At 38.7% G+C, this 214,291-nt stretch overlaps 6 protein-coding genes and 1 non-coding gene across 8 annotated transcripts; 5 read left to right on the top strand and 2 right to left on the bottom strand.

The window, feature by feature from the left end:
- The first annotated feature begins 3,867 nt into the window (after positions 1–3,867).
- On the top strand, positions 3,868–54,086 carry LOC100370733 (uncharacterized). Its single transcript, XM_085499999.1, has 6 exons — positions 3,868–4,495; positions 11,745–11,988; positions 13,683–13,855; positions 53,074–53,197; positions 53,508–53,636; positions 53,734–54,086. Exons 1-6 carry the CDS (start codon positions 4,196–4,198, stop codon positions 53,814–53,816), a joined length of 1,053 nt encoding a protein of 350 aa, XP_085356125.1. The 5' UTR covers positions 3,868–4,195; the 3' UTR covers positions 53,817–54,086.
- Positions 54,087–59,304: 5,218 nt separating this feature from the next.
- Positions 59,305–61,312, top strand: LOC102800613 (uncharacterized). The gene is made up of 2 exons (XM_006813847.2): positions 59,305–60,508; positions 60,992–61,312. Exons 1-2 carry the CDS (start codon positions 59,305–59,307, stop codon positions 61,174–61,176), a joined length of 1,389 nt encoding a protein of 462 aa, XP_006813910.2. The 3' UTR covers positions 61,177–61,312.
- A 15,960-nt stretch (positions 61,313–77,272) lies between these two features.
- Positions 77,273–107,897, bottom strand: LOC100367201 (programmed cell death protein 5-like). Its single transcript, XM_002732589.4, has 6 exons — positions 107,741–107,897; positions 104,983–105,032; positions 104,008–104,069; positions 83,323–83,414; positions 79,790–79,861; positions 77,273–79,073 (listed from the first exon to the last, which is right to left on the bottom strand). Exons 1-6 carry the CDS (start codon positions 107,804–107,806, stop codon positions 79,026–79,028), a joined length of 390 nt encoding a protein of 129 aa, XP_002732635.1. The 5' UTR covers positions 107,807–107,897; the 3' UTR covers positions 77,273–79,025.
- Positions 107,898–108,090: 193 nt separating this feature from the next.
- Positions 108,091–142,107, top strand: LOC100378861 (cyclin-D1-binding protein 1 homolog). 2 transcript variants are annotated; one of them, XR_014929767.1, is made up of 8 exons: positions 108,091–108,177; positions 108,366–108,431; positions 124,959–125,117; positions 126,227–126,323; positions 126,520–126,667; positions 129,907–130,222; positions 138,586–138,657; positions 141,645–141,780. XR_014929767.1 is itself a non-coding variant. In XM_085500731.1 (7 exons), exons 1-7 carry the CDS (start codon positions 108,102–108,104, stop codon positions 141,816–141,818), a joined length of 1,032 nt encoding a protein of 343 aa, XP_085356857.1. In that variant the 5' UTR covers positions 108,091–108,101; the 3' UTR covers positions 141,819–142,107. The 2 variants fall into 2 exon arrangements, 1 of the variants encoding a protein (XP_085356857.1); XM_085500731.1 differs by lacking the exon at positions 138,586–138,657 and having other exon boundaries at positions 129,907–130,218; positions 141,645–142,107.
- A 26-nt stretch (positions 142,108–142,133) lies between these two features.
- On the bottom strand, positions 142,134–163,127 carry LOC102801632 (E3 ubiquitin-protein ligase DCST1-like). The gene is made up of 14 exons (XM_085499909.1): positions 163,103–163,127; positions 162,838–162,977; positions 161,352–161,526; positions 160,895–161,038; positions 160,500–160,621; positions 160,021–160,175; positions 158,572–158,671; positions 156,410–156,505; positions 155,595–155,721; positions 154,804–154,920; positions 153,653–153,795; positions 142,880–142,993; positions 142,401–142,586; positions 142,134–142,205 (listed from the first exon to the last, which is right to left on the bottom strand). Exons 1-14 carry the CDS (start codon positions 163,125–163,127, stop codon positions 142,134–142,136), a joined length of 1,716 nt encoding a protein of 571 aa, XP_085356035.1.
- TRNAK-UUU (transfer RNA lysine (anticodon UUU)) lies at positions 158,904–158,976 on the top strand. The gene has a single exon. It is a non-coding gene; the product is annotated as a tRNA-Lys (tRNA).
- A 12,321-nt stretch (positions 163,128–175,448) lies between the features above and the next one.
- LOC144343241 (uncharacterized) lies at positions 175,449–214,035 on the top strand. Its single transcript, XM_085499908.1, has 5 exons — positions 175,449–176,235; positions 184,939–185,043; positions 192,837–192,944; positions 195,062–195,192; positions 213,838–214,035. Exons 1-5 carry the CDS (start codon positions 175,449–175,451, stop codon positions 214,033–214,035), a joined length of 1,329 nt encoding a protein of 442 aa, XP_085356034.1.
- The last annotated feature ends 256 nt before the right edge of the window (positions 214,036–214,291 follow it).

Below are 214,291 nucleotides of genomic sequence, written 5' to 3'. Positions count from 1 at the left end.
GAGCAAATTCATAAATTGTGTCGTTGTACTGAACAAAACTAAGTTATGTGAATGGGAATTATTTACCTGATTAAATTGAACTACATCTCATATAATAAAACAATATCTAATTATAATAGTAAATAAAATAATGATAATATAGTTGCCATTGGCCTGTCCTGTTCGCTTTCAGTTCAGTACACCACAGGTCTTAACATTTACCAACCAGCCTGCCATGTCACCACTGGTCTGCCATGTGACCATAGATCTATAAGGTGACCTGGCATGTCACCAGGACCTCTCATGTCACCAATACCTCTCATGTCACCTGGAACTGCCATGTCACCAGGACCTGCCATGTCACCTGGACCTGCCATGTCACCAGGACCTGCCATGTCACCTGGACCTGCCATGTCACCTGAACCTGGCATGTCACCAGGACCTCTCATGTCACCAATACCTCTCATGTCACCTGGAACTGGCATGTCACCTGGACCCGGCATGTCACCAGGGACTGACATGTCACCTGGACCCGCCATGTCACCTGGACCCGCCATGTCACCTGGACCCGCCATGTCACCTGGACCCGCCATGTCACCAGGACCCGCCATGTCACCTGGACCCGCCATGTCACCTGGAATCGTCATGTCACCTGGACCCGTCATGTCACCTGGACCCGCCATGTCACCTGGACCCGCCATGTCACCTGGACCCGTCATGTCACCTGGACCCGTCATGTCACCTGGACCTGCCATGTCACCTGGACCTGCCATGTCACCTGGACCCGCCATGTCACCAGGACCCACCATGTCACCAGGACCTGCCATGTCACCTGGACCCGCCATGTCACCTGGACCCGTCATGTCACCTGGACCCGTCATGTCATCTGGACCCGCCATGTCACCTGGACCCGTCATGTCACCTGGACCCGTCATGTCACCTGGACCCGCCATGTCACCTGGACCCATCATGTCACCTGGACCCGTCATGTCACCTGGACCCGTCATGTCACCAGAGACTGACATGTCACCAGGACCTGTCATGTCATCTGGACCCGCCATGTCACCTGGACCCGTCATGTCACCTGGACTCGTCATGTCACCTGGACTCGTCATGTCACCAGGGACTGACATGTCACCAGGACCCGCCTTGTCACCTGGACCCGCCATGTCACCTGGACCCATCATGTCACCAGGGACTGACATGTCACCAAAGTATAAAGTATATGTTATACCAACTAAACATGATCGATAAGAATGATTTTATTCCGTAAATTGGGGCCAAGATCGTTGTCATGGAGAACGACTATTTACCGGGGGTAAATAAGAGACAAACAATATTTTTTAATATTTTAATGATATAATATTTTTCTTTAACTATTGACAAATTTGTCCACGAGTTCGATGATGGTTTTTATTAAATACACGCAATAAATGGTCATTTCAATATCAGGCGATATGTTTCCATCCGCATATGACGAAGCGTACAATATATCTTTTGTATTTATGTTAATAAGCCTACATTCTGCATTGTGTGTTTGGTGATGTAACTGCTTGTTGAATCATTCAATGGTGAAGTTGTTCATGGTATAGGTCCAAAACACTCACTCTATAGTATAGCTTCCAGATATAACCCCGTGTTTTTATCAGAGTCGGATAAATTGTACGAGGGCACTCAGGGGCAGTGCACAAACTTGTATACAATATTGGCTCTGCGATATAGGTGTGTATATAAATAAAGGTAAATGCACATCAAATATTTGAAGAAAGGGTAGGTTTATAAAATAAAACGAAACTGACGAGGTCACAGAGAAAGTTAAACAAAATGATAAATCGGGTATATGGCAGTGCTGGTTATAATATTCGGACAAATCTAACAGACTTAATGAGAACAGGATGTTTTACAGTTCATGTGAAATGTAATCTTATTGTTGTGACGTTAGAGATTGGAATTGTAATGCCCATCGAGTCACTGTAAGTTTGCATTAGCATGCTATTTCGAGATAACTCAAATTTAGAACAATGAAATCATAGAAGTTTTAGACATAGCTATCCACTTTTTCCTGCTTTATTATTTTATGAAAGTTTTTTTTTTTTAAATGCAAAGTAGACACTAAGAAAAAAATTCGTGTAAAATGTTGGCACGTTCAAGAAAAATTAAATTGTACAGACAAGACACCGCGAACACAAATTGCACTGGTTACACTCTTACAGCTACCCCTATTATTTCCAATGTGTTACCCCTATACTGTTTGTAGACACGCCCACTTTCACATAATTACGTACTCTTGATTTCTTACTGCAAACTGTGAATTCTGATTGACGTGTCTGTTGAGGTGATAAACAAACACATTGCCCCGGTAAATATCGACAGTTATACTGCGTACGCCACCAGGCGAATACTGTTGCATTGAAATCCACGGGTTATTATACCGGGTATATACCGGGTAGTTTAAATCCATAAACAGTGAGCCTGAAAGGTTTAATGCGTGATGTGCAGATTAGATAATAAAACAAATGCATGTACATACGTAAGACCATTGGCGTATTTAGAGGGGGTCGCGCCCCCTATTTTTAACAACCAACAGGGCTTCGCGCCATCGGCGCTCGCGAACTTTGTCTTCGGCCAACTTATCCCCCCCCCCCATTCCAGAATCCTAGATCCGACCCTGAAGACATAAAGGTGTGATGTGTGTGTGAACTTTAAACGTGATCCGTTCAGGTAGGCATGAAATGTCGGTGCGTATGACCGATGGACACACAGACGAACGGGTGCAGGGACACGAAGATAAAACTTGTTTGGACTCTGTTCGAGCGAGGACTACGAGTAATTATCTAGTGTGTACACGGTGCATGATTTCAATTACGAGCCGGGAGAACACAAGCCAGGGTGTATTTCCCCTTCCTCTATAAAATCACCCATTGTATTATACACGTGTTAGTGTGGGGGTAAACAAAACAAAACTCAATAATAATGGCAAACAGAAAGGGCCCAGTAAAATTACGGGAGACTGTGTGAACTGGGCACTATTAGCACCGGCGAACAACAGCACTAGGGGTCCTATAGAAACTAGTATTGTTAATAGTCATTAAGATACACATATGCAAACGGAGCATGGGGGTCAATTCTGATCTCTTTTACAATCTATGGGAGTAGACGAATTTGTGGTGAGGGGTCAACATAAGTCAAAATGATAAGGAAATGTCATGAATTGCCGTACACCAAACTATGACAAATAATAATAACATGTAGTGAAATCATATATTTAGTCGTAACCCTTAATAATCTTATTCAACTTGTAGTTCTGTCTAGTCTAGTTCTTGTAGGATGCACAGGTTGCACGAGTTAACCCTACTATATTACCTTTTTTACAAATTACCTTTTATAATAAAAAGAAATGTCTTCCCCTATAATGTAAGAGCGACGAACAGAGGTTTGTTTACTATTATAATAGTATACACAAACTGTGCCATTTTAGCTGTTAATATGAATTATTAATACCATAACCAATATTTAGGAAGTTATGGACGACGCACCACCAATTACTGGGTTCTATTAGGGCAAGGGTGGGATGTACACATTACTAGTATTGAATTGAGAATCCATGTCCGAGCCATGTTATCACATAATAACAGACACCATAGAGTCCTTATAATACACTAAAATGTATGTAAATTGAATATAAAAAATAATGGTGGGTTTGTTGTTTAAACGATGCAAACACGTAGATGAAAAGATTAAATATTAATAAGCCACACGCAAGAATCTTATTCGTATGTTCGTGCATCGAACTCAAGCGGGTGGTGCCGATCAACCAATGAGAATGCGCCGTTTCACCGCATTATAATCGTAGCCATTCCCACCGTCCCACAATTCCACACACCTGATATGTTAGCAATACCTGAGGCGCTGTTTAAATGATGAACTCTGAGTGACTCTAAAAGATATCGTGTCTGTTGGGGTGATAAACACGTAAATTGTCGCGGTGAATATCGACAATTATTCCGGCATTTGCCAGGCGTACGCCACCAGGCGAACACTGTTGCAGTGAAATCATTTGTACATTGACGCCGAACACCTTGGATTATCTACGGTTACTCGTTTGGAGTTCGTACCCGTATATAGTTGAGATCCAGAAAAGGGTGGGGCCTGAAGGGATTGGTGCGTGGTGTACGTATAGCTATTGGAACTCACAGAAATATATACAGGACAGAGCATGGAGGCCATTACTGAACAAGAAATTGATTGCCTTATTAAGAAGGGATCAATTATCTTCATTAAACGGAATAAAGTGTACGATGTCAGCGAGTTCGCGAATCAGATGAAACACCCCGGTGGTCGTGAAGTATTGACAGAGCACGTGGGAAAAGATGTGGCTAGTGTAATGAAAGGAGCAACGCATAGCCACAGTCAAAATGCATATAAACTGATGGAAGGTTTTTGCATTGGTCAGCTAGTGAAGGAAGAGGATGAAACTCAGGAGAAGGAATTACCACCGCAAAATGAAGAAATAGAGGTGAGAATGCGTTATGACTTAATATAATGTGAAACCAATACGCTCAGTGTAATGGCGAAACCATGGTTATTTCCTAGCAAGATAAGCTGCGTTATCTGATCACACACGGTATGTTGTAACCGTCACGGAAGACATCATCAACAGGTAGCACGTAGGAGTTTTAGTGTTTTATTTAGCTAGGTATATACATTGAATTCTTATATATCTAGTATTAAGACAGCATCACATATCAACCTATATCTTATATTTTATATTTATAGTCCTTATAATTATGTTTTCCATAATATGGTACAGTATGTTATGTGTATTGTTGTTGTTTTGTTGTCTATCTTTAATAGCTTACTTAGATTATACTATTAATTATTTATCCATACAATTGTTTATTCTATCATTGTATTTCAACCGTGACTGGAACACGGAAGGGGTCAGTGGCGGATCCAGAGGGGGGCATGGCCCCCTCCAAACGCATGACGATTTATATCATCTGGATTACGCATAGCTTCTCTGCGATTTACGCTCCGTAATTTTAAGCGTAGCTTGGCCCTCCAATACATTTTGCTGGATCCGCCACTGGAGGGGGTCGTGCATAGTCAATAAATGATAACGTGTGCGTGAAATTGGTAAAAAGTACTATGCCCCTGTCACCCTATTTATGCATCAAGAGCGAAAATTACATGCATTCCCACCATAACATATAGAGCAGGGCTTCCTTCGTCGTTAGCGCTGTCGCGACCTTTCACCGCAATGGCTACCAAGGTCAACGTATTCGATGTCACACTGTAATCAAGTGACGAGGCTAGGCAGGTAAATTCAAACAGTTCCCATGACTACACACATGACTCACAGTCACATTCCCCGCGCGTCGTTCTTAGCACGAAGGGTGGTTAGGGTGTAGTGGGAGTGATTGGTTGAGGGCGGCGGTGGTAGCGTTAGGGAGGAATTCAAAACCGGAACCTATATCGTACACCATGAACACAGTGTGCAACATAAGGTGTTAATTAGCTAAATTACATGTTTTAATTAGCACATTACTGTGTATGTTGTTTCATTGACACGTCTAGAGTAGCTGTATGAGGAACCCGCATTTGGTCCGAGCCAAATAATTGACCAGATACATCAACGTCAAGTCAGTCGGTGTAACGATTTTCACAAAGTCGTTAGGTAAATTTAAGGTTATTTGAACAAATTAATGTCACCTACTGACAATATACACGGACTCAGAGTATTTCGCATTTTTGACTGTTAGCTATTGTCATAAAATATTAAATCAACATCAATTGATGTAACAAAAAAATAAAGCTTGCTACAGAATTCAGCGCATAATGGTGGATGGTAATAAATAATAGTGTTTAATTTTAGAGTCTGTATTATAAAAATAGAAAATTGTTTCATTAGGCAGGTAGCTCACAATCCTTGTTTGTTGATTGGCAACTACATGTCGCTTACGTACTATCTTATACCACTCAGAAAAGAAATCGGTATGCTTGTTAATTTAATTTAATTATTATGTAAAATACTATGGACATTTTGTTACAGTGGTTCTATTTCAAGGCCGTAAACAAGGGGTGGAAATTACCAAATATAGTAAATAAAAGGCGTAAATTATGATGTGTTTTCACAAACCAACACATTGGAATAATAGTTACGGCTGAACAACGTTTGTACCCGGATGACGATGACGTCATCGATGTTCATTAGACGAAAATACATACTCGTACCTGCAAGTACAGCAATTCCAATGTTTTCACTGACCTCTCGAAATACGACTACACACCATGAACGTCCCTCGGACATAATTTACTATTACGGAATCTTACAATTTTGTTTCTACATGTATCGCGTCGGCAGTCTTTTCAGCAATACTACGCATTTTTTTGACAAATTCCCAGTGGTATATTTTATTTTTAAGGATATTAAATGTAGTACTAGAACAATAAGTAAGTATGCCGCAATGTTTCCACACACACAAAAAAACACACACAGATGTCCCGAATGTGGGGACATTTTATTACGATGATCCGTTAATATATCACTATTAATATTTGAACAGTATACTGTACATGCATATCCGTTGCTAGGTTACTCCCGCGCATGCCATCAAGCGAGCCTCGAGTGAGTCAGCAATTTTTGGTCGGTCTTCAAGTAACTTGTGAATAAATAACGTAAATGAATATGCATGTATGGTGCTACAAGGGTGATGGCCACAGGGAGCCCAGTAAACATGGGTGGTGCTAGAAGGGTGATGGCCACAGGGAGCCCAGTAAACACGTATGGTGCTAGAAGGGTGATGGCCACAGGGAGCCCAGTAAACATGTATGGTGCTAGAAGGGTGATGGCCACAGGGAGCCCAGTAAATATGTATGGTGCTAGAAGGGTGATGGCCATAGGGAGCCCAGTAAACATGGGTGGTGCTAGAAGGGTGATGGCCACAGGGAGCCAAGTAAACATGGATGGGCTAGAAGGGTGATGGCCACAGGGAGCCCAGTAAACATGGGTGGTGCTAGAAGGGTGATGGCCACAGGGAGCCCAGTAAACATGGGTGGTGCTAGAAGGGTGATGGCCATAGGGAGCCCAGTAAACATGGGTGGTGCTAGAAGGGTGATGGCCACAGGGAGCCCAGTAAACATGGGTGGTGCTAGAAGGGTGATGGCCACAGGGAGCCCAGTAAACATGGGTGGTGCTAGAAGGGTGATGGCCACAGGGAGCCCAGTAAACATGTATGGTGCTAGAAGGGTGATGGCCACAGGGAGCCCAGTAAACATGTATGGTGCTAGAAGGGTGATGGCCACAGGGAGTCCAGTAAACATGTATGGTGCTAGAAGGGTGATGGCCACAGGGAGCCCAGTAAACATGGGTGGTGCTAGAAGGGTGATGGCCACAGGGAGCCAAGTAAACATGGATGGGCTAGAAGGGTGATGGCCACAGGGAGCCAAGTAAACATGGATGGGCTAGAAGGGTGAGGGCCACAGGGAGCCAAGTAAACATGTATGGTGCTAGAAGGGTGATGGCCACAGGGAGCCCAGTAAACATGTATGGTGTTAGAAGGGTGATGGCCACAGGGAGCCCAGTAAACATGTATGGTGCTAGAAGGGTGATGGCCACAGGTAGCCCCAATAAACATGGGTGATGCTAGAAGGATGATGGCCACAGGGAGCCCAGTAAACATGGATGGGCTATAAGGGTGATGGCCAAAAGGAGCCCAATAAACATTGGTGGTGCTAGAATAATGATGGCCACAGGGAGCCCAGTAAATATGGGTGGTGCTAGAAGGGTGATGGCCACAGGGAGCCCAGTAAACATGGGTGGTGCTAGAAGGGTGATGGCCACAGGGAGCCCAGTAAACATGTATGGTGCTAGAAGGGTGATGGCCACAGGGAGCCCAGTAAACATGTATGGTGCTAGAAGGGTGATGGCCACAGGGAGTCCAGTAAACATGTATGGTGCTAGAAGGGTGATGGCCACAGGGAGCCCAGTAAACATGGGTGGTGCTAGAAGGGTGATGGCCACAGGGAGCCAAGTAAACATGGATGGGCTAGAAGGGTGATGGCCACAGGGAGCCAAGTAAACATGGATGGGCTAGAAGGGTGAGGGCCACAGGGAGCCAAGTAAACATGTATGGTGCTAGAAGGGTGATGGCCACAGGGAGCCCAGTAAACATGTATGGTGCTAGAAGGGTGATGGCCACAGGGAGCCCAGTAAACATGTATGGTGCTAGAAGGGTGATGGCCACAGGTAGCCCCAATAAACATGGGTGGTGCTAGAAGGGTGATGGCCACAGGGAGCCCAGTAAACATGTATGGTGCTAGAAGGGTGATGGCCACAGGGAGCCCAGTAAACATGGGTGGTGCTAGAAGGGTGATGGCCACAGGGAGCCCAGTAAACATGGGTGGTGCTAGAAGGGTGATGGCCACAGGGAGCCAAGTAAACATGGGTGGGCTAGAAGGGTGATGGCAACAGGGATCCCCATAAACATGGGTGATGCTAGAAGGATGATGGCCACAGGGAGCCCAGTAAACATGGATGGGCTATAAGGGTGATGGCCACAAGGAGCCCAATAAACATTGGTGGTGCTAGAAGAATGATGGCCACAGGGAGCCCAGTAAACATGGATGGGCTAGAAGGATGATGGCAACAGGGAGCCCTATAAACACTTGTGGTGCTAGAAGGGTGATGGCCACAGGGAGCCCAGTAAACATGGGTGGTGCTAGAAGGATGATGGTCACAGGGAGCCAAGTAAACATGGATGGGCTAGAAGGATGATGTCAACAGGGAGCCCTATAAACATTGGTGGTGCTAGAAGGATGGTGGCCACAAGGAGCCCAATAAACATTGGTGGTGCTAGAAGGATGATCGCCACAGGGAGCCCAATAAACATTGGTGGTGCTAGAAGAATGATGAACACGGAGCCTAATAAACATTGGTGGTGCCAGAAGGATGATGGCCACAGGTAGCCCAGTAAACATGGATGGGCTAGAAGGATGATGTCAACAGGGATCCCTATAAACATTGGTGGTGCTAGAAGGATGGTGGCCACAAGGAGCCCAATAAACATTGGTGGTGTTAGAAGGATGATCGCCACAGGGAGCCCAATAAACATTGGTGGTGCTAGAAGAATGATGGACACGGAGCCTAATAAACATTGGTGGTGCCAGAAGGATGATGGCCACAGGTAGCCCAGTAAACATGGATGGGCTAGAAGGATGATGTCAACAGAGAGCCCTATAAACATTGGTGGTGCTAGAAGGATGGTGGCCACAAGGAGCCCAATAAACATTGGTGGTGCTAGAAGGGTGATGGCCACAGGGAGCCCAGTAAACATGGGTGGTGCTAGAAGGATGATGGCCACAGGAAGCCAAGTAAACATGGATGGGCTAGAAGGATGATGTTAACAGGGAGCCCTATAAACATTGGTGGTGCTAGAAGGATGGTGGCCACAAGGTGCCCAATAAACATTGGTGGTGCTAGAAGGATGATCGCCACAGGGAGCCCAATAAACATTGGTGGTGCTAGAAGAATGATGGACACGGAGCCTAATAAACATTGGTGGTGCCAGAAGCATGATGGCCACAAGGAGCCAAATAAACATGGGTGGTGCTAAAAGAAAGATGGCCACAGAGAGCCAAGTAAACAAGGATGGGCTGGAAGGATGATGGACATAAGGAGACCAATAAACATCTGTGGTGCTAGAAGGATGATGACCACAGAGAGCCCAGTAAACATTGGTTGTGCTAGAAGGATGATGGCCACAAGAAGCCCAGTAAAGATGGTGGTGCTAGAAGGATGATAGCAACAAGGAGCCCAATAAACATGGGGATGCTAGAAGGATGATGGTCACAGGGAGCCCAGTAAACAAGGATGGGCTAGAAAGATGATGGACATAAGGAGACTAATAAACATCTGTGGTGCAAGAAGGATGATGACCACAAGAAGCCCAATAAAGATTGGTTGTGCTAGAAGGGTGATAGCAACAAGGAGCCCAATAAACATGGGGGATGCTAGAAGGATGATGGCCACAGGGAGCCCAGTAAACATGGATGGGCTAGAAGGATGATGGCCACAAGAAGCCCAATAAAGATTGGTGGGGCTAGAAGGATGATAGCAACAAGGAGCCCAATAAACATGGGTGGTGCTAGAAGAATGATGGCCGCCATGAGCCCAGTAAACATGGATGGGCTAGAAGGATGATGGTCACAGGGAGCCCAATAAACATTGGTGGTGCTAGAAGGGTGATAGCCACAGGAAGCCAAATAAACATGGGTGGTGCTAGAAGAATGATGGCCACAGGGAGACCAATAAACATATGTGATGCTAGGATGATGGCCACAGGTAGCCCCAATAAACATGGGTGGTGCTAGACGGATGATGGCCACAGGTAGCCCCAATAAACATGGGTGGTTCTAGAAGGATGATGGCCACAAGGAGCCCAATAAACATGGGTGGTGCTAGACGGATGATGGCCACAGGGAGCCCAATAAACATTTATGGTGCTAGAAAGGTGATGGCCACAATGAGCCAAATAAACATTGGAGGTGCCAGGACAATTACACAGAAAACTGGACTTTAAATAGATTGTTTTTGTGGATTACTACTAGTAATTATTTATTTGTTATTTATTATAATAGTGTTAGTAACATGTCGGTACATTATGGAAATAGAAAGGTCATTATTTTTTTCTTCGAACTGTGACACTAGTTACAAAAGTTTCAATTTATTTTATGTTTTATTTTCCTACTTTATAGTATGACGAGTTTTCTATCATATTTTTAATTCCTAGGATGATGGCCACAGGTAGCCCCAATAAACATGGGTGGTGCTAGACGGATGATGGCCACAGGTAGCCCCAATAAACATGGGTGGTTCTAGAAGGATGATGGCCACAAGGAGCCCAATAAACATGGGTGGTGCTAGACGGATGATGGCCACAGGGAGCCCAATAAACATTTATGGTGCTAGAAAGGTGATGGCCACAATGAGCCAAATAAACATTGGAGGTGCCAGGACAATTACACAGAAAACTGGACTTTAAATAGATTGTTTTTGTGGATTACTACTAGTAATTATTTATTTGTTATTTATTATAATAGTGTTAGTAACATGTCGGTACATTATGGAAATAGAAAGGTCATTATTTTTTTCTTCGAACTGTGACACTAGTTACAAAAGTTTCAATTTATTTTATGTTTTATTTTCCTACTTTATAGTATGACGAGTTTTCTATCATATTTTTAATTCCAGTGTTAATGTTAACTCATTATTACACTTTTTATTTTTATTTTTAGATTTCTTTTTCATTTTTCAAAAAATATATTAAAATTTGTTTACATAAATTTTATTTTTATATTTTATTTGCTGATCTATTTTTTCAATGGTTAGTAATTTCAAACGCCCGAAAAGATTGGTTAAAATGTACGAGATACTAGTAATATATTAAAGTGTAATACAATTGTAAAAATTAAATAGGATTAATTAAATAAAAATGAAACCACACCGTACAATAAATCCTGATTGGCTCTTAACTCATTCTTTCAACCTTTTTTATGGGAGACGTTATCAAGCCATACATTTAAAATTAAACATTAATTTTGGCAGAAAAAATAAACATAGTATGGTCATAAAACGTCGGTAAAACAACCTCAATATGCACACCTTGTAGAAGGTATTATACACGTGAGTTGATTCATGAAGCCGTGTCTGTAATTATATTCAGATTTATTGACCTCATTCTTAGCAATATTTTATGTGCCCACAGAGTTTGGTTGACTGGAACAAAGCTATGGTATGGCAAGTTCAAAAACTGGGGGAGAAGTACGAAAATTGGATACATTCACCGGTGGACAGACCAATGAGAATTTTTCAAACAACAGCTATGGAGTTACTGACCATGACCCCGTGGTATATGGTTCTCGTCATCTGGGTACCAGTCATGACGCTCTTTATGCAAATGAGTCTAAGGAAATGGGGCAATGACATAATATCTTTCGAGGTGATCGGCGGTGAGTCAGACCAATCATATCATTCTCACGTCCATTCTAATAAATGTAAATAGCGCAGGTACATATTTACCAAACTAACAACAAAGTTACCATAGTACTTTTGTTTTGTTTTAAGCTGCTGTTAGGAAAACATTGTTAAGAACTTTGACCGCAATTTGTTCGCAAATGAATAGATTGAACTTTGGTCGCGTGTTTTTGTGAATGCAAATATTTGTCATATTTGTAAAATGGGAACATGACGGCCCCGGATGACGGCCTTGTGAAACATGCAGTATACTGTTTGTCATTCAAATTGAAATGATCATTAACTCACAATTTGTGATATTACCGACTAGCTGCCACTATCACTGGCGGATCGCCTCATGACGTGGCCTGGGTTTGACTATTACCGACTAGCTGCCACTATCACTGGCGGATCACCTCATGACGTGGCCTGGGTTTGACTATTACCAACTAGCTGCCACTGTCACTGGCGGATCGCCTCATGACATGGCCTGGGTTTGACTATTACCGACTAGCTGCCACTATCACTGGCGGATCGCCTCATGACGTGGCCTGGGTTTGACTATTACCGACTAGCTGCCACTATCACTGGCGGATCGCCTCATGACGTGGCCTGGGTTTGACTATTACCAACTAGCTGCCACTATCACTGGCGGATCACCTCATGACGTGGCCTGGGTTTGACTATTACCAACTAGCTGCCACTGTCACTGGCGGATCGCCTCATGACGTGGCCTGGGTTTGACTATTACCGACTAGCTGCCACTATCACTGGCGGATCGCCTCATGACGTGGCCTGGGTTTGACTATTACCAACTAGCTGCCACTGTCACTGGCGGATCGCCTCATGACGTGGCCTGGGTTTGACTATTACCGACTAGCTGCCACTGTCACTGGCAGATCGCCTCATGACGTGGCCTGGGTTTGACTATTACCAACTAGCTGCCACTGTCACTGGCGGATCGCCTCATGACGTGGCCTGGGTTTGACTATTACCGACTAGCTGCCACTGTCACTGGCGGATCACCTCATGACGTGGCCTGGGTTTGACTATTACCGACTAGCTGCCACTATCACTGGTGGATCACCTCATGACGTGGCCTGGGTTTGACTATTACCGACTAGCTGCCACTGTCACTGGCGGATCGCCTCATGACGTGGCCTGGGTTTGACTATTACCGACTAGCTGCCACTGTCACTGGCGGATCGCCTCATGACGTGACCTGGGTTTGACTATTACCGACTAGCTGCCACTGGCACTGGCGGATCGCCTCATGATGTGGCCTGGGTTTGACTATTACCGACTAGCTGCCACTATCACTGGCAGATCGCCTCATGACGTGGCCTGGGTTTGACTATTACCGACTAGCTGCCACTGTCACTGGCGGATCGCCTCATGACGTGTCCTGGGTTTGACTATTACCGACTAGCTGCCACTATCACTGGCGGATCGCCTCATGACGTGGCCTGGGTTTGACAGTCACTAAATCCGCGCATGACTTTGGTAAAAACTGACTGCATTCGATTTCATTACAACTTAAGATGCAGATGTTTATTTTGTCGTGCCCACAAGGCCGACTGGTGGTCATCATGCTTACGAACATTTATCTAACCACATGTTTTTTCCAGTGTCTAATAATTTCAGTCTTCTTTTGCGCTGTTTATAATAAATTTGTATGTAATTATTTTAGATCACAAAGTTTTCATTCCGGACCGGTCGTTCTCATTAGTGTTCTTGCTTGGGTTACTGCTTTGGACATTGATTGAATACTGTTTGCATCGATTTCTGTTCCACCTTGTACCTCCTTCAAGTTCACCCACATTGATGAGAATTCATTTTCTGTTGCACGGAATACACCACAAGGTTAGTGTGAAATGCCAACACCAAATGGCACTGATATTATTGAGCATGCGCGGTGCACGCTACCGTAAACCAACATAATTTGCATGTCGTTACATTCCAGGTCATCGTCACGTGACACTTACGGCGAATAGTGAGTTTATCTGCCGTACCCATCACATGACCTTGATTTTAACTTATTTGTACCACGAATGTCTCGAATAAGAGAGTTTTTGCCAATCACATTTTTTGCTAGGAATGCATTTCAGCGGTGTTTACAACAAGAATGTAGGAATCCATAAAACGTCAGTTCATTCTCATTGTAGTTCGATTTAACGACATTGCCAACTTCATCACGGTATTTGGCTTTCATACGGACTGCCTTGGAATGTAGAGTTTGTGTATGGTGTACACATGTAACACAAAGTTGTTTACCTTGCCCTATAAATTCATTATACTTAGTTTCTGAAGGGAAGTATGTGAGTGCGTAATTATCGAGGACGTACGTTTGTTACGGGGCAGTGTCCCGTCAAACTAGAATAGGACAGTGTCACGTTAACTGGGAATCACACATCAAGTTAGAACAGGATAGTGTCACGTTAACTGGGAATCACACATCAAGTTAGAACAGGACAGTGTCACGTTATCTGGGAATCACACATCAAGTTAGAACAGGACAGTGTCACGTTAGCTGGGAATCACACATCAAGTTAGAACAGGACAGTGTCACGTTAATTGGGAATCACACATCAAGTTAGAACAGGACAGTGTCACGTTAACTGGGAATCACATATCAAGTTAGAACAGGACAGTGTCACGTTAGCTGGAAATCACACATCAAGTTAGAACAGGACAGTGTCACGTTAACTGGGAATCACACATCAAGTTAGAACAGGATAGTGTCACGTTAGCTGGGAATCACACATCAAGTTAGAACAGGACAGTGTCACGTTAACTGGGAATCACACATCAAGTTAGAACAGGACAGTGTCACGTCAGGTGGGAATCATACATCAAGTTAGAACAGGACAATGTCACGTTAGCTGGGAATCACACATCCAGTTAGAACAGAACAGTGTCACGTTAACTGGGAATCACACATCAAATTAGAACAGGACAGTGTCACGTTAACTGGGAATCACACATCAAGTTAGAACAGGACAGTGTCACGTTAGCTGGGAATCACACATCAAGTTAGAACAGGACAGTGTCACGTTAGCTGGGAATCACACATCAAGTTAGAACAGGACAGTGTCACGTTAGCTGGGAATCACACATCAAGTTAGAACAGGACAGTGTCACGTTAGCTGGGAATCACACATCCAGTTAGAACAGGACAGTGTCACGTTAGCTGGGAATCACACATCAAGTTAGAATAGGACAGTGTCACGTTAACAGGGAATGACACATCAATTTAGAACAGGATAGTGTCACGTTAGCTGGGAATCACACATCAAGTTAGAACAGGACAGTGTCACGTTAGCTGGGAATCACACATCCAGTTAGAACAGGACAGTGTCACGTTAGCTGGGAATCACACATCAAGTTAGAATAGGACAGTGTCACGTTAACAGGGAATGACACATCAATTTAGAACAGGATAGTGTCACGTTAACTGGGAATCACACATCAAGTTAGAACAGGATAGTGTCACGTTAGATGGGAAACATACATCAAGTTAGAACAGGACAGTGTCACGTTAGCTGGAAATCACACATCAAGTTAGAACAGGACAGTGTCACGTTAACTGGGAATCACACATCAAGTTAGAAAAGGATAGTGTCACGTTAGCTGGGAATCACACATCAAGTTAGAACAGGACAGTGTCACGTTAGCGGGAATCACACATCAAGTTAGAACAGGACAGTGTCACGTTAGCTGGGAATCACACATCAAGTTAGAACAGGACAGTGTCACGCTAGCTGGGAATCACACATCAAATTAGAACAGGACAGTGTCACGTTAGCTGGGAATCACACATCAAGTTAGAACAGGACAGTGTCACGTTAACTGGGAATCACACATCAAGTTAGAACAGGATAGTGTCACGTTAACTGGGAATCACACATCAAGTTAGAACAGGACAGTGTCACGTTATCTGGGAATCACACATCAAGTTAGAACAGGACAGTGTCACGTTAGCTGGGAATCACACATCAAGTTAGAACAGGACAGTGTCACGTTAATTGGGAATCACACATCAAGTTAGAACAGGACAGTGTCATGTTAACTGGGAATCATACATCAAGTTAGAATAGGACAGTGTCACATTAACTGGGAATCACACATCAAGTTAGAACAGGACAGTGTCACGTTATCTGGGAATCACACATCAAGTTAGAACAGGACAGTGTCACGTTAACTGGGAATCACACATCAAGTTAGAACAGGACAGTGTCACGTTAATTGGGAATCACACATCAAGTTAGAACAGGACAGTGTCACGTTAACTGGGAATCACATATCAAGTTAGAACAGGACAGTGTCACGTTAGCTGGAAATCACACATCAAGTTAGAACAGGATAGTGTCACGTTAACTGGGAATCACGCATCAAGTTAGAACAGGACAGTGTCACGTTAGCGGGAATCACACATCAAGTTAGAACAGGACAGTGTCACGTTAGCTGGGAATCACACATCAAATTAGAACAGGACAGTGTCACGTTAGCTGGGAATCACACATCAAGTTAGAACAGGACAGTGTCACGTTAACTGGGAATCACACATCAAGTTAGAACAGGATAGTGTCACATTAACTGGGAATCACACATCAAGTTAGAACAGGACAGTGTCACGTTAGCTGGGAATCACACATCAAGTTAGAATAGGACAGTGTCACGCTAACAGGGAATCACACATCAAGTTAGAACAGGACAGTGTCACGTTAGCTGGGAATCACACATCAAATTAGAATAGGACAGTGTCACGCTAACAGGGAATCACACATCAAGTTAGAACAGGACAGTGTCACGTTAGCTGGGAATCACACATCAAGTTAGAATAGGACAGTCTCACGTTAGCTGGGAATTATACATCAAGTTAGAACAGGACAGTGTCACGTTAGCTGGGAATCACACATCAAGTTAGAACAGGACAGTGTCACGTTAACTGGGAATCACACATCAAGTTAGAATAGAACAGTGTCACGTTAACAGGGAATCACATATCAAGTTAGAACAGGACAGTGTCACGTTAGCTGGGAATCACACATCAAGTTAGAACACGACAGTGTCACGTTAACTGGGAATCACACATCAAGTTAGAACAAGATAGTGTCACGTTACATGGGAATCACACATCAAGTTAGAACAGGACAGTCTCACGTTAGCTGGGAATCACACATCCAGTTAGAACAGGACAGTGTCACGTTAACTGGGAATCACACATAAAGTTAGAACAGGACAGTGTCACGTTAGCTGGGAATCACACATCAACTTAGAACAGGACAGTGTCACGTTAGCTGGGAATCACACATCAAGTTAGAACAGGACAGTGTCACGTTAACTGGGAATCACACATCAAGTTAGAACAGGATAGTGTCACATTAACTGGGAATCACACATCAAGTTAGAACAGGACAGTGTCACGTTAGCTGGGAATCACACATCAAGTTAGAATAGGACAGTGTCACGCTAACAGGGAATCACACATCAAGTTAGAACAGGACAGTGTCACGTTAGCTGGGAATCACACATCAAGTTAGAACAGGATAGTGTCACGTTAGCTGGGAATTATACATCAAGTTAGAACAGGACAGTGTCACGTTAGCTGGGAATCACACATCAAGTTAGAACAGGACAGTGTCACGTTAACTGGGAATCACACATCAAGTTAGAATAGAACAGTGTCACGTTAACAGGGAATCACATATCAAGTTAGAACAGGACAGTGTCACGTTAGCTGGGAATCACACATCAAGTTAGAACACGACAGTGTCACGTTAACTGGGAATCACACATCAAGTTAGAACAAGATAGTGTCACGTTACATGGGAATCACACATCAAGTTAGAACAGGACAGTCTCACGTTAGCTTGGAATCACACATCCAGTTAGAACAGGACAGTGTCACGTTAACTGGGAATCACACATAAAGTTAGAACAGGACAGTGTCACGTCAGGTGGGAATCACACATCAAGTTAGAACAGGACAGTGTCACGTTAGCTGGGAATCACACATCCAGTTAGAACAGGACAGTGCCACGTTAGCTGGGAATCACACATCAAGTTAGAATAGGACAGTGTCACGTTAACAGGGAATGACACATCAATTTAGAACAGGATAGTGTCACGTTAACTGGGAATCACACATCAAGTTAGAACAGGATAGTGTCACGTTAACAGGGAATCACACATCAAATTAGAATAGGACAGTGTCACGTTAACAGTGAATCACGCATCAAGTTAGAACAGGACAGTGTCACGTTAGCTGGGAATCACAGATCAAGTTAGAACAGAACAGTGTCACGTTAACAGGGAATCACACATCAAGTTAGAATAGGACAGTGTCACGTTAACTGGGAATCACACATCAAATTAGAACAGCACAGTGTCACATTAATTGGGAATCACACATCAAGTTAGAATAGGACAGTGTCACGTTAACAGGGAATCACACATCAAATTAGAACAGGACAGTGTCACGTTAGCTGGGAATCACACATCAAATTAGAATAGAACAGTGTCACGTTAACAGGGAATCACACATCAAATTAGAACAGGACAGTGTCACGTTAGCTGGGAATCACACATCAAGTTAGAATAGGACAGTGTCACGTTAACAGGGAATCACACATCAAGTCAGAACAGGACAGTGTCACGTTAACTGGGAATCACACATCAAGTTAGAATAGGACAGTGTCACGTTAACAGGAAATTATACATCAAGTTAGAACAGGACAGTGTCATGTTAACTGGGAATCATACATCAAGTTAGAATAGGACAGTTTCACATTAACTGGGAATCACACATCAAGTTAGAACAGGACAGTGTCACGTTAACTGAGAATCACACATCAAGTTAGAACAGGACAGTGTCACGTTAGCTGGGAATCACACATCAAGTTAGAACTGGACAGTGTCACGTTAGCTTGGAATCACACATCAAGTTAGAACAGTGCAGTGTCACGTTAACTGGGAATCACACATCAAGTTAGAACAGGACAGTGTCACGTTAACTGGGAATCACACATCAAGTTAGAACAGGACAGTGTCAGGTTAACTGGGAATCACACATCAAGTTAGAACAGAACAGTGTCACGTTAACTGGGAATCACAAATCAAGTTAGGACAGGACAGTCAAGACAGTCTCACGTTAACTGGGGATCACACATCAAATTAGAACAGGACAGTGTCACGTCAACTGGGAATCACACATCAAGTTAGAACAGGACAGTGTCACGTTAACTGGGAATCACACATCAAGTTAGAACAGGACAGTCAGGACAGTCTCACGTTAACTGGGAATCACACATCAAATTAGAATAGGACAGTCTCACGTTAACTGGGAATCACACATCAAATTATAACAGGACAGTGTCACGTTAACTGGGAATCACACATCAAGTTTGAATAATACAGTGTCACGTTAACTGGGAATCACACATCAAGTTAGAACAGGACAGTCAGGTCAGCCTCACGTTAGCTTGGAATCACACATCAAGTTAGAACAGTACAGTGTGACGTTATCTGGGAATCACACATCAAGTTAGAACAGGACCGTGTCACGTTAACTGGGAATCACACATCAAGTAAGAACAGGACAGTGTCACGTTAACTGGGAATCACACATCAAGTTAGAATAGGACAGTGTCACGTTAACAGGAAATTATACATCAAGTTAGAACAGGACAGTGTCATGTTAACTGGGAATCATACATCAAGTTAGAATAGGACAGTGTCACATTAACTGGGAATCACACATCAAGTTAGAACAGGACAGTGTCACGTTAACTGAGATTCACACATCAAGTTAGAACAGGACAGTGTCACGTTAGCTGGGAATCACACATCAAATTAGAACTGGACAGTGTCACGTTAGCTTGGAATCACACATCAAGTTAGAACAGTGCAGTGTCACGTTAACTGGGAATCACACATCAAGTTAGAACAGGACAGTGTCACGTTAACTGGGAATCACAGATCAAGTTAGAACAGGACAGTGTCACGTTAACTGGGAATCACACATCAAGTTTGAATAATACAGTGTCACGTTAACTGGGAATCACACATCAAGTTAGAACAGGACAGTCAGGTCAGCCTCACGTTAGCTTGGAATCACACATCAAGTTAGAACAGTACAGTGTGACGTTATCTGGGAATCACACATCAAGTTAGAACAGGACCGTGTCACGTTAACTGGGAATCACACATCAAGTTAGAACAGGACAGTGTCACGTTAACTGGGAATCACACATCAAGTTAGAACAGGACAGTGTCACGTTAACTGGGAATCACAGATCAAGTTAGAACAGGACAGTGTCACGTTAACTGGGAATCACACATCAAGTTAGAACAGGACAGTCAGGACAGTCTCACGTTAACTGGGAATCACACATCAAATTAGAACAGGACAGTGTCACGTTAGCTGGGAATCACACATCAAATTAGAACAGGATAGTGTCACATTAACTGGGAATCACACATCAAGTTAGAACAGGACAGTGTCACGTTAGCTGGGAATCACACATCAAGTTAGAATAGGACAGTGTCACGCTAACAGGGAATCACACATCAAGTTAGAACAGGACAGTGTCTCGTCAGGTGGGAATCATACATCAAGTTAGAACAGGACAGTGTCACGTTAGCTGGGAATCACACATCCAGTTAGAACAGGACAGTGTCACGTTAACAGGGAATCACACATCAATTTAGAACAGGATAGTGTCACGTTAACTGGGAATCACACATCAAGTTAGAACAGGACAGTGTCACGTCAGGTGGGAATCATACATCAAGTTAGAACAGGACAGTGTCACGTTAGCTGGGAATCACACATCCAGTTAGAACAGGACAGTGTCACGTTAACTGGGAATCACACATCAAATTAGAACAGCACAGTGTCATATTAACTGGGAATCACACATCAAGTTAGAATAGGACAGTGTCACGTTAACTGGGAATCACACATCAAGTTAGAATAGGATGGTGTCACGTTAACAGGGAATCACACATCAATTTAGAACAGGATAGTGTCACGTTAACTGGGAATCACATATCAAGTTAGAACAGGACAGTGTCACGTCAGGTGGGAATCATACATCAAGTTAGAACAGGACAGTGTCACGTTAGCTGGGAATCACACATCCAGTTAGAACAGGACAGTGTCACGTTAACTGGGAATCACACATCAAATTAGAACAGCACAGTGTCACATTAACTGGGAATCACACATCAAGTTAGAATAGGAGAGTGTCACGTTAACAGGGAATCACACATCAAATTAGAACAGGACAGTGTCACGTTAGCTGGGAATCACACATCAAATTAGAATAGAACAGTGTCACGTTAACAGGGAATCACACATCAAATTAGAACAGGGCAGTGTCACGTTAGCTGGGAATCACACATCAAGTTAGAATAGGACAGTGTCACGTTAACAGGGAATCACACATCAAGTTAGAGCAGGACAGTGTCTCGTTAACTGGGAATCACACATCAAGTTAGAACAGGACAGTGTCACGTTAACTGGGAATCACACATCAAGTTAGAACAGGACAGTGTCACGTTAGCTGGGAATCACACATCAAGTTAGAACTGGACAGTGTCACGTTAGCTTGGAATCACACATCAAGTTTGAATAGGACAGTGTGACGTTAACAGGGAATCACACATCAAGGTAGAACAGGACAGTGTCACGTTAACTGGGAATCACACATCAAGTTAGAATAGGACAGTGTCACGTTAACAGGAAATCATACATCAAGTTAGAATAGGACAGTGTCACATTAACTGGGAATCACATATCAAGTTAGAACAGGACAGTGTCACGTTAACTGGGAATCACACATCAAGTTAGAACAGGACAGTGTCACGTTAGCTGGGAATCACACATCAAGTTAGAACTGGACAGTGTCACGTTAGCTTGGAATCACACATCAAGTTAGAACAGTGCAGTGTCACGTTAACTGGGAATCACACATCAAGTTAGAACAGGACAGTGTCACGTTAACTGGGAATCACACATCAAGTTAGAACAGGACAGTGTCACGTTAACTGGGAATCACACATCAAGTTAGAACAGGACAGTCAGGACAGTCTCACGTTATCTGGGAATCACACATCAAATTAGAATAGGACAGTGTCACGTTAGCTGGGAATCACACATCAAATTAGAACAGGACAGTGTCACGTTAGCTGGGAATCACACATCAAATTAGAATAGAACAGTGTCACGTTAACAGGGAATCACACATCAAATTAGAACAGGGCAGTGTCACGTTAGCTGGGAATCACACATCAAGTTAGAATAGGACAGTGTCACGTTAACAGGGAATCACACATCAAGTTAGAACAGGACAGTGTCACGTTAACTGGGAATCACACATCAAGTTAGAATAGGACAGTGTCACGTTAACAGGAAATCATACATCAAGTTAGAATAGGACAGTGTCACATTAACTGGGAATCACACATCAAGTTAGAACAGGACAGTGTCACGTTAACTGGGAATCACACATCAAGTTAGAACAGGACAGTGTCACGTTAGCTGGGAATCACACATCAAGATAGAACTGGACTGTGTCACGTTAGCTTGGAATCACACATCAAGTTATAATAGGACAGTGTGACGTTAACAGGGAATCACACATCAAGGTAGAACAGGACAGTGTCACGTTAACTGGGAATCACACATCAAGTTAGAATAGGACAGTGTCACGTTAACAGGAATTCATACATCAAGTTAGAATGGGACAGTGTCACATTAACTGGGAATCACATATCAAGTTAGAACAGGACAGTGTCACGTTAACTGGGAATCACACATCAAGTTAGAACAGGACAGTGTCACGTTAGCTGGGAATCACACATCAAGTTAGAACTGGACAGTGTCACGTTAGCTTGGAATCACCCATCAAGTTAGAACAGTGCAGTGTCACGTTAACTGGGAATCACACACCAAGTTAGAACAGGACAGTGTCACATTAACTGGGAATCACACATCAAGTTAGAACAGGACAGTGTCACGTTAACTGGGAATCACACATCAAGTTAGAACAGGACAGTCAGGACAGTCTCACGTTATCTGGGAATCACACATCAAATTAGAATAGGACAGTCTCACGTTAACTGGGAATCACACATCAAATTAGAACAGGACAGTGTCACGTTAACTGGGAACCACACATCATGTTTGAATAACACAGTGTTACGTTAACTGGGAATCACACATCAAGTTAGAACAGGACAGTCAGGTCAGCCTCACGTTAGCTTGGAATCACACATCAAGTTAGAACAGTACAGTGTGACGTTATCTGGGAATCACACATCAAGTTAGAACAGGACCGTGTCACGCTAACTGGGAATCACACATCAAGTTAGAACAGGACAGTCAGGACAGTCTCACGTTAACTGGGAATCACACATCAAATTAGAACAGGACAGTGTCACGTTAGCTGGGAATCACACATCAAATTAGAACAGGAAAGTGTCACGTTAGCTGGGAATCACACATCAAGTTAGAACAGGATAGTGTCACATTAACTGGGAATCACACATCAAGTTAGAACAGGACAGTGTCACGTTAACTGGGAATCACACATCAAGTTTGAATAATACAGTGTCACGTTAACTGGGAATCACACATCAAGTTAGAACAGGACAGTCAGGTCAGCCTCACGTTAGCTTGGAATCACACATCAAGTTAGAACAGTACAGTGTGACGTTATCTGGGAATCACACATCAAGTTAGAACAGGACCGTGTCACGTTAACTGGGAATCACACATCAAGTTAGAACAGGACAGTGTCACGTTAACTGGGAATCACACATCAAGTTAGAATAGGACAGTGTCACGTTAACAGGAAATTATACATCAAGTTAGAACAGGACAGTGTCATGTTAACTGGGAATCATACATCAAGTTAGAATAGGACAGTGTCACATTAACTGGGAATCACACATCAAGTTAGAACAGGACAGTGTCACGTTAACTGAGATTCACACATCAAGTTAGAACAGGACAGTGTCACGTTAGCTGGGAATCACACATCAAATTAGAACTGGACAGTGTCACGTTAGCTTGGAATCACACATCAAGTTAGAACAGTGCAGTGTCACGTTAACTGGGAATCACACATCAAGTTAGAACAGGACAGTGTCACGTTAACTGGGAATCACAGATCAAGTTAGAACAGGACAGTGTCACGTTAACTGGGAATCACACATCAAGTTAGAACAGGACAGTCAGGTCAGCCTCACGTTAGCTTGGAATCACACATCAAGTTAGAACAGTACAGTGTGACGTTATCTGGGAATCACACATCAAGTTAGAACAGGACCGTGTCACGTTAACTGGGAATCACACATCAAGTTAGAACAGGACAGTGTCACGTTAACTGGGAATCACACATCAAGTTAGAACAGGACAGTGTCACGTTAACTGGGAATCACAGATCAAGTTAGAACAGGACAGTGTCACGTTAACTGGGAATCACACATCAAGTTAGAACAGGACAGTCAGGACAGTCTCACGTTAACTGGGAATCACACATCAAATTAGAACAGGACAGTGTCACGTTAGCTGGGAATCACACATCAAATTAGAACAGGATAGTGTCACATTAACTGGGAATCACACATCAAGTTAGAACAGGACAGTGTCACGTTAGCTGGGAATCACACATCAAGTTAGAATAGGACAGTGTCACGCTAACAGGGAATCACACATCAAGTTAGAACAGGACAGTGTCTCGTCAGGTGGGAATCATACATCAAGTTAGAACAGGACAGTGTCACGTTAGCTGGGAATCACACATCCAGTTAGAACAGGACAGTGTCACGTTAACAGGGAATCACACATCAATTTAGAACAGGATAGTGTCACGTTAACTGGGAATCACACATCAAGTTAGAACAGGACAGTGTCACGTCAGGTGGGAATCATACATCAAGTTAGAACAGGACAGTGTCACGTTAGCTGGGAATCACACATCCAGTTAGAACAGGACAGTGTCACGTTAACTGGGAATCACACATCAAATTAGAACAGCACAGTGTCATATTAACTGGGAATCACACATCAAGTTAGAATAGGACAGTGTCACGTTAACTGGGAATCACACATCAAGTTAGAATAGGATGGTGTCACGTTAACAGGGAATCACACATCAATTTAGAACAGGATAGTGTCACGTTAACTGGGAATCACATATCAAGTTAGAACAGGACAGTGTCACGTCAGGTGGGAATCATACATCAAGTTAGAACAGGACAGTGTCACGTTAGCTGGGAATCACACATCCAGTTAGAACAGGACAGTGTCACGTTAACTGGGAATCACACATCAAATTAGAACAGCACAGTGTCACATTAACTGGGAATCACACATCAAGTTAGAATAGGAGAGTGTCACGTTAACAGGGAATCACACATCAAATTAGAACAGGACAGTGTCACGTTAGCTGGGAATCACACATCAAATTAGAATAGAACAGTGTCACGTTAACAGGGAATCACACATCAAATTAGAACAGGGCAGTGTCACGTTAGCTGGGAATCACACATCAAGTTAGAATAGGACAGTGTCACGTTAACAGGGAATCACACATCAAGTTAGAGCAGGACAGTGTCTCGTTAACTGGGAATCACACATCAAGTTAGAACAGGACAGTGTCACGTTAACTGGGAATCACACATCAAGTTAGAACAGGACAGTGTCACGTTAGCTGGGAATCACACATCAAGTTAGAACTGGACAGTGTCACGTTAGCTTGGAATCACACATCAAGTTTGAATAGGACAGTGTGACGTTAACAGGGAATCACACATCAAGGTAGAACAGGACAGTGTCACGTTAACTGGGAATCACACATCAAGTTAGAATAGGACAGTGTCACGTTAACAGGAAATCATACATCAAGTTAGAATAGGACAGTGTCACATTAACTGGGAATCACATATCAAGTTAGAACAGGACAGTGTCACGTTAACTGGGAATCACACATCAAGTTAGAACAGGACAGTGTCACGTTAGCTGGGAATCACACATCAAGTTAGAACTGGACAGTGTCACGTTAGCTTGGAATCACACATCAAGTTAGAACAGTGCAGTGTCACGTTAACTGGGAATCACACATCAAGTTAGAACAGGACAGTGTCACGTTAACTGGGAATCACACATCAAGTTAGAACAGGACAGTGTCACGTTAACTGGGAATCACACATCAAGTTAGAACAGGACAGTCAGGACAGTCTCACGTTATCTGGGAATCACACATCAAATTAGAATAGGACAGTGTCACGTTAGCTGGGAATCACACATCAAATTAGAACAGGACAGTGTCACGTTAGCTGGGAATCACACATCAAATTAGAATAGAACAGTGTCACGTTAACAGGGAATCACACATCAAATTAGAACAGGGCAGTGTCACGTTAGCTGGGAATCACACATCAAGTTAGAATAGGACAGTGTCACGTTAACAGGGAATCACACATCAAGTTAGAACAGGACAGTGTCACGTTAACTGGGAATCACACATCAAGTTAGAATAGGACAGTGTCACGTTAACAGGAAATCATACATCAAGTTAGAATAGGACAGTGTCACATTAACTGGGAATCACACATCAAGTTAGAACAGGACAGTGTCACGTTAACTGGGAATCACACATCAAGTTAGAACAGGACAGTGTCACGTTAGCTGGGAATCACACATCAAGATAGAACTGGACTGTGTCACGTTAGCTTGGAATCACACATCAAGTTATAATAGGACAGTGTGACGTTAACAGGGAATCACACATCAAGGTAGAACAGGACAGTGTCACGTTAACTGGGAATCACACATCAAGTTAGAATAGGACAGTGTCACGTTAACAGGAATTCATACATCAAGTTAGAATGGGACAGTGTCACATTAACTGGGAATCACATATCAAGTTAGAACAGGACAGTGTCACGTTAACTGGGAATCACACATCAAGTTAGAACAGGACAGTGTCACGTTAGCTGGGAATCACACATCAAGTTAGAACTGGACAGTGTCACGTTAGCTTGGAATCACCCATCAAGTTAGAACAGTGCAGTGTCACGTTAACTGGGAATCACACACCAAGTTAGAACAGGACAGTGTCACATTAACTGGGAATCACACATCAAGTTAGAACAGGACAGTGTCACGTTAACTGGGAATCACACATCAAGTTAGAACAGGACAGTCAGGACAGTCTCACGTTATCTGGGAATCACACATCAAATTAGAATAGGACAGTCTCACGTTAACTGGGAATCACACATCAAATTAGAACAGGACAGTGTCACGTTAACTGGGAACCACACATCATGTTTGAATAACACAGTGTTACGTTAACTGGGAATCACACATCAAGTTAGAACAGGACAGTCAGGTCAGCCTCACGTTAGCTTGGAATCACACATCAAGTTAGAACAGTACAGTGTGACGTTATCTGGGAATCACACATCAAGTTAGAACAGGACCGTGTCACGCTAACTGGGAATCACACATCAAGTTAGAACAGGACAGTCAGGACAGTCTCACGTTAACTGGGAATCACACATCAAATTAGAACAGGACAGTGTCACGTTAGCTGGGAATCACACATCAAATTAGAACAGGAAAGTGTCACGTTAGCTGGGAATCACACATCAAGTTAGAACAGGATAGTGTCACATTAACTGGGAATCACACATCAAGTTAGAACAGGACAGTGTCACGTTAGCTGGGAATCACACATCAAGTTAGAATAGGACAGTGTCACGCTAACAGGAAATCACACATCAAGTTAGAACAGGACAGTGTCACGTTAGCTGGGAATCACACATCAAGTTAGAACAGGACAGTGTCACGTTAATTGGGAATCACACATCAAGTTAGAACAGAACAGTGTCACGTTAACAGGGAATCACATATCAAGTTAGAACAGGACAGTGTCACGTTAGCTGGGAATCACACATCAAGTTAGAACAGGACAGTCAGGACAGTCTCACGTTAACTGGGAATCACACATCAAATTAGAACAGGACAGTGTCACGTTAGCTGGGAATCACACATCAAATTAGAACAGGAAAGTGTCACGTTAGCTGGGAATCACACATCAAGTTAGAACAGGACAGTGTCACGTTAAATGGGAATCACACATCAAATTAGAACAGCACAGTGTCATATTAACTGGGAATCACACATCAAGTTAGAATAGGACAGTGTCACGTTAACTGGGAATCACACATCAAGTTAGAATAGGATGGTGTCACGTTAACAGGGAATCACACATCAATTTAGAACAGGATAGTGTCACGTTAACTGGGAATCACATATCAAGTTAGAACAGGACAGTGTCACGTCAGGTGGGAATCATACATCAAGTTAGAACAGGACAGTGTCACGTTAGCTGGGAATCACACATCCAGTTAGAACAGGACAGTGTCACGTTAACTGGGAATCACACATCAAATTAGAACAGCACAGTGTCACATTAACTGGGAATCACACATCAAGTTAGAATAGGAGAGTGTCACGTTAACAGGGAATCACACATCAAATTAGAACAGGACAGTGTCACGTTAGCTGGGAATCACACATCAAATTAGAATAGAACAGTGTCACGTTAACAGGGAATCACACATCAAATTAGAACAGGGCAGTGTCACGTTAGCTGGGAATCACACATCAAGTTAGAATAGGACAGTGTCACGTTAACAGGGAATCACACATCAAGTTAGAACAGGACAGTGTCTCGTTAACTGGGAATCACACATCAAGTTAGAACAGGACAGTGTCACGTTAACTGGGAATCACACATCAAGTTAGAACAGGACAGTGTCACGTTAGCTGGGAATCACACATCAAGTTAGAACTGGACAGTGTCACGTTAGCTTGGAATCACACATCAAGTTTGAATAGGACAGTGTGACGTTAACAGGGAATCACACATCAAGGTAGAACAGGACAGTGTCACGTTAACTGGGAATCACACATCAAGTTAGAATAGGACAGTGTCACGTTAACAGGAAATCATACATCAAGTTAGAATAGGACAGTGTCACATTAACTGGGAATCACATATCAAGTTAGAACAGGACAGTGTCACGTTAACTGGGAATCACACATCAAGTTAGAACAGGACAGTGTCACGTTAGCTGGGAATCACACATCAAGTTAGAACTGGACAGTGTCACGTTAGCTTGGAATCACACATCAAGTTAGAACAGTGCAGTGTCACGTTAACTGGGAATCACACATCAAGTTAGAACAGGACAGTGTCACGTTAACTGGGAATCACACATCAAGTTAGAACAGGACAGTGTCACGTTAACTGGGAATCACACATCAAGTTAGAACAGGACAGTCAGGACAGTCTCACGTTATCTGGGAATCACACATCAAATTAGAATAGGACAGTGTCACGTTAGCTGGGAATCACACATCAAATTAGAACAGGACAGTGTCACGTTAGCTGGGAATCACACATCAAATTAGAATAGAACAGTGTCACGTTAACAGGGAATCACACATCAAATTAGAACAGGGCAGTGTCACGTTAGCTGGGAATCACACATCAAGTTAGAATAGGACAGTGTCACGTTAACAGGGAATCACACATCAAGTTAGAACAGGACAGTGTCACGTTAACTGGGAATCACACATCAAGTTAGAATAGGACAGTGTCACGTTAACAGGAAATCATACATCAAGTTAGAATAGGACAGTGTCACATTAACTGGGAATCACACATCAAGTTAGAACAGGACAGTGTCACGTTAACTGGGAATCACACATCAAGTTAGAACAGGACAGTGTCACGTTAGCTGGGAATCACACATCAAGATAGAACTGGACTGTGTCACGTTAGCTTGGAATCACACATCAAGTTATAATAGGACAGTGTGACGTTAACAGGGAATCACACATCAAGGTAGAACAGGACAGTGTCACGTTAACTGGGAATCACACATCAAGTTAGAATAGGACAGTGTCACGTTAACAGGAATTCATACATCAAGTTAGAATGGGACAGTGTCACATTAACTGTGAATCACATATCAAGTTAGAACAGGACAGTGTCACGTTAACTGGGAATCACACATCAAGTTAGAACAGGACAGTGTCACGTTAGCTGGGAATCACACATCAAGTTAGAACTGGACAGTGTCACGTTAGCTTGGAATCACACATCAAGTTAGAACAGTGCAGTGTCACGTTAACTGGGAATCACACACCAAGTTAGAACAGGACAGTGTCACATTAACTGGGAATCACACATCAAGTTAGAACAGGACAGTGTCACGTTAACTGGGAATCACACATCAAGTTAGAACAGGACAGTCAGGACAGTCTCACGTTATCTGGGAATCACACATCAAATTAGAATAGGACAGTCTCACGTTAACTGGGAATCACACATCAAATTAGAACAGGACAGTGTCACGTTAACTGGGAACCACACATCATGTTTGAATAACACAGTGTCACGTTAACTGGGAATCACACATCAAGTTAGAACAGGACAGTCAGGTCAGCCTCACGTTAGCTTGGAATCACACATCAAGTTAGAACAGTACAGTGTGACGTTATCTGGGAATCACACATCAAGTTAGAACAGGACCGTGTCACGCTAACTGGGAATCACACATCAAGTTAGAACAGGACAGTCAGGACAGTCTCACGTTAACTGGGAATCACACATCAAATTAGAACAGGACAGTGTCACGTTAGCTGGGAATCACACATCAAATTAGAACAGGAAAGTGTCACGTTAGCTGGGAATCACACATCAAGTTAGAACAGGATAGTGTCACATTAACTGGGAATCACACATCAAGTTAGAACAGGACAGTGTCACGTTAGCTGGGAATCACACATCAAGTTAGAATAGGACAGTGTCACGCTAACAGGAAATCACACATCAAGTTAGAACAGGACAGTGTCACGTTAGCTGGGAATCACACATCAAGTTAGAACAGGACAGTGTCACGTTAATTGGGAATCACACATCAAGTTAGAACAGAACAGTGTCACGTTAACAGGGAATCACATATCAAGTTAGAACAGGACAGTGTCACGTTAGCTGGGAATCACACATCAAGTTAGAACAGGACAGTCAGGACAGTCTCACGTTAACTGGGAATCACACATCAAATTAGAACAGGACAGTGTCACGTTAGCTGGGAATCACACATCAAATTAGAACAGGAAAGTGTCACATTAGCTGGGAATCACACATCAAGTTAGAACAGGACAGTGTCACGTTAAATGGGAATCACACATCAAGTTAGAACAGGATAGTGTCACATTAACTGGGAATCACACATCAAGTTAGAACAGGACAGTGTCACGTTAGCTGGGAATCACACATCAAGTTAGAATAGGACAGTGTCACGCTAACAGGAAATCACACATCAAGTTAGAACAGGACAGTGTCACGTTAGCTGGGAATCACACATCAAGTTAGAACAGGATAGTGTCACATTAGCCGGGAATTATTCATCAAGTTAGAACAGGACAGTGTCACGTTAGCTGGGAATCACACATCAAGTTAGAACAGGACAGTGTCACGTTATCTGGGAATCACACATCAAGTTAGAACAGAACAGTGTCACGTTAACAGGGAATCACATATCAAGTTAGAACAGGACAGTGTCACGTTAGCTGGGAATCACACATCAAGTTAGAACACGACAGTGTCACGTTAACTGGGAATCACACATCAAGTTAGAACAAGATAGTGTCACGTTAGCTGGGAATCACACATCAAGTTAGAACAGGACAGTCTCACGTTAGCTGGGAATCACACATCAAGTTAGAACAGGACAGTGTCACGTTAACTGGGAATCACACATCAAGTTAGAACAGGACAGTGTCACGTTAACTGGGAATCACACATCAAGTTAGAACAGGACAGTCAGGACAGTCTCACGTTATCTGGGAATCACACATCAAATTAGAATAGGTCAGTCTCACGTTAACTGGGAATCACACATCAAATTAGAACAGGACAGTGTCACGTTAACTGGGAATCACACATCAAGTTTGAATAACACAGTGTCACGTTAACTGGGAATCACACATCAAGTTAGAACAGGACAGTCAGGTCAGCCTCACGTTAGCTTGGAATCACACATCAAGTTAGAACAGTACAGTGTGACGTTATCTGGGAATCACACATCAAGTTAGAACAGGACCGTGTCACGCTAACTGGGAATCACACATCAAGTTAGAACAGGACAGTCAGGACAGTCTCACGTTAACTGGGAATCACACATCAAATTAGAACAGGACAGTGTCACGTTAGCTGGGAATCACACATCAAATTAGAACAGGAAAGTGTCACGTTAGCTGGGAATCACACATCAAGTTAGAACAGGATAGTGTCACATTAACTGGGAATCACACATCAAGTTAGAACAGGACAGTGTCACGTTAGCTGGGAATCACACATCAAGTTAGAACAGGATAGTGTCACATTAGCCGGGAATTATTCATCAAGTTAGAACAGGACAGTGTCACGTTAGCTGGGAATCACACATCAAGTTAGAACAGGACAGTGTCACGTTAATTGGGAATCACACATCAAGTTAGAACAGAACAGTGTCACGTTAACAGGGAATCACATATCAAGTTAGAACAGGACAGTGTCACGTTAGCTGGGAATCACACATCAAGTTAGAACAGGACAGTCAGGACAGTCTCACGTTAACTGGGAATCACACATCAAATTAGAACAGGACAGTGTCACGTTAGCTGGGAATCACACATCAAATTAGAACAGGAAAGTGTCACGTTAGCTGGGAATCACACATCAAGTTAGAACAGGACAGTGTCACGTTAAATGGGAATCACACATCAAGTTAGAACAGGATAGTGTCACATTAACTGGGAATCACACATCAAGTTAGAACAGGACAGTGTCACGTTAGCTGGGAATCACACATCAAGTTAGAATAGGACAGTGTCACGCTAACAGGAAATCACACATCAAGTTAGAACAGGACAGTGTCACGTTAGCTGGGAATCACACATCAAGTTAGAACAGGATAGTGTCACATTAGCCGGGAATTATTCATCAAGTTAGAACAGGACAGTGTCACGTTAGCTGGGAATCACACATCAAGTTAGAACAGGACAGTGTCACGTTATCTGGGAATCACACATCAAGTTAGAACAGAACAGTGTCACGTTAACAGGGAATCACATATCAAGTTAGAACAGGACAGTGTCACGTTAGCTGGGAATCACACATCAAGTTAGAACACGACAGTGTCACGTTAACTGGGAATCACACATCAAGTTAGAACAAGATAGTGTCACGTTAGCTGGGAATCACACATCAAGTTAGAACAGGACAGTCTCACGTTAGCTGGGAATCACACATCAAGTTAGAACAGGACAGTGTCACGTTAACTGGGAATCACACATCAAGTTAGAACAGGACAGTGTCACGTTAACTGGGAATCACACATCAAGTTAGAACAGGACAGTCAGGACAGTCTCACGTTATCTGGGAATCACACATCAAATTAGAATAGGTCAGTCTCACGTTAACTGGGAATCACACATCAAATTAGAACAGGACAGTGTCACGTTAACTGGGAATCACACATCAAGTTTGAATAACACAGTGTCACGTTAACTGGGAATCACACATCAAGTTAGAACAGGACAGTCAGGTCAGCCTCACGTTAGCTTGGAATCACACATCAAGTTAGAACAGTACAGTGTGACGTTATCTGGGAATCACACATCAAGTTAGAACAGGACCGTGTCACGCTAACTGGGAATCACACATCAAGTTAGAACAGGACAGTCAGGACAGTCTCACGTTAACTGGGAATCACACATCAAATTAGAACAGGACAGTGTCACGTTAGCTGGGAATCACACATCAAATTAGAACAGGAAAGTGTCACGTTAGCTGGGAATCACACATCAAGTTAGAACAGGATAGTGTCACATTAACTGGGAATCACACATCAAGTTAGAACAGGACAGTGTCACGTTAGCTGGGAATCACACATCAAGTTAGAACAGGATAGTGTCACATTAGCCGGGAATTATTCATCAAGTTAGAACAGGACAGTGTCACGTTAGCTGGGAATCACACATCAAGTTAGAACAGGACAGTGTCACGTTATCTGGGAATCACACATCAAGTTAGAACAGAACAGTGTCACGTTAATTGGGAATCACACATCAAGTTAGAACAGAACAGTGTCACGTTAACAGGGAATCTCATATCAAGTTAGAACAGGACAGTGTCACGTTAGCTGGGAATCACACATCAAGTTAGAACAGGACAGTCAGGACAGTCTCACGTTAACTGGGAATCACACATCAAATTAGAACAGGACAGTGTCACGTTAGCTGGGAATCACACATCAAATTAGAACAGGAAAGTGTCACGTTAGCTGGGAATCACACATCAAGTTAGAACAGGACAGTGTCACGTTAAATGGGAATCACACATCAAGTTAGAACAGGATAGTGTCACATTAACTGGGAATCACACATCAAGTTAGAACAGGACAGTGTCACGTTAGCTGGGAATCACACATCAAGTTAGAATAGGACAGTGTCACGCTAACAGGAAATCACACATCAAGTTAGAACAGGACAGTGTCACGTTAGCTGGGAATCACACATCAAGTTAGAACAGGATAGTGTCACATTAGCCGGGAATTATTCATCAAGTTAGAACAGGACAGTGTCACGTTAGCTGGGAATCACACATCAAGTTAGAACAGGACTGTGTCACGTTATCTGGGAATCACACATCAAGTTAGAACAGAACAGTGTCACGTTAATTGGGAATCACACATCAATTTAGAACAGAACAGTGTCACGTTAACAGGGAATCACATATCAAGTTAGAACAGGACAGTGTCACGTTAGCTGGGAATCACACATCAAGTTAGAACAGGACAGTCAGGACAGTGTCACGTTAACTGGGAATCACACATCAAATTAGAACAGGACAGTGTCACGTTAGCTGGGAATCACACATCAAATTAGAACAGGAAAGTGTCACATTAGCTGGGAATCACACATCAAGTTAGAACAGGACAGTGTCACGTTAAATGGGAATCACACATCAAGTTAGAACAGGATAGTGTCACATTAACTGGGAATCACACATCAAGTTAGAACAGGACAGTGTCACGTTAGCTGGGAATCACACATCAAGTTAGAACAGGACAGTGTCACGTCAAATGGGAATCACACATCAAGTTAGAACAGGATAGTGTCACATTAACTGGGAATCACACATCAAGTTAGAACAGGACAGTGTCACGTTAGCTGGGAATCACACATCAAGTTAGAATAGGACAGTGTCCCGCTAACAGGAAATCACACATCAAGTTAGAACAGTACAGTGTCACGTTAGCTGGGAATCACACATCAAGTTAGAACAGGATAGTGTCACATTAGCCGGGAATTATTCATCAAGTTAGAACAGGACAGTGTCACGTTAGCTGGGAATCACACATCAAGTTAGAACAGGACAGTGTCACGTTAACAGGGAATCACATATCAAGTTAGAACAGGACAGTGTCACGTTAGCTGGGAATCACACATCAAGTTAGAACACGACAGTGTCACGTTAACTGGGAATCACACATCAAGTTAGAACAAGATAGTGTCACGTTAGCTGGGAATCACACATCAAGTTAGAACAGGACAGTCTCACGTTAGCTGGGAATCACACATCAAGTTAGAACAGGACAGTGTCACGTTAACTGGGAATCACACATCAAGTTAGAACAGGACAGTGTCACGTTAACTGGAAATCACACATCAAGTTAGAACAGGACAGTCAGGACAGTCTCACGTTATCTGGGAATCACACATCAAAATAGAATAGGACAGTCTCACGTTAACTGGGAATCACACATCAAATTAGAACAGGACAGTGTCACGTTAACTGGGAATCACACATCAAGTTTGAATAACACAGTGTCACGTTAACTGGGAATCACACATCAAGTTAGAACAGGACAGTCAGGTCAGCCTCACGTTAGCTTGGAATCACACATCAAGTTAGAACAGTACAGTGTGACGTTATCTGGGAATCACACATCAAATTAGAACAGGACAGTGTCACGTTAGCTGGGAATCACACATCAAGTTAGAACAGGATAGTGTCACATTAGCCGGGAATTATTCATCAAGTTAGAACAGGACAGTGTCACGTTAGCTGGGAATCACACATCAAGTTAGAACAGGACAGTGTCACGTTAGCTGGGAATCACACATCAAGTTAGAACAGGACAGTGTCACGTTATCTGGGAATCACACATCAAGTTAGAACAGAACAGTGTCACGTTAATTGGGAATCACACATCAAGTTAGAACAGAACAGTGTCACGTTAACAGGGAATCTCATATCAAGTTAGAACAGGACAGTGTCACGTTAGCTGGGAATCACACATCAAGTTAGAACAGGACAGTCAGGACAGTCTCACGTTAACTGGGAATCACACATCAAATTAGAACAGGACAGTGTCACGTTAGCTGGGAATCACACATCAAATTAGAACAGGAAAGTGTCACGTTAGCTGGGAATCACACATCAAGTTAGAACAGGACAGTGTCACGTTAAATGGGAATCACACATCAAGTTAGAACAGGATAGTGTCACATTAACTGGGAATCACACATCAAGTTAGAACAGGACAGTGTCACGTTAGCTGGGAATCACACATCAAGTTAGAATAGGACAGTGTCACGCTAACAGGAAATCACACATCAAGTTAGAACAGGACAGTGTCACGTTAGCTGGGAATCACACATCAAGTTAGAACAGGATAGTGTCACATTAGCCGGGAATTATTCATCAAGTTAGAACAGGACAGTGTCACGTTAGCTGGGAATCACACATCAAGTTAGAACAGGACTGTGTCACGTTATCTGGGAATCACACATCAAGTTAGAACAGAACAGTGTCACGTTAATTGGGAATCACACATCAATTTAGAACAGAACAGTGTCACGTTAACAGGGAATCACATATCAAGTTAGAACAGGACAGTGTCACGTTAGCTGGGAATCACACATCAAGTTAGAACAGGACAGTCAGGACAGTGTCACGTTAACTGGGAATCACACATCAAATTAGAACAGGACAGTGTCACGTTAGCTGGGAATCACACATCAAATTAGAACAGGAAAGTGTCACATTAGCTGGGAATCACACATCAAGTTAGAACAGGACAGTGTCACGTTAAATGGGAATCACACATCAAGTTAGAACAGGATAGTGTCACATTAACTGGGAATCACACATCAAGTTAGAACAGGACAGTGTCACGTTAGCTGGGAATCACACATCAAGTTAGAACAGGACAGTGTCACGTCAAATGGGAATCACACATCAAGTTAGAACAGGATAGTGTCACATTAACTGGGAATCACACATCAAGTTAGAACAGGACAGTGTCACGTTAGCTGGGAATCACACATCAAGTTAGAATAGGACAGTGTCCCGCTAACAGGAAATCACACATCAAGTTAGAACAGTACAGTGTCACGTTAGCTGGGAATCACACATCAAGTTAGAACAGGATAGTGTCACATTAGCCGGGAATTATTCATCAAGTTAGAACAGGACAGTGTCACGTTAGCTGGGAATCACACATCAAGTTAGAACAGGACAGTGTCACGTTAACAGGGAATCACATATCAAGTTAGAACAGGACAGTGTCACGTTAGCTGGGAATCACACATCAAGTTAGAACACGACAGTGTCACGTTAACTGGGAATCACACATCAAGTTAGAACAAGATAGTGTCACGTTAGCTGGGAATCACACATCAAGTTAGAACAGGACAGTCTCACGTTAGCTGGGAATCACACATCAAGTTAGAACAGGACAGTGTCACGTTAACTGGGAATCACACATCAAGTTAGAACAGGACAGTGTCACGTTAACTGGAAATCACACATCAAGTTAGAACAGGACAGTCAGGACAGTCTCACGTTATCTGGGAATCACACATCAAAATAGAATAGGACAGTCTCACGTTAACTGGGAATCACACATCAAATTAGAACAGGACAGTGTCACGTTAACTGGGAATCACACATCAAGTTTGAATAACACAGTGTCACGTTAACTGGGAATCACACATCAAGTTAGAACAGGACAGTCAGGTCAGCCTCACGTTAGCTTGGAATCACACATCAAGTTAGAACAGTACAGTGTGACGTTATCTGGGAATCACACATCAAATTAGAACAGGACAGTGTCACGTTAGCTGGGAATCACACATCAAATTAGAACAGGAAAGTGTCACGTTAGCTGGGAATCACACATCAAGTTAGAACAGGACAGTGTCACGTTAAATGGGAATCACACATCAAGTTAGAACAGGATAGTGTCACATTAACTGGGAATCACACATCAAGTTAGAACAGTACAGTGTCACGTTAGCTGGGAATCACACATCAAATTAGAATAGGACAGTGTCACGCTAACAGGAAATCACACATCAAGTTAGAACAGGACAGTGTCACGTTAGCTGGGAATCACACATCAAGTTAGAACAGGATAGTGTCACATTAGCCGGGAATTATTCATCAAGTTAGAACAGGACAGTGTCACGTTAGCTGGGAATCACACATCAAGTTAGAACAGGACAGTGTCACGTTATCTGGGAATCGCACATCAAGTTAGAACAGAACAGTGTCACGTTAACAGGGAATCACATATCAAGTTAGAACAGGACAGTGTCACGTTAGCTGGGAATCACACATCAAGTTAGAACACGACAGTGTCACGTTAACTGGGAATCACACATCAAGTTAGAACAAGATAGTGTCACGTTAGCTGGGAATCACACATCAAGTTAGAACAGGACAGTCTCACGTTAGCTGGGAATCACACATCAAGTTAGAACAGGACAGTGTCACGTTAACTGGGAATCACACATCAAGTTAGAACAGGACAGTCAGGACAGTCTCACGTTATCTGGGAATCACACATCAAAATAGAATAGGACAGTCTCACGTTAACTGGGAATCACATATCAAATTAGAACAGGACAGTGTCACGTTAACTGGGAATCACACATCAAGTTTGAATAACACAGTGTCACGTTAACTGGGAATCACACATCAAGTTAGAACAGGACAGTCAGGTCAGCCTCACGTTAGCTTGGAATCACACATCAAGTTAGAACAGTACAGTGTGACGTTATCTGGGAATCACACATCAAGTTAGAACAGGACCGTGTCACGCTAACTGGGAATCACACATCAAGTTAGAACAGGACAGTCAGGACAGTCTCACGTTAACTGGGAATCACACATCAAATTAGAACAGGACAGTGTCACGTTAGCTGGGAATCACACATCAAATTAGAACAGGAAAGTGTCACGTTAGCTGGGAATCACACATCAAGTTAGAACAGGACAGTGTCACGTTAAATGGGAATCACACATCAAGTTAGAACAGGATAGTGTCACATTAACTGGGAATCACACATCAAGTTAGAACAGGACAGTGTCACGTTAGCTGGGAATCACACATCAAATTAGAATAGGACAGTGTCACGCTAACAGGAAATCACACATCAAGTTAGAACAGGACAGTGTCACGTTAGCTGGGAATCACACATCAAGTTAGAACAGGATAGTGTCACATTAGCCGGGAATTATTCATCAAGTTAGAACAGGACAGTGTCACGTTAGCTGGGAATCACACATCAAGTTAGAACAGGACAGTGTCACGTTATCTGGGAATCACACATCAAGTTAGAACAGAACAGTGTCACGTTAACAGGGAATCACATATCAAGTTAGAACAGGACAGTGTCACGTTAGCTGGGAATCACACATCAAGTTAGAACACGACAGTATCACGTTAACTGGGAATCACACATCAAGTTAGAACAAGATAGTGTCACGTTAGCTGGGAATCACACATCAAGTTAGAACAGGACAGTCTCACGTTAGCTGGGAATCACACATCAAGTTAGAACAGGACAGTGTCACGTTAACTGGGAATCACACATCAAGTTAGAACAGGACAGTGTCTCGTCAGGTGGGAATCATACATCAAGTTAGAACAGGACAGTGTCACGTTAGCTGGGAATCACACATCAAGTTAGAACAGGACAGTGTCACGTTAGCTGGGAATCACACATCCAGTTAGAACAGGACAGTGTCACGTTAGCTGGGAATCACACATCAAGTTAGAATAGGACAGTGTCACGTTAACAGGGAATGACACATCAATTTACAACAGGATAGTGTCACGTTAACTGGGAATCACACATCAAGTTAGAACAGGATAGTGTCACGTTAACTGGGAATCACACATCAAATTAAAACAGCACAGTGTCACATTAACTGGGAATCACACATCAAGTTAGAATAGGACAGTGTCACGTTAACAGGGAATCACACATCAAATTAGAACAGGACAGTGTCACGTTAGCTGGGAATCACACATCAAATTAGGATAGAACAGTGTCACGTTAACAGGGAATCACACATCAAATTAGAACAGGGCAGTGTCACGTTAGCTGGGAATCAAACATCAAGTTAGAATAGGACAGTGTCACGTTAACAGGGAATCACACATCAAGTTAGAACTGGACAGTGTCACGTTAGCTTGGAATCACACATCAAGTTAGAATAGGACAGTGTGACGTTAACAGGGAATCACACATCAAGGTAGAACAGGACAGTGTCACGTTAACTGGGAATCACACATCAAGTTAGAATAGGACAGTGTCACGTTAACAGGAAATCATACATCAAGTTAGAATAGGACAGTGTCACATTAACTGGGAATCACATATCAAGTTAGAACAGGACAGTGTCACGTTAGCTGGGAATCACACATCAAGTTAGAACAGGACAGTGTCACGTTAACTGGGAATCACACATCAAGTTAGAACAGGATAGTGTCACATTAACTGGGAATCACACATCAAGTTAGAACAGGACAGTGTCACGTTAGCTGGGAATCACACATCAAGTTAGAATAGGACAGTGTCACGCTAACAGGGAATCACACATCAAGTTAGAACAGGACGGTGTCACGGTAGCTGGGAATCACACATCAAGTTAGAACAGGATAGTGTCACGTTAGCTGGGAATTATACATCAAGTTAGAACAGGACAGTGTCACGTTAGCTGGGAATCACACATCAAGTTAGAACAGGACAGTGTCACGTTAACTGGGAATCACACATCAAGTTAGAATAGAACAGTGTCACGTTAACAGGGAATCACATATCAAGTTAGAACAGGACAGTGTCACGTTAGCTGGGAATCACACATCAAGTTAGAACAGAACAGTGTCACGTTAACAGGGAATCACATATCAAGTTAGAACAGGACAGTGTCACGTTAGCTGGGAATCACACATCAAGTTAGAACACGACAGTGTCACGTTAACTGGGAATCACACATCAAGTTAGAACAAGATAGTGTCACGTTAGCTGGGAATCACACATCAAGTTAGAACAGGACAGTCTCACGTTAGCTGGGAATCACACATCAAGTTAGAACAGGACAGTGTCACGTTAACTGGGAATCACACATCAAGTTAGAACAGGACAGTGTCACGTTAACTGGGAATCACACATCAAGTTAGAACAGGACAGTCAGGACAGTCTCACGTTATCTGGGAATCACACATCAAAATAGAATAGGACAGTCTCACGTTAACTGGGAATCACACATCAAATTAGAACAGGACAGTGTCACGTTAACTGGGAATCACACATCAAGTTTGAATAACACAGTGTCACGTTAACTGGGAATCACACATCAAGTTAGAACAGGACAGTCAGGTCAGCCTCACGTTAGCTTGGAATCACACATCAAGTTAGAACAGGACAGTGTCACGTTAACTGGGAATCACACATCAAGTTAGAACAGGACAGTGTCACGTTAACTGGGAATCACACATCAAGTTAGAACAGGACAGTGTCACGTTAACTGGGAATCACACATCAAGTTAGAACAGGACAGTCAGGACAGTCTCACGTTATCTGGGAATCACACATCAAATTAGAATAGGACAGTGTCACGTTAGCTGGGAATCACACATCAAATTAGAACAGGACAGTGTCACGTTAGCTGGGAATCACACATCAAATTAGAATAGAACAGTGTCACGTTAACAGGGAATCACACATCAAATTAGAACAGGGCAGTGTCACGTTAGCTGGGAATCACACATCAAGTTAGAATAGGACAGTGTCACGTTAACAGGAAATCATACATCAAGTTAGAATAGGACAGTGTCACATTAACTTGGGAATCACACATCAAGTTAGAACAGGACAGTGTCACGTTAACTGGGAATCACACATCAAGTTAGAACAGTGCAGTGTCACGTTAACTGGGAATCACACATCAAGTTAGAACAGGACAGTGTCACGTTAACTGGGAATCACACATCAAGTTAGAACAGGACAGTGTCACGATAACTGGGAATCACACATCAAGTTAGAACAGGACAGTCAGGACAGTCTCACGTTATCTGGGAATCACACATCAAATTAGAATAGGACAGTCTCACGTTAACTGGGAATCACACATCAAATTAGAACAGGACAGTGTCACGTTAACTGGGAATCACACATCAAGTTTGAATAATACAGTGTCACGTTAACTGGGAATCACACATCAAGTTAGAACAGGACCGTGTCACGCTAACTGGGAATCACACATCAAGTTAGAACAGGACAGTCAGGACAGTCTCACGTTAACTGGGAATCACACATCAAATTAGAACAGGACAGTGTCACGTTAGCTGGGAATCACACATCAAATTAGAACAGGAAAGTGTCACGTTAGCTGGGAATCACACATCAAGTTAGAACAGGACAGTGTCACGTTAACTGGGAATCACACATCAAGTTAGAACAGGATAGTGTCACATTAACTGGGAATCACACATCAAGTTAGAACAGGACAGTGTCACGTTAGCTGGGAATCACACATCAAGTTAGAATAGGACAGTGTCACGCTAACAGGAAATCACACATCAAGTTAGAACAGGACAGTGTCACGTTAGCTGGGAATCACACATCAAGTTAGAACAGGACAGTGTCACATTAGCCGGGAATTATTCATCAAGTTAGAACAGGACAGTGTCACGTTAGCTGGGAATCACACATCAAGTTAGAACAGGACAGTGTCACGTTATCTGGGAATCACACATCAAGTTAGAACAGAACAGTGTCACGTTAACAGGGAATCACATATCAAGTTAGAACAGGACAGTGTCACGTTAGCTGGGAATCACACATCAAGTTAGAACACGACAGTGTCACGTTAACTGGGAATCACACATCAAGTTAGAACAAGATAGTGTCACGTTAGCTGGGAATCACACATCAAGTTAGAACAGGACAGTGTCACGTTAACTGGGAATCACACATCAAGTTAGAGCAGGACAGTGTCTCGTCAGGTGGGAATCATACACCAAGTTAGAACAGGACAGTGTCACGTTAGCTGGGAATCACACATCCAGTTAGAACAGGACAGTGTCACGTTAGCTGGGAATCACACATCAAGTTAGAATAGGACAGTGTCACGTTAACAGGGAATGACACATCAATTTAGAACAGGATAGTGTCACGTTAACTGGGAATCACACATCAAGTTAGAACAGGATAGTGTCACGTTAACTGGGAATCACACATCAAATTAGAACAGCACAGTGTCACATTAACTGGGAATCACACATCAAGTTAGAATAGGACAGTGTCACGTTAACAGGGAATCACACATCAAATTAGAACAGGACAGTGTCACGTTAGCTGGGAATCACACATCAAGTTAGAATAGGACAGTGTCACGTTAACAGGGAATCACACATCAAATTAGAACAGGGCAGTGTCACGTTAGCTGGGAATCAAACATCAAGTTAGAATAGGACAGTGTCACGTTAACAGGAAATCATACATCAAGTTAGAATAGGACAGTGTCACATTAACTGGGAATCACACATCAAGTTAGAACAGGACAGTGTCACGTTAACTGGGAATCACACATCAAGTTAGAACAGGACAGTGTCACGTTAGCTGGGAATCACACATCAAGTTAGAACTGGACAGTGTCACGTTAGCTTGGAATCACACATCAAGTTAGAATAGGACAGTGTGACGTTAACAGGGAATCACACATCAAGGTAGAACAGGACAGTGTCACGTTAACTGGGAATCACACATCAAGTTAGAATAGGACAGTGTCACGTTAACAGGAAATCATACATCAAGTTAGAATAGGACAGTGTCACATTAACTGGGAATCACATATCAAGTTAGAACAGGACAGTGTCACGTTAACTGGGAATCACACATCAAGTTAGAACAGGAGAGTGTCACGTTAGCTGGGAATCACACATCAAGTTAGAACTGGACAGTGTCACGTTAGCTTGGTATCACACATCAATTTAGAACAGTGCAGTGTCACGTTAACTGGGAATCACACATCAAGTTAGAACAGGACAGTGTCACGTTAACTGGGAATCACACATCAAGTTAGAACAGGACAGTGTCACGTTAGCTGGGAATCACACATCAAATTAGAATAGGACAGTGTCACGCTAACAGGAAATCACACATCAAGTTAGAACAGGACAGTGTCACGTTAGCTGGGAATCACACATCAAGTTTGAACAGGATAGTGTCACATTAGCCGGGAATTATTCATCAAGTTAGAACAGGACAGTGTCACGTTAGCTGGGAATCACACATCAAGTTAGAACAGGACAGTGTCACGTTATCTGGGAATCACACATCAAGTTAGAACAGAACAGTGTCACGTTAACAGGGAATCACATATCAAGTTAGAACAGGACAGTGTCACGTTAGCTGGGAATCACACATCAAGTTAGAACACGACAGTGTCACGTTAACTGGGAATCACACATCAAGTTAGAACAAGATAGTGTCACGTTAGCTGGGAATCACACATCAAGTTAGAACAGGACAGTGTCACGTTAACTGGGAATCACACATCAAGTTAGAACAGGACAGTGTCTCGTCAGGTGGGAATCATACATCAAGTTAGAACAGGACAGTGTCACGTTAGCTGGGAATCACACATCCAGTTAGAACAGGACAGTGTCACGTTAGCTGGGAATCACACATCAAGTTAGAATAGGACAGTGTCACGTTAACAGGGAATGACACATCAATTTAGAACAGGATAGTGTCACGTTAACTGGGAATCACACATCAAGTTAGAACAGGATAGTGTCACGTTAACTGGGAATCACACATCAAATTAGAATAGGACAGTGTCACGTTAGCTGGGAATCACACATCAAATTAGAATAGAACAGTGTCACGTTAACAGGGAATCACACATCAAATTAGAACAGGGCAGTGTCACGTTAGCTGGGAATCAAACATCAAGTTAGAATAGGACAGTGTCACGTTAACAGGGAATCACACATCAAGTTAGAACTGGACAGTGTCACGTTAGCTTGGAATCACACATCAAGTTAGAATAGGACAGTGTGACGTTAACAGGGAATCACACATCAAGGTAGAACAGGACAGTGTCACGTTAACTGGGAATCACACATCAAGTTAGAATAGGACAGTGTCACGTTAACAGGAAATCGTACATCAAGTTAGAATAGGACAGTGTCACATTAACTGGGAATCACATATCAAGTTAGAACAGGACAGTGTCACGTTAGCTGGGAATCACACATCAAGTTAGAACAGGACAGTGTCACGTTAACTGGGAATCACACATCAAGTTAGAACAGGATAGTGTCACATTAACTGGGAATCACACATCAAGTTAGAACAGGACAGTGTCACGTTAGCTGGGAATCACACATCAAGTTAGAATAGGACAGTGTCACGCTAACAGGGAATCACACATCAAGTTAGAACAGGACAGTGTCACGGTAGCTGGGAATCACACATCAAGTTAGAACAGGATAGTGTCACGTTAGCTGGGAATTATACATCAAGTTAGAACAGGACAGTGTCACGTTAGCTGGGAATCACACATCAAGTTAGAACAGGACAGTGTCACGTTAACTGGGAATCACACATCAAGTTAGAATAGAACAGTGTCACGTTAACAGGGAATCACATATCAAGTTAGAACAGGACAGTGTCACGTTAGCTGGGAATCACACATCAAGTTAGAACAGAACAGTGTCACGTTAACAGGGAATCACACATCAAATTAGAACAGGGCAGTGTCACGTTAGCTGGGAATCACACATCAAGTTAGAACACGACAGTGTCACGTTAACTGGGAATCACACATCAAGTTAGAACAAGATAGTGTCACGTTAGCTGGGAATCACACATCAAGTTAGAACAGGACAGTCTCACGTTAGCTGGGAATCACACATCAAGTTAGAACAGGACAGTGTCACGTTAGCTGGGAATCACACATCAAGTTAGAACACGACAGTGTCACGTTAACTGGGAATCACACATCAAGTTAGAACAAGATAGTGTCACGTTAGCTGGGAATCACACATCAAGTTAGAACAGGACAGTCTCACGTTAGCTGGGAATCACACATCAAGTTAGAACAGGACAGTGTCACGTTAACTGGGAATCACACATCAAGTTAGAACAGGACAGTGTCACGTTAACTGGGAATCACACATCAAGTTAGAACAGGACAGTCAGGACAGTCTCACGTTATCTGGGAATCACACATCAAAATAGAATAGGACAGTCTCACGTTAACTGGGAATCACACATCAAATTAGAACAGGACAGTGTCATGTTAACTGGGAATCACACATCAAGTTTGAATAACACAGTGTCACGTTAACTGGGAATCACACATCAAGTTAGAACAGGACAGTCAGGTCAGCCTCACGTTAGCTTGGAATCACACATCAAGTTAGAACAGGACAGTGTCACGTTAACTGGGAATCACACATCAAGTTAGAACAGGACAGTGTCACGTTAACTGGGAATCAGACATCAAGTTAGAACAGGACAGTCAGGACAGTCTCACGTTATCTGGGAATCACACATCAAATTAGAATAGGACAGTGTCACGTTAGCTGGGAATCACACATCAAGTTAGAATAGGACAGTGTCACGTTAACAGGGAATCACACATCAAGTTAGAACAGGATAGTGTCACGTTAACTGGGAATCACACATCAAATTAGAACAGGACAGTGTCACGTTAACTGGGAATCACACATCAAGTTAGAATAGGACAGTGTCACGTTAACAGGAAATCATACATCAAGTTAGAATGGGACAGTGTCACATTAACTGGGAATCACATATCAAGTTAGAACAGGACAGTGTCACGTTAACTGGGAATCACACATCAAGTTAGAACAGGACAGTGTCACGTTAGCTGGGAATCACACATCAAGTTAGAACTGGACAGTGTCACGTTAGCTTGGAATCACACATCAAGTTAGAACAGTGCAGTGTCACGTTAACTGGGAATCACACATCAAGTTAGAACAGGACAGTGTCACGATAACTGGGAATCACACATCAAGTTAGAACAGGACAGTCAGGACAGTCTCACGTTATCTGGGAATCACACATCAAATTAGAATAGGACAGTCTCACGTTAACTGGGAATCACACATCAAATTAGAACAGAACAGTGTCACGTTAACTGGGAATCACACATCAAGTTTGAATAATACAGTGTCACGTTAACTGGGAATCACACATCAAGTTAGAACAGGACCGTGTCACGCTAACTGGGAATCACACATCAAGTTAGAACAGGACAGTCAGGACAGTCTCACGTTAACTGGGAATCACACATCAAATTAGAACAGGACAGTGTCACGTTAGCTGGGAATCACACATCAAATTAGAACAGGAAAGTGTCACGTTAGCTGGGAATCACACATCAAGTTAGAACAGGACAGTGTCACGTTAACTGGGAATCACACATCAAGTTAGAACAGGATAGTGTCACATTAACTGGGAATCACACATCAAGTTAGAACAGGACAGTGTCACGTTAGCTGGGAATCACACATCAAGTTAGAATAGGACAGTGTCACGCTAACAGGAAATCACACATCAAGTTAGAACAGGACAGTGTCACGTTAGCTGGGAATCACACATCACGTTAGAACAGGATAGTGTCACATTAGCCGGGAATTATTCATCAAGTTAGAACAGGACAGTGTCACGTTAGCTGGGAATCACACATCAAGTTAGAACAGGACAGTGTCACGTTATCTGGGAATCACACATCAAGTTAGAACAGAACAGTGTCACGTTAACAGGGAATCACATATCAAGTTAGAACAGGACAGTGTCACGTTAGCTGGGAATCACACATCAAGTTAGAACACGACAGTGTCACGTTAACTGGGAATCACACATCAAGTTAGAACAAGATAGTGTCACGTTAGCTGGGAATCACACATCAAGTTAGAACAGGACAGTCTCACGTTAGCTGGGAATCACACATCAAGTTAGAACAGGACAGTGTCACGTTAACTGGGAATCACACATCAAGTTAGAACAGGACAGTGTCTCGTCAGGTGGGAATCATACATCAAGTTAGAACAGGACAGTGTCACGTTAGCTGGGAATCACACATCCAGTTAGAACAGGACAGTGTCACGTTAGCTGGGAATCACACATCAAGTTAGAATAGGACAGTGTCACGTTAACAGGGAATGACACATCAATTTAGAACAGGATAGTGTCACGTTAACTGGGAATCACACATCAAGTTAGAACAGGATAGTGTCACGTTAACTGGGAATCACACGTCAAATTAGAACAGCACAGTGTCACATTAACTGGGAATCACACATCAAGTTAGAATAGGACAGTGTCACGTTAACAGGGAATCACACATCAAATTAGAACAGGACAGTGTCACGTTAGCTGGGAATCAAACATCAAGTTAGAATAGGACAGTGTCACGTTAACAGGAAATCATACATCAAGTTAGAATAGGACAGTGTCACGTTAGCTTGGAATCACACATCAAGTTAGAACTGGACAGTGTCACGTTAGCTTGGAATCACACATCAAGTTAGAATAGGACAGTGTCACGTTAACAGGGAATCACACATCAAGGTAGAACAGGACAGTGTCACGTTAACTGGGAATCACACATCAAGTTAGAATAGGACAGTGTCACGTTAACAGGAAATCATACATCAAGTTAGAATAGGACAGTGTCACATTAACTGGGAATCACATATCAAGTTAGAACAGGACAGTGTCACGTTAACTGGGAATCACACATCAAGTTAGAACAGGACAGTGTCACGTTAGCTTGGAATCACACATCAATTTAGAACAGTGCAGTGTCACGTTAACTGGGAATCACACATCAAGTTAGAACAGGACAGTGTCACGTTAACTGGGAATCACACATCAAGTTAGAACAGGACAGTGTCACGTTAGCTGGGAATCACACATCAAATTAGAATAGAACAGTGTCACGTTAACAGGGAATCACACATCAAATTAGAACAGGGCAGTGTCACGTTAGCTGGGAATCAAACATCAAGTTAGAATAGGACAGTGTCACGTTAACAGGAAATCATACATCAAGTTAGAATAGGACAGTGTCACGTTAACTGGGAATCACACATCAAGTTAGAACTGGACAGTGTCACGTTAGCTGGGAATCACACATCAAATTAGAATAGAACAGTGTCACGTTAACAGGGAATCACACATCAAATTAGAACAGGGCAGTGTCACGTTAGCTGGGAATCAAACATCAAGTTAGAATAGGACAGTGTCACGTTAACAGGAAATCATACATCAAGTTAGAATAGGACAGTGTCACGTTAACTGGGAATCACACATCAAGTTAGAACTGGACAGTGTCACGTTAGCTTGGAATCACACATCAAGTTAGAATAGGACAGTGTGACGTTAACAGGGAATCACACATCAAGGTAGAACAGGACAGTGTCACGTTAACTGGGAATCACACATCAAGTTAGAATAGGACAGTGTCACGTTAACAGGAAATCATACATCAAGTTAGAATAGGACAGTGTCACGTTAACTGGGAATCACACATCAAGTTAGAACTGGACAGTGTCACGTTAGCTTGGAATCACACATCAAGTTAGAATAGGACAGTGTGACGTTAACAGGGAATCACACATCAAGGTAGAACAGGACAGTGTCACGTTAACTGGGAATCACACATCAAGTTAGAATAGGACAGTGTCACGTTAACAGGAAATCATACATCAAGTTAGAATAGGACAGTGTCACATTAACTGGGAATCACATATCAAGTTAGAACAGGACAGTGTCACGTTAACTGGGAATCACACATCAAGTTAGAACAGGACAGTGTCACGTTAGCTTGGAATCACACATCAATTTAGAACAGTGCAGTGTCACGTTAACTGGGAATCACACATCAAGTTAGAACAGGACAGTGTCACGTTAACTGGGAATCACACATCAAGTTAGAACAGGACAGTGTCACGTTAGCTGGGAATCACACATCAAATTAGAATAGAACAGTGTCACGTTAACAGGGAATCACACATCAAATTAGAACAGGGCAGTGTCACGTTAGCTGGGAATCAAACATCAAGTTAGAATAGGACAGTGTCACGTTAACAGGAAATCATACATCAAGTTAGAATAGGACAGTGTCACGTTAACTGGGAATCACACATCAAGTTAGAACTGGACAGTGTCACGTTAGCTGGGAATCACACATCAAATTAGAATAGAACAGTGTCACGTTAACAGGGAATCACACATCAAATTAGAACAGGGCAGTGTCACGTTAGCTGGGAATCAAACATCAAGTTAGAATAGGACAGTGTCACGTTAACAGGAAATCATACATCAAGTTAGAATAGGACAGTGTCACGTTAACTGGGAATCACACATCAAGTTAGAACTGGACAGTGTCACGTTAGCTTGGAATCACACATCAAGTTAGAATAGGACAGTGTGACGTTAACAGGGAATCACACATCAAGGTAGAACAGGACAGTGTCACGTTAACTGGGAATCACACATCAAGTTAGAATAGGACAGTGTCACGTTAACAGGAAATCATACATCAAGTTAGAATAGGACAGTGTCACATTAACTGGGAATCACATATCAAGTTAGAACAGGACAGTGTCACGTTAACTGGGAATCACACATCAAGTTAGAACAGGACAGTGTCACGTTAGCTTGGAATCACACATCAATTTAGAACAGTGCAGTGTCACGTTAACTGGGAATCACACATCAAGTTAGAACAGGACAGTGTCACGTTAACTGGGAATCACACATCAAGTTAGAACAGGACAGTGTCACGTTAACTGGGAATCACACATCAAGTTAGAACTGGACAGTGTCACGTTAGCTTGGAATCACACATCAATTTAGAACAGTGCAGTGTCACGTTAACTGGGAATCACACATCAAGTTAGAACAGGACAGTGTCACGTTAACTGGGAATCACACATCAAGTTAGAACAGGACAGTGTCACGTTACCTGGGAATCACACATCAAGTTAGAACAGGACAGTAAGGACAGTCTCACGTTATCTGGGAATCACACATCAAATTAGAACAGGACAGTGTCACGTTAACTGGGAATCACACATCAAGTTAGAACAGGACAGTGTCTCGTCAGGTGGGAATCATACATCAAGTTAGAACAGGACAGTGTCACGTTAGCTGGGAATCACACATCCAGTTAGAACAGGACAGTCTCACGTTAACTGGGAATCACACATCAAGTTAGAACAGGACAGTGTCTCGTCAGGTGGGAATCATACATCAAGTTAGAACAGGACAGTGTCACGTTAGCTGGGAATCACACATCAAGTTAGAACAGGACAGTCTCACGTTAGCTGGGAATCACACATCAAGTTAGAACAGGATAGTCTCACGTTAACTGGGAATCACACATCAAATTAGAACAGGACAGTCTCACGTTAACAGGGAATCACACATCAAGTTAGAACAGGACAGTGTCACGTTAGCTGGGAATCACACATCAAGTTAGAACAGAACAGTGTCACGTTAGCTGGGAATCAACCATCAAATTAGAATACGACAGTGTCACGTTAACTGGGAATCATACATCAAATTAGTACAGGACAGTCTCACGTTATCTGGGAATCACACATCAAGTTAGTACAGGACAGTCTCACGTTATCTGGGAATCACACATCAAGTTAGTGCAGGACAGTCTCACGTTATCTGGGAATCACACATCAAGTTAGTACAGGACAGTCTCACGTTATCTGGGAATCACACATCAAGTTAGTGCAGGACAGTCTCACGTTATCTGGGAATCACACATCAAGTTAGAACAGAACAGTGTCACGTTAGCTGGGAATCAACCATCAAATTAGAATACGACAGTGTCACGTTAACTGGGAATCATACATCAAATTAGTACAGGACAGTCTCACGTTATCTGGGAATCACACATCAAGTTAGTACAGGACAGTCTCACGTTATCTGGGAATCACACATCAAGTTAGTGCAGGACAGTCTCACGTTATCTGGGAATCACACATCAAGTTAGAACAGAACAGTGTCACGTTAGCTGGGAATCACACATCAAATTAGAATACGACAGTGTCACGTTAACAGGGAATCACACATCAAATTAGTACAGGACAGTCTCACGTTATCTGGGAATCACACATCAATTTAGAACAGGACCGTGTCACGTTAACTGGGAATCACACATCAAGTTAGTACAGGACAGTCTCACGTTATCTGGGAATCACACATCAAATTTCGCACAGTCATATAACAAAAATGAAGAGGGTGTAAAATGAATTATTTTGTGGCTTTGGGTGCATACTGTGACACTGAAATCAACTTTACTTTTCGAATTCAAACCTAACCACCAGACTTGTTATGAACAGCGACTTTTTCATCCCATTAAATTTATAATTAAATTTTATTTAACTTGCCTGTAAAATTTGTATGATGTGACGTGATGTTATGTGTAACGATATGATGCAAAGTGCGACGCAATGTGATGATGTGTGGTGTGTTGAGTTGTGATGTGATACGATGTGTTTGGTGTATTAAGATGTGATGTGATACAATACAACACGATACAATGCATGTAATAATATTTATAATACCATTACAGATTCCATGTGACGGATACAGATTGGTATTCCCACCAGCACTCGGTGTCATATTTTTCTCTGTGATATACTATATTGTGTCTTCCATCGTTCAGCCTGTACACCTTACCTACGCCTTAGTTTCAGGTACGTATCGATATCTTTGCAGATTTGGAACCACCGTTCATCGAAATAACCACACTATACCTCCTTTTAGCAGATAAATTTTATAATAATATGCCTTTAATTAACACCCAATATTGTACATACAGATACTGGACTATATGTATAATCTATGTTATAATATGGACTGGTTATTTTGAGGATACAGCTATGCGATAGTTAAACAATAGTTAGAATATTAATTGTAAGTTCTTACATTTGTTGTTGTTGTGTGCGTTTGTTTGTGCACCTAAATATTTTATTTCTAAATGTCTTATTTGATGGTAAATTTTAGGTGCTTTATTTGGTTTCATCATGTACGATGTGCAGCACTACTTTTTGCACCATAGCAACCCAAGAAGCAAGGTGATGCGCAAGATCAAGGCATACCATTCCAACCACCATTTTGTGCAGCACTCTAGGGGTAAGTATCAGAGACAGACATTGAACATTGTGCATGTTTTTTTAAAGCATAGTTTTATTGCAATTGAACATTGTTGTTCTTTACGTTTATTTTTCAGGATATGGCGTCTCAATATTTGGCCGGATATGGGATGTGGTCTTCAATACAGGCTTTGATGATGTGGACACCAAACTGGAATAACCAGCAGTCTAGCTGTGTATTTGTGATAGATAATGAACTGCAAATTGTCGGCGTTATACATACGTTTCCCGCCCTCTCTAACTATATTATTTTATCTTACAATGCAACTCTTTATACAATTTGTACTTCAACAAAACAACTTTATAAGAGTTTCTCCATGATGGAATTGTTTTATATTACTGTTTTGTATCACTGTTCTTTTTTCTGTGTGTGTAGTATTCAATTTGTCAACCATGATTGGATAAGACAATCCACGTAATGCCAATTAAATTGCATTGTGGGTAATTTATCAAAAGCGAAATGCAAATAATATCGTATTATTATACCATACCGATATTATCATCTGTTTTTCCCTTGTTTCTAAGATTTACCTGAAATTTCACCTGGGTGACTACTTGACTTATACTAGAATTGAACATTTGATGGCCATTATACCTAAACATTTTTTCTGGGCTACAAATGTTGGCGAATAGTCCTGGTGGTAATAACACTTTGATGTAGAATCGGATGATCTCCTTTCGTTTTCGCAAATCGGGTTCATATCTTTTACTTTGTGGTTTTATATTTTAGTTGAGATATGTCATATCAATGACTCAGAGATAATGTTATCTTTACCTATGTTGTTACCCCTAATTATCTATGGGGGACACTGTGCATTATGGGTAAATCTATACAACCCTTCTATAATATAGTCAATTAATGAGGTAGTCGATCGGACGTCGATTACTAATTCGCTAATTGTTGACGATAAAACGAAACTCTAGAGGTATTTGTTCATTAAGTTGTAGAATGCATATTGTATCCAAGATACTTATAGAATCTTATTATAAGGCATTGGTTATTTGAAATCACGGGGAGGGGGTGGTCTTTGAGTGTGGCAAGTGCAATTTTATTTCATGGTGTCTTATCTGTACATTTTCTTTTTCTATTCTGCAACACCTTGCATGCATTTTTTCTATTTTTCAATAAATCTTCAAGCACGCCCTCATGATTTCAAATGACCAAACTCATTTTACAGGGAATAGATGGGTGTGGTGTATTTTGTGTGGCGTGATCACCTTTCACTGTGACGTCACGCGAATGGCAAGATTCATACATTGATGACGTTCGTGACGTACGAGTCGAAGCATTGAATACGTGCGTGACGTATGAGTCGAAGCATTGAAGACGTGCGTGATGTATGAGTCGAAGCATTGAAGACGTGACGTAGAGTACATGTTGAAGCGCACGTACACATGAATTGTAAAATGAACAACAAAATAACGAAACCATATCTGTAATAGTTTTATTTAGAAAGGAGTGTAATATAACCGTATCTGTATTATTTATGAACACTATACCAAATGAACGTATCTGTAGTTTGCTGGTAAGTTCACAGCCCAGCGTTCATTGACACTTTTATATTAGTGAGTCACGTTAGACCGGTCAGACAGATATGAATCACTCCGCTGTCACGTGATATTTTATGTACAGACTTTAAGTGGCAACACTCGAAAGCGTACCTCAATATAGCAATGTTGAATTCTGAGGGATTTAAATTATGTAGATAATATTACTTGTATCATTACAAATATGTAGTTGTATATTTATTGTTGGGAAATAAAGAGGCTTTGCAACGAAGCACAAGTGTTGCAATCTTTTGTTATATTTATTTTTCTGAACAAATCGTGTCTCAGGTGTCTGGACCACCTTGATGCTGTTCCTATCATGTCCCAGCTGCCTGGACCGCCTATATCCTGGCCCTACTACGCCTCGAGTGCCTGAACCGCCTAGATCCTCAGTGGCGGCGGTACCGGGGGTGTTCGCCCCCTGAAAATGTTGGGGGCGTCGCCCCACCAAAAATCAAGCTGAAATAGTGTTTCAGAGCGTCCAGATTTCAAACTTTCCAGGGTACCATGGCCTGGATCCCCTAGTAAAGTCGCGCCACTCGCTAGGGGTGATGAGTAGATCTCCGCCCCCCATGCACAATTTCGCACTGCCGCCTCTGATCCTGGTCTTATCGTGCCTCTGAGCCGCGACTAGATTTCCGATGATCCCTAATGGAAGTACTAACCATGCTCAATGTAGCCTAACTAGAAATTGGGCATATTATTAGCCCCCACCCGGGAGGGGGATTTGTAGTTTCGCCTTCGTCAGTCCGTCAGTTCGTCCGGAGTGATTTCTCGGAGATGGCTGAACTGATTTTTTTGAAACTTGCTACAAAGACAAAGTGGTCAACCATATATGTGCACGTCAGTTTATTTTCCGACTCGATCAAATATGGCCGACTGGCGGCCATTTTTAATGCCAAAATTCAGTCAAATTCGGTCCTTGTGTGTCCATCGTCAAAGAGACCACCCATTCAGATGCACATTGTGTTACTTTTTTGAAATGATCAAATATGGCCGACTGGCAGCCATTTTCATTGTTAATCATGGCTTTTGTCTGTCCATTCAAGTTAATATTGAGAGATGCCTTGACTGATTTCAATGATACTAGGTACAAAGACATAGTGACGAGGTATACATATTCACATGGATTTGATAAAATATGGCAAAATCTTGTAAAATCAAGTTTTTTGGGTGTGTCCATCATCATTTCTCGGAGAAGCATGGGTCGATTTTGCTTGACCACTGGTACAGATGCACATTGATTTATTTTTTCAAGGAATCAATTAATGAGCTCATTTGCATATTTAATTTTAATTTTGAATTTGTGTTGATATCTTGTGAACTAATAGTCCAAATCAGACCAAACTTGGCATATAATTACTTGATCTGTCAATATAAGATGTGTGCTATGTAATATTGACGTTCAACTTAATTAATGAACTAATTTGAATATTTAATTAATTTTGAATTTTTGTTAATATCTTGTGAACTAGTAGTCCAAATAAGACCAAACTTGTTATAGACTTACTTTATCTGCCAATAAGATTTGTGCTATGCAATATTGAGGTTTAACTTAATTAATGGGCTCATTTGCATATTTAATTAATTTTTAATTTTTGTTAATATCTTGTGAATTATTAGTCCAAATAAAACCATACTTGTTATAGACTTACTTGATATGTCGATATAGGGTATGTAATGTTGTCTTTCAACTTAATCTTCCTACCCGATTTTATACATATACATGCAAACTTTATAATTCATAGCCAACTATAATCACATCTGACAAGTGGGAGCTGTGTCATCTTCAGATGACTTGTTTACAGTTTGGAATCGGCAAAAGATGCCGGAACCAAAGTTCGAATATGCTTCTGGGAATATTTTAATGCTTACACTGAGCTATTCTCAACTGATCTCCCATGACTACGCCCTGAGTCACGGTGATCGAACAAGACTTGGTGCATGCTGCGATGGTGTGGCCGTAGGAGGATTAGTTACAACTTATACTCTAAATTAAATAAATGATATAATAAATAATTGCTAAATGTAAAATAAATGTGATTCCAGTGATTTAAGAATGGTTGCAAATCACTCGTTTTATATTTTCTTTTTGTATACACCACTGGATATCTGATACACTGTTAGCATGGTATAAGTGTCGTTTGTGCATTTGTTTATATGAATTGTCAATTTCAATTTATATCTATACATTTAAATATAATGAATGTAACCAATTAAATTATTTTCATATAATAAATTAGAAATATAATTAGTTGTATATAACGGAAATAACTGGTTAATTATTTATAAAAAATGAAATAAAAAAAACATATTTAAGTAATGTCAGAATTTCATTATTCGTATATAATATGTCTGTGGTACTTTGTATAGAAATAGTGTGCCTAAGTATGCTTTTTCAGTTTTATATACATATATTTCAATGCTCAGATAATTATATACAAACAATTTGGCAAATATGTCAGTTTTCCAATATTATATACATTTCAAAATTCTTGAAAACTCATTAAATGGTTTACAAACCACTCGTTTCACAGTTTCTTTTTTATGTAAATCTGTTGACATCCGGCACACACCAAGTAAGCCATTGTATACTTTCAATGTATTCGAAAATAGACTGAGTTTTAATTACCAAAATTTATTTTTGTGTAGCAACGCTGGCTTGAAACATGGTATATTTAAGAGAAAACAGTCGTTCATAGTACTTTAGTCAGTTAAATGTACTGCGCCCTCATTTTTCAAAACGACAATGTTATATTCTGAATTAGCCCGTATTAGTCCCTGGTGTGGTATGGTGTCAATTTTTTTAATATTGAGGCGATATTTGTTAAATTCTGTATTTATTTTCTGTAAACTACATGTCGTAAACTTGTTTGGAATGTCGTAAAAATGTGATGTTTATCTGTTGTTATCCATGGCAAAACATTCTACACCCCTCAGTTGATATTGAATCGAACAGGTTTACGGTAGATTACTTCTATTATATAGATTTTTGTATTCCAATGATATTAACTCAATACTCAGCATGTCTTAATATTTTTTAAATAAAATAATTATATCTTTCTACTTATCCACTTAGTAAATCATGGCTGAACTCAAAAATAATGTATTTGTTAAATCACAGTTGATAAATTACTGGTCATAATGTGTTTACAATGAATAGCCTTCCTGTATGCAAATGAATAGGACGCCCTTTAACACAAAGGGTTGACCATTACAAAAAATACAAAGAAAAAAGCATCTGCAAGGGTTTAATAACAGAGACAATTCTGTACACATAAATCTTAGAAAAAAATCAACGCCATGGGAAAAAAATCACTGGAAATTTACAATGGAATAAATAACACAAAACTAAGTAAATGACAAAAAATATTTTGTACACTTTTTGTTTCACCTCACGTGTTTCTAATGGTTCACAGTCCTGTGATAGGAGGAAGCTTATGCAGGCATTGTATTGTATGTATGGAGTTTATACATTAAAGCCCAACTGTCCGCATGGGACGGGTAACTTTTGAGTCAGGTTGGAACAAACAAAGACTTCCATGCCCTGTTCTAGTAACATTTTTATTCGTGGCTTCCCTGCATTTAACATTTTGTCAATTTTATACTGAATAATGTTATTGGGTGAAGTTCAAACCGCTTTCTTTCGTTGGCTGATACAATGGTTATTGAGCGAGATGCGCTTATGGCGTCCACACCATAGATGTCCAGACTCAATTTTGAGACTACGGTGCGGAACCTAATGAAGTACGCAGGTCAATATTATGGAGCTTGATTAGATCTGGTTCAAGTTCAATGATATATTTAATTGTAATGATTATAATACTTAACATCGCCTTTAAAATGTTTAAATTTAAATTGCAAGAGTATCCAAGCGAACATTAATAACGATGCACACACATCGCACCCACCTTTCAACAGTAATGTACTATGTCAACAAACTATTGTAACGCTATCTGGTCGACGAGTGATCGATCATTCCATCGATGATATCATGCGATTGTTGAACTGTGACCATCTTCTAGTTAGTTTGTTTCATCAATATTTTCATCACGTTCACAGTGTCTCGTTAACTTGAATTTACATCGAGTCTACTGACCATGCATATTTGGACAATCTGCGCGTACGTCGGAGTTTTCTTCGTAATAATTACAGAGGTGTACGCAACAAATGGCAAACTGCAATGGAGCGAATTCGAATCAGCTGCTATGGATTTCAATAAATTTGACAAGGAGCCCGTCGTGGGACTTCATCTCGCGTTAGCTGGCGATACCAGCGTAGTTGTTTCCTGGCTAAATACTGGTCACTTTGTACCCGAGTCTCAACCGCCAATCTGTGCATACGGCCAAATAGCTGACGGTTTCCAAGCCATCTCTACTGGTAAAGCTTATACGTACACAGCGGGTGATTTTGATTCTATTTTAAATAAGGTCGAGATCGATATCGCTAAAATCGGTGTAAAACAGGGAGATAGGGTGTATTACAGATGTTGTAACCCGAATCTTGGGGGATGGAGTCCATCGTACAATTTTACTCTGTTCACCGGGGATGTTAGTACACTATCTAACTTTAAATCCCAACGCAGTCCAACGTCCAGAAAAAGTGCAAAAATCGCCTTGATGGCTGATCTTGGAGTGGGCAATGGAAGATACACAGCATACAGTATTAGCCAGTACGTTCAAAACGAGGCAATACAGTTGGTTGTACATGCCGGTGATATCAGTTATGCAGATGATTTTAGCTTAATCCAACATAACAATTCGTTTGTCTGGACCGAGTATTTTGCGATGATACAACCATTCGCAGCCTACGTCCCATATATGGTCGGCCCTGGCAACCATGAAGCTCAATTTGATTTCGCCGCTTATAAAAACTGGTTCACAATGCCCTACAACATCAGCCAATCGAAATCTCAGTTTTATTACTCCTTCGATTACATGGGAGTACATTTCGTTGCCATGTCAACCGAACACGACTTCACTCCCGGTTCAACTCAAAATATATGGTTGGAAGAAGACCTGATAAAAGCAAGTCAGAATCGAGAGAAGGTACCGTGGATTTTTGTTCACGGCCATCGACCTCTCTATTGCAGTAGTATTGTCGACTGGCTACCGAGATGTATTACAGAAGCGAAGACATACCGTGCTAACATCGAACACTTACTATACAAATATAAAGTAGACATCTACATGGCTGGTCATAACCACCAATATGAGAGATCATATCCTGTCTATAATGGAACAGTTATAAGTAAGAATTATATCAATCCACAAGCCACTGTGTATATCGTTAACGGTGGTGCAGGTAGGTATCTCTCTACCAATGATAACAATACATCATTCAATGTACGAAATCTGTTGGTATGTATCCCAGACACGCGACACTATATAGGGTTGCGATTTAATTGAAGTTCAATTACAATTCTATATAGGATTGCGTTTTAATTCAAATTTAATTAAATAGAAACATAACATCAAGTGACTTGACATGAAAATGTTTGCGTAGCTTAGGTTTAGCATGGAAGGTACTAACGTTAGTACCTTCCATGGATTTACTATAAGACTAGTAATACAATTGTAAAGGGGGTAGGTATTGTACAGTTCTATTAATATTAATATAAACTCTGCAATACATTGTCCCTTTACTAACCCCAAGCTACGGAAAACCTATGTATAAGTTGACGGAAGTCGGTATATCTATCTGTATTTTTGTCCTCGCAACATTAGTAATGCAAGTATACACACGAACCACCACCGAACCTAACTTCCCGTCATTTGTCGTCTACAGGTAACCCAGAAGGAAATGATATAACGTTTATGCCTGAATCATTCGTTCCTTGGCGTGCTAAAATTGCAGACACTTCCCACACGGGATGGATGACAATGGATATCACTGAGACAAGTCTGCATTTCAAGTATATACTGAGTGAAACGTGGCAAAAATATGATAAGTTTACAATAACACGAATATAACTCAAATGTCTAATTTACGCTAGTAAATGCGAGTCAACTCGAACTTTAACGTCCTTGTTATTATGATACTATATCTGTATTGTTAATATTAAACACAATATAATGAAATAAACCTGTCTGGGATAGCAGAAAGTAATTATACGGGAGTGTTTTATTTTCCCTATCTTTACTCAATTTGGATTACCTTGAACATGAACGAACACGGTGAAAATGGACGGGTTTACTGTGATAGGTATTTTTGATGGTTAAAAACCTTTCACTTAGGTAACCGGGATTCGGTCGTTTCCACGCTAGGCTGACAAAAGACACACACAAGCTTCGTTCATGTTCCCAAAACGATTCTCTGCCAAGTCCCTGGTTTTTCACCCGAGACAGCATTAAATCCATCTTTATTTCTTGTCACCCCTTAACCAATTACAATCAGTATAAGAGACTCCAAGGCCTTTCCTTCCAACAAACAACCAATCACATGAAAGTTTTACACATCATAATCAATTAATTACTCGTCAAGCTGTCTAGAGAAAACATTTCTATACATTGTCAACACTAACTAATATTGATGGGGTAATAATCTCGCACTAACATTCCACCAAGATACTACCTTTTTTAAACTCGCAAACAACATTGGTTTAGAATTACAGCTACTGTCTTGTATCTTAAAAACTGCAGAGTCATAAGATGTTTTTGGTTGATTTCGACCAGCTCGCCATCTGGTCTTGTCATTAACCTTTATCAGTATATGTCATGACAACCACTGTCAAACTGACTGAAATATAAATCATGATACAACCCCCTGTTTTACATTCTGCATGTTCTCCGAACATACCGTTCCAATACCAAGGATGTCATCACCTTTATATTTCACACGTCAAATACATCAACAATTGTTAAGCAAGTAAAATACACTCTAATATAACAAAATACATAGTTTCAAATGAGTAAATACAATGATTACATATGGTAATTATAATTTCAAATAAAAAGCTATAAATTTAAACACTACTGTTATGATTCTAAAATACAATAGTTATATATATTTAAATAAAAAGATTATGAGGTTAAATACATTGGTTATATTTTCGAATATCCTACTCTATCAAGGAGAGGTGCCAGCACTTCACTTGCTATCCCAATTATTCAGTATTGGGTTCCCTATCTACTGCATACTAATAATATCCCTGGGAATCTCGGTATATACTTCAGATAGACCTACCAATAATCTATAATGATTCCCTACCCCTTCCACAGCCATGCACTTACTATCTTTCCACTTTGGTATCTTAACGGCTTTGGGCAAAGGAATTACACGTTCTACACCATGAAATTTGTATTTTAAATCACCCCATTCGATATTCAACACGGACGAAATTATACCACGTTCAACTGTTAAATTCTCGATCACGGGTCGCTTTGCAAAGGCCAAATGGCTCGGAGACACGTACAGGGTCATAACATTTACCAAGACATACAGCTTGTCATTGGATATCTCTAAAATTAACTTAGTACGGGGCAATTTAGGTGCACGATACATTATAGAGCGATTACGATAACACTTGCACAATCGAATAACCGCCAATATTAATAAGAATCCTGAACACATTAAAATCAGAATTAACGAAATCTCGCAAGGGGTGGTCCGTAATTAACTCGTCTACTGGCAAATATAACGTTTTAGCCCGGGCCCTGGGAAGGGTTGCAATCAATATGCTCAAAGTTCTCACCTTACAAACTGTATATACTGACAAAATCAGTGACCCTGTGCTTATAATAGCCAGAATGGTTTCAATTATAGTAATAGTTTTGACTTCCAAAAACGGTAAGGCAGGGGTTTCATCCGTAATGTCGCTAAATAATTTGTCTACTTTTGAATAATAAATTGGTTTATTTTTTCTTAATAAATCTGCCGTTCTGTTTAAATCTACCACCAAACGTGCATCAGAACGTACAATTTCCTCGAAATTCCCTCTGTTAATGGTGATGTTAGGGAGTTGTACTCGCCACGGGTTTTCATACATCGATTCCCCCGTAATTTCTGTCAAATCATCTGGGTCATAAAAGGGTATTAAGAATGGCAAATTTACCGGATGCAGAAACGTGGGGGCCTCGTCTTCTGTGCAACTGGTTAACAATGGCGATATATAGAGATTGTCGGAATTTATAGCGCATCCACAGGGCAATTTAATTATACACATTGTACAACCTTCAATAGGCTCAGGGCTTTTATCCCCGCATGCTATTAACCATTTAGTATCATTGCTATTTACCAAAATATTCCCCTGTCCGATTTCGAGAATCTTAGGGTCGTATACTGGGTTGAGTATTAAATCTATTTTACATGTGTTATGAATTTCCTCTTTATTATCATAGAACAAGGCCTTCGTACACGACGACTTACGCATATTTATCATGGTAATCACAGAGGGACAATCTTTTACTGTCAGACCAGTACAAGACGAAATTTGGTCTGCACTCATTTCAATGTAGTAAGTTTCATCTTCATTAACCCCAAAATACTCTGCAACTGACGTTACCTTCGTGCGCCCGTTCTTTGCTGTATTATTGTCGAAATGCTGAGGTTTATCACCTAAATTATAAGGGAGGGGCATAGGCATGACTATCACTTTATACACTTCGAATATGTCGTTTTTTATAGTAATGGGGATTCCAACCTTTATGTACACATTATTGTCTGTACGCCGAAATGTCACTCTCGCATTATGGTAATAATAATTCAAATTCGTGTATGCTATATCAAAATTAGGATATTTCTTTCGTAGCTTCTTTCGCACTGCCCTTAAAGCATCCCCTAACACTCTCGGTCCTACCAACTGCAAAGGTAACCTTTCTTGTAATAACACGTCAATCGAACTCACCCTACGTTGTGTCTCCCTTTCAAGTAACTGTAACGCTTGTAGGCGTTGAATAGCATATCGAAACATTAAATGTGTGGATCGCCGTTCATAATTTAATTCTTTTTCTAACGCCTCTTGATTTAGTTCCATTCTGTTCAAGCGCTTTCTCCATTGCGATAAATCAGATACGATTGAATAAATGGCCTCATGATTTTCCTTAATCCCATTCAGAGCATTCTCTATTCTTTTATTCGTTGTGAAAACATATGAGTTTAAATCATCTTCGTACGCAACAATTTGATCTGTCATAACCTCGGTGGAACTTTCCAATGCCGCTACATGCCGTCTCAAAATATTTACGTCGTTCGACGTGGCCGTTCCGAATAAAGATTTCGATACCTTCCCTACAAAGTCTAATAATCCCCTTTTCTGCCGTTCATTTCCCAAATTCCTTTTCTCTATCTTTGGAAATAACACACGAATCGCTCGTTCATCTCTCGAAATATGATACATATAAAACTTATTCTGTTGTCCGACTAACTTCAAAGTTTCCCCGTATTCCTCACAAAACTTCGGAATGAGGTGAACTGTTTCGTTCGAACATAATGACTCATTCATACTCATCATAGGAATATCTAAATAAGGTATTGCGAACGTATGATGCCAGTACGTTAGGCTGTTATCGATGTTTGCTACCCGTTCAAACAATACTCCATAATTGGGGCGCAGAACATAATCTCTCATCTGCACAGACGGTTTCCATCGTACGACCAGTAATACACTAATAAATATCAACGCTATTCTCATCTTGACATCAATTTCTCGGGAGACGCACTATAAATTAGTAATGAAATGAAAAGAAAGGGGTATGACACATGATAAATGAAAAATTCGTGGCCAATTCTCAATTTGCGTGGTCGAATGGTAAAATTAAGTACCCACCTAAAGCGTTTCCTATGTTCTCATCAAATTGTCCATGGCGTCACCGCCCGGCGTCTTCATGAAAGTGTGACCCCCAACACCAAACCCGTACGTAGCTATAGTGCGGACATAACACTTCCATGTAATTTAAACTTAGGCTTTATCATGGATTCTTTCCACGCTCCTTGAGAAATGGTCTCGTATGAATGAATTCGTTAAGTATTGTCGTTAGTAATGAATGATGTGCGTCCCAGGGCCTAAATAACACTCGTCTTGTCACACACTAATCTCTTTTTAATATACTTCTAAACCATTAATCAACTTTTCCCGCCTTCTTTTATTCGCTCTTGTCGATCCCATAAGGGGTATCGGATGGTCTTCTAAAAATAATCTCGCCTGTTCGTTTAAATTCTCATAACATTCCCAAGAATTTTGATCTTTTGGGTACCCCACCCATTTAATAAGATACTCTTTTCTACCGTTCCTTAGCCTACCCTTAATAATCTTTTCGATACCAAAATATCCGCTATTCTTACTATTCATCTCTGTGTCTCTGGGCCCTACCGAATCATTTTCTCCTTCGGGTATATCATCTAAATTAGGAACATTTTCTCCAGGAATTTCCGTTTGAGTGGACGGGGGTTCACTTTGCATTTCCGTACCCCTCTCATCAGCATTCACGATTTCAAACTCAGGGGCTTCCTCAAATATATCTCCTTCATTTTGTTCTTCGCGTAAAGCTCCGCGTTTCAGTCTGTTTACATGAACTATATTTTTAAATATTTTCCCATCGCATACGCGTTGCAATCGAAAGTTCACGGGAGATACTTTTTCGAACGTGCGATATGGGCCGTGCCACCGATGTTCTAGTTTTTTACTCAATCCCGATGTTGCTTTAGGCGTGTACAAATAAACAATATCCCCAACTTGGAACGTACTTTTTTTCGCTCTTCTGTCAAAATAATATTTCATTTTTTCTTGATTAGCCTCAATGCATTTTAAAGCAGTCTCATGGGCAACCTTTAATTTTTCCTTCAGTAATTCCGCATAATCTCGGGGTACTTTATTCTCTTGTTCTGGTTCTAATAACACTGTGTCTATTGGCAACGTCGCCCGTCTCCCATATGTTAAGTAAAACGGTGTTTCTTGAATCGTTTCCTGTTTAGTTACTCTATACGCAAATAACGCGGCCGGTATAAATACATCCCAATCTTCCTGTCTAGAGTCGCAAAACATACTTAATATTTGAATTAATGTTTGATTAAAACGTTCCGTATTCGCGTTACATTGTGGATTATATGGCGTCGTGTTTGCTTTTCTGATTCCAAACATTTGGCAGGTCGCTTTGATTACTTCCGACAAGAAATTTTGACCCCTGTCTGACAAGAGACATCTAGGTGCTCCGTACCTGCATATAATTTCATCAAATAGAATCCTAGCTGTTGTTCGAGCATTCATGTTTTCCGTCGCGAACGCCTCGGCCCATTTCGTAAAATAATCAGTAAACACAATAATATACCGATTTCCCGCCCGAGTTTTATGCATGGGCCCAATAAAATCAACTCCGACCCTATGCCAAGGGGCTTCTATTTTTAACGGTATCAAGGGGGCCTTGGAGCGTAGTTTAGGAGATTTCCTAGTGGCGCAATCTACACACGTAGACACCCAACTATGGATTTCAGAAGCCATTTTTGGCCAATAATAACGCTGCCTGATTGAAGCATAAGTTCTTGCAAACCCAAAATGACCTGCCGTTACTTCATTGTGAAATTGTTCTAAAACGCGATTTCTTAATTTATGCGGAATGACTAACTGTTTTACGCAATCCTGTTCTTTACTAAATTTACCCTTGGGGAACCAGAGGTGATATAATTTTCCATTCTCCATAACATATTCGTCTCTAGTATATGCTAATATTCGCGCCTTGCGCGGTTCAGGCGGTAGGGTCCCGTTTATTAAATAATCTATTATTTGGCTTATCTCTGGGTCGGCTCGTTGCATTTCGCTAACATTACACCAGCCTGTCTCTGCAGGCGTTCCACCGACTACATTTTCTTCACAATATACGTCTACTGTTCCTTCATTATTAATTTCCGGTTGGACTTTATCAGTCACTAAGGATACTATTCCAATCAAATCATCGTCCTCCTCTAATTCTGTGATCGTTTGGGGCCCTTCATAGGTACGTCTGGACAATGCATCCGCGTTTTGGTGAACCTTACCGGGCCTATGTACAACTTCAAAATCATACTGTTGTAGGGCAATGACCCACCTTCCGATTCGGCCCTTAGGTCTTACTAACCCAAATATATACTTTAAACATGAGTGATCTGTTATTACCTTGAACTTTGCGTGCCTTAAATACGGGTCGAAGTATTTAATTCCTACCACTACGGCCAAAGCCTCTAATTGTGTTATAGGATAATTACGCTCTGCCGGGGTCAACGCCCGCCCGCCATACGCAATAACTCTCTCACGTCCGTCTTGTATTTGCGATAAAATAAAACCGATGGCTTGGCCAGAGGCGTCGCAACTTAATATAAATGGCTTCTCAAAATCGGGGTATGCCAATATAGGCGGATTTGTTAGCGCTTCTTTCAGCTGTTCGAATGCCTGTTGACATTCTTCCGTCCATTCAAACGCAATATTTTTGCTAGTCATTGTATTCAAAGGCCTGGCTATTTTCGCATATTGGAACACTAACTTTTTATAATAATTACAAATACCTAAGAATCCTCTCAAACTTCTTACATCACGTGGAACGGGGAAATCCCTTATGGCTGCACATTTTTCTGGATCTGCTCTGATACCGTCCTTACTTATCACGTGACCTAAATAATTAACCTCTCTACACGCAAAATTACATTTTGATAACTTCAGTTTTAAGTTAGCCTTTCTTAACCTTTGGAATATTTGATTCAGGTCCCCCAAATGTTTCTCAAAAGTATCGGAAAATACGATTATATCATCTAGATAAACTAAACAACTTTTCCAATTCAATCCCCTAAGCACAATATTCATGAGCCGTTGAAATGAATGTCCACTCCCAGCGACCCCCATCGGACATCGGTTAAATTGATAATTCCCAGCATGGGTCGTAAATGTAGTGAGTTCACGACTATCTGGGTGTAGGTCTAATTGGAAATATCCACTTTTTAGGTCAAGCGTCGAAAAATATTTGGGTTTGGCTATTCCCAAGGAGTCAAAACAATCCACTATTAAGGGTAAGGGATATGGTTCTAATTTTGTGATTGCATTCAACTTCCTATAGTCGACACAGAATCGATAAGCACCCCCAGGTTTCGTAACCAAGACAACCGGAAAACTCCATTCCGAAACAGAAGGTGAAATTATATCCTCAGATAACATATCATTAATTTGTTTTTCAATCTCCGATCTTTTTTGAGGAGTGACCCTGTATGGCCGACAACTAATTGGGTCGGGGTCGCCTACTAATCTTATTCTATGTTGGATTAATTTTGTGTGACCCATGTGTCCTGCAATTTCGGCAAATATATCTCCATTCATATTTAGGAATTTCCTTAACCTTTCTTTTTGTTCAGAGTTTAAATCTGCCCTCGCCATGTCAATATTGAAAGGGTTCACTGTTTCACTAGGGTGATCATCGTACTTGAACTCATTCAAACTTAAATGCTCCCCCTCTGAGCCGACGTTAATTATGCCAGTATCCGGGGTCAAACATTGTATCATTCCAACTTTAATGCCTCGAGGAATTTGAATTTCTGTGTCTAACGGATTCATTACTCTAATTGGCACTTTATTCTTATGTATTTCAAAAATGCCTTTTGCAGTCAATAACCCGTACTTAGATAAATTATTCACGCACTTATTTTCTGCAATTACCCCGTTTGGATAATGATATCGAGTTTTACAAGTCATAATTTGCTGTGTCTTGGGAGGAATTGTAATACTATTTTGTGTCCATATTGGCGACTTCGGTCTCAAATGAAACTTTCGGGATGAGAAATCAATAACTGCTTTATGTTCCGCTAGAAAGTCTGCTCCAATTATCACATTACTTTTTGTATAGTCGACAATGTGGAAAGGAATAGTCACTTTTTGACCCGCTATTTCTGCCCTAACATAGATTCGACCCCTGAGCGGAACTATTTGACCGTTCACAGTACGTGCTGAACTTCGAAGGGGGGGATATATTTTACGATTTCTCAAGTTTGGAAAGTTTCGTATGAAACTTCTTGAAATAACTGAAATCTCAGCTCCCGTGTCTACCAATGCCCATACATAATCATTATCTAATTTTACTTTAATTACATTATTTCTATAGATATCGGTTGATACTGAACACAAAAGAGGGCTGTCTACCATTCTTTTCTTATGGCTAGTCAGTCTATTCTCCGCCCTTACTAAAATAGACTTTTTGGGTTTAAATTACCCCCTTGTTTTTCGTTATCACAATTTTTAGCAATATGGCCTTTCGCCCCACAACTATAACAAATTATATCTTTCGAATTCCCTTTTTGTGCTTCCCTTCGACACTCCCTTGCCCTATGACCTCTTTTGCCACAATTATAACAATTTCCACTGAAATAATTTCCCCGGCTGTAACAGCCGGCTGCTGAATGACCCTGCTTATTACAAATGCCACATACCGGAATTGTATTGAATTGTCTACCTTGGTAAGTTAGGTTTGAACCAACCTGACTCTCTGGTCCCTGGAACTGCTGCGGGCTGTATACGTACTGCGGTCGATGTTGTTGTAATAATTGTTCAGTTTTCTGTGCTAACCTTTCCACGCTGAATTCAATCGCTGATAGATCTGCGCCATTCTTTTTTTTCTCGCCTTCCTGCATCTGACAAGCTATCTCACTCAGTCTGGCTCTTCGTCTCGCTTCATCAATGGTTTGAGGTTGATGGACAATCACCTGACTCTTGATGTCATTCCGTAGCCCGGCGCGAAAATAACGTAATTGTTCTTCGGGTGTTTTACGAAGTCGGGCACAACGCGACTTGATATTTGCCGCGTAATCTTCTACGGATTCGTCGGCCCCTTGCTTTCGCTCAGACAGTTCTTGTTCTAGTATCCAGTCTAAATCGGCGTTTTCAAAATATGCAATAAAGGCCGCCGTTAAAGCTTCATAATCATCTCTTACTTGGGCTGGCAATTCATTTACCCACATCTCGGCTGGGCCAGTCATCAACATTCTGAATCCTGCCGCTTTTCTATCATTCGGCAGTTGGTTAAAGTCTGCGTACGCATTAAATCTCTGTAACCAGGATGTTGCGTTCTCTGATTGTTTACCTTTAAACGGAGCTGGCCCGATTCCCATGTTGACAGGCGTTGGACGATTTTGAAGATCTTCCACCACTTCTTGAATTCCTTCTACCGCTTGTTGTGTAATTCTTTGGTCTCCGGCAATGGCTTGTGTCATTTGTCCAAGATGTTCCGTTAAAACTTCACGAATCCTTTCCATCATGTATGTCTTTTGTCTTGTAATCATACAGTGTTCCCAGGATGATTTTTGTGTTGAACACAATGCCCAAGGGTTATCCACCACGTGTGATAGGTATTTTTGATGGTTAAAAACCTTTCACTTAGGTAACCGGGATTCGGTCGTTTCCACGCTAGGCTGACAAAAGACACACACAAGCTTCGTTCATGTTCCCAAAACGATTCTCTGCCAAGTCCCTGGTTTTTCACCCGAGACAGCATTAAATCCATCTTTATTTCTTGTCACCTCTTAACCAATTACAATCAGTATAAGAGACTCCAAGGCCTTGCCTTCCAACAAACAACCAATCACATGAAAGTTTTACACATCATAATCAATTAATTACTCGTCAAGCTGTCTAGAGAAAACATTTCTATACATTGTCAACGCTAACTAATATTGATGGGGTAATAATCTCGCACTAACATTCCACCAAGATACTACCTTATTTAAACTCGCAAACAACATTGGTTTAGAATTACAGCTACTGTCTTGTATCTTAAAAACTGCAGAGTCATAAGATGTTTTTGGTTGATTTCGACCAGCTCGCCATCTGGTCTTGTCATTAACCTTTATCAGTATATGTCATGACAACCACTGTCAAACTGACTGAAATATAAATCATGATATTACCCTGTCTTTGGGTTGGTGGATGGCATTGGTTTTAACATACACTGGGGATGAAAGGTAATTTCGACTGATGGTTACACTCTTTCAATAATACCCTTAATTGATATCGTACCAACTTTGGGATTTGACTAGAATACAATAAAGACACAAGTACATTATAAAATACATAGGGAATATAACAAACAATGGTAATTATAGTGTGAAAATACTTGTATAAACAGGAAAACATATCATATAGATATTTATGATATTATTTTGAGACAGCTGGTAAATTGCTTTTCATGAAGTTCTCTCTTTTAGTAAAACAGTCACTGATAAACTTGGCAATTGCTTTTGAATTTTTGTTATTTAGAAATGCTTTCAGATTACCGGATAAATTTAAGTTTTCAAACAAAACAACTCTTTCAGTGTTGTACAGTTTACAATTGAAGAGGAAGTGTTCTTCATCTTCAGTTTCATTGGAGTCACAGACAGGCATGTTCTATAAGATACATCTATATTGTCATTGTCAGGACAGCTCACCACGCGAACATTCGTTTTGATGAATGTCGATAGAGCAGTCTGTATCCAAAATGTATATACACAGTCCCGTCTATAGAGGGACTGTGGTATATAGATTGCAATCATTTCGTTACTTTTACACAACAAGACAGACTTACAGTAGAGTTCAAACAATGTCCGGTGAGATCAGGGATGAACCTTAAAGGCACAGTGACAGTGAGGAGGGAGTGAGGATGGGATCCACAAGCCACTGTGTCCAACGTTAACGGCGTTGATGGTGGGCGTCACTCTAGCAATGGCAGTGCAATTATTACTACCTACCTACCTAGTACTATCTTATACGAGAATGTTTGGATATTTAGAGTAGTAACAAATTACCACTTCCGGTCCGTACCACGAATATTTACTTTTGAGATAAATAACGTTTTTTTTTGGGGGGGTCGTAACTGCCGTCCCTGGAATCTTGCCGATAGTTATTTGGTCACAATTTCCATAGTGGTAATTCAGATAACCATAACATTTGAAAGGCTACGTTGCATTGCATTTTTATTTTTAAGTCGCTTGCTATAAATTGGAATCCCTCAAATGTTTTTTTAGTTTCATCGTCCTGTACTTTAGTAATTCGGACTTCCCATTTTGCTTAAAAACGAACATATGTCATGGAGAGGTTGAGTTATGTCTGAGGGTACATTGTATGTCCTGGGAAAGTTGAGTTATGTCTGAGGGCATGTCCTGGGGAGGTTGAGTTATGTCTGAGGGTATGCCCTGGGAAGGTTGAGTTATGTCTGAGGGCATGTCCTGGGAAGGTTGAGTTATGTCTGAGGCTATGTCCTGGAGAGGTTGAGTTATGTCTGAGGGTATGTCCTGGGAAGGTTGAGTTATGTCTGAGGGTATGTCCTGGGAAGGTTGAGTTATGTCTGAGGGTATGTCCTGGGAAGGTTGAGTTATGTCTGAGAGTATGTCCTGGGGAGGTCGAGTTATGTCTGAGGGCATGTCCTGGGGAGGTCGAGTTATGTCTGAGGGTATGTCCTGGGAATGTTGAGTTATGTCTGAGGGTATGTCCCGGGAAGGTTGAGTTATGTCTGAGGGTATGTCCCGGGGAGGTTGAGTTATGTCTGAGGGTATGTCCTGGGGAGGTTGAGTTATGTCTGAGGATATGTCCTGGGGAGGTTGAGTTATGTCTGAGAGTATGTCCCGGGGAGGTTGAATTATGTCTGAGGATATGTCCTGGGGAGGTTGAGTTATGTCTGAGAGTATGTCCTGGGGAGGTTGAGTTATTTCTGAGGGCATGTCCTGGGGAGGTTGAGTTATGTTTGAGGGTATGTCCTGGGGAGGTCGAGTTATGTCTGAGGGCATGTCCTGAAAAGGTTGAGTTATGTCTGAGAGTATATTCTTGGGAGAGTGAGTTACGTCTAGGGTTATGTCCATGGGAAGTTGGTTTGGTCAGAGGTCCTTGAGAGATGTGTTAAGGTAGCAGGATAGTTTTTTTGCATGAAAAATGTAAACACCTATAATCGGAATAAATTTTACAAGAAACCATACAATCTATATATGTTTGGAAAGCTCTTGACTTGTATATTCCTATTATTAATATTTTGTGAACATTGTGTTTGTTTTAGCGTCACGTGATTCTGAAAATCAGCGGGGCTGATAATTTAACTAACGTGAATAAAATTTTAATTGTCATCTCTACAGTCATTCGTGCGATCAAAAACTTTACACTGTTTTGAAGCAAAGGATTTGAAGTTTAAATCCGTATTTCTATTTTTTGCATTAAGTTTTTTTTTTCTTTCCGAAAATCACAAATTTCCAGCACGTTTGTTGGTGTTAAAGTTAGAGTATACCGTTGGTTTGCGCGAGGTTTGTGAAAAAACGCAATAGAATTTTGCAAATATGCAAATACGGATATGAAGCCAACATATCAAAGAGTAAGAAAAGCTAAACGGCGACATCGTAGCGCTATTCACTTAAACGCCATTTTAAATTAGGTCAACGATAATTGCCAAAAACCGAACACCGAGAAATCGGCACTTTTATGATTTCAAACTTCAATCAACGTTAACTCCCGTTTCAGCAGCAAAATTTACATGGGCTAATTGTAAATAAAATGCTTTGAAAGTTGTTTTCGAGAAAAATCATGAACCGACATTTATATCTGTCAAAAACTTTGTTTTTTGGCCGTTTTCTTTCACGCTGTGGAGTTTTGTGACGGTCTGTGCTGATAACGAACGGTGACGTCATTCATTAAAGCTTGGATTATGCAAAGTGGGCGGTTCTGTTTGCGAGTAACAAACAATACAGAGACTACACTTGGCAGTTGAAGTTTTTGCAAATACAGTGTATTTATTTTTGGGCCGTTGTGTTTGTAAACTTATTAGTTCAAGCATGCCACGAGTTTCGGAGTCTCCTGGAGGCAGCTCGTACATACTGGCGAAAGGGTGTACCCGTTACTGGTTGAGGTAACCCCTAATAGCTTGACAGTTTCACCAGAGCGTGCCGTCCCTTTCCAATCGCTCGCATTCCAATGGCAGCCTTTTTATTTATTTAGAAAACTGCTCCCTTCTTTCGAGATGACGGGAAGCTAGGCTGGCTCAGTTTCGATCGAATACAACTGCCTAGACCGTGACGCCTGCGCTCCACTATTGAGATATTGCCTACTTTGCAAAATTGACAAATCTCTTTATCTAGGGCGCCATTCAACAGTGACATGTCAACGAGTCGAATCTCGCCGTCTTCAAACGATCGGCCGTGACATTCACTCTCACTTTCTTCTTCTACGTCGGAAGTTAACAATATTTTCCTGCGAGATACAGACATCTCTCGAACGTTTTGAGTATCACCCACTATATCGAAGTCTGATTCATCGGACTCCCAGTGTCACGGTAAAACTTTCTTCGCCCACTTCATGGCTGACACTGGTTTCGACGGGGAAATCCGTTTTGTACGAACCCAGCATCGTCTCTTTCACAATCTTTTTTGACAGGAGTGATCATTCTTTTGATGTTTTTCTTCTTTCTTCCTCGCTTTCTTTTTCTTGGAAATTTTCGCGTGCTTACTATCTCGTCCATAATTAGTTAATGACAACTAAACTAAAGAAGAATTACTGATAATAATTGTAAAATGTGATCCAGTGATGTATGCCGGCATGTAGCATTTCCTGTGCTATTAAAAATCAAACCCTGTGTAACCTCAGGTCTTATACTTGTAGATGAATCTCTTCAAAATTTAATTGTAACCGGACTCACAGTTATCATCTATAAAAACTACCTAGATTTTAGATTATCCTTTTATTTTTTACCGAAGTCGTACGAAAAAGTCGTCGGCCAGGGGGGGGGGGGGCACGCTACTATTTCGTTGCCGTGCATTTTGTTCGCATGAGTACATTAGATAAAACAACCAAGTATTTATCAGACAGATTTATTACATGTATCATAATTTACGAATTTAGAAAAACCTAAGCATGCAAGTATGCCTACTTGGTGAAAACTCCTCTGAAAAATGGATTATATAAACCAGGTCCAAGCATATTCTTATCATTGATCAACCTATACATGTAGTTTGTGGCCTGAATTTTCATGCAATGCATAGCCACCACAGATGGCCGTATTTTATTGTTTGCAACCATATTTTGTAAAAGGGAGCCCCCTCCCAATGTAACTGCATTACTTCTGGACTAAGAAAGTAACCCCGTGGTCAGACACCTTTCAATGACAAAGCCAAGAAAAAAATATTACAGAAATTTTTTTGTAAGTTTTTATTCTGTTAACATATAATTAATTACATTGAAGTGGTACATTCATGTACTTTTTTGATTATTCAAAATTTGTTGTTTCTAAAGCGATTGTTTTGTCTTTGCTGTAATTCCTGTCTAGAAAGGCAGCAGTGCACACATCTTATCAGCTGTGTGTAAACTACAAACAGATATCTTATCAGTTGTTTGTAAATAGCAAATAAAGAAAGTGGCCCAACTTAAAACTATTTACCCTCAGTTCAGTTATGTTTATAAACCATGCATATTAATGAGATGCACTAGTTGGGTGTACACTGGATAAACAAAAACTTGGGTATTTGTTTGCACACTAGAAAAAAATCAGTTTACTTGTACAAGATATTATTTTTTCAATAAAATAAAAACACTAATGTATGTAGCATGCCTTAGGGAGCTATTCGTGTGATTTTCAAATAAAAATGTGAAAAGTGCCCAAAAAACTATTCTGCTACCTTAAGTCTGACAGTATGTTATGTCTGGAGGCATGTCCTTGGGAGTTGAGCTATGTCTGAGAATATGTCACGAGAAGAGTACATGTTAAGTTTATGAAACAATCAGCCAATAACCTGTAGAAATGAACTACATGCTGCACTCAACCAGTAATCAATTACTTAGATCATGCAGTAGAATTACCATGCATCCACACTGCTTGATTGAATCCAGAGTAATTTTACAACAATTACTACATTTATCGGGACCTACTTAGGACTGACTCAGCTTGTGCCGAGATCATGCCATCATTCGTCAATCTGTTATTTGGCCCAAGCTTGGAAAACGATATGGATACGATGATAATAACAATTGCTATATTGAAATCATATCTATTTGTTGTTATGGTACAAGTTATCGTGCACATGAACGACAAAGAAAATTCGCAAAACAATTATTTTTTCATGTCAATGTAGCATTGCAAGAAAATAGTGGTTGCAGCAGCACATAAATATGCGTCGCTGACGACGGTTTGCATTCATTTCATTCATTACTACAGCATCCAACCATATACTAGTATATCTGCATTTCATGTCATCGTTATTTCATACAAGTATAAATCAGAATATGTTCCCTTAAATTTACTACTGAGGGCTTGATTTCGGCTCATGCCGAGCATTCAGGCAGCAAATCTCAGCACGTTCCAAGTTTTGGTCCCAACCATCTAACGGGACCGAGATAAAGTTCCTTTTTTTGGCATATGCCAACTCGGCCCGACCGTTCAAACACAAGTTTCAGCACTTGCCGACTCGGACTTGAGTCTCGGCACGTGGCGAGATCTTTAACGTGAACGCCACCAATAATGTTCCATTTTAAATTGTTTTTGTATGTGTGTGTGTGTGTGTGTGGGGGGGGGTACTCTCTACTTGAATCAAGTGAGAACATCCTTGCTCAGAAAAAACTGTCCTTTCCCAGTAAACAGGCATTGTCGAGAACAAAGAAACTAGTAAAAAGGGACTGCTTGGAACAAAGAAAGTACATTCCATTTACAAGCCAAAAAGTAGTACCGGGTATTGCTCAAAATATATATAAAATTACATTAATAAATTTGACTGACTAGAAAACATTGATTGAAATCATTAAGTTAATCAAATTGAAATTAAAATAAAATAGCAATTCTTGGTATATAACTGCAACAAACCAAGTAAACAGCAAATTTATTAAAAAAAAAAAATTCTGGTCAGCTTAAGGCGTTTTATGGTAAATATGCAACTGAGTATGTGAGCTGAAACAGCACCATCACAAGCCAATCATAGATGTACTGAGTATGTGAGCTGAAACAGCACCATCACAAGCCAATCATAGATGTACTGAGTATGTGAGCTGAAACAGCACCATCACAAGCCAATCATAGATGTACTGAGATAGCTCGCATGTCCAACATGGCGCCTTCATCTTCACAAAAATATAGAATCACATTTTCAAAAAATTAAAAAATGGTAGTGATACACTGGACTAAATAATATTGTGGTTTCTGTTTATTTATAAGCAATAATTTCTCATATTTGGTCGTTTTTATTCAATAACAAAAATTTGCATAATTAATTAGGGGTACATGCATGCAAGTTTCAAAATTGAGTTGTATGTTTTGACATTACAATGATTGATTCTATTAGTTTGTAGTGTAATATTAAAATACAAAAATGCTAATTTAGGCAAATTAATTCTCAACCACCATAGGAACAAACATTTTTTATATTACTGATAAATCTCGCTTAAAAATTATAATTATTGGTTAATTATAAAAGTCAGTAAAAGTTTGAAGATAAGTAAATTTTTGTTTGGCCTAGGACATACGGAATACAGGTACAGGGAACTAATTAAGTATTTTCATTTATGTTAAATCTTTTGCTATTTGAATGCAATTTTTAACATTTGACATGCAAGATGTGAATATTCCAAGACAAACTGCATCACACACAAACAAAATCTAAGAAAATGCTACCTGGGTAAGTATGTTTTCCAATGAACGAACTTCAAAACAAATACACATTATTACTAGCAGGATTACAAGTAGGATTTAAACAACTTAGACATATTGTGTTTTTGAAAAATGTCTTGGAGCTAACAGTTGACAGGACAGTTTCTTTGCAGTAACATCTTTATTTGTTGATTATCAAATAAAAAAAGTCTCATCACAGAAAATGAACTGTGGTATCTAAACTATTCTGTTGTAAACATAATTTGATACAGCATATTTTTTCAAAAAGATTTACCTAACTATTAGAATCAAAAGCTGAAAATTGATTAATTATGCAAATTAGGTAATTAAAATTTCACATATCTGTCTGTTCATCGTTCTATGTATCTATGTAAGTTTCATTGAAAAATGGTGATTAGTACCTGAGATATCAGTGGAAAAACTGAAAATTGACTAATCATTATGCAAATTAGGTTAATTAAATGCATGAATTTTTACCCAAAACTAATCACATCTGTGCATTAGTCCAGAGCATATATGTACCAAGTTTCATCAAAATCTAATGAATGGCTCTTTAGATATCAGTGGAACAGTCAAGAAACTGTTAAAAATTAGCTAATTATCATGCAAATAAGGTAATTAATATGCATAGATTTGAACCAAAACCTAATCAAATCTGCGCATTAGCCCAGAGCATCTACTCATCAAGTTTCATTAAAAGCCAACATACGGTTCTTGAGACATCCATGGAACAGACAGACAGACAGACAGACACACACACATACAGACAGGGTAACAAAGACTCCTATTGTGTGATTCGCACACAGGAGTAAAAAAAGTGTGATATGGCAGTTGCAGATTTGTTGTATGCACACGGCTATAATAAAATGTCCTGCACCAAGACACATCACATGGAACATCATTTTATTTCTTTTGATTTTTACTGCAATTGCGTGTCCTTGTATTCTCGAGTGTCTTTGCTTCAACACAAATTTTTATAAAAACTTAGAAATGCATATTTTTGAGATACACAAATAATTCCAAATTTAGTGAACACCATATTTTTTGGAAAATTCAAATACAGACCCACCAAATATACATAAAACCTGTAGGGGTAAAACGTTATGTTCATAGAGGTTTGAAAAAGAAGTCGCAGGGTGTCTAGGTCTCATCCTTAGTGGTTCTTGAGATAACTGTTTTGACACAGAAAATAGGAGCTAAATAAAAATTGTTCTTTTGAAAATGCTACATTGTAAACTAACTAGCAATAACCATAACTATCTTGGATTGCAGAATTAATAGTCATCTTCGTCATCTGAATCCATCACTCTCCTTCTATCAAACTGAAACAAAGAACAAATGAACTTCAATACAACAATAGTTTACATTTCTGTCAAGCAAATTTTGGGTGCTTCCCTAAAATTTCAGGTATGAATTACTGTTGTTAGTAACTCTAATTTTACTGCTATTTATTTTACCCGTGTTCAGAAAATGAACATAACTATTTGATTGGTTGAATTATTTGAGTTTAGTGCCAATCAAAATGCATGCATGAAAGGGAATGGATTACATAATCCCATGCAAGAACATGCTTTGAATTTGAACTGATCATGCAAGCAAGTGACTTTGATAAAGCCTTTGAATTGAAACATTTGACACAGAGTGTTGTCTGATTATTTATTCAATATGGATGTGAAATCTCAGATTACTGGTGGTGGTTGTGTTAAAACTGAAACACATTAAATGAGTATCGAGCTAAACAGCAACGATGACAATTAACTGCTGTTGTAGAAAGTACAGTGTACATACAATATGTGGAGTGCAACAACATTGTCCACCTGGAGGAGTCGCAAACAGTGATAACAATTAAGTATGCAACATGAATAGTTTATATAATACAAAACAGATGGTGAAAATGTAATGAATGTCATAATATATTGAGCAAATAATCACTTCTGGAATATTTTTATACTTGTCTGAAGTAAACAGAAAGGTAGGACTAGTAATGGACAGATAAACACTGTCTGTAAATCACTGAGTGGTGGAAAATACTGCTTACCTTAACGGTGGTTTTCTTTTGTGTTTGTTGACTCACACTTTCCAGGAGTCCTTTTAATTCTTGCTCACTAAGCTGTGAAAAAAGTGCCAGAACAAATATAGAATATTCAGTGAATTACTTTTAACTGTTTTACTCACCTTTAAAAAAATCATAATTAGGATAGTTAGGCGAAAATTTTAATTTTGAACCACAGAGCATGTTACTGCACATATATGCAATGCATTATGGGAGATTCCATTACATTTAAATTTGTGGTATATTGAAACACACTAAATTTTTTGAAATGTTTTCACAATATTAGGGTTCATGTACATTTTTTGAAATGTTTTCACAATATTAGATTTCATGTACATTTTTTGAAATGTTTTTACAATATTAGGGTTCATGTAAATTTTTTGAAATGTTTTTACAATTTTCAGGTTCATGCCAATTTTTTGAAATGTTTTTACAATTTTCAGGTTCATGCCAATTTTTTGAAATGTTTTCACAATATTAGGATTCATGTTAATAATGATATATGCCTTTTTCATTTCATGTCACAGAGCAAAATTTTGAAGAAAGAACTTCGCCATAGAAACCTATTGCATTTTAGATTCATGTATCTCAAAAAATTGTATATTGACCCTATGTTTTTTCATTATTGCTATCCTGATGGCATGGACCCATAATAATGAAATTATGTTGAACATAAAGTATAATCTGTACCTTGATTCAAACCTTTTTAAGAAAGTTTTCTTTTGTAAAAAGTAGCATGGACATAATGGAATGAACGCAAGTTTTATAGATCATTGAATTAACAAATGACATCAGAGGCCAAAAGAGAACATGAATAGATTGTAATACAAATGACATCAGAGGCCAAAAGAGAACATGAATAGATTGTAATACAAATGACATCAGAGGCCAAAAGAGAACATGAATAGATTGTAATACAAATGACATCAGAGGCCAAAAGAGAACATGAATAGATTGTAATACAAATGACATCAGAGGCCAAAAGAGAACATGAATAGATTGTAATACAAATGACATCAGAGGCCAAAAGAGAACATGAATAGATTGTAATACAAATGACATCAGAGGCCAAAAGAGAACATGAATAGATTGTAATACAAATGACATCAGAGGCCAAAAGAGAACATGAATAGATTGTAATACAAATGACATCAGAGGCCAAAAGAGAACATGAATAGATTGTAATACAAATGACATCAGAGGCCAAAAGAGAACATGAATAGATTGTAATACAAATGACATCAGAGGCCAAAAGAGAACATGAATAGATTGTAATACAAATGACATCAGAGGCCAAAAGAGAACATGAATAGATTGTAATACAAATGACATCAGAGGCCAAAAGAGAACATGAATAGATTGTAATACAAATGACATCAGAGGCCAAAAGAGAACATGAATAGATTGTAATACAAATGACATCAGAGGCCAAAAGAGAACATGAATAGATTGTAATACAAATGACATCAGAGGCCAAAAGAGAACATGAATAGATTGTAATACAAATGACATCAGAGGCCAAAAGAGAACATGAATAGATTGTAATACAAATGACATCAGAGGCCAAAAGAGAACATGAATAGATTGTAATACAAATGACATCAGAGGCCAAAAGAGAACATGAATAGATTGTAATACAAATGACATCAGAGGCCAAAAGAGAACATGAATAGATTGTAATACAAATGACATCAGAGGCCAAAAGAGAACATGAATAGATTGTAATACAAATGACATCAGAGGCCAAAAGAGAACATGAATAGATTGTAATACAAATGACATCAGAGGCCAAAAGAGAACATGAATAGATTGTAATACAAATGACATCAGAGGCCAAAAGAGAACATGAATAGATTGTAATACAAATGACATCAGAGGCCAAAAGAGAACATGAATAGATTGTAATACAAATGACATCAGAGGCCAAAAGAGAACATGAATAGATTGTAATACAAATGACATCAGAGGCCAAAAGAGAACATGAATAGATTGTAATACAAATGACATCAGAGGCCAAAAGAGAACATGAATAGATTGTAATACAAATGACATCAGAGGCCAAAAGAGAACATGAATAGATTGTAATACAAATGACATCAGAGGCCAAAAGAGAACATGAATAGATTGTAATACAAATGACATCAGAGGCCAAAAGAGAACATGAATAGATTGTAATACAAATGACATCAGAGGCCAAAAGAGAACATGAATAGATTGTAATACAAATGACATCAGAGGCCAAAAGAGAACATGAATAGATTGTAATACAAATGACATCAGAGGCCAAAAGGGAACATGAATAGATTGTAATATAAATGACATCAGAGGCCAAAAGAGAACATGAATAGATTGTAATACAAATGACATCAGAGGCCAAAAGAGAACATGAATAGATTGTAATACAAATGACATCAGAGGCCAAAAGAGAACATGAATAGATTGTAATACAAATGACATCAGAGGCCAAAAGAGAACATGAATAGATTGTAATACAAATGACATCAGAGGCCAAAAGAGAACATGAATAGATTGTAATACAAATGACATCAGAGGCCAAAAGAGAACATGAATAGATTGTAATACAAATGACATCAGAGGCCAAAAGAGAACATGAATAGATTGTAATACAAATGACATCAGAGGCCAAAAGAGAACATGAATAGATTGTAATACAAATGACATCAGAGGCCAAAAGAGAACATGAATAGATTGTAATACAATTGAACATAATATTAAATTTATCACATCAAGCAAACTATATAACTGACATTTTACTTTAGTTTTATATGTATTGTACTTTATTACTAACATTTTATTGCTATCAACCAATGGAAACTATTTCTAAGGATGCAATGAATTTATTATTATTATTATTATTATATAACAGTACTGAACCATATTTCTTGAAATTAAAATCAATTCAAACACTTCAACAAAACTACTAGCCTGACAAGTTGGCGTATATGTAGATGGCGCCCTGGACTGCTGGGGTTTGCAGCGATCTGCTGGGGTTTGCTGCGATCTGCTGGGGTTTGCTGGGGTTTGCAGCGATCTGGTGGGGTTTGCTGGGGTTTACTGCGATCTGCTGGGGTTTGCTGGGGTTTGCTGCGATCTGCTGGGGTTTGCTGCGATCTGCTGGGGTTTGCTGGGGTTTACTGCGATCTGCTGGGGTTTGCTGGGGTTTGCTGCGATCTGCTGGGGTTTGCTGGGGTTTGCTGCGATCTGCTGGGGTTTGCTGGGGTTTGCTGCGATCTGCTGGGGTTTGCAGCAGTCCAGGACGCCACCTATGCCAACTTGTCAGGCTACAAAACTAACTGACGATATAAAAACAGAAACAACAATCAAAAAACAATTCAGATTGACAAACATTTTGAAATAATATTTTTATTGCACTATTTAACTGAACAAGAAATGTTCTGTTCCTTTACTGTAATAATAATCACCCAACTCCGAAACATGAACACAATAATGGAGACTGGAAGCAAATAAAAGCGTCTTTTATTGTATTATCAACTCACCTTTGATTGTATCTGTCCTCTCTGTGCCATACTTATTAACATATTTTCTACCATAGATGCCTTCTCAGGTTTTACCATTGCTATACTGCTTACTAAAAGAAATGAAAATATGACACAATGACATGGCATCACCCTCAAGTTTGTGAAGTATGGAAGTATTTTTGCCAATGAAAATACAGCATGGATACAATGCATCATAAATGAAAATACAGCATGGATACACTGTATCATAAATGAAAATACAGCATAGATACACTGTATCATAAATGAAAATACAGCATAGATACACTGTATCATAAATGAAAATACAGCATGGATACACTGCATCATAAATGAAAATACAGCATAGATACACTGTATCATAAATGAAAATACAGCATGGATACAGTGTATCATAAATGAAAATACAACATGAATACACTGCATCATAAATGAAAATACAGCATGGATACACTGTATCATAAATGAAAATACAGCATGGATACACTGTATCATAAATGAAAATACAGCATGGATACACTGTATCATAAATGAAAATACAGCATGGATACAGTGTATCATAAATGAAAATACAACATGAATACATTGCATCATAAATGAAAATACAGCATGGATACACTGCACCATAAATGAAAATACAGCATGGATACACTGCATCATAAATGAAAATACAGCATGGATACACTGTATCATAAATGAAAATACAGCATGAATACACTGCATCATAAATGAAAATACAGCATGAATACACTGCATCATAAATGAAAATACAGCATGGATACACTGTATCATAAATGAAAATACAGCATGGATACACTGTATCATGAATGAAAATAGAGCATGGATACACTGCATCATAAATGAAAATACAGCATGGATACACTGTATCATAAATGAAAATACAACATGAATACACTGCATCATAAATGAAAATACAGCATGAATACACTGCATCATAAATGAAAACACAGCATGGATACACTGTATCATGAATGAAAATACAGCATGGATACACTATCATAAATGAAAATACAGCATGGATACACTGTATCATGAATGAAAATACAGCATGAATACACTGCATCATAAATGAAAATACAGCATGGATACACTGTATCATAAATGAAAATACAGCATGGATACACTGTATCATAAATGAAAATACAGCATGGATACACTGCACCATAAATGAAAATACAGCATGGATACACTGCATCATAAATGAAAATACAGCATGGATACACTGTATCATAAATGAAAATACAGCATGGATACACTGTATCATAAATGAAAATACAGCATGGATACACTGTATCATAAATGAAAACACAGCATGGATACACTGCATCATAAATGAAAATACAGCATGGATACACTGTATCATAAATGAAAATACAGCATGAATACACTGCATCATAAATGAAAATACAGCATGAATACACTGCATCATAAATGAAAATACAGCATGGATACACTGTATCATAAATGAAAATACAGCATGGATACACTGCATCATGAATGAAAATAGAGCATGGATACACTGCATCATAAATGAAAATACAGCATGGATACACTGTATCATAAATGAAAATACAGCATGGATACACTGTATCATAAATGAAAATACAACATGAATACACTGCATCATAAATGAAAATACAGCATGAATACACTGCATCATAAATGAAAACACAGCATGGATACACTGTATCATGAATGAAAATACAGCATGGATACACTGTATCATAAATGAAAATACAGCATGGATACACTGTATCATGAATGAAAATACAGCATGAATACACTGCATCATGAATGAAAATACAGCATGAATACACTGCATCATAAATGAAAATACAGCATGGATACACTGTATCATAAATGAAAATACAGCATGGATACACTGTATCATAAATGAAAATACAGCATGGATACACTGCACCATAAATGAAAATACAGCATGGATACACTGCATCATAAATGAAAATACAGCATGGATACACTGTATCATAAATGAAAATACAGCATGGATACACTGTATCATAAATGAAAATACAGCATGGATACACTGTATCATAAATGAAAACACAGCATGGATACACTACATCATAAATGAAAATACAGCATGGATACACTGTATCATAAATGAAAATACAGCATGGATACACTGTATCATGAATGAAAATACAGCATGAATACACTGTATCATAAATGAAAATACAACATGAATACACTGCATCATAAATGAAAATACAGCATGGATACACTGTATCATGAATGAAAATAGAGCATGGATACACTGCATCATAAATGAAAATACAGCATGGATACACTGTATCATAAATGAAAATACAGCATGGATACACTGTATCATAAATGAAAATACAACATGAATACACTGCATCATAAATGAAAATACAGCATGAATACACTGCATCATAAATGAAAACACAGCATGGATACACTGTATCATGAATGAAAATACAGCATGGATACACTGTATCATAAATGAAAATACAGCATGGATACACTGTATCATGAATGAAAATACAGCATGAATACACTGCATCATAATTGAAAATACAGCATGGATACACTGTATCATGAATGAAAATACAGCATGAATACACTGTATCATAAATGAAAATACAGCATGAATACACTGTATCATCAATGAAAATACAGCATGGATACACTGCATCATAAATGAAAATACAGCATGGATACACTGTATCATAAATGAAAATACAGCATGGATACACTGTATCATAAATGAAAATACAGCATGGATACACTGTATCATAAATGAAAATACAGCATGGATACACTGTATCATAAATGAAAATACAGCATGAATACACTGCATCATAAATGAAAATACAGCATGAATACACTGCATCATAAATGAAAACACAGCATGGATACACTGTATCATGAATGAAAATACAGCATGGATACACTATCATAAATGAAAATACAGCATGGATACACTGTATCATGAATGAAAATACAGCATGAATACACTGCATCATAAATGAAAATACAGCATGGATACACTGTATCATAAATGAAAATACAGCATGGATACACTGCATCATAAATGAAAATACAGCATGGATACACTGCATCATAAATGAAAATACAGCATGGATACACTGCATCATAAATGAAAATACAGCATGGATACACTGTATCATAAATGAAAATACAGCATGGATACACTGTATCATAAATGAAAATACAGCATGGATACACTGCATCATAAATAAAAATACAGCATGGATACACTGCATCATAAATGAAAATACAGCATGGATACACTGTATCATAAATGAAAATACAGCATGAATACACTGCATCATAAATGAAAATACAGCATGAATACACTGCATCACAAATGAAAATACAGCATGGATACACTGTATCATAAATGAAAATACAGCATGGATACACTGTATCATAAATGAAAATACAGCATGGATACAATGCATCATAAATGAAAATTAGGCGAGGGTTCTTCGAACCCGCCTATTCACATAGTTCATACCCACCATAGACTCCGGTCAGTCAAAATGACTATTTTGAACTGTAGACATTAATCAGCGATTCTGCCGGTGACGGAGAGATAGAATCCAGGTCAGGGGAAGCCCCATGACCTCAAGATTTTTTTACCCCTTACGTCACGAACCCACGTGACCGAGGCCACATGGCAACGCCATAGGCAGCCGTCCATCACTCTGGTTCCTTTCTCTCCGCCTCGAGGACTTAGACCAACGCGACGGAAAGAGTGGGGAGGTTGGGGGGGACCCGGAGTCTATGGTGGGTATGAACTATGTGAATAGGCGGGTTCGAAGAACCCTCGCCTAAATTCAGTACGTTCAATTACCCACCATAGACTCCGGTCAGTCAAAATGACTATTTTGAACTGTAGGCAGAGTCAGACACCGATAGGTGGCGGGTTTTTCCGAGCAAACAGAAAAAAAAGGAGAATGATGAAAGACTTTCCCCCAGTCCGGGATGAAAAACAAACCCCAAAACCTAAGTTAAGACCCAAGAAGGGTGGTGTCTTACCTTGCCTGTGCTGTCCCAGAAGCAAGAAGCCAATGCTGCTGTGGTGACAGGGTTCGGTGTGCCCGAGAAAGCTAGACCCAAGCCGAACTCGGGGGTGATAAGCTTGAAGTAGGACCGAAACAGTTCGCATGAGGGCGTAGGTCGACAGAAGCGAGACCTGGGAGCTTCCAGGAAGTGCTAGTGGAACAGACAATCTGCCCACAAAAATGCAGAGACTGACTTATCGCCTATGCGCAGAGGCCCCTGCAGTCGCTCGGGCTGGGTCAGCAAACCAGGCCTGACCCGCTATGACGGGGCCTAACCTGAAGAGACCCTGCTCAATAGATTGGGTGTCTCCTAGGTAGTAGTTGATGAAGACGTTCTGCGTTCTCCAGAAGCCTGCCCTCAGAATGTGTTTGAGGGGGCACCTGACGCTAGCGCTAGTGAGTTAGCAATCGCACGGACCTCATGTTCTTGTACTTGGTGTCTCTGCAAGGTCTGTGTTGAGGAGGATAGTGTATTATAGACCTCCAGTACAGTCGCAGTAATCCACCTGGGGATGGAAGTCGGGGAAACCGGCTTATCCTGCTTGTCAGGGCCGTAACACAAAAACATGTGTTTGGTTCCCCGTCTAGAAAACCTGGTATGGTTCTCATAGCAACTCAGCGCTCGGACCGGGCAGAGAAGCAATTCCTCCTGATCTTCCGGACTGACAATATTTGCCAGCCGGGGGATGACGATCGGTTGAGGATCGTGTCCTGGGATTTGGTTCTTGGCGAGAACCCGATTCGTGTTTTAGTACAACTTGATCGCCCATAAAAGCGGCACAACCGTCCGCAAAGGATAGTGCGCACCTAGCTTTGACCGGCGCCTACCTGAGGCGAGGGCCAGTAGGAAGACTATTTTCCACATCAAAAAATTGAGTGGTGCTGATTGGAGAGGCTCAAAAGGCGGTCTGCTTAGAGCGGACAACACAGCTGACAAGTCTTAGTTGGGCAGTTCCCTTGCATGGGGTCTCAGCGTCTGGAAAGCAGTAAATAGTCTCCTAATAGTAGGACAATCGGTTAGTCTTGTTCCCGTACGTTTGAATGGTGGGGCACAAGGCCGACCTGTAGCCAACGATCGCTGCGTAGGACAAACCCACTTCGTCAAACAGGTGGACGAAGGACCCTGCTACCTGGCGAATAGAGGGATGGTATCGATCAATCTCCCTTCCGCTACACTAACCAGTGTATGCTCGCAGCCTAGAAATGTAGGCTGCATTGGTGGAATCCCAGTTCGCCCTGGCCAGGACCTTGGCAGCCCGCTCAGATAAAGCTTTCGTATGTGCGGGTCTAATGAGAGCCTCTATGCGGGTAAGTGATACCCGCTGGGCTCGTGGTAGTGCGCCGTCTGGTTGGGACGGCATGTCCGGTAAGTCCGGAAGCACTGCTGGTGTTTCGACTATCGTTTCCGACAGAAGTGGAAACTAGGCCCTGTTCAGCCAATTGGGTGCAACCAATGATAATATGCAGGTGTGCACCTGTCGAAGTCTTCTCCGGTGCCCGGTGGACTAGCGGGAAGGGAGGAAAAGCGTACACAACTAAGTGGATCCGCGGGGTAGCAAAGCGACCATGGCCCAGGCTCCTGGAGTCAGCAGGAGTGTTACGTACGTCGGGAGCTTGGTGTTCCGGGGTGCGGCAAACGGTCTAACCTTGGACCGTCCACAGCCGAAACAACCTGGAGGCTACCCACTGGGGTATCAGCCACTCCGTGTTCTGGAGACGGAGTCGCCCTGAAAGGGCGTCGCCAGACTGTTCCTCACCCCTGGAAGGTGGTGTGCGGTTATCTCCACATTGTATTCCAGGCACCAAAAGAGGATTTTGCTCCGCTAGGACTGACAACGATGGGGAATGCGTCCCCCCTCCTTCTTGAAGGAGACCACCGCTGCGTTGTCTGTGCGGAGCAGGACTCAGTGGTCTCGAACTACGGGTAGAAAGCGTGGTAGTGCTAAGTACACTGCTCACAGTTCGAGCCGGTTGATATGGTAGTCCCGAAACTATGCGGGAGCCATATCCTTGGGCTTGTTCGTCCAATAGATGCGCTCCCCAACCCTGGGGGAGGCATCTGTTACCAGAGTCATACCTGCAGCGAGCGGGTCCAAGGGGGTCCCTCTGCCCAAGGTTGGTCAGTGACGACCACCAGGGCAGGGCTTCCTTCACTTGGTCCGAGATCGAAACCCGCCTATCTAGTTCCCATAGGAGAGCTCGACGTTATAACAAGCGTTATACCGGGCGGCTGCATAGTTCGGCCTGGGGAACGACCCTTCAAACCGAGGGGCACGTACTGATTCAGTCTGTCTAGGTCCAAAACTGGACGCCTGCCACTTGTAGATTTGGTACTACGAACACATTTGGGTAGAAGCCTGGACTTAGTTCCGGCTGATGTACCCTGTGTATGGCGTCTTTCCCCAGCAAACTGCTACTTCCTGTCTGATTGCTTCCGCCTTGCGGGAGTCCCCTGGCAGTGCCCAACAGGGGAGACACTGACGGGGGGAAATGGAGATTTCAGCGGTATGCCGTAAACGGATGTCACCACCTGGAAAGGTTCAGGTATTGGTCACCCGCCGTCTCCAAACCGGACTACACCGGCGCAATCTGTGTACGACAGGGATGTGTGGCCATGTGTTCGGCAGTTGCAAGGGGGGGTGCTCCCTTCCCCCATGAGGCGAGTTCCCCAAGGCCTGAAGTAGTCACTAAGTTGTGACCTGGCCACTCACCGAACACGTGCCTGTCCCCCCGGGTTGCAGAGGTGAGCGTCAAACATGCTTCCCATGCTGCCGGGTAGACGTCCGCCCAGAGAGGGTGAGGAGCCACCACCTGGCTCTTACCTCCCTGGGGGCGCGCCACTACCCTTCCCTCCCATGGAAGGGTATAAGCGCTTGCCTCCTGGCTGACTCTGGCTAGCAGACAACGCCCTAGGGCGTTTTGTTTTCTGTGCTTGGGGTGCCCTCCGCTTGCCCATGGCAGGACCAACTGGCTAGCGGATTCGATCTGAACCCTCTGATTCATTGCACTCCGAAGCTTCGAGACCCACCATTCCCTGAACAAAGAGGGTGGAGGATGTCCAGTCTGCGTCACTGAGGTGGGGAACGTACCCCAGCTCAGCTTGTCGGCGAAAACACGTGCGTCTAAGGCCGCGTCTCGTAGCACAGTAGTGGCCCTGGCCAAGCGAGCCAGGCAACACTAGGGGGTGTCGCACGTAGATGTGCGGTGGCCCACCAGTAAAAATGTCGCCTGGTCTAGGAGGCTGGTGCGTTCTGCCTCCAAGGTCACCAGAGTGCTGGGCACGCATAATAATGCGCTCAAGCAACTCTGCCCTCAGGGCTAGATGGGTCATCCTCAATTGGCAAAGACACCCATGGAACGTGGCTATCCCCCTTTGCCCGGTTTGCCAAATTCGTGGTACCGGGGTCTGGGGAAGGAGCCTTGGAATCCGGTTGGGGGCGTTTTGGTCTCATCCCACGCTATGGGGTCTGATCCCGAGACACACCGACCGGGTAGCGTTTGGTCCAGTGGGAAGTGTTGCCTAACGTTATCCCCACCCGGGGGCCTTAAGCGTTACATCCTCCGCGGCTGACCAACGCCGCCCATCAACACCGTTTGCGTGCTCTGCGCCCCACTCTGCACTCAGACGGACAGGGGAGAGATGTGCCGACGGGGTTGCTTTGGATCCCGACGCCTGTTGAAGCCATCTTAGGTGGTCACTTTAGGATCAAGGGTGGGGGTATATACATCGTATCACTGGGATCGATGATACTCCGCCTCACCCCAAAAGCGTGGCTCACCGAGTCATACAGATGGAAGACTCTGATGGACCGCCCGGAGTACCGGCTGTATCCAACGCGAGCGAACTGCGTCTCCTTTAACTTAAAATATGTGAGAGGGAGCGTGTTCGACTGTGCGTCTCATGACAGGGTCGGTTCCCTCTGGGGACGCCCGTGGGTCGGTAAGAAAGTAGTCCAAACCCACAGCAGGGACCGGACACAAGGATAAATTCGTTACCGTTGTACCGTTACCGCGTGACGAACCCTAGCTGGCTGAAAGTGGGGGGGGGGGTCAACGCGTGCCCTGCCCTGAAAGCCCTGCCCCGAGATCGGAGACTTGGCTGCCAGCACCCCGTTGGCATTCAGTGCCCGCGGATCCAGAGAAGGACCGGTGCAATTAGCCTGAGCCTCGGCCACCCCCCAAAATAGTGGGAGAGCCGTGACTGGGAACGGGGGTTCCCCGGAAGAGACGTGTTTGAATGCAAACATGCTTTCGTGTCTCTTCCTGCTTGCCCACCGAGGGGACACAGTGGAGACAGCTCGCTCCGACTGCGTCTGATCTACCCGGCCTGCCAGGGACGCAATTGCCCCGACAGTCCTTCAACCAAAGCCCTCAACTCGGAGGCAAACTCGGCGCCGTGCGAGGAAGGGTCCACGAAGAGACCCGCAACGGGCCCCATAGGAGGAAAGCCTCCAGGGGCACAGCCTCGCTGCAGCCGGTAAAATCGGGTAAAAAACACCGCCTGAAAAAACAGACTGTGAGGATGCCCTCCGATCAGCGGGGGAGACCGAGAAAATATCGGTACCTCCGCCGTCGGGCCTCTTACTCGACGTCCCGGTACATGAAGTACCGGTAGCCGAGCGTGAGGACTTTCCACTCATGCAAAACACGCAACTCAATTTAACCGATTTGTTTACTGGACGCGCGACCTTGCTGTGACGCGGTCAGTGTCAGCGATTTTGATGGCTCTGAAAGAAAATCTCAGACCTCAGAACTCCAGTGAAAAAAAACACGCTTTCACGCAAAAAAACCCCGGAACCCACACGTAGCCACGACAAAGCATCTCGGATGCGGGTTCTATGCTGGTAGATTCTGAATAAACCACTGTACGGTCGGCTCGAAAGACGAGGAGACCGGAAGAAAAAGGCAGCGAGCCTTGGAGCTGTCATTACATCGATATATTGCTAAATACATTAAAAATAAAAGACGACATGCATGAGGGAGACGAATTACAGTTGTAAAAGGTGCCGCCATGAAATCAACATGTGACTACGTAGTGGCGCCGGATTTTGATTTCTTTGCTGTGAAAAATACTACACACAAAGGGGAAAACGACACGAGGGTAAAAAAAGACAAGGAAAACTTATCCTACCAGCTACCATGTCGGATGCCGAGCAGCGGCAACAACCCAAGCTATAAATCCGGACAGGAAAAAAAGCAGGCGATCCAGCAGAGCTCGCTAGATTTCATCTCCACTCGAGGCGGAGAGAAATTAAGAGTGATGGACGGCTGCCTATGGCGTTGCCATGTGGCCTCGGTCACGTGGGTTCGTGACGTAAGGGGTAAAAGAATCTTGAGGTCATGGGGCTTCCCCTGACCTGGATTCTATCTCTCCGTCACCGGCAGAATCGCTGATTAATGCCTACAGTTCAAAATAGTCATTTTGACTGACCAGAGTCTATGGTGGGTAATTGAACGTAGTGAATTACAGCATGGATACACTGCATCACAAGTGAAAATACAGCATGAATACACTGCATCACAAATGAAAATACAGCATGGATACACTGTATCATAAATGAAAATACAGCATGGATACAATGCATCATAAATGAAAATACAGCATGGATACAATGCATCATAAATGAAAATACAGCATGGATACACTGCATCATAAATGAAAATACAGCATGGATACACTGCATCATAAATGAAAATACAGCATGGATACACTGTATCATAATCGAAAATACAACATGAATACACTGTATCATAAATGAAAATACAGCATGGATACACTGTATCATAAATGAAAATACAGCATGGATACACTGTATCATAAATGAAAATACAGCATGGATACACTGTATCATAAATGAAAATACAGCATGGATACACTGCATCATAAATGAAAATACAGCATGGATACACTGCATCATAAATGAAAATACAGCATGGATACACTGTATCATAAATGAAAATACAGCATGGATACACTGTATCATAAATGAAAATACAGCATGGATACACTGTATCATGAATGAAAATACAGCATGGATACACTGCATCATGAATGAAAATACAGCATGGATACACTGTATCATAAATGAAAATACAGCATGGATACACTGTATCATAAATGAAAATACAGCATGGATACACTGCATCATGAATGAAAATACAGCATGGATACACTGTATCATAAATGAAAATACAGCATGGATACACTGCATCATAAATGAAAATACAGCATGGATACACTGTATCATAAATGAAAATACAGCATGGATACACTGTATCATGAATGAAAATACAGCATGAATACACTGCATCATAAATGAAAATACAGCATGGATACACTGTATCATAAATGAAAATACAGCATGGATACACTGCATCATAAATGAAAATACAGCATGAATACACTGCATCATGAATGAAAATACAGCATGAATACACTGCATCATAAATGAAAATACAGCATGAATACACTGCATCATAAATGAAAATACAGCATGGATACACTGTATCATAAATGAAAATACAGCATGATACACTGTATCATAAATGAAAATACAGCATGGATACACTGCATCATAAATGAAAATACAGCATGGATACACTGCATCATAAATGAAAATACAGCATGGATACACTGTATCATAAATGAAAATACAGCATGGATACACTGTATCATAAATGAAAATACAGCATAATTACACTGTATCATAAATGAAAATACAGCATGGATACACTGTATCATAAATGAAAAGACAGCATGGATACACTGCATCATAAATGAAAATACAGCATGGATACACTGTATCATAAATGAAAATACAGCATGGATACACTGTATCATGAATGAAAATACAGCATGGATACACTGTATCATAAATGAAAATACAGCATGGATACACTATCATAAATGAAAATACTGCATGGATACACTGTATCATAAATGAAAATACAGCATGGATACACTGTATCATAAATGAAAATACAGCATGGATACACTGTATCATAAATGAAAATACAGCATGGATACACTGTATCATAAATGAAAATACAGCATGGATACACTATCATAAATGAAAATACAGCATGGATACACTGTATCATAAATGAAAATACAGCATGGATACACTGTATCATAAATGAAAATACAGCATGAATACACTGTATCATAAATGAAAATACAGCATGGATACACTATCATAAATGAAAATACAGCATGGATACACTGTATCATAAATGAAAATACAGCATGGATACACTGTATCATAAATGAAAACACAGCATGGATACACTGCATCATAAATGAAAATACAGCATGGATACACTGTATCATAAATGAAAATACAGCATGGATACACTGTATCATGAATGAAAATACAGCATGAATACACTGCATCATAAATGAAAATACAGCATGGATACACTGTATCATAAATGAAAATACAGCATGGATACAATGTATCATAAATGAAAATACAGCATGGATACACTGCATCATAAATGAAAATACAGCATGGATACACTGCATCATAAATGAAAATACAGCATGGATACACTGTAGCATAAATGAAAATACAGCATGGATACACTGTATCATGAATGAAAATACAGCATGGATACACTGCATCATGAATGAAAATACAGCATGGATACACTGTATCATAAATGAAAATACAGCATGGATACACTGTATCATAAATGAAAATACAGCATGGATACACTGCATCATGAATGAAAATACAGCATGGATACACTGTATCATAAATGAAAATACAGCATGGATACACTGCATCATAAATGAAAATACAGCATGGATACACTGTATCATAAATGAAAATACAGCATGGATACACTGTATCATAAATGAAAATACAGCATGGATACAATGCATCATAAATGAAAATACAGCATGGATACACTGCATCACAAGTGAAAATACAGCATGAATACACTGCATCACAAGTGAAAATACAGCATGAATACACTGCATCATAAATGAAAATACAGCATGAATACACTGTATCATAAATGAAAATACAGCATGGATACACTGTATCATAAATGAAAATACAGCATGGATACACTGCATCATAAATGAAAATACAGCATGGATACACTGCATCATAAATGAAAATACAGCATGGATACACTGCATCATAAATGAAAATACAGCATGAATACACTGCATCATAAATGAAAATACAGCATGAATACACTGCATCATAAATGAAAATACAGCATGGATACACTGTATCATAAATGAAAATACAGCATGGATACACTGTATCATAAATGAAAATACAGCATGGATACACTGTATCATAAATGAAAATACAGCATGGATACACTGTATCATAAATGAAAATACAGCATGGATACACTGTATCATAAATGAAAATACAGCATGGATACACTGTATCATAAATGAAAATACAGCATGGATACACTGTATCATAAATGAAAATACAGCATGGATACACTGTATCATAAATGACTGGGTGAGGCTTGGATGTTCTGTTATTATTATACATGTTCTCAGACCTATAAAAATTACAAGGAAATGTCATGACCACTTCATCCAAGATGTTTGTATTAGTAGGAGCAAGGACAGTAATCTATTTAAAATGTTGTCCAATGATTGCTTAATTCGGCCTTCTACATTATTCATATGTAAATGTGATAGATACGATTTGCAGTTGAGTAAGTGACAAAAATGCTGACAGGCAAACTTCAAATTTTCAAATTAAAAACAATGCAATATATGGCATGTGGATTTATTGTGACAAGCGGCTCTTTATATTTAACATTACCAAAAGTCTGATCAAGACTCTGCATCCAGAAAGTGTCATAATCACAGGGTTTTTTTCAACATTCTCATTGCTCTTCAATATATAAAAAATAACATATCAACTTCTGTTTTTATTTTGTGTTGTATGGACACGGACAAAGAAAGAACCTAGTTTGCAAAGTTTTGCCATAAAAATACCAAGAATTACTTCAGGGACACATGACTAATTTGCATAGTCATTTAACTGCTATTGATACTCTTGTTTGTGCAAGATTATAAAGATATTTTATTATTCAAATTACACAACCATAACCATCAACAATAATTACCTTGCAGTTAAAGTTATGCAACAAATGCCAAAAATCTTATTTGTATCAGTTGTACATCGTCAGAAGGACAATGCCCCGAGTTCTGAGGCCAGTAGGAAGACTATTTTCCAAGTCAAAAATTTGAGTGGTGCTGATTGGAGAGGCTCAAAGGGCCTAGAGCAGACAACACAATGGACAAATCCCAGTTGGGCGGTTCCCTTGTACAGGGTCTCGGCTTCTGATATGGAAAGCAGTAAATAGTCTTATAATAATAAAACAATCAACTAGTCTTGTTCCCAAAGCGTTCTCAATGGTGGGGGGACAAGGCCAACCTGTAGCCAACGATCGGTGCGTAGGACAAACCCACTTTGTCAAACAGGTGGACGAAGGAGTCTACTAGGTAGTAGAGGACCAATAGAGGGATGGTATGGATCAATCTCCCTTCCGCTACACCAATCAGTGTATGCTCGCCACCTAGAATTGTAGGCAGCGTTGGTGAAAATCCCTGTTTGCCCTGGCCAGAACCTTTCATCTGTGCGAGTCTACTGAAAGCCTCTATGTGTGTAAGTGATACACCGCTGGGTCGTTGGTAGTGCGCCGTCCGGTTGGGACAGCAGGTCCTGTAAGTCAGGGAGCACTACTGGTGTTTTGACTAGCATTTCCAACAGAAGTGGAAACTAGGCCTTGGTTGGCCAATTGGGTGCAATCAATAACAATATGCAGGTGTGCACCTGTTGAAGTTTTCTCCGGTGCCGGGTGAACTAGCAGGAAGGGAGGAAAGGCGTACACATCTATGTGGGTCCACAGGGTCAGCAAAGCGACCCTGGCCCAGTCGACAGAAGTATTGCGTATTTCGGGAGCTTGGTGTTCCAGGGTTCGGCAAACCGGTCTATCTTTGAATCGTCCCACAGCCAAAACAGGCTGGAGGCTACCCACTGGGGTATCACCCAATCCGTGTTCTGGAGACGGAGCCACCTTTAAAGGGCGTCTTGTTCCTTACCCCTGGAAGGTGGTGTGCGGTTAGCTCCACATTGTGTTCAAGGAACCAAAGAAGAATTTGCTCTGCTAGGACTGACAACGATGAGGAACGCACCCCCCTCCTTGTTGAGGGAGACCACGGCTGTGTTGCCTGTGTGACGCAGGACTCTGTGGTCTCGAACTACGAGTAGAAAGTGTGGTAGTGCTAAGTGTACTGCTTTCAGTTTGAGTCGGTTGATATGGTAGTCCCGAACCTAATGCGGGGGCCTTATACCTTGGGCTTGTTCGTCCAATAGATGCGCTCCCAAACCTTGGAAGGAGGCATCTGTTACCAGAGTCATAGCTGCGGCGAGTGGGTCCAAGGAGACCCCTGTCCGAAGATGGCCAGTGACGACCACCAGGGTAGGGCTTCTTTCGCTTGGTCGGAGATCAATACCCGCCTGTTTAGTTCCAGTAGATCGGTATTGTAGTAACAAGCGTTATACCAGGCAGCTGCGTAATGCGAACCGAGGTCATTTTTCCGATGATCCGCATTAGTTCTCGAATGGACACTGAGAGAACGCTTGACATAGCTATACCAAGCCTACCTCTGTGTCAAACTTCATGCCCAGGAACACCAACTGTTGCGTTGGGTTGGGATGGGACTTGTCTGATTTATTAAAGATCCCAACTGGTGAAGTAAATCCTTGATAGCCTTACTTGCTCGGCTAATAACCCCTTGTTTGAGTTATGTAACAACCAGTCATCTAGGTAAGGATTGATGTGTACCGACGTTTGGTGAAGCAGTAGCACCACCTGTTCCATCAATTTTGGTAGAACGTAGGGGGCTGTGCATAACCCGAAGGGGGCACCTGAGATTTGAATACTTGGCCCAGCTGGGTGACTCAAAGAAGATGGAAACTCGCCGGGTGCATTGGTATGTGCAGGTAGGCCCCGCTTAAGTCTAGTGAGGCTAGCCAGTCAAAACGATGAATCGCGTCTCCATGCGGAACAAACTGAGAAGCATATACTGATTCAGTCTGCCTAGGTCCAGAACTGGACGCCCGCCACCTGTAGATTTGGTACTACGAACACATTGGAGTAGAAGCCTGGACTTAATGCCGGCTGATCTACTTTGTGTATGTCACCCCTTTTCTAGCAAACTGTCTACTTCCTGTCTGATTGCTTCAGTCTTGCAGGAGTCCCTTGGAAGTGCCCCCAAGGGGGGAGACACTGACGGGGGAGATGGAGATTTTAGCGGTATCCTGTAACCGTATGTCACCACCTGGAAAGTCCAGGGATCGGTCACCCGCTGCCTCCAAACCGGACTACACCGGCACAATTTGTGTGTGACAGGGATATGTGGCCATGGGTTTGGCAGTTGCAAGGTGTGGGTGCTCTCTTCTCCCACGAGGTGAGTTTCCCCAAGGCCTGTGGTAGTCACTAAGTTGTGAACACATGCCTGTTCCCCCCTCCCCCCGGTCGGAGAGGTAATCGTCAAACATGCTTTCCCCGCTGCCGGGGAGGACGACCGCCCTAGGAGGATGAGGAGCCACCACCTAGTCCATTCCTCCCTGAGGGCACGCTGCTACTTTTTCCTCCCGTGGAAGGGTATGAGCGTTTGCCTCCTGGCTGAATCTGGCTAGCGGACGTCGCCTTAGGGCATTGTGTTTTCTGTGCTTTGGGCACCCTCCATTTACCCTTGGCAGTGGCCAACTGGCTAGCAGATTATATCTGAACCATCTGGTTTGCTGCACTTCGAAGCTCCGAGACTGCACTTGCCATCTCCCCATCAACGAGGGTGGAAGATGTCCAGTCTGCATCACAGAGGTGGGGATGTACCCCCTGACCCAGTTCGCCGCAGAAAACACACATGTCTCGTTGCACAGTAGTAGCCAGTAGCCAGAGCCAGGTGACACTGGGGAATGTCGCATGTAGATGTGCGGTGGCCGACCAGTAAAAGTGTTGCCTGGTCTAGGAGGCTAGTGCGTTCTGCCTCCGAGGTCTTCGAGTCCTGGGCGCGCACAATAATGTGTTCTAGCAACTCTGCCCTCAGGGCGTGACGGATTGTCTCAGATTGAGCTGGCGAGAACGCTCATGGAACGTGGCCGTCCTCTTTACCTGGCTTGCCAAACCAAAATTCGTGGTACCGAGGTCTGGGGAAAGAGCCTTGGGATCCGGTCGGGGGCGTTTTGGTCTCATCCCACACTTTGGGGTCTGTTCCTGAAACCACACAGACCGGGTAGCGTTTGGTCTAGCGGAAACTGTTGCATAAGATTTACCCCACCCGGGGGCCTTAAGTGTTACCTCCTCCGCGGCTGACCAACGTCCGCCCATCAACACAGTCTCTGCGCCCCACTCAGCATTCAGCCAAGACTCAAGGGTAAATTCCTGAGTCCAGTACCACGCGACGAACCTTGGCTGGCTGGCTGGAAAGTAGGAGGGAGGTGCAACGTGTGTCCTGACCGAAAGCCCTGCCCCAAAATTGGAGGCATGGTTGCCAGCATCCCTGTTGCCATTCAGTGCCCGAGGTCCCAGAGGAGACTCAGTGCAACTAGCCTGAGCCTCGGCCTCACCCAAATCAGCGGGAGAGTCGCGGCTGGAAACGGGGAGTTCCCCAGAAGAGACATGTTTTGAATGCGAGCGATGCTTTTGTGTTTCTTCCTGCTTGCCTACCAAGGGGCTGCAGTGGAGACAGCTCGCTCCAACTGCATGTGTTCTACCCGGCCTGCCAGGGACACAATTTGCCCCGGCAGTCCTTCGACCAAAGCCCTCATCTTGGAGGCAAACCCGGCGCCGTGCGAGGATGGATCCACAAAGGAACCCGCAACAGGGCCCATAGGAGGAAAGACCTCCAGAGGCACAGCCTCGCTGTAGCCGGTAAAATAGGGTAAACCACTGCCTGAAACCACAGACTTTGAGGATGCCCTCCAATCAGTAGGGGGAGATTGAAAAATATCGGTACCTCCACCATTGGGCTAACTTCGCTAGCCAAGGTCTAAGTTTATTCGGCCAAGTCTCTAAAAAGACCTTGGCAGAACGACCATCAAATATGCATATTCTAACAGCGCACCTAGTTGTCAGTTGCGGCTAATCATTGTCCAATCAGTTTGCGTGTTACAAATATCCCTTTGGAGTTTCATTTTAAACAAAATGGCGGCGCCCATGAATCGTGATATTTGTGATGATAAAATTGCGAAAGTTTTCGGTGTTGGTGCCCTCAAGCCTCATCAGGTACAGGCAATGGACGCAGTTTTGTGTGGAAAGGATGTCTTCATAGCGACAAAAACAGGAAGTGGAATTTTGTTTTATAATTTGGTGCGTCCAAGCTGATTGGGCACCTTGTTTCTAGGCGCGCCCAATCAGATCTCACTGCTTAAGATATGCAATTAGCCTATGCGATCCCGCACGGTATTGTGTAGAGGCCATATAGGTCGAAGACACATGACCGTGCGATTCGGACGATGCCATCGGGCCTCCTACTCAACGTCTCAGTACACGAAGTACCGGTAGCCGAGCGTGAGGACCTTCCACTCATGCCAACACGCAACCGATTTTTACTGGACGCGTGAAAATACGAGCGACGCGGTCAGTCTCAGTGATTTTGCATGGCTCTGGAAAACAGCCCAGGCCTCAGAACTCCAGTGAAAAACACACCTTCAAGGCAAAAACCCTGAACCCTGCACGCAGTCATGGCAAAAATAGCATTTCTGATGCGGGTTCTATGCTGGTAAATTCTGATTATAACCACTGCACAGTCATCTCGAAAAACGAGGAGACAAAACCGACGGCGAGCCTCTGGTGCTGTCATTACATCTATCCATTTCTAAATACATTGATAAAGCATAAAATGAACACAACATGCATGAGGGAAGCGAAATACAGTTGGAAAAGATGACACAACAAAATGAGAAATGCTACACACAAAGGGGAAATCGACACAAGGGTAATAACCAGGAAAACTTATCCTACCAGCTACAATGTCGGTTAAGCCAAAAACCTGGACAGGAAAAAGCAGGCCTGTCAGGCAGAGCTGCTAAATTTTTATCCCCGTAGGTGCGGAGATAAAAATAGAAGTGATTATCTGGCTATGATGGTGCTGCCACATGGCCTCGGCCACATGGTTCGTGAAATAAGGGAAAAGAATCTTGGGGTCATGGGGCTTCCCCTGACCTAGATTCTATCTCTCCATCATTGGCAGAATCGCTGATTAATGCCTACAGTTCAAAATAGTCCTTTTGACTGACCGGAGTCTATAGTGGGTAATTGAACAGATTGAATCGTAATTTTTTTCATTGTGCTGTGCCAAATCATAGCTAGTTTTGGTGACAAGACAATGTATTATTGCAGTTAAAATCATGATACGTGATCAATCTTAATGTTTTCAAAATATATCAATAGTTATAGTTATATTTTCATTTTACAGTCACATTTGGGAAACTAAGTTCTAAATATCCCAGCCTTACCTCGGCAACACACTGGATTAATTTCTCCACTGAATCACCATTACTTCTCGCTGATTTATTGTTGAGATGCTTGAAGACCGCTGATAAAATTAGCTCAAAATTTAGTAAAAATGTTGCCAATGTGTCTCTATAAACGTAATCGGTTTCAAAAATTAATCTTTTTTTTTAATCACAGACGATAAACTGATCACAAAGGTTTATTCAATGAACAGCATTCCTGTATGCAAATGAATAGGACACACGAAGAATCTTCCTCGCATATAAAAATTTATAAATTATTGATTAATCTGATACCATGTTCACTCATTGGATATCCTTTATCTTTAATCCCTCATCTTGCATCTCATAAAATTGAGAAATGAGTTGCGTTGCCATTGATTTCCACAAAACTTTTACAATGATGAAACAGAAATGATCACAAAAAATATGCACATTTTAGTACAATATTTTTTACATACTATGATGACTATTTTTCATAACAATGACAATAAAAGAGACGATGCAAAACTGCGCATTTACAGTACCGGGTACATACAAAACTACACTAGACATGGAACATTACATAAAACACATAGATAACAGACATTACATCAAAATACTAGCACAATTTAGAACAAGTAGTCACAAACTAGCTATAGAAACAGGAAGGTACACAAAACCAAAAACACTGATAAAGGACAGATTATGCACCCACTGTAAAGAAATAAGAGGATGAATTACATCATTTACTAGAATGTAAACTGTACACAGAACACAGAGATGACATATATAATATCCTTAAAGAAATTAACATTGATTACTAAAACTTAAACAAAAAAGAACAATTTAAACTTGTACTACAGTCACCAAATACAAACCATCTTATCACTCTCTGCAAATATTTAGTTAAATCTAAACACTAATGTTATTTTGTCATGTTCTTTTATATTTTATACATATTCTGGTGCTGCATACAGGTATACTTACATATCACAGTATTTTAATATTTCTTATATTATTAATAATTGTCTGTAGTATTTTTGTCGTTCATCAATTTTTTAAAACAATTTTTACATTTCATGTACTTTTATTATTTACTTTATTAATCTGAAAACCTAAAAAGAAATGTTAACTCTTTCTTTCAGGTATTAATAAAGCATTATTCTATTCTATTCTACTATCAGAATTTACTGGGTAAAAATTATTTGGGTCTGTGGGAAAATGGTCAAACTCAAAAGCTTCATTATTATCTTTGTTGTTGTACGTTTTAAATTGTACAAAAACTCTCAATGCAAACTAATTTCGGCCATGATGTTTTTCTGCATGATTTGACTGCAACAACAGGACCTGACCTTGACAGGTCAAATCTGTTATTATTCAATCAAACAATTTTCTTAAAATTGACGAAGGCATTTTTCACACAATAGGAATAAATTATCAATGTTTAAATGCGTTGGCAATGACCTCTTGACCGTTTAATTTAGGATGTTTTAGAGATGGGCCCTTAGTCGAACATGACCCTGAGAAAAGGAAAATCCCCAAAAGTGCATGTGAGCACATAGTTGGGCATGGGTTCTAAGTCAGATGAGTACAGTATAATTTGTCCGTGTCTATGTAACACCCATAGTACTCTTTTGAAGAAAGTTTGAAGCAAGGCATCAATTTCCAAAAAAAATAACAAAACCTGCTTAAGTATCACACACATACATCTTAAAACTTTGTATAATAAAAAGGTAGGTATATTGACTCATCTCAATACAAAGATCACTTAATTATAAATACAAAGTGATATCACACAGATTGTCATGTAAAACTATAAACAGTTTAATTTTCGTTGCTGGAAATTGTTCACAGTGCCACAATATCTCACCATTTTCACTGACTTGTCTTTGACAAAATTAATGCTGTTTACAGTGCCCTCCAAGTAGGTAACATCATGTCCACTATAACAGCAAGCAATGCCAGTAGTACATCTGACCCACATCAACAATGCAACATGTAATTTTATAATACTTGTATATTAATATATACATGTAAGCAAAATATGGATATTCTAAGAAAACATTGCTAAGAACTGTATTTGAAGAACTTACATCTAGCTCTTGCTGACTGGTCTAATACTTGAGCAAGAATACTGTGTTTCATTTCTTCTTGTCTGAATAAAAATGGTGAAACTTGCATAATAACTTACATGTGATTTACATATAAACTTACACATGATTTACATATTTACAGATGATTTACATATTTACAAATGATTTACAAATTTACACATAATTTACATATTTACATGTGATTTACATATAAACTTACACATGATTTACATATTTACACATAATTCACATGTGATTTACATATTTACACATAATTTACATGTGATTTACATATAAACTTACACGTGATTTACATATTTACACATAATTTACATATGATTTACATATAAACTTACGCATGATTTACATATTTACACATGATTTACATATAAACTTACACGTGATTTACATATTTACACATAATTTACATATTTACATGTGATTTACATATAAACTTGCGCATGATTTACATGTGATTTACATATAAACTTACACATGATTTACATATAAACTTACACATGGTTTACATATTACATGTGATTTACATATGTACTTACATGTGATTTACATATAAACTTGCACATGATTTACATATTTACATGTGATATTTACATGAACTTACGCACAATTTACATTTTTACACATGATTTACATACATACTTACACATGATTTACATATAAACTTACACATTGTTTACATATTACATGTGATTTACATATGTACTTACATGTGATTTACATATAAACTTACACATTATTTACATACCAACTTACATGTCATTTACATATCAACAGAATGCCATGGCCTCTTCCAGACATTTGTGGAGTAGTTATTTTTATCACTGATGCGATGCTGTAGCTGTATTTTCACAAGTGAAAGATACACTCCAGAACAAGGCCATGGCGTTCTATCATAGTTTGCATTTCAATGAATTGTAACCTGATAATATGTTTGTATAGTTGAGTATCTTGTACCTAGCTTTACGTTCTTCTTGATCTTTCTGACTTGAGGGCCCTCCTTGACCCTGAAATATAATATTTGAGAATTATTCATAGTAAATTTGATGACAAGTAGATTAAACAAGTTATTGCATATTGTCTCCTACAAACAAGTGAAATTATTACCCACCCTATTTCATGCAATCAATTATTATTAATCGTAAATTTGATGACAAGCATATCATAATAATGCACACTGCCCATTATTGAAACGCTATCAAAAAATAACAAGGCAGTGCTGAAAATCAATCATGAACATACAAAGCAGATTGTGTCAATTATCAATATTAAATCTTTTTTTCACATTTGTATGAGTCAACAAACCCACCATTAATCTTCAAGGTTACCTATTTGCATATTGTTTTCTTGTAAATTTTAATCATAACTGAAATGCAAGTGTATATGATACCATTGCATATACATGTATATTAAATTTGTTGACATTTCTAGGTGTTATAATTAAAATAATCCTCAGACATGGATGTTTGCGCCCATCCCCATCCTTGTCCGTTTATCACACCATATTAAATAGAGGCATCAAACTATATAGAGGCATTACCATTTCAAGTTGCCTTGGCAAATTATTTACAAGCATTCTAAACATTAGACTAACCACATTCTTAGAGAGAAAAAACATACTTTCAAACAAGCAATTTGGATTCCGAAAAGATTGACGCACAACAGATAATATCTTCATTCTTAAAACAATAATTAACAAATATCTTTATCATAGTAGCTCTTTCAATAACAAAGAAAATATTAAAATACAAAAAAAAATAATAATAAAAATAAAAATAAAATATAGGCATGCTTTGTTGACTTAAAACAGGTCTTCGACAGTGTCTGGCATCAGGGGTTGTATATTAAATTGTTAAAACTTGGAATATCGGGCAAAATCTATAAAATTATCAAAAATATGTATAGTAAGGTAAAATATAAAGTTAAGAGCGAAGAAGGATTAACTGAACACTTCACTTCAAGGGTGGGAGTAAAACAGGGCTGTAACTTAAGCCCAACCCTATTCAATATTTTCATAAACGATTTACCTGATGTTCTTAATAAACCTAGATGTGACCCACCCAAACTGCAAAATACACCTGTTAACTGTATAATGTATGCTGGCGATCTTGTAATACTTTCTGAATCAAAAACAAGATTACAAACTTGCCTTGATAATTTATCGATATACACTAAAAAATGGCATCTAACTGTTAACACGGAAAAAACAAAAACTATGATCTTTAACAGATCAAGCAGACTTCTAGAGAATGATATTTTCTTCTTTGAAGGTTGTGAATTAATTACTGTAAAATCAACAATTACCTAGGATTAATAGTAATCACTAATGGGAAATTCAAGGAAAGCCTAAAAAGCATAAAAAGTAAAGCTTTAAAGGTCTTATTTTCCTTAAAGGGAAAAACAGGCAAAAATCTAAGTATACCACTGTCACTCTCTCTGTTTGATAAACTAATCAGACCAATTCTCACATATGGTAGTGATGTATGGGGAGATGAAATTACACTAAAATCACCAATTGAAGATGTACATATAAATTATCTTCGTTTTCTTTTGGGGACATCAAAAAACACCACAACAATGGGGTTATACGGTGAACTTGGACGTTACCCATTGGAGACTTTTATCGAAAAACAAATGATAAAATATTTTAATCATGTAAAGAACTCGTCAAACCCATTACAAAAACTAGTTTTCCAAGAAAATAAAGAAGTTAATAGTAAATGGTACACCAATATAGACTCCCTTTTGAATATCGGTAACATCAACCAGTCTAACCTGGTCGACAGCGATGAAATTCTAACAGCAAGGCAATTAGGACAAATTAACAAAAATATACAAACATCATTCATATCAACTTGGAAAAGTGAATTACATAATGACAATCGATCAAAACAAATTGAAAAAAATAAATTAAGAACATACAGAGAATTAAAAAACAATTTTGCTTTTGAAACCTACCTTGTTACCCTGCAAAATATTGAGATGCATGAAAATTTAACTAAATTCCGCCTCAGTGACCATAACTTGAAAATTGAGACTGGCAGACACAAAAGAATACTCCTTGCTAATAGATTATGCAACCTTTGTGATCAAAATGAAAAACCAAAACCGCAAATCTTAAAAATTTGTCACCAAAGACACAATTCATAGCCTTGCTAAACAACAGTGGTCTAACACTCCCTGTAGCAAGGTACCTAAAGAAGTGTTTTGAAATAAGACGGCAACCCCAGTGACAACCTTCTTTCACTATTTAAGTTTTGCATTTTGTTTTCTATCTATTGTAGTATCATAATTGTATACTTGTTATTATCTGTAATGTATTAGCTTAGTTTGTTTTATTTTATTTTATCTATTTACTTTTTTGTAACCTTTTATTCCTTCTTAAACTGTTGTAACCATTGCCAATCCCTCCGGGGAATGTGTAAGTGTTAATAAATTATTATTAAATATACAGCATTTAATTTCTTCACTCCACACTGGTCCACTTCCCAAGTATGCCGAACGATCATATACGAGTGTTTACGTGTGAATGTGAACAGAATCCTGACTGCTTGTTAGCTTATTTTCAACAAAAACAGATTTTCACCCCCTACGATATTTAGTGTGGAAATGAACATGTTTCAAGATGTTTTTTTTTATTTTGACAGTTGAATTCTTATCGGGTACCTGTTTTTTTTTTCATACCATAATAATCGAATATTTACTACATTCTTACCCCGAGCTGCTGCTGGAGTTCAGCCATGCGTTTCTCGCGAATTTTTTCGAGCTCTGCGTCGTCCATTTCGTCAAAATTAGAGGATTTAACAGTCACGTACGTACAATGTATAAACCTGAGTTACTGCACACTCTTAACTATGGCACCTTATTTACCTAATTCGAAGACTCATTTTCAATCACGTTTGATATTTCATGAACAATCATAATGAAAATACTAAAAATGGTTCTACATCAATGTAAAATGCTGATGATTTTTTGAATATTTTCAATTAATATTTCGAGAATATTAGACTAATTTATGTATTCTGCTTAACGGTTTGAATTGACAGCCTAGAAATGGGACAATAGTGAGAACAAAAATGGCGTCCGGGACGGTGGACGAAGTCTTGGAAACATTTATCGTCAATTTGCAAAATGTTATTGACCAAGTTAAAGGTTTGAATGATCAGAACTTATTTTAATCAATATCTGGGTTTATTTATGTCAGTACATTTTCTAGTGTTTTGTAACTGGTGTAAACGTCCACCATAATTTGTGACTTTCGTCTCGGGAATTTTTGTCATTTCAATATCTCTTCATTTACGTCTTCATGGTCTTATCGTGAATCATCGTTCTCTTTGCAGATGGCGAGTCAAGGGTAGACTCTTCCCCACCTGAATTTAATCTTGAGGAATTCTGGGAAAAGTTGGGTAAGTTGGTAGGAGTAAGTAGACTTCGATTCTAAAAGTAGGTTTCTTTATTTACGTCTCAAAGATCTTGTGTTCACAGTTACAGTTACACGTATTATTGCACAACACAATGTCACGACCAGTGAATGAGCTCGATCTATGATTCACAGTCAGTTCGCCCCAATGCACATTCGCCCCAGACCAGTTCGCCCCAAAGTCGGTTCGCCCCAAGTTTACTGGTGTTCGTTTTCGCGGTTATGCGTGCAAGGAAATGTGGTTTTGAAATATTTTAAAAATTATACTAAAGTAAAGCCACATCGAAGGACGCTGATCGCCGCGATTCATGATTGTAGCATATCGCCCGAACCCGTGCTGTGCCGTGTGCTATGATCGCAGACTCGTTTGACCTATACGACACTCTCCGACCCGATAGATTTTATAATTGGCGTTCACAGGTCAAAGCAGCCAGCAATCTTTCCGTTCAGGCTTCGATGAGATCCGTAAACTGGACGAGCTTTGAATAGTTTATCGAAAGGTCGAATCGATCTTCAACGAACCGTTTCTCAAACATCGCCATCTTGGATTATTCTATTGAGCAATAGGGGTTGTGTCGGCTTGGCGAGTATATTATATCTGAAACCAGTGAGCTTCATGATGTTCCTATCAAACAGTGCTTTTACGTTCATTTATTATGTTTTCTTTCTTGCAGGTGACGTGTATGTACAATAATATCGTAACACGTAAACCAGAATCAATCATTGAGTTGTTGCGTGTCTTGGTTTTGTGTGTGTGGTGGGGTGTTTTTTTGTTTTGTTTTTTGGGTGTGGGGGGGGGGGGGAACAACAACCGGATTGCTAACTTTATTGGTTGTTCGAAAGTACGAGAATACATAACATCGAAGTTCTTAAGTGTACGATAATGTAACGATTATAAAATACATAACATCGAAGTTCTTACAATAACGAACAGGTAACGACAATAAAATACATAACATCGAAGTTCTTTAAATTTACGATAATGTAACGATTATAAAATACATAACATCGAAGTTCTTTAAATTAACGAACAGGTAACGACTATAAAATACATAACATCGAAGTTCTTAAATGTACGATAATGTAACGATTATAAAATACATAACATCGAAGTTCTTAAAATAACGAACAGGTAACGACTATAAAATACATAACATCGAAGTTCTTTAAATTGTGCAGTACTGTTCGGTATCGTATACAAATGTTTGCTAAACAGTGGTAATAGAATCGAAATAGAATTTGAGATTAACAATGAATCTTGATTATCGAAATAGAATCTTAGTCTGTCGATCAGCGGTTGACAATACAAAATATAATTGAAAATGGAAATAGAATTTGCTGTCGATGGATAGGATAACGTGCTGGGTACAATAGTATGACTATGGGTGGGTCACAATATCGTGGTAGGTAAATATCGTCTAGTCAGAGCGTAGCTGCTGAGAGAGGTATGCCGTATGTTCACTTGATGATAAATCAATCAGAGTGGTTGCAGTACCATAGAAATTGTTAGACTTTATACCCTTCAAATCACACTGATTGGATATTTGGATTATATATTGGAAATTGCAAATTTGCATATTTAATATGCGCTAACCACTCACTTTAAATGCCTTATACTTAACACTTACCTAATAGATACTGGAGGTGTTGATACAAAACAATAGATCGATGAGCGGCGTGCGTCTTATCTAATGGGTGATTGTGCAAGCTGTCAGATCGATTAACGGGCGGCCCTTCTCATGTACTCATACAAAGCCGATCATGGGCGGTACGAGTCATGTACCGTTAATGGTCTAATAGTGGGTGTGGTCAATTGTTTCGCGATATACTAGGTATGCGCACAAACTGCAGAGTAATGTTTATTTTTGAGAATCAAATATGATTTTCAACATTTCCCCTGGACTTGAATAACGGTGTACGTCACAAAATGAATGTAAAACACATATACAATGGACTACAAATAAATTGGTTGTTGCTGTACCACAACTTCATGTCACAAAGCTCCACGTTACTGGGTCTTCTAGACGCCCAGTTTAATAGGTGTTATTCGGTACTGAAAAGGTGTCGCGGTCACACCTTTTTGATGGTGTGTGCATGGTGTACTACTATCACGCAATGTAGAGCCAACAATGGCAGAGAACAAACACACAGAATACTACTACGTTTTATTTTTTCAAAATGAATACTGTGTTCTTGCATTCATAAACCATTGATAACAATTCTTCACTTCTGAAAACTAAACAAATATAATACGTGTACAATGCTAATATAACTACGTTGTATATATAATTATAACAAGTCTCGTGATCCCTTTAGCGTGACCACAGTCCTTGTGACACACACCACCCCCTTTTGAATGGAACGTTCAAGATGGCGGCACCGTATTTTTAATCCGTGCGTTAAAACTGGAACGCCGAAACCACACAACACCGATTGATTGGTTGGTTCATTCATGTTTGTAAGGCAAGCCAGGGGAGATAAGTCAATCGAAAAAGGGGCAAAAAATCGCTATCACAGCGCATGGCAAAAAAAAAGGCAAAGTATCGCTATCACGACGCATATGGCACGACACCGGTTCGACTCTTCGGGCGATATGCTACAATCGCGGCGATCAGCCTCCTTCGATGTGGTTTTTACTTAAGTATAATTTTTAAAATATTTCAAAACCACATTTCCTTGCACGCATAACCGCGAAAACGAACATCAGTAAACTTGGGGCGAACCGACTTTGGGGCGAACTGACTTTGGGGCGAACTGGTCTGGGGCGAATGTGCATTGGGGCGAACTGACTGACCACCCGATCTATACATGGAAGCACAGTCCCTCTATCCCCGGTCTGGAAACAGTCATTGTATTAGGTGTGAATTGGCCTCCTTCCCTGGCAAAGGCGCATTGCAGGCATGGGCAAAGCATTGTCACGCAGCCGGCCACTATTTTTGACATCGTCAGTGTTGTGTATTTTTTTTACAACTTAGTTGTTTAGTCCAGAATTCGTGCTTTTTCACATAATTTTTTAATCAGGATATCTGTATAAGGTCATATTTTAGCGAGTAGTTCTTTAATTTATCTATTTTACCAGCAGCGACACATTTTCGCAACAAATTTTCATACCTTTACCCAGATATTTGCCGTTTTTGATTTTGGGGTGATTGAAATGAACTCTATTTTATTAGTCCCTGTTCGGACGAAGTCCGAAAATGGGGACTTATAATTCGGTCTCCGTGCGTCCGTCCAGAGTCATATCTCAGAATCCCTTGGGCCGATTCCGTTCATTCTTTGCATGTGCCTAGTACTTTATGTGGGACGTATGCACATGCAGTGGTTTAGGTATTCGATTCAAAATGGCCTACTGGTAGCCATCGTGTTTTTTGAAAATGTTGTATTTTGGACATGCTTTGTCAGTTGTCATTCAAATTTAGTACATAGATCATACATGTTAGGATACATGTTCCCGACCATCTGTGAGTTCCTGAGTCTGTCCGTCCGACCGTGTGTCCGTGCGTCAGTCTGTCTATGCGTCAGTCTGTCCAGAGTCATATTTCAGAATCCTGTGGACCGATTCCGTTCATTCTTTGCATGTGCCTAGTACCTTATGTGGAACATATGCACATGCAGTGGTTTTGTGATTCGATTCAAAATGGCCTACTGGCAGCCGTCTTGTTTTTTTTGAAAATGTTGTATTTTGGACATGCTTTGTCAGTTGTCATTCAAACTTGGTACATGGATTATACATGTTAGGATACATGTCCATGACGATTTATTTCGCAATTTGATCAAAGATGGTCGACTGGCAGGCATCTTGTTGTTTTTTTTATGCGGTATCTTTCACGTACTCTGTCAGTTTTCATTCAAATTTGGCACATACATGTACTTTATACATGTTAGGATACATGTCCATGACAATTTGTTTCAAAATCTGGTCAAGGATGGCCGATTGACAGCCATCTGACTTTTTGGAATTACTACTTTATTTCCACAATTTATGTACCATTTTTATTCATATTTGGCACATACATCATACATATCAGTGTGTTTCATAATCAAATCAAAGATGGCCGAATAACGGCTGTTTTTATTTTTGGCCATATGACTACTACACGGAATACGTGTTTTGATGTAAATAAACAATCTGTTGTATACGCCACTTTGAACTCAAGTTTCAAGGACACGCTCGCGACAACCCCTCTGCTTTAATATGATGAGCACAAAGAGAACTTTCAAAAATTTAATGGGGACTGTGTCATTTTCAATGACTTGTTTACTATACTTCTCGGCGCGAAACCAATATTTGTCTTCGATTTTGACATTTTATGATCGAAACATATCATTAAAAATTGGTGGGCTGATTTGTTATTTGTCATACCGCATTTTATTAATGTTAAATTGAGCGACTTTTATGGGTGCTTTTTAGAACGTAAATGCAAATGGCAACGTTTTGAAATGACAATGTACTCAATTCTGTGCTAATAAAAAAAATCATTTATATACAAACATTGAAGCATTGTTATATACTTTTGCATAGAATAAAGTCATTAGTTGTTGTATAGTTGACTTGAACTGTTATGAACCCCCCCAAGAATCAGAAATATCACAGTTTTTTTGATCGACTACGTTAACATGAACGACGCCATTTTGACAAGATTTGTTTAGCGATGTCAGCATGTTGGCACGCAAAGTTTTTTCCCTATTAAAATGAGAAAATGAACATAATTCCCGATATTAATCTTTGCATTGCAGGAACTGGATGTTTATGAGTTGGTAGGTTGGTTGTGATGCGTATCAGGGTTCAAAAAACCCAAATTTCATAGTGATAATTTTGTTTACATGTTTGTTTACGTTGTGGTTGCCCGAATTTGAAGACAAAGTGAAGTCATACAATGAGGTATCGCTTTGCATGACGGTAGATTTTCCGATTTTAATGAATATTTTGATGGTATTGTAATCTGTCTGACTCCCTCGGCCCGGGTGTGAACGGTTTGTTTACCCGCACTGCGGTTTGAGACAAAAGAACGCTAGTAATTTCCAGACCAGGGATAGACGGACTGTGATGGAAGGTACTAATGGAAGGAGCCACAACGCCTCTCAGGTGGCCACTTAAGCTTCTTTACAGGCTTATTTTCTTTTGTTTCAACCGAAGTTAATCCTGATGAGGATAGTTTACACAAGTAACGAGTTAGCGGAATATGACATAGCCTTGCCAATTTTTAAATGTGACCATAAAATGTATGGGCTTTACAAACTATGGTCATCACACATGCGTACTCGGTTTGTTTAGGTGTGAAAGGTCAAAATACGTATTTCACAGTCGGAGAATCAACAGATGAACGTTTGACTTCACGTATTTCACATGTATTAATTATTAGCAACTGTAACAAGAACAAGATTTTGAGTGTCTGCAACAAAAATTCCTAAGGACTCCTAAAAAATATTATTACAGAGAAAGTGTCTAGACATGCCCTTCTTTTGATACTATCTTTTCTGGTGGTGTTTGCCGATGCCCGGTTGTCGAAAATTGCAATAGTTTCGGGCGTCAAACCCAAGCAATGACAATGGTACCATTGAATAATACAATGGTTATTGTCACAGGAAATTATTGATTAAGTCTCATCACCATTACAAATACAAAAAGATTAACGATAGTTCATCAGTTCTTCTTCAATCGATGTTATATCTGCCAATTTTTCATTAAAGTTCGCCAAAATCTCCGAAAACAACAGCATTCAAACTAGACGCCATTTTCAGTATTGTACATGCTAGGTTCGTCTATTGCTTCCGAACATGCCCCGAATATTACCGAATGCTCAAGATTAGCGTAACCCATTGTACGAAGGTGTTAAGAGCTAATGAGAACCAAACATTGACAAACGGCGGTGGTTTCAATGTTTCGCGATGTAAAATAAAATATACATAATAATAATAATACTTGTTTAATTATTTGGGTCAATGTTTGTCCTGTCTTGGCTGATTGTGTTGAATGCTGGACATCTGGACCGACGCCCGTCCTAAACTCAGTATGGAGAAACTAACGGGGATCGCATATTCCAAATAAATTATTGAGACATATACATTACAAACGAAAAAACATTATTAACGAAAGACGAAATTTTTCTAGATATTTACAAACATACTGTCATGACAAACATATGTAAAATTATCAAATACACAAAGAGGTGTAATATTATGACAGAACCCCACACCCTGCCCGTGGCTTTCGTTGCGTATGAAAGTTATTTTCACGAGTGATGCAGTGTATCCTGCGGCCGTACTTTCAGGAGCTTCGCTCGTGAAAGTACAGCAGAATACACCGCATCTCGAGTGAAAATAACTTCCATACGCAACGAAAGTCACCGGCAGGGTGTGGGGTTCTGTTATTATTACATATGTTCCATGTTTGATCATTTCATATCAAAGAAAGAACGTGCAACAAACCGGCATGGAATTTAGGTCGAATACCCCATTGCGCATTGCTCAAATACTGAGTATAGTGTTACACCCAAGCAACGCGTGTCAGTGTAGAAGGTGCACGGAGAACGGGTGCCACTGTTTGTTTGAAATTAAAATAATCAGACGTCTAATCTGAGTCACTGTCCGAATGAATAACTGGACGACTATGATATATAGCTTATGTTGAAGTTAAAAGTTCCTCCACAGAATTGTGCACTGGTAAACATGCTGTGCAACTGCGGTACTCCACTGACGAGGTGACTTTCGTCGATAGCGGCCGTCGCTGAGCTGCACACTACAACTCCGTGTGTGATATTGCTTGCTAGTCGTGGATTGACCGAGTGTTGGTTACCGGTTAAAATGTTGCTCATTTGGCATTGGTAATCTTTATTTGGAACTGAGTAACGCCGCAACGTCACCAGCAGAAACCTCCTAGTATCTCGATGTTGATGATTGCTCAATAGTACATGTGTAATCGCTGATTTTACGGCAGGTGGATCTTCCGAGAGCCGTTCAAGGTTTATAAAACTCAGTTTCAAGGTGGTCAATATACATTAAGTTCTCCCAATCGTAGTATTCCATGAGATGTACACCTAACATGCCAAAAACGTTGCTGAACGATTTGAATCTTACAAAAATAGCAGACGAAAATGTGTTTACAAAATAAAAATAGTTCGGTAGCCAATGGAAATACCATGTTCATTTGCATATCGACCGTGAAAATACCGAAAACATTATTGCATGGGTGATATGCAAATTAGTTTTTGTCAAAATAAGCGACTGCCAAAGAGAACCGTTACTGTTGTTCAAATTTCATTCCACTCGGCAAGTATATTCATGTACCCCAAGAGAAAAATATCGCACTTCTTAAATATTGTTTATTTCTGCTATGTTTCGAAAAATGGTACTCCTAAAGGGACTACTTTGTTTGCTTTCAAACTCATTTGCATATGAGGTGTGGAAATACCGATTTTGATTTCATGGACGAATCTAAATAAACCGCAGTACATATGTAATAATAGGTTTTATTTTAGGCTTTAAATCTTTTTTTCACTCAGTCCATGCATGAAACTGCCATTTTGCTTTGTGGTCGTTTAGCTTGCCTTCGCCTTGGAGAAAAAGAACACTAATTATACAAATCGTAAACAATCAGGAAAGAAACTGCAGACAACCATTTATTATTATTGAATTTTTAATTTCTGGGTTTGCGCAGTCTACAATAAAGCGGAAATTGTCCAGTTGAATTCAACAAGCGGTTCCAAAAGCATAAAAGAAAAAAGCGACTGGAAAGCTGAAGCAAGCGGGAGGTTGGGCGAAATGAATACTGTACTATGGATGCTCAAATGAACTTAAAAAACATGAGAAACGCCAACAATCTTTGAAAATATAAACCGCACACTGCAGTACTCAATGTATTGACTATGGCTGACCCTCAAATGAACGTAGCCTAAAACGTCACAGAAATGCCCGGATGTAGTATGTTAGTATGTTAATTCGTAGCTATTGTTCGTTGTTTCTTTTCTCCATGAAAAGCCTCCATGGGCTAATTCAGGACATGTTTAAAAGTCACCTACAACCACAAGAATGATAGAAAAAAATTAACATGGATACAATGCTGTTGGAAATAGTTATTAAGATCTATACAGCCCACAATTTTTGCCACTTTGACACAACTTTAACATTAATAAAATGCAGTGTGACAAATAACACCAATTTTTAATTATATGTTTCGATCATAAAATGTCAAAATCAAAGACAAATATTGGTTTCACGCAGAAAAGAAGGGTAAATAATATTGAGTTCAATTACCCCAAAAGTCAAACACGAAGTGTTCTCCACAATCCAAAATAGCTGGTGGGCAGTCTAATTAGCATAAATTTGCATATTAATTTGCATATCATTTACCTACAACATTCTAGCATTTATGTCATGAACTGCAATACACACTAAGTTATTTACTATTCTTTTTTTAATTAATTGAAACATGTTACAATCAATATTTACGAAATGTAAAGTTTGAAAAATCGGTGATTTATACGTTCTTAAATTATTCTACGTTCATAAAATTCAATTTGAGTAATAAAGAACAAGTACAAAACATAATTGAGTTATAATATGGAAAATATACGAGGTGATTTGTCTCCAAAGTCAAAACGAAAGATTTGTCAAAATAAAACCCATAACATTTGTATTTGTGGCATCAGTACTCACCCATGTCGACGGACAGTACGATACATTTTCAAATGCTAGCAAACGGCAAAATAAAAGAATCTGCTCGAATCGATAAATTGAAAAAAGGTACGTGGGAAAGATAACTAAAATGTGTATTGAATTACAAATACTCGCGGTAAACTAATCCGGCAGCCATATTTGATGTTTTTTACCGCTTTCCGAATTCAGTACACGAACACCGAGGATGCGCTATTTCCCTATGCAACTTAGATACTAAATCGTTACAGTGCCAATAGCGGTGGGTGGCCAACGGTCGCTGAATGGGGTAGGCCAAAAGATCATCAGTTTGCCTTCTTCATGCTGTTTTCACGATGAAAATCGAGTGAACGTTGTAAATACGGCTAGAATTTTTTTTTAGTTTACTTGCAATCTGCTAACATATTTGTTTATTTCCTGTGCATATACATTTCGTTCGTATTTACTTTTTTCTTTCGTGATCGGAAGACTATTATTAAAAATACAGCTGTAAATAGAAACCACTGTAGTTGCGTATTGTGAGCAATAAATGGCAACAATGTCGGGCGACGATGAATTCAGGCGATTGACACATTACCATGAATACACTTGTTAACTGCTTGCAGACTTCCAGTGGTCATTGTTTAATAATAATAATAATAACCTTATTGCATCCTTAGAAATGTTTCTATCAGTTAATAGCAATAAAGATTAGTTGTGATAACTACTACTACAAAAAGAAAGTTAGTTGTTAATGGGATAAAGCAAGTGTTACAAATCAAATGTCATTTTCATTTCTTGATTGAAATGTGTTATGAATATAGTTGCCAATCTTTTTTATTATTACATCATCTTTTGAAGTCATCAAGAAATTAAAATTTCTGGAGATCATCCTGTGTTTCTTGTGGAAATATAATGTCTTGTATGATTTGTTGGCGTATTACTTTATATTCTGAGCATATAACAAAGTGCAGTTCATCTTCTATTTCATTCTGTGTACATTGTTTGCAAATTCTATTTTCAGTAGGTATTTTTGGTTGCATATGCCTCCCTTTTTCTATTGCTAAATTGTGATTACTAGTTCGAAATTTTGTCATTGAAATTCTTTGCTTCAAATTCAGCACATCCAAGTATTTTTCAAAATTATAAGAGTCTTTGAATTTTTCATAAGTTCTCAGCTTTGTTTTTTCAGTTATATTTTTTCTCCAGAAATTTATGTATTTTTGTTTGACAACTTTGATAATTTGCTGTATATGTTTTGTTAACCAATCATTCTGTTGTTCTCGTAAAAAGTTCATGTTGTTCATCATTTTTTGTATTGAAGAGTACCATTGTAAATTGGATTTCTTTTGTTCAAGGTATGCCTGTATTGTGATATTATTGTCTGGTAATTTACTGATATGAGTCCAGTATTTTATTAAATTGATCTGAATATCTACTAAGAGTGGGAATTCTCCTACTTCGGCTCTGCATGCAATGTTTGCCACAAATTTGTTCAGTCCTAGTAGTTGTTTGTAAAAATTCAATTGTGTTTTTTCTGTTATTGTTTTGTCCCATTTGTTGTAATCTTGAATTTCATGACCCCAGATTTCAGATCCATACAATAATATTGGTTGAATACACCTTTTAAAAAGATGGATGAAAGTTCTACAATTTGTTTCTGGTGGTAGGAACTGTTTCAATGCATACATTGCTTGGGCTGCTTTATCTGCCACATTTTGTTTGGCTTCAGTGTAGCAGCCATTTGACTTTATATTTATACCCAGGTAGTTGTACATATCTATACAGGTAATATTTTGTTCATTATAATAGAATTTTTCTGTCTTTTTCAGTGTTCCTCGTCTGAAAATAACAACTTTTGTTTTTGTCAAATTTACCTGAAGTTTCCATTTATGACAATAAACTTCTAAACTATTTAGTGGATTTTGTAGACCGTTTTTTGTTTCAGATATTAACACTAAATCATCTGCATAGAGTAGGGAACTAATTTTACAGTTATTCAATGTAATCGAATCTAATGATTCATCTTCTAGTGAATTATTTAAGTCATTAACAAACAAATTAAAAAGCATTGGGCTAATGACACAACCCTGCCTAACACCCTTGGTCGTTTCAAATATGGGTGTAATTTTATTTTTGAAACGAATGCATGATTTTGTATTTAGATACATATTTTTAATGATTTTATAGATTTTACCATTTATACCATTATTAAGTAATTTATAGAAAAGCCCCTGTCTCCAGATTTTATCGAATGCTTTTCGAAAGTCTATGAAACACGAGTACAATTTTCCCTTTGATTTCAAGTATTTGTTGACAATAGTTTTCAATACAAATATCTGATCTGTAGTACGATATCCCTTACAGAATCCTGCCTGGTTATTGTTTATAATGTTATTATCTTCAGTATATTGACTAATTCTAGTGTTAATTATACTACAAAAGGTTTTACCTACACAACTAGAAACAGCTATTCCTCTATAATTTTCTGGATCAGTTTTGTCTCCTTTTTTGAAGATATGAGAGATAATACTAATGTTCTAAAGAGTCCAGGATTATATTAAATAATTTACGTAGTGGCTGAATGAGGAAGTCTGAACTGTATTTAAGTAATTCTGGGCAATAACCATCATATTCTGATGATTTTTTACTCTTTAGTTTTTTATTGGCTAGTCTAATTTCTTTTTCAGATATAACATAATTAACATTATTTAAATTATAATTGTTAAAATGTTCTTTTACTTCCATAGCTGAGATGTTAGAGATAATCTGTTTTTGAAAAAGAGTATTATTATTATGAGTAGCATTATTATTTAATTGTTCATAGAATTCTTTCTATTTTCCTGGTGAAATTGGATTAGATTGATAATTTCTTGAGCCTTTTAGTTCATTGATTATTTTCCAAAATTGTTGGGGATTATTTTCTTTTATGTAAGTTAATTTATTAACAATTTTATTTTGTTCTTTTTGTTTTGATCTAATTAACTTTTTGTTTTTCTTTTTCTTGGTAAAGAACACATTTTGTAAGTTAGCATCCAATGAATATTTGCTGATTATACGTGCAGTATTACGCAGATCTGTTTTAAGAATATTACATTCTTTGTCAAACCATTTTTTCTTTGATTTACGTTTAGTATTTCCACCATTACTCTTTCGTTTATGTTTAAAAATCTGACTGGCTGCATTATTAATAATTAAATTAAAATCTTCTACAGCAGTATTAATTCCTTTCTTATCTATTCTATAAATTTTATCAATAAATGACTTTACAATAGCTTGAACCTTCTCAGATGCTAGATTATCCTGGTAATCGAAGACTGACAATCTATCCCAAACCCAACTCTTTGGTAAATTATTTAAATTAAGTACTCGTGTTATTTATCGGTATATCAAGTGCATTCTGATCTAATCATAGTAAGCGCGATATCTGGCAGTGGTCTGATGTACATGTAAAATCATGAACTTTAAAATATTCAATGCTGTCAAATATGTTTAGTGAGGTTATGGCATAATCAACAGTGCTTATTCCATTGTAATGGTAGCATGTAAAATTGCCACTGGAATCTCTGGGCATATTGTTAGTCCCCGTTCAGGCGCAGCCTGAAAAGGGGACTAATAATTCAGGTTATGTCCATAATTCCGTCTCCAACATTTTCTCAGAAATTCTACAGCAGATATCAGTGAAACTTGGCAGGTTGATGAACATGTCCCCTCCGAGTATGCACGTAATTTTTTTTCCAGATCTGAAAATCCCAAGTGGGTCTTTTTCACGATTTTATCAAAAATTGCCTCTCCCGGCAACATTGACAAAACGTCTGTGCATGCTCAGAATAAATTAATTACTGTAAAATACTTTATTTTTGCTTGCAACATTTTTTTGCTATTTTCGCTGAAGGAATGTTTCAGTTAAAATAAAATCCAGCGAATATACCCTTTTCTTATATTTTACAGTCAACTTGTCAGAAATCAATGAAAATAAATTCAATACAAAACACCCAGAAAAAGTCTTTTCAGCGAATGATAATTCCAGCTGAAATAAAATATTTTACAGTAGATTAGATCTGTGAGTAAGGCTGCTGTTATTACGGCACGTGATTTCTCCATTGCGTGCAATTTATTATAGTACTGTTTATACATGTATTCTGTTTGGCTCAGTGGTCTCATTCACTCGTTACTAGAAGAACTAGTAACTTTATTTGATTTCAAGAACTTTAAGAAGGCGGCATAAGAGACGTGTTTGCAAAGGTAAGTTTTCCAGTTTATTGGGGTACGATTGGTGTACATTTCGTGACGTACGGACGTGAATATTATGATGATTGCCAGCTTTATATTCTTGTGAAAAACCAAAAAACGCAAACAATTGTCTCTAATCTACGAAACTAGTTTGTGAATTGTATACCCTGTCAAATTATTGTACACGAACGATTAATTCACGAGGACATAGTTTTCAAGTACCGGTAAATCGTTTTCCGGTCTTTTGCTTGTGTAGCGATTTCCGAAATATTCACAACTCGGGCGGGGGGGAGGGGGGGGAGGGGAAGAATTTCCCTGTGTCGATCAATTTATTCATTATATAATAGCAGGTTGCCTATGATTATATTCGTATTTTTTATGTTGTGAGCATTGAACTGTTAGTTGCAATGAAGATTTTGGCGATCTTGTGCGATTCAACATGGCGGATGTACAGTGACAATACGTGTATGGACGGTCGGTCGAGCGGTCTGTGAACGGACCGTGAAATCGCCCGTTTTTTCGGCAGTTTTTTTTTTTTAATGTTTTGGATATTTCATTCACTCCTGATGCCTAAAAGAGTCTAATTTATATTTTACTGTAGTCATTGACACCTATTCAAGAGTATCATGTTTATTGTGAATAGCGTGAATGGGTAAGCTTCGTTTCGACAATGGGCTGTTATTTCTGTGAACAATGTTAAATTATTCTTTGAATGCTCAGTTTATTTTTTGAAAACAACTAATTTTTCGATTTAAAAAAAATCATGCCGTTTTCCCCGTCAAAATCAAAGCATAAAGATCTTGCTAAACATCGGTGAATCCCCTGTTGCGTTCACCACGAGGTCACTGAGCCGTCATTAACATATTTAAATGACCACGTGTACTGAAATAACATGGCGGATATCGCATCGCATCGCATTTACATTCGACCGAAATCATTCGTTTACAATGAAACTAAGTTGAATATTACTTCCAATTCATAAAAATTCAACGAATTATTTTTTTGTGCGTATTATAATCATTACTGAATAATAATAAACAATTGCAATACTTCGAAAACAAGTAAGTTATTCACTTGCGAAACACAGAATGACCAGATTGTGCTACCATGATCATTTGCTACCGGTACTAACAACTAAGCAATGTATTCGTGTTTGTATTTATTCGAAACTTCTTTTAGAAAATACTTTATTTTTCGTAAACTTTACTGAATTTTTGGGGGGATTCAATTCCAACATTTCGCGATGCCAAACCAAAGGCCTTTCACTCTTTGAGTGTGACACCTAAACCAGAAGTTTTATGGTGTATAAACTGGCACTAAATGAAAAAGCCGTTGAACCTTATTCAAATTTATAAGTACATGTTATTATGTATTTAATTATGAAAACTGACTAAATTAAATGTGATCTTATTTTTAATTTGAACAGAATTATGATTTATATCGGTAATGACGTTTTCATCCAATATTAATAGTGCAATTGTTAAAATGCCTACCTACACATTTATTGTTTTTGTTTCTGTTGCCCTGAAATAGACATTTGTAAAAAAAAAAATTTTAAAATCATGCTTGATTCAAATTCGAAAAAAAAAGATGTAGCCATGTAGCCCCTTCCTGTTATCTGTTTCCATCTTCTTCCAGAGTAAAACTGGTGAAGCCATGTAATTGCCATACAATCATAAACTGTGGGAAAACTTATATGTTATTGAAAATCTTTATTTTGTTGTCTGTGAATTAATATAATATTTGAAATGGTGTAATGGTGCAAAATATTCTCAAGCAATTGGTTTTCTGGTGGCACTACACTGTGCATTTATGCATGATCTCAGCTTACTAAGTGATGATGGTGGTTGAAATGGAAAACTGAATACAAAAATCCAGTAACATCTCAAACGAATTTCCGTCTGCTGTGAATGCATGTTTCGTTACATCAAATAAATAACCCAATTTTATTGAATGTATCCAAAAACATGGTACCAATGATCTGAAATTTCAGGAGTGCTCGCTGAAGGTTTATCAATCTTGCTTATTGTCTTGTTCTTTACCAATCCTGCATTTCAGTTACGAGAATTTATACTAAAAAAAATAGTTTCTGTTTTTCTTCTAATAATTCGGCCACTCTCAAAAACAAATATTTTTCCATGGTCGAAATGCAAGAAGAATACAAAACTACTGTGATTGCATAGCGATACCTGTAGGGCCATTGTCAATTAGTTCGCCTGATCAACACAGCGTTATACATAGGGCTGATATTGAATCACGGAGAGTAAAATCTTGTGATACTAATCTCTAGAACCGCTCAGATTGGTACATACCGGTATGTCTTATGAACCCACATGTGTATATCTTTAACAATACTCATTTTAAACTTCTTTTTTTTTTTACAGTGGTGCTGTGAACTGCTTCAATTTTGCAAGGCAATTTTTTCTGGGTTCCTACAACATGGAGTGTCAGGGACTTTATTGAAATTTCATAGAATCCTGAATATATCTAGAAGTGAAAATTAAATGGTTTACAGTATTTTATACCCATTAATAATGATGAAATGCAATAATATCACTGCACTAAAAAGACTTCAAACAATTATTGTTACTTCTCCATTGAAGGTTATGAGCAGACCAACCTTTACTGGCTTCCTTAATTATTACATGTACTTGCTCTGAAAACATAGCTTTTACAATTGTTTAAATTAACAGATGTTGTTCTATGTACAATGAATACATTTTAAATAATAAACCTTACTGTATTAATAAAAAATTGTATTTGACAACATGAGAATGATTCTGATGCCCAATGGTGATGTTGAAACAAACCCAGGTCCTGGTAATATACTAAGACCTGATTAACAAAGAAGTCATGTACATCAAGGTTCACTCAGATTTATGAATGCAGTTTCTTGAGCAAGTATACATGTATGACAAATAGTTTTGTTGCACTTGTGTACTCTGAGATTCTGAACATGGGTCAGTGGAAGATTTTAGTTGTCAGTACAAAACTAGATTATGAAAAATCACTTTATGATGAGTTGTACCCACATAGAGTACATATTCATTCACCTGTTTGCAGATGTTCCTTGTACTACTTTATAATCAAATAACGGGGACTGTGACATTTCATGTCTTGTTTATGTCCGAACCCTTGAAACAATAGCAAAATAAAGGGTTGGGCAACTACTCTTTTGTTTAGGCTTGGGAAGAACAATGCAAGCTTTTTACAAATAATTTCAGCTGGATGTACGTTGGTGGGCGGGTGTTGAGAGTAACTAGGCGGTCGTAAAACACCTTGTGGAGAACACTGACAAAAAATTTCTGGGTAAAGGTATAAAAATTTGTTGCGAAAATGTGTCGCTGCTGGAAAAATAGATAAATTAACTACATTTGTACCCGATTTAAAAAGTTATGTGAAAAAGCTCAAATTCTGGAATAAACAACTAAGTTGTTAAAAAACACATAGCACTGACGATGTCACAAAAATTAAGTAATCAGCATTAATCCTAACACTCTAGCCCCTCAATGTAATTCAATATACTCTGATGTGCTCCTCCAAATAACTGTAAGTGACCCAAATTGTGGAGGGCAGGATTAGGATTAGAGTTATGGGTGAGGGGACCCTAAGGAACTCTCAACCAAAATTGTTGTTCTATATTATTCAGGTGGTACTTTTAAAGTAGTCTCATCAGAAGCAACCAAACTTTGTTTGATGTTCTCACCACCATTACCAACGGTATTAGAAAGTCAGTGTCTTCTACAGAAAGTAGAAATGGCTATATTGACAATGCTGACAGTGTATTACGGTTTACCCAAGGATCAAGGTAATAAGACATACAATGAATTCATTTGGTGGTTACAATGTAGTCGTGGGTAATCTAAGATCAAAAGATGAATGCAAAGGGACATGTGTACATGGACACTATAAATAAATTATACACACTATGAACTATGACCAAACTTGTAGTTGTTGTGTTTTGGATTTCCCGTGAAGTGAAGGGACAGCATCCAATACCTTCAACACTTTTATCACTATGTTGCTGTACATTACACAGACTACATTACACCTGCTTTTGAATTCCTTCATTTATTTGTATTTTTTTTTTTTTACTTCTTTAAATTGTTATTTAAATGATCAGTATGAGTAACTTCCATATGTTCACTATCAAACTTATATACATCTATATAGTTAATATGTATACATTATGATGATCTCCACCCTATGCTGTGATCTCCCCACCCTATGTTGTGTTCTCCCCACCCTATGTTGTGTTCTCCCCACCCTATGCTGTGATCTCCCCACCCTATGCTGTGTTCTCCCCACCCTATGCTATGTTCTCCCCACCATATGCTGTATTCTCCCCACCCTATGCTGTGATCTCCCCACCCTATGCTGTGTTCTCCCCACCCTATGCTGTGATCTCCCCACCCTATGTTGTGTTCTCCCCACCCTATGCTGTGATCTCCCCACCATATGCTGTGTTCTCCCCACCATGTGCTGTGATCTCCCCACCCTATGCTGTGATCTCCCCACCCTATGCTGTGTTCTCCCCATTCTATGCTGTGTTCTCCCCACCCTATGATGTGTTCTCCCCACCCTATGCTGTGTTCTCCCCACCCTATGCTGTGATCTCCCCACCCTATATAGGCATCTTCCAATCTTATACTGTGAATTGGCATTTACGAAACCTTTCATATACAGGGCAAGTCATGTGTAGTTTTACTATGTTTTTATTCACTAGCTTGCTTGTAGATGCACACTTTGCTTTTAGAAACTTTCCAAAAACTGGTCGCTTTGTTATTTGCTGTTTTCTGAGACTCCCACACACACATTAATGAACTGCCACAATATGAAAACAAATTCTCCTGTTCCTGGGAACTACATGTAAACTCACTGTATTTCATAGTTTTCCTTTTTCTCATTTCTTTCCAGGGATCACACTTAGGAAATTTACAAAGGCCACAGTGATTGGGACTATTGAAAGTCTGCACACTTTAGTGAAAACTGTAAAAACAGAAAAGTCTAAAGGGTAAGAATGATGGACAGATGAACACTGCCCTCAATACCTGGATTACAACATCACTAAATATGTCATTTAATGTTAGATTGTTGAGAAAGGAAAGCAGTTAATTTGTATTTAGCAGTGACTTGCTGATTCCTATATGTTGGTTATGTGCTTATCAAGAATAGTTTCAGATGATACATTATACTTTTATCTCTTTAAGGTCTAAAGCTCAACTCCAGTCTACAGGTGAAGTTTGGCAATGCTGCGAATGTTTTGATGATATACCAAAGAATGACAAGGATGCTGTGCTGAGAGTAATCAACACATCGTCTAACCTTGTGGACGATGTTATTGAAGAAGTACAAGAGGTAACCTTTTTGCGGACTCGCCCTGCTCTTCTTCTTATCATACCAGGGTTCTCCCCAGGGCTTTTTAGCGCCGGGGTTCACGGCGCTATACTTGTGAATCTCGGCGCTTTATTTGGGACCTCGGTGCTATGTGTTCCCACCTCAGCGCTTGATTTTCATATTTGACATGCCAATATCAGATGTGCAAAAGCTTTGTTCGCCATGCTGGCCGGCCCGACCATGAAATTAGCACCTCTTTGTTTATAGGTGAATACTTTGTGCAATAGACACAGTCTTTAGATTGAAGGCTAAAATATAATATGGTCAAAGCGGAGTTCACGATCAGTTTACACTACTCAATAAAAAAACAACGTGTTCATTGCGTGATTTGGTAAAATACATTCGAACTAGTATTATCATCGCGAATCATGTAAAAACTCTTCTTTCAAGATCTATTTTGCCTTTTAAAAATTGCAAATCACCTCTTTCGAAAGCCATCATGCAGTTTTCAATTGAAATCGATGCCAACACATCGTGCTACGAAATCGCTTAACTTCCGCAATGTAATTTTTATGATCACTATCATTCGGAAAACTTCGGATTCTACCGACATTACCATGCGGCATTTTGATTGGTTAATGGCATTTTTGACCCATCCGGTCAAAGGACACATGCTAATATTTCACAAACATCATGGCGGGTCTGTTTTTAGCTCTGCTGTCGACTTTGTCAAGCGAAGCTTATCATATGAGTGATTGTCCGGTGTCGTCGTCCGGTGTCTGTCGTCCGTGTCAATGTTTTACTTTTTCGACTTCTTCTTGAAAACTACAAGCCTGAATGCTTTGATACTTGGTGAATATGTACCTTGGGTAGACCTCTCTCAGATTTATTCATTTCATGATCATATCTTCAATTCTCTAATTTTGGTGAATATTTTTGTCATTTTTGGTAAAAAGTGATATTTTCGACTTCTTGTTAAAAACCGCAAGTCCAATTGCTTTGATAATACATATATAGGTACTACATGTGTATCTCTCTCAGATTTGTTCATTTTGTAATGATATCTTCAATTCTCTAATTTTGGTGAATATTTTTGTCATTTTTGGTAAAAAGTGATATTTTCGACTTCTTGTTAAAAACCGCAAGTCCAATTGCTTTGATAATACATATATAGGTACTACATGTGTATCTCTCTCAGATTTTTTCATTTTGTAATGATATCTTCAATTCTCTAATTTTGGTGAATATTTTTGTCATTTTTAGCTCCGCTGTCGACTTTGTCGAGCGGAGCTTATCATATGAGTGATTGTCCGTCGGCGTCCGTCATCGTCCGTGTCAATGTTTTACTTTTTTGACTTCTTCTTGAAAACTACAAGCCTGAATGTTTTGATACTTAGTGTATATGTACCTTGGGTAGACCTCTCTCAGATTTGTTCATTTCATGATCATATCTTCAATTCTCTAATTTTGGTGAATATTTTTGTCATTTTTGGTAAAAAGTGATATTTTCAACTTCTTGTTAAAAACCGCAAGTCCAATTGCTTTGATATAACATATATAGGTACTACATGTGGACCTCTCTCAGTTTTGTTCATTTTGTAATGATATCTTTAATTCTCTAATTTTGGTAAATATTTTTTTCATTTTTGGTAAAAAGTGATATTTTCGACATCTTGTTAAAAACGACATGTCCAATTGCTTTGATATTACATATATAGATACTACATATGGACTACTCTCAAATTTGTTCATTTCATGATGATATCTTCAATTTTCTAATTTTGGTGAATATTTTTGTCATTTTTGGTAAAAAGTGATATTTTCAACTTCTTGTTAAAAACCGCAAGTCCAATTGCTTTGATATTACATATATAGGTACTACTTGTGGACCTCTCTCAGATTTGTTCATTTTGTAATGATATCTTTAATTCTCTTATTTTGGTAAATATTTTTGTCATTTTTGGTAAAAAGTGATATTTTCGACTTCTTGTTAAAAACGCTAGTCCAATTGCTTTGATATTACATATATAGATACTACATATGGACCACTCTAAAATTTGTTCATTTCATGATGATATCTTCAATTTTCTAATTTTGATGAATATTTTTGTCATTTTTGGTAAAAAGTGATATTTTCTTCTTGTTAAAAACCACAATCATTTATGGTTAAAAATTATATTTTTGAATTCTTGTTGAAAACAGCAAGTCCCATTGCATTGATACTATGCATATTGTTAATTCTCTAATGATATCTTCTGTTCTTTAATTGAAATGTGCATTGCTAACAGCGGAGCTATCTCAGCCGAGAGGCTGCTTGTTTTTACTGAAGCGATCAAGTGATCAAAAATAATCGCTCCCGATAAAAATAAGTCGGATTTTACTTACATTTCATATAAAAAAAAATGAAGTAACATTTTTTGAGGAAATATTGGTATAACCGGTGTATAACATCGCCAAGTAAGTTATGTCATGTCACGTCGTAACTTTGATGATCGTTTTGAAGTGTTATTTGTTCGCTCATTACTGTAAATGTAAACATTTTAGAAGTTGATGGTACGAATAATAAATTACAACAATACGCCAATTAATTACGTGCTCGATTTTTTGAAGGAGAATGTTTTTGGAGTGAATAAAATTATAAGATTCGTGAACATAACTCTGGCTTAACGTTTTGAATGCGTTTCATTCAACGTTTAAAAATACAATTAAATTGCAACAATAATTTATTTGTGTTTGTTTTTAGTCTGCAGCATTTGTATTTCGAGAATGTTTCAAACTCTTCTAAATTGTGAAACATAATGTGTTGATTCCATTAAAAAAAGTATTTCCACTGTGACTGAGCTCACTAATATTCATAATTGTAAATGAGTTCTGTTAATCAATGAAGGAAAGGTATGTAAATGATATGCAAATTATTATGCAAATTAGCTGTGGCGCTATGCGTTTTTTCTGGGGAGAACCCTGCATACTATAGTATTCATATGCCCATGTGAATGTCATTTACCAAGTACACAAAATAATTATTGCTGGGAAAGGATTGACCAGCTTTTTTTCATGATACAGCAAAATTTCAGTTTGACTCCCTGGCACTAACTGTTGACCTTTCAGTGTAAATTAGCATTGCTGTATGGATACCTTGTCAACAGTGGTGTCTGAATGATCTAACAAGGAATTGTCATTGAATTTGATAGGTTATGACAAATTTGTTTGTATCAAAAAACCCAAATATAAACATTTAATGTTCATTATCATTGTTTCAGGCCCTTCTAGATGAATCAGCTGATGCCTGGGACGACTTAGATGAAATACTGGGACAAGAACACAATAATGAGGATAGTTGGTCAGACAAAGACAGAGAACTACTTGCACCCTGTTTGGGACTAGCCAAAGCTTGCAAGGCATGTCTTAAAAAAATAACAGGTGCCATTCAGAGTCATGGTGACTGTTTAGTAATCGAACACACTGCCGACTTAGATGATATTGGTGATATTGTAGAGAAGGTCAGTCCTCTGTTAGATGAGATGGTGACAGGAATATACCCACCTTTGAAGTATCAGGACATTAGAACACATGTAGGTAGTATTTTTTCACTGCATGCTATTATGGATAAAATTATCGTGGTCTTGTGACTATTATGTGACATATTTGAAGGTATGAATATGGACTCTGATATCATTCACATAAAATTATCATGGTCTTGTGACAATTATGTGACATATTTGAAGGTATGAATATGGACTCTGATACCATTCATATAAAATTATCGTGGTCTTGTGACTATTATGTGACATTTGAGGTATTAATATGGACTCTGATATTCATATATAATTATCGCGGTCTTGTGACTATTATGTGACATATTTGAAGGTATTAATATGGACTTTGATATCATTCATATAAAATTATTGTGGTCTTGTGACTATTATATGACATATTTGAAGGTATGAATATGGACTTTGATATCATTCATATAAAATTATTGTGGTCTTGTGACTATTATGTGACATATTTGAAGGTATGAATATGGACTCTGATATCATTGATATAAAATTATGGTCTTGTGACTATTATGTGACATATTTGAAGGTATGAATATGGACTCTGATATCATTCATAAAAAATTATCATGGTCTTGTGACTATTATGTGACATTTGAAGGTATTAATATGGACTGATATCATTCATATAAAATTATCGTGGTCTTGTGACTATTATGTGACTTTTGAGGTATTAATATGGACTCTGATATTCATATATAATTATCGTGGTCTTGTGACTATTATGTGACATATTTGAAGGTATTAATATGGACTCTGATATTCATATAAATTATCGTGGTCTTGTGACTATAATGTGACATATTTGAGGGTATGAATATGGACTCTGATATCATTCATATAAAATTATCGTGGTCTTGTGACTATTATGTGACATTTGAGGTATTAATATGGACTCTGATATTCATATATAATTATCGTGGTCTTGTGACTATTATGTGACATATTTGAAGGTATTAATATGGACTCTGATATTCATATATAATTATCGCGGTCTTGTGACTATTATGTGACATATTTGAAGGTATTAATATGGACTTTGATATCATTCATATAAAATTATTGTGGTCTTGTGACTATTATATGACATATTTGAAGGTATGAATATGGACTTTGATATCATTCATATAAAATTATTGTGGTCTTGTGACTATTATGTGACATATTTGAAGGTATGAATATGGACTCTGATATCATTGATATAAAATTATGGTCTTGTGACTATTATGTGACATATTTGAAGGTATGAATATGGACTCTGATATCATTCATAAAAAATTATCGTGGTCTTGTGACTATTATGTGACATTTGAAGGTATTAATATGGACTGATATCATTCATATAAAATTATCGTGGTCTTGTGACTATTATGTGACTTTTGAGGTATTAATATGGACTCTGATATTCATATATAATTATCGTGGTCTTGTGACTATTATGTGACATATTTGAAGGTATTAATATGGACTCTGATATTCATATAAATTATCGTGGTCTTGTGACTATTATGTGACATATTTGAGGGTATGAATATGGACTCTGATATCATTCATATAAAATTATCGTGGTCTTGTGACTATTATGTGACATTTGAGGTATTAATATGGACTCTGATATTCATATATAATTATCGTGGTCTTGTGACTATTATGTGACATATTTGAAGGTATGAATATGGACTCTGATATCATTCATATAAAATTATCATGGTCTTGTGACAATTATGTGACATATTTGAAGGTATGAATATGGACTCTGATATCATTCATATAAAATTATCATGGTCTTGTGACTATTATGTGACTTTTGAGGTATTAATATGGACTCTGATATTCATATATAATTATCGTGGTCTTGTGACTATTATGTGACATATTTGAAGGTATGAATATGGACTTTGATATCATTCATATAAAATTATTGTGGTCTTGTGACTATTATGTGACATATTTGAAGGTATGAATATGGACTGTGATATCATTGATATAAAATCATCATGGTCTTGTGACTATTATGTGACATATTTGAAGGTATGAATATGGACTGTGATATCATTGATATAAAATTATCATGGTCTTGTGACTATTATGTGACATATTTGAAGGTATGAATATGGACTCTGATATCATTCATAAAAAATTATCGTGGTCTTGTGACTATTAATATGTGACATTTGAAGGTATGAATATGGACTCTGATATTATTCATACAAAATTATCATGGTCTTGTGACTATTATGTGACATATTTGAAGGTATGAATATGGACTCTGATATCATTCATACAAAATTATCATGGTCTTGTGACTATTATGTGACATATTTGAAGGTATGAATATGGACTCTGATATCATTCATATAAAATTATCATGGTCTTGTGACTATTATGTGACATATTTGAAGGTATGAATATGGACTCTGATATCACCATATAAAATTATCGTAGTCTTGTGACTATTACGTGACATATTTGAAGGTATGAATATGGACTGATATCATTCATATGAAATTATCATGGTTCTGTGGCTATTATGTGACATTTGAAGGTATTAATATGGACTCTGATATTCATATAAATTATCGTGGTCTTGTGACTATTATGTGACATATTTGAGGGTATAAATATGGACTCTGATATCATTCATATAAAATTATCATGGTCGTGTGACTATTATGTGACATTTGAGGTATTAATATGGACTCTGATATTCATATATAATTATCGTGGTCTTGTGACTATTATGTGACATATTTGACGGTATTAATGTGGACTTTGATATTCATATAAAATTATCGTGGTCTTATGACTATTACGTGACATATTTGAAGGTATGAATATGGACTCTGATATCATTCATATAAAATTATCATGGTCCTGTGGTTATTATGTGACATTTGAAGGTATTAATATGGACTCTGATATTCATATAAATTATCGTGGTCTTGTGACTATTATGTGACATATTTGAGGGTATGAATATGGACTCTGATATCATCCATATAAAATTATCATGGTCTTGTGACTATTATGTGACATATTTAAAAGTATGAATATGGATTCTGATATCATTCATATAAAATTGTCATGGTCTTGTGACTATTATGTGACATATTTGAAGGTATGAATATGGACTTTGATATCATTCATATAAAATTATCATGGTCCTGTGACTATTATGTGACATATTTGAAGGTATGAATATGGACTTTGATATCATTCATATAAAATTATCGTGGTCTTGTGACTATTATGTGACATATTTGAAGGTATGAATATGGACTCTGATATCATTGATATAAAATTATCATGGTCTTGTGACTATTCTGTGACATTTTTGAAGGTATTAATATGGACTCTGATATTATTCATATAAAATTACTGTGGTCTTGTGACGATTATGTGACATTTGAAGGTATGAATATGGACTCTGATATTATTCAAATAAAATTATCATGGTCTTGTGACTATTATGTGACATTTGAAGGTATGAATATGGACTCTGATATTCATATAAATTATCGTGGTCTTGTGACTATTATGTGACATATTTGAGGGTATAAATATGGACTCTGATATCATTGATATAAAATTATCATGGTCGTGTGACTATTATGTGACATTTGAGGTATTAATATGGACTCTGATATTCATATATAATTATCGTGGTCTTGTGACTATTATGTGACATATTTGACGGTATTAATGTGGACTTTGATATTCATATAAAATTATCGTGGTCTTGTGACTATTACGTGACATATTTGAAGGTATGAATATGGACTCTGATATCATTCATATAAAATTATCATGGTCCTGTGGTTATTATGTGACATTTGAAGGTATTAATATGGACTCTGATATTCATATAAATTATCGTGGTCTTGTGACTATTATGTGACATATTTGAGGGTATGAATATGGACTCTGATATCATCCATATAAAATTATCATGGTCTTGTGACTATTATGTGACATATTTAAAAGTATGAATATGGATTCTGATATCATTCATATAAAATTGTCATGGTCTTGTGACTATTATGTGACATATTTGAAGGTATGAATATGGACTTTGATATCATTCATATAAAATTATCATGGTCCTGTGACTATTATGTGACATATTTGAAGGTATGAATATGGACTTTGATATCATTCATATAAAATTATCGTGGTCTTGTGACTATTATGTGACATATTTGAAGGTATGAATATGGACTCTGATATCATTGATATAAAATTATCATGGTCTTGTGACTATTCTGTGACATTTTTGAAGGTATTAATATGGACTCTGATATTATTCATATAAAATTACTGTGGTCTTGTGACGATTATGTGACATTTGAAGGTATGAATATGGACTCTGATATTATTCAAATAAAATTATCATGGTCTTGTGACTATTATGTGACATTTGAAGGTATGAATATGGACTCTGATATCATTCATATAAAATTATCATGGTCTTGTGACTATTATGTGACATATTTGAGGGTATGAATATGGACTCTGATATCATCCATATACAATTATCATGGTCTTGTGACTATTATGTGACATATTTGAAAGTATGAATATGGACTCTGATATCATTCATATAAAATTGTCATGGTCTTGCGACTATTATGTGACATATTTGAAGGTATGAATATGGACTTTGATATCATTCATATAAAATTGTCGTGGTCTTGTGACTATTATGTGACATATTTGAAGGTATTAATATGGATTCTTATATCATTCATAAAAAATTATCATGGTCTTGTGACTTGTGTGACATATTTGAAGGTATGAATATGGACTCTGATATCATTCATATAAAATTGTCGTGGTCTTGTGACTATTATGTGACATATTTGAAGGTATGAATATGGACTCTGATATCATTCATATAAAATTATCGTGGTCTTGTGACTATTATGTGACATATTTGAAGGTCTGAATATGGACTGATATCATTCATATAAAATTATCGTGGTCTTGTGACTATTATGTGACATATTTGAAGGTATGAATATGGACTGATATCATTCATATAAAATTATCATGGTCTTGTGACTATTATGTGACATATTTGAAGGTATGAATATGGACTCTGATATCATTCATATAAAATTATCGTGGTCTTGTGACTATTATGTGACATATTTGAAGGTATGAATATGGACTCTGATATCATTCATATAAAATTATCGTGGTCTTGTGACTATTATGTGACATATTTGAAGGTATTAATATGTATGAATTGTATTAAGGTAGCAGGATAGTTTTTTTGCATGAAAAATGTAAACACCTATAATCGGAATAAATTTTACAAGAAACCATACAATCTATATATGTTTAGAAAGCTCTTGACTTGTATTTTCCTATTATTAATATTTTGTGAACATTGTGTTTGTTTTAGCGTCACGTGATTCTGAAAATCAGTGGGGCTGATAATTTAACTAACGTGAATAAAATTTTAATTGTCATCTCTACAGTCATTCATGCGATCAAAAACTTTACACTGTTTTGAAGCAAAGGTCATGAAGTTTAAATCCGTATTTCTATTTTTTGCATTAAGTATTTTTTTTCTTTCCGAAAATCACAAATTTCAAGCACGTTTTTTGGTGTTAAAGTTTGTGTATATCGATGGTTTGCGCGAGGTTTGTGAAAAAAACGCAATAGAATTTCGCAAAAATGTAAATACGGATATGAAGCCAACATATCCAAGAGTAAGAAAAACCAAACGGCAACATCGTAATGCTACTCACTGAAATGCTATTTAAAATTAGGTCAACGGTAATTGTCAGAAACCGAACACCGAGAAATCGGCACTTTTATGATTTCAAACTTCAATCAACGTTAACTCCCGTTTTAGCAGCAAAATTTACATGGGCTAATTGTAAATGAAATACTTTGAAAGTTGTTTTTGAGAAAAATCATGAACCGACATTTATATCTGTGAAAAACTTTGTTTTTTTGGCCGTTTTCTTTCACGCTATGGAGTTTTGTGACGATCTGTTCTGATAACGAACGGTGACGTCATTCATTAAAGCTTGGATTATGCAAAGTGGGTGGTTCTGTTTGCGAGTAACAAACAATACAGACACTACACTTGGCAGTTGAAGTGTTTGCAAATACAGTGTATTTATTTTTGGGCCGTTGTGTTTGTAAACTTATTAGTTCAAGCATGCCACGAGTTTCGAAGTCTCCTGGAGGCAGAAGAACACCTTCCGACACCAACTTGCGCGGCATACGATAGCAAATGAAATGGCGGCTGTGGGGTAATCGCTCGCATTCCAATGGCAGCCTTTCTATTTATTTCGAAAACTGCTCCCTTCTTTCGGGATGACGGGAAGATAGGTGGGCTCAGTTTCGATCGAATACAATCGCCTTGCGTGCAAAGGATTTCAAGCTGACTGCCCAGACCGTGACGCCTGCGCTCCACTATTGAGATATTGCCTACTTTGCAAAATTGACAAATCGCTTTTTCTAGGGCACCATTCAACAGTGCCATGTCAACGAGTCGAATCTCTTCGTCTTCAAACGATCGGTCGTGACGCCCACTCTCGTTTTCTTCTTCTACGTCGGAAGGTAACAATATTTTCCTGCGAAATACAGACATCTCTCGAACATTTTGAACAGGAGTATCACCCACTATATCGAAGTCTGATTCATGGTAAAACTTTCTTCGCCCACTTCATGGCTGACACTGGTTTCGACGGGGAAATCCGTTCTGTACGAACCCAGCATCGTCTCTTTCAACATCTTTTTGACAGGAGTGATCATTCTTTTGACGTTTTTCTTCTTTCTTCCTCGCTTTCTTTTTTGGGGGGGGGGGGAATTTTCGCGTGCTTACTATCTCGTCCATACTTAGTGAATGACAACTAAACTAAACTAAAGAATACTGATGATCCTCTCCTTCTTTGCATATTTTGCACATTAATGAAGGAAGCTGCCCTGCTTTTTAATTGGTGTGAATGAAATAATTGTAAAATGTGACCCAGTGGTGTATGCCGGCATGTAGCATTTCCTGTGCTATTAACAATTAAATCCCGCAAAACAGAGTTTTACCGTCGCAGTAACCTCGGGTCTTATACTTGTAGATGAATCTCTTCAAAATTTAATTGTAACCGGACTCACTGTTATCATCAATAAAAACTACCTAGATTTTAGATGATACTTTTATTTTTTACCAAAGTCGTACGAAAAAGTCAACCCTTGCCTTGCGTGAAACACTGGCCCACTATCCGATGTCAAGACGTCGGCCGGGGGGGGGGGGGGGCACGCTACTATTTCGTTGCCGTGCATTTTGTTCGCATGAGTACATTAGATAAAACAACCAAGTATTTATCAGACAGATTTATTACATGTAACATAATTTAGGAATTTAGAAAAACCAAAGCATGCAAGTATGCCTACATTGTACTTGGTGAAAACTCCTCTGACATGGGGATCATATAAACCAGGTCCAAGCATATTCTTATCATTGATCAACCTTTACATGTAGTTTGTGGCCTGTTATCAGAATTTTCATGCAATGGAAAGGGAGCGCCCCCCCCCCCCCCAATGTAACTGCATTACTTCTGGACTGTAAGAAAACAACCCCGTGGTCAGACATCTTTCAATGACAGAGCCAAGAAAAAATATTACAGAAATTTATTGTAAGTTTTTATTCTGTTAACACATAATTACATTGAAGTGGTACATTCAAGTACTTTTTTGTTTATTCAAAATTTGTTGTGTTTCAAAAGCGATTGTTTTGTCTTTGCTATACTTCCTCATCTAGAAAAGCAGCAGTGCACACATCTTATCAGCTGTGTGTAAACTACAAACAGATATCTTATCAGTTGTTTGTAAATAGCAAATAAAGAAAGTGGCCCAACTTAAAACTATTTACCCTCAGCTCAGTTATGTTTGTAAACCATGCATATTAATGAGATGCACTAGTTGGGTGTACACTGGATAAACAAAAACTTGGCAATTTGTTTGCAAACAAGAAAAAAACCCAGTTTACTTGTACAAGATATTTTTTTTTTTCAATAAAATAAATACACCAATGCATGTAGCAAGCCTTAGGGAGCTATTCGTGTGATTTTCAAAAAAAAAATGTGAAAAGTGCCAAAAAAACTATTCTGCTACCTTAAGTATGTACTAAATGTTCTGTTTTTGACTCCAGTGTGTGAAGCACAAAAAGGGAGTCTTTGCATAATGATCAATCAATTTTTGGCTTTTCCACTGATATCTCAAGTACTTATCATCACATTTCAATAAAACTTGGTACATAGATGTCATAGGACACTGCACAGACCTGATAGTTTTTAGGGTAATATCAGTACATATTAATTACCTAATTTGCATAATTAATTAATTTTCAGCTTTTGATATTTCAGGTAGTAATCATCACATTTCAATGAAACTTGGTACATAGTTACTTAAGGACTGTGCAGACCCCTGATTAGTTTTTAGGTAAATATTTGTGCATATTAATTACCTTATTAGCATAATTAGTTAATTTTCAGCTTTTTGCCTGATATCTCAAGTACTAATCATTACATTTCAATGAGACTTGCTACATAGATCTTCTAGGACTGTGCAGAGACCTGATTAGTTTTAGGGTAAATAATTGTGAATATTAATTACCTAATTTGCATAATTAATTAATTGTTTCTATGAATGTTCCACTGATATATAAAGAACCACGAATTGGATTTTAATGAAACTTTTAAAGAGTACTCATCACATTTTAATGAATCTAAAACTATGCAGAGACCCAATTAGTTTTTGGTAAATATTTATGCTTATTAATCACCTAATTAACTTAATTAATTAACACTAATATCTCAATTACTAATCATCACATTTGAATAAAATTAGTACATAAATGCTCTAGGACAATAGACAGGCCTGATTAATTTTGGGTTAAAATTTGTTCATATTAATTCTCTAATTAGCATAATAATTCATAATGTTTTTGTTCTGTTCTGTTCATATTAGTTACCTGATTTACATAATTAGTTTTCAGTTTATTTTTAATTAATTTTTAATGTGTCTTCAATACTCTCAGCACATGGGAGTTCTTTCTAAGAATCTTTGATTAAGCTCCGCAGTCACCAGAGATGGCAGTTCATGCCATCGTTCACCTGGATGATTGTCTTCTGTGTGTCTCTCAACAATTTCATTTTCATCATCTTCTTGATAACTGCCTGTACAATTACTTAGTATGTAGATGCCTTGTGTAGACCTAATGAGATTTGTTCATTTTGTGACGATATCTTTAATTCACTATTTTTAGCAAATATTTAGACTTATGTTTTGACCTGTGTGTCTGTCCGTGCGTGCGTCTGTGCATGCGTCCGCACCTGTATCTTAGAAATGCCTGGACCAATCACAATCAAACTTCACACATACATCATATCATACATATGCACGTCAATTTGTTTTACGATCTGATTCAAGATGGCCGAATGGCAGCCATTTTTGTGCTAAAAATCATCAAAATCAAGTATTTCTCGGCTGTTTACAGATGGATGTTGTTCAAACTTGGTATATATAATAGACATTACGGGACCTTGATGCAAATAATTTTGTTTTTCAGATAAGATTTAAAATGGCTGACTGGCAGCCATTTTGTTATTAATGAATGTAGTTCTCGCGCCATATCTCTGACTTGCTTTCACTGATTATGTTCAGATTTTAAATATTCATTATACATCATGTTATAGATAGACAGATATATTGGTTTGACGATCCTATTCAAAATGGCCAAATGGTGGCCTTTTTTGTGCTAAACAATCGTCAAATATCAAGCATTTCTGGCATTTATGGATGGATTTCGTTCAAACTTGGTACATACATTAGACATTACAGGTTCCTGATGCACATAATTTATTTTTCAGATCGGATTCAAAATGGCTGTCTGGTGGCCATTTTGTTTTAATGAATGGGCTTCTAGACCCATATCTCCGACTTGTTTTGACTGATAATATTTTCAAATTTTAAATATTCATTATACATCATGTCATAGATAAACAGATATATTGGTTTGACTATCCTATTCAAAATGCCGAATGGTGGTCATTTTTGTGCTAAAAAATCATCAAACATCAAGCATTTATGGGTGGATTTCGTTCAAACTTGGTACATACATTAGACATTACAGGTTCCTGATGCTCGTCATTTTATTTTTCAGATTGGATTCAAAATGGCTGACTGGCGGCCATTTTGTTTTAATGATTGGGCTTCTTAGAGCCATATCGCTTAAATGACTTATTACAGGTTGTATATTTAAATTTTATATATTCGTTATACATCATGTTATATTTTTAAATTAGAGAGGTCGAGCAGTGCAAGTGGTAATTGTGTCATGAGAAATATTTTCAATTTTTCAACACTTCATAGAAAATCATTGTACAATTTTAAACAGCGATTGTTTCAGAGTGACAATAATATAATTGATAGTTGTATAAATAGTGATTTATTCCTAAGGTCTAGTTTTTGGCGCAATAATAGACGTCTTCTTTATAAATAATGTTATTTCTGTTGTAATTTCTCTATGGACCTTTGAGTCTGAAATAAAGTATAATAATATTATATATATACATGTATTCTAAATGGCTGATTTTGAATGCTGTTCCAGAGCAATATCTCTCAATATGGACAAGTACTTGTTTAACGATCAGATACAAATGTCCAGTATTTTAATGTTAAAAAATCATATCCCTGACATGGTTATATTCCAGTTATATTACTATAAACAAAACTATATATCTTAAATTTGATAACTAACGGGGACTGTCCATGCATGGCTTGTTTTTTCTTATTTTAGACTTTTCTTGAGAACTTCCAGCTCAATTCCTTTGACACCTCCATCCCAACTGAGACTCGGCATTCAGAAAGTGTGTGCTATTTTCAAATACTTTTATTTGTTTTCGATCCAGGTTTTCAATACTTTAAGAGCTACACAATTTGTTTTTAATTTGCTAACCAAATAGAAATGACAGTTTGATTTGTTGCGCTATTTCTAAAAAAAAATATGTAATACTAGCTAATATCGCATCACACAGAACATTTTCAATTTTGTTTTGAGCAAGACACTCTACAAAAGACAGTGGAGCTATTTAGACTGTGAGATTGCTTGTAATAAATTAAATTTTTCAGTGTGTCTAAATATTGATCATCCTTTTGATTCCTGATTTTATTGTATGTTTAAATTTTATCCTAGAATAGTGCAGATAAGGATGTGGTCTCGCAGCAATTGACCCACAGTACTTCAGAAGAGTAGCAAATTCTTGAATATTTATAGTTTGTGCATAGTCTTACATGTGTACCATCAAATATGTAACATAATAAAGTTCAACTCTAAGCAGTCAAAAATCTCTATTTCTGTTGCACCATACGTAAATCAATGTTGCAGTAAATCAAGTAACTGAATATGATATGTTATATTTCACCAGGGAGATGCACTCTCTAGTACACTGCGGAATCTACTGGAAAGAGCCAAGTCAAGTCATATATGTGAAGAAGGAGATTCAGCATGGCTCGAATTTCTACATGGTGCAGTAGAACACAATGCTGATAAAATTAAAGAAATGACTCTCGAGTTTGTAACAATTCCAGATGGAACGTGAGAATAACTCAACAACGTCATAACAATCGCTACATTTTGTGTATATAAATAAATTCTGTTAAAAAAACATTTTTTTTTAACATTCTGCTGCAGTAAAACAGTGTACTTGCATACTATATATATTCAGAATACTCATGAATATTCATGTCTTACTAGGTATGCATCGTAATCATAACATGCTGTTTGTTTATTTAATAAATTTGTATGTAAATATAAAAACCTAGTCTACAATAATTGTATGATACTGCAGATAAAAGTATTAAAGTTGCTTTCATGTCCATATTTGGTAAGTCAGTTGTTTCTCCTTATTTGGAGCTTACTCCATTTCCCAATCACTGGAATCTGTATCATCATCGTAACTATATGGGGAACAAGCGTAACATTCATTCTGTAATAGAAAATAAGAAAATAGTTTAGCATATAATTATAGTAGTGTTCAAAACGCTTGATCTGCAGGTGACAACATAATGTATACAATACAGATGTGATTTAAGTCTTACTGCATAGCTTTATAAACAGCACAGTTGACTCACTTGACCAATATTAACCATTGATGTCACATAGATGAGATTTGCTTACTCACATCAGTGTCATTCCAGCATTGAGCGCAGTATACCATATCACAAGATTCTTTTGTACAATGGTGGAAATCCTTTTTTTCTTTCTCTTCACAAATCAAGCAGTTTTTCTTTCCAAGTCCGAGCACAGCAAGACAGCAACACAGTATAGGGAAAGTGTATCGTAACGAGGTTAAGATGCCATTATCTGCCTGTGAAAAAGTCACAAACCAAGTCCATTATTAATAACTATGATGTACTGAATTGTCTGAACATCACTCAATGGTAAATATACTGGGGTATCCATTGTTTTTTGTTCTCTACTCGAGCATTAAGTATGTTAGAATTTTTAAGTCAGTATTTTTATTACTCAGTAACAATGACAGGCTTATTGCTAGTAGTGAAAATTAACAGATTCTAAATATTTACATGTACTGTATTTCTCTATCAAAAGCGCATACCCCAAGAGAAATTGGGGCATATTGGTTCAGCTGAATGTACTTGCCATTAATTTTTCCTCCTTTGCCAGTCTTCTGACTTTCTTCTGCATATGCTTTAAGAATCCCACACGTTTCTTGAGATAGTCATTGTACAAATACAGTATTCTCTTTTTCTCCCTCTGAAATTATTTGTAATAGTTGACAGTTATGAGGCTTGTTGGGTAAAATTGACTTTTTGATACCCCAATTTAATCAAATTTAAAGTCACATTTGCGTAGCTTAGGGTTAGTAAAGGGGGTATACAATGTACTTACAGGTCACAGGATGTATGTTATTTCTACTTTTATTTAATTAAACTTGAATTAAAATGCAATGTTGAATTGCATTGTAATTGAGTTTAATTAAATCACAACTCTATATAGAGTCATTTTAATCCAAACATATGGCAACTATAATAAAAGTTAATTCAACTACTGTAGAATACTTTTAATTCATTAAATACTATGGTAATAATTAATTTTCGCTGAAGGAATAATTCAGTGAAAATAAAAATGCAGCGAGTATACCTTTTTTCTATATTTCACATTCAACTTGTCAAAAATTAGTGGAAATAAATTCCATACAAAACACACAAAAGGTCTTTTCATCAAAAATTAATTCCAGCTAAAATAAAGTCTTTTACAGTATATTAAAAGTTAATCCAATGCGTGACGTGATAGTGACGCCTAGTGATTTGTGATAGTGATGCCTAGTGATTTGTGGTAGTGATGCCTAGTGATTTGTGATAGTGATGCCTAGTGATTTGTGATAGTGATGCCTAGTGATTTGTGATAGTGATGCCGAGTGATTTGTGATAGTGATGCCTAGTGATTTGTGATAGTGATGCCTAGTGATTTGTGATAGTGATGCCTAGTGATTTGTGATAGTGATGCCTAGTGATTTGTGATAGTGATGCCTAGTGATTTGTGGTAGTGATGCCTAGTGATTTGTGATAGTGATACCTAGTGATTTGTGATAGTGATTTGTGATGGTGATGCCTAGTGATTTGTGATAGTGATACCTAGTGATTTGTGATAGTGATGCCTAGTGATTTGTGATGGTGATGCCTAGTGATTTGTGATGGTGATGCCTAGTGATTTGTGATAGTGATGCCTAGTGATTTGTGATAGTGATGCCGAGTGATTTGTGATAGTGATGCCTAGTGATTTGTGATAGTGATGCCTATTGATTTGTGATAGTGATGCCGAGTGATTTGTGAAAGTGATACCTAGTGATTTGTGATAGTGATTTGTGATAGTGATGCCTAGTGATTTGCGATGGTGATGCCTAGTGATTTGTGATGGTGATGCCTAGTGATTTGTGTTAGTGATACCTAGTGATTTGTGATAGTGATGCCTAGTGATTTGTGATAGTGATTTGTGATAGTGATGCCTAGTGATTTGTGATAGTTATGCCTAGTGATTTGTGATAGTGATGCCTAGTGATTTGTGATAGTGATGCCTAGTGATTTGTGATAGTGATGCCTAGTGATTTGTGATAGTGATGCCGAGTGATTTGTGATAGTGATGCCTAGTGATTTGTGATAGTGATGCCTAGTGATTTGTGATAGTGATGCCTAGTGATTTGTGATAGTGATGCCTAGTGATTTGTGATAGTTATGCCTAGTGATTTGTGACAGTGATGCCTAGTGATTTGTGATAGTGATGCCTAGTGATTTGTGATAGTGATGCCTAGTGATTTGTGATAGTGATTTGTGATAGTGATGCCTAGTGATTTGTGATAGTGATGCTCAGTAATTTGTGATAGTGATGCCTAGTGATTTGTGATAGTGATTTGTGATAGTGATGCCTAGTGATTTGTGGTAGTGATGCCTAGTGATTTGTGATAGTGATACCTATTGATTTGTGATGGTGATGCCTAGTGATTTGTGATAGTGATTTGTGATAGTGATGCCTAGTGATTTGTGGTAGTGATGCCTAGTAATTTGTGATAGTGATGCCTAGTGATTTGTGATGGTGATGCCTAGTGATTTGTGATGGTGATGCCTAGTGATTTGTGATGGTGATGCCTAGTGATTTGTGATAGTGATGCCTAGTGATTTGTGATAGTTATGCCTAGTGATTTGTGATAGTGATGCCTAGTGATTTGTGATAGTGATGCCTAGTGATTTGTGATAGTGATGCCCAGTGATTTGTGATAGTGATGCCTAGTGATTTGTGATAGTGATGCCTAGTGATTTGTGATGGTGATGCCTAGTGATTTGTGATGGTGATGCCTAGTGATTTGTGATGGTGATGCCTAGTGATTTGTGATGGTGATGCCTAGTGATTTGTGATGGTGATGCCTAGTGATTTGTGATAGTGATGCCTAGTGATTTGTGATAGTGATGCCTAGTGATTTGTGATAGTGATGCCTAGTGATTTGTGATAGTGATGCCTAGTGATTTGTGATAGTTATGCCTAGTGATTTGTGATAGTGATGCCTAGTGATTTGTGATAGTGATGCCTAGTGATTTGTGGTAGTGATGCCTAGTGATTTGTGATAGTGATGCCTAGTGATTTGTGATAGTGATGCCGAGTGATTTGTGATAGTGATGCCTAGTGATTTGTGATAGTGATGCCTAGTGATTTGTGATAGTGATGCCTAGTGATTTGTGATAGTTATGCCTAGTGATTTGTGACAGTGATGCCTAGTGATTTGTGATAGTGATGCCTAGTGATTTGTGATAGTGATGCCTAGTGATTTGTGATAGTGATTTGTGATAGTGATGCCTAGTGATTTGTGATAGTGATGCTCAGTAATTTGTGATAGTGATGCCTAGTGATTTGTGATAGTGATGCTCAGTAATTTGTGATAGTGATGCCTAGTGATTTGTGATAGTGATGCCTAGTGATTTGTGATAGTGATGCCTAGTGATTTGTGGTAGTGATGCCTAGTGATTTGTGATAGTGATACCTAGTGATTTGTGATAGTGATGCCTAGTGATTTGTGGTAGTGATGCCTAGTGATTTGTGATAGTGATGCCTAGTGATTTGTGATAGTGATGCCTAGTGATTTGTGATAGTGATGCCTAGTGATTTGTGATAGTGATGCCCAGTGATTTGTGATAGTGATGCCTAGTGATTTGTGATAGTGATGCCTAGTGATTTGTGATGGTGATGCCTAGTGATTTGTGATGGTGATGCCTAGTGATTTGTGATGGTGATGCCTAGTGATTTGTGATGGTGATGCCTAGTGATTTGTGATGGTGATGCCTAGTGATTTGTGATGGTGATGCCTAGTGATTTGTGATAGTGATGCCTAGTGATTTGTGATAGTGATGCCTAGTGATTTGTGATAGTGATGCCTAGTGATTTGTGATAGTTATGCCTAGTGATTTGTGATAGTGATGCCTAGTGATTTGTGATAGTGATGCCTAGTGATTTGTGGTAGTGATGCCTAGTGATTTGTGATAGTGATGCCTAGTGATTTGTGATTGTGATGCCGAGTGATTTGTGATAGTGATGCCTAGTGATTTGTGATAGTGATGCCTAGTGATTTGTGATAGTGATGCCTAGTGATTTGTGATAGTGATGCCTAGTGATTTGTGATAGTGATGCCTAGTGATTTGTGATAGTGATGCCTAGTAATTTGTGATAGTGATGCCTAGTGATTTGTGGTAGTGATGCCTAGTGATTTGTGATAGTGATACCTAGTGATTTGTGATAGTGATGCCTAGTGATTTGTGATGGTGATGCCTAGTGATTTGTGATGGTGATGCCTAGTGATTTGTGATAGTGATGCCTAGTGATTTGTGATAGTGATGCCTAGTGATTTGTGACAGTGATGCCTAGTGATTTGTGATAGTGATGCCTAGTGATTTGTGATAGTGATGCCTAGTGATTTGTGATAGTGATGCTCAGTAATTTGTGATAGTGATGCCTAGTGATTTGTGATAGTGATACCTAGTGATTTGTGATAGTGATGCCTAGTGATTTGTGATAGTGATGCCTAGTGATTTGTGATAGTGATACCTAGTGATTTGTGATAGTGATGCCTATCGATTTGTGATAGTGATGCCTAGTGATTTGTGATAGTGATACCTAGTGATTTGTGATAGTGATGCCTAGTGATTTGTGATAGTGATGCCTAGTGATTTGTGATGGTGATGCCTAGTGATTTGTGATAGTGATGCCTAGTGATTTGTGATAGTGATGCCTATTGATTTGTGATAGTGATGCCTATTGATTTGTAATAGTGATGCCTAGTGATTTGTGATAGTGATACCTAGTGATTTGTGATAGTGATACCTAGTGATTTGTGATAGTGATGCCTAGTGATTTGTGATAGTGATGCCTAGTGATTTGTGATAGTGATACCTAGTGATTTGTGATAGTGATGCCTAGTGATTTGTGATAGTGATGCCTATTGATTTGTGATAGTGATGCTCAGTAATTTGTGATAGTGATGCCTAGTGATTTGTGATAGTGATACCTAGTGATTTGTGATAGTGATGCCTAGTGATTTGTGATAGTGATGCCTAGTGATTTGTGATAGTGATACCTAGTGATTTGTGATAGTGATGCCTAGTGATTTGTGATAGTGATGCTCAGTAATTTGTGATAGTGATGCCTAGTGATTTGTGATAGTGATGCCTAGTGATTTGTGATAGTGATACCTAGTAATTTGTGATAGTGATGCCTAGTGATTTGTGATAGTGATGCCTAGTGATTTGTGATAGTGATACCTAGTGATTTGTGATAGTGATGCCTATCGATTTGTGATAGTGATGCCTAGTGATTTGTGATAGTGATACCTAGTGATTTGTGATAGTGATGCCTAGTGATTTGTGATAGTGATGCCTAGTGATTTGTGATGGTGATGCCTAGTGATTTGTGATAGTGATGCCTAGTAATTTGTGATAGTGATGTCTAGTGATTTGTGATAGTGATGCCTAGTGATTTGTGATAGTGATACCTAGTGATTTGTGATAGTGATGCCTAGTGATTTGTGATGGTGATGCCTAGTGATTTGTGATGGTGATGCCTAGTGATTTGTGATAGTGATGCCTAGTGATTTGTGATAGTGATGCCTAGTGATTTGTGACAGTGATGCCTAGTGATTTGTGATAGTGATGCCTAGTGATTTGTGATAGTGATGCCTATTGATTTGTGATAGTGATGCTCAGTAATTTGTGATAGTGATGCCTAGTGATTTGTGATAGTGATACCTAGTGATTTGTGATAGTGATACCTAGTGATTTGTGATAGTGATGCCTAGTGATTTGTGATAGTGATACCTAGTGATTTGTGATAGTGATGCCTATCGATTTGTGATAGTGATGCCTAGTGATTTGTGATAGTGATACCTAGTGATTTGTGATAGTGATGCCTAGTGATTTGTGATAGTGATGCCTAGTGATTTGTGATGGTGATGCCTAGTGATTTGTGATAGTGATGCCTAGTGATTTGTGATAGTGATGCCTATTGATTTGTGATAGTGATGCCTATTGATTTGTAATAGTGATGCCTAGTGATTTGTGATAGTGATACCTAGTGATTTGTGATAGTGATACCTAGTGATTTGTGATAGTGATGCCTAGTGATTTGTGATAGTGATGCCTAGTGATTTGTGATAGTGATACCTAGTGATTTGTGATAGTGATGCCTAGTGATTTGTGATAGTGATGCCTATTGATTTGTGATAGTGATGCTCAGTAATTTGTGATAGTGATGCCTAGTGATTTGTGATAGTGATACCTAGTGATTTGTGATAGTGATGTCTAGTGATTTGTGATAGTGATGCCTAGTGATTTGTGATAGTGATGCCTAGTGATTTGTGATAGTGATGCCTAGTGATTTGTGATAGTGATGCCCAGTGATTTGTGATAGTGATGCCTAGTGATTTGTGATAGTGATGCCTAGTGATTTGTGATGGTGATGCCTAGTGATTTGTGATGGTGATGCCTAGTGATTTGTGATGGTGATGCCTAGTGATTTGTGATGGTGATGCCTAGTGATTTGTGATGGTGATGCCTAGTGATTTGTGATAGTGATGCCTAGTGATTTGTGATAGTGATGCCTAGTGATTTGTGATAGTGATGCCTAGTGATTTGTGATAGTGATGCCTAGTGATTTGTGATAGTTATGCCTAGTGATTTGTGATAGTGATGCCTAGTGATTTGTGATAGTGATGCCTAGTGATTTGTGGTAGTGATGCCTAGTGATTTGTGATAGTGATGCCTAGTGATTTGTGATAGTGATGCCGAGTGATTTGTGATAGTGATGCCTAGTGATTTGTGATAGTGATGCCTAGTGATTTGTGATAGTGATGCCTAGTGATTTGTGATAGTTATGCCTAGTGATTTGTGACAGTGATGCCTAGTGATTTGTGATAGTGATGCCTAGTGATTTGTGATAGTGATGCCTAGTGATTTGTGATAGTGATTTGTGATAGTGATGCCTAGTGATTTGTGATAGTGATGCTCAGTAATTTGTGATAGTGATGCCTAGTGATTTGTGATAGTGATGCTCAGTAATTTGTGATAGTGATGCCTAGTGATTTGTGATAGTGATGCCTAGTGATTTGTGATAGTGATGCCTAGTGATTTGTGGTAGTGATGCCTAGTGATTTGTGATAGTGATACCTAGTGATTTGTGATAGTGATGCCTAGTGATTTGTGGTAGTGATGCCTAGTGATTTGTGATAGTGATGCCTAGTGATTTGTGATAGTGATGCCTAGTGATTTGTGATAGTGATGCCTAGTGATTTGTGATAGTGATGCCCAGTGATTTGTGATAGTGATGCCTAGTGATTTGTGATAGTGATGCCTAGTGATTTGTGATGGTGATGCCTAGTGATTTGTGATGGTGATGCCTAGTGATTTGTGATGGTGATGCCTAGTGATTTGTGATGGTGATGCCTAGTGATTTGTGATGGTGATGCCTAGTGATTTGTGATAGTGATGCCTAGTGATTTGTGATAGTGATGCCTAGTGATTTGTGATAGTGATGCCTAGTGATTTGTGATAGTGATGCCTAGTGATTTGTGATAGTTATGCCTAGTGATTTGTGATAGTGATGCCTAGTGATTTGTGATAGTGATGCCTAGTGATTTGTGGTAGTGATGCCTAGTGATTTGTGATAGTGATGCCTAGTGATTTGTGATTGTGATGCCGAGTGATTTGTGATAGTGATGCCTAGTGATTTGTGATAGTGATGCCTAGTGATTTGTGATAGTGATGCCTAGTGATTTGTGATAGTGATGCCTAGTGATTTGTGATAGTGATGCCTAGTGATTTGTGATAGTGATGCCTAGTAATTTGTGATAGTGATGCCTAGTGATTTGTGGTAGTGATGCCTAGTGATTTGTGATAGTGATACCTAGTGATTTGTGATAGTGATGCCTAGTGATTTGTGATGGTGATGCCTAGTGATTTGTGATGGTGATGCCTAGTGATTTGTGATAGTGATGCCTAGTGATTTGTGATAGTGATGCCTAGTGATTTGTGACAGTGATGCCTAGTGATTTGTGATAGTGATGCCTAGTGATTTGTGATAGTGATGCCTAGTGATTTGTGATAGTGATGCTCAGTAATTTGTGATAGTGATGCCTAGTGATTTGTGATAGTGATACCTAGTGATTTGTGATAGTGATGCCTAGTGATTTGTGATAGTGATGCCTAGTGATTTGTGATAGTGATACCTAGTGATTTGTGATAGTGATGCCTATCGATTTGTGATAGTGATGCCTAGTGATTTGTGATAGTGATACCTAGTGATTTGTGATAGTGATGCCTAGTGATTTGTGATAGTGATGCCTAGTGATTTGTGATGGTGATGCCTAGTGATTTGTGATAGTGATGCCTAGTGATTTGTGATAGTGATGCCTATTGATTTGTGATAGTGATGCCTATTGATTTGTAATAGTGATGCCTAGTGATTTGTGATAGTGATACCTAGTGATTTGTGATAGTGATACCTAGTGATTTGTGATAGTGATGCCTAGTGATTTGTGATAGTGATGCCTAGTGATTTGTGATAGTGATACCTAGTGATTTGTGATAGTGATGCCTAGTGATTTGTGATAGTGATGCCTATTGATTTGTGATAGTGATGCTCAGTAATTTGTGATAGTGATGCCTAGTGATTTGTGATAGTGATACCTAGTGATTTGTGATAGTGATGCCTAGTGATTTGTGATAGTGATGCCTAGTGATTTGTGATAGTGATACCTAGTGATTTGTGATAGTGATGCCTAGTGATTTGTGATAGTGATGCTCAGTAATTTGTGATAGTGATGCCTAGTGATTTGTGATAGTGATGCCTAGTGATTTGTGATAGTGATACCTAGTAATTTGTGATAGTGATGCCTAGTGATTTGTGATAGTGATGCCTAGTGATTTGTGATAGTGATACCTAGTGATTTGTGATAGTGATGCCTATCGATTTGTGATAGTGATGCCTAGTGATTTGTGATAGTGATACCTAGTGATTTGTGATAGTGATGCCTAGTGATTTGTGATAGTGATGCCTAGTGATTTGTGATGGTGATGCCTAGTGATTTGTGATAGTGATGCCTAGTAATTTGTGATAGTGATGTCTAGTGATTTGTGATAGTGATGCCTAGTGATTTGTGATAGTGATACCTAGTGATTTGTGATAGTGATGCCTAGTGATTTGTGATGGTGATGCCTAGTGATTTGTGATGGTGATGCCTAGTGATTTGTGATAGTGATGCCTAGTGATTTGTGATAGTGATGCCTAGTGATTTGTGACAGTGATGCCTAGTGATTTGTGATAGTGATGCCTAGTGATTTGTGATAGTGATGCCTATTGATTTGTGATAGTGATGCTCAGTAATTTGTGATAGTGATGCCTAGTGATTTGTGATAGTGATACCTAGTGATTTGTGATAGTGATACCTAGTGATTTGTGATAGTGATGCCTAGTGATTTGTGATAGTGATACCTAGTGATTTGTGATAGTGATGCCTATCGATTTGTGATAGTGATGCCTAGTGATTTGTGATAGTGATACCTAGTGATTTGTGATAGTGATGCCTAGTGATTTGTGATAGTGATGCCTAGTGATTTGTGATGGTGATGCCTAGTGATTTGTGATAGTGATGCCTAGTGATTTGTGATAGTGATGCCTATTGATTTGTGATAGTGATGCCTATTGATTTGTAATAGTGATGCCTAGTGATTTGTGATAGTGATACCTAGTGATTTGTGATAGTGATACCTAGTGATTTGTGATAGTGATGCCTAGTGATTTGTGATAGTGATGCCTAGTGATTTGTGATAGTGATACCTAGTGATTTGTGATAGTGATGCCTAGTGATTTGTGATAGTGATGCCTATTGATTTGTGATAGTGATGCTCAGTAATTTGTGATAGTGATGCCTAGTGATTTGTGATAGTGATACCTAGTGATTTGTGATAGTGATGTCTAGTGATTTGTGATAGTGATGCCTAGTGATTTGTGATAGTGATACCTAGTGATTTGTGATAGTGATGCCTAGTGATTTGTGATAGTGATGCTCAGTAATTTGTGATAGTGATGCCTAGTGATTTGTGATAGTGATGCCTAGTGATTTGTGATAGTGATACCTAGTAATTTGTGATAGTGATGCCTAGTGATTTGTGATAGTGATGCCTAGTGATTTGTGATAGTGATACCTAGTGATTTGTGATAGTGATGCCTATCGATTTGTGATAGTGATGCCTAGTGATTTGTGATAGTGATACCTAGTGATTTGTGATAGTGATGCCTAGTGATTTGTGATGGTGATGCCTAGTGATTTGTGATAGTGATGCCTAGTAATTTGTGATAGTGATGTCTAGTGATTTGTGATAGTGATGCCTAGTGATTTGTGATAGTGATACCTAGTGATTTGTGATAGTGATACCTAGTGATTTGTGATAGTGATGCCTAGTGATTTGTGATAGTGATACCTAGTGATTTGTGATAGTGATGCCTAGTGATTTGTGATAGTGATGCCGAGTGATTTGTGATAGTGATGCCTAGTGATTTGTGATAGTGATGTCTAGTGATTTGTGATAGTGATGCCTAGTGATTTGTGATAGTGATGCCTAGTGATTTGTGATAGTGATGCCTAGTAATTTGTGATAGTGATGCCTAGTGATTTGTGATAGTGATGCCTAGTGATTTGTGATGGTGATGCCTAGTGATTTGTGATAGTGATGCCTAGTGATTTGTGATAGTGATGCCTAGTGATTTGTGATAGTGATGCCTAGTAATTTGTGATAGTGATGCCTAGTGATTTGTGATAGTGATGCCTAGTGATTTGTGATGGTGATGCCTAGTGATTTGTGATAGTGATGCCTAGTGATTTGTGATAGTGATGCCTAGTGATTTGTGATGGTGATGCCTAGTGATTTGTGATAGTGATGCCTAGTGATTTGTGATAGTGATGCCTAGTGATTTGTGATAGTGATGCCTAGTGATTTGTGATAGTGATGCCTAGTGATTTGTGATAGTGATGCCTAGTGATTTGTGATAGTGATGCCTAGTGATTTGTGATGGTGATGCCTAGTGATTTGTGATAGTGATGCCTAGTGATTTGTGATAGTGATGCCTAGTGATTTGTGATAGTGATACCTAGTGATTTGTGATAGTGATGCCTAGTGATTTGTGATAGTGATGCCTAGTGATTTGTGATAGTGATGCCCAGTGATTTGTGATAGTGATGCCTAGTGATTTCTTAAGAACAACTGGATATAGCTCTCATAATTTAACTTCCCTGTTTGAAAGCTAGTCTCTGCAAAACCCCCCAAAAATGTGTGAGGCAACTTTTTTTCTTTTTTTTTTTTTTTGGGCTTTCGCATGACTTACCTTTGGAAAGAAAAATGAACAAATGACACGTCGTAATCGCAATCCATACGCTTCAACATAGAGTAGGATAAAGACAATTCCCCAGCCAATGAATATGGTATATATGGTGTCATTTGGAACATGGTTGGGATATGGCAAACACTCTGTGTAAATGAAAAATAGAAAAGAAAATTAATGGTTCATTCAGGAATTCATGTGATTTGTAGCACATGGGGTTTATTTAAATATGATTCTATGTTCAAAATAAATCGTATGTCAATAATACAAATATGGTGTGTGATATTTACCTGTATTTGTTGACATGCACTTTTAATAATACAAATATGGTGTGTGATATTTACCTGTATTTGTTGACATGCACTTTTAATAATACAAATATGGTGTGTGATATTTACCTGTATTTGTTGACATGCACTTTTAATAATACAAATATGGTGTGTGATATTTACCTGTATTTGTTGACATGCACTTTTAATAATACAAATATGGTGTGTGATATTTACCTGTATTTGTTGACATGCACTTTTAATAATACAAATATGGTGTGTGATATTTCCCTGTATTTGTTGACATGCACTTCTAATAATACAAATATGGTGTGTGATATTTACCTGTATTTGTTGACATGCACTTCTAATAATACAAATATGGTGTGTGATATTTACCTGTATTTGTTGACATGCACTTCTAATAATACAAATATGGTGTGTGATATTTACCTGTATTTGTTGACATACACTTCTAATAATACAAATATGGTGTGTCATATTCACCTGTATTTGTTGACATGCACTTCTAATAACACAAATATGGTGTTTGATATTTACCTGTATTTGTTGACATACACTTCTAATAACACAAATATGGTGTTTGATATTTACCTGTATTTGTTGACATGCACTTCTAATAATACAAATATGGTGTGTGATATTCACCTGTATTTGTTGACATACACTTCTAATAACACAAATATGGTGTTTGATATTTACCTGTATTTTTTGACATGCACTTCTAATAATACAAATATGGTGTGTGATATTTACCTGTATTTGTTGACATGCACTTCTAATAATACAAATATGGTGTGTGATATTCACCTGTATTTGTTGACATGCACTTCTAATAATACAAATATGGTGTGTGATATTTACCTGTATTTGTTGACATGCTGTCGAGTTCGTGTCTGCTATTGAAGCCTGATAACATTGTACGAAACAAGTGTGCTATAGCGCCCTCACCATGGACTTTAACACGAATAGCATGAACTCCTAAAATGGAAAAACCAATATTAACCACATGTATTGACAAATCAAGTATATCAACTGCCTATTGTATTGGAGCCAATAGACAAAATTTAAGTCAATTTTCAGTTTTTATTCAAAAAATGTGGGTATAACATATTTCCCTATTCTATCATATGTGCTGCAATTGATGCAAAATTGTAACTGAGGGGCATGATGACTAGAAGAGAAACCTGTTTTTAGCATCACTATTACCAGTATATATTTATATTGAGTGTATTGCACTTTTCAAAAGTCAACTTTTCTCACAATACACCTAGAATGTGTTATCTAGATGTTCTACAGAATGAAGTGAATAGTCATATTTTTGTCTTTTTCATTGCAATTTTCCACTACTGAACATGTTACTGCTTGTATATGCAGTGCATTGTGGGAAACAACTTAGAACTGTTATGTTTGAACAATATTATGATTTGTATCATCCCATGTCATCATTCAAAATGTTGATGTTACCGGTAAATCACAATTTAACCATAGAAACCAGTGCAAAATTGCAAACTTTGACTATTTTTTATAACTTTTCACTTTTTTTTTATTTTAATGGCATTAAACTACACAAATGAAAGCATGGAAAAGATTACAATGTTTGATTCAATCCTAAACTCAATGACACAGCATCCAAATACTACCTGATTATCTACCTTTTAACTGGATAGTCACTTCACTGTGTCTCTGTACAATATCCAAAATATGGAATAACAAGTAATCAAATGTGCAGATAATAAGAGAAACCAAGACATTTAGAAGCAATCGCACTACTCCTTTACCCTGTAATAGAAATAAATATAAAACATTTCAGAACATGTTTTTCAATGTGTCGGCCATTTTTACTGAGAGCTTGATTGATACAGACTTGTGTCAGTGTAACATGATGTCCAATATAATTGTAAAGTTTGATTGCAATCAGTCAAGGTATGGCCTTTAGTATCGTAAATCGATGTTCATTTAATAGAACTTCGAGTTACGGGCAACATATATTTTTTTGTTTTGTTTAACGCTGTATATTTCCGTAATTTGAAGTTTGATTAACTGATAAATCAAATTTGACTTACTAAATTTGAACGTTAAACAAAACAAAGAAATCTATGTTGTCCATAACTTGAAGTTTCGTTAAATGTTATTTAAAGTTTGAGTTACTAAATATAGACATTTAACACAAAAAAATATATGTTGCCTGTAACTGTCATTAAAAGTTCAAGTTACAATTTTGGGTTGGCAGAAGGGGCCCACCTGAAAAAATTTTTGGAGGGGCATCGCCCCCCCGCCCCCCCCAAATCAAGCTGAAACCCTTTCTGTCAGCAAAATTGACCCTCAAAATGTAGGAAAAAGGGTCTAGATTTCAGATCTCTCCCCTCATGAAAAATATAGTGCAGTTGCCTTGCATTTGTTTCTCAGTGGAGCATCTGCAGCATCAAGGTCACATGATGTGATGTGAACTGCAGCAAACTATACTTACCAACTTCCTCTTTTCATCAGCAAGTAAAGAAATCTTTGTTGGAATAACAATTTCTTTGGTTTCTGCTTTCTTCAAAGGTAATAATATTCTTTTTTTCTAGAAGAACCATGACAAAAATATAGAAATATTTGACCTATGCCAACCTATATGCAAGCCTGGTAGTTCACGCCTATCATGCTATAACAATTAATTGTGTTAAATTTTATATAAAGTGTAAAATTGCAAAGCATTTTATCAGATGCGGATAAACTTGTGGGACAAATCGACTTGGAACGAATCAACCCGTGGGACAAATCGACTTGGAACGAATCAACCCGTGGGACAAATCGACTTGGAACGAATCAACCTGTGGGACGAATCGACTTGGAACGAATCTTAATCTGTGTGACAAATCGACTTGGAACGAATCAACCTGTGTGACGAATCGACTTGGAACGAATCAACCTGTGTGGCGAATCGACTTGGAACGAATCAACCTGTGTGACTAATCTACTTGGAACGAATCAACCTGTGTGACGAATCGACTTGGAATGAATCAACCTGTGTGACGAATCGACTTGGTATGAATCAACCTGTGTGACAAATCGACTTGGAACGAATCAACCTGTGTGACAAATCGACTTGGAACGAATCAACCTGTGTGACGAATCAACCTGTGGTACGAACCGACTTGGAACAAATCAACCTGTGGTACGAATCGACTTGGAACGAATCAACCTGTGGTACGAATCGACTTGGAACGAATCAACCTGTGGTACGAATCGACTTGGAACGAATCAACCTGTGGTATGAATCGACTTGAAACGAATCAACCTGTGTGACGAATCGACTTGGAACGAATCAACCTGTGTGATGAATCGACTTGGAACGAATCAACCTGTGTGACGAATCGACTTGGAACGAATCAATCTGTGTGATGAATCGATTTGGAACGAATCAACCTGTGTGACGAATCGACTTAGAACAAATCAACCTGTGGTATGAATCGACTTGGAACAAATCAACCTGTGGTATGAATCGACTTGGAACGAATCAACCTGTGGGACAAATCGATTTGGAACGAATCAACCTGTGGGACGAATCGACTTGGAACGAATCAACCTGTGGGACAAATCGACTTGAAACGAATCAACCCGTGGGACAAATCGACTTGGAACGAATCAACCTGTGGGATGAATCGTCTTGGAACGAATCAACCTGTGTGACGAATCGACTTGGAATGAATCAACCTGTGGTATGAATCGATTTGGAACGAATCAACCTGTGGGACAAATCGACTTGGAACGAATCAACCCGTGGTATGAATCGACTTCGAACGAATCAACCTGTGGGACAAATTGACTTGGAACGAACAAATCAACCTGTGGGACAAATCGACTTGGAACGAATCAACCTGTGGTATGAATCGACTTGGAACGAATCAACCTGTGGGACAAATCGACTTGGAACGAATCAACCTGTGGTATGAATCGACTTGGAACGAATCAACCTGTGGGACAAATCGACTTGGAACGAATCAACCTGTGGTACGAATCGACTTGGAACGAATCAACCTGTGTGATGAATCGACTTGGAACGAATCAACCTGTGGTGCGAATCGACTTGGAACGAATCAACCTGTGGTATGAATCGACTTGGAACGAATCAACCTGTGGTATGCTATCGATAAAGAGCCATTGCTCGAAACGTCTAGCTATTTTTAATAGTTATTTAGGACTACGATTACCAAATATTATCTTCAATATATCAACCTGTGGTACGAATCGACTTGGAACGAATCAACCCCCGGGTAGTTGCTCAGCGTTCCTTTATTTAATATACAATGTAGCACAATATGTGCTACATTGATGGGCACCCCAACCGCGATAGAATAGAATAGAATAGAATAATGCTTTATTAATACCGTAAAGAAATAGTTAACATTTCTTTTTAGGTTTTCAGATTAATAAAGTAAAAAATAAAAGTACATGAAATGTAAAAATTGATTTTAAAAAAATTCAAAATTAGTGAACGACAAAAATACTACAGACAATTATTAATAATATAACGATATGACTGAGCTACACAGCTATGTAAATATCATATTATTATTATTATTATTATTATTATTATTATTAATATTATTATTATTATTATCATACAGGTATGTAATTGCAATTTACCTGCTGTTTGCGTCTATTCTCTATTTTTCTGAAATACGACGTGATATAAACGTTATCGAACGTTATTTCTGATATGAACTTCTTACTGTAACTGTGAGCGCTAAAGAAAGACAAAAGAAATTGCGTTTTATTATACAGATGGCGGTGTCGTAAAATCGAAAAATGGCAAAGAAAATCCCGCTCTAACCGCACGAAAATGTGTTCAAATTAAGTCTTTTTACTTTAAACCTTGATTACAGTCCTTGAAACAAAAACAAATACATTTTAACAATAGTTACATAGCTAAATTGGTCAATCAATCTTATAGGGAAGAAATCACTTTTATCTCAGAAGCCCGGTTAGCTCAGTCGGTAGAGCGTGGGACTTTTAATCCTAAGGTCAAGGGTTCGACCCCCTTAGCGGGCGGAATATATTTTTACAATTTTATAAATCAATCTTGGGACATGTGGGTGTTTTCTCACGTTATGTTTAATACGTCGTTGTTTTTATCATTTTTTTTTCACTATATGAAAGATAATACATGATGTACTGCTTATCACATACGCAAACAGAATGACTGGACTCTCACACTCTCTTCTGACGACTGTTAGCGCTTTGATGGAATATGGAGATTATGAATACAATAAAAGAAATAATTTGAATTAAAATATCAAAGTGACAGTCACGGTGTCATACACACCCTGTGTACTACCTCGGTGTATTGCATCTTCGTATATCCCCGCTGGGAATACTCAGAATACCCGAACGTATATCGTTCATGATGATCAGATGTTATACAGGGTTTTACTAATAATACCAGTGACTAAGGCCAGACTTTTTTTATTCCTTGTTTCGCGAGTTTTTTTTAGGCAATTTTTTTGAGGAGGGCGGAAAAAATAAAATTAATTCATTTTTTCCATTAGATTTGTGTGATTCTCAAAGAATTGTAAGTAAGATCGGAGAGAAGAAATGAATAACATTTTATTCCATGCATAACCTTGTTTCTCGTCTGCGCTAGACTTCGGTACTTTGATCATGATACTCCCACGAAAATGCAACTTGGATTTGTTATGCGGCGGGCGGTAAAAAAAATGAAGATACAAATAATATTTTTTTAGCATTTTTTTGCGCTTACAGGTCGATGGGCGCGAGAAATTATGCTGAAATAAAATTATATTTTTATTTCATTTTCGGCTCCTGTTCATTCGGCGGTTCGCGAAACAAGGGATAATAAAGATCTGGCCTAAATGTTCGTAAATGTTCGACGTTCGAGTATTCTGAGTATTCCTCAATACAGCCTCAATACAGCCCAATAGTAAATATGTTTTCCTGAAATCTCCGTATTCGCTTTAAGTACATAAGTGATTGCGTGAACACGGAAATGGGAATATCACTATGGCAACTGCGTCCGAACAGATATGGTGACTTTGTCTATTGCATAACTACCTTGTCCGTAGTTACATTACGTACCTTAGAAACATGAGTACGAAGTTGAAAGCGATGATACTTTTAATAATCGTAACGAGCATGGTTATCCACTGTGACCTTGATTTGAATTCGTTCGATACCGCAAGCTGAATGTCAGAGGATGTCTTCAAGTCAATCTCTTCCGTGCCTTGTTGAACCTGAATATTATTTTGTTATTAGTCATCAATCGTGTACACACTTCACAGTAAAAATATTATACAATATATAAAGTATGACAATAATGCGATATTACTACAATATACTATGATATACATAACACAATTAATTTCAAGTGATTACATGGTTACTATTGTTGATACATATCTGTGTACACCAAATGAAATCGTATTAGCATACTAAATAATTAAGACATATTGTAATAATCTGTCATACAGTCCTTTACAGAGAAAAGTATTTACTTGGTTGTTGTCATGGAAACGCCATGATATGACCATATAATGTTACTATATACAGAATAATACCTGCCAACCAATTGCAACTTCGAAATTTGTATCGAACTCATTGACGGCTTCATCGGCACTTTGATACGTCTTGCCCATTCCAGGGTTGACAGCTTCATCGGTATCACACAGTGATGAGTAGGCTGATAAATAAACAAACAAACAAATAAATAAATAAATAAATAAATAAATAAATAAATAAATAAATAAATAAATAAATAAATAAATAAATAAATAAATAAATAAATAAATAAATAAATAAATAAATAAATAAATAAATAAATAAATAAATAAATAAATTGAATGAATGAATGAATGAATGAATGAATGAATGAATGAATGAATGAATGAACAATCAGACCACGGACAGATGAACAAGCAAAAAAAAAGCAAACAAAGAAAGAAATTGATCTTACCAGTGACAATGTTACATAAAAATGTTAATTTCATTGGGGAGCATAATACGTCCTTGACAACAGGAACTGCAATGGTATTACGGCAATCTCTCTCTGCTCTTCGGAATGTTCCTTTACACTCCTCAACTCCTTGCTCGAATATATCTAGAATAAAACACTGTTAAATGAACCGGTTCTACTTATGTTATATATTATGTATTGCTTCAGGGACGATATGTCACTATCAAATCATGTGAATAATATCAAAGTCCATATTCATACCTAAAATATTTCACATAATTTCAAAGACCCTAATAAATCTAGTATATGAATTGTCTCAGAGTGCAAACAAAACGTCAAAGTGTATATATTACATTGTCCCATGTTAGAACATTATGGTACAGAGAGAGTGAAAGAGATGGCTATACACCCCCATATAACCTTTATACGACCATTCTCAAATATGTCCCTGGGTTACCTTTACATCTATAATCCAACTTGTCTTTATAATTATCTTCCGTCTTCTTCCCCTTTCCTCTCTTACGATCATTTTTATATTTTTTACCATCTTTATCGTCCTCGACTTCTTCCTCAATTGCAATAAATTCTTGTTTCATTTCATGCGATATTTCGTTAATGTTTTCACTTTGGTCCTATTAAATGCAAAGAAAGGTCCATCTCTTTATTCCACATTGTCATTCAAAACTTATTATGATATTATGTTAACCCATTATATCATGGTATTATCGTGTTAACCCATTATATCATGGTATTATCATGTTAACCCATTATATCATGGCATTATCATGTTAACCCATTATATCATGGCATTATCATGTAACCAGAGGTACATTACTTGGGGTTTGCAACTACGGTGACATGATACCAAGATCCCGTTTCAATCTCGCTCTCACATAAGTGTTCCAACTCAGAAAAATTCGAATGCGCATGCCCGAGGTAACTAGGATACTGGGATGTCTAGGTGGATCAAAATAGCTGCTCACGTTATGACGGATTACGATAACTATATTTTCTGTACATTTTCGATGTATTACATTTTTTCACTATGAATGTGGTAATACATGTTTTATTGTTTTATTACAAACCGCCTATGTCATGTCAGAAGGTCGTAGCACCAGCCTCGCTATCTACGAGATGAGACTTGAATGGGATCTTGACATGATGTCACCATACAGTACTATGCGCGTTGCAAACCCCAAGTAATGTACCTCTGATGTAACCCATTATATCATGGCATTACCATGTTAACCCATTATATCATGGCGTTATCATGTTAACCAATTATATCATGTCATTATCATGTTAACCCATTATATCATGGCATTATCATGTTAACCCCATTATATCATGTCATTATCTTGTTAACCCATTATATCATGGTATTATCATGTTAACCCATTATATCATGTCATTATCATGTTAGCCCATAATATCATGGCATTATCATGTTAACCCATTATATCATGTCATTATCATGTTAACCAATTATATCATGGCATTATCATGTTAACCCATTATATCATGGCATTATCATGTTAATCCATTATATCATGTCATTATCTTGTTAACCCATTATATCATGTCATTATCGTATTAGCCCATAATATCATGGCATTATCATGTTAACCCATTATTTCATGTCATTATCATGTTAGCCCATAATATCATGGCATTATCATGTTAACCCATTATATCATGGCATTATCATGTTAACCCATTATATCATGTCATTATCATGTTAACCCATTATATCATGGAATTATCATGTTAATCCATTATATCATGTCATTATCTTGTTAACCCATTATATCATGGCATTATCATGTTAACCCATTATATCATGGCATTACCATGTTAACCCATTATATATCATGTCATTATCATGTTAGCCTATAATATCATGGCATTATTAATAATGATAAAGTAAGAAGAACCCGTTTTACCTTTAAGTCATCCATGACCCCAGTGAATGGTTGATGCATGAGTTCAAATAATAACTCACTATTGTTGTGAGCCAAGGCTGCCGTGCAGCTGATAGAACGTGACAGTTCCTCGGCATTATGAAAAATATTTGCTACTGGACCTGTAAGAAAATATGAATAGTCAGTCAGAGTGTGTCTCAGTTGCCATGGTTCTACGTGGAAAATCGCCGCTGAATATCTGTGTATATAGTGTGCTTGACAAATAAAAATTAACCCGAAAACTGACCTGTAATCAATAAGGTCATGGTCATGGTAGTCAGAATGTTGCGACCATATCGACTAAATAAATACGGTGTAACCAAGACAACGGTACAACGAACTTGGACTGAAAATGCAAATCCAATGCTGAGGAGGAGGCCAATGGTACCACCAAGGTACACCTTTTCTTTCTCAGTGAATGGTAGACGAATCAAGATTATATAATATAACGCTGCAAATATATAAAAATATTTCTATTAAATAATAGCAACGAAAATAAAATTTTAACATAATGATTAGCGATCGAGTAATTTACGAAACAGGTGATTATAAAAATTATTGTGTAGTTGCATGATAGTATGATGACAACAGAATGTAGACATGCCATTCAAGCTGTATATTACGTGTAACTAGTGTTAGTTACCTGCACCGACACCTGCACCGAAACAAAATCCCAGGAGAGCCTTGACTACACGATATTCACTTGCTTTGCTCCATAACAATCTCTCACAGAACGGACAGGTGTGACTGAGAACTGAATGCAAACCTGTTGAAAAAAATAAATAAGTATACTCTCAAATATAATAGCGCAGTGTGAGGCAGCGACTAAATTACTTATTTTGCTTAATCAGTCATCTGATGTTATGTATTGGGACTGGAAACAAATATAATCGGGACTACGACTACTTACATGCCGTACACGATTCTAAACAAGCGGCCAGACACTTCATAATCAGTGCTTATATTGCGACAAACCACGATCTTATGAACTAGTTGCCAGATTCAAGTGATCGTATGAGGGGGATAGAAAGCGTCTTTTTTAGTGTTATACTTCTATTTTTCGAAATATAGAACTCCTTCTATGTGACGTCACAATGCTGGAAATTATTCGTGTAGTAAGTATTCCGCTACGAATACCCAGTAGACGCTTTATCTTCGAAATCTTTGATATTACGTGTTATCGCCACTCACAGCCATGGCATGAACATTGCAGTTATCATACAACTAAAATATAATGAATTTGCGAACTTATTATTATTTATGTGTCCGAATCCTCGAGAGTTGTCGTCGCAGTTTTGTGATAACGTGTGATAACATGCTTCACTCATGGACTACAAGTTGAGCTTCAACTTCAAGCATTAGTTCATTTCCAGATCACATTGTTTTTTCAAGAAAGGTTCATGTTGTTGTAGTATTTAATAAAATGTATATCGCGTCAAGTATGTTTATTGTAAAGTTTGGTAAATAGTTTGAATAGCTTCGTAATGTCAGCTTTACCTTACACCCCAAGATCACGTGATGACCTTCCCGGCGATGACAGGTGAGTTTGGGATAGAACGATTAGGATTGCGACTTTTTTATTTATTAGTTCATCCACAGTCCCTCACTGTGGTTCATCCGAAAATCCGAAGAGCCCTAGTTGATGCATTTAATAACATGTAAGACGGTGCAATCGGCACATCATGAAAAAACAAAATGGATTTTGTTCAATCAGACCCAACGCTACGCCCACAAGGTTAACCGACTACTGAACCCTATTTTGACACGTGATCCGGGGTCATCATGCGACACAATGAACTTTGCATGAACTCAATAGCTACGAGTTCATTAACGACGCTTGTTGTGTTGAGTGGATTCCAGAGAACGTCAACACTCACTCCACTTTCAACCTGAACAGATTGAGAAATAGCTTATTAAAAGTAAGTATGGACTATAATAACGCATATTTTTCTTTCCTGAGTTTAAAATATTGTAGCACTTTTTGTTTTTAAACGTGAATTTAAAAGGATTCTGTAACCCGGGAACATGTCGGTGACCGCCATTTGTCCTCGTTCTCGTCCAGGCACATTTTATGCATTTGACCTCGTTACGTGTACGCTGGTATTTCGAGAATACATCACCTTCTCAGCCAAGAAATGTATCAAATACGTGAATAAGAACTTGTACACTTCTCACCCACTTTACAGGGATGTCCGAACATTCAGAAACAGCAATTTTAAACAATCAATAAACATTAAAATATTAATAAATATTAAAAAGTATATATGGCTACGTGGACAAGTTGTGTTTAGTAAAAAAAAAAAGAGTTGGTTTTCTGTATCGTGGTGACGACGTCGTTGCCGCAGGTAATACCGTACCCACGAGTTATATGGCCAAAATAATCTTTCTGAATCTACGCAAATAATTTTTTCCGGTAATATTTCAATGCGTTTTAAAAAGATTGCACGTGATAATAATCAATAAATGCGTTAGTTTGAACTTGTTCTACGTCTTTCGGAGCTCTGTGTATTGTGATATCAACAGAGTTCATGGCCACTGTGGAGGTGAACAGGTTACATCTATGTGTACTTTATAACAGTCATCCAATCTGACCACCCAGAATCACAAAAACACAAAGCTGGATGTCTTGTGCAGTGATTCAGATGCTCTCTGGACATTAGCAATTCACTGCTATTTTTTTCAAAATGTTTTAATTTTAACAAGACTATTAGTTTTACTGTTAACCGGAGCTAGTTGCCATTTCAGAAACATTTAGGAAAGACTTTTACCCTTACTCTAACCCTAAACTTCCAGCCCTTCAATGTAGTTGTATATGCCCCTCTAGATGATTATAGGTGTCCTCAAGAGAAACATATAAAAGGAGGCAAGAAGGGGTAGGGGTCGGGATCGGGATAGATTTAGGACTCAAGGTGGTGTTACGTACACTGGGAATTCATTCCAACAGTTAAGTACTAACCTAATTTTGAGATCAAATTGTTGGGCAGGTTGTAAAACTAGTGCAATAAAATTGAGTTCTCATTCTCAAAGGGTATTTTTTTTAGTATATTTTTTTACACTATTTAAATTATTATTATAATTTGTTTGCACCATAAACTCTGTTTTGTTACTTGGATTTAGTATACACTGATACCATCTATAGAAAGTACATTGTTCACTACATTTCAAAGAGTTCACAATTTCAAACTTCCTCTAAACCTGTGTTTGTATTTACACTCTATTTACAAGTTGAACTGTAAGGTTATTGTGATTGAAAAAGTTCCAACTATCCTTACACCCCTAACTTGAACCCTAACCCTTATTCTTCACCCTACATATATGGCCCTCCAGATAACTGTCTCCCAAAGAGAACCATGTGTAAGTAAAATGAGGGAGGGCAAGGTTAAGATCAGAGTTATGGGTGAAGGGCCTTAGGAAACAGTTTTAACTATTTGCGAATTATTTGTCATTATAGGAAACGTACATCTGCAAAAGTAACCATTTTCAGTGTATCTGGAGTGACCCATGGCAAATACATGTACTAACATACTTCGAACAAATTTCCTGCAGCCTGTGACTGATTCACTAGCATCTTTAGTCAAATTGTAGTTGTCTCAAAGTAAAATTTCAATTGATCATTGTACCGATACATGCATAAAATAACACAAACCTGTATATAAGCATGTAACTGTGTTAAAGTTCACATACAGGTCAGTCTTACTGTGTATAGCAGACCCTGTCTGAGTAATAAAGTTAATTAATTATCATATAACTGACCTTTCTGATGGTAATACTATATAGGGTTTAGCTATTAGCCAGGTTTCATAGCTAATTAATATTATAGAAGTGTTTTCTTTGGAAAATTAAAAAACATCTATTTTGCCCACAAGTAAATGTTTGAAATTTATTTATTCTTTCACAAATCAGTGAATATACATGTACTAGTACCTACAACATCTAATCTGCTAAATTTTACATCAAAAATTATTAATTAGGCTTACACACTAGCCAACTATGTCCTCTTAAACTATCTGGCTGCTATTTTCTTGTCTAAAATCATTCGTTGGTACAATATTATTAATTGTTATGTTTCTGAGCTTAAAATATTTTTTCCATTGTCTTCTGAGTAAAAAAACATTCAAAATTAAAATAAAAAAACAACATATTTTGACATTCTAAACATTTAACTATAGTGATGAATAAAGGTAACAGAGGTGTGAATTTGTCATCAACACCAATCACGGACCAATTCAGATACTTTTAACCTGCCAAAATGAAAACAATTATCAGTGTATAAGTGCTGCGTAATTTCCTGTTTGTAAGACGCTTTGTCTTTGCGTCACGTCACTATCAAAATTATTATTACCTAAATGGTCTCTAAAAAGCAATATTCAGGATTGCAAAACGTCTAATCATTTTAAACACTTATCCAACATCTCTTTCTCTCTTCTGAAATTCGCTTCGGTGAACATGGACTGGTCCAGAATCTATTTCTTTAAAAAATGTTAGTATTGTGCCAGTTTTAAGTTGTCTGTGCTTCTCTTTAAAACCCAATTTTTTTTTCATGAACAAGGACAGTTTTTCGAAGAAAAAAAATCTGTGATGGTATAAGGAGACAAAAAAAAAACGCTGACTGAAGAAAGTATATAGTTTAAAAGTATGTGTTATAAAAGTGCAGCTCAAGAGTATGGCTTCTTCTCATATTTTGGCATTTGGTGGCACACTTTACCTTCGGAGAGTCGGAAATCTGGAAAAAGTCAGCCGTTTCAAGATAGGTGGGTGTGTGGCCACAGCACAAATTTACTTGGATACGAGTACCAGTAATCAATAACTATCCATTTCAGTGGAACACAGATCTAAAATAGGGAATGTGTGGGTGGGCATTTCACAGACACTTTAATATAGTTATTCGTCTATACTTTGATGTATAACTTTATTAACCAGACAGGTCCTAGTATGGGGCATGTGTGGGTGTGGTGTAGTATAATACGCATGTCATACACAATAATGAAGTATATCTGTTGATAGCTGTCATAATACTCTGCTGTTATTGTGTGGTTGTGACATTACATGAATTTATAGTGTTGTATAATCATGTACATATCTGTAATACACCTGTGTTTGCCTAGCCAACTAAAGGACACACTCTTGCTTCAGTGCTCTTTATACAAAGCATGTTGAAGTATAGGAATGTCAGAATTATGGTTCAAATGAATTCATATCAGGAGAGGCCAATAAAGTACAAGTACATACTAATGTTTTAGTTAACCCTTTGAATACCAAATTTATTTTCATCCTCAAAATTTGGTAAATTTGTTCATATTTTCTGTAAATTTCACTGAATTCTATCTTAATTTTAGACCAGAAAAAAATGTGGAATTGTTTCTAGTTTTGATCTAAAAAATTAAAATTTTCACAACATTTCATGTGGAAATGAGCAAACCATAAATGGAACTACTGGTATTTTGTGGATGGCACCTGAAAATTAATTTGGCACACTAAAGGTTAAGTTATAATTACTCTGACCACTTATTCTTTTGCTGCTAGAAATTTTTTCGATATGAAGATTTTATGAAGAGAAAATATTACAAAGGTCATTGAAACCTCATGACGTATTACCCTAGACAATTTTCACTGATATTCACTGACTTACAAAATCCTCATGAAATTAAAGCCATTAATAGTAGAGTACTGTCCATTGTGCACAAGTTCTAGTTTAATTAATTCAATTATCAGATTTACAAACTAATAAATTATATTATTGCTATTAATATTGAAATTCTGAATCGCACTCGTGATTACGCATAGTTTAATAAGTAATTTTGCATGACAATAACTTAAGCGAATCGGCTGTAATACATTTTAGCTGCTGTGTTTCCTGTTTATTTGAAATACCATTACCTAAATCATAACATCAGTGTATTGTCTTTTCTACCTCCATTTTCAGACTCGTGACTATTTCTTTTTTTCCTCCCAGGTCAACAGCATCGTGCCATGTAAAGAAACAACACAAACACAACACCAAAATAGTTTTCAGCCATGTTTTTTTTTCATACTAATTATTTAAGGGCATTGTTCCGTTTGGCAATGATCAAACTGAATTGAACTTTGGCAGATCACGGCTCTTGATCGTTCGGCCCTGACTGTTTAAACTCGTTAGAAATAATCTCCTGTTAATCAATGGGAGGAGCGGTAGTTCGGCTCTGATAGAATGCTGCTTTGTGGACGTAGCAATTCATTAGGATTACACGCAGGGATCTTGTTTATAACTACATTGCAACTTATAATAAACACAAGACCACATTGTACCGGATTCGGCTGATACCCCACCCATCCTAAACCCCGCCCATGGGCGATATTTCAAACAGTGGGCAATGTTTTGGTCCACACATTGGCTGACTGAACCAACAAACGTTTATACAGACACTAATTTTCATGTCTGACATCTTGCATCGAGCGAGCTATTTCAAATATGACGCTAAAAATAATTCACTGTGAAGTCGAAGCGCGTAAAAATCCAATAAATCCAATGCTGTATACGAATTGTTGTTGCATGAAAAATGATATGTGTTTGTATTTTATGCAAGTATTTATCACCAATTTCAAGAGTAAAAGTCGTAACTTTAGAAGGTTACGAGTATTATGGCTCGTGAATACATTTATGTTTATTACTCTCAAATAAAGTTTGCGCTTGAAATGAATGCTATTTACGAAGTTTGAAATACCCACAACGTTATACATATCGTTAATGTTTAATCTTTGTCTGTATCGCACTCCTGACAAACAGTTCAAGTAAACAGGAAATTGGCGAACTAAAATGTCTCCTGCGTTTCACATGCGACATGATTATTAAAAAACACAAGAGTTAAGCGGTCGTGTACGTTCTAGAAATCTAACCTTGCACACATAATCTTGTATTTGACATGTTTTTTTTTGTCCAAAAAAGACGTTCCCTTTCAGTAATCTCTTCACGTTCGTGGTATTTGTGAGAGTTGAAAGATTTTTTGAACAAATGATAGGTAACTATATTAATTTGGGTGAAGCTGAGTGACCCGAATTGAAATATCAGTGCGTGAATTCTGGAGGTCATTTCCCATTGCCGCACGTAATTCAAACACATGGTTAGTGGAGTTCAGTCGAAATGTACGTGAATAATGCGATCAAAGTGCGCTGCCCAGAGTTTATTATATTACATATTTACTTCATTTCGAATAAAATAATTCACCATTGGGAACATCGATAAATCACAAGACACCTGACTACTATGATTTAAATGCGTCAATGTTTATGTTTGCGTAATTATTACGAGTGCAACGCATTATAAAGTCGGTAATATAAATTACTTGAGTTTGCGTAATTATTATGAAAGCATTACAAAGTTGAAATATTCAGAGCCAGTACAATATTGTAAACAAATTTGCGTAATTAGAAAAGCAGTGCACCATGTAAATGATGTTGATATATGCAAAGCCAGAATTGCAGACAAGTTATGTGATTACTGTATCGTCGGATATAATAACAATTTTACTAGACCGATGCATGGAGCACGAAAAAAAAAGGTTGCTACGGTAACGGTAACTTTGGTCAACACACACTTGATGTCAGCAGTATCGCCGCGCAGCAACAGTTTGTAAAGAAGTACATGTACTTGAAGTTCAGTTGCGCCCAACATGATTTTGCTGATTACTCGGTTGACTTTGGCTTGCTTTTCCTTCTTGTTCACGTAATGCGATCTCTCACCAATGTATTAAAACACTTCGAATTTATACTTCGCATGATTATATTTGGTCAACGCGAAACATCATTTTTTCTGAACGTTTTCTGAAACCATTTTTATCAGTGCAGGGTTATTTGTCCGGACAAGATGGGCTTCGTAATATCTGCCATAACATTGCCTGGGCGATCTTTTGGTCCACATTTTTTTTAAAAAAACATCAAATCCTCCATAAGATTGCCCAGGGCGGGGTATCAGCCGAATCCGGTATAACCTTTTTCATCCCTGTCTTGGCACAGCCTGAAAACAGGAACTTGTGGGTTAATCTCTGAGATCTCTGTCAGTCCATCCATCCTAAGCAAGATCTTTGTGGTGTATGACAGATTTCATTCAAACTCTGTACATACATTGAACATTATGAAACCTTATTTTTCAGATCAAATTAAAAATGGCTGACTGGTATGTATGTGGTTCAGGGGCTGTATCATTCACATGCCTCGACTGATCATTTTTAAACTTTATATATGTAACGGCTTGTTATACTATATGCATATTTGTTTTGACAATCAGCTTCAAGATTGCTGAATGATGGCCATTTTAAAGCGCGGCTCCGCAATCCCAGCAGTTGCACCAGTGCATTATGGGAAATGTAATTTGCATGGTATGCCCAGTTGTTTACTTGGTACACAGCTGTTATCATTTGAACTGAAGGTGTTAATTCCGTAAGCTAACATCATGCATTACGCTATTATCTGATTTGAAACAACGGGGCCCCCACAATCTATTCAAAGCAGTGTTCTTAGGGAAGAGTAGGAAATCAAACGGGCGGTTCACCGCGGTAATCACCGCGGTACACCGGGGAGAGCCGCGGACTGCTTATAATTAGGGGTCTCCACCGCGGTGGCCACCGATACTGGTTGCAACCGCGGTCGTAGGAAAGGTGTGAAATACGTACTTAACAGTTTCCTTTGTGATTCCATGAGTCTTTGTTTCAAATAGCTGTTTTTAAATCGAGCAGGTTACGAGCATTGCTGGCATGGAAATACTGAGCATATGATAATATTATCGGCTCACGTATTTTATTAATATAAAAATCCACAAGTCCAATGCTGTATACGAATTGTTGTTGCGTGAAACAATGTTGTATTCTATGCATGTATTTATCACGAATTCCAAGAGTAAAAGTAGTAACTTTCGAAGGTACGAGTATTATGACTCATCCATACATTTTACTTACGTTTGTTACACTTGAATAAAGTTTACCACATGAAAAGAATGTTATTTACGAAGTTTTAAATAGCCAAGCCTTCCTGATTCGAGCCTCTTGTTGATTTGACAACGGTGGGTATCATTAATGTTTATTCTTTGCCAGTATCGCATTCCAGACAAAAAGTTCAAGATCGGTAAACAAGAAATGGACGAACTAAAATGTCTCTTGTGTTTCACGTGCGACATGATTATTAAAAAACCAGAGTTAAGCGGTCATGTACGTTCTATAAATCTAACCTTGCACACATAATCTTGTATTGACGTGTTTTTTTTTTTTGGTCAAAAACGACGTTGCCTTTCAGTTAACTCTTCGCGAGAGTTTACCGATTTTTTGAACAAATGTTAAGTAACTATATCGTTTTGCGTCAAACTGGGTGGCCCGAATTTAAATGTCAGTGCGTGAACTCATTGAGGTCATTGCCACACGTAATTCAAACACGTGGTTATTAGAGTTCAGTCGAAATGTACGTGAATAATGCGATCGAAGTGCGCTGCGAGTTTATTATAGAAAAATTTAACATTACGCATGATATTGTATGTTATTGTATGGTTAATATTACATATTCACTTTATTTCGAATAAAATAATTCACCGATGAGTCACAAGTATTTAAAATATTTTCTCGACTTTCGTTAGACACCTGACTCCGGGACCTGACTATCTTTTTCAATGATTTACTAGTAAATGCGTCCATGTTTATATTTGCGTAATAATTACGAATGCAACGCATTATCAAGTCGGTAATAATGAAATATTCACAGACCCAATAGCCCGGGTTAGTGTCCCAACAATAATAAAAATAACTTAGTTTGCGTAATTATTATAAAAGTAATGCATTGAAATATTTAGAGCCCGTCCAATACTGTAAACATATTTGCGTTATTAGAAAAGCAGCACACTAAGTAAACGATGTTGAAATATTCAACACCAATACAGAGTTGGATACAAGTTGTGTTATTACAGTACCGCCGGATATGATAACAAATTTACGAGATCGACGCGCGGACCAAGAAAGAAAAGGGTTGCTAAGGTAACGCGCCAGTTCAGTGCGTAACTTGGGGTCAAACTTCGGTCAACACACACTTGATGTCAGCATCGCCGCGTAGCAAGTTTCGCAACGTACTTGAAGTTCAATTGTGCCCCAAAATGATGTCGACGATCACTCAATTGTCGCAACGCATGTTGTACCAAGTCCATGATACACCCCGTTTCGACTTTGGCTTGCTTTTTCTTCTTAGTGCATGTTCTTGTTCACGTAAATGCGACCTCTCACCAATGTATTAAAACACTTTGAATTTATACTTATGCGTGATTATATTTGGTCTACGCGAAACATTAATCTTTCTAAACATTTTCTGAGACCATGCATGATATATATTCACAAAATAATGCGATCTTATTTTATATTATGTTGATCTCTACGTCTTTCTGGATCGTTTTGTGATTTTATTCCAAAGCTCAGGCAAATAAAATAATGTGAACTATTATAGACTAGTTTCCTAGCTTTTGGCTCAGCCAAATTGGTTTAATTTTTCATTAGAACTTTGTGATCCTTTTAATTTCCCAGTTCTTTGTGTTCATTAATGGTCTTGACAATAAGTGTAAATTGCTGTGCGAGCCCACCGCACATGACCGCGGTAAACCGGGGTCATGGAATCTATGCATAAATTTGCATAAAATGCAGTCGACCGGCGAGCACCCACCACCACCACGGTAATGACCGCGGTGCACCGCCCGTTTGATTTCCTACTCTTCCCTTACTTGCATCATAGAGCTCCTTATTTAGTTCTGTGCTTGCAACAAAAACTGTGGTTTATTTGAATGGCATACACAATGTATAGTATCGCACAGTACAACATGTGCCATAATGTGTCTTGTCGGCTAGGCAATAATGATGTTATGCGACAAATTAAAAAAACAAAACAAAAATTTCGTAATACGTACTGCTGTGTGGTACGGCATACCCAGTTGCCCGACACCAAATATACACGAATATATGTGCGAGTCATATGTTACAGAACAGGGACACGCATACCCTTTTTACGCCATGTTGTTGGTCAACAATCATTTCATTGCGGGGAATATAGTTCAGGGAACATAACATTTTTTGCAGGATCTTTCAATTTCTTTATTTCGAGACATATTTATTCCAGAAGCAGGTTTAATCTGTGTGCCTATAGGTTTCAAAGATTAACTCAAGACAAAGCAATGTTAGGATGTGTTATCAGTAGCTATCTGACACACAATGAGTGTTTCCAAACATTTGAGCGGTTTGTCTCCGCCCCTGTTTATTTCACAGATTAGTCATTTGCATATGAATGTGTCAGACACAAGGTCACACAGCCACTGAAAAAAAATCGTTGATTTTGGTGTTTTCATCTGCCGATTTTATCCAATTATAGCTATCCCATTCCTTTATTTTTTTGGTTTCCAATAGCCTTACACATTTGGATGCCCCTACACATGTTAAAGCAGACCTTGATGGGAAAACAAATTGATTGTGCCGATAAACAAGCTTGAAAATCTTTGCTGTTACTTCATGGACGTTTTCTAGGAGTTTATGTTTTTCAAAATACAAGGTCTTTAACAAAAAATAACGTATACTTATTGTCGTCGGATTAACACCAAATTTTCACAGCTTTAAGGTGACAGTGAGAGGAACTCGAATGTGTCCAGACAAACTATTTCATCGATTATTTACCAACGAGTTGTGGTTTGAGTTGGGGGCAATGCGACTAAAACAGTAATTGAAATTCAGCACACTATTTTTTAAAACGCGTTGCTTGAATAAAACTGACCAGACACATTCAATTTACCAGACTATTGAACAACTAGGAAAAGTGAAAAAAATAATTCTTATCGCCAGCATAAATGCGTAATTATTTTTTTTACAGAAAAAGTAATTTTTCACCTTTGATTGAATAACGTGTTGTAGAATGCAGATACGGGCATGCAAAATACACTTGTGAAAAGCTTGAAGTCTGGCGACTCTAAAAATATATACTTTCCCGGGTCTATTTGTAGTCATTTAGTCACAATTAGAAGATGAAAACAAGTATGCAAATAATAGTCCCGCTACCTTAAGACGTCTTAAACTAAATAGACATGGTGCTGGCTTATCTTGTTCATACATGTTTCAACGCCAGCTTAGCTATAAAGCTGCTCCCCAAACCAGTTTTTTGGCATATGTGTGAACATGGGTTAAGTTCTTTCAAAGCAGACACATGTAGGATTAACACTTCCAGTGATGTTTGTATACATACCTGTATTCAGTAATTCAGCAATTGATGGGCCATTCAAATTAAATTTACCATTATGCACTGATGCAATCCTGGACATTGCAAAACTGTAATTAATGCGTTTTTCATGTTTTTTTTCCAGAGAGTTTTCAGTGAAGAAATGGTGAACAGTCACATTTTATGATTTGCTCAAAATTATGGAAATGCAACCTATAGATTTAAGTTCTTCTTTAGCGAAAACTATTAGAATAAAAACTGAAATAAATGACCATGGTTATTATGATGAGTGGCAGCATGACAGTTCGGAAGCTCAGATTTCTAATGGTGTACAACAGAGTGATGAAAATCATTTCTCTGATCTAGGACCACACTTGGACGTTCAGTTGTCTCAAGGTATGCCACAAAATGGTGATAATCCCTCTGCGGTTGTGCCAACTGAATGCTTACAAGTAAATAGTACAGTGCTCAATAACAGTATGATTCCAAATGAAATTTTATTGAAAGATCTAATACAAGTTAAAGTTGAAAGATGCTATGACGAGATAGGAAATGATTATATGTCTTCCAACATTGCTGACAATGTTTGCAGCCATCACCAGCAGTATACTGATGTAGTTGAACCAGAGAGTAATCAGCAATGGGTTATTGGGAATACTTCACCACAAATAGAAACACCATTGAACTTAAGTAAAAATGGTTTACAGTGTACCCAGTATAATGAGACAAATGGTCAACATTTTAGAGTGGCAGATATCAACCAGAATGAGCCAGGTATCAGTTATGTGGGAATAGAACAAAATGAACTCATAGCCAACTACTCAACTGTGACTAATGTAGAAAACAACACTCCCATTCTATCAGCTATGCTGAGTAATAATTGCAGGTGTACAACTATATCTACTGAACAGTTACATCCAGGTTATGAACCTTTCAACTGTGGTATGCAAATGACAAGTGTTCCTGTTGAGCACAATGAAGACTGCAGTCTACTTGGGAATGAACTTTGTAGCAATGAAGTAACATTGCCGTGTCGGGAAGCATCATCTGGAATGGATACCAGTCAGTGTTATGTCAGTGATCATCCCATTGATATGTCTCTAACTCGCAGAATGGTTAATGATATTAGATCATCTTTGTCTTCATCTCCTGCATCTTCTTCATCAGCTTCAACACCTGTGTCTGGTAAGTACATTTCCTATGCGACTGTTTTCAGAGAGATCAATTTATTTTACAATGATACTGTAAAATGACTAATTTTCACTGGGTTTAAATTTCACTGATTTACCATTTCAGGCATATTCAGTGGGTTTTAAATTCACGGTTTCGTCATTTAGATAATGTGTTCTATGCTAAATTTTACATATTCACTGTGTTTTAATTTAGCGCATTTTTCCAGTCAGCGAAATACCGGGGGTAAGCTAAATTAAAACACAGTGAATAATTACCCCCTTTACAGTAGTCAATTGTTCAAAATGAATGGATAAATCTACACTTTTGAAATATATGGGAATATATTTGTCTCATATAGTCAACAGACATAACAGAATAAATGGTCAGGTCTTTTGTTGACTGACTGAATGAATATCTTACTAGTAAATGTATGTACTAGTATCAATTAAAAAATGATCGTGGTGATCAAATATCAATGGTGAGTTTCATTGTTTTCTGGCAATATGTTAACCGACAATCTGTGTTATGATTATACCAGGGGTGTATACAAGGTTTGATTGTTATAATGAGTTTTGATTCTGTAAAAAATATTTCTGCTCCCAACAGAAATGTGCATTATCCTTAAATTAACTCAAGAATTTGCATTATTGACTGGCCATGGCGCAACACCCAATGCCCAACACCAGCTGTCAGCTGGCTTTGCTTATTCATAAAAACTTTTTTTCAAATGAGTATCATTGTCATAAATAATTTCAACTTAGTTTTTGTAGTGTTTACCTACGTTACTAATATGAGATATATCATGCAGATCACACGACACAACTTACATATGTACCGGTAGCAGTTTTGAAAGCTAGCTGAGCTAGTTTAAAGCTGAATGTTACGCTTGCACTGTACTGTATCCTGGAACCAGGTTGTGTTGTAATTATCACTCTGGACTTACAGTCAGAGGCTGTGAGGCTGTGTGTCCTGGCTAATACCATATGATTTTTTATGGTTGAAAAGTTATCATTCTGGACTAACAGTCAGAGGCTGTGGGGCTGTATGTCCTGGCTAATACCATATGATTTTTTATGGTTGAAAAGTTATCATTCTGGACTAACAGTCAGAGGCTGTGGGGCTGTGTGTCCTGGCTAATACCATATGATTTTTTTATGGTAGAAAAGTTATCACTCTGGACAAACAGTCAAAGGCTGTGTGTTTGAGTTGTGGCTAATACCATATGATTTTTTATGGTAGAAAAGTTATCACTCTGAACAAACAGTCAGAGGCTGTGTGTTTGAGTTCTGGCTATACCATATTATTTTCTATGGTAGAAAGGTTATCACTCTGAACAAACAGTCAGAAGCTCTGTGTTTGAGTTCTGGCTATACCATATGATGTTCTATAGTAGAAAAGTTATCATTCTGGACTAACAGTCAGAGGCTGTGTGTTTCAGTTCTGGCTAATACCATACGATTTTTTATGGTTGAAAAGTTATCACTCTGGACTAACAGTCAGAGGCTGTGAGGCTCTGTGTCCTGGCTAATACCATATGATTTTCTATAGTAGAAATGTTATCACTCTGGACAAACAGTCAGAGGCTGTGAGGCTGTGTGTCCAGGCTAATACCATATGATGTTCTATAGTAGAAATGTTATCACTCTGGACAAACAGTCAGAGGCTGTGAGGCTGTGTGTCCAGGCTAATACCATATGATGTTTTATGGTAGAAAGGTTATCACTCTGGACAAACAGTCAGAGGCTCTGTGTTTGAGTTCTGGCTATACCATATGATGTTCTATAGTAGAAAGGTTATCACTCTGGACAAACAGTCAGAGGCTCTGTGTTTGAGTTCTGGCTATACCATATGATTTTTTTATGGTAGAAAGGTTATCACTCTGGACAAACAGTCAAAATCTGAGTGTTTGAATTCACTACGTTCAATTACCCACCATAGACTCCGGTCAGTCAAAATGACTATTTTGAACTGTAGGCATTAATGAGTGATTCTGCCAGTGACGGAGAGATAGAATCCATGACCTCAAGATTCTTTTACCCCTTACGTCACGATCCATGTGACCGAGGTCACCTGGCAGCGCCACAGGGAGCCATCCATCACTCTGACTTTCTCTCCGCCTCGAGTGGAGATGAAATCTAGCGAGCTCTGCTAGATCGCCTGTTTTTTTTTTTCTGTCCGGATTTATAGCTTGGGTTGTTGCCGCTGCACGACATTCGACATTGTAGCTGGTAGGACAAGTTTTCTTTGTCATTTTTACCCTCGTGTCGTTTTCCCCTTTGTGTGTAGTATTTTTTCACAACAAAGAAATTAAAATCCGGCGCCACTACGTAACCAGTTGTTTTCATGGCGGCACCTTTTACAACTGTAATTCGTTTCCCTCATGCATGTCGTCTTTCATTAGCAATGTATTTAGCAATATATAGATGTAATGACAGCACCAGGGCTCGCTGCTGATTTCTTTCCAGTCTCCTTGTGTTTCGAGTCGACCGTGCAGTGGTTATGTTCAGAATTTACCAGCATAGAACCCGCATCCGAGATGCTTTGTCGTAGCTACGTGCGGGTTTGGTGTTTTTGCGTGAAAGCGTTTTTTTACACTGGAGTTCTGAGGCCCGAGATTTTCTTTCAGAGCCATCAAAATCGCTGAGACTGACCGCGTCACAGCAAGGTCGCGCGTCCAGTAAACAGATCGGTTAAAGTGAGTTGCGTGTTTTGCTTGAGTGGAAAGTCCTCACGCTCGGCTACCAGTACTTCATGTACCGGGACGTCGAGTAAGAGGCCCAACGGTGGAGGTACTGATATTTTTCTCGGTCTCCCGCGCTGATTGGAGGGCATCCTCACAGTCTGTTTTTTCAGGCGGTGTTTTACCCGATTTTACCGGCTGCAGCGAGGCTGTGCCCCTGGAGGCTTTCCTCCTATGGGGCCCGTTGCGGGTCTCTTTGTGGACCCTTCCTTGCACGGCGCCGGGTTTGCCTCCGAGTTGAGGGCTTTGGACGAAGGACTGTCGGGGCAATTGCGTCCCTGGCAGGCCGGGTAGATCAGACGCAGTCGGAGCGAGCTGTCTCCACTGTGTCCCCTCGGTGGGCAAGCAGGAAGGGACACGAAAGCATGTTTGCATTCAAATATGTCTCTTCTGGGGAACCCCCGTTCCCAGTCACGGTTCTCCCACTATTTTGGGGGCTGGCCGAGGCTCAGGTTAATTGCACCGGTCCTTCTCTGGATCCTCGGGCACTGAATGCCAACAGGGTGCTGGCAGCCAAGTCTCCGATCTCGGAGCAGGGCTTTCAGGGCAGGGCACACGTTGACCCCCCCACTTTCAGCCAGCTAGGGTTCGTCACGCGGTAATGGTACAACGGTAATGAATTTATCCTTGTGTCCGGTCCCCGCTGTGGGTTTTGACTCCTTTCTTACCGACCCACGGGCGTCCCCAGAGGGAACCGACCCTGTCATGAGACGCACAGTCGAACACGCTCCCTCTCACATATTTAAAGTGAAAGGAGACTCAGTTCGCTCGCGTCGGATACAGCCGGTACTCCGGGCGGTCCATCAGAGTCTTCCATCTGTATGACTCGGTGAGCCATGCTTTTGGGGTCAGGCGGAGTATCATCGATCCCAGTGATACAAGGTATATACCCCCACCCTTGATCCTAAAGCGACCACCTAAGGTTGCTTCAACGCTTATGGGATCATGGGCATCGGAATCCAAAGCAAGCACGTCGGCACGTCTCTCCCTGTCCGCCTGAGTGCGGAGTGGGGCGCAGAGCACGCAAACGGTGTTGATGGGCGGCGTTGGTTAGCCGTGGAGGATGTAATGCTTAAGGCCCCTGGGTGGGGATAACATTAGGCAACACTTCTCACTGGACCAAACGCTACCCGGTCGGTGTGGTTTTGGGATCAGACCGCATAGTGTGGGATGAGACCAAAGCACCCCCCAACCGGATTCCAAGGCTCCTTCCCCAGACCCCGGTACCACGAATTTGGCAAATCGGGCAAAGGGGGATAGCCGCGTTCCATGGTATCTTTGCCAATTGAAGACAACCCATCCAGCCCTGAGGGCAGAGTTGCTTGAGCACATTATTATGTGTGACCAGCACTCTGGAGACCTTGGAGGCAGAACGCACCAGCCTCCTAGACCAGGCGTCATTTTTACTGGTGGGCCACCGCACATCTACATGCGACACCCCCTAGTGTCGCCTGGCTCACTTGGCCAGGGCCACTACCGTGCTACGAGACGCGGCCTTAGACACGTGTTTTCGCCGACAAGCTGAGCCGGGGTACGTCCCCACGCAGACTGGACATCCTCCACCCTCTTTGTTCAGGGAATGGTGGGTACAGTCTCGGAGCTTCGGAGTGCAATGAACCAGAGGGTTCAGATCGAATCCGCTAGCCAGTTGGTCCTGCCATGGGCAACCGGAGGGCACCCCAAGCACAGAAAACACAACGCCCTAGGGCGTCGTCCGCTAGTCAGTCGGCCACGAGGCAAGCGCTTATACCCTACCATGGGAGGGAAGGGTAGTGGCAGGCACCCAGGGAGGTAAGAGCCAGGTGGTGGCACCTCACCCTTTCTGGGGGGACGTCTACCCGGCAGCAGGGGAGGCATGTTTGACGCTCACCTCTGCAACTGGGGGGGGAGAAGGCGAGAGAAGGCACGTGTTCGGTGAATGGTCTGGTCACAACTTAGTGACTACTTCAGGCGTTGGGGAGCTCACCTCATGGGGGAAGGGAGCACCCCCCCTCGCAACTGCCGAACACATGGCCACATATCCCTGTCGTACACAGATTGCGCCGGTGTAGTCCGTTTTGGAGAAATCTCCATTTCCCCCCGTCAGTGTCTCCCCTATTGGGCACTGCCAGGGGACCGCAATCAGACAGGAAGTAGCAGTTTGCTGGGGAAAGACGCCATACATAGGGTACATCAGCCGGAACTAAGGCCAGGCTTCTACCCAAATGTGTTTGTAGTACCAAATCTACAAGTTGCAGGTGTCCAGTTTTGGACCTAGGCAGACTGAATCAGTACGTGCTCCTCGATCGGTTCCACATGGAGACACCATTCAGGGTTCTTCTCTCCATCTACCGTTTTGACTGGCTAGCCCCATTAGACTTAAGCGGGGCCTACCTGCACGTACCGATGCACCCAGCGAGTTGCCATCTCCTTCGAATCGCCCAGCTGGGCCAAGTATTCTAATTTCGGGTGCTCCCCGTTCGGGTTAGGCACAGTGCCCTACGTGTTCACCAGAGTGATGAAACAGGTAGTGCTGCTGCTTCACCAGATGTTGGTACACCTCAATCCGTACCCAGACTTCCGGTTTAACAACAACCCGGGCAAGGGGTAATAGCCAAACGAGTCAGGCTAACACAGGATTTACTTCACCAGTTGGGCTCGTTAGTAAATCGGCAAGTCCTACCTCGACCCGAATGCCTAGTCAGCATTCCCTCGGTGTCCCTCCATGAACTAATGTGGATCATCGAGATGATGACCTCAGTTCGAAGGGTCGTTCCCCAGGCCGCACTACGCAGCCGCCCAGTATAACGCTAGTTATAACGCCGAGCTCTCCTATGGGAACTAGATAGGCGGGTTTCGATCTCGGACCAAGTGAAGGAAGCCCTGCCCTTGTTGTCGTCACTGGCCAACCTCGGACAGGGGAGCCCCTTGGGCCCGCTCACCGCAGGTATGACTCTGGTAACAGATACCTCCCACCAGGGTTGGGGAGCGCATCTATTGGGCCAACAAGCCCAAAGATATGGCCCCCACATTAGTTTTGGGACTACCATATCGACCGGCTCGAACTGAGAGCAGTGTACTTAGCACTACCACGCTTTCTACCCGTAGTTCGAGACCACAGAGTCCTGCTCCGCACAGGCAACGCAGCGGTGGTCTCCTTCAAGAAGGAGGGGGAACGCATTCCCCATCGTTGTCAGTCCTAGCGGAGCAAAATCCTCCTTTGGTGCCTGGAATACAATGTGGAGCTAACCACACACCACCTTCCAGGGGTGAGGAACAGTCTGGCGACGCCCTTTCAGGGCGGCTCAGTCTCCAGAACACGGGGTGGCTGATACCCCAGTGGGTAGCCTCCAGGCAGTTTCGACCGTGGGACGATCCAAGATTGGACCGTTGTGCCACACCCTGGAACGCCAAGCTCCCGACGTACGTAACACTCCTGCTGACTCCAGGAGCCTGGGCCAGGGTCGCTTTGCTAGCCCCGTGGACCCACTTAGTTGTGTACGCCTTTCCTCCCTTCCGGCTAGTTCACTGGGCACCGGAGAAAACTTTGACAGGTGCACACCTGCATATTATCATGGGTTGCACCCAATTGGCCAAGCAAGGCCTAGTTTCCACTTCTATTGGAAATGCTAGTCGAAGCGCCAGCAGTGCTTCTGGACTTAGCGGACCTGCCGTCCCAACCAGACGGCGCACTACCAACGAGCCCAGCAGGTATCACTCACACGCATAGAGGCTCTCAGTAGACCCGCACATACGAAAGCCTTATCTGAGCGGGCTGCCAACGTCCTGGCCAGGGCGAACAGGGATTCCACCTACGCGGCCTACATTTCTAGGCTGCAAGCATACACTGATTGGTGTAGCGGAAGGGAGATTGATCCATACCATCTCTCTATTGGCCAGGTAGCAGGCTCCTTCGTCCACCTGTTTGACAAAGTGGGTTTGTCCTACGCAGCGAGCGTTGGCTACAGGTCGGTCTTGTCCCCCTCCACTCAGAACGTACAGGAACAAGACTAGCCGATTGTCCTAATATTAGGAGACTATTTACTGCTTTCCAGACGCCAAGACCCCATACAAGGGAGCTGCCCAACTGGGACTCGTCAGCTGTGTTTTCTGCTCTAAGCAGGACCGCCCTTTGAGCCTCTTCAATCAGCACCACTCAAATTTTTGACATGGAAAATAGTCTTTCTACTAGGCGCACTGTCCTTTGCGGACGGTTGTGCCGCTTTTATGGACGATCAAGTTGTACTAAAGACATGAATCGGGTTTCTCGCCAAGAACCAAATCCCAGGACACGATCCTCAACCGATCGTCATCCCCCGGCTGGCAAATATTGTGAGTTCGGAGGATCAGGAGGAATTGCTTCTCTGCCCGGTCCGAGCGCTGAGTTGCTACGTGAACCGTACCAGGTTTTCCAGACGGGGAACCAAACACATGTTTTTGTGTTACGACCCTGGCAGACAGGATAAGACGGCTTCCCCAACTTCCATTCCCAGGTGGATTACTGCGGCTGTACTGGAGGTCTATAATACACTATCCTCCTCAACACAGACCTTGCAGAGACGCAAAGTACGAGAACATGAGGTCCGTGCGATTGCTAACTCACTAGCGCTAGTGTCAGGTGCCCCCCTCAAACACATTCTGAGGGCAGGCTTCTGGAGAACGCAGAACGTCTTCATCAACTACTACCTAGGAGACACCCAATCTATTGAGCAGGGTCTCTTCAGGTTAAGTCCCGTCGTAGCGGGTCAGGCCTTGTTTGCTGACCCAGCCCGAACGACCGCAGGGGCCTCTGCGCATAGGTGATAAGTCAGTCTCGGCATTTTTGCGGGCAGATTCTGTTCCACTAGCACTTCCTGGAAGCTCCCAGGTTTTGCTTCTGTCGACCTATACCCTCATGCGAACTGTTTCGGTTCTACTTCAAGCTTATCACCCCCGAATTCGACTTGGGTCTGGCTTTCTCGGGCACACCGAACCCTGTCACCACAGCAGCATTGGCTTCTTGTTTCGGGGACAGCACAGGCAAGGTAAGACACCACCCTTCTTGGATCTTAACTTAGGTTTTTGGGTTTGTTTTTCATCTCGTACTGGGGAAAAGTCTTTCATCTTTCTCCTTTTTTAGCTCCGCTGTTGACTTTGTCCGCTGTCCGTCGTCGTCCGTGTCAATGTTTTACTTTTTCGACTTCTTCTTGAAAACTACAAGCCTGAATGCTTTGATACTTGGTGTATATGTACCTTGGGTAGACCTCTCTCAGATTTGTTCATTTTGTAATGATATCTTCAATTCTCTAATTTTGGTGAATATTTTTGTAATTTTTGGTAAAATTGCTTTGATATTACATATATAGGTACTACATGTGGACCTCTCTCAGATTTGTTCATTTTCTAATGATATCTTCTGTTCTTTAATTGCCATGTGCATTGCTAACAGCGGAGCTATCTCAGCCGACAGGCTGCTTGTTTTCTGTTTGCTGGAAAAAACCCACCACCTATCGGTGTCTGACTTTGCCTACAGTTCAAAATAGTCATTTTGACTGACCGGAATCTATGGTGGGTAATTGAACATAGTAAATTTAGGCGAGGGTTCTCCGAACCCGCTTATTCACATAGTTCATACCCACCATAGACTCCGGGTCCCCTCCAACCTCCCCACTCTTTCCGTCGCGTTGGTCTAAGTCCTCAAGGCGGAAGGAAAAGAACCAGAGTGATGGACGTCATATAGTCATTTTGACTGACCGGAGTCTATGGTGGGTATGAACTATGTGAATAGGCGGGTTCGGAGAACCCTCGCCTAAGTTGTGGCTATACCATATGATTTTTTATGGTAGAAAAGTTATCACTCTGGACTAACAGTCAGAGGCTGAGTGTTTGAATCCCTGGGTCAACCATATATTGTTGTATAAAGCTAGTACACAATCTGAAGTGTTATAACACAAAACTATCCTACTATTTTACACCAATGGGCAAACTCTTACAATGTTTAAATTATTTATTTATAGGGCATTCTAAAAAGCGACAAGGTGATCCATTGATTCATGTACCTATCAAACTTTTTAAAACAAAGTTGACACAGTCTACAAAACCTACATCCAAGTCTGACATATGTAAGTATGGGTTAATCTATCTGTCTTGTAGCCATGACACAAATTAAGATTTTACAGTGTTCACTTCATACATTGCAGTTTTCAAATTCTGCTTTGGGTGCTTGCTTAGTACTAACCTGAGAAATTACATAGTGTTTGATGTTTGGCAACATGAGCCAAATATGATGTCACACTTGAAACATGAGTCAAGTATGTCACATTTGCAACATGGGTCTAATATGATGTCACACTTGCAACACGAGTCAAGTATGTCACGCTTAATTGCAACATGAGTCATATAACAGAACCCCACACCCTCCCCGTGGCTTTCGTTGCGTATGGAAGTTATTTTCACGAGTGATGCGGTGTATCCTGCGGCTGTACTTTCACGAGCGAAGCGAGTGAAAGTACAGCAGAATACATCGCAACGAAAGCAACGGGGAGGGTGTGGGGTTCTGTTATTATTACATATGTTCCATACTTGATTATTTCGTATTAAAGAAAGAACGTGAAAACCGGTATGGAATTTAGGTCGGGGAACCCCATTGCCCATTGATATGTTCCAATATAAGTGTTACGCCCTAGCAGCGCGTGTCAGTGTAGAACGCGCCCGGAGAACGTGTGTCACTGTTTGTTTGAAATTAAAATAATCAGACGTCTAATCTGAGTCACTGTCCGAATAAATAACTTGACGTTTAGTTGGGACCACGGCAGAACCAGAACTTGAACTGGACAACTATGATACACAGTTTATGTTGAAGTTAAAAGTTCCGCCACAGAATTGTGCATTGGCAAACATGCCGTGCAACTGCGGTACTCCACAGACGGGATGACTTTCGTCGACAGCGGTTGTCGCTTAGCTGCACCACAGTCCTTCGTTGAGGGACTGTGGCTGCACGCTACACCTTCGTGTGTGATGTTGCTTGCTGGTCGTAGATTGACTGAGTCTTGATTACCGGTTAAAATGTTGCTCTTTTGGCGTTGGTAATTTTTATTTGGAACTGAGTAACGCCGCAACGTCGCCAGCAGAAACCTGGTATCTCGATGCTGATGGTTGCTGCTGCATAGTAATCGCTGATTTTACTGCAAGGTTTATAAAACTCAGTTTCCAGGTGGTCAACACACATTAAGTTCTCCCAATCATAGTATTCCATGTGATGTACACCTGACATGCCAAAAATGTTGTTGAACGATTTGAACTGGATAAAAATAGCAGACGAAAATGTGTTTACAAAATAAAAATAGTTTGGTAGCCAATGAAAATACCATGTTCATTTGCATATTGACCGTGAAAATATCGAAAACATTATTGCATGGGTGATATGCAAATTAGTTTGGGCCAAAATAAGTGACTGCCTAAAAGTACCATTACTGTTGTTCAAATTTCATGTCACTCGGCAAGTATATTCATGTACCCCAAGGGGAAAATATCGTACTTCTAAATATTGTTTATTCTGAAAAACTGTACTCCTGAAGGGACTACTTTGTTTGCTCTCGGACCTCATTTGCATATGGGTTGTGGAAATACCGATTTTGATTTCAGGGACGAATCAAAATAAACTGCAGTACATATGTAATAATATATGATATCACACTTACAACATGAGGCAAATATGTCACACTTGCAACACGTATCAAGTATGTCACACTTGCAACATGAGCCAAATATGATGTCACACTTGCTACACAAGTCAAATACTATGTCACACTTGCAACACAAGTCAAATACGATGTCACACTTGCAACACAAGTCAAATACTATGTCACACTTGCAACACAAGTCAAATACTGTGTCACACTTGCTACACAAGTCAAATACTATGTCACACTTGCAACACAAGTCAAATACTATGTCACACTTGCAACACAAGTCAAATACTGTGTCACACTTGCAACACAAGTCAAATACTGTGTCACACTTGCAACACAAGTCAAATACTGTGTCACACTTGCAACACAAGTCAAATACTGTGTCACACTTGCAACACAAGTCAAATACTGTGTCACACTTGCAACACAAGTCAAATACTGTGTCACACTTGCAACACAAGTCAAATACTATGTCACACTTGCAACACAAGTCAAATACTGTCACACTTGCAACACAAGTCAAATACTATGTCACACTTGCAACACAAGTCAAATACTGTGTCACACTTGCAACACAAGTCAAATACTGTGTCACACTTGCAACACAAGTCAAATACTATGTCACACTTGCAACACAAGTCAAATACTGTGTCACACTTGCAACACAAGTCAAATACTGTGTCACACTTGCAACACAAGTCAAATACTATGTCACACTTGCAACACAAGTCAAATACTATGTCACACTTGCAACACAAGTCAAATACTATGTCACACTTGCAACACAAGTCAAATACTGTGTCACACTTGCAACACAAGTCAAATACTGTGTCACACTTGCAACACAAGTCAAATACTGTGTCACACTTGCAACACAAGTCAAATACTGTGTCACACTTGCAACACAAGTCAAATACTGTGTCACACTTGCAACACAAGTCAAATACTGTGTCACACTTGCAACACAAGTCAAATACTGTGTCACACTTGCAACACAAGTCAAATACTGTGTCACACTTGCAACACAAGTCAAATACTGTGTCACACTTGCAACACAAGTCAAATACTGTGTCACACTTGCAACACAAGTCAAATACTGTGTCACACTTGCAACACAAGTCAAATACTGTGTCACACTTGCAACACAAGTCAAATACTGTGTCACACTTGCAACAAAAGTCAAATACTATGTCACACTTGCAACACAAGTCAAATACTGTGTCACACTTGCAACACAAGTCAAATACTGTGTCACACTTGCAACACAAGTCAAATACTGTGTCACACTTGCAACACAAGTCAAATACTGTGTCACACTTGCAACACAAGTCAAATACTGTGTCACACTTGCAACACAAGTCAAATACTATGTCACACTTGCAACACAAGTCAAATACTGTGTCACACTTGCAACACAAGTCAAATACTGTGTCACACTTGCAACACAAGTCAAATACTATGTCACACTTGCAACACAAGTCAAATACTGTGTCACACTTGCAACACAAGTCAAATACTATGTCACACTTGCAACACAAGTCAAATACTGTGTCACACTTGCAACACAAGTCAAATACTGTGTCACACTTGCAACACAAGTCAAATACTGTGTCACACTTGCAACACAAGTCAAATACTGTGTCACACTTGCAACACAAGTCAAATACTGTGTCACACTTGCAACACAAGTCAAATACTGTGTCACACTTGCAACACAAGTCAAATACTGTGTCACACTTGCAACACAAGTCAAATACTGTGTCACACTTGCAACACAAGTCAAATACTGTGTCACACTTGCAACACAAGTCAAATACTGTGTCACACTTGCAACACAAGTCAAATACTGTGTCACACTTGCAACACAAGTCAAATACTGTGTCACACTTGCAACACAAGTCAAATACTGTGTCACACTTGCAACACAAGTCAAATACTGTGTCACACTTGCAACACAAGTCAAATACTGTGTCACACTTGCAACACAAGTCAAATACTGTGTCACACTTGCAACACAAGTCAAATACTGTGTCACACTTGCAACACAAGTCAAATACTGTGTCACACTTGCAACACAAGTCAAATACTGTGTCACACTTGCAACACAAGTCAAATACTGTGTCACACTTGCAACACAAGTCAAATACTGTGTCACACTTGCAACACAAGTCAAATACTGTGTCACACTTGCAACACAAGTCAAATACTGTGTCACACTTGCAACACAAGTCAAATACTGTGTCACACTTGCAACACAAGTCAAATACTGTGTCACACTTGCAACACAAGTCAAATACTGTGTCACACTTGCAACACAAGTCAAATACTGTGTCACACTTGCAACACAAGTCAAATACTGTGTCACACTTGCAACACAAGTCAAATACTGTGTCACACTTGCAACACAAGTCAAATACTGTGTCACACTTGCAACACAAGTCAAATACTGTGTCACACTTGCAACACAAGTCAAATACTGTGTCACACTTGCAACACAAGTCAAATACTGTGTCACACTTGCAACACAAGTCAAATACTGTGTCACACTTGCAACACAAGTCAAATACTGTGTCACACTTGCAACACAAGTCAAATACTATGTCACACTTGCAACACAAGTCAAATACTATGTCACATTTGCAACACAAGTCAAATACTACAGTACTCATTTCGCCCAACCTCCCGCCCGCTTCCGGATTTCGATCGCTTTTTTTTCGCTCGCTTTGTTCAATTCGACTGTGCAATTTCCGCTTTTTTTTCGACCGCGCAAATCCGGAAGTATCCGCTCGTGCAATCGCTCGCTCGCTCACCTGACAGCGCAACCGCCCGCATTTACAGTTCATTACCTACTGTTTCATGTACAAGTGTATCATTTTTGTTTTTATGATGTTAAAATAAGAATAAATACAATCAGAAATTTATAGAACGACCGTTGAAAAAAATACGGTGGATCACACAGCCATATAAAATTGGTAATAATACATACGCGTAGTAATAATGTCCACCATAAACAAGATCGAACCAAACATGTGAAATCAAATACGATACTGACACAGACACAACTAATATGAAATAAAACCATTCTATTTTTGGTGGAGAGCGAAAAATGTCTACTGTAGAGTACGGTATTCGTTGAGTAACCGTGTGTACGGTGACGGTTGTCATGCACGCGCTTGGTTTGGGTTTAACACGGTTCAAGTTGTAGTTATGTTAAAATCCGTGGCACCTATAACAATTGAAGAATATCTGCAGGAATATTAAGACTGTGAAAAAAACGTCTGATCGATTGTTATAGAATGACTAGTGTACAATTTGTCAAACAAATACAATACTTGCAAATGTAATGTCGGCCAGCGCCCATCTTACTTGTCCGAAGTTGTCGAAGCCGACATCACTGGAGATCGCGTTTTTTAACTAGGCGGCTGGCAAGCGGACTAACACGTTACATAAACCAGTTGAATTACAATTGTGGTTTTTATTTTTGCGCCCAATGTCTCGTTATAAAATAAAGGATTCAAGTTTTGCAGGGTATTCCGTTTTTTGCAAACTCTGGGCGAAATACTTTCATGAGCTGTACGTAGTTCACTTACAGCCAAAACAAAGTCAGCTTGGACATTAAGTTGTGAGACGCGACAAAACAAACGCTGCCAGTGATAGATTACGTGAATAAAAGAACAAAATAAACGCAATCAAAGGCGCCGACCACACGCTTTGGAAATAAATAGAACGCGTTGCTAAGAGGAATCGCACCTGCATCTCGACGATGTCTCCGGTCATGAGCAGGGTTTGCCGTGTCTTAGAAAATTGAAAGTTAAAAAGGAATCAGTGTCGGGGAACCATTCACAATGTTTGCATGAAAAATCCCACGCGAAAGCGTTTTTTTTCCTGTTACAAACACTATGGTACCTGAATCCCGGTTAATTCATAAATATGAATCGGTAAGGGTCAATTTCCTGCAATCCTTCAAAATTAAATTTGCCTCCGAAAATCTTTCTAACGATGAGCTGGAAGATTGCCATAATTGAGTGCCACCATTTCTGTTCTAAGATTTATTCAGTATAATAATACAAATGTTCACCCCAACAGAGGTGGACATACAGTTTTAGCGACCCGAAAAGCTCATTGTCAACCGAGGCGAAGCACTACGATAAAGACTTTCCGTTCCTAATGAATAATAATACGAAAAAAACTTCTCGTTCCCGACATTATGGAATTCTTTCGTTTTGGGGGAAAAAACCTGAAAAAAAACTGATTTTGACAAAATAATTTAGAAATTGATATTAAGAATAATTCATAACGAAATCTATTTCATATGTACCCATAATTTTTTTTCATAATTACTGATTACACACGAATATTACAGAAAAAAATAATTAGCTATATTATCTATATTTGTGCCTTTTATTTGTCTTGAATCGTGACTGAAAGGAGCTAGATGAAATTACAAACTATGTAGTTGTTCGACAACTCGTGTATGAACAACAATTTTAATAAATATGATTTTACTTGGTAAAATTACTGTATTTTTCTACATAAAAACAAAAGAATTTCACAATGTCTTTGTTATCATAGCGTTGTTGGTAGTAGTTGAAAATGATACATCCACGTGAACCTGCTTATATGAGATTGAAGGAGTCTCTGTTTTCAACAGCCGTATACATCTAACTGCGTCATCGCTAAGTTTCCTTGTGGACCACGAGCTCTGTTCCTTGTTTGCACGTTATCATGTTCACACAATCGCAGACATTATTTGTAAGGGTGCCCTTTGAAATGGCACATTTTCTCGATGTTTTAGCGAGTACTCAGCGGGTATATGGCTTGTTCTCACATCAGCATAATTTTCCTCGAGTTCACTCATCGCTTTCCCACATGCACTTCTCATTCTTTGCTGCTAACTTTTTTTGCACTCTAATATGGTGTTGTTTTTGTCTTTCTAAACATCAAGTTCATTTTTGACATTCAACGAGATCGCTTGAATTTTGAATTTGATGACGGTTCGAATTTATCCACTTTTACAGTGATCAACATTGCGTTCGAGTAGAGTTACTAGTAATTACAAGCCTGATTTACATTTTTCTTGCGGTGTTTTTCGTCAATGTATTAAATATAAGTGCTTTGGGAAATAACATAATTATACTTATTGCGCGAGTGAAAGAGTTTGGTGAGACTGTCACAACACGTTTTATTTATTTCCAACGCGCGTGGTCGGCACATCTGATTGCGTTTATTTTGCATTTTTGTTTTCAAAATATATCACTGGCTGCGTTTGTTTTGTTTTCCTCAACAAATTAACTGTTCCGAGATCTCTTTCATTTTTCCTCCGGCTGCTGCCAATCCAATAATTCATCGCCGCATGTACTCAGACAAGTGATTAATCGTCACAGTCATTATACTAGTAGTTTAAGTCCAATTGATTTGTAGAAATTCAGCTATGAGATAATTATATGTGCAGTTTTGTTTTGCGCACCCAGACACGAGCAAAAGTTAACCAATAGATTTTCTGAACTACAGCATTCATATTACTTATGCAAATTGAGTAAGGGTCATAGTGTGAGTTGCGTTCAAAAATAACAAAGTGTCAAATTATTTTGAGCGCCGTTTGGAATAAATTTAGTCAAAATCACACACAGAAACACACACACAACACACAAATACTAGTACTCAATACATATCGCGATTGACCAGTTATATAGCTGCTTGAACTACACGCACAAGGACGTAAATATGTAAATACAGTTCACAGTTTGACTTGCAAAGCAAACGTTACAATGTGTCAAGTGATTTGAAGGTGTTTTTGTTCCAAAACAGAGAAGCAATAGGCGTTGTGTTTTGAATCGTCATTAAAACCTAAATTTATTACGAATAAAAACTTAAGTTTATACATACAATGTACGATCATTGTTACTCCAGCGGTCGGCTGGCAAGCGGACGATGTTTCTGAAGCCAGCCATAGCAGGAGTGAGCAAGCGAATAAAAGCGAGCGGAAAAAAAAGCGGTCGGTTTCCGGTCGGAAAGCAGCGAGCGGTCGGAAATTAAGCGATAAGCGGTCGAGAAAAAAAGCGATAAAAGCGAGAGGTTGGGCAGAATGAGTACTGTATGTCACACTTGCAACACAAGTCAAATCATTGCATCCACTGCCTCTAAATAGTTAGGCCACATCACATTGTAACATACCCACCAGTTTGGAAGAAAATTTATTTTAAGTTAATTCCTACATAAATTAGTTACAAGAACTGAAGGTGATGCTCCAACCTCTGACCAGCCGCAACCAGCTAATCTGACTGAGACAGATTCTCATGTGGAAAAACAGAGTCAACAAGAGATAAAAAAAGGTATAGTTTCACCTTCAGAATGCCTTACTTGCTCACATTTAATTGAACAAACAAATTGATTAACACAATAAATCATGTAATACCATTATTTGCTTGTACTGAACAACTTCTCTTCCTTAAAAGGAATTCTACAAATAATATATGAGATATAATATAAAAGTATTCAACTTGGATAAACAGGAAAACATATTTACCTAGTTTCACTTCTTTTTTTTTACCTTGTCTGTATCATTGTAGATGAACGACAAGGTATATAAAGAAAAAATGTCTCTTTGTTGTTGTCGTCGTCGACTCCACCTTAAAACTTATCCACAAATACTATTGCCGATAGGAACATGCAACCAACACTACATTAATGTTTTCACATAAAGTATATTACCAAAATATGAAGCCCTTATGTACAGACCCGCCAGAAAGTATTTATGCACCACACTACACGCAGCTACTACCTACAATATCATACAATAAAATAAACTTAATAACGGTTTGAATAAATATATTTATATATCTAATAAAATATGTGTTTTTACACACAATAAAAACAACAAAATTGTCATTGTCATGCAGGATTGAATAAAAACTGCAGTCTGAACGAAACAGTGAAATAACGTTCAAATTCTCTATGGAGAATACTGTGTAAACGCAAGCTTAAAGTTGTCGAAAAGATATCCTTACTCTTGTTGATTATTTAGAAAATTCCTCACTGCCAATGCTGTGTGAACGGGGGCATTATCCTGTTGGAAATGAAAATTGGGTCCAACGAGTCTTAGTGCCGACGGTATCTTTTCGTTTTGCAGGATATCCAAATATTTCCATTGGTTCATGGTCGTCGGTACACGGTCCAGCGACCCAAAGCCGGTAGCCAAAAAACATCCCCGCACCATGACGCTACCACCACCAAATTTTATTGTAGGTTTAATGCATTTCAGCTCGTACTCTTTACTCCGACCAGATAACTTGAGCCAACTGTGCCGGAGTCCAGTCAATGTGTTGGCAAATAGCAACTGCGCTGCGATGTGTCAAGGTTGTAAGGTTGTAGTTTTGGTTTCTTTTTAGCAACACAGCCACAAAGATTACCATCCTTATATAGTCTTGATTTTATAGTGCTTAAAATTGTCACGCAAATCACGGGCGGTGTGAAACCGATTCGCTAAACTAGACCTGATGAGTAGCCGGTCTTCGGTTGCGCTGTACGCCTTGGTTGACCTGATCGATGACGATTGCTCATACTACCTCGCAGACGAAGTTTTCGCAGGTTAAAACGTATGGAGCCTTCAGAAATTCCCAGTCTTCTTGCAATTTCCCTATTAAAAACTCCTTCTGTATACAGTGCTTCAATGTTCCCTTTAGTAAATTCTGACCATTCCCCAACTTTCGGCATGGCTCAATGTTTGTAAATAAAAATTATGTATCTGACACTATGACCTCGATAGGAATATTCATGAACTAAAACTGACAGGTATTCCTGCCCAGAAGCGCGTGTTGAAATAATTTCAGCTTCTCAATTGGTTCAAATTCGCATGAGAAAGGACACGACTATCGCATATGTTTTATGGCGCGAAGTTTTAATGAGATGCAAATGCTATGCAAATGAGCGCGCTCCCATAGAGTTAACCATGGGGATTTCCGCTCACTGAAAAAACGTCTACATACAAAAAAACTAAACACAAATCAACCATTTTACTTTGACTAAAATGCACTAGTTCTTCTTAAATTTAGTATATTTTAAAGTCAACACATGTTACACGGAATTGTTATTTTTAGTTACGAAACCGATCAAATGACAGGTGCGTAAATACTTTCTGGCGGGTCTGTATTTCTACATACCATAGCAATTGTTTTTGTTCCTTTGTTTATGTGCTCAAATGTAAATACCAGTCTATGGTCAATATAAGTAGTATTTCTATATTTTGGAGATTGTGCTTCTAATAAAGATTCCTTGGGTGGACAGGCCTTTCTCAGATTTGTTTTATGGATGTGCTATTTTGACAGTCAGGTCACTTATCTAGGAGTGTTTGTATGTTTGTCTTGCAATTTATGATCATTTCACATGAACTTAATTCTCTATTAACTACCTTTATTTCATATCACCATGGTTACATTAAATTTTGATTCAGGTTATGATGTGTTAGGAACTCTTGGAATAACAAACTCCAAAAAAAGATATCTCATTACATATGATGAAATAAGAAGACGGATTAGCAAACCAGAAAGTATGAGTGAGAATGGATTATGTACTTATCTAAAGGTAAGGGAGATCAATAGATAGTTGGAATAATATTAGAATTAAGAAATGGTGTTGGATTAAATGGGATTGTGATTGGATCGAATGGGATTAATTATATAATGGTAAGATTGTATAAAATATTATGATTGCATGGGATAAGGATGGGTTGATAGGGTTGATTTGGATGATAATTAGCCCATGTTCGGACATTGTCCGAAAATGAGGACTTATGGATTGACCTCTGTGCGTCCATGTGTTTGTGTGTGCATGCGTGCGTCCGGACCTGTATCTTAGACATGCCTGGAACAATTACATTCAAACTTCACACATACATCATGCATAATATTATTCATATGCACATCAATTTGTTTAACGATTCAAGATGGCCGAATGGCAGCCATTTTTGTACTGAAAATTCATCAAAATCAAGCATTTCTTGGCTGTTTACAGATGAATGTTGTTTATACATTGGACATTGTAGGACCTTGTTTATCAGATATGATTCAGAATGGCTGACTGGCAGCCATTTTGTTTTAATGAATGTGGTTCTAGTGCCATATCTCTGACTTGCTTTGACTGATTATGTTCAAATTTTAAATATTCATTGTACATCATGTCATAGATATACAGATATATTGGTTTGAAGATCCTATTAAAAATGGCCAAATGGTGGCCATTTTTGTGCTAAAAAAATCATCAAATATCAAACATTTCTGGCATTTATGGATGGATTTTGTTCAAATTTGGTACATACATTAGACATTATGGGTTCTTGATTCACGTCATTTTTAGTCCCCGTTCAGGCGCAGCCTGAAAAGGGGACTTATAACTCTGGTTATGTCAAATGTCAAATGTCCATTTTCCGTTTTCCATATTCCTTTTTCCCGTCTCCAACATTTTCTCAGAAATTCTACAGCAGATATCGGTGAAACTTGGCAGGTTGATGAACATGTCCCCTCCGAGTATGCACGTAATTTTTTTTACAGATCTGAAAATCCCAAGTGGGTCTTTTTCACGATTTTCATCAAAAAATACCTCTCCCGGCAACATTGACAGAACGTCTGCGCATGCTCAGAATAAATTAATTACTGTAAAATACTTTATTTTCGCTTGCAACATTTTTTTGCTATTTTCGCTGAAGGAATGTTTCAGTTAAAATAAAATCCAGCGAATATACCCTTTTCTTATATTTTAGTCAACTTGTCAAAAATCAATGAAAATAAATTCAATACAAAACACCCAGAAAGTCTTTTTCAGCGAATGATAATTCCAGCTGAAATAAAATATTTTACAGTAGATTAGATCTGTGAGTAATGCTGCTGTTATATTACGGCACGTGAATTCTCCATTGCGTGCAATTTATTATAGTACTGTTTATACATGTATTCTGTTCGGCTCAGTGGTCTCATTCACTAGTTACTAGAAGAACTAGTAACCTTATTTGATTTCAAGAACTTCAAGAAGGCGGCATAAGAGACGTGTTTGCAAAGGTAAGTTTTCCAGTTTATTGGGGTACGACTGGTGTACATTTCGTGACGTACGGACGGACGTGAATATTATGATTGCCAGCTTTATATTCTTGTGAAAAACCAAAAAAAAAAAAGCAAACAATTGTCTCTAATCTACGAAAATAGTTTGTGAATTGTATACCCTGTCAAATTATTGTACACGAACGATTAATTCACGAGGACATAGTTTTCAAGTACCGGTAAATTGTTTTCCGGTCTCTTGCTTGTGTAGCGATTTCCGAAATATTCACAACTCGGGGGGGGGGGGGATTTCCCTGTGTCGATCAATTTATTCATTATCTAATAGCAGGTTGCCTATGATTATATTTGTATTTTTTTATGTTGTGAGCATTGAACTGTTAGTTGCAATGAAGATTTTGCCGATCTTGTGCGATTCAACATGGCGGATGTACCATGAAGGCGCGACAATGTCATATAAATCATTATTGGATAATTATCGTCTAATAAAATCTAATGAAATTCTGGCAGAGATGTCTAACTTAGACATTTTTAGACGATATTATCGATAATATCGGAGAAAAACGAACTCTCCCAATAGTTGCCCAGACAGACCTGTCTAACTTAGACATTTTTAGACTTGTTTAGACATTGTTAGACGATATTATCGATAATATCGGAGAAAAACGAACTGTCCCAATAGTTGCCCAGACAGACCTGTCTAACTTAGACATTTTTAGACTTTTTTAGACATTGTTAGACGATATTATCGGAGAAAAATGAACTGCCGCAATAGTTGCCCAGACAGACCTGTCTAACTTTTTCTCCGATATTATCGTCTAATAAAGTCTAAAGTTAGACAACCATGTGCGGGCAACTATTGGGTAAGATAGTTTTTATCCGATATTATCGAAATTATCGTCTAAGGATGTCTAAGTTAGACACCCATACCCACCGGGAACCTTGTCATATTACATTTTATCGGTAATGGGACATGCGAGACGTATATTTGCTAACTTGTTTCCATTGTTTCGGTGTTTTTGGTGGGAAATGCTTTGAAGCCGAAAGGAAGGAAGACAACTCTACGGCCGTTACGTAAAAACCCAACATACTCGTGTAAGAATTAACTATACTTTATTCCGCATTACGAATAAATAGCCATGGAAATATTTTCCTATGTTCATGGAGACAATAGTAGTTAACACATTTTATCTATCTATTAAAGTACGTAAATAAACTTTTTATTTATACTCTACGCGGCAAGTCGTGAACTAAATTGCACTATTACACTTTTTTGTTATGTTTTCACTGAGACAATAGTAGCATTAACACATTTTACATTTTATCTATCTATTAAAGTACGTAAATAAACATTTAGTTTATACTATACGTGACATTGTTATATACTTCTGTTAAGTCCGCCACTAGCGCAATCCGATCGTTCTTGAGTAAATATATTTCGTTACGCTGTCAGTTGTCAAGGATTATTTGTTTATACTTAGAAAGATAAAGTATTTGTTGAGGTTTATAATTAATTAATTCTGTAATTTATATTCAAATTAACTGAACGTGGGAAAGGTAAAATTAAGTCATACCCTTCGAATGTTTTCAACGTTCAACGTAATGCTTGGATGCATTTTTTTTTAATTATAATCAGTGGACGCACGTTTCGGCTATACTAATACGTGGAATATAATTTTCAGACTAAAAAAAATCCTGGATGATTATAATAAAACATTTATTTCTCGACAAATCGCTGTCCGGGTAAATTACCTTTTTTTAGTAGTTTATGCCACTATAAATTTTTAGACATTGTTAGACGATATTATCGATAATATCGATATTATCGTCGTCGTCCGTCGTCCGTGTCAATGTTTTACTTTTTTGACTTCTTCTTGAAAACTACAAGCCTGAATGCTTTGATACTTGGTGTATATGTACCTTGGGTAGACCTCTCTTAGGTTTGTTCATTTCATGTTGATATCTTCAATTCTCTAATTTTGGTGAATATTTTTGTCATTTTTGGTAAAAAGTGATATTTTCAACTTCTTGTTAAAAACCACAAGTCTGATTGCTTTGATATTACATATATAGGTACTACGTACATGTGGACCTCTCTCAGATTTGCTCATTTTGTGATGATGTCTTCAATTCTCTAATTTTGGTGAATATTTTTGTAATTTTTGGTAAAAAGTGATATTTTCGACTTCTTGTTAAAAACCAATAGTTCAATTGCTTTGATATTACATATTTAGATACTACATGTAGACCTTTCTCAGATTTGTTCGTTTCATGATGATATCTTCGATTCTATAATTTTGGTGAATATTTTTGTCATTTTTGGTAAAAAGTGATATTTTCGACTTCTTGTAAAAAAACCAATAGTCTGATTGCTTTGATATTACATATATAGGTACTACATGTGGACCTCTCTCAGATTTGTTCATTTTGTGATGATATCTTCGATTCTATAATTTTGGTGAATATTTTTGTCATTTTTGGTAAAAAGTGGTATTTTCGACTTCTTGTAAAAAACCAATAGTCTGATTGCTTTGATATTACATATATAGGTACTACATGTGGACCTCTCTCAGATTTGTTCATTTTGTGATGATATCTTCAATTCTCTAATTTTGGTGAATATTTTTGTCATTTTTGGTAAAAAGTGGTATTTTCGACTTCTTGTAAAAAACCAATAGTCTGATTGCTTTGATATTACATATATAGGTACTACATGTGGACCTCTCTCAGATTTGTTCATTTTGTGATGATATCTTCAATTCTCTAATTTTGGTGAATATTTTTGTCATTTTTGGTAAAAAGTGATATTTTCGACTTCTTGTTAAAAACTGCAAGTCCGATTGCTTTGATACTATACATATTGTTCATTTTCTAATGATGTCTTCAGTTCTTTAATTGAAATGTGCATTGCTAACAGCGGAGCTATCTCAGCCGATAGGCTGCTTGTTTTGTTCCACCGTTATCTCAAGAACCACTAATCAAATTTTGGTGAAACTTGGTACATAGATGCTCTGGGATAATGCGCAGAGTTGATTAGGTTTTGGTAAAAATCTATGAATATTAATTACCTAATTTGCATGATAATTAACTGATTTCAAGCTGTTCCATGACTGTTCCACTGATATTTGAAAAACCACTCATTGAATTTTGATGAAACTTGGCACAGGGATGCTCTGAACCAATACGCAAATTTGATTAGTTTTGGGTAAAAATCTATATATATTAATTACCTAATTTGCATGATAATTAACTGATTTTAAGTTGTTCTATGACTGTTCCACTGATTTTTGAAGAACCACTCATTGGATTTCAATGAAACTTGGCACATGGATGCTCTGAACTAATGCGCAGATTTGATTAGTTTTGGGTAAAAATCTGTTAATATTATTAATTACCTAATTTACATAATGATTAATCAATTTTCGGCTTTTCCACTGATATCTCAAGTACTAATCATAACATTTCAATAAAACTTGGTACATAGATGTCATATGACACTGCGCAGACCTGGTAGTGTTTAGGGTAATATCAGTACATATTAATTACCTAATTTGCATAATTAATTTTCAGCTTTTGATATTTCGAGTAGTAATGATCACATTTCAATGAAACTTGGTACATAGTTACTTGAGGACTGTGCAGAGACCTAATTAGTTTTTGGGTAAATATTTGTGCATATTAATCACCTTATTAGCATAATTAGTTAATTTTCAGCTTTTCACTTGATATCTCAAGTACTAATCATCACATTTCAATGAGACTTGCGACATTTTCTAGGACTATGCAGAGACCAGATTAATTTTGGGATAAATAAGTGTGCCTATTAATTACCTAATTTGCATAATGAGTTAATTTTTTGCTGTTCTATGGCTGTTGCACTGATGTCTACAAACCACTCATTGGATTTCAATGAAACTTTTAAAGATTACCCATCACATTTCAATGAACCTAGGACTATACACCATATTAGTTTTTGGTAAATATGTACATGTGTTGTATGCTTCTTAATCACTTAATTAACATAATTAATTAATACTGATATCTCAAGTATTGATCATCACATTTGAATAAAACTTGGTACATAAATGCTTTAGGACAATAGGCAGCCTGATTAATTTTGGGTTAAAATCTGTTCATATTAACTCTCTAATTAGCATAATAATTAATATTTTTTGAGTTCTAATCACATTTCAATGAAACTTGGTACATTGTGCAGACCTTATTAGTCCCCGTTCGGACGCAGTCCGAAAACGGGGACTTATGTTTTGCCCTGTGTGCGTCCGTCCGTGTGTCCGTGCGTCCGTCCGTCCGTGATCACCTGTATCTCGAACATGCATGGACCGATTAAGTTCAAACTTCACTCATACATCACACATTATATGGGACATATGCACATGCATTTTTTTCATGATCCGATTAACGATAGCCGAATAGCGGCCATTTTAAGGCCGAAAATGCATCAAAATCGCACATTTTCACCATTGTTTTAAAGAATTCAGTTCTGGATCCGTATCTGAGACATGCTTGGATTGATCGAGTTCAAACTTCACACACACAAGGTACATCATGTCACAAATATGTATGTGCATTTGTTTCATGATCTCATTAACGATAGCCAAATGGCGGCCGCTTTAAGGCCGAAAATGCATTGAAATCGCACATTTTCACCATTCCGGACCCGGATCTCAGTTATGCATGGACGGATTTCATTTAAATTTGGTACATACATTAAACTTAATAGGACCTTGATGCACGTCATTTTTTTTTCCCGGATCAAGTTCGAAATGGCCGACTGGCGGCCATTTTGTTAAAGAATTCAGTTCTGGATCCGTATCCAAGACATGTCTGGATTGATCAAGTTCAAACTTCTCACACACATGGTACATCATGTCACAAATAGATATGTGCATTTGATTCATGATCTGCTTAACAATAGCGGAATGATGGCCATTTTAAGGCCGAAAATGCATCAAAATCACGTATTTTCACAATTCCAGAACCGGATCTCAGTCATGCATGGATGGATTTTGTTCAGATTTAGCACAATGTGTTGTACATATGCAGGTGCATTTCGGTCATGATCTGCTTTGAATGTATATGTCACTCAAATATGAACGGAACGGGGACGTGTCATTGACAATGACTTGTTAGTTTTACACTTAAATCTGTTCATATCAGTTACCTGATTTACATAATTAGTTTTCAGCTATTCCATCAATATCTCAAGTACAAGTAATTTTGAATTAATTTTTAATGTCTTCAATACTCTCAGCACACGGGAGTTCTTTCTCAGCTTTCTTTGATTAGACATTTTTAGACATTGTTAGACGATATTATCGATAATATCGGAGAAAAACGAACTGTCCCAATAGTTGTCCAGACAGACCTGTCTAACTTAGACATTTTTAGACTTTTTTAGACATTTTTAGACGATATTATCGATAATATCGGAGAAAAACGAACTGTCCCAATAGTTGCCCAAACAAACCTTTCTAACTTAGACATTTTTAGACATTGTTAGACGATATTATCGATAATATCGGAGAAAAACGAACTGTCCCCATAGTTGCCCAGACAGACCTGTCTAACTTAGACATTTTTAGACTTTTTTAGACATTTTTAGACGATATTATCGATAATATCGGAGAAAATCGAACTGTCCCAATAGTTGTCCAGACAAACCTTTCTAACTTAGACATTTTTAGACATTGTTAGACGATATTATCGATAATATCGGAGAAAAACGAACTGTCCCCATAGTTGCCCAGACAGACCTGTCTAACTTAGTTATTTTTAGACTTTTTTAGACATTTTTAGATGATATTATCGATAATATCGGAGAAAAACGAACTGTCCCAATAGTTGTCCAGACAGACCTGTCTAACTTAGACATTTTTAGACATTTTTAGACATTGTTAGACGATATTATCGATAATATCGGAGAGAAACGAACTCTCCCAATAGTTGCCCAGACAGACCTGTCTAACTTAGACATTTTTAGACTTGTTTAGACATTGTTAGATGATATTATCGATAATATCGGAGAAAATCGAACTGTCCCAATAGTTGTCCAGACAGACCTGTCTAACTTAGACATTTTTAGACATTTTTAGACATTGTTAGACGATATTATCGATAATATCGGAGAAAATCGAACTGTCCCAATAGTTGTCCAGACAAACCTTTCTAACTTAGACATTTTTAGACATTGTTAGACGATATTATCGATAATATCGGAGAAAAACGAACTGTCCCCATAGTTGCCCAGACAGACCTGTCTAACTTAGACATTTTTAGACTTTTTTAGACATTTTTAGATGATATTATCGATAATATCGGAGAAAAACGAACTGTCCCAATAGTTGTCCAGACAGACCTGTCTAACTTAGACATTTTTAGACATTGTTAGACGATATTATCGATAATATCGGAGAAAAACGAACTGTCCCAATAGTTGCCCAAACAAACCTTTCTAACTTCGACATTTTTAGACATTGTTAGACGATATTATCGATAATATCGGAGAGAAACGAACTCTCCCAATAGTTGCCCAGACAGACCTGTCTAACTTAGACATTTTTAGACATTGTTAGACGATATTATCGATAATATCGGAGAAAAATGAACTGTCCCCATAGTTGTCCAGACAGACCTGTCTAACTTAGACATTTTTAGACATTGTTAGACGATATTATCGATAATATCGGAGAGAAACGAACTCTCCCAATAGTTGCCCAGACAGACCTGTCTAACTTAGACTTTTTTAGACATTGTTAGACGATATTATCAATAATATCGGAGAAAAACGAACTGTCCCAATAGTTGCCCAAACAAACCTTTCTAACTTAGACATTTTTACCTTGCCCGTACCATCAAAGATGGAAGGGAAAGGTATATTAAGGGAAAAATTTTGTCCGGCGTTGTCGTCGTCGTTGTCGTCGTCGTTAATAATTGTTATTGTGTGCATGATAACTTTACTAATTCTATTCCAAACTTCATCAAACTTGGTCACCTTGTTCATCAGTATAAAGTCTTCTCTGAGTTTGAACAACAGATGTCCTGTATGAAAATATCATGCAAAAATTGAGAAAAACTGATAAAATATTTTGACTGTTTCTACTTGACTGATCACTGGTGATACACATCAAAGGTCACTGACCTCAGTGGAAATATGCATTGTTGTATGTGTTTAATGAAGCAAATGATTTATCTTGTAATAATATCCTTGGTAATGTATCTCAGAATCCCTTACTGAGTTTCAAAACCAACTCATGGAGAGATTGCACAGTCTGATACACATTTGCAAACCTACCAATAAATCTTTACAGAAAACAAGATGTCAGAAAATCAATATAAGCACTCCTATGAACTGGGTGCCAAACTTTGATCAAGATCTGAAGCTAATAGAAAATCTGTTTAGTTCAAAGTTATCAAATCAAAAACAATACATAAAAAATACATAAAAAGCAAAACATTTCATCCACATTTTAAAAAGAAAATTATTCTAAAATATATGTATTCTGTATTTGACAAACAGTTCATTCGACAAATGAAAACTCACAGGAATATGTTTCAGCTACTAGAACAGAATGATAGTTTTTATAATACTAGTTTAAAAACTCACTTCAAACAAAGATTGCAGTGTTTGAAGATGTAGGTTCTCAGGAGGCAACAGTACTGTTGACTTCTCCCTCCACTGGACACCAACTATTTAAGTTGATTTGCATGCAAAGCAGAGCTTGCAACATGATAGCTATTCATGAAGGGTGTTTTTTTTTTTACTTTTCATATAATACAGTAGTCACACAATGAGGCAGTTCATATTTGTCTCAGTGAATCATTCATTTTTGACAGACACCTGTACAAAATACTTGGACAAAAGCCAGCTAAGATTTTCTGTTATCTTGCATGTTTTATGAATCTATTCACGTCTAAATGCAGCACTTTTTTTTTTGCAATGAGGCATTTGTTTTGATACTAAAATATCTGAATTACTTTGAATAAAGCTGGAAATTATGTCCCTTAAAATAATTAAACAAATAAGGCACAAATGTTTTTGTAAGATATTTACATCTTTAAAGGACATTCGGTAGACTGATTCCCCACTGTTAGTTCAACCCCAAAACTTTTTTGTATTCAAAATTAATTATGACAATGTATATTTATATTGAAACAAACTATGTTAAAGGGAATTATATTATATAACAAAGGGCAAGGTCACCAGAGTTCAACTATGTTTAGACATTGTTAGACTATATTATCGATAATATCGGAGAGAAACGAACTCTCCCAATAGTTGCCCAGACAGACCTGTCTAACTTAGACATTTTTAGACGATATTATCGATAATATCGGAGAAAAACGAACTGTCGCCATAGTTGACCAGACAGACCTGTCTAACTTAGACTTTTTTAGACCTGTCTAACTTGGACATTTTTAGACGATAATATCGGATAACGTTAAAAAGTGCAATGTCGCGCCTTCCTCTGGTTCTCCGCGGTAAACCGGGGAGATCCGCGGACTGCTTATAATTAGGTGTCTCTACCGCGGTGGCCACCGGTACCGGTTGCAACCGCGGTTGTAGGAAAGGTGTGAAATACTGGTACGTACTTAACAGTTTCCTTTGTGATTCCATGGGTCTTTGTTTCAAATAGCTGTTTTTAAATAGAGCAGGTTACGAGCATCGCTGGCATGGAAATACTCAGCATATGATAATATTATCGGCTCACATATTTTATTAATATAAAAATCCACAAGTCCAATGCTGTATACGAATTGTTGTTGCGTGAAACAAAGTTGTATTTAATGCATGTATTTATCACCAATTCCAAGAGTAAAAGTCGTAACTTTCGAAGGTACGAGTATTATGACTCGTCCATACATTGCACTTACTTTTGTTAAACTTGAATAAAGTCTACAACATGAAAAGAATGTTATTTACGAAGTTTTAAATAGCCGAGCCTTCTTGATTCGAGCCTCTTGTTGATTTGACAACGGTGGGTATCATTAATGTTTATTCTTTGCCTGTATCGCATTCCAGACAAAAAGTATAAGATCGGTAAACAAGAAATGGACGAACTAAAATGTCTCCTGTGTTTCACGTGCAACATGATTATTAAAAAACCAGAGTTAAGCGGTCATGTACGTTCTAAAAATCTAACCTTGCACACATAATCTTGTATTGACGTGTTTTTAGCTCCGCTGTCGACTTTGTCGAGCGGAGCTTATCATATGAGTGATTGTCCGCCGCCGCCGCCGTCGTCGTCGTCCGTGTCAATGTTTTACTTTTTCGACTTCTTCTTGAAAACTACAAGCCTGAATGCTTTGATACTTGGTGTATATGTACCTTGGGTAGACCTCTCTTAGGTTTGTTCATTTCATGTTGATATCTTCAATTCTCTAATTTTGGTGAATATTTTTGTCATTTTTGGTAAAAAGTGATATTTTCAACTTCTTGTTAAAAACCGCAAGTGCAATTGCTTTGATATTACATTTATAGGTACTACATGTGGACCTCTCTCAGAATTGTTCATTTTGTGATGATATCCTCAATTCTCTAATTTTGGTGAATATTTTTGTAATTTTTGGTAAAAAGTGATATTTTCGACTTCTTGTTAAAAACCACAAGTCCGATTGCTTTGATATTACATATATAAGGTACTACATGTGGACCTCTCTCAGATTTGTTCATTTTGTGATGATGTCTTCAATTCTCTAATTTTCATGAATATTTTTGTAATTTTTGGTAAAAAGTGATATTTTCGCCTTCTTGTTAAAAACCAATAGTTCAATTGCTTTGATATTACATATTTAGATACTACACGTAGACCTTTCTCAGATTTGTTCATTTCGTTATGATATCTTGGATTCTATAATTTTGGTGAATATTTTTGTCATTTTTGGTAAAAAGTGATATTTTCGACTTCTTGTTAAAAACTGTAAGTCCGACTGCTTTGATACTATACATATTGTTCATTTTCTGATGATATCTTCAGTTCTTTAATTGAAATGTGCATTTCTAACAGCGGAGCTATCTCAGCCGATAGGCTGCTTGTTTTGTTTTGTTTTGTTTTTTTGTCAAAAACGACGTTGCCTTTCAGTTAACTCTTCGCGTTCATGGTATTTGTGAGAGTTTACCGATTTTTTGAACAAATGTTAAGTAACTATATCGTTTTGCGTCAAACTGGGTGGCCCGAATTTAAATGTCAGTGCGTGAACTCATTGAGGTCATTGCCCATTGCCGCACGTAATTCAAACACGTGGTTATTATAGTTCAGTCATGTACGCGAATTATGCGATTGAAGTGCGCTGCGAGTTTATTATAGAAAAAATTAACATTACGCATGATATTGTAAGTTGTTGTATGGATACATATTCACTATATTTCGAATAAAATAATTCACCGATGAGTCACAAGTATTTAAAATATTTTCTCGACTTTCGTTAGACACCTGACTCCGGGACCCGACTATATTTTTCAATGATTTAAATGCGCCCATGTTTATATTTGCGTAATAATTACGAATGCAAACGCATTATCAAATCGGTAATATTTAAATATTCACAGACCCAATAGCCCGGGTTAGTGTCCCAACAATAATAAAAATAACTTAGTTATTATATTATAAGAGCAATACAATGCAAAGTTTAAATATTTAGAGCCTGTGAAATACTGTAAACATATTTGCGTTATTAGAAAAGCAGCACACTAAGTAAACGATGTTGAAATATTCAACGCCAATACAGAGTTGGATACAAGTTGTGTTATTACAGTACCGCCGGATATAATAACAATTTTACGAGATCGACGCGCGGACCAAAAAAGAAAAAGTTTGCTAAGGTAACGCACCAGTTCAGTGCGTGACTTGGGGTCAAACTTCGGTCAACACACACTTGATGTCAGCATCGCCGCGTAGCAAGTTTCGCAACGTACTTGAAGTTCAATTGTGCCCCAAAATGATGTCGACGATCACTCAATTGTCGCAGCGCATGTTGTACCAAGTCCATGATACACCCTGTTTCGACTTTGGCTTGCTTTTCCTTCTTAGTACATGTTAAATACTGAAATAACATGGCGGATATCGCATCGCATTTACATTCAACCAAAATCATTCGTTTACGATGAAACTAAGTTGAATATTACTTCCAATTCATAAAAATTCAACGAATTAATTTTTTGTGCATATTATAATCATTAATGAATAATAATAAACATTGCAATACTTCGAAAACAAGTAAGTTATTCACTTGCGAAACACAGAATGACCAGATTGTGCTACCGTGATCATTTGCTACCGGTACTAACCACCATGCTTTTACTGCGACACCGTAAAACAAGACCTTAGAGTGTGTACTGTACGCAGCAACGCTTGAGAGAAATGACGCGTCGGCGACGATCCTGGGGTGAAAGGACGATAAGACAAAGGGAATTATAGGATTAAACTTGGTTAAAACAAAAGAAGTTGAGGAGGATTATTTTGGCTGTGACTCCTTCTCTTTTTACCTCCATGTAACCACTAAGCAATGTATTCGTGTTTGTATTTATTCGAAACTTCTTTTAGAACAAACTTTACTTTTCGTAAACTTTACTGAATTTTTTGGGGGATTCAATTCCAACATTTTGCGATGGCTATTTTAAAACCAAATTAAGGCCTTTCACTCTTCTGAGTGTGACACCTAAACGAGGTGTTTTGTGGTGTATAAATTGGCACTAAATGAAAAAGCTGTACATGTTATTATCTATTTAATTATGAAAACTGACTAAATTATATGTGATCTTATTTTTAATTTGAACAGAAACAGATTTATATTGGTAATGACGTTTTCATCGAATATAAATTGTGCAATTGTTAAAATGCCTACCTACACATTTATTGTTTTTGTTTCTGTTGCCCTGAAAAAGACATTTGTAAAAAAAAAAAATTTAAAAATCATGCTTGTGTAAAATTAAAAAAAAAAAAGATGTAGCCATGTAGCCCCTTCCTGTTATCTGTTTCCAACTTTTTCCAGAGTAAAACTGGTGAAGCCATGTAATTGCCATACAATCATCAACTGTGGGAAAATCTGTGTTTTTGAAAATCTTTATTTTGTTGTCTGTGAATTAATATAATATTTGAAATGGTGTAATGGTGCAAAATATTCTCAAGCAATTGGTTTTCTGGTGGCACTACACTGTGCATTTATGCACAGTCAGTATCCCCATGCGCGATCTCAGCTTAATAAGTGATAGTGGTGGTTGAAATGGAAAACTGAATACAAAAATCCAGTAACATCTCAAACGAATTTCCATCTGCTGTGAATGCATTTTTCGTTACATCAAATAAGTAACCCACTTTTATTGAATGTATCCAAAAACATGGTACCAATGATCTGAAATTTCAGGAGTGCTCGCTGAAGGTTTATCAATCTTGCTTATTGTCTTGTTCTTTTCCAATCCTGCATTTCAGTTACTAGAATTTATACTAAAAAAAAATAGTTTGTTTTTCTTCTAATAATTCGGCCACTCTAAAAAACAAATATTTTTCCGTGGTCGAAATGCAAGAAGAATACAAAACTACTGTGATTGCATAGCGATACCTGTAGGGCCATTGTCAATTAGTTCGATTGATCAACACAGCGTTATACATAGGGCTGATATTGAATCACGGAGAGTAAAATTTTGTGATACTAATCTCTAGAACCACTCAGATTGGTACATATGTCTTATGAACCCACATGTGTATATCTTTAACAATACTCAATACTTCTTTTTTTTTTTTACAGTGGTGCTGTGAACTGCTTCAATTTACAACATGGAGTGTCAGGGACTTTATTGAAATTTCATAGAATCCTGAATATATCTAGAAGTGAAAATTAAATGGTTTACAGTATTTTATACCCATTAAAAATGATTGAAATGCAATAATATCACTGCACTAAAAAGACTTCAAACAATTATTGTTACTTCTCCATTGAAGGTTATGAGCAGCCCAACCTTTCCTGGCTTCCTTAATTATTACATGTACTTGCTCTGAAAACATAGCTTTTACAATTGTGTAAATTAACAGATGTTGTTCTATGTACAATGAATACATTTTAAATAATAAACCTTACTGTATTAATAACAAATTGTATTTGACAACATGAGAATGATTCTGATGCCCAGTGGTGATGTTGAAACAAACCCAGGTCCTGGTAATATACTAAGACCTGAATAACAAAGAAGTCATGTACATCAAGGTTCACTCAGATTCATGAATGCAGTTTCTTGAGCAAGTATACATGTATGACAAATAGTTTTGTTGCACTTGTGTACTCTGAGATTCTGAACATGGGTCAGTGGAAGTTTTTAGTTGTCAGTACAAAACTAGATTATGGGAAATCACTTTATAATGAGTTGTACCCACATAGAGTACATATTCATTCACCTGTTTGCAGATGTTCCTTGTACTACTTTATAATCAAATAACGGGGACTGTGACATTTCATGTCTTGTATTATTCAGATCGGATTCGAAATGGGTGACTGGTAGCCATTTTGTTTTAATGAATGGGCTTCTAGAGCCATATCTCTGACATGCTTTGACTGATGTTCAAATTTTATGTATTCATTATACATCATGTTATAGATATATACATGTATTCAAAATGGCTGATTTTGTTTTAATTAATGCTGTTCCAGAGCAATGTCTCTCAATATGGACAAGTACTCGTTTGATCATTTTAATATTAGACAATCATCAAAATCATATTCTGACATGTTTATATTCCAGCTATATTACTATTAACAAAACATTTAAGATATATAATCTTAAATTCGATAACTAACTGGGACTGTGGCATGCATGGCTTGTTAGTCCCCGTTCGGACGAAGTCCGAAAACGAGGACTTATAATTCGGTCTTCGTGCGTCCGTCCGGAGTCATATCTCAGAATCCCTTGGACCAATTCCGTTCATTCTTTGCATGTGCCTAGTACTTTATGTGGGACATATGCACATGCAGTGGTTTAGCGATTCGATTCAAAATGGCCGACTGGCAGCCATCTTGTTTTTTGAAAATGTTGTATTTTGGACATGCTTTGTCAGTTTTCATTCAAACTTGGTACATATATTATACATGTTAGGATACATGTCCATGATGATTTATTTCACAATTGGATCAAAGATGGCCGACTGGCAGCCATCTTGTTTTTTGAAAATGTTGTATTTTGGACATGCTTTGTCAGTTTTCATTCAAATTTAGTACATAGATCATACATGTTAGGATACATGTCCCTGACCGTCCGTGAGTTCCTGAGTCTGTCCGTCCGTCCGACCGTCTGTCCGACCGTCCGTCCGTGAGTTCCTGAGTCTGTCCGTGCGTCCGACCGTCCGTCCGTGTGTTCGTCTGTCCGTGCGTCAGTCTATCCAACGTCATATTTCAGAATCCTGTGGACCGATTCCGTTTATTCTTTGCATGTGCCTAGTACCTTATGTGGGACATATGCACATGCAGTGGTTTAACGATTCGATTCAAAATGGCCGACTGGAAGCCATCTTGGTTTTTGAAAATGTCGTATTTTGGACATGCTTTGTCAGGTTTTATTCAAATTTAGTACATAGATCATACATGTTAGGATACATGTCCCCGACCGTCCGTGAGTTCCTGAGTCTGTCCGTCCGACCGTCCGTCCGTCCGACCGTCCGTCCGTGTGTTCGTCTGTCCGTGCGTCGGTCTATCCAACGTCATATTTCAGAATCCTGTGGACCGATTCCGTTCATTCTTTGCATGTGCCTAGTACTTTATGTGGGACATATGTACATGCAGTGGTTTAGCGATTCGATTCAAAATGGCCGACTGGCAGCCATCTTGTTTTTTGAAAATGTTGTATTTTGGACATGCTTTGTCAGTTTTCATTCAAACTTGGTACATATATTATACATGTTAGGATACATGTCCATGATGATTTATTTTACAATTGGATCAAAGATGGCCGACTGGCAGCCATCTTGTTTTTTGAAATTGTCGTATTTTGGACATGCTTTGTCAGTTTTCATTCCAATTTAGTACATAGATCATACATGTTAGGATACATGTCTCCGACCGTCCGTGAGTTCCTGAGTCTGTGCGTCCGACCGTCCGTCCGTGTGTTCGTCTGTCCGTGCGTCAGTCTATCCAACATCATATTTCAGAATCCTGTGGACCGATTCCGTTTATTCTTTGCATGTGCCTAGTACCTTATGTGGGACATATGCACATGCAGTGGTTTAGCAATTCGATTCAAAATGGCCGACTGGCAGCCATCTTGTTTTTTGAAAATGTTGTATTTTGGACATGCTTTGTCAGTTTTCATTCAAACTTGGTACATATATTATACATGTTAGGATACATGTCCATGATGATTTATTTCACAATTGGATCAAAGATGGCCGACTGGCAGCCATCTTGTTTTTTGAAAATGTTGTATTTTAGACATGCTTTGTCAGTTGTCATTCAAACTTGGTACATAGATTATACATGTTAGGATACATGTCCATGACGATTTATTTTGCAATTGGATCAAAGATGGTCGACTGGCAGGCATCTTGTTTTTGTTTTTTTATGCGGTATCTTGGACGTGCTCTGTCAGTTTTCATTCAAATTTGGCACATACATGTACTTTATACAGGTTAGGATGCATGTTCATGACAATTTGTTTCAAAATCTGGTCAAGGATGGCCGATTGACAGCCATCTGACTTTTTGGCCTTACTACTATATTTCCACAATTTATGTACCATTTTCATTCGTATTTGGCACATACATCATACATATCAGTGTGTTTCATAATCAGATCAAAAATGGCTGAATAACGGCTGTTTTTATTTTGGCCATATTACTATGACACGAAATGCGTGTTTTGATGTAAATAAACAATCAGTTGTATACGCCACTTGGAACTCAAGTTTCAAGGACACGCTTGCGGCAACCCCTTCGCTTTAATATGACGAGCACAAAGAGAACTTAACAGGGACTGTGTCATTTTCAATGACTTGTTGAATTATGGGATAGGGATGGGATGGTAGGGTTGTTTTGGATAATTGAATTGAATTGAATTATCATCGTAGAACAAATTTCCTACAGCTTTGTCCTGAAGTTTGTTGATGTAGTCGCACACAATTAGGACTTTTAATCCAAGGATTTCACAGGCTGTCAGCTTGGCACTTTTAATTTGTGTCTGATCACAATAAAATGACAAGAAAAATGGGTCGCTCTGTGATGATGGCACGCGATGCGTTTACTTTTGCCACACGATTCTTTTTGCTTTTGTCTGTCAATCATCTTTGTCCATTAAGCATCTGCTTTACTGATTGGCTAAGAATGACATCACCACTAGTGTTTCATCATAGAGGTCAAGTCAATATAGCTTTCTTATCAGACAAGACGCTCATCAATCATGTTCAAAGTTATCATTCGATTGGAATGTCTCGCTATATTCTCACTATATGGATATCAGGGTAGCCTTGAAATAGGATTTTTTTTTTCTCCGACAGAAATATAATTTTCTTGACAAATGCAATAGAGATAATGAAATATGGTAAAAAATTTGGCAGTCTTCGGCTTGACCCCAGATATGGATTTGCATGATGCTACCAAATATTTTGTAAAGCTAAAATGACATGATTTCAACCACTCTCCCAGATATGGGTTGCTACAATATTGCAACATTAGTTTCATTGTCGATGACGCTAAAGCCGAACAAGTGCGACATTTGCTTCACGGCTTTCCATATACTGTAAGATTTGCTTGAATCGTTTCTAAGGAAACACAAACCAAAATGCTGTACCTTTTCAGGGTCATGACATAGTTCAAAAGAGAACTACCATTTCTGCTTTAATACACATTTTTGTTGACTTGCTGACTGTTATGATTGTGATAACAAAATCTTGAAAAAATAAATGTAAATTACGCAGAAAAAGCAGAACGCGAAATTACCTTATTTTGCTGTCACAGCTATTTTGCTGTCACCCCTCAGTTTACGCAGTTGACAATTATTTTTCAAGAATCTTTATCAGAATCACAACAGACTGCAAGGAAGTCAACTGTTAATACGAGAAACAAAAAAATATTTTTTTTTTAAATTTTTTTATTACAAGTGAAGAAAAAGACCCCCTGGGTGTATGCTCAGACATGACCTCAATTTCTTTATTGTATCAAATAATAACTGTATTCTGATCTCACAGAGGAGAAGAGGAAGCCTCCCAAATGATTGTCCTAAACCTAAGCCTCATCAGCGAGGTGATCTGACTCCTTTCTCTGCACTTTGCGAGTCTGAATGTCAGGACATGGTACATGAATTTTCACAGTGCATTGGGAAATACCTGAATATAGCTGACATGGCACAAGGCATAGGAAGTGATGCTAAACCATATGCAATGTGAGTATGACGATATTTATGGTCCCTCTTCTTCTATTCAAACAGCAGCAGTATGCTGTCCACTGTAGTCTCCTGTCCACAGTAGTCTCCTGTCCACAGTAGTCTTCTGTCCACAGTAGTCTCCTGTCCACAGTAGTCTCCTGTCCACAGTAGTCTCCTGTCCACAGTAGTCTCCTGTCCACAGTAGTCTCCTGTCCACAGTAGTCTCCTGTCCACAGTAGTCTCCTGTCCACAGTAGTCTCCTGTCCACAGTAGTCTCC

Source organism: Saccoglossus kowalevskii, chromosome 6 (assembly GCF_978046115.1).
Source record: "Saccoglossus kowalevskii chromosome 6, keSacKowa6.1, whole genome shotgun sequence".
NCBI lineage: Eukaryota > Metazoa > Hemichordata > Enteropneusta > Harrimaniidae > Saccoglossus > Saccoglossus kowalevskii.
The sequence above is the reverse complement of the archived record's forward strand: the minus strand, read 5'-3'. Positions and strand labels throughout refer to the sequence as shown.

Bases quoted from the DNA above. Each gene is read 5' to 3' on its own strand.
- LOC144343241 (XM_085499908.1), top strand. From the start codon at position 175,449: ATGCCACAAAATGGTGATAATCCCTCTGCGGTTGTGCCAACTGAATGC. The intron at 176,236-184,938 runs GTAAGTACATTT...ATTTATTTATAG, and splicing joins AGCTTCAACACCTGTGTCTG to GGCATTCTAAAAAGCGACAA. The intron at 192,945-195,061 runs GTATAGTTTCAC...ATTTTGATTCAG, and splicing joins TCAACAAGAGATAAAAAAAG to GTTATGATGTGTTAGGAACT.
- LOC100367201 (XM_002732589.4), bottom strand. From the start codon at position 107,806: ATGGACGACGCAGAGCTCGAAAAAATTCGCGAGAAACGCATGGCTGAA. The intron at 105,033-107,740 runs GTAAGAATGTAG...ATTATATTTCAG, and splicing joins AACTCCAGCAGCAGCTCGGG to GGTCAAGGAGGGCCCTCAAG. The intron at 104,070-104,982 runs GTACAAGATACT...ATTTTTATTCAG, and splicing joins CAAGAAGAACGTAAAGCTAG to ACAAGAAGAAATGAAACACA.
- LOC102800613 (XM_006813847.2), top strand. From the start codon at position 59,305: ATGCATATTTGGACAATCTGCGCGTACGTCGGAGTTTTCTTCGTAATA. The intron at 60,509-60,991 runs GTAGGTATCTCT...TGTCGTCTACAG, and splicing joins TATCGTTAACGGTGGTGCAG to GTAACCCAGAAGGAAATGAT.
- LOC102801632 (XM_085499909.1), bottom strand. From the start codon at position 163,127: ATGACCATGACCTTATTGATTACAG. The intron at 156,506-158,571 runs GTAAATTGCAAT...TGGTTCTTCTAG, and splicing joins AGAATAGACGCAAACAGCAG to AAAAAAAGAATATTATTACC. The intron at 142,206-142,400 runs GTGAGTAAGCAA...TTTCTATTACAG, and splicing joins AATGCTGGAATGACACTGAT to AATGAATGTTACGCTTGTTC.
- LOC100370733 (XM_085499999.1), top strand. From the start codon at position 4,196: ATGGAGGCCATTACTGAACAAGAAATTGATTGCCTTATTAAGAAGGGA. The intron at 4,496-11,744 runs GTGAGAATGCGT...ATGTGCCCACAG, and splicing joins CGCAAAATGAAGAAATAGAG to AGTTTGGTTGACTGGAACAA. The intron at 13,856-53,073 runs GTTAGTGTGAAA...ATACCATTACAG, and splicing joins TGCACGGAATACACCACAAG to ATTCCATGTGACGGATACAG.
- LOC100378861 (XM_085500731.1), top strand. From the start codon at position 108,102: ATGGCGTCCGGGACGGTGGACGAAGTCTTGGAAACATTTATCGTCAAT. The intron at 108,178-108,365 runs GTTTGAATGATC...TTCTCTTTGCAG, and splicing joins TGTTATTGACCAAGTTAAAG to ATGGCGAGTCAAGGGTAGAC. The intron at 125,118-126,226 runs GTAATAAGACAT...ATTTCTTTCCAG, and splicing joins CGGTTTACCCAAGGATCAAG to GGATCACACTTAGGAAATTT.